Here is a 288358-nt window from a genome sequence, read left to right on the forward strand (position 1 = left end):
TGTATGGCAATCAGAGTTTCCAAGTGAAACTATTACAGATGTTTGGAACGATCACATTTGTTTTTCTTGAAATAAGCAAACTTGAGGTTACCCATGGACAAGATATTCCTCCCACACTCAAACCCCAGCTCCATCTTACCTATTTTTGCATACAGACGCCAGTGGTGCAAAGATCACCTCACAGCTATTCGCAACAGCTGTTATAATAAAGCCACACACAGTCAAAGATAGCCGATGAAGAAGAATAGATTTATAGGTAGGATCTCTGGGAATGGCGAATTCTCCCAGGGCCATTCTTATTTTCTCAGTCGGATTCAAAGTAATGAAATTTTGATGAGTGGGGACATTACGAAAATACAGATTTAGGGCCTAATCCAAAGTCCATTAAAGTCAACAGAATGGCACCCAACAGAACGGCACTATTTAGAAAAACTGGACGTGCACAAGTCCATGGGGCCGGATGCGCTGCATCCGAGGGTGCTAAAGGAGTTGGCGGATGAGATTGCAGAGCCATTATTTTTGAAAACTCATGGCGATCAGGGGAGGTCCCGGATGACTGGAAAAAGGCTAATGTAGTGCCCATCTTTAAAAAAGGGAAGAAGGAGGATCTGGGGAACTACAGGCCAGTCAGCCTCACCTCAGTCCCTGGAAAAATCATGGAGCAGGTCCTCAAGGAATCAATTATGAAACACTTAGAAGAGAGGAAAGTGATCAGGAACAGTCAGCATGGATTCATCAAGGGCAAGTCATGCCTGACTAACCTAATTGCCTTCTATGATGAGATAACTGGCTCTGTGGATGAGGGGAAAGCAGTGGATCTGTTATTCCTTGACTTTAGCAAAGCTTTTGATACGGTCTCCCACAGTATTCTTGCCGCCAAGTTAAAGAAGTATGGGCTGGATGAATGGACTGTAAAGTGGATAGAAAGCTGGCTAGATCGTCGGGCTCAACAGGTAGTCATCAATGGCTCCATGTCTAGTTGGCAGCCGGTTTCAAGCAGAGTGCCCCAAGGGTCAGTCCTGGGGCCGGTTTTGTTTAATATCTTTATTAATGATCTGGAGGATGGTGTGGACTGCACTCTTAGCAAGTTTGCAGATGACACTAAACTGGGAGGCATGGTAGATACACTAGAGGGTAGGGATCAGATACAGAGGGACCTAGACAAATGAGAGGATTGGGCCAAAAAAACCCTGATGAGATTCAACAAGGACAAATGCACTTAGGACGGAAGAATCCCATGCACTGCTACAGACTAGGGAATGAATGGCTGGATAGCAGTTCTGCAGAAAAGGACCTAGGGGTCACAGTGGACGAGAAGCTGGATAGGAGTCAACAGTGTGCTCTTGTTGCCAAGAAGGCTAACGGCATTTTGGGCTGTATAAGTAGGGGCATTGCCAGCAGATCGAGGAACGTGATCGTTCCCCTTTATTCGACACTGGTGAGGCCTCATCTGGAATACTGTGTCCAGTTTTGGGCCCCACGCTACAAGAAGGATGTGGAAAAATTGGAAAGAGTCCAGCGGAGGGCAACAAAAATGATTAGGGGTCTGGAGCACATGACTTATGAGGAGAGGCTGAGGGAACTGGGATTGTTTAAGTCTCCAGAAGAGAAGAATGAGGGGGGATTTGATAGCTGCTTTCAACTACCCGAGGGGGGGGTTCCAAAGAGGATGGAGCTCGGCTGTTGTCAGTGGTGGCAGATGATAGAACAAGGAGCAATGGTCTCAAGTTGCAGTGGGGGAGGTCTAGGTTGCATATTAGGAAAAACTTTTTCACTAGGAGGGTGGTGAAGCACTGGAATGCGTTACCTAGGGAGGTGGTGGAGTCTCCTTCTTTGGAGGTTTTTAAGGCCCAGCTTGACAAAGCCCTGGCTGGGATGATTTAGTTGGGAATTGGTCCTGCTTTGAGCAGGGGGTTGGACTAGATGACCTCCTGAGGTCCCTTCCAACCCTGATATTCTATGATTCTATGATTCATTTACTTCAATGGGCTTTGGATCAGGTTAATTTCTTCTACATCTGTTGGGGGCACATCCTCTTTTCATCCGTATTACACTGGTGAAGCAGCAGGGGCTATCAAAAGTTATGGCACTCAGCCCAGCCCCAAATAATCACAGAGAGGAGCAACCTGGGGGCTGCTCTAACCTACACCAACTGACAGTCATCCCTAAGGGAGCATTGGCTAGGTGGCGATTGTCAAAGTACATTGTGGTCTAGCTATCCCTCCCACTCTGATTCCCCCAATACACCCCCTTGCACAGAAGACTGCAGAGAAGTGGTGTAAGAGCCAGCTATGCTAGGCAGGGACTCCCCCGTGCTAGGGGACTCCCCAGCAAGTGAGCAATGCAAAGGGACTGAAGGGCTGGTGAGAATCTGCTCACAGTTTTTGCCACCAGACTGACCATATTAAAAGACTTCTACTGTCCATCCTTAGCTACTATTGGAACCCCCATACTTAAAGCATATATGCAGACAGTACAAAAGTTAAAATCCACTCCAACGTGTCCCGCCCCCTGATTGCTCTGTGCCATTTGATTTAAAAAAGAACAACACAGTAAGTAAAATAATTACTCAAAATCATTTAGTTTAAAGAAATCCAGAAAATGGCAAGGCATACATCCCCAAAATTGCCTTGAAGAGGAAAGGACCCATTCTATTCGCCCTTATTTGGAAGTCTTTGAAGTCAGGATGTATTATACGTTTATATAATGGCTTTATAATTGTCTCAGCATTGTTCTCTTTCATAATATGCCCTCACATTGTTTATTTACTACCACACAATAAGCAGATGTTTTCAATGAGCAGTACTGAGTGATTCATAGGGCCACTTCCTATCACCCCTCACCACACCACGATTATCCCAAGGTTGCCATCTGGATTAAGGTGGTGTGAAGGGTGTTTGCTCATCACAAGGCACCTTCTGATGGCTGCGTGTAACATGGTAGCTTCCTTCTTCGGGTGGCATCTGCCTCCTTCCATGGTGTGGCCCATCCTCCTGGGTCAGCTCAGTCCTAGGGTTTTTCCTTGTGGGGGTAGTCCAACCCAAACCAAGGGAATTACCAAAACCCAGAGTTTGTATGAGAGGGAAAGGGGAGGCCTGCCCTCTCTTGCTGTCTCTGTAGCAGGCCCTCCCATCTCTCAGGGAGGGACCTTTGGGCAGTTGTCATGGGGAGAGATTCTGCCTTTCCCTCAGCTCTTCTCTGCCAGAGCTGCAGGGCGCAGATCTGCTCTCTTCCCTGGGCTGCCCACACATGTGCTGCTCCCCTGCCTTTTAACTCCTCCTCCAGGGGCAGTGAGGCGGGGCTGGCTGAGCCCAGAGCAGTGCCTTAACCCCTTGTTGCCCAGTGTGGGATTTGTATACCCCATCAGAGGTATAAACAAGAAAAAATGTGGGCAAATGTGATTCCTATCCTCAGCTGGATTAAATACTACATTAAAAGGTGCATAGCCATGAAGTGCAGAGATATCTGCCTACAAGAAACGTTGTACATGTTTGTGATCTTAACCAGCACCGTAAATTATTATTGTAGAGTTTAGGTGTTTTTTTCTGTTAGTCACACATTGCTCGCGCTAGACCATATAGCAATACACGGGCTTGGGTCCTGATCCAGAGTTCACCGGTGTCAAAGGGAATCTGTCCATTAACTCTAATGGCTTTGATTTAGGGCCTGCACGTATAGGATCATTAGTGGCCAGGTCCAGGATTATAACAATCTGCAGCCACTAAAGAACTTCTCCTTTAGCTCAAGTCCTGGAGGACTGGGCTTGATCGTCCTCATTTTCCTCCCCAGATCTGACATTTCATTCAAACTTTGAAATTCATAAACTGTCAGCCGCCTCCAAAAATAACACGTCTTTGAATTTGCCACAAAAGATTATGGCCAAAATTTACAAAAGTGGCCAGAGATTTTTGATTACCCAACTTCAGACACCACCATGAACTACCTCGACCCCCCACAGAACAGAGGCACCCCAAGTCAATGGCCACTTTTGAATACTTTGGCATGTATGTCGTCTCTCACAGGTATTTTCTGTGCTGTGGCTTTCAGAAGGAGAAAGCATTGCATAAGTAGGGAGGGATATCTCAGTGGTTTGAGCATTGGCCTGCTAAACCCAGGGTTGTGAGTTCAATCCATGAGGGGGCTGGGGTAAAACTCTGTCTGGGGATTAGTCCTGCTTTGAGCAGGGGGTTGGACTAGATGATGTCTTGAGGTCCCTTCCAGCCCTGCTATTCTATGATTCCCAGCAGCTGAATGTTCTGGTTCATATTATGAACAGCATATTTACTTACAAATTAAACAATGGTCCTGTACACACATTACAGGGAAGCAGGATTAAAATTATTTAAATATTTGCGAGTAGTTTGTTCCTTATGATTAGAGCTGACATGAAAAGAAAGTGGTACAACTGGAGTCTTTTCACTTGATTTTTTTATTTGCATAAACTCCAATATCCTATGACTGATAGCAAATCATGTGCTTAATCCAAACCTGTCCCTTATTTGGCTATGTATAGCATCACTATGCCTAGCATCACTTATAGTATCAGTACAGCCTTGTCTTTTACTTCCTCGTCTGAGGTTATCCCATCACTCTAGGGAATTGTCTGGTAGGGAATTTTCTGGTAGGGAATTTTCTGACAGAATGTTTTCCCATCAGAAAATGCCGATTTGTTGGAAGTGAAATATTTTGTGGAAGCATGTTGGTTTAGATGGATTTTCATTTTTTAAAAGTGACACAACGTGCTTCCATAATGTCTGAATTCAGCATTTTCAGAAAGGACCATTGTGATTTTTTTCATTTTGAAATGACAGGTTTTTTTAAATGTCTTTTATAATTTAAAATAAATAAATAAAAATATAAAAATCAACTCAAAAATTCAAATTCATGGAATTTCCCGTAAAATGGAAAATCTAGTTCCTACACAGCTCTATTGGGTACCTGGCCCCTATTAACACGGTATCTGAGTTCATCACAACTTCTAATGCATTTACCCTCACTACACCCCTGTGAGATAGGGCAGTGTTCTTATCCCCATTATACAGATGGGGAACTGAGGCAAAACAGCGAGGTCATATAGCAAAGCAAGGAATTGAACACCCATCTCCCAGGCTAGTGCCCTAACCCCTGGACCGTCCTTCCTCATATAATGACTCAGCTGGACATAGGATCAGCACTAATCTACTACTCCAATGTGCATTATGGGTAAAATCCTTGCTCCACTGAAGTCAATGGGAGTTTTGCCATTAACTTAATGGAGCCTGGATTTCACCCAGGATCTTCTGATTTACTTATCAGGACACAACCAAGATTCCTCCTTCCTTTGTGGGACCCACCCCCCAATGCTGCCTCCACTTAACATCACATCACAGACTGAGGCTAACTGGGGATGTGAACAGGCTCAGGACAAAGGGGGGAATCATATTTGGGAGGCAGACATTATTTTGTATCACTCCGCTGGCTGCAGGTGTATTCTTTGCACCATGTGATGGGAAGGCAGAACAGGGTATGTATTCTCCTAACTTATTCACATGCAACATTTGCTATTTTCTATCTTGTCTGCATTTCCCGCCCCCGCCACATACCTCAGAATTTCCGCCTCACTTTGCCGCCTATTGTTTTAAGCCCAAGTACAGTCCCAAATAGTTGGTGGAAATGTCAGTGAAGTATTTGCATGCAGTGCGACACACAAAACTTGGAGAGAAATGGAACCAAGAGAGGCTTTAGAAAATATGTTCCAGATCATTTCCTAACTGGGGGAAAATACTTTAGAAGAAAGCTATGAAAAATCCTTTGGAACTAATGAAAAACATATCTTTCAAGCAAAATTATAATGCAGCCTGCAATCCTGGTCTAGGACGTAAATCCTTTTTGTTGGAAGTAAATAATAAAAACAGAAGAAAATTTTCTTAAGGTGACAGGGCACAACATACACAAAGTCAGATTTTTCTAGTTCAGTTCACCGTGCATAATCCAGGTTAGATGTTGTCCTATTGCTGACAGACAGAGGGACAAGATGAACAGGTCTTTTCTGCCTCTAATTTCAGTGATTTGTCACTAGCTAACTTCACTACAAACATCAGTCTTGTCTTCCAGGAACTGCAAGCACTTTCTTTGGGAGGAAAGACGCAGATCCAGCAGGACACACAACCTATGCCTTCTGGAGGAAGCGAGATGCTGTTCTGAGCATGTTCAGCCCCACATACTAGGGGTGAGTTGCTTAGGGTTGTGATGGAGTGGAAGGCAGCCAGGCCTTATTAAGCAAGGTCCTCAGTGGTGGACTAAGTACTCTGAGTGACCCAAGCTGTAGGAGTGGTTTATGGAGCCCTCCCCGTCCAGGTGATAGTTATGGAAGTGCTTTCTCTGTGGAAATAGTTAGTTCCTAGGTAAGGTGTCAGTAGATGGTGCTCAAGAATCTGTAGCTTAGATCCTGGCTTTTGTAGGACCAATACAATTTGATATTGGCACTTCACACAGCTTCCTGTGTGCAGCTCCTTACATCAGCTCATAAAGTAGTATCAGAAATCAAAGACTTCTCACTCCTTTAGCTCTTTGCACAACATTCCAGTCTCTGTAGCGATGAGTGACGATAACTGTGAAAACCAGAGCTTCTTCGGGGCCTCACAATCAACCTATTTACATAATTACAGACGTAACGCACTCCTGTAACAGTGCCCCTGCAAGGGGAACAGTTTAGGGGCCTCTCTCACCCACGGTGAAGGTGGCCTTACTGGTGGGCCTTCCCAAGGAGATGGTATCGCAAGGTGGGGCTCTCTGGAGGCATCCTACTCTCTCCGTTGGTGATAGTGCCCAATGGGGAGGCTGTCTTAGGGCTTACATTACACGGCAGAGATCCATTTGAGTGGGTCACCACAGATGAAATTGAAGCTTTTCATAGAAAAGAGAACGAATGTCTGCTCTTAACAATCAATAACATTATTTGATGGAAACTGAATTTATCGTAATTAGGGAATAATAAGTAACATTCATTCCTTTTGGTACAGAACCTCTGCTACACTCACACAGATGAATCCCGCCTTCCCCTACACACGCACAAGTCCCAGAAGCTTCTGTGTCTACACCTGAGGGAACAATCTAGGCCTGCTGCATTTAAGTAAGCTGAAAAAACCCACAAAGCCTTTCTTTCTAATCCCACATACAAATGTCACTGCTAAATCCTAAATACTTGGGATTTTCAAAAGGGCTCAGCACTGGCCCACCTCTGCCCCACTGACTGTTTTTTTTAAGGGCCCCAATCTTGGAGCCCTTACTCCAGAGAAAAGAAAGGTCCCCTGTGCGCAGTGCCTTGAAATTGCATTGTTGTCTGCAGTGTAGTTGTAGCTGTGTTGGTACCAGCATATTAGAGAAACAAGGTGGGTAAAGCTTGTCTCTCTCACCAATATAAGTTGGTGCAGTAAAAGATATTACCTCACCCATCCTGTCTTTCAAATGTTATGGAAATTTAAGGTTCAAGATTGATGGGAAAGTATCCTCATGCTAACAGGAGCCTTGAGTACAGGTTGGAGGCTTGAAAGGGGGAATGCTCCCTAACCTTCTATTTGGCCAGGCAGGAGATGACTTGATCCCCTTCTCTGAGAAGTGATTTTTCTTCTGCAAGGACAGTTGCTGAGATGATTGCCCGAAACATGGTTCATAAAGAAATCATTGGGTTCAACCAACAAAGTTCTTTTGAGATTCCTGACATAGAAATAGCTTATGTGTTTGCCATAGAAGGCAGAAAAAATATATATATACAAAGTCTGAGATTCTGGTACCCTGACCGAGAGCCTTTACTCCACTGCTGAAATCAGTGAGACTACTTATGGAGTAAGGTGTTGAGTGAAGGTATCAGAATCTGGCCCAAAGCCAATAGAAAAAGGATGTCCCAGCCCTCAGGCCCAACAAGTGGTGGAAAATAGGGCTCCTTCTGGCATTAAAAATGCATTTCTTTAGGATAATACCAAAGCTATGCTTCTCCTGCCTCCTAATTTGAGAATTTACTACTTTATAGAAAAGAGAACATCTTCTGAGACACAGGAAGTAAAAGTTAGGAAGGAGCCTGGTAAAATTAAGTGCTAATCTTGTGTCCTGCTGTGCGATGTATAATACAAAGTGATGCAAAATGTAGGTGACTCCAGATGAATTCCAGCAACAATGTTTTCCCCAATGGCTTTCAGAATGACTGGCTGCAGAATCAGTATTTGCCCCAAGCCCAGGACATCCTGGGTCTGATTGGTCAGTTTACACAGTATTCTTGTTTAGCTGCATGCTAAAGATGATGGCATGGACTTTAGCAGAGCCAGGACTGCACCCGATCTGCTTTTCGGGTGTTTTGGTGCTGATTTCAATATTGATTTTTCTTCCTATCCTTTGGGCTAGACTGTGTCCTGAGCCCATATAAGGGGGCAGCATGTAGCTTTGTTGTGCCAGGAACATTCCTGGGAAGGAATTGTGGCTCAGGAAACCACTGTTCCCTCCCGCTTTCCGCCTTGCTCCTTGTGGGAGTAGCAAATTACAGCTGGTTTATACCAGCAGTAACTGCTGCCTCACACATGCTGACTAGTGAGTGGCAGGTGGAACTAAGGCACTTGTCCGTTCCCCACCCTTCCCTACCCACCTGCTCTGAGGAAAGAATAAATACACGGGGAGGTTAGTCTAGTGGTCAGGACACTAACTTGGGATACAGAAAACCAGGGCTCGGCTCCTGTAGATCGGTCAGTTAAGGGGATGTTCTAAAGGCACAAATGGCACTGAGGTCAGGTGGCTAACTCCCAATGACTTTCAAGGAGAGTTAGGGCCTGTTTGCCATCTGTGACTCAGCTCCCCACCCGTAAAACACAGGGTGGCTGGCCCCTGTAAATTAAATAGGCCCCACACCAGGACAGATGCTCCCAGTTTGGCTAGTTAAGACGGCGGGGCAGCACCTGGGGACTATAAAGGCTCAGGGAGCGAACCCAGAAGAGGAAGTCCCCGCAGGAAGCCAGTGAGTCAGAGCAAACTGGTCTAGTTGGGAAGAGCAGGGGGCTGTGGAAGGTTCTGGAAGGAAGCAGAAGGTGTTTCCTGGGGGAAGGCTGAAGACACGGAGAGTGCCGAGAGCAGATTGCTGACTGACTTCCCCAATCGGACAGCCAGGCCTGGAGGCAGGAGGAACAGCAATAAAGGGAGCTGTCTGCTGGTTCTAAGCCAGAGCACAGGGCTGGAGTGGCCTGAAGGCAGGGGAGCAGTGGATGGACTGACCTGCTGACATCTCCAGGGCTGGACAGCTGCACCCAAAGGAACCGTCAGAGGGCCAGGGGACTGAGGGATGCTCACCTGGAAAGGATGCTCCCAGTAGAGAGGCTTGGGGGTTACTGCTGGGAAAAGCAGGGTTGTCCTCCAGTTTGAAGACTGTCCTGATACAAGAACAGGAGAGCCGGGGCCCGGTGAGGAGCGCTGGGGCTGTGCTGGCGAGCCGGGGCCCGGTGAGGGGTGCCAGGGCGGCGCTGGCGAGATGGAGCCTGGTGAGGGACGCCGGGGCTCTATGTTGCATGTACTGTTTGGATTATACTTGGGGAAATCTGGACTTTCAGTGAGGGACTTTTGTTATGATCGATGTGCAGGGAATTCTTGTCATGAACGAACCCCACAAGGGCTATATTTATACATGGGAAGATGCTCTGGAATACTTCTGGGGAGTCTGAAGAAGGGAAACCGAGGCAGGCATGTCTGCTGTGCTGTGGGTTGCTGCAAGGGAGCACTCCAGTTGGTTCCACCCTATCTGACAGGAAAATTGGAACTTTCCTATCTGCTGGGGGAGTTGAGGATAAATATGTTAAGGAAGTGAGCTGCCTGGATACTGTTATAATAGGGGACATAGAAGTACCTTAGACACATGAACCCCGGGTAGCCTGCATAAGGCTATACATGGGCTAGGTTTATTTAATCCTGGGGGTTGGACTTGATGACCTCTTGAGATCCATTCCATCCCGACATTTCTATGATTCTGCATAACTTGCTCCCCTGTGCAGGCATGTAGTCCAACATAATCTAGCTATTTGCATTAGGGGGTCATAAAATAATGAATTGGGTTTTTTTATTGCCCTGTGCTAGCTAGATGGGAAAGGAATCTTTGAAAAACCTAAACCTGACTCACGGCCATAAAATCATGTCTGGCTAGTAATACTACAGAGAGGAAATTTTACTAGTGTTAGCCATTCTGCTCGGCTACTGTCTGCAGACCTTCATGGCATGTCAAGATGGTGTGTTTTAATAATGATCAAAGTCCCCACACCCCCTTCAGGTTGAAGATGGAAACAAGTCTGAGTCTCAAAAGTACCTTGCCATTTCCTACGCTATGTTTATACCCCATCATCTCTAGATATACTCCCATGACGGACTATACATATGGCTAAGATTTGTCTTTGCTTTGAATTGACCGTTTCTATCTGGAATGTCTCTCTTTGATATTTTCCAGCTGGCAGATGGAATATTTCCTGATGCTGCTCAAAGTGCCTCTGCAGAAGGAGAGGGAATTGCTGGAGTTGGTGATTGAAGCTGTTATGAAACCACTAACAGAAATAACTGAAAAATATTATGAATTACAAAAAAACCCTCCAAGCACATTGCTGGATTGGCTAGGACACCCTTGCCATGAAGCTTTCAACCCTTTTTTGTAAAGAAAAACCTTTAACTAAATTTTTAGCATAAATAAAGCCAATCATATGTAAGCTTTTAAACCTTCATTACTTTACTTTAACGATCAGAGCAGTAGGTTAGATAGCTTTAATATTAAAACCATATTAAGAAAAAATTGGTGTCATAAAAATACAAAATATTAAATTACCAGTCAAATATGTTTTAAATAGAACTGCTGTAGAAATATAATGCAGACCATATGAGTTTCACCAGTGTCATTATTTATCTCTGAGGCTGTATCTTAGGGTTTTTCACTAGAATTCTGTTTTTTTTTAACAGAAAGCTCCTCTGATTTGCTGACAGTATGTCCAGAAAAACTCAAAAGATCAGCAAGGCATAATTTTGAGTGCCAGAAATCCTACAGTGTCATTGGATATTAGTGCATAATTTGTACTGATGACTGCAAATTATATGCATAGAGGAGGCTAGGACAGAGCTCAGATATATGCAATTATCACTTTTCATTATTAATTTAGATTAACTTTTATGATCAATTATTGTTTTTATTACAATAGCTCCAAAAAAAACACAAAAAACCCCAACTGAGAGCAGGGTCCCATTCTGCTAGCCGTTGTAGGAACAGGTAAGAAGAGAGCCCTTATCCTAAGGATCATAAAGTCTAAATAGACAAGGGGTGGGAGAGAAAACAGAGTGAAGCAACTTGCCTAAGGCCACACAGCAGGATGGTGGCAGAGCAAGGAATAGACTCCAAGGCTCTTGATTCCCAGTATAGTGCCCTGTCCAATGGACCGTATCTAATTAGCCATTGATTATATCTTATGCCTGGACAAATCCTGAAGTCCTTTCTTAGGTGTGGTCTATACTACAATGTTAGATCGACCCGGCCGTGTCTCTCAGTGGTGTGAAAAATCCACCCCCCGAGCAATATAGTGAAGTCACCTCAGTCCTCAATGCAGACAGTGCTACGTTGACAGAAGAATTCTTCCATCAACCTGGCTACCGGATCTTGTGGAGACGGATTACTTACGCCGATGTGAGAATCCCTCCCGTCAGCATAGGTAGCGTTTACACTGAAGCGCTCGAGTTGTGCCCCTTTCACGTTTCAAATGTAAACAAGCCCTTAGTTCTTACTCAGGCAAAACTCCCTTTGAAGTCAGTCGGAGTTCTCTGGTGACAATTGAGTAAGGACTTCAAAATGTGAGGCCATTTGAATAGTGCAAGGTCTGTGTTGAATCGGCAGTCATAACACCACTGGATGGGGCAAAAATTTGATACCAAAAAATTATTCCACGATTTGCCTGTAAGCGAGTGGTGAATTTTGGCCCAGTGTCTGCTGATTGTGGGCCTAATTTCCAAAGGGTTGTTGGCAATCACGGTCTGTGGTTCACCCACAACTATAACCTATATTTCTTCTTGAGCATCTGCCATGGGCTTCATTTTGGCTGTGTGGTCCCTAACTGGCATCCTGGTAATTTCTTGACCGTCAAAAAAGCCAGCGTGCTAAAGGGCAGATTCTGATATGCCCTGGGCATGGGTGTTCAAGGTAGGAAGAGTGTGCAGAGAGCCCACTTGGCTAACCCCCTTTCACACTTCTTTGGTAAGAAACCAGACTCAGGATGGGGGTAAGGCAATCTGGGGTGTGTTGACCATGAACTGAAGTTATGGGCGTGTGCAAATTACTCACAGCTGTGTCAGTTAGCTCATTAAATAGTTTCCCCCGCCACCCCGAAGGGAGCTATAGAAAACTTGGTAGCGAGGGATGTGAGTGTGGCCAATGGTAGAAGTGGGCAAGGCCCAGACTGGTTCTGTCCTTTAGCAAGGGCAGCCGTTCCTCTTCGAGCATGTCTGGCTTTTGCACTTCCTATTAAAATTGTCAAGGCTGCCCCTGCCCTGGGTGGGGTGAGGTTCTGCGGGGAGGGGATGGCTCCATCGCTGGCAGTGCCTTCAGCATCCCCCCTCCCCAGCACACACAGGTGTGCCCACGCACTGCCCGTTGCTGGGGTAGCATGCAGGGGGACTGCTGCCTCTACTCTTCAGGCTCCTGTTCAGTGTGCTGCTTCCAATGTCTGTCAGTGCAGAGCCCTGGGCCAGAGGAGACACCATATCCCCGCGCTCCTCCAGCTGAGGACAGTGTGATGGGAGGCCTTCCAGTCACACCGTTGCCAGTCCAACCAAGGGTCCTGTGTGGGAGCCTCTGCCTCCCCCAGCCTGCCCCTGCAGCTGGGCCATCTGCTAGGGTGGCTGTCTGCCCCTCCAAGCCACAGGAGTCCTCTGATGTGCCGGCAGGCACTTCTCCGCAGAATGGCAAGGCCTCGCTCCTCAGCCCACCTCTGAGAGAGCTGCGAGGAGCCAGGCCTCAGCTTCCTGCCACCCTAGCAGACAGCTTTCTGTGGGAACACCCACCTGCCACTCTAGCCAGGGTCCCACACGAGACGATGACAGGTGTGGGCGAGTACAGTCCATTCAGTCGGGTACAGAGCCCAGGTCCTACAGAGCCCACATCCTAGAGCAGGGGTCGGCAACCTCTGGTACACAGCTCACCAGGGTAAGCACGCTGGTGGGCCGGGCCAGTTTATTTACCTGCTGACGTGGCAGGTTTGGCCGATCGTGGCCCCCACTGGCCGCGGTTCGCCGTCCCAGGCCAATAGGGGCGGCGGGAAGCGGTGCGGGTGAGGGATGTGCATTCCGCGGCTTCCCGCCGCCCCTATTGGCCTGGGACGGCGAACCACAGCCAGTGGGGGCCGCGATCGGCCAAACCTGCCGCGTCAGCAGGTAAATAAACTGGCCCAGCCCGCCATGGTGCTTACCCTGGCGAGCCGGGTGCCAGAGGTTGCCGACCCTTGTCCTAGAGCAATCAAGTGTCTACAACAGAGGGGTGTGACCTGTAACCAGATAGCTTCCTGTCAGCCACGTACCTGGGGAGACTCAGCAGGACTAAACAAGTTGGCAAGAGCTTGGAGTGAATTACCCTCCAGAAACTGGTGCCAAGTTCAATGTTGGTAATTTGCGTGAGGGTCTAAATTCTGATCCTTCTAGTTGCAGTGTGTCTGACTGCAGGATCTCGCTTTCCAACAATGGGGCCGAACTCTGCTCTCATTTAGAGTGGGGAGTAACAGGAGTAACTCCATTGACTGCAGTTTAAGAACTTGATTTTGCTCCAGTTCAAGTAAATGAAAACACTTCCATTGGCTTGAATGGTGCAGGGTCAACCCCAAATGCAGAAGCCTAGAGGATCTATTCTCCCTTTGGTATGTAGAGTCAATGGGAGTTGCATTGAATGGGACTTGAGCATCAGACAGGTGCGTATCTAGCATAACATGCCTCTTTGGAGAAATGCGGAATCCCAGCTGAGCAACAATTCAGGGTGGAGCCTGCCTTGAACAATTGAAAACTATACATTATTCTGCTCTTTAGAGATATGCTTGTATAGCTCTGGGGCTATCTATAAGGGCTTTCAGAAAGCTTATGTGCAATTATAGTGGTTGTTGAGATTTTTAATTAATACTTCTCTTATTTACTATTTTTGAAGGTGTGTTATAGCTCCCAGGGTGTTAACTTCAATGGAGCTAGGCAGATTTATGCAAGATGAGGATCTGGCCTCAAGTCCTCAAGTCTGGAGAAGAAAATCCTGTGGTTTGGAATAAATGACGGAACATTTTTGTTGGTAAATTACTTGAACTCTCTACTGGTTGTGTAGATTTACTTGTCTAGGAGTCATTACTCCAGCTGCCTTATCGCAACTGATCATATTTGTCCATATTCTGCAAAGAACCTTATTCCAGCTAGTTGTCCTGTGAGATTCTTTGGTCTCTTTAATTAGCATTCCAATTAGGCTCAGTCATACGGTACCTTTGTATGTTCTGCTTTATATTAATTGTCTCAAAACAGAATTTTATTGACCCATGTTGTAACATCTCACCAGTAAAACCGATCAACAAAAACTTCAGCACAATTTCCACATAATCTATAACGTCCATGCAGATCTGTTATTTTTTCTTCCACTTTAGAGACGGAAGATAATGAAACGTTGACTACCGTAGTCCTTTTATAGCAGCCTGCTTGGTAAGCTTAAATTAAGCCTCATGACACCCTTGAAGGTAAGTGTTACTATTACCATTATATAAATGGGGATGCTAAGACACAGAGAAATGTGATTCCTGTTTTGGGGCATGCAATACATGTGCAAAATGTATGTGCCATTGCACCCCTAATTTGTGTGTGCAACTGCCATGCCTTTGTGTGCAAATTAGAGTTATTGTGTATGCAAATGGCCAGTTCTGGTCGCCTATACATACAGTTCCCCATTGCTAGATGTAAGTCACTCCGGCGTAGAGGACTTGCCATCTGCATGGAGGTGAGTTTCAGCCCTTATAAATACAATAGTGATAGACACATGCATAAATTAGGCTCCGGTTTGAGTGTGTATTTGAATGCAGATTTAAAAAAAATAAAGACCTGAGTGACTTGCCCAAGGTGACACAGCAAAGACAGTAGCAGGGTTTGGAATAGACTCCCAGATCCAAGGTTCCCAAAGTGTGGGCTGCAGACTACTGGAGGTCTGTGGAGTATTCGCTGGCCACATGGTGCCAGCTCTCCTTATTTCCAGCTACCAAATTGTCTTAAAAATGCAGCTAAAAATACATTCACTGCACTCCTAATATTACTTTTCCATGGAAGTAATTACTGTGGTCAACCCAGGAATTATATGCGATCATGTATGGGAAGAGGTGGTCCAAGCAATCATGAAAGCAATGGGAGGCGGCCCTAGTGATCACTAAAGGAAGGAGAAGTGATGCAGGGGCCAACATATCAAGATGTGAACCACAGTAGGAGAAGCTTGAAGATTCTTGTTCCCTGCCTCTTAGATGATACACTTTAGAATTTAGAACCGAGCCTCAGATGGTGCCAATCAATACAGCTCCAGGGATTCAACAGAGCTACGCCGATATATACTAGCTGAGGATCTCAGCCCCTTATTTTGCAGGACACTTTCCTAGATGTATCAAATTCCTGCTAAGAAATTAGTTTCCTCTGAGGTCAGGTTCTCTGGAGTTGGGGTCTGTTTTCAGTATGACACACATAGTATGAATGTTTGTACTATATCTTTATATAAGTTCAAGGTTCAAGTTCCCTAATTTAAGGCAGTAGCCTACTTGCTAGTGAACAAAGAGTGCCAAGCGCTATTTTGAAAACTGATTATTACATCAGTATGAATGCTCCAGGGGGTTCCTTCATTAGAGCATTCCAGCAATTTTTTATGTGGCTGATACTTGAAATGCCAGAAAATCAAGAACAAACATAGTAAATCCCCCTGTAAAAATGCGTAAAATACTTTGAGAAACATTTTACTGCTAAACTAGCTTGATTCCAGCCTGAATAGGATTGAAGTAAGAAAATAGAGGTAAGAATAAAGATGTTTTCTTATCCTAATTTCTTTTATAAAAAAATCAAAAACAAACTCTTCTAATTTCAATCAATGACTCCCATCATTCCGAAGGTAGAAGGTTACATAGATCATTAAATACCTGTTTGACATTTCTTGCCTGTTGGAAGAAGTAGGTTAAATTTTCAAAACTAGCTAATCAATGTAGGAGCCTATGTTCCAGTTTCAAAAGTGACTTAGGCCCCTAGGGCGAGATTTGTAAAGGTATTTAGGAACCTAACGATGCAGCGAGGTGTCCAATGGGATTTTAAAGAGGACTTTCACCTTGAAATCTCTACTGGCAAAAACTTAGGCACATTTGAAAATCCCACTAGGTGCCTTCAATGCTTGTGAAAATCTGGCCCAAAGTCATTTTTGAAAATGGGACTTAAGAGCATAAGTCAGTATTTGAAAATTTTACCCAGAAACATTGTCTTAAATGTCAATAAAAATCTTGTTTGCAGTGTTGTCATAGCCATATTGGCCCCAGGATATGAGATAGACAAGGGTTGAGGGTAATATCTTTTAGTGGACCAACTTCTGTGAGTGAAAGAGACAAGCTTTCAAGCTTACAAGAGCTCTTCTTCAGGACTTGACTTTTTCACCAACAGAAATTGGTCCACTAAAAGATATTACCTCACTCACCTTGTCTCTCTAATCAAAATCCTTATCTTTTACACTGACCTTATTTTTCAGATATTTGCAATATCACACAAAGAGGACAGCAGACAACCCTCCCACATTGCTTGACGACAGATTAGGCAGAGGAAAAGCCCAGGAAAGTATATGAAAAATCCCGCTAATGCCATCCTGTTGCAACGTAGAAGCATATTGGAACATGCCACACGGAGGGTTCTTTTTACAACCTCAGTTCTGCCTCTTGCCACTGTTTCTTTAATAACAAGAGATTCAGTATGGAACGCAGGGTTTGCTCCCTATTTATTGCTCAGTCTAAAACCCAGGGACGATTTTACTTGCTGGTAAAATGAACCCCCCCTGCCCAGTTAAGGAGGGATTATTACAATAGACTGTGTGAGCCCCGTAATCCAAACAAGCAGATTTTTATTTTTAAATGTTGGAAAACCAGACTGCATTTCCTGTTTTCTTCTTGCAGATACCAGTGAAAAAAGGGGTCAAGTCAAACCCTGGGTAGCAGAGCATGAAACAGCGATCCCAGTCTCAAGAGCCTCCCCACGCACGGTGACTCAGAAAGGTGATCGGAGAGGAGGCAAACTTTATTTTGAAGAGCTGTGGGACAGAGGCAACGCTGGCTCTGTGACATCACCCTTGCAGAAGGGCCAGAAGAAACAACGTAATGCAAGTCTGGTTTTCATTTACAGTTTGGGTCACTCAGTGAGGCGGCCTTGACTGTAACACTGGAGACAATCCAGTTTGGAGCTGCATCGTCCACCAAAGGCAGCTCCGTTTTCTGCTGCTCCAGCCTCACTGGAAAAACTGCAAGAGGATTTTTACCATTCACAGCCCCGCGCTCACTGTGGAGAATAAACAAACTCCAGGAAGGGGAGATTGAACGCCAGGGAGAAGAGATGAGTCCAATCTGCAAATAATTTGGTGTAAAAGGTCTGGGAATAAGTAATTCTTCACATTTATTTGGGGTAAGTGTTTCTTTCTCTACAGGAGTTCTGATAGCCCAGGATTTATTATTGCTCTATAGATCACAGCTGGACTGAGAGATTCTCTCCTGTGCTTTCAGTTTGCATGTGCTGACTTTGCAAATTTCAGGTGGTTTTAGCCAGAGCGTTCTCTCTTAGTTATGAGCTCAAGGAACTAGATTCACCCCCAGGTGTAATGGTCCTGAATCCTGCAGGATAAGGTGACCAGATGTTCCAAATTTATAGGAACAATCCCGATATTTGGGGCTTTGTCTTATATAGGCGCCTATTAGCCCCCACTCCCTGTCCTGATTTTTCACACTTGCTGTCTGGTCACCCTATCACAGGGTAACATCCAGGCTGAATTGGGTCCCATGCCAGAACCACTCAGGACACTCTTCCTAGGTCTGCTGGCTGTTCCCGTAGCTAGATACAGCTACCTGAGCTTGGAAGCCAGCAGCACAGAGCTGAGAGCGGAGCAGGGGCAATTTTAAGCCTTTTGTGGAAGGAGAGGGGAACTAAATATGGTCCAAAGCAATTAATGGCATTTTATTGACATTGCTGACCACTGAGGTCCTGGCTGTGCTGTCCTTACTGTTGTAAATGTTGCTGCAGCCCTGTCTAAGGAGCAGCAAGAGAAGGGCGGTGGAAGGGGCCGGTGGCAGGGCCAGTCCCTGAGGGGGAGCCTCAGGGAGGGGCTGGGATGGTGCCAGGGGCCGTGCCCGAGGGGCGGATGGGAGCTGGGAAGGGGCGGTGGCAGGGCTGATACCCAAGGAGGAGCCTCAAGGAGGGACCAGGGCAGGTCCAGCGTTTGAGCGGGAGCCTCGGGGAGGGGTCGGCGCAGTGGCAGGGCCAGTGCCCAGCAGGGAGGAGGGGCTGGAAAGGGGTGGTGGAGCCGGTGCCCAAGGGGGAACCTCAAAAAGGGACGGTGGCAGGGCCAGCACCCCAGGGGGGCCCCAAGGAAGGGTGGTGACAGGGCCTGTGCCCGAGGGGAGGTCCCAGGGTGGGACAGGGTGCCTGAGGGGGGCCCCTGGGGAAGGGCGGTGGTGGGGCTGGCACCCAAGGGGGGGACCCAGGGAGGGACAGCGTGCCCGAGGGCGGGGCCCGGGAAGGGCGGTGCAGGGTTGGCACCCGAGGGGGTGACTCCAGGGAGGGCCGGTGCCCAAGGAGGGTGGCTCCGGGGAGGGACAGCGTGCCCGAGGGGGGGTGGTTCCGGGGAGGGACAGCGTGCCCGAGGGTGGGGCCCCGGGAAGGGCAGTGGCAGGATGCTAGTAGGGTCTGTGCCACCGCCTTTGGCTGAGCGAGCGCTGGGTGGAGGGGGCGGGCGGCTGTTGGTTGCGCCGTCCTCCCCGGGCTGCAAACGCCCTGGCTTGTCCTGCTCGGAATGACTGGTGCTGTGGGGGTGACAGGGGATGGTGGGAGAGCCAGGCTGGCACTGGCAGTGCAATGCCGCGTGCCCGGTGGAGCTGGCTCAGCTCCATGCGGAGAGGCTGCAGGGAGTGGGGAGATCAGGTGGGCCAGCCCACGTTGGGCATGGCTGCAGCTGGAGTGCTTTTGCCTGGGGTGTTTTATTACCAGGCCCCACAGTGGGGCACACCCTATGGCTGCATAGGGAATAGCCCTTTACTCTTTTCCTGCCACATCGTTTTGGGCTCCCTCTAGAATGAAAAGGAAACCAACAACTCTGTGCTCTGCTCACTGCAGAGTGGGTGCTAGGGGCTCTGCGGGTCCTGCCCAGCCACAGTCTCTCCCAGATCCCCCCCGCCTGGCCACTGGCCTGCCCCAACCCACCCAGTCTCTCCCAGATCCCCCCCCGCCTGGCCACTGGCCTGAACCTACCCACCCAGTCTCTCCCAGATCCCCCCCGCCTGGTCACTTAGCCTGCCCCAACCCACCCAGTCTCTCCCAGATCCCCTCCGCCTGGTCCACTGGCCTGCCCCCAACCGCCCATCCACTGTCACGCCCAGATCTGCCCCCTGCCGCCCACAGCCTTCACTCAGCTGCTGGGCATTTCACTGCATTAGGTGACTTCTTGGAAGAGCCTCTGGGTCCCTAGTAATTTCCCAGCAGGTGGGAAGCGGCAGCTCCGTCAGTTTCCTGGCCCGTATATTTGGTGCGGGTGCGGTGGGTGGGAGTGAGTCGCGGTGACAATGGGAAGCGGTGGCCAGGATCAGTTTCCTTCCCTGTCCTATGGGGCAGCGGAGAAGTGTGGTCTGGAGTGATCTGTCCCGTGTGCGGTGCATAGCCGGCAATTCGTTCTGCGAGCTGGACCCTGGCTGTGGGCGCCATGGCGCGCAATAGCCAGGCTTCCCAGGGGCAAGGTGTGTTATGGAGACGCTCTATTTAATTGCCCTGCTGGCTGAGTCCCCACCCTGGCACTTCTGTCCACACAGAGTTGTTTCCCTGGGGGGACTGATGCATGAGGGAGGTAGGAGGGGACCGAGGGAGCCCAGCAAGGCCGATTCTGCTACTCCTGTGCGTGCTGAGTGGCACCTTCCCCCTCGTTCCAGTAGTCCTGTGGAACCCAGGGGGGCTACGCACAAAGGAGAGGTGGCAGAATCTGGTCCTTTATATGCAATGCCCTGGAAGACTGTGGCTGTACTGGGGGGAGAGGGAACAGCTTGGCCTTTGTGTATACAACTGCCAATGAGAGAGACAGAGATTCCCTCACAGGGAAACCCCAAGACTTTTATTACCGGCTGGGGCCACCGAAAATGTAGCTGGGCGTCTGCTCTTGGGGGATTTTTGCTCTGACTCAGCTCCTGCACATTTGCTGTAGCAACACGCCCCTCCTGACCAGAGCCCTTGGTGAGAAAAATGTTCCTGGCCCCAGCTGCTTCCTGACCAGACATCTGGGCCAAGACTGCTCCTGCCCCAACTCCGGCTGGCTAAAGTCAGCTTCATTCCAGTGGGACGTTGCTGAGAGGGGAAGCTCTCCGCTTATTTGTGGCTCTTTCCCTGTGGTGGTTCATGCAGGATCTCTGGGGACTGTCAGTTTTAATCCCATGTCTTTACCCCCCCATCTGCTAGTTTAATCCCACTATTTGCTACTGCATTGCGGCAGGCATTTCAGCTAGACCCTGTCATCACAGCAGCTCACATTTTTAAACACATTTAGCTCAACACCATGCTTATGATGTAGGGCCATACAGTTGTCCCCACTTTACAGGTGGGGAACCAAGGCACACAGAGGATAAGTGACTTGCTCAAGGTCACCCAGTAGCAGAGCAGGGAATTGAACCTGGGTCTTCTGAGTCCCAGGCAAGCCCACTAATTACTTGGACCATCCCTCCTCAGCCAGCCTCCTGGCTGAATGGCACTGCCACTGGTCCCCGTGGTTGAGATAGCTTGGCGAACACGGCTTTTTCACTCCCTTTCCCACCATTTCTTCATAATACAATGGAGATATTCATGAAGCGCCCCTTGAGGAGAACAAATGAGGAGTGACTGACAGTGGATTGTGCTGTGATGGACAACGCACATGACTCCCTACATCCATGAAGCAGAACTGCCATCAGATCATGTTCTCCCGCTGCTTAAGCCCTGTAGATCCATGGCTTTTGTGGGATGAGATTTTCAGGCTGAAAACTATGGCTCTGATCCTGCTACCATTGATCTCATAGACGATTCTTTCACAGATTTCAGTATCATCAGAATTGGTCCCTAGGCATGGCTATATATTCCCACGTGACAGATTAAAAACATCCTTAACTTACTTCTTACTTTGCTCTAATGATTTTGCTCCTATAATTCAGGTTATGATCTTGACACGTGTGTGAAAGACCTAAGGGGGCGGGGGGTGGGGGGCAAAGGTATCATCAGCACCTTCGGTGGAGATACTTGCCTGAGATTACCATTTTACTCTTGTTTGTCAGGCTGGGATTTCATTCTGTCCAGTTTATCCTGGTGACATTCAGTATGAACTGTAAACCTGGCTTACAATTCTTCTCCCTGCCTCTCGGTTAAGTGTGCTAAATGTAGTTTGCCTCTCGGTGGTCTTTTGTGCCAGTTTTCTCCTGTGAATCAGATGTCAAGCACTGGTCTCCCACACGTCCATCAGTTTTTCCTCTTTTTAATGATCCGTGTTCTATATTAAGAAGCTGAGCAGCATGGGTGGAGGGGACCTGGTAGAGTAGGTTCCTACATATAAAGAGTCATTGATTCCTGAGGGAGTTTCCTCGTTTCTTCAGCAAATACTCTCTTTCCTCTTACTAACTGCTCTGTTTCAGTCCCAGATGTAAGAAGTAGAAAATAACCAGATTTTAAGCCATCAAGAGGATTTTAAAGAGAAAAATCCCTTGCAGCTCAGTATGAATTAACCACCAACCCTTGTCTCTCCTTCCTCTCCCTGCTTTGATTTGCTTGCATTTTCCCTGATGTCGGCACAAGAGGGCTGGGAAATCTGCTCCAAAGGAACCGCCTTTGAGACAGAAGGGTGTGGTATGCGGTCTTCAGTTAGGAGAGTACGAAGAGACGCTGTAGAACTAAAATGTTTGCATTGTATCGGCTCTGTTGAATGGAGAGTCTCCAAGAACTTTATTGTGGAACCTTACCCTGTGCCTCGGAGACCTGACCCAACTGTCAATGAAGTCAGCAGAAAAACTCCCATTAACTCCAGCAGGGGGCAGATCAGGCACAAGGAGAAGAGGCAAAGTTAAGGAATAAAATAAGCAAGTCAACACACAATGTGACATAACTGAGATGAGCCGCTTGAGCGGCTGTTCCAACTTGTGTGCTCATTCCGTCTTCCTCTAGGGATGCATGAAACAGCTGATGGATTGCATAATGAGGCTGGGGAAGTTTACCAAGTGGGGCTCACAGAGCACATAGATCCAGCTACTACATTTCTCACCAGAGATCACTACTGACTTTAGTTAGTGGTTAGGTAGATCAGCAATGAATCACTCCCCTTCATATTTCCATACATCTGAAGTGGATTTGGAGGCAAAGGGCATTCTTTTTTCGCTCAAACGCACATATGCAACTACCATCAGAGCTAGCACAGGTGGGAGTAACCCAGGTACAATGTGAGAAGAACATATCCGAAAATGTGAAACCCAGCCTTCAGCAAAACAGGAGAGCTAAGAAACATTGGGTTGCAATGGAAAGGTTTTCTGATGTTCTAAACCTTTTGTTTTTTGCTTAGTCCAAGTCTAACGTGCAGTCTTTGGGAGAGGACATCAGCCTAATAAAACCTTCACATTTCAAGTGTCATCAGTTTTCAATATCAGTAAGCAGCTCCGCTATTAAACGCTGTTTGGGCCAGGTCTTCAGCTGATGTGAATCGGTGCAGCGCCACTGAACTCAGTGGTGGGCCAGGTCAGCTGAGGATACATAGGAGTGGCTGGCTCACTACAGAAGCAGCTTTTCTTCTCCTGGAATTGACACCTCCTCATCTATTATTGGGAGTGGACTACATCCACCCTGATTGAATTGGCCTTGTCAACACTGGTTCGCCACTTGTGAAGTAACTCCCTGCTCTCCATGTGTCTGTATATAATGCCTGCATCTGTAGCTTTCACTCTATGCATCCGAAGAAGTGAGGTTTTTACTCACGAAAGCTTATGCCCAAATAAATCTGTTAGTCTTTAAGGTGCCACCAGACTCTTTGTTGTTTTTATAGAAACTATCATTGCTCTACAGAAGAAGCCTGACCTGGAGGCTTGTTTGGTGACGGTGTTGCTTGCCACAATATGACCAATGGGTAAGATTTTCAAAAGTGCTTAAGTGATTTAAGAATCTAAGTGCCATTTTCAAAGGCGACTTAAGCTCGTGAGTCCCAGATCTTCAAAGGGGTTCAGGCTCCTAACTCCCAAGAAGTTAGGCACCTGAATACTTCTGAAGACCTGGGCCTCACAAGCCTATGTCTCACTGAAAATCAGTGGGACTTAGGCATCTAAGTGTCTAAGTCACTTTTGAAAATTAGATTTAGTCTCCTAAGTCTCTTAGGAATTTTTGAAAATGTTATCCTGTATGATATGAAGAGAACAGATGAGAAAGGCACAAATTTAGAGCCTTCAACAAGAATCTCTGATTAACAAAGGGTTATTCTGTATCATTTGTTTCTGTTTTCAGGCATCTGGCAGCATTCAGTATAGCAAATGCCTTCACCACTTGATTTTAGGGAGTATGCTATATAACGAGAAACATCTGAGCCTCCCGCAGGTATGTCAGGCTACAGGTTCGGTTAGGGAGACTTGTAGAACAAACAGCTTTCTGCAAAATTGCCTAGACCTCCAGCTGTCAAACATTTAACATTGATTAACATCGGGGGCCATGATTTTGACTCTGGGGTATGGTCCTCTGCAGTCTTCCAAATAACTTCAGAACTGGAATGTATTGAACAGCAGCTGTAGATGAGTCAGGTCTCAGAGGACAAAGTTCCAGGAAATCAGTAACTGACTAGGAGACTTCTGAGGTAAGTATTTAGCTGGCCAATGTGGGAACGAACACTTAAAACTCATCTGACTTAAAATACAGAGTAAACAAATAATATGGCCACTGGGGCTGTGGTTCCCTGGCTTTGTGACAGCCACTCGGCATGGCTTAGTTCTGCATTGTAGTCAGCTCTACCAGTAACGGATCATCAGTTGTTTTGGGCTGTGTCCAGTATTCCGAGAGCAGCGGTTGTGGGTAGTGCAAATGCAAGAGTCGCTCCCTCTGGTTTGAAATGGTCAGAAATTGAGTGAGGGCAAATTTGTTCTTTTCGGTTCGTTAGGATCAGATTTTTAAAGGGGCATAAGGAAGTTCTGTCTTTGTGGCCTCCCCCCATTACCAGAGTATCTGAGCACCTCACAATATTTATTGTATTGATCCTCATAACGCCACTGGGAGGCGGGCAGTGCTATTGTCCCCATTATACAGGTGGGGAGCTGAGGCAAGGAGAGACTTAGGGCTTGTCTACATGGAGCAGCAGTGTGCCCGATGGGGGTGTGATTTCTAAAGCACACTAATGTGTTGCACATTCATTGATCATTGACGACCCTGCTGGTGGGAACTAAAAGTTCCCTAATGAGCTTTAATTGAGTCCTGTTTGAAATAGCATTACGTTAAAATGAACTAGAAAACTTTAGGGGTGTACCAGCTGGGTCTACATGGACCAATTAATGCCCGACACGTTAGTGCGCTTTAGAAATCACACTCCAATAGTGAGTATTACCCCACAGTGTAGACCAGCAATAAGTGACTTTCCCAAATTCATATAGGAAGTCTGCGGAGGAGCAGGAATTTAAACCCAGGTCCCTGGCTAGTGGCCAAACCAATGAGCCATCCTTCCTCTTGGTTAAAACATCAATGGGAATTAAACACCTCTATGAAATTCCCAAGCTTAGATTTGTAAGGATCTGATTGACAACATATACATCCTTGGTGGATCCTAGTGGACGAGCAAAGTTATGGTACATTAATTGCTTTTTCAGATAAAGTAGCTGCATCCCCATCAGCAGTGAATTGGAGAGCAAGAGCTTCGAATTCTCTGTTGGCCTCCTTCAACAGGTTAATCCTCCATTTGGTTTAGAGGCATAACACTGAAGTATTTCATTCTAGGGAATTTCACAGCATTGTTTCCACTGTGTCAAGGTTAATTTGAGCCCTTTTCTGTCATAAGACAAGTAGACATTTCTGAATCGTAAAGAAAGGGCCAATGTCTGGGGATTCCATAGCAGTCTGAAAATGCAAAGCCCTTCTTTAATGTTGCGGTCAGTCTTTTCTCTCTGGACATGCTAAGAGAAAGAGGAAACAATTTTGAGACTCCAAAGGGGTTTTGTTTCTTTGCTCCCTTTCACAGTTGAGATTCCTTAGTCCCAAATTTCTTAGCAGCCAATTTTACCTCTTGAAAGGATGGGCCAAATTCAGTCTCCGTACTCACGTAAGTAGTCCCATTGATTTAACAGGATTTCTTTTTGGTGGGGGTTGGATGGGTAAAAGGAGCTGCCAATGTGAGATCCTGACTCAGCAATGCAATTGCATTCCTTGGTGCTGCTGCAAACCATCTGCAGAAAAAATCGGTCATGTTTAGGTGAAGTCAAATTCCACCCACGTTAGAACTGCTTTTTATGGGCTAGTGACTTTTCATTTTTCTCTGATGATGTAGGAGTGCCAGATGCCAGAAGGGCTGAGGGGCATTAACACAGAACTAGAATACATACATGACATTTAACATTACCTTTCAAAACAACTGCATTTAGTGGAAGAGTTGGGTTTTTTAACACTGAATTTTAATCCCAGTTCAACCGCCAACTTGCTCTTTGACCATGGGCATTTAATTATTCTCTGCCTCAGTTTCCCCATCTGCAGTCTGGAGCTAATTGAGTTTACCTAATGCAAGGGAATTGTGAGGATTCACTAATACTTGTAAATTGCTTTGAATATGACAACTACTATACTAGCAATAAATATCGTGAGTATGAAACTCACATTGACTTTCCCCAGTACTTGAAAGAAGACTGTACATTCTGCTGAATACGCTGAAGAAATGTAAATCAAGGACTCCAGCAGATGGCAGCAAAACGGAGATTACGAAACACGTCTCTTGGCAACCGGGAGACCGTTGTGACTCACACCAGAAAGAATCGTATGAAGTTCAGCCAAAGCTGAGAGCTGAAGAGATAAGCGTGGATGTCTTCTCTACATTAGCCTCTTTTAGTTGGTACCCTGGGACGACTACATGTATCATAAAAATATTTCTTCGGAAGTAGATCAGCTTTACTCTCACTTTCCCGTTAGTAAGTTAAAATAGCTAAGAAGAGGTGGAATCGCCCTGTTTTTCTAAGACGCTTAAGTCAGTTGGGCTGATTTACTCCTTTTCGTTCCTATCTGGCAAGTTTAGAAAGGGGATTTTTGTTTTGCTTGTGCTTCAGTCATGGCTTTGCTGCAAGCCTTGAGCTGGGGGCAGTGTGTAGTTGCTCTGCCCGGAGGGCCCATTCCCCCTCCAGATGCATGGGAGGTGGAGTAGCAGCCCCACGGAGGCTGCTCTTATTCCACACAGCTACCCTTGAAGTGGGTGCTCAATAGAGAGGAGTAAGGCCCTACACCCCTGGCTCCCCGACCCTTAATTCATTTAAAAATACAAACACTTGAAGTTATTTCTGCACACACTGATTGGAGTTTTATTCTCAGAAAGAGAAACAGCCTCTGAGTGTAGCTCAGAAAATACGCTGACAAGGCCTCAATTATGATCCAGGGTATGGAATGGCTTTCAGACAAGGAGCCACTAGGACTGTTTAGCTCAGGGAAGAGACCACTAAGGGAGGGATATGATAGAGGGCTGTAAAATCATTAATCGAGTGGAAAGAGGGAATAGAGGAGCGTTATTTACCCCTTTCACACCATACAAAAAACAAGCGTCACCCAATGAAATTAATGCGCAGCAGACGTGGAAGTACTTTTGCACCCAGTGCACAATTAACCTGTGGAACTCATTGCCATGAGATGTTGTTATGGCCAAAAGTATAAATGGGTTAAAAAAAGAACTAGATAAGTTCATGAAGGATAGGTCCATCAATGGCTATTAGTCATCATGGTCAGCCATGCAACCCCATGCTCAGGGCAACCCTAAATCTCTGACTGCCAGAAACCAAGAAGGGATCACTCCAAGTTTCTTGTTCTGTGTACTCCCCTGAAGCTCTGGTCCCAGCCACTGTCAGAGACAGGAGATGGGGCTAGATGGACCATTGGTCTGACCCAGTATGGTAGCTCTTACTTTCTTATATTAGTTAAGTGTGAATAAAATATAGGTATAAAATGTATTGGCAAACAGATGTCTCACTGTTCTGCTCAGGTTCTGATCCTCTGGTATCACAGTGCTACTATTGCCAAATTGCAGGCATGCTAATGCCATTTTGACACCAAATGAAATGTTTTTAAAGTCACCGAAGCGTGACTTAGAAAGTAACATTGCTACAGTATATTACGGCTGAAATCTTCAGCGTCACCCAAAGGATTAGAACACCCACCGCACATTAAACTGAATGGGAAATGAGCCCCTAAATCCCACAGGCAACTTTGAAAATATCAGCTTCTCTCTCTCTCTCTCTAACATCCCATGTACTTCCATCCCCTGGAAAAAGTGCAGCGGGGTGGAGGGGGAAACCTACTTGGATAGTTCAGTGGTTTCTGAATGCTGCAAGCCCTACTGAAGAATTCCATCGTGTGATGAGCTGCTGATCAGTAGGGCCCATTGGCTTAGGCTGAAGACACATGGATCTATGGCTAAAGACTAGCCATCCCATCTAGCTGCATGCCTCCCATAGGCCTCTGGGCAGGAATTTGGTCCCTCACCCCGATGGGATTGGCTGTCTGCATAGAGCAAGTTAATGCTGGTGGATTAACTTATGTTGGACTTTTCCTTGCCTCACGCACTCATTTTGGGAGGGCTGAAGGTGCTGGGTGTTCCCACTCCACTCAGGGCTGATTTGGCAAGGCTGGGTGCTTCTGCTAACACTGGGATCACAACTGACAGACATGCCACTCTGCCATTGTCTACCCCAGCCTGCCACCTCTACTGGGCTCCGTAACCCACAGCAGGCGTGTTTCACGCTTGCACTAAGTAGATCACCTCTATTCCCTATTACTTAGCCCTCTTTGCTTTGGGAGCACTGCATGTAGATCCGTGCTTCCTGTCTCCCTCAGCAGCCGCCCATGGCCTCCCAAGGCTGAACAGAGCCCAGAGGTAGCTGCACAATGAGAGAGGGAATCTAATGAGCCACCATGACTCCATGCTTTTGGGTTGGCTGCCATCTTGGCTGGCACACCAGGGATTGAACTGTGGACCTCCAGAGCTTAAAAGCGTGAGCGGCTACAAATTGAGTTAAAAAGCAACAAGGAGTCCTGTGGCACCTTATAGACTAACAGATGTATTGGAGTATAAGCTTTCGTGTGTGAATACATGATGCATCTGACGAAGTGGGTATTCACCCACGAAAGCTTATGCTCCAATACGTCTGTGCCACAGGACTCTTTGTTGCTTTTTACAGATCCAGACTAACACGGCTACCCCTCTGAAACTTGAGCTAAAGTGTTCAAACTGCAGCTGCAGCTCATATCCTCTGGGACCGGGCCCAGAAAGGGACCTGTAACACACACTCATTAATGTCTTACAGTCCTCCGCTCCTTCGCCCTATGGAGAACGTCGTACGGACGTGGGCCTAAATCTGCCTTCTGTCCAGGAAATGAAACAGACCTCGCTTGCACATTAGAGATTACTGGCACAAGAGCAATGCGTGCATTTGTTTAATATAATACTCAGATACAGTCCTTGATCTCAACAGAAGATTTGTACCCCTTGAGCTGTGTTCTTTTGAGGCAATGCATTACGTGGATTGCCAACTGCAGACGCCTAGTGAGCACCAAAAAATGCCCTGCAAGAGAGAGGAGAGACTTCATCCCCTTATTTGTATAATTATAGCTCAGTAGATAGGTTTTGCCCAGGCACTTCCAGCCCCCACCGTGCCCCCTGCACTGGGGGAAACTAGCATAGAACTGGCTGCAAAGGCTCTGCATCAGCTGAAAATTCCCAAGTGGTGAGGAACGGTGAGCTGCCCCTTTAGAGGAGCAATGCCAAGGGGCCCTAGCACAGGTCAATACATGGCCTCCGTGAGTTAAAGCTTGTGATGTTTCCATTCATCTCAGCCCATGGGGCTTTTAGGTCATGGGCAGCATATTGGAAACACTCTGTCATATCTGGGATGATTTAGCTGGGAATTGGTCCTGCTTTGAGCAGGGGGTTGGACTAGATGACCTCTTGAGGTCCCTTCCAACTCTGATATTCTATGATTCTATGATTCTATGATCTCCGTTTGCTGACTCTGAACAGTCCATTGCTACATCTCCCGTCCACCGTTGACGTTGGTGCCATTATGATTCTATTCCCCTCCCTTTGCAACTTCAGTGCCATTTTGAGGTCTCCTTGGCGTCCAGATTTCACAAATAAATCACTAGCCAGGATCTTTCTGGCTGGCCAGTTCCCCAATTCAATTCTACCCTTCTAAAACCTACTCTTCCCTCAGTTTAATTGTGTCCAGCACTTAACAAATAATTAATTAAATACAACATAGAAGAGCAAATAGAATATTAAGGTCCTTTTTTCATCTTGAGTTGCCTGATGTTCCTTCACGCTAGCATGTTCTATCGCTCGTTCCGAAAACACTGTATAGCTGGATATTTGAATTTAATGGGAATATTGACGCCACATTATAATTATTCCCCTTGGACACAAACACACACACTGGAGTCATATCCACACACACCCTACCCCTCAAAACCAGTCAGGCCAGATGAGACATGTGCAATGAATCAGAGTGATATGAAACAGCTGGAGTAAGTTTTTCCTGCCTTTCATGTTCAGATCTTTTAGATCTCGTCATCCGCTTTGCACTTCTTTATTTTTAAAACTACGCTCTCGTGAAAAAACAAATAAAGAATGATATTAGAAAGTCAACTTTAAACATCCACTAGAAATACAAAATTATGTACAATGTCAAACTTTACGCACACAAGGCAGAAAATAACTGCTGGGAAAATTAAGGAAATCACTTTACTACGTTAGTGGTTAAAATGATTGCCTTTTGAAAGGGTTATTACTAACAGATGTATATTATTTGACGCAATAGAGTACATATGTTGTATTAAGGGGTCAGTACATACTATATACATACACTGTAGCCAGACATGGTATTTGGAAATTTCAGTTTTATGTGATTGAATCTTTCTACACATAAACTAGTAGTGAAATTGTTCTCCAATCTTTGTATTAATTCTAATCAGCTCAAGCCAATGTCCCGCAGTTCCAAGTTTACTAAAACCTTGTCATCCCCACAGGGATCTCATTCCCAACTCTCTCACATTTGCAAACTGGTGGCTCAATCCACATCAAGCTTCCACACACTGAGAAAAAAACTTTCCACGAAAATCTAAGGAAATTCCCAGAAAAAAAACTTTGTTAAGATGGTAGTAAGTCTGTAAATAAATATCTACCAGTTTCAAACAATATTATTCAAATGCTGTCGTTACAATATAACAAAACTTTTGAAAGGAAAGACATTCAGAGGTGTAGTTGCCTGAAAGTCAGGAATTTAGAAGGTTGTAATGCAAGAAGCCCATTTGCCATAATATCTGGAAGGGCTTAATCATGAGTGGGCCTACATGACTACACAGGGCAGTAAGGAACATATGGCATCCCTTATTTCCCTACGCGGGCTACGTGCATCACAGGTTACAACACAGCGCACAGAATAGCCGCTAGGAAGTTGTTACCCCTCCTCTTCCTGTGCTGCTGGGTAGGGAGTGGGCGAGAAGGGGTGGGGAAAGGGTGGATTTTTGGTTCTCCCCTCCCCACCTTGAACACATTGGCCTGCATAGCTGAACTGACGTGCAAGGGGAAGTGACAAGGCTGGTGCAGCTTACTTCCCCCGGGCAGAAAGGGGGAAGCAGTTGGTCTTTGTTTGGTTCCTACCCTGCTCTTGAGGCAGTGCGGGCCCTTTCTAAGGGCAGACTGCAGGTTTCCAATACCCTTAACTCTGCTCCTTCTCTTACCGGTAGAACGGTTTCATTTCACTCCCCCTCTTGTGCTGGGGATTTATACAGTGCTCATGAGCATAGCTTCCTGGATGTCTGTGTGGCCCCATGAATCTTCTAAACTATCAGGCTATCCAGGTCCTCCCATTCTTGTCTCCAAGCCTTATGCCACACAGTGCCCCCTGACTGATCCTGTCTGCCATGCCCCCCACCTTTCCTCCTGCAAGTCTTGCCGCAAGCCTTTCCCTAGCGGTTCTGAGCATGCCCGTGGGAGGGACGTATGAGGAAGGTGGAGGAAAGGATGAGGTTGTTAGAGTGTGCTGATGGTAGCAAGACACAGGCATCGACAGCCTCGGCAACGTCATTTGCTGATTCCTGTGGCTTCCTCCACCTATCCCTCCTTACCCCTCAGCTAGTGTTTATCCCTTTTCTTGGCATGGCTTGTCTAAACTTAGGCTCCCCTAGCCTGTGAGCCAGGGCCCTGTTAACAGCAGGACGGCTCTGCGGGGGAGCAGCAATCTACTCATTGCGCAAGCAGCTACAGGGTCGGGGGTTTAGACGGGAAGCTCTTTGGGGCGGGTTTTGTCGATTCAATCAGTGTTTGTACAGTGCCCAGCACAAATGGGCACCCTGATTCCTAACTGGGGCCTTCAGGCTGTACCCTGACCAATAATAACCTGGAGTAACCCAGTGGGGAATCTCAGCTGTAGAAATCAATAATTAAATCAGAGGACCCTAAATTAGCTTCGTAGGTTTCCCCCCAAGCTAGCAGATGCTGCCTACGCCATAATGTATTTCTGTGTCTCTAAGGAGCACAGCAGTTTCAGTGACTGAGCCAAATAACACATTGCACCAAGGTCTGAAATGTTATTATTACTTGTACATCCCACCGAACAGTGACCACCATTGAAAAGCAGCCACTTTAATTTAGGTCCCTAAATATGGAGCCAGATCCTCAAAGATATTTAAGTGCCTAATTCCCGTTGGGAGTTAGGCACCTAAATGCCTTTGGAGGTCTGGGCCTTTGGTACCTAATTCCAGGCATCCAAATTTGAAAAGTCTCTGCACTTCATTTTAAAAATTAAGCCCACTCCTGCTCCCACTGACGAACTGAATGACCAGCTATTAACTTCAGTGGAAGCAGGCTTGGGCCCAGGCTAGTCACAGCAGAAGGCATAGCAAGACAGAGGCATGCATTACCTTTCCAGCAGCCTTCCTCATTGCTTCCCTCCCAGGAGTGATTCCAAGCTGGCAGGAAGTTTCATTCTCTCTGACCTCCCCCTTACTTCCTGCCTACTCTGTGCAGCTGCTAAACTTTCACCACTACTAAGCCAGTAACTCTCTCTTGTGATCGGGATAGTGACATAACAGGGTTGCCAGGTGTCTGGTTTTTGACAGGAATGCCTGGTCAAAAGGGGACCCTGGCGGCTCTGGTCAGCACTGGTCAGCTGTTAAAAGTCTGGTCAGTGGCGCAGTGGGGCTAAGGCAGGCTCCCTGCCTGCCATGGCTCCGCACGGCTCCCGGAAGCAGCAGCATGTCCCCACTCTGGCTCCTACACGTAGGGGCAGCCAGGGGCGCCGCATGTTGCCCCTGCCCCATGCGCCAGCTCTGCAGCTCCCATTGCCTGGGAGCCGAGGCTAATGGGAGCTGCGGGGGTGGCACCTGCAGATGGGGCAGCTCACAGAGCCTCCTGGCCATGCCCAACCTATCCCAATGGTATCACGAGGATAAATAAATTAAAGAGAGCGAGGCACTCAGAGACTATGGTAAATAAGGGCTGTATATATATTAGATAGACAGACTGACACTGTATTTTCTCCCATCCGTTGTCTTGTCTATTTGGACAGTAAATACTTTGCAACAGGGACCAGATCTGTGTATATAACAGTGTCTGGAATAATGGATGGTTGGGGTCTCTATGAATAATAACAGGAGGGCTTTATAAATGCAACATGTCAGTGCTGCTGCTAAACTGCAGACACCTTTACTTTGTTATTTTCACTAATGCATGGGGAGGAGAAAGTCACATTGTAGTAAAGTATCATTGATACTTAATTATTTGGTCTTTATTAACAGCCCATGGCGTGTACAGGTGTTTGAGAGTCTTTTAGATCTTTTAACACTCGACAAGATTTTTTTCTTTCTAGCCTGGGACTAGAATGCGCAACCTAAACATACTAAAAAGTGTTTCCTTCATATCAAAGGACCTCTTACAAATATTTTTTTTATGGTGTGCTGTATTTCAGAGCCTGTAAACAATTTAGGAAAATGACTTACAGCTGTTTAATATTAAAACAGAAAACCAAAATTGTTTGGATGGGCCCTTTCATGTTAGCTGGAAAAAGATTGTCTCAGTTTGTGAATATTCTTTCCTATCTCCCTACAGCCCAGCTGTAATAGACTGTGGCATGTTTGATAAGATGAAATACCGGTCTAATATAATATATCTTTCAGAAAAATTTTGCAACAGAAAAGCTTCAAAAACAGACTCCAACGAGAAACTGCTGAACTGGAATTAATTTGCAAACTAGATACCATTAACTTGGGCTTGAATAGAGACTGGGAGTGGCTGGGTCATTACACAAATTGAATCTATTTCCCCATGTTAAGTATTCTCACACCTTCTTGTCAACTGTCTGAAATGGGCCATCTTGATTATCACTACAAAAGTTCTTTTTCTCCTGCTGATAATAGCTCATCTTAATTAATTAGCCTCTTAGAGTTGGTTGGGCAACTTCCACCTTTTCATGTTCTCTGTATGTATATATATCTTCTTACTGTATGTTCCATTCTACGCATCTGATGAAGTGGGCTGTAGCCCACGAAAGCTTATGCTCAAATACATTTGTTAGTCTCTAAGGTGCCACAAGTACTCCTATTCTTTTTGAGAAAAATATCAATCTTCTTATCAAATGAAAGATGTTATTCACATTTGGGTGAATAAGGACAGCAACATTCTGAAGGCACTTTTTGGCTTATGCATTTTATTTCAGATATTTGATTAATGACAGGCTTCATTTTAATCCCAATTGATGAAACTAATGTTAATAAACAATCATAGCATGAACCATCCACTTGTCCAGTATTTCTAGAATCCCATTTTCCCCACAAGGGAATTTTTCCAGTATGATTTAATGGGAGATGAGTGTTAACTGTTCTTCTCATTTATTTTTTGCAAATCCAGGTCCTACAAACACTTACGTATGTGAGTCACTTTACACAGGTGAATAAACCCATTGAATTCAATGGCTGGGACGATTCACATGTGTAAGCGTTTGGAAGGTCAGTTTGCCAGTTACTTCAGTGGGGCCAGGAAATCACCCCTTTTTGCAGTTTAGAAAGGATTATACAGTAGGACTTCCGAGAGAGCAATCTGTGGCAAGGTCCTACAGAGAAAGGAGGAGCTAGTTGGCTCAGTGACCAGATGTTCAAACAGAGAACAGCTTTGTATGAAGCAGCATTGAGTTCTCCAATGGTTAGCATATAGTTGTCACATGATCTTCCTGCATGAACTGCTGTCTTACAGTTGACCAACTAATTGAATGTAAAATATATCGGGCCAGATCTTCAGCGGGTGTAAATCAGTGTAGTTCCAGTAAAGCTAGTGGTGCAATATTGATTTTCTACCAGCTGAGGATCTGGGCCCAGATCCTGCACGGTATTTAGGCACCTAACTCCCATGGGAATTCCCAAGGATTCCATTACTTTGTTGAGGTCCTAGAAGGATGATGATTTATTATTTGTGTTGGGCTTGCTCCCAGAGGCCCCGGCAACATGTTTCTTTTTTAAATGTTATTTCTCCTTGTTTCCTGTTTGTAGTCATAGTTCACCAGGGTTAGAAATAAAGATCCAGGTTGCCCCTTCCATGGAGGAACATGCCAGAGAGGGCCAGAGTTGGTGGGCATCCCCTGGAGTTTTCAGGCACTCCCCTCTCTCTAATGGGAGGAATTTGGGGGTAGACCCAGAGTGGCCGGGGCACAAGGCTCCCCAACCCCATAGATCTATGGGGAAGGGCATTTCCCACATAGGCAGGAGATCAGCGGCATGGATGGGAGCCTCTTTGCATGGCTGAGCTGGACCATCCTTCCCTCTGAAAGCCGGGCTCCATCGCCTGAGCAACCCTTTGTTGGTGCTTAGAAATAGTGGGCTTGATTGGCCATTGGGTTTCTCCAGCTTCCTGCCAGCGTAACCCCACTGCAATCGCATCACCGAGGCCTAAGGCTGGCGGAACTCCTTGGGGAATCAGGTCCCCAGATAAATCCGTTATGAAAATAACCCTGCAGGGGCTGTTGGGGAACAGTGACAGAGAGGAGCCCTCAGGCGTTAAAGCTGCCACCGCCGCTAACTTCCATCAGGATTTCTGGGCAGCAGAGCAGCAAACGCTACTGCAGAGAGTGGCTGCCCCCATGCTTCATCCCCTCCTGCCTCCTTCCCGCCACTTTTCAGAGGGAAGACAGCCCTCAAAACACCTCTGGAAGGGATTTCTCAAGGCTGTTAGGGAGTGGTGAGGTGGTACTGGCCTGGCGGGTATCCCTCCTTCCCTTCCTCCCAGCTTGGGAGAGTTTTGCCTGGAGAGAGCTCTCCCTTTGACTGGACTGGAACCTTGCCTTGTCAATTAAAAATGGTAATAATGCCCTGTGCTACGCTGGTTGCCTTTAAAAAGCCAACCTGCCTTACACGTGGGTTGGGAAATAATTGCAACGTCTCGGCTATTGCTGTTGGCATATGTTGACTTTTTAATAGCAAGTAGTCGGGGTAGTGATTGTTCACTAACAAGGAAAGAAGGTGCTGCCTTTGATTTTTCTAATTCAGTGGCTGTGAAGCAAAGAAGTGCAGCTAGAACAAGTGGCAGGGTAACCCAGCCATTCCCATAATCCGGGAGAGTAAACACTGTGAATTCTTTCACCCGAAGAGGAAGAAAAATGTGTGTCTTGTGGGCTTTCAGTAATTCATCACAAAGCAAGGGAACCTTTCCTATATCTCTAGCACTTCCTTGAAATACATAGGGCCAGATTCTCAGCTGGTGCAAATCAACCGTGTTCCCTGGAAGTCAATGGAGCGACACTGATTTACTGAGGTTCTGGCTTAGCATACCGCCTCAAGTTTCAGTTGAAACCCAGCGGGACAATCATGAAAAGAGCATGTGTGAAATTGTCCCACTGCGGGCCATTAACTTCTCAGGTGCCGCTTTATTTGTGCATTTCAGATGATCGAGGATGCCTGGATTTATTTCCAGCTGGTTTTTTGGTCAGCTGTTTTGTTACAACACCTTGTTATTCTTTTCATTGATAGACTTGGATTCCCTTGTATCGCTTAGGAGCACGGAGTTAATTGAGTTGGCAAGAACAGCAGAAAACAGTGAATGTAATTTTTTAAAGCTGACTTGGTTTAATCATTTAACTTATTTGAATCTCTTCTGGCTCATTTGATTGCCTCATGTCCTTTAGGGGAAAGAGAAATATTAAATCACTACATTTTATACGTGGATGATATTTATCAGCTAAGAAGTATTGCTGGGGGATGGTATTTAAGACTGGAAGCAAGTCTTAAATCATAAACTCACCACCAGTATGGTAGCATATCTGCTGTCATACCAAGGGCTATATTCTTTCAGCCGATTTGCCATGTGGATGTCAGATAAAAAGCTTACATAAAGTATTATTTTGGCTACAACATGTAAAGTTATTCTTGGGACACTTCCATATTCGTACTATGGGATCATCCCCACACAGGAGGGGATACCACGGAGGGGCCTGGAAACTTGCAGGATTCCTGTAGTTATCCTGCAGATCAGAATAATGAATGGACTTGAACTTGGAAGGAGGTTTCCATGCCTGCCTTTGGTGTCCCTGAAAGGGTGAAGTGAGCAGAATTGCTATCCCAGGCGGATTGTCAGTCTGGCAGTGGCTAAAAATAAGAAAGGAACTAGCAATAGAAAGAAATGTTGATCAGTGCACAATGCTCCTGACTGGGGGGCCTCCAATGGCCAGCTGTAATCCTAACTTTTTTTAAATGGGGGAACTATAGTTAACTAAGTAAAGCACAGGTAAAGAGTGGATCATCCAAGTCCTTGACAGAGGTCTAACCATACAAACTCCTGAGCCACAGAGACTGTGGCTTAAATCCTGGCGCATGCTAAGGTCACTGAATTGCCAGAGCGGCACAAAAGGACCTTAAAACCTCCTTATTGGGGGATCTGGGATTCCCCCCAACCCCCATGCTTGTCATTCCTGAATATCTTTTCCCCTTGTGCTGTAAAATAACCCGGCTGGGTGCGATCACAGACTTTGTCCCTGGGGAGGTTTTAGTAACAGGCAGCCACATAATGTCTAATGTCACATCACTCACACGTTGCATCTAGCGGGAAAGAAAAAAAGGGGGCCCGGGTGGAACCAAACCTTCCCCCCTTTGGGCCTGCCAGACCAGAGCCGTGCATGTTAAAGAAGCACTAGGACCTCTGGGCTGTGGGAAGAAAGAAATTGCCAGGAGGAGCCAGCCCCAGGGGCCATAGGCACTGAAACCATCGGGAGTAGGCAGCTGGGTTTGATATCATCAAAATGTTCACTATGGTTTTGACTGGACATTCTCTTCCCTGTGCTGATTGGCTGCTTGCTCCAGCCCATCCTGCCCTCTTCCCTCACAGTCTCTTCCCCTCAGCCTCATTCCACCTGCCTGCCACACTCCTCTCCCTCGCCCTCCCTTTTCCCTTCAGCTCCGCTAAGCCGCTCCCAGCACTGCTCCGCCGGGGAAGGCTGCACTCTGCGGGTGTGAACCCTGGTGTGTGCTATACCAGCTGTCTCCTCCGGTGCCCCCCTGCTGACACTCGCTCCGGTCCCAGGGTGGGTCTGTCTTGTCTCGCAATTCACTCTCCAGCCAGGTCACATTTTAGACACACCCCTTCCGGGGTAACAAAAGTCCAACTGAAAGTCCCAACAGAAAAGATCCATTTACCTGCTTTGGGGCTATTCCTCCACCTGCCCTTGAGGCTCAGTCTTCAGCCCCACTCTGGGCTCACTACTTCTTGTCTGAGGCCTGTGTGCCCTGTTCTTGGGGCTGGTAGGGGAACCCCGGCCCACCCTCTGCTTTGGGCTCCAGCCCAGGGACCCTGTATTAAGCGACTCTTGCAGACATGCTGTTTATTTGGGCCACTTCCTATGTCAGAGCCCTTTGTACGGCTTCCCTCTAGCCTGTGCTTAACACAGCCTCTCCTCTGGTTCCCAGGCCTCTGGCTTCTCCCTGCGTTCTCCAGCTCTGTCTTCCTCTGCAGGAACGCTGACTTCTCAAGACTGCCTCCATGACTTGCCCCCTCTCCAGGGCCCACCACAGGGAATAATTCCAGCCCTGTGGCCTTCTTCAGACTGCCTTCCCCAAGCCCATTCCAGAGAGCAGCAACTGCGCACCTGCTCTCTCCTGGGTTTCTCTGTCCTGGGTCCCTCTCCTGGACCACCCCTGTAGCTTTCACTTCCTCCTTTTGTGAGGAAGACCCAGCACCTCCCCAGCTTGAGCTCTCCTTCCTGCTAACCCTTTGTTCACCCCATCACACCCACCCCAAAACGTGTTAGAAGAAGCTGGTGCTAACATACTATTGGCCTATCATCACTCTGATCACTCTGCTTAGGTGCTCTAGCCCTTCGCCTGCCTTGGCTATTTAGATTGCAGGCTCTTTGGGGCAGAGATTGTTTCCTGCTCTATATTTGTACAGTACCTGGCGCAACGGGCCCTCAGCTTGGTTGGTCACTGTAATAAATAATACATAATAACAACAACGGCACAGCCATTTTCTTCTTGCCCTTGGAAGCATCGTGGCCTGGATATGGCCAGGACATAATATAGTTTGCTTTGAGCCTTTCTGAATTGCTTTATGCTTCAGTTATGCTGAACTCTCTTTTATAATAGATGCTCCTGGACCTAATTATTATTATTATTATTTCTTATTTGCGTTGCAGCAGTACTTAGAAGCCCTGATCGTGGCGAGGTGCTGTACACACCCACCCAACAAAAAGGCATCTCCTTCCCCACCGAGCTCACAGTCTTCTATTGGTGACAGTCACATGTCACCCATTTTAGAAAAGAAAGAGTGAGACGCCACAATGAGATGTCCAGCTGGGATTTATTGGCATAACGCCGCTGACATCAGTGGAGCAATGTTGCTTTGCATGAGCTGAGAATCTGGCCCTTGCTGACAGGTTTTATGTAAATGTTTTCTGCTCCTGCTGGTTTCCTATGACAGTACATGCCTCTATTGGAGCCAGTAGGGTACCTGTGTCTCTCTGTGTGGGTTAGGCGGTACATCTGGCAGGGTTGCCAGGATGAATAAGAAATTCCTTTATGCCCCTATGTTGGCTACCCAGGCTTTGGGTCCAGATGCACAGAAGTGAGCAGGAAGGGAGGGAGGGGGCATGGATGGAGTCATGCCAGGCTCCGTCTCCTCAGTGCACTGGCCTGTATTGCTAAACCAGTGCCTGGGGAAGGAGAGTAGGAATTTGTTGCTGTATAGGCCATGAGTAAGTTACTATTCCATGGAGCATGGAGGACAGAAGTGGGGGACTGTGTGTTTCCTGGAACAGAGCAGCAATTCACCGTCCCTTCCTATGGGCTGGGGCCTGGTGGCATGATCTATCCCTTATGTAGGAATGGGCTTTGATCATTGCTCCACCAAACTTCATCTATGCAGCATTGTCTTTTTCCCACTATTTGTGGTATCTTCTGCTCACATGAAAATGTTTTCCTTACCAGATTGCCATTTCCCATTTGGCAAACGCTGACTGTTTCTCTTTTGAAATTCACACACTTGGTTTTTGCCTGTCAATACCCACTTCCATCTTTTAAATGACGTATCATGCCAAAACACATCATAATTCGTGCATCAACAATGCTGGCAGCACACATCCAAATACTGTTTTACTTAAGTGATGCTACAAAACCCCCAGAAGTCGTATAAAAGATTGGGAAATGGGACAGAACAAATGTCATCGAGAGCAGAACGTAACCCGTTACGGGACAAATCTTCTTCCCAGTTACCCCAGTGGAATCTTATTGAAGGCAGTGGGCTAAATTCAGCCTTGGCATAACCAGCACAGTTCCCATTGAAATCAGAGGGTGTTATGTGTTCTGATGCCAGTGCTGAATTTGGTCCAACTACATTTCACTGTAACTGAGAAGAGAATTTGTCCCGGTTATGGTATCTTTTCATTCACAGACCTCTAGCAGAAGTCAGCCTGAGTTCTAAGTAAAACATTAATAGCAGGAGAGGAATTTATGGTATTTACTAACGGGGGTGGGAGGGCTTGTGGTGGGCGATGACTCCCCTAGCATGGCACCTCCTGCTGGTCGTATTGGGAATTAGCTCTTTCCTTAGCCTGGAGCGCCCTCTACAGGCCGGTGTCTTGCCTGCCGCTGGCCCCATGCCCCTCCTGGACCCCGGTGCCCTCCTATGTCAGGATTCTGCCCCCACAGTAACCCACAATCTGGGTCTCCCCGCCCAGGGGAAACTGCAATCCCCTATCCCCACCTTGCCTCAGTGGCTACTGCCAGTCATCATCTAGCCCCCGCTCCCTGGGGCAGATGCAGTCTATCAACCACTCATCATCGGCAAGGGGGGTTGGACCAGCTGTCTCTGCCTATTCCTGGCTGTCCTTCTGCAACCCCTGTACCCTTCCCGGCCTTTACCAAGGCCTGCAGCCTGGGGTTTTTCCAGCCTTGAGCTCCCTGTCTCCTCTGGCCTTTCCCCAGCCCTGCTCCACTCTAGGTACCCTGCTGAGCTCCCAAGTAGCCAGGACCTTCTCTCTCTGAAGCTAGAGAGAGTGTCTCTTTAGCCTCTTTAGCTGTGGCCTGATTGGGGCGTGGCCCCATCTGTGGCTGCTTCCCCCAATCAGCCTGGCTTTTCCCACTTCAGGCTCTCCAGGGCTGCTTTATCCCCTTCAGGCAGGAGCGGGATGACCACCCCGCTACAGGGCTATAAAATCCTTAATCCACTGACATCAGGGGGGAGAGCATGGGGCTGAGGCCTTACATATGGCCCTAACACTGTATCGTTAGCTTTGGTGAGCTCTGGTGTGAGAATGAAGTTTACACTGATAATCTCTCTTTTCCTGTTTAGGTCACACATTTGGTGCTTTGAAAAACAAAACAAAAAATGAGGAGACATCGACATTTGCCGATAGCGGCAATCTTTTGCCTCATGCTCTCAGGCTGTTGCATGGTTGATGCTCAGCAACAGGAAGGTAAGGCTCGGACATCCTTAGAGGATTTGTTATTTTCAAAAGTTTGATGATTATTTCCTGTTGTGTTTGTGGACCGTTTTAAAACGCGCCTGTTGACAAGATATTGTGACCGGTCAACGTTTTTGACTGAGAGTTAGTCTGAGCATAGTAGATGCTTATCGATTCCTCACAAGTCAGCCAGCCTGAATGCCAATTCATAGACATGCCAGAGAGGACTCTCAAGTTATCCTAAGCATGTGAAGAGCAAATGGTATCAGTCTGATGTTGCTTTGTGTTGCGAGTGGAGTGTTTGCATCTACTGGGTTGCCACCCTATGTATTGTCTATGCTTCTCGGCAAAGGTATTTTGCATCCCTTATATGACCGAAAGCATGGGAAGAAAAACTGAACGTTGCAATGAAAAGAACACCAACTTCCAGCTGTTGCCACTGAGTGTGCAGAAAGCTTCTTTAGTTTTCTGAAGGGATCTAAGAGCATCTTTTGGATTGTAACTAGTTTATTAGGAGTTCATGGGAAGTAGAAAACACTGGGAACTCAGTATACAGAGCCCAGTTCTGCACCTTAGTCCTTATTGACACCAGCAGGGGACTCCTTGTCCAAGCAAAGGTTACAGGGTTTGGGTCATAGAGCATAAATTGCCTGTAAACAATAGTCATGTATATTAACATTACTTAATACCCAAACCTTTGTTTTGACTAGTGGAGAAGATTTCCTGGTGCTAACAATCCATGCTCCAGGAGTTTATTTAGTGGAACTTTGACCCTTTAATAACATTAAAGGCTAAAAGGTGGCTTTAGGCCTGGATCCTGCAAAGCACTGATGCATGTGTGCGCCTTTAAGCTCATGCGTAATCCCGTAGACTTCAATGGCCCAGATCATCAAAGGTAGTTAGGTGCCTATGTGAGTTAGGCACCTAAATACCGTGGAGGATCTGAGCCAATGAAACTAATCACATGCTTTTGCATCAGTGGACCAGGACCTTTCGCCACAGCCCACAGTAAGGGGAGGGGAGGAGTCACGCCACTCCAGTGAGAGTGCATAAGGGAATTGTCCCAGAGAGAAGTATAATGCTCCTGCAGTGCAGAAGGGGCATCGCCTATGGAAGAGTGCAATGCATGCTGCTTCCCATGCTACGTGTCATAATTTCTTACCCTGGTACGCTGGGAGTGCCAGGTCTGGGACTAGTCCTTGTGCAGGTGGAAGGGAGGATGACTTTTTGCATCTTTCCCCCTCCTGGTGCCCCTGCGCAGGGCTATTCACAGTCTAGCTTCAAATGATCCTTTTGTCTTGCACCAGGTTATACGGGGAATAAGGGGCTTCATTTGATAATGCAAACTAGGCCATGTCTGAGGAAGGGTTTGGGCATCATGGACTTATTCAGCTGACCTATGGAAAATCCTAAACCAATCTGTTTTTTTAAAGATGTCAGAATCGTTGCTGCTGCTGATATAATATTTCTAGTGGATTCCTCTTGGAGCATTGGAAAGGAACATTTCCAACTTGTTCGAGAGTTTCTGTATGATGTTGTAAAATCTTTAGCTGTGGGAGGAAATGATTTTCGTTTTGCCCTGATCCAGTTCAGCGGAAACCCACACACAGAGTTCCAGTTAAATACGTATCACTCTACCCAAGATGTCCTGTCCCATATTTCGAACATGCCTTATCTGGGGGGAGGCAACAAGACTGGAAAAGGATTAGAATACCTAATCCAAAACCATCTCACTAAAGCTGCTGGAAGCAGAGAAAGTGATGGCGTCCCCCAGATTATTATAGTGTTAATGGACGGACGATCCCAGGATGATGTCGCTCTGCCATCATCTGTCCTTAAGTCTGCTGATGTAAACGTGTTTGCAATTGGAGTGCAGGATGCAATGGAAGGGGAATTAAAGGAAGTAGTGAGTGAACCCCGAGATACGCACCTTTTCAACCTAGAGAATATTACTGCGCTTCAAGCCATAGTAGGCGACTTAGTGGCAAGTGTTTGTACATCCCTGACTCCAGAAATGGCTGGAGCCAAAGGAGTGATTAAAGACGTCACAGGTAATGGCAAACTGCTGTGCTGAGACATTGCCGTACTGATCCTTGAGATAAGTACGGTAATTGCTGGTATTGCACTATTTAAAGCCTTTGTAGGGGAGGACGGAGATGGACGTTCAAAGGTTTAAAAACAAAGGTTTCCAAGCCAATCGTACAGTGAAAGCCTGTCCCTGTTTGCAAAATACACTGACCTCCCTGCCAGATGATTAAATCAAGCATTGTCTAGGTCTGTGAGTCAGCGATATGGAAAAAGCATCATGCTTCCTAATGCAGGCCCTGAACCTGTGATCCAATCCCCATGGGCACAAAGGGCAGCCTGCTTGCATGGAGCTGATTGCAGGACTCACGGGCAGCCTCATCTTACAATCAATGCTTGGGCCAAACGCTTGCCTGATCACAAAATGCAGGAACATTGTATTCCAAACGCATGGGCTTAATAATGCAAACAACTGCAGAAATCCCTCCGGGAGTCATTTTTGTGCATTCGTTAACAGAACACAGGTTTAGAGATTTTTGTAAGAAATAGTCTTATGAGACAACTTAGTAGCAACTAAGGATCTTTACGTCTAGCCCATAATATCCACCATTTGATATCTATTGATCTAAATGCTAAAGGAGGCGCACACCCTATCAGCTGCCCAGTTGGAAGATGGGAACTGATAAGCTGGGACTAAGTGAAATGTGAAATAAAGGCCTGCAGCAATAACGGCAGCCGTAGAAATATTGCCCCATAAGAGCCTGCTCCAAAACTCATGGAAGTCAGTGGGGAGACTGTCACTGACTTCGGTGGGGCCGTGAACTAGTCCTATGTGCATAAAATATATCTAGATAATTCGGTTTGTGAAATACAATGGATCACACTTGATTCAAAGTCCATCGGAGCCAATGGGAGCCACTCCACAGACTTCAGGGGGGTTGGGATCTGACCTGTAATGAAGTTGTTTGGGGATCATTTTCTTCGCTATAAGCAGAATCTCACAATAGGAAGTGAGGACCAGTTTGGCAGATGATCTTCTCTTTGCACTGCAGGGAAGACGCTGTGGGGTTCTATTAACCCCTGCACTTCCAGGAGGCACTGATTACTGTAAGGAGCTTCAGGAAGGCCATGTTTGCGCTCTCAGAGCGATACAGCTTTAAAAACTCTGACTATTCTTCCTGCTCCTCACTGGGAGCAGATGCGGCAAGAATGGCTCCTTCCTCCTGTTGGCTCCCGCTTGGTACCAGTTGTGGTGAGATCAGGCTCCAGATATTGACATCCCATGCCCACTCTAGGATAGCGGCAGCTTTTCTTCTCCTCTGCTCAGTCTGATCAAAGAAGGCGGGCGAGTTGGTAATCCCCTTTGCAGTGCTGCAGTAGAGCGCTAGAACGGTAGGACCATCTTGTAAAAGAAGGGAATGTCACCTTGGACCCCACTGACTTCCATGGTGCTGCCTGGGTGCAAGAGAGGGCAGAACTGGGCCCAATGAATGAGACAATTTTGCCCCTTTATGCAATTACGAAGTTGGAAAATGACTGTATATTCCACATAATAAGGCCGAACGATCAAACCTTTGGTTTTATTCCCGAGACTCCATCTAAACGTCAATAGCATTTGGGTAATGTAAGACAGTAGTGATATACAAGATACAACATTAATCCACTCGTTTTGTCTTGTCTAATTAACCTTTCATTTCAGTCCCACCAGTTGCTATCCATCATTGCATGATACTTTGCACAGAAATGCGTGAGCACAAGCCTATTGTTTTGCTAAGTATTTGACGGGGCAAATAGACAGATCATTTGCAATCCATGGGGAAATTAAACTTTTTTTCACCAGTGACCTAAGATTTCTCAGTTATAACAATGGATTTTTTTCAATATATGAGATAACTGTGATACCTGACGCTCTGATTGCACTCTATAGAGAGTTCAATATTTTTGTCATTAAGGGCCTGATCCAACTCCTATTGAAAACAATTGGCATTTTACCATTGCCTTAATGTGTGGAGGATTGGGCCCGTATACGAAACATTTTGACAGGTAACCAGACTAATGTATTGAATTCCCTATTGGCTCATGGACATTTTTATAGAAGAAAATATTTTTAAGCCCCAAATTCATGTTTATTTCTGTGAAGGAGTATTTCTAAGGTTACCTCCATTCAAGAATAATTTGGGCGAGTGTTATTTTTCTACAAAGAAAATGAAAGGTAACATTGGTACATAAACTGCATTTTGTCACTGTGTGATTTACAAAACCTATATATAAATGATAATAAAAACAATGGTGCAGCTGATGATCAATGCTGGATGATATTGTGAGCTCCCCTAAACATAGTCCAAGCTGATCATCTGTCTAACATGACTTTATGGTGCCATTAATTTAGCTGATAATTGACTTTCATTCGTTTTAATCTTGTGATCCCATGTAGTAGCCCTTTTTTGTAATCTTCTCCACCTAAAAATGCCAGGGGCATTTTAATACATGAAAACTAAGTGTAAGAGGAAAAGCAGACCTTGAATTTGCACTCTAGAAAACACAAACTTTGACAGCCACAGAGCTCACTAGAGTGAATAGGATAGTCAGCCTTGAATTTGCCCTGATGCCTACATTAAATCTTAGCTGTCTGTCTAATCTGACACTCTTTGCTTAATAGTGTAACAAGCATGCTTACATTTGTCCTCCATCACCGGCTTGTTCCATCAGTGTGTACGTAAGTACAAGGTTTTTACAGTGATGAAAAATTATCCAACATTTGCATACATCGTATTCTGGTTTCCTCCTGTACAGGAGCTACTCATACTATGATGACCAATCGACACGACGGTCAATAAATTAATTACCATTATTAAAAAGAGAGCCAGGACACATGAAACAGATATGAACAAAGCCATGTATTGTTCAAGATATTTCCCCTGCTTTTTTTATTGTTATGTGGGCTGAGTACGCCACAGTCTGAAATGATCAATTCAATTCAAAGTTAAGGACTTTCATAGCTTTTGACTAAATCTCTGAGCCCTTAGTAGTTCTTAACCATAGCTAAGTTATTTAATTGGCATCGTTTATGGGGACTGAAATGGCTCATGAGATAGGTAAAGGACTAGAGCCTTTTTCTGTACCCTATGAATCACATATTTGCATCATGTGTATTTCACAAAAGTGGCTCCTGGCAAAGACCAGAAGTGAAATGCTGACCCCATCCAAGTTAATGGGAGTTTTGCCATTGACTTCAGTAGAGCCAGGATTTTGCCTTAGGTGCTTTAAAGCTCAGAGTCAGAGAAGATTTCCAAAATCAACCTGTCAGTTATTTATTAAAGGCTTCAAGATTGCTTAGTTGTATCGTGGAAACATCTGAGTCCGCTTTGGGGTATATTCTGCCCTTGATTCATTTGTACAATTCCCATTGACATCAATGAGCACATGGAGGGAAGAAGAGACTGTTTAGGAAATTCGTAGTCTGCTTTGGTAAGTTCTGCACAAAAAGAGGTCCTACCTCCTTTTCTAATTCATAATTCATTTGATGTCCATATTCACGTTAGGTGTTTGTGACCATCCAGGTTATAAGTAAGGTTGGATAATTATGTCATGACTGGTTTCATCAGCCTGTTTTAACATGATTCTGCATTATTTGATTGAATATCCAGTGGTCATGCAAAAATACAAAACCAGATACCTACATTTGTAACCAATGCAAGGTTCTGTGTTTGCACAAAACCACAAATACAAGCACATTTATTTGTGATCTTCATCTGCATAGTTATTGTACCTGTAATGATAAACTTTTCCCACTAATATTGTGCATGGATTGGACAACTGAGAATAAGGTTCTAAATCAAAATAAACAGTCAATCGTATAGCCTTTTTTATTGTTGTTCTACAAACACATTTTAGATACTGGTCACTCAGTGTGAAAAAAACAATATATTCAGCCAACATTTCAAACATACAACACAACAGATTTCCAAACAGAGGCTGAAACTTTCCATATAAAAAGAACTACTGGCATACCAGCTGTGAATGTAATCTTACAGCATAACAGTTACATTTTGTCTTGAAAAAAGTGCAATGAGATAACTTCCCCTGAATTTAATGGTGATTACAAATTATGTTCACATTTCCACTGACTGTGCAAATGTGTGTTTGTGTATAAATCTGTTTAGTTCTTTTGGGTCTCCTAACTTCTGTAAATATTTAGACAAGTTGCTTCCACAGAAATTATCTAGATTTCACAAAATTCTATGCTCTAGAGTTTCCCCCCCGTAAAAATATTGTCCTGGTATTTAACCATAAAAATGAATTTAGATTCTTTCACAATATTATATTGTCTCATGAAAAAGATATTTGGTTTGTTAACTCATATTCAATCAGAATGCAGAAGAGGCAAAATTCACTGTCCTCAATAAATGTGTGTTTTGTTTTCCCATTTTCGTGTTTCTTACTGTTTTCCAAAGAAACATGTCAGAACACTGTACAACTGCATGTAATCACTTGTTTTAATGCTTTCATCTTTTGCATTTCTTTTTTTAAAGCGCAAGAATCTGCTGACCTTATTTTCCTTATTGACGGATCAAACAACATCGGAAGTGTCAATTTCCCAGCCATACGTGATTTCCTTGTAAATTTCATTGAAAGACTCTCAGTTGGAACTCAGGAGATACAAATTGGGGTGGTGCAATATAGTGACCAACCCAGAACTGAGTTCTCTTTGAACCGCTACTCCACAAAAGCTGATGTTCTGAATGCAGTGAAGGCACTTAGTTTCCTTGGTGGTGAGGAAGCTAACATTGGTGCAGCACTCGAATCTGTGGTGGAGAACCACTTCACACGGGCAGGAGGCAGCAGAATAGAGGAAGGCGTGCCTCAGGTTTTAGTGCTGATAAGTGGTGGAGAGTCTAGTGATGATATCAGAGAGGCAGTGTTAGCGGTGAAGCAAGCTAGTATATTTTCATTTAGTATTGGGGTCCTGAATGCTGACAGTGCGGAGCTTCAGCAGATTGCTACTGATGGAAGCTTCGCATTTACTGCCCTGGATATTCGTAACCTTGCTGATCTTCAGGAACTCTTACTGCCAAACATTGTTGAAGTGGCCCAAAGACTCATTTTGTTAAATGCCCCAACCTTTGTTACGGAAGGTATGTATGCATTTATAGAATGTTGTATTTCATTGAATGAATGGCCTCTTGCATGTTTAAAACACATCTCTGATATGTTCTCTGAGAGAGAAAGGAGACGACACTGGGCTACTTTGAGGAAATGCATTAGCCCAGCGGGCGACACGTTGACCTGATACTATCACAGCAGGAGGTTTTAACAAAATAAGCAGGGTATAAAAAACCAGATGTGAACTCCTCTGATTTGTCAGTCTCTGAAGAACGCTTGTGTCATGAAAACTTACAACATATGTTGCTGTAAAGCTTCAATAGAAGGCTTCAGTGTGACATTTGGTCAGGGAAGTTAACAGATGTAAAATTCAGATGAGGACTATACAGTGCTATAGACGATATGACTGCAGATTGGGGTTAATTATTCTTAGTCATTAGCTAAGAAGTAACTAGTAGGGATGGCCCCAACGAGCAGCTTTCATATCCAGATCTAGAGTTTGAACAACTACTGTGGTGAGAGGATGTTCAGAACCAATTTGGGTTCAGGAGGGAGCTAGTTGGGTATGTTTTTCCCTCCTGAAAATGTTGATTTTTTTCACCAAAAACAAACAAAAAAGCCCAAAATGTTTTTTTTTTCCTTTTCAGTAATTGAAAACTGAAATGTTTCAGCATAGACCTGATTTTTTCTATTCTTCTCTTTTCTTTTCTTTTTTTTTTTTTTTTGGTTTTCTGACAAGAAATTGAAAATTTTCAGAGGAAAGCAGAAATTTTCAGCAAACATTTTCATGTAGTCAAAAACAGTTTTCCACTGAAAAAAGTTTTGATGGAAAATGTCAACCAGCCCTAGCTCATGCCCAGCCCTACTATGTCAGATTTCTACATTAAGGGCAAAATTCATCCCTGGGCAAAGGGCAATTTCAAGGCCTACGCACTACTTAAGTCCCTTATTTTGAGGACTTAAGTGGCACAACTTAAGTGGCACATAGATGTTGTACAGACCATCTGTACAGGGATGAAGAATAAGTTTGCATTAGAGTACCATTACACTGAACTTATTTTTTTTTAAAAAAGCAACCCTCAATTATTTTTAGAGGCAATCCCGATCCTATTAACATAATTTATCCTTAAATACTGTAGCTAAGTTGGTTTGCAATTTTACATGGAGGCAGTGAAAACAAAACACTGAAGTGTCACTTCTCAGTTGAATGGCAATGAAGATTTAAAGTAACACCCCAATCGATGTATTACTTAGCAACATTAACGGGGTTATTGAAACATAATTCATGAATATATCCGGTAACATGTCCCTGAAATGAAACATACCTGTGCTGGAGTTAATATTTAACACATGAATTTTATGGAACATGCAGGTAATTAGGATCCCATGGTACTGTCATTTTATAATTGCTTTAATTAAGTTAAATTCAGTAATATATGGTTACCATAATAGACATGAAGTGTCATATTTTCAAAGGCCCCTGTGATGAGTGAGTCTTCCAAAATGTTCACGCATCCATTCAGCCACCACTCCTCCCTGAGTACATGAAGATATTCATTTGTGCACGCCATTACCCAAGTGATAGACATAAGAAATCCTTTCTGGATCTAAAGGCCAGTATGGACTATGGTACATTTTGTATGGTTCACCCACTGCGTAGGCATTTGAAAACTTCATCCCAAAATGTTTCACTCAGTTACATTCTGAACTATATTATATCATTGGAGTTGTATGGGTGTAGCCAAGGGCAGAATTTGGCCCAATACCTTATCTTACTACAGGGGCTCCATTCGTCCGTTGGTAAATGCCTGTAATTCTCAATCATGATAGTTGTTTTATCTAACCATCTGGCCTGATTTCAAAATGTAATTGGGGCAGTTTGTTCTTGTTTAGCTAAAAGCGTCCATTCCAAAACCCACTAAAATCAAACCCAAAGGACCCAGTTAATAGCTCATCTGTGCATGGGGGGACTTGCAGCTGGGGGATCTGAGCTTAGAACTTTTTTCCAGTTCTTCGATATTTATATTGGAAAGTTTTTTTTTAAACATTCTACTCAGAGACTGCTAAGAGTGTACATTTCAGTCCTTGCAATACCGCACGGGTTGTAGTTCATTCAGTTTCCACTTGTACATTTTCTATTTACAGCACCGCTCATTAGAAGAAGTATCAGCCTAAAACATTATACAACAACTAGAATATATGTGTGTCTAAATATATGGAGAGAGAGGGAGAGACTGGAATTTTCAAAAGTGCCTATGGGAGTTAGGCCCTGAAATTCAATGGGAGTTGGGCACCTAATTCCCATTTGTGCCTTTGAAATTTTGCCCACAATGTACAGATTGAATGTCATACAGATTAGCTTGAGCTATAAGGAATCATTCCTGCAAGATTCTAAACAGCCCTGTGAAGCACTGAGGCCCAGATCTCATAGGTAGCTAGGCCCCTAACGCCCACAGTTGAGGGAGCCCTTTGGAGGAGTGCTCAGCATTTTTCAGAGTCAGGTCCTAATGGCCTGATGCAAAGCCCATTGAAATCAGGGGGAGTGTTTCCATTGGCTTCAGTGGTCCCTGGATCAGACTTTAAGGGTATGTCTTCACTACCGGCCGGATCGGCGGACAGCGATCGATCCAGCGGGGATCGATTTATTGTGTCTAGTCTAGACGTGATAAATTGATCTCTGAACGCTCTTCTATCGACTCCTGTACTCCAGTTCGGTGAAGTGAAGTAGATCTAAGTACGTTGACTTCAGCTACATTATTCACGTAGCTGCCATTGCATAACTTAGATCGCCCCCCCACCCCCGCAAGTGTAGACCAGGCCTAAGAGTCTAACCTCCCCTAAATTATCTGGAAGAAATGGTTTTGTCTTAATCTTGTCCATTGAAAGTGGCACTGTGGTGAAGTGTTGTTGGAGGTTTTTTTTGGCGGGGGGAGGAGGGGTTGGTTGTAGTTCCTGCATTCCTGTTTTATGAGGAAATGTAGTATATAATTTGACCATGGCAATAATTTATTAACAAAGACTTATGCCTTATTGGTCACTTTTGTGCCTGCCAAACTCTTTGGATGATTCACACTAACTTCTATATAAAGTTAAAAGAGGACCCAGGGCCTCCATGTTTGGATATCTAGCTGCTCACAAGCCCAGAGGTACTTTTTGGCATCTTTCTGGAGGACACAAATCAGTGTTTTAACAAGCCTTATTATTAAGCTGGCATCCTTCCCACATCCAAACCTCTGGCTTTGTGCCTGGCACCCCTCTCCAGTGGGAAACTGACGAGGAACAAAACTGGCTGCTGGGGGAACAAATATTGGAAGGGTTTGGAAACTAGTCAAGGTTCTGGAAAGTGGCTGAGGTTAAACCACTAATGAATGGTATGTGAATAGCTTAACTTTGGCAGCTGATGTTAGTAACATCCTTTTTAAACGGGGAAGCCTAGGCAGTTAGAAATAGATTGTGACTTGGATTATCCACTGGCATAGATAGAGTAAGAACTCCTGCATCTAGGCTGACCAGATACCAAGTGTGAAAAATTGGGACAGGGGTTGGGGGGGTAATAGGAGCCTATATAAAAAAAAGCCCCACATATCGGGACTGTCCCTATAAAATCGGGACATCTGGTCACCCTACCTGCATCCCCCCTAACTTTGGGCCCAGGGGCACAGGAATAAAGCTATTTGCCTGCTTGCTCCCATCTGGGAGCAGGTGGGAGGGTTGTGGGCAGAACCTTGGCTTTACCCTTTAATGTAGTACAAATCATGCAGTCCTTAGTTAAGCAAAACTCCCACTGGAGTCTTTGAAATCACAGGGCTTGTGCTTGAGAAAGGATATAAGGCCAAATGCTAGTCTTATTCAAAGTCAGAATAAATGGGCAGGGGCTCGCTGATGGGCTCAAGGACTGCCATTTCCTCCCCCCACACTAATAGCCTAGAAGAGTTACTACTACCACCCATTAGCTGTAGTATAGGCCATTACTTCTGTACTCCTACTACTCAGCTGTCTTGTACTACAAGTACAACATAGTCCGTAACTATTGGCCAAAGTTCCAGCACATGCTGCCACAGACAGAACCCCGGCAACCTGTATTGTGCGCATAGAGTACTGTATTGAATCCCTATAACAGCCTTCCCACAGCCTGCCTGCCAGTGCATCAACTCCACTGCTTTTTAGGCCTTCTGCTCCGGCACAGAGTCTGATCACAGCAATGGCCCTGATTACAGATTTTGCCCATAAGAGCATCAAACTCCTAAGAGTATTTTAAGGTGGCACATTGCTTTTCACCGGCCAGCCACATCACAGAGAGTATTGTAAAATGTACTTTTCTTGTACCCTTCTTTCTTAGTTAGCCTAAAACATACAAAACAAGCTGGACAAGGTTTTCAAAAGTGACTCGTGACCCCGTAGAGGAGTCTGGCTTCCAGCCTTTTGTGGAAAATCCAGCCATTATAAGGCATCTTAAGTTGGGCACCTGAAATTAAAGCCCTCAAAATCATTAGTCACTTTTGAACATCTTGGCCACTGTGATTTAAAAAAAAAAATGGAAAAAATTCCTCCAGTGCTCCTGTATAAATTGCCTTTCACTGTCACCCGGAGAAGCCAAGAATTTGTAAAAAGAAGTGTCAGTTAAGGCTGAATGTGGAAATCGAAAAATACCTTCTCCCCATCCTATAATTGTTGATTTTCTTATTATGGCTTCTAGGGTAATATTGTTGAAAGTTAAATGAAGATTGTGCAATATTCACATGCACAAATGATGCAATTAATATTTATTTATGATAGTGTCTACATATCATCATATTTTATCATAACGCCTATTAACCATGTTAATATTTATTTATCTAGTGCCTACATTTTCTGTGTTAAATATAATGGCGTTTTGATTCCAGTATGGCACAACCAACTTTTTTTCTAATTACCAGCCCTTCAGACTCAACTGGGGATTTGAAAATCCAGTTGTGTTCTTTCTACTTCTTACCTCAACATCCCTAAAAAGATTTGGCAGTTAAACTTTAGTCAAGCCAGAATAGAATCCAGCACCCTTTTCCATAGCTGTGCTGGCTGTGCTGAGCGAAGAACAGTAATAACTTGTTTTATTAGTTAAGGAAACAGACAGGACATAAAGACACACAGGGAACAGGTATGTGGAATAAGTGGGAACTGTTCTTTACTTAATTGCTTTTGTGAGCATAACTATTTTGAGACACATGGGACGAGATGATGTAAATTAGCATGCCTCCACTGAAGCCAATAGGAATACACCAGTTTATGTTCTAGCCCAGTGGTTCTCAAACTTGGGCCGCCGCTTGTTCAGGGAAAGCCCCTGGCAGGCCGGGCTGGTTTGTTTACCTGCCGTGTCCGCAGGTTCGGCCGATCACGGATCCCACTGGCCGCGGTTCGCCACTTCAGGCCAATAGGGGCTGCGGGAAGCAGTGTGGGCCGAGGGACGTGCTGGCTGCCCTTCCTGCAGCCCCTAGTTTGAGAACCACTGTTCTAGCCCATTGAAGACCATGAAGATTTTTCATTTGTGTGTGTTTTTTCTATGCTAGAATACATTTTGCAATTTTATTATGATTAGCTTTTGACATTCTCTAGCTTTTTCCCATGATTTAGAAAGAGACATTGTTATAATAAATCATATTATAGTGGAATTTAATGCAATCCCACATTAGAAAATGGGAAAATGTTCTGAAAGGAAGCACTTTAAAAGGGAAGGAAGTGAAGTTCATGACACTAAACCAAAGTATCCATAAGAGGCATGTAAAACTACAATAACACTTACTTCAAGCAAACAAGAAGTCACATAGCTCGTTCAATGGTTGATGTTGCATTAATAAGCATTGTTGATTGAGCACTTCCACTGACAATATATCTGTATATTGTTAATTGCAGTTGTTGCAGTGAACAAGAAGGACATAGTCTTCCTGATAGATGGCACAACTGCATTGGGAACTAGCCAGTTTGATGCAATCTGTGATTTCATTGTCAAAATCATCCAAAAGCTGGAAATTGGACCAGACCTTATCCAAGTAGCTGTGGCACAATATGCAAATACTGTAAAACCTGAGTTCTATTTTAGTGACAGTCAGAATAAAAAAGATGTCACCGGTACCGTTAGGAGATTGAAGTCAATGGGTGGTACGACACTCAATACTGGTTCGGCATTGGACTTTGTTAGGCAAAACTTCTTCACCAGTTCTGCAGGGTACAGGAGTGATGAAGGTGTTCTGCCCATGCTGGTGCTCATTACTGGTGGTAAGTCCACAGATGACGTTGCCCAACCAGCAGCAGAGATTAAAAGGAATGGAATTGTGGTTCTCACCATCGGGTCCAGAAATGCAGATCAGTCGGAACTTCAAGCAATTGCCCAGGAAGCAAACTTGGCATTCACTTCAGCTGCCTTCAGTACTGTAGCTATGAAAGGCATTCTCTCTGAAGTGCTGACACCTATAAAAACACTCTCGGGAGAAGTAGTTATTCAAGAAATAACACAAGGTAACCATACACATTTAACAAAGGAGATGTAGCTGACATAGTTCTCAATTCTTATTTTATACCTAGTAGAGATGAATGAATCATCCACAATGGACATTTAGTTCAGTTAAATGTTGCCTCTTTTCCATTTGCAAAATGTTCATGAATAGGTTGTTAAATTCTTTAATGCATTTGTTACTTGAGGTTTTTCATTAATGTATTTGTAAATTTGCCCCTCCCCCCATGCTATTCTGGTTAATTACATAAGTCATGGGGTATTGTTTCTGATCTCCGATGAGATGATTTGTGTTACTAACCACCACAGAGCAAATTTTGAATATTGCAATCAAATATACAATTTGAAATTTGCTTTCAGTGGATATTCAATCGATCGTGCAAGCTTAAAAATTCTATATGAAAGTATTGTACATGTGACGATAAAGCTGGACCATTCATACGTTCAGAGAAAGTGAACCAGACAAGTTTGTGAATATTGATGACTTCTAATTCACTTTCAAATTCAAATTTGAAATTCAAATTTGCAGAAAAATTTCTCATTATCCACCCACCTATAAAACTAACTGAGTATAAAACTAGTCTAGAATTGGTTGTGTCCATTTAGAGTGTGACCCAAAGCCCACTGAAGTCAATGGTTTCTGTCCATTGACTTCTGTGGGCTTTGGATGAGACCCTTACACAGTAACCTAAGTAATGACATCTGAACCAGTTTCCCATGTATTTCAATAGATGACTTATGTGGCTAAAGATTTTGTACTAAGGTTCTCCTAAGGATTTTTCACCAGTAGACAAGTGTGAGGCTGGATTCTTATAATAAGATACAGAGGGTCATGTTCTAAACTCTCATTTCAGTCCCGGTCATGAAAACATTAGACAAATAAGGCCCCCCTTCAGTTCCCATTAAGGTCACTAGAGAGATTCCCATTGACTTAAGTGAAATTGGATCAGGACTGTATCACTTTCTAGTTTCTCCAGGTTACTAAAATGATAATCCACGGTGCAGAGAAACTGTATGGTTTTAAGAATCCTTTCAAAATGCAATGACTACTCCCTATGCAGAGATGACATTTTACAAATCAGTTTGCTTGCACTGGTCCTTAATTAAGATGAATATCATGGAAAAAGAATCTATCATTTAACAAGCTTTTTCAAAATATGTTTCCTGCTAATACAGTTTCGCATGGCTACATGTCAACCTTGACATTTTTATTTCAAAATGCCAAGTAAAAATGTCCGTAGACTTTTTGTTCTTGAAAACTTATAAATGTAGCTTCCCTCTTTGTCTCTCTGTCTCTGTCATAAACATAGCCGTAAAGAAACACTGTATGGACGTAAATGTTCCCTTGCAACAGCCCATTACAAATATTACTACTGAGTATGACACTGCAATAGATTATCTGAGGATATTCGTTCGCATCAAGGCTTTGAATGGTGACCACAGATGAGAACGGAGAAGAGCAACTTAATCTATGTGATTTGGCAGAAATAATTTCATTACAAAGGTTCCAATTTTGCCCTTTTGATTTTTAATGCCCTGTAACTAGGGCCCTATAGAAAGAACCTGAGATAGAGAAATGGATAGACCTCTCTAATGTTCAAGTTTAAAGACATCAAACATTACCCTTGACAAAAGAACCTTCAGAATAGAGGAACGTAGCTACCTACATGCCTATATATGTATGTGGAGTTGGCATCCGTGTGATCAATTAGAGAGGCATGCTATAAATTGCATAGGCAAGTGATAAATGTGTTGCAGTCCTATGCAGTTTATCTCAGACATAGGACCATGTTTCCAGCCCATTAGTCTATCTCCCGGGAACTTCCCCTACCATTTCAAACCCCTCAGCAGCTTCAAACACCAGACTTAGTTTTTTAAATCAACCTACAAGAGAAAAGTTGACTCCTGCATCCCCCTAAAAGTGGAATTTCCCCCCAAACCGATCCCAGGTAGAGGCCCAGATTTGTTCTGCAAGCAATGGCAGCTTTTCAGAATGTAGGGATGTTATGATTTCAAGTCTGATATCACAGGACCTTTAAGGACTAGAAGCGGGAACTGGAAAAGGGAGATTCCAAGGGTAAAATCCCAACCCTATGGAAATCAATGGGAGCTTTGCCATTAACATCAATAGGGCCAGTATTTTACCCTAAGCTTCCCAGTGGGATTTAGCACTATCTCCTAACCCTATAAAGGGCTGAGATACTATTTTAAAGCTGTGACATTTTGGCTGAGATCCAGCAGTTTGCTGCACAACTCCAGAGCAAAAAGGCCCTAATGCTGATGTAGGGAGAATCCTCTAGTGGGACTGAGCTGGTGTTGTGGGTTTGATGCCACCTTCCTCTGTGTTGCAGGGGACCATGGCTGGGCCAGGTACTATGCAACGTCAATACGAGAGGCCAGAATCTGGACCTAAGCAAGGAGTGCAGGATCAAGCAGTACGTCCCCAAAGAGGGAAGTTCCTGTCCGTCACTGTTGGCAAAATGCAAATCTGCCATTCTGGAGCTAGGGAGGGTGGAGATACACAGGCACCTTACAGAGTCACCCCAATATAGCCAGGAGAAACACCTACTTAAAAACACAACATACAGCGAAAGATATTTAAGGTGGCCACTCAAAATACCATCCAAAACCAGTTACTTAAGACAGGTGCTCTTCTACTGAAAGTTGTACTCCAGGGGCCATATTATGCTCTCTGCTACGCCAGGGCAAATCTGGAGTAACTCTACTAGAGCCCACGGAGTTACCTCAGATTTACACTAAGAGCAGAATCTGGCTCACTATGCTTTGGGGGCAGTCGCTCGGAATGGGAGATTGTCTCATAAGGATGGTCTCTGGTACTGGTTTCACTATATTTGGCCATGATTCAGATCACAGTGTATTTTACATATTACCAAACTCATATTTTCTATAATAGGAGGCCCAAAGTTTTCATTAAATATAATCTCACTCACCCCAGTGTAATGGAGACTAGCTGCAGAGAGTCAGATTCTTCTCTGATGTACATTAGTGTTTCTCTATTAAAGTCAATGAAACCAGTTTACACCAGCTGAGGTTCTGACCCAGAGTAGCTACAGAGTATGCAACCATTCTGATTGTCATTAGTAATAATATACATTTTCTACACAGCAGACAAGGACGAGGCTCCATTTCTAAATACGAGCCATTCAAATACTGTTTGCAGCCCAAGCCAAAACCAAAACATCCAAAAACGTCACATAATGTTCTTGCTGTTACTCTCTTGGAAACTCTCTCTTCCCTTCACTTTCTCTCTCCCACAAGGTATACATGTGTGTACGGTGTATACTGTATGCACACATGACAAATACTGGTATGTTTTCTATGATGTCTCACGTTATTTTCTGTGCTCCACTGCAGTTCAAAACAAAAGGGATATCATCTTTCTTTTGGATGGATCACTCAACGTTGGAAATGCCTACTTCCCATTTGTACGCGACTTTGTTGTGAGCCTAGTTAACGGCCTTGATGTTGGAAATGACAATGTACGCGTTGGCCTAGTACAGTTTAGTGATACTCCTACAACTGAATTCTTTTTAAACACATTCCCAAACAAGGCAGATATCATTACTCGCCTGAGGCAATTGTTCCCTAAAGGGGGATCAGTGCTGAATACTGGCTTGGCACTAGACTTTGTCCTTACGAATCACTTCACTGAAGCTGGTGGGAGCAGAATAGATGAACAAGTTTCAAAGGTCCTGGTCCTGCTTGTAGCAGGGCAGTCTGCTGATGCATTCAAACAAGCGTCCAATGCATTAGCTCGGGCTGGAGTGCTGACGTTTTGTGTTGGAGTTAGAGATGCCGATAAGGCAGAACTTGAGCAGATGGCATTTAATCCAAGACTGGTGTATTTTATGGATGATTTCAGTTCTCTGGGAGCTTTACCACAGGAGTTAATTAGTCCTTTAACAACATATGTTAGAGGAGGTGTGGAAGAAGTTCCACTTACCCCTTCAGGTAATATCTACCTTTCTTCATGTTGACTGTATTAAGTTGGTCTTGTTTCTTTTGATTGTTTACTTTGAATGATGCACAACTTCTTACTTGTCCAAGGCCCTGATCAAGCAAAGCATTAAGCCTGTGTTTCATTTTATGTGGGTAGATCCATTGACCCACTGAAGTCACCACTAACATGCTTAAAGTTCAGCAACTGCTCAAGTGCTTTGCTGAATCAGCACTGAAATGGAGATCAGAATGGGTCTATGACCACCATACCAAATATCCTGCCCAATTGTCCCTGTAGCCTTTGTATCCCGACCACTTGGGATGCATTAGTGCCTACGATAGGTGTTTGTATGGACCAACTCACACGTAGGGAGTGGTTACTGCTCCCCACAAAAAATGAAAAGGAGAGATTAATATAGTGGAGAACAGCATAGATCAACCAAAGAAAAAGCAAACCCCCAACATAAAAGGCTAGAGTTGACCCTCAGTTGCAACCCCACTGAAATCAATGGGCTGGTACGGGTGTAGAGGAGGACAGAATTTATTCCTGATAGTGAGTTAAAAGTTAATGAAAGTCTCTGATATTATCTCCAAAAATATTTGTGTCAGGTTTAAAGTTAACCTGATATATATAAATATTTTCCCTAGAGTTCTTTTATTGTGGCTCCATTCAGAAGGGGCTATTAAAAAGATTAAGATTATTTAGTTTGGAAATGCAAAAATTAAGAGGAATTTAACAAATAGATAACAGATGCTCCACTTTGCTTTGGAAAGTCAATGAAATTAAAAAGTGACCAAAGGGAGATAGGTAAAGTATCCCTTTTCATTTAGTTAGATACTTTCATTTAGATACTCTAGTTAATGAAAATCACTCAATCGTTTTAAATATCAAAATCCAGCTCCTTAAAAGTAAAGTTTCCATGATGACCCATAAAAAGGTTTTAACATCTTGTTTTCTTTTTCTTTCTATTTGTTCTAGCGAGTAAGCGAGACATTTTATTCATGATTGATGGCTCATCCAACCTAGTTGGGCAGTTCCCTCTTGTCCGGGACTTTGTGCACAAAATTATTTCTCAGCTCAATGTAAAGCCGAATGCCATCCGAGTCTCTGTGGCTCAGTACAGCGACAACGTCCAGGTGGAGTTCACCTTTGACCAAATCCCATCTAAGCAGGAAACACTCCAGAAAGTGAAACGAATGAAGATAAAAACGGGGAGACAACTGAACGTGGGGGCTGCACTGGATTATGCAGTGAAGAATCTGTTTGTGAAGAGAGCTGGAAGCAGGATTGAAGAAGGCGTTCCTCAGTTCTTGGTTCTGCTTTCTGCTGGGAGATCTAGTGATAACGTGGAACAACCAGCAGAGACCCTGAAAGGAATTGGTGTTGTCGTTTTTATTATCGCAGCCAAGAATGCCGATATCACACAACTAGAAAGGATAGTTTATGCTCCAGAGTTCATTCTAAAAGTTGATTCCCTTCCTAGAATTGGAGACATACAACCACAGATAGTGAACTTATTGCAAACCATAGAAATTCAACGACCAGGTATGGAAAGCCACCATTTCTTTTGTTTTTATAGCATTGAAACATGTATCAAATTTGTTTCAGAGGACTAAAAAAAACGTTGCAAAATGATCGTTGTAAATTAGAACTACACACGAAACAATGGATCCTGGGCCTGATCCAAAGCTCACTGAAACTGGTGGAAAGTCTCCCACTGATTTCAGTACATTTTGGTTCAGGCCCAATATGGTTGAGATTTAAAATAATGATGTAGCAAGTGGTAGTCTACGTTGGTTTTCCTTCATTCAAGCTCTAATCCAATAAAGCACTTCAGTGCATGCTTTCCTTTAGGACAAGCAGTCTCATTGAAGTTTATGATTTATATTATACAGTATAATCTGCAGGCCACAACAGAGACTGCAGCCCCATTGTGCTAAGCACTGTGCAAAGATGGTGTCATAGACAGTCTCTTCTCTGAAGAGCTTACAGTAGGAGTAGCTTTAAGTGCTTGGCTGGATTAAGAGTAAATTAGGGCAAGGTCGTCTCTATTTCTCTTCCAAACTGATTTTGTTCTTCTTGAAAGTGGTGTGGGGAAAGAGGAACATGGCATCATCGACAATCCAGTGCATAAATCTATTGCTTGCCATCCTAGATTCATTTCTCTAAATTTCTTCTTGAATGAAACATGAACAGCTTTTATATTTTGCACCCAGATATCAACCAGTAAATTAAATGCTATTGAATCAGTTGCAATTATAACCGGCGGAAATTAAAATGGCAGAACTAGAATGAAGGATAACAAAAGGGGAACAATTCAATTATCAAAATTCTAAACAGCATGGTACCATAGAGACATCATCTGTGAACACATATGCCTTTTTTTGTGAAACATCCCTGCTTTGCCAGCAAAGACGATGGGTATTATGGCCTCCTACCAGCAGATGGAGACAGGGAAAATGCAACATACTTAACATGAAGCCTCCATAAAGGTTCTAGCCAAATGAACCTTATCCGGTCTTTGACAGGCAGTGACTGTTTACTGGTTGGCCTGAACCAGGGTGTTGAAGTTTGGTGTGAGTTTGTTCGGTAGTAGAACTGATCAATTTTTTTTAGCTTTTAGAAATGTTCGACTACTTTTGTCACAAAAATGATTGAACATTTTTCATTTTTATTTCAGTTCACTTCTTTATTTTGCTGGCTTGAGCCCGTTGAAATATTGTCACAAAAATATTTTCACCATTGTCCAATCAGCTGTGGAATTTGTGTGTGTGTGTGTGTGTGTGTGTGTGTGTGTGTGTGTGCAGCATTACTTATTTCTAGGTTAGAATGCTCCCCGGGGAAGTTTTTTTTCCTATGTCTCTCCTCCATCTTGCACCCCTCTCTAGGGCACTCTATGTGGAGTAGTCAACTGGTGCTAATGTGTTCCACTCCCTAGAGACCCTTGATCGCTTTGGGAGAAAATGCCCCCTGATTACATACTCCATTTGTCTTCCCTTGCTGAAGGCTGATGCCTCCACTAAAGAGTATAGAGCCCCCTCCAGACTAAGTAGGTATCACCCAGCACATGATGTCACATGGTTTTCATTGGATTTCCATCCATCTGTCCACTAGTCAAGAGCATTTGACTGCCTGGGAAAAGGTAAACTATAAAGAAACAGGATCAGTATCTGTGATACATGACCTAAGATCCCAAGCGTTTCCTCTCTCTGCAAATCATTTTATACAGAGCATGTCTACTTTACACCGAGAATCTGACTTATCTTCCCCTTCCCTCATTGTCTCCAGAAACAGTTGACGAAAGTGAGAAGAAGGATGTGGTGTTTGTGATTGATGGCTCAGATGGTGCCAGAAGTGGTTTCCCTGCACTGAGGACCTTTGTGCAAAGAGTGGTCGAGAGCCTGGATGTCAGTCCTGACAGGGTCCGTGTTGCCGTGGTGCAATACAGCAACACCATACAACCCGAGTTCCTTCTGAATGCCTACACTGATAAAGCAGATGTGATCAGTGCCATCCGGGGCCTGTCCATTATGGGAGGGGCTCCTCTTAATACAGGTACAGCCCTGGACTATGTCCTAAAGAATGTGTTCACCAGCCCAACTGGCAGCAGGATAGCTGAAGGTGTCCCTCAGCTATTGATTCTCCTGACATCTGGTAAATCAAGAGATGATGTGAGAAGGCCCTCGGTGGCCCTGAAGACTGGTGGCATGGTGCCATTAGGCATTGGAATTGGAAATGCCGATATCACTGAGCTGCAGACCATCTCGTATGTTCCAGACTTTGCTGTTGCAATCCCTGACTTCAATCAACTGTATACTGTACAGCAGGTCATCTCAGAGAGAGTCACTCAGCTCACCAGGGAACAAATTGAAGGGCTAATCCCGGATTTTGAATTGACATCACCCAGTCCAGGTGAGAAGGTGTTTTTTGGCTGTTGTGTCTGCAGAGCAATGCTCATACGAGTAAGATTCAGAGACAAAAAACTGATGTTTAAATAACATTATGGTTGTGACGCAAAGAGGGAAAGGCAAGGCATTCACAATTAAGGCTCCAAAACCAACCTCATCTCCCTGTGAATTTATCCTCTATTTTCTCGCTTGTACCCGGGTTTGCAAGGATCTGTGTAATTCCTGCCAGTCATTCAAATACATCTATAGGCCCTGTGGTCCATGCAGGCAGACTGCTATGTCTACACAGTCCACTGAAGTCAATGCAGGCTCTGGACCATAGTGCTACAATAAATAAATGGGGTGATATATTAATTAATAACTTAGTGACCAGGCAATTTCTGCCCCCGCTTCCCCAAAAGAAAACTAGATCATTTAGTTAAGAAACTGACATTTTCATGTAAATTCATGTAGATTTTTCCGACATTTATAATTCAGGCACAGAACTTTGCTCTGACCTGAAACCGGGTGGAAAAGCTCATCATCAGGAAGCAAACCTTCCTCTTGGGAATAACAGCAATGGGGAAAACAACTCTCAGATGGCAAGTGTAGCGCAATCTAGTGATGCAAAAGAGAGGGCGGTGTCACTGAACTCATTTTCTCAATGTCTAGATGGTCTTCTTGCAGTCTGCCCTGTGTAAGGGGTAGCATGGGGCTGCGCCTCTCTGGGAAAAGACCAGAGAAGAACCTGGTGCTCAGAGATAATTCTCATGTTTACTGCCTCATGTGTGTGGCAAGCTAGTCTGGCCAGTGAATAGGGGGGAGGTGTGGAGCCAGGGTTCCTCTGACTTCCTGCCTTCTCAGCCCCCTCCCTGGCCTTCACTCAGAGGACTCAGATCAGGAGAGCAACCATTACTCCACCCCACATGGCTAGAGTCGCAATCTGAGCAGGGGAGCAAAGGGGCTTTAATGCGTCTGTTCCCTGACACAGCCAAGAGAGAGGGCTGACAGGCTCCCCTCTGTGCACTAAATGACAAATTGTGATCCCTATTTTTTTTAATTAGTGGCTGTATCGAAGTGAGATTGTGAGAGTGCGGGATAGAAGGTGGCTTGCAGGGTCTAGCCTCACTTGGATTCCGAATGTTGTAAATCAGAGTTGTGTATGAGGACTGCAGACTAGATTTCCACACTATTTAATCTTACACGTCAATTTCATTGGACAGCTAATTTCAGCACGGTGCTGCTTGCTGATGACCCCGAAAATGATGATGTGTAATTGCACATCTGCAGGTGCCTTAAACTTTTGCCCATTAGATCATTTACCAATGCAACTCTTGGGCATACGTGCATCATCTGAACTCTTTCTCTTTTGACAGTGAGCAGCAAGAAGGATGTTGTGTTTCTCATTGATGGCTCCCAGACTGTTACCCCTGAGTTCAATTTCATCCGTGGTCTGATCGAACGGATGGTGAACTCCCTGGATGTGGGTTTCGATGCCACCCGGGTTGCTGTGGTCCAGTTCAGTGATGACTCCAGGGTCGACTTTCTTCTCAATGCTCACTCCAGCAAAGATGAAGTGCTGAGTGCTGTGAGAAAATTAAGGGCCAAATTTGGCAAAAAAGTTAACTTAGGAGCTGCTCTGGAGTATGTATCGAAAAATATCTTTACAAGAACTTCTGGAAGTCGCATAGAGGAAGGTGTCCCTCAGTTTTTAATACTGCTCTATTCCGGCAAGTCTGCTGATGACATAGAGGACCCTGCCCGCCAAATCAAACTAGCTGGAGTCGCACCTTTGACTATCGCAAAGGATGTGGATCCTGAGGAACTGATAAAGATTTCTCTCAGCCCTGAGTATATATTCTCAGTGAGAAACTTCCGGGAACTACCCAGCCTAGAGCAGAAGCTGCTGACCCCTATTAGAACGCTGACTTCAGACCAGATACAAAGTCTCCTGGGAGACATAATAGTCCCTCCAGGTAAGATTGTCTGATCACCCAGTGCCTTTGTGTTGCTGTTAATGTAGCTATTGCTAAAAGTGCAAATAACTTTCCATTTTTTCCCTGCCAACAAATGATTTCCCCCTGAAAAACAAATACAGCACATTCGCACTGTCAGGAGAATGGAGATTCATTAGCGATTTCATGGAGATATCAAAGGCTAAGGTTTTCTGGGCAAAAGCTGCATTGCTTACCTTGTCTGCAGCCCTTTGAAGAGTTTTCTAGTTAAAATGAGCATAAATCTGGGGCCAAAATGAGGTTAGGAACATTTAAGGAAATGATTGCATAAAAAGTAGACGTCAGAGTGCAGGAGAGTAGGATTTGGGGTGATATATATTTATAATTTTGGATGTAAATTTAAACTGACAGGTAAAGCCAAAAAGAGGCAAACAAAAAACACCGCCCCCCCAAAAGAAACCAACTCCAATTCCCATGCCTAAAGGGTGGCTTTTCACTTTAATAGATAGCACATTTTAGCATTCCCCCTTAAAAACAAAGCATATGTGCTATATTTATCAGGTGAATGGAGCTTCATCAGAGATCCCATGAGTTGGGTCATCCTTGGGAAGAGATTGCTCAGAAACCTTACAGCAAAGCTCACGCAAAGGAGGTTTTTCATGTCAGCAATTTTCCTCTCTCCTTGACGTTTTTGTTCTCCTGCAGATTTGGACGGCGATAGGAAGGACGTCATCTTCCTCATCGACAGCTCTGACGGCGTCAGGGCCGACGGTCTTGCACACATTCGGGATTTCATCATCAGAATTGTTCAGCAGCTGGATGTTGGGCCAGACAAAGTGAGAATTGGTGTGGCCCAATTCAGCAATACTGTATTTGAGGAGTTCCTTTTAAAACAACACAAGACCAAAGAGGCTGTTCTGCAAGCCATACGCCGCCTGAGGCTAAAAGGAGGGTCCCCACTGAACGTTGGCAACGCGCTGGACTATGTTGTGAAGAATTACTTCATTAGGTCTGCAGGGAGCAGAATAGAAGACGGGGTCCCCCAGCATTTAGTCCTCCTCCTTGGAGGGAGGTCCCAGGATGATGTGACTAGACCTTCTGCTTTGATTGCATCTACTGGGGTTAAAATCCTGGGTGTAGGAGCAAGGAATGTAGACGGCACTCAGTTGCAGAGAATTACCAATGATCCTCGACTTGCATTCATAATCAGAGATTTTACAGAACTCCCAACCATTGAAAAGAGATTCATCAAATCATTTGAAGAACCTCAAGAGCCTACACTTCCACCTCCTCCAATTCCAATTCCAATTCCTGGTCAGTCTTTTATTCATGTTGGTATACACTGGGGGGAACCTTTGGGATGCAGCATGGGATAAAATTCTCATAATTTGTAAAGCCATTCAGAATTAATGTATTTTAGTCCTTATTCCTTTGCTTGCATTGCACTAAAGAATACTTGCCGAAAGGGCCTTGCAGAACTTGGAAAATGGTAGAATTTAGAACGTGAATAAGACGGAAATATGTCCCTCATAAAAATAAATAACATGTTATATAGCGTAACATTTGGGTGGGGTGGGTCCATGCTCTGAGGTGGCACTGAGCATTCTTTCTCTTAGGGGCATGGCTGGCTGGCTCTTGCTCACATGCTCAGGGTCTAACTGATCGCTGTAAGGGGGTTGGGAAGGAATTTTCCCTCAGGTCAGATTGGCAGTGACTTTGGGGGGGTTTCCGCCTTCCTCTGCAGCGTGTGGGGTGCAGGTCACTTGCCAGGATTATCTGGGTATGTCTCACTTAATCATTTCCCTGACATTGCGGGGGCTTCGGGCACTGGTGCCCCTCAGTCCCTCTTGTTCCCTGCCTGTGGCACATAGAGTCTAGCCTCCTGTGGGCTGTCGTACTTTGGTCTCATTTCGGTTATTGAGTTTAGTATGCGGGTGCTGGGTGGTGGTGTTGGCCTATGATACACAGGAGGTCAGACTAGATGATCTGGGGGTCCTCTCAGGCCTTAAACTCCATGACTCTATCATGAATATGATGTTTTATGGACCCTTTCTTCTGAGCGGTCACAAAACTGCTCGTGTCGCTGAAGAAACATAAAGATGAGATGGAAGTGATAGTGAAACATGACATTACTTCACATGGGACCTGCTCCAAAGTCCATTGAAGTCAGTGTAAAGATTTCCATAGACTTCCAAGAGCCTTAGATCAGGACTATATTTAGGAGTTCTCCTAGCCTTAAAATAGAACTAGGCATTTTGCTAAAATAATCGAGGTTTTGCACTTAGATTTGGCATTTGGAATTCTGTTCCCTGCCTTTCCCCACCCCCAATCTATCCTGTTCTCTGCACTGGCTTCACCCTGGGGTGCTTGCATGTTGTGTGTGAATTACTGTTTTTATCATTTGCTTGCTCAGCATTTTCCTCGTTTGATTTTTCACTGGCACCCAGTAATGAATTACACCCAATGGTACCCTAATCTGGAATCTTGATGGACAAACCTCTTAATGTTTGGTTCTGATGAGCCCATAATCTTTGGGTGCTCCTCCAAAGTTTTTCAAATACAGTCACTCCTTTTCTCCATGTAACCATCGTTGTCTCTTTCAATGACCCTAACTGTGCCCTTTGTACTCTCGGCATATAATCTGTCACCCTAAATGGTTGCCTCAAACCTAAGCATATTGATTCTCTTCTCCTTCCTGTCGCTATGGTCTCTTTTCTCCCAAGAGGTCATCTCTGGTTGATATTTTGCCACATCCAAAATGTGGTCTCAATAGATCCTGCAGAACCTGCTTTGCTGGCTGGTTTCTTCAAATCTCACATTTCAGAGGGCTTTCCTAGTTCATTGGTGCTTTAGGACATTTTCCCCAGCACGGACTAACTGATTTTGCTATGGATTTAGCAGGCTAGCAGCACAGGTGCAGAGCAGGGGCAGAGAGATTTTGGACCTCAGGTGCTAATATGAATCCCCAAAAAAGGGAGGTGTGAGCTGGGGTTTGTGTCAGTTTGTATAGTCCGGCCAAGATTTTAAAAAGTGACTTGTGAATTTGGGTGCTAGCAAAAGAAGAGACATCTTAAAGGGGCCCGATTTTCCGAAAATGCAGCAGCCACCTGCTCACTGAACGTCAGGTTCCTTTAAGATTGGCCATCCAAAAAAGGAGGCAGCCACTCACTTTTGAATGGCTTGGTCTTCACTGACTCATTCACTCATTCTGAATCAGCCATAGTCTTACTGCTCATCTTATTTTCCAAGGCAAGACATGTTTCTAAATGAAATGCAGAATTATTTCTATGTGCAGCACGCAGCCTTTGCCGACAACTTAAGAATGGTCTATTTTCCTCTAGTGTTTGAGACAATATTCTGGGTGCGACAAAGCATTTAATACCCACCTTCTTTTTAACTGTTTCAGGTGGTAAAAAGGAAGTCGACATCGTGTTTTTGCTGGACAGCTCCATCAATTTAGGGAGAGAAAACTTCCAGCAGGTTATCCAATTTGTATATTCCATAATTGATGCTTTCTATTCAGATGATAAATCCATTAAAGTGGGATTGGCCCAGTACAACTCTGATGTGACTGATGAATTTTTTCTCAAGGACTATACCACCAAAGACCAGATCTTACGTGCTATCAACAGAGTAGCCTATAAAGGAGGCAGAGTGGCTAATACTGGAGAAGGCATCAGACACATCCAGGCAAAGCACTTTGTGAAAGAGGCTGGTGGCAGGGGGGAGGACAGGGTCCCTCAAGTTGCTTTTATTGTGACAGGAGGCAAACCTTTGGATGACGGACAGACAGCGGCATTAGCACTGGCAAACTCAGGTGTCAAGGTGTTTGCCGTTGGTGTGAAAAACATTGACCTGAATGAAGTGAGCAAGCTATCCAGTGATAGTGCTACTGCTTTCAGAGTGGCAACGGCTCAGGAACTGTCAGAACTGAATGAACAAGTGTTGATTACTCTTGATGCTGTTATGGAAGAGCAACTGTGTCCAGGAGTGAGTGAATCCAGAGGTAAGTGCCATTGTTGTAAAAATATTATTTCCATGTATAGTTCTCCTCTTGGAGCACTTTGTTTGCTTTAAACAGACTCCTCCAATAGCATCATTGTATTCCTGTTCCCATGCTTTCTTAAGCCTGGATCTTGCAAATTCTAGTGACTGGGCTCAGCCCTAGACTATAAACCCTTCCCTAGATGGTAAGCTCTTCAGCACAAAAACCTTCCTATCCTATCCATCTGTGGAGCACCTAGAACATGGGGCGGGGTGGTGGTGGTACTGCAATATATGTCAAACAACAATCCCAACAGGCATTCTAAGATGACAAACACTAGCATAGAATCATAGAATATGAGGGCTGGATGGGACCTCAGGAGGTCATCTAGTCCAGCCCCCTGCTCAAAGTAGGACCAATCCCCAGACAAATTTTTGCCCCAGATCCCTAAATGGCCCCCTCAAAGATTGAACTTACAACCCTGGGTTTAGCAGGCCAATGCTCAAACCACTGAGCTATCCCTCCCCCCCCCAGAATCATAGGACTAGAAGGGACCTTGAGAGGTCATCTAGTCCAGTCCCCTGCACTCAGGGTTGATTGATCATGTGTTGACAATGATAGTCTCCACCTCAAACAAAATAGTTACTAAATGATCTAATGCTGCCCTGTGGAATTAAGTGTTATCTGATCTGACTGGCCCCTTTGTACTGACTTAGTTAGTTTTCTTGACCTAAGGCTTACTAAATGATAAACTCAAAACTGACTGCCCAAGATTGGTATGCATGTTATACCAGTGAATTCCAGCTTGACCTCACCTCACCATGGATTTTGCCTTTAGATCAGAACTGGGTATAACTATATATATATATTGGAGGATTAAGGATTGTGGGGAGAAGAGTAGTGAGATTTACCCCTTTTGTCAAGGTCTGCCCTGAACTTTCAGGGCACATTGTCATATTGTAGGATCTATTTCATTGGTCCATCCTCAGAGCGTGATGGGCTTTGTTTGGCTCTAGACAGCCACAAAAGGAAGTACTGTCCAACTAGTGGGTCATTCTGTAGATAGCCCACGTAACATGATGCTGGCTCCTCCTCATTTCCAGCTCACTGCATGGCTGCAGATGTGCCAAGATGCATACAGCAGCAGCTGGCAATAAGGAGGGTGATTCTGGTGTTTCTGCAGGGTTCTTGCATGAATGGAAAGGGGATCCAGACTGGTCGGGCTCCAGTGGATGGACTGGGAAGGGAGCTGAGACTGCGTGATGATCTCTCTGTTAAGATGTGGTCCCTGCTGGGGAAAAGTTAGACATGCCCATGATACAGATGATAAGAACATTTTGCACTTATCATTGCATCTTTCATCGAAGGTGTGACGGGTTGGATCACAGAAACCCCCTTGGGAGCTGCCACCCGGTGTGCAAAGACTACCCCTGCTTCTGTTTTCCCTGCCAGCTCAGGACTCCAGCACCCTGTCTTGCTGAGCCAGACACTCCTGTTTGGCTCCAGACACAGATCCAGGGTCTGAATCACTTGTCCCAAAGCTGCAAGTTTACCTGAAAACGGCTCACAGAAGTGTGCTTGTCTTTAGCACTCAGATGCCCAACTCCCAGTGGGGTCTAAACCCAGATAAATCCGTTTTACCCTGCATAAAGCTTATGCAGGGCAAACTCATAAATTGTTCGCCCTCTATAACACTGATAGAGAGATATGCACAGTTGTTTGCTCCCTCAGGTATTAATACATACTCCGAGTAAATTACTGAATAAAAAGTGATTTTATTAAATACAGACAGTAAGATTTAAGTGGTTCAAAGTAGTAACAGACAGAACAAAGTAAGTCACCAAGCAAAATAAAATAAAATGCGCAAATCTATGCTTAATCAAACTAAATACAGATAATCTCACCCTCAGAGATGTTTCAGTAAGTTTTTCTCAGACTGGACACCTTCCAGGCCTGGGCACAATTCTTTCCCCTGGTACAGCTCTTGTTGCAGCTCAGGTGGTAGCTAGGGGATTCTTCATGATGGCTTCTCCTTTTCTCTGTTCTCTTCCCCCCCTTTATATATCTTTTGCATAAGGCGGGAACTCTTTGTCTCTCTGGGTTTCCACCCCCCCTCACTGGAAAAGCACCAGGTTAAAGATGGATTCCAGTTCAGGTGACATGATCACATGTCACTGCAAGACTTCATTACTCACTTGCCAGCACACACATATACATAGACTCACAGGTAAATACAGCCATCTACAGACAATGGGAGTCATCAAGATTCCAAACCATCATTAATGGTCCACACTTTACACAATTACAATAGGCCCTCAGAGTTACATTTTATATTTCTAGTTTTAGATACAAGAGTGGTACATTTATACAAATCAGATGATCACACTCAGTAGATTATAAGCTTTGTAATGATACCTTACAAGAGACCTTTTGCATGAGGCATATCCCAGTTACTTACATTCACTTATTACCGTATTTTCTCTAAAACTATCTCAGTTACATTATATTGACTTATTATCAAGTTTTTATAAAACCATATAGACTGCACAACGTCACAGAAGGATTGCAAAACACTTCACAGAGATCGATTACGGCTCACAAAGTTCCTGTGAAGTCGATAAGCACAGATGGAGCTAACAGAGTCTGCCTGCCATGCCAAATGATACAAAAGTGTTTGGCCACTAAACCGTGAATAGAACCCAGGAGTCCTGGCTCCCAATGCCCTGCTTAAACCACTAAACTTTTTGCAGCTCATATTAAATCTTTGTACTAATTCTCTCCTAAAATAATGCAAGACTTGTAATTCTGTGCAAAAAAGATAAAATGAAACGCCAGTTTTTGGCCGCAAATTGTAGCAAATGAAAGGAGAAAACACTTGCCCACTATTAAAGGATGGACAAACTTTCACAGAGGCAAAACAAGGTATTTCTCCATGCAATCTAGGCCACATTTATTTCTTAGCGGATTCATTTCCTATTTGTTTTTGAATAGATGAAGTCAAATTCTAAACAATAGCTACACTGAGAAAAACATAGGCCTTTGCCCAATATAACCACTTTTTATTCATTGTTATTATTATAAGTAGTAGCTAGGGCTCCAAATCAGGATCAGGGCCTCATTGTACTTGTCACTGTCATTTGGACAACTAGCACAAAGATTGTCGCTTGCCCAAAGAGCTCACAGTCTAGGATTCAGATAATATTCAACAGATGAATAAACGGTGACTCAATTTAAAAAAAAATAAACAGAGTTCTGTAGCTGCTCTGTTCCGAAGCAGTCATTGCAGAATCGTAGAAGAATCATAGAATTACAGAATATTAGGGTTGGAAGAGACCTTGGGAGGTCATCTAGTCCAACCCCCTGCTCAAAGCAGCACTAACACCAACTAAATCATCCCAGCCAGGGCTTTGTCAAGCCTGACCTTAAAAATCTCTAAGGATGGAGATTCCAGTACCACCCTAAATAACCCATTCCAGTGCTTCACCACCCTCCTAGTGAAATAACTTCCCCCCACCACTTACTCTGTGTCTGAATGAGTCTACACATTTTTCCTCCCCAGAATGCAAACTGGATGTGATACTTGGGTTTGATGTCTCGGATGCTGGACAAAATATATTTAGTTCTCAGAGCGCATTGGCGTCCAAGGTAAAGAGCATTCTGAACAGAATTACCAAGATGCAGAGGATCAGCTGTACTGGCAACCAGCAGCCAACTGTGCGAGTGGCAATCATGGCGCAAACAGGCAACAGAGGCTCCGTTGAAGCCTTTGACTTTTCCGAGTACCAGCCGGAATTGTTTGAGAAGTTCCGAGACATAGGCAACCGTGGTCCATATTTTCTGACAGCACAGACGCTGAGCTCTTACCAGAGCAAATTTAGAACATCTCCTGCCAACAACGTGAAAGTAAGTCTGGGTTCCCCTCTCATTCTAGAGGTTTTTCTACGTGCTTTGAAACAGAAACACATTGGGCAAGATTCTCTACTGGTTTAAACAAGCACAGCTCCAGAGAAGTGAACTTAGCTCTCCCAGTTTACACCAGGTAGGAAATTGCCCCACTGAAATGCTGAGAGCATGAAAGATTTCCTGACACTGAAAAGCAAAGATCCCTAGATGTCTGGGTTTTTCCCCATTATTTCTTTACTTGGAATATTGCTGTATATATTTTAGTTTAATTGATGCAGGGAAATTAATAAACAAAGCATCCTTGTTAGAGCATCTTAACCGTATTGTCTTGCTGCACTTAAGTGGCATTTTAAAATATATTGTAAGGCACAACACTGTGGAGTGTCACTCCGGCTAATGTTTGTGAATACCAATTTGGGCCATTTACTGAGCTGTAGCTATTACTAACGGGAAAATGTACATCTGAGTAACATGATCCGGCACGTCAAGCCAAAAATCCATATGTGAAGGGCAGGAGGAACCAGTAGGATCAGCTAGTCTGACCTCAGACGACATGTGCACCTGAGGAAAGTATGTTATTGCAAGATCGGCTCTGAACATTATGGTGTATATTCCATTGAAGGCAATGGAACGAAGCAAAAGTGACACTAGCTGAGAATCTGGCCAAACATTTCACTGTATGTGGCCGTGTTTCACAATTGACGCCTGACTTGAATTTTTTCCTTCCCAGGTGGTAATTCACCTAACCGATGGTATAGATGATGGAATGGCTCAGCTGGAGGCCGCGGCAGACGCACTGCGAAGAGAAGGTATTCTATCACTTTTCATTTTGCTTCATTTTGCCCCGGGCTTCTCATAAAAGGGGTGCACCCAGGTTTTTGATGAATGGTGAGGTCAGTATTAAGCTGAATTCGCACAAGCCTGCTGTTTTTAACCCTCTTCCCCTTTGAATAATGCTATGGCGGTGTTACTCTGACGGAGACTCTGTGCGTGGTATATCGCGGGCGGAGGCAAGCCCATGCGGACAGACTCAGATCTAAATCTGAACGTCTCAGAGTCTGGGGCACAGGGGTGGAGTTCAATCCAGGATCCACACAGCTCTTACTCAGTTTACATTAACTGATAGCTTGTGACCTGTGATGGCAGAGGATTCCCGGGATGCTGATCTGTTTCATCCAAAGTGATGGCAGCGCAGGGTGGGAAATGGAATCCTTCTGGTACAGAGCAGGTCCAGCATTGGCAAAGCTCCGCCCTGCACTGCTGATAGGGTCTGAAGGACCAGCTATAGGAATGAGATGGGAGTTCAGCGTCCACGCTCATTCACGAGCCGATTCTGCAAGCCCTCCATACACAGAACTCCCATTGGCTGCATGGCAAGTTCCAGAGGCAAAGGGCTGGCAGGACTGGATCCACGGCCTTTGCTCTTTCCACCTAGGATTATACACGAGCTAGATTGTATTGTTAAGCAGCAACCCTGCACTGCCACTGGAGACATTCTGCCTCCTAGTGCACTGTGGGCAGTACAAACTGCTACACCCCTTTAGAGAGTGCAGCCTAGGCCCTGCACGCTCTCACAACTGACCATGGTGCTCTCTCCTTCCTGCCCCTTTCTGGCCACAGTGCTCCTAGTGGGAGCATCTTGGGACAGCCCGGGGCACAGAAGCTGCAAAGCTGACCCAATCTTCTGCAGCCCACACAAGAGCAGAGCAATTCCTCGCTCCCTCCCTACTGCACCACCCAGATATGGTGGCCCCATGAGGACAATTTTGGTCATCTGGCCACCTGCCCCCACCGGGCCGAGACCACTAAGTAGCTTTATAAGGACAAATGCCCAGCCACCAGGTGTTTCAGCCATTAAATGAAGCAAATTGGATTCAAGCTGGTGGCCTAGAGGTGAAACACTGTGTGTGTAGCCCATCCACTACCTCCTGGCACCTAAACATGATGACTTTCAAACCCAGAGAGAGGCAGATGGATCATTAATCCCTTGCATTATCCAGACCCCCTAAAATCATTCAAGTTAATGAACATGTGCCAATATTTTCTTTAGATTTTCAGTTAAGCAGACAGGAACAATCCATGCTTCGATTTTACAATATGCATGCTTCCAAGTGTTGCTGGCGCTTTCATAGAAATGCATTCTGTTCCACTCCTTAGGTGTAAAGGCTCTCATCTTCGTGGGGCTGGAGAGAACTCAAAATTTTGAGGATTTGATGAAGTTAGAGTTTGGACGTGGGTTCACGTATACCAGGCCTCTCAGAATAAATCTGCTGGATTTAGATTTCGAGCTGGCAGAACAACTTGTAAGTAACTTTGAGCTAACAGCTTGTATAGAGCAGAAACTTTACAAACACTTTGGCTGGTGAAAATCCTCCATCCATGGAGCTCTGCTGATTTACACGCCCTGTGGCTCTAGCCCTATAAACTCATTTGTGTATTTTTGTGGATGCTGCAGGGAATAAAATTAAATCCTGACTTTCTTGTGTGAACTGGTGCTGCTCTATTGAGGAGCTCTGCCAGTTTATACCACCTGAGGATTCAACCCCATACTCCAGATTCGATGCCACAGAACAGGACTATTATTTCCCTGCTCCAAGAAGTTAGGCCTCTCTATATGCCATTTGCATTAGTCTTGCTGCTTTATCGCACTACAAACTTGTGGCTACCTTGCTCTCCCTCTGTGTCACCATGAAATCTCTTTAGCAGTGCTGCTTTCTAGGTTTCTTCCTCTGCGTGGATAGCTGTCTTTCACTAATATTGCTGATAATGAACTAGCTTGCACTTTTATTATTTTACACCCATGGATGTAGTCTCTCTAGGGCTCTTTGCAATAATTTTCTATCTTCATTGGCATTTGCAGTTGCTCCCAGCTTAGTATCTGCTGCCAGTTTTATAACCTTCCTCGTCCAGATCATTAATCAAAATATTAAAGACCAGATTTCACACTGATCCTTGTGTTACCTCCACTGAACACTTCTCCCGCAATCACTACCTAGCTGTTTAACATTACCGTTTGGCTTACCATTCGAGCTAGTTTTCAGTCTACCTCTATGCAATTCAATTTGAATGAATTTTCCTAGTAAATGCTGAGTAGAGGTAGGCGAGACCTCTGTGACAAACAATTTACTTGCTGAATTTCGTTACTGGTTTCCTGCTAATGAACTACCCAAAACTAACGAGGAGTCCGGTGGCACCTTTAGGATACAGACTAACACTAATACCTGGTACCCAAAACTAGACTACTTTTTATTAACTTGTCTGCTCTTTGAAATTGTTTTGTTCAAATGACTTTCAGCCTGTGGGTTGCTCGCTGTGAGGATTCGTTGGAGCATTCCATGTTCATGATTTGACATTTCCACATTGAGATTGGTCACCTTAAAGCATATGGCATTGTTTCTGGGCGAAACTGGGGCATACCAAGGCCAATGCACCACTCAACTTTCACTCAAGTCCTTGCATTGGCCTTCTGCCCAGGGGTGAATTTAGATCCTCTTTTCCCTGATATGTGATCTAGCCTGTATGAATTACTTCCACTTCCGCCTGAAAAGGAGTTTGCTGGGAGTCTGGCATTCACTTTCCGTGAACGTGTGTGCACACACATCTTTGCTTGCATGGACCTTTGGGAAGAGCAAATAGAAATGGTTGCAAATATAGTGGAGGCAAAATTCCATTTAAAAGTGTCTAAAATCCTGGTGAATATTTTTTCTCCATCCTTGTCTGGCTCTGTTTCTGAGGCCGTATCAAACATTTCGCTAACATTCACTAATATCCAGGTTCTTACCCTGCAATGAAACCTTGCTCAATGTGGATAGACTCCTGAACTTGTGCAGCGTTCACTGCAGGACTGGGGGATAAACCTTAGGTCCTTCATCTACTAAATTACTCTTCCTGCATATCTGTCCATCACACAGCACTCAAGGACGAATGTTGCTTCGGGAGTTCATCTCCTGCATGGGTTTTTAACAGCTTACTTTCATTATAGGATAACGTCGCGGAAAAAGTATGCTGCGGAGTGCCCTGCAAGTGTTCTGGGCAGCGGGGAGATAAAGGACTGCCAGGTACCGCTGGACCAAAGGTACGTTGCTGCATCTAGTTTCATAATAGCCAAGCTTAGGTTCACATCTCACAGAAATCCTCTCTAGCTTTCAGACCTTTCCCCTAATAAAGAAATATAAACGTAGCACTCACTCACTCCAGCATCCTGCATTCCTAGCTGAGAAGAGGGGAGGGATAGCTCAGTGGTTTGAGCATTGGCCTGCTAAATCCAGAGTTGTGAGTTCAGTCCTTGAGGGGGGGCCACTGAGGGATCTGGGGCAAAATCAGTACTTGGTCCGGCTAGTGGAGGCAGGGGGCTGAACTCAATGACCTTTCAAGGTCCCTTCCAGTTCTGTGAGATAGGTATATCTCCATATATTATTATAAGGAACAAGTTCCCACATTATTATTTTAAAAGTGCTTTTTATTTAAAAAAAAAGAGTTCTGAGCTGCAAAATAGCGCTTTTTTAGTTTTGCTTGTTTTAAAATTACGATTCAGGAGGAGGGTTGAGTTTTAGAGACAATCATCTAAAGCAACACTAATGAAATTGTAGGGCTTCATGTTACATAGTAATGGTATTCATTCAGAATTTCTTCATAATACAGTCCCAACTAATATCTCCAGTCAGGGTCAGAACCTGATTGTGCCGGGTGCTGTACAAACACAGTAGGAGACAGACTCTGCCCCAGAGCATTTACAATCTAATTTAAGACAAGACACAACCAGTTGGTGTAGCAATCGGATGGGATGGTGTCGGGGAAAATGAAGAATCCTAGTGATAGAAAACATGTAGTTGCATAGACTAGTTTTCTGCACATCTTGAGGGTCTGTGGAAGTCGTAATCAGATTATTTAATTTAACTAGTTTCTTTATAGATTATACCACCCAAACGTCTGCTCTGTATTAAATCCAGGGATATTTTGAACAGGGGCTTAAAGGGGGAGCATGGATTGTAGCAAGGAAACCTCAGATATTGTTTGAAAAAATCAATTGATATGCCTTGGTTTTTAGGGCGGTCCAGGTGAGAACGGCTACAGAGGCTATCCAGGCGACGAAGGTGGACCCGTAAGTAACTGCCTAGACCTATATTGCCTCAGAGGGGAATGAAGGGGTCCCTTGACTTTGCTCAGATTGTTTCTGGCTGCGGTGGGTGGTGGGGAGCTGGGACTTTGTGCCCAACATCCCCTCCTGTGAACATGGGGCAGGGAGTGGGTAGTGCCCTGCTTCCAGCCCCCACTAGTTACTGGCCTGACTCACAACGGGGCGTGAAATGGTGTTAGAAGCAAGGGGGAGCTGGGGAAAAGGGTGCCTTTCAGTCTCTGGGCTACTCCGAGGGCAGAGTACACACCTCTTCGCCACCCCTTACTCAGAGCAGAGAAGCTTTGGCCGCACCTGAGTTACATAGAGAGCCAAACAAACAGAGCAAACACCCTGCCTGTGTGAAGATAGTGGAGTACCCCAAAGTAATGGATATGGACTAAAAGAAATGTGGTGTGATTGTGCTTTTCAGTCCAACCTTTGGGATATCAGACAGTAACAGTGATGGTGAAGACAATGAGTCCCATGATTTCAATTTCTCATTAGCATCATCGCCTCTGAACCGTCACTTCACCATGAAGTCCTACATAAACTAAGAAATAAACATACACCCCGTGATGCACAGCACCAGATGGTGAGATGGAGGCCAACGGGCTTTTCTCATCCGTCCAGCAACATAATAGAGAGAAGCCAAATTCTGCTCTCAGATACTTTGTGCCATAGGAGTTGTGTCTGAATAGTTAAGGGCAGGATCTCATTACCAACCCATCCAGAATGCATTTTCTTTTAGGAGAACCTCCTAACACAGTTCTGTATTTGAGAGGCTAGAGACGATTTAGCAAGAAGATATTATCTTTCAGTTGCTTCCTAAGACGAGGGTTGGCCCCCACATGTCGTGACCAAGGTCATTGGCAGGATGCTGTGAGGAAACGCACACTGTAGCTGCCTGCCCCTGTCAGTTGCATGATTTTATCATGTACACATGCCCAGCCCTTATATGCATTTTCAGTTTCTGGTACAGTAAAACCACAGTCCAAGCGTGTAAATACACAAAGTTAGGGTGAGTAGGGTGTATCGTAGACCATTACTAATTGCTCCATTCCTACAATAGGGTGAACGGGGTGCGGCAGGTGTCAATGGAACTCAAGGATTCCAAGGTTGTCCTGGTCAGAGAGGAATTAAGGTATGTTTTTAATGACTCTCTAGAGAATACAGCCAGATCCCAAGTGGGTGTCAATCAGTGTAGCTCCATTACAGCTTTTTTCTCCAGCTGAGGATCTTATGCAAAACTAGGAAAGGAGAAAGAAGAGAGGAGATTGATTTTCTTGACACTATCACCATGTGTGAATGTTGGCTCAGGGCTGGGATTGTGTGTGGCAGGGAAACTGCAATTGGGAGACAGAGAGCAAAGTGAGAAGATGACTATCGTTTTAAATGGATGTATTAAATAATGGATCAGAAAAGGGGACAAGGGAAAGCAAGAACTTGGGGGGATTTGCAATTTTTATTATAAATATTCATAGATTCTGAGGCCAGAAAGGACCATTCTGCCACATGCCAGAGAATTTCTCCCAGGGATTCCTGTATCAAACCCATATCTTGTGGGTGAGCTAGAACGTTTCTCTTAGAAAAATATCCAGTCTGGAACATCCCTTGGATATAGATTTATTATGGCTCAGAAAAGGGATCAGGCATGAGGTCATTATGTTGAGGAGAAGGGGATTTGTTTAAGGAGTAAACTATTTATTGAGGCCACTGGCTAAAATAGACATTACTTTGTGATGCAGCATGAGAATGGGGGAGGGGGCCCAATTTCTGAAGGCCACTTTATGGGCTAGATTGTGCCCTTGTCTTACTCAGCAAAGTAAGATGAGTAAAGGGCAGTAAAAGCCACACTCCAAAGTCCCTGCTAGACTAAGATCTTGGGTCCGGTGGTGATTCCAACCCCTGTTCTCCAGATACTCCCTGTGGTGAATGAGTGTGGTGGGGAGGGGTTGGAGTGGTCCCCCCTCCCCCCACCACTACTTGCTGGTCAGGGGAGCTGCTGGATGGAACGGAGCACTCTGTCAAAAGCTGCAGTGAGAGAGGGTTGTAAAATTCCTTCCCAGGGCGGTTCAGCTACATGTTGCCCCTCACTTTGGGCTCAGTCTGTCCTCCGCTCTCCTCACACTTGGAAAAGTTCCTTAGAAAACAGCTGTTTGACTAAATAGGGCTGCTGGCTCCCATAGTAGATTTTTTCCAAACTCTTCATGCTTATCTGCTGACTTAGCGCACAGTCCAGCTCCGGTGCTTAATTTGTAATGAAAGAGCTGCTGGGGCTCAAGTAATGAGGTTCCAGGGCTCAAGAAATTTGTTTACTTTCATAACTGACACAGCAAGCCCAGAGGTGCCGGGGCTCTGAGCTGCCAAGCCCAGAGGTGCCGGGGCTCTGAGCTGCCAAGCCCAGAGGTGCCGGGGCTCTGAGCTGCCAAGCCCAGAGGTGCCGGGGCTCTGAGCTGCCAAGCCCAGAGGTGCCGGGGCTCTGAGCTGCCAAGCCCAGAGGTGCCGGGGCTCTGAGCTGCCAAGCCCAGCGGTGCCGGGGCTCTGAGCTGCCAAGCCCAGCGGTGCCGGGGCTCTGAGCTGCCAAGCCCAGCGGTGCCGGGGCTCTGAGCTGCCAAGCCCAGCGGTGCCGGGGCTCTGAGCTGCCAAGCCCAGCGGTGCCGGGGCTCTGAGCTGCCAAGCCCAGCGGTGCCGGGGCTCTGAGCTGCCAAGCCCAGCGGTGCCGGGGCTCTGAGCTGCCAAGCCCAGAGGTGCCGGGGCTCTGAGCTGCCAAGCCCTGGTACAAATTAAGCACTGTCCAGCTCCCACTGATGCCAGCTGAAAGGCTATAAGGATGCAGATAACCTGGCTGCCTCCCCTTCTCACTTTGACTGGGGGAGGTTTATCTCTCCCTAGCTGCAGATCTCTGTGGGAAGTCTCTAGGGGAGAGTAACTGTCTATTTTCTGTTATCTTCAGGGCGTCCGTGGAGTCGCAGGAGACGAGGTATGTGAACATGTTACAAACATAACAACGACGGGCAGTGCGCGCGTGTGTGAAATATTTTCTCTCTTCACCTATGTGTACATTTAATCATTTGTACCATGCTTCTTTTATTCTGTAGGGTGAACTGGGAGAAAGTGGCCTGGACGGCCTAGATGGAGAAGAAGTAAGTCATTTTAATGAGCTCTCTCTTAATGAGCTGCCTTGGTACTATTCCCCCTAAAGCAGCAGAAATTCTTCTAACGCGTATGTCTTTGGCAGGGGCAAAGAGGCCTACCAGGCACTTCTGGGGAGCGAGGCAATGCCGGCAGAAGGGTATGTTTTATTATATTCGCTGTTCCGGAATGATTACCCTCAGTGACTCCAGTCCTTGGCTGGGGTGGAGGGACACACCACACAACTTGGGAGGGGATGGGTTTAAGCCACTTTTCCGCTCTTCTCATCCTGGGCTGGACATGCAACAGTCTGGTCCCATGGTATAAGAGCAGCCTTCAGGCTGCTCTAAATTATATCTGCTCCCTGTATTCTCAAGGGATTGTTACACCAGCTAGGGATTGCTGGGGCAGAGGGAAGCCCTGGGCATGCCCCCTTTCTCCTGCCACATTTCTTATCTCAGCAGGGAGTTGGAGAGCATAGGAGCCACTATATCACCTGTACAGCAGCAGGGGAACCTCCTACACTGGGGAAATCCTCCCATGACCAGCAGCAGGGCTGCTGCGTGTGTAGCTAAGGATCAAAGCCAAAATGCTCCCTTTCTTATGAGTGGCTGAATACTTTTTATTCATTAAGATTTGTACCAAAGCCAATAGCAGTGGGCAAATCCAGAGCCAAAGGGACTCTCACCAGCAGTGATCAGTTTTATTCCATGAGACAAATTCACACGGCTCCGCTTGATCCTGCATTCCTCTCTTCGTCCGTACGGGCGTTTCGACAGAGAGAGCAAAGAAGGATCACAGTTGATGTGCTGAGTAAATCTACCCCATATAGGCAGGTGTGTGAACCCGTTCTGTGGTGTTTCTAATTTTCTGTATATCTCCTGAAAGGGCGATAAAGGCGTTAAAGGAGTCAGAGGAATACGAGGTGACCAAGGGCCTCGAGGTGATCCGGTAACTATATTTTAATCTTTGTAAGGATTTACACCGGCTAGGCCTCCCCACTCTGCCCTCGGCATGGATTAGCCTACAAGGATGGTTCTTCATTCTGCTGCACCCCGAACTCCAGCTGATTGGGGGCTAGATCCTTGGTGCCTTGTAGCTCCACTAGAGTCACCAGTTGAGGATCTGGCCATGGCTGTGTTAGGAATGTACAAAGAGGCCCTTAGTAAGGGACAGATTGGACAAGAGCTGTCTGTGCTGTTACCCCACTTCCAGAGTACAGGCACATATTAAATTGCCATTGCCATATACGTGTCAGTAATATGCCTATTTCCAGATGCCTGCCAGCATGTGACCCATTGAACCTACCGGGGACGGCTGCTCAATAAGATGTGCAAGTAAACATTACAGGTTGCCTCGTAATTAAAGATGAGAAACCTTCCTGTTTTGAAACCCAAAGGTGCAGTCTAACAATATGAGGCTGAGATGAAGCAAATCAGAACAATATAAGAAGCACACATGAGCCAGTCTGTATTACATGGCTGAAGAGAAGAGCTCTCTAAATAGACAGACATAGGTTCACAGGATCTAGACGCACTGTGAAGGCGGTAAAGTAGTTGCCATACGAAGGCACGATGATACTGCATCATACCTGTTATCTAAGTTACTGTGTGGGCAAAGGAAAGCCCCAATGTAGTTGCTACCTGGGCAGAAAACACGTGGCTAGTACTTGCCTCTTGATATTGACTTATGTTTAGGGTTACTAGATAGCAACTGTGAAAAAACGGGACGGGGGTGGGGGTTAATAGGTGCCTATATAAGAAAAAGTCCCCAAAACCGGGACTGTCCCTTTAAAACGGGACATCTGGTCACCCTACCAATGTTAAACTGGCCATTCATTTAGTTATTGGAAACATGGTTTCGTTATATGAAAACCTTTCCACATTCTTATACCACTCTTGCAATATGTCTCGTGTCCCGAGCAACCATTGTGATCTATTTCATACAATTTATGTTAAAAAATGTGGATGTTGAAATATGATGGACTATTTTACAGTGTGTGATGTCTGCCTCAGTGCCCCCTTACACTGGTATTTTTCATTGCTTCTGCTGCTTTCAGGGTGAGCGTGGAGTCGATATCACACAACGGGGATCCAGAGGCCCAAAGGGTGAAATTGGACCAATGGTAAAGGATTGAGATTTTTTTTTTTAAGTATGATAGAACAAATAAAGCAAGAAAATAGGCCATTGCAAACAATGTTTAGATTTAGGAGAGCTGGTCAACATTTTTCAGAGGGCGTATTTTTCCCCTGAAAAATGGCATTTTGTTGAAATTGAAACTTTCTGTGGGACCATGTCACTTTTAGCAAAATTTGATTTAAAACAATTTGAAATGAAGCCTTATCGGAGCAGACGGTTACAATTTTATTTTGACATTACTCTTCATTGAGAAATGTATTTCTTTTAGATTATTATACTTGGAATATACCAGGGGTTCTCAAACTGGGGGTCGGGACCCCTCAGGGGGTCGCAAGGTTATTACATGGGGGGTTGTCAGCCTCCACCCCAAAGCCTGCTTTGTCTTCAGCATTTATAATGGTGTTAAATATATAAAAAAGTGTTTTTAATGTATAAGGGGGGGGGTCGCACTCAGAGGTGCTTCACTTAGTAGGTGAAAGGGGTCACCAGTACAAAAGTCTGAGAACCCCTGGAATATACCTTAATAAAAATGAATGATAATATAATAATACATTATCATTTTTAATATCGATTTTTTTAAACTCCACGATTAGAATGAAACATTTTGATTTTATCCAAATGGAATGCTTCAATTAACCTGAAATGAATTTTTTCCAAAAATTGTGTTGAGCAAGAAATGAATTATTCTTTTTTGAAATATTGGAATTTCCTATAGAATGGGAATTCTGAGTTTCGACTGACTCTAAGGTGTATGTCAAGGGCCTGATCCAAAGCGCATTGGAGTCAATAGGAAGATTTTCCATCGACTTCGAAGGACATTGGATCAGTCGCTAATAGAGCTGGCATGAATGTTTAATTGTGGAGAGCTAAACTGTGTTCTGCTTGCTAGTAACTCTCAGGACTCTCAGCTCAGTCTTTCATTTACCATAGGGAGAACCTGGACCAGATGGAGTGCCGGGTTCCCCTGGTGGAGTTGGAAATGACGTGAGTATCCTTAGTTATCCTGATATTGTAGACACCCCCTCCCTCTCAAGGAAATATCTGCTGCTATGAAAAGGATCTTGAAGGATCAATTAAAAAAGTAAAAGTGTAAAAAGGGTGTAAAAGTACACCCAATGAAACCTAAATGAAAAAGACAATGGTCTGTCACTTCAATCAGTGCTTCTTGACATGACAGGCCATATTCTGCTGTCTTTTCTGTCCTTAATGAATCAAAACTCCCAAACTGCCAACTCAGTGGGAATTTTGCCTGAGTAAGGACTGAGTAGAGATTTCAGGATTGAAACATACATTTTTTTTTTCGTTTGTATAGAGGGAACTTAGACATAATATTTAAAGAGTGCAGTTATTTTACCGAATTAGGGTTGTATTTTTATTAGACATGGGCCCAATTCAAATCCACCAATCTGAACATGCCAAACTGTGGGGAAGTTGGATAATAATGTTGCAGATTAGATCTCTCTCTGCTTTTGATTGTCAACATGCAAAAAGAAGTAAACTTTTACCTATCAGAACAAAAAAATCATTACCTAATTGTGAAACAAAGTCAACTTAACATGTGTCATGTGGGTGTGTCTTGGACCTACAACATATATGTCAGAACTTGATGGCACTGCTGAGTGGATATTGAGTGCAGAATGTGTCATACAGATCTCAAAACAGAGGCCTGCTTCTGTTCTCAGTTACACTCTAGAGAAGATCTGGGAGGTAAAACCAGTGTGAGAGCAGATTAAATTAAATCTCTTCCCAAATTCACAGCTCCATCTTGCGCCCAGCTCAGGGCTATGCCCTAATGGTATGATAGACCTGAAAGAATATTGTTGCATGGGACAGAATGGTGTTATTAGCTAGTAGTTTGCATCAGAGCACCTGGTAAATTTGACTTGGCTCATGTTCATAGCAGTGAATTCCTTTTTGAAATGGCTACATTGAGTCATGGAACCAGCACACTTTTCTGTACCCTCTGGGCTCCATTCTAATCTCATAACACCACAATGTGCATTTGTGCGTCTCGGCAGAAAATTGCAACCTCCCGTTAGATGCTTTAGTGGAGCTTTCAAGAGGCATGGGGATGCATGTTTGGGATCCAAACTGAGCCCTGAAAGCATAACTAAGATGCACCCAAGGATAGCTCAGTGGTTTGCATGTTAGCCTGCTAAACCCAGGGTTGTGAATTCAATCCTTTTGGGAACCATTTAGGAATCTGGGGCAAAAATCTGTCTGGGGATTGGTCCTGCTTTGAGCACGGGGTTGGACTAGATGACCTCCTGAGGTCCCTTCCAACCCTGAGATTCTATGAATTGATATAGGGTCTGCTATAGCCCTCAGGCCACGTGCTATAGTGAATGTGCCTCTTCCAATTCACAAGTATGTATTTCATGTGTTTTCTTTGCCGATATTACAGTTGGCAATATTAAGGGCCAGGTCCTCAGCTGGGGTAAACCCAGTTCATTTCTGAGGAATCTTGTTCACAGAAAGAACTTGCTTTGTTCTGTGCCTTACTTCATATTTTCCTTACAACTCTAAGAGGGAACTAAAAAATACCAAGCAAACCTCAAGAGGAAAAGGCCTTGTGCTTTTCCACCCTTTTCCTAGAGTTTTAAGGTCAGACTCTGATCTCCTTGCCACTGAGGAACTCTGGTAATGTCTGTGGCGTTTACATTGGTGTGAAAGACAGCAGAATAAGGCCCATCATTTTTAAAGGGCAAAAAGGAAGTCGTTGCTATTTCAACTGGCAAGCCAGAGCCCTTTGGAGACACCTTTCTCTTCTGCTCTGTTGCTTCCATGCTGCGTACATAAGCACAAGGTTAAGGGAATCAGCGCAGACCACAAGCTGAGAGTATTAGATTCAGTTGCATAACACGTTTTGTTGTAATTTATTGATTCACAGGGGAGTTTCGGAAGACGAGGACTCCCAGGAACCAAAGTAAGTGTCCAGTGCGTTGCGTGGTAACTATAAAATCTGGCAATGTTGCACAGGCAGCCAGTTTGCATTGCAGACTGCGTAAGTGGTACAGAGTTGATGTGTTTCAGACAGAGAGTAGTTGAAAGTGACTTGCAAAGTAGTGCTGGAAGCAGATTTGGATTTTGTTTTTCTCTTCTGTTCTTCCACATCGCCTCCAAACTTACCTCCTTCCTCACATTTCTCAGCTCCTTCCCGTCCTGTGGCTGTTGTGAAATTAGACTCCACATCTGTGAAGTGCAGGCCCACTCTACTCTCTCTTTCAGTCCAGTCACCAGACACAACAAGTTGGAGGCCAAGGAGCAATCTCATATTAAATAGAGCAAGAAACAAACCCAGTGTTGACTTACCGTCCAGTTAGGACCAGCTCCCGGCACCAGCCCAGCAAGCAGGTGCTTGGGGCGGCCAAGGGGAAGGGGCGGCACGTCAGGCTCTTCGGCGGCAATTCGACGGCAGGTCCTTTGGTCCTTCTCGGAGGGAAGGACCTGCCGCCGAAGTGCCGGCGAAGAAGAAAGCGGCACGGTGGAGCTGCCACCGAAGTGCCGCCAATCGCGATCGCAGCTTTTTTTCTTTTTTTTTTCCCACCGCTTGGGACACAAAAACCCTGGAGCCAGCCCTGCCTCCGGTCATGTGTTCTGCAAGTAAAGGAGATGCATAAACTGGCAGAAGAGGCAGTGAGCAATTGGAGGAGACTGAAACGAGCTGAGAGAATACTTGACAAAATTTCCCAGGATTCATTGCTTGAATAGAATAATGAAATTGATTTCAGCTCCACGGTCTCACTCCTGTCTGCATTTGTTACTATTGTGAACACATGTATTAGCCGAACGTTCGTGGAAAGGGCAAATTTTAAGTGACTATTTGTGCAATTCAAATGTTGAATTTCTCAGCATGAGTATTCATATTGGAAACCCGAGCCTCACAATTACACTCAACGAACTATAAAGCGGAAACAAGTCCACGTGACACGTGTGTCCAATCATTGTTAAGTGACACAGCTCAGATTTCAATATCGACTACTGAACGCTCACAGTGGTCTTGATTCTGCAACTCTCTTCCTGGAAAGTGCTATTTTCCTGCTTCTTTGAATCCAGGCTGGCCCTTTTTTGGGTGTTTCGGTACATCTTGCTTTGTTCAAAAGCATGTTGACTACTTTTAACGTAGGAAAAAATAAAGTGTTGGGAATCAAAAATCTAGTGGCCTGGGTTCCTGATCTCCTGTGCTTAATAATAATGTCGTGCAGCTATTTATTTAGTACATGACCATGTGTATAACAAATTAATTTCGGCACTGTCTGGGTCTGTACTGCACTGCGTTGTGTCCTCTGTCCTACAAGATGCTGAGTCCCTCCTAAGAAAAGCGAGAGCCCTCAACTTCCATTGAAGCAATGGGAGTTCAGAGTGCTCAGCACCTGGCATGCTCAGGTCGTTCAATGATAACCCTACAGTGGTTTATCATAACTGGGTGAAATTCTCTGGCCTGTGTTAGACAGGAGGTCAGACCGGATGAGCTAATGGTCCCTTCTGGCCTTAGGTCTCTGAATCAATTGTCCTATTGTACTATGCTGTGTAAACCCAGGAATCCAGCCCTGCAGATCTTACTTTCATTGCAAGGTTTACCTGAATAAGGACTGCAGGATCAGCCTTCGCTTTTGTAAGTCAGAGTCACTAATGCTAATGGGACTTAAACACATACGAATCAGTAGGAGAAATGAACCCCTTAATGCACATGATTTCCTGGCCTTAAAGGGTTACTTTTCATTGTGCCGGATTCTCTTTTATACTAAGGCCTCTTTACATCACCAGAGCAGTGTAAAGAGGCCTTAGAATACACAGTCATCAGAGCCATTGTTCTTGCTAACGCAGAAGACAAGCTAACAGGAGCTGAAATGACCCTACATCGGCGATGCTCAACCGTTTCTGTACTGTGACCTCAGGTTACATGAGAAAAAACATCATAACTCCCCTCCCATCTAGCCGTAAAGAAAGGGAGGCTCGTTGGGACTCACTGAAAATTGTTTGCGACCCCCAGACTTGCCCGTTCTAATCTGCATTGTGTTGTATTTGAAGGGTGTCAAAGGTGCGCCGGGTCAACAAGGAGCCAGGGGAGAACAGGGTACAAGAGGGCCACAGGTTAGTAAGTTTCACAGGCCGTTCCTGGACAGCCTAAATATGTTTTCCTTTGCTATGTTGCTTCCTTTAACTTGCTACTGCAATAGGCTTGTTCTGTATAAACATCTTTGAGACCTTGTCCATAACTGCTTCTGAATATTACAGCAAGGTGACTAGGATCTGTGGATTGCACTGTGGCTGACAGGGGCCCCGATTGCCCTGCCCCGGGACATGAGTCACTCATTATATTTATGGTGTGTTGGTCACATCATGAAACGTTGGAACTGGTCCCACGGTTTTCAAAAATGTCTTTTAGTCTTATAGCTTAGGTTCTCCCTCCCAGTCTCATTTTAACAATGTCATCTCAGTCCTTTAATCTTTTATATCTTATATCGTATTTATCTGTTCCATATGCAGGGTACTCCCGGTGAGATTGGAACTCCAGGTCTAAGAGGAGAACAAGGCATTCCTGGCCCAAGGGTAAATATTTCTTGTTCTTCTCATTCTGGGGGACCAGAAGAAGCTTACTACGCCTGATTTAAATGAAGTCAATGAGAAGCTTTCCATTGATTTCAGTGGGACTTTGGATGAAGTCCATTATTTGTCTTTCTCACCAGTACCACGGGCCTTGCAAAAATAATTCTATTTGAAGCTCATGGTAAGGTTCCCCAAGCTATTGGTTTAAACATGAACATGAATATGAAATTCATTGGCTCAAATCCTGACCAAGTTCCAATTTTTTTACGGGCAAAGTCTCTGTAATAGGGGGCTTGGAGGGCTAGGTGGCCTAGTGGTTGGAGTGCTTGACTTCCAGCCCCCTGCTTCTGTGGTCAAGGTGCCTAAGTCTTTAAGGCAAGGGGATAGGAGGAAGGAAGAAAGAGTTACTGAGGAATTAAAACACATTTAGTCCACAGACAATGTAGATTGATATTAACAATGCCACCAATTCAATTTTTCCACTCAATTCCCATTAAAATCAATGGGAACTGGGCATCTGAACCCCTAAGCAGCTTTGATGGATCTCAGTCTTAATAGCCAATAGGTAATTTCCACTGTTGGACAAAACCTTTTCATTGTTTGGTGTGGCTGATACACACACACACACACACACACACACACACACACTATTAATAAATAATAATAAATGAGCTATGGAGCTAGGCCCCAGTATTTAATTTCAATTTACTGAGCTTTATTGACACATTGCAAAATTTCATCTCTTTTCTTTCGATTGTAGGGGGGCAGTGGTGCTGCTGGACCACCCGGGGATAGGGGCAGGATTGGTTCCTTGGGACGAAAGGTACGTTGAGCATCAGTATTGAGCATCGATGCCCAAAATAATAATGAAAAGCTGTGGACTATGAGTTTAATCTCTTTTTTAAACATACTGGCAAGCAACATGTTCAAGCAAAATTGTGATTTATCATCTTCAAGAGTTTGCATAGAGTGGAACAAAGCAGGGTAAAGACTAAGCCACTGGCTGCTTGACTGGAATCCTATGTCATTGAACTAGAAGGCACATTTATTAAAATAAAAACAACTTTGGGATTCATAATATTCTGGGCCAGATCCTCAGCTGCTGTAAATTGGTGTAGCTTGATTGACTTTGCTGATTTGCACCAGAAAATGACCCAATCCCTTTTTTCATGATCTTTATCACTGTTATGCTCTCTTCATGTAGAGCCATTGGGCCACCAAACCTACTGTTGTAACTTTGCCGTGGAGTTTGATCAGCAAAACATCTGGCCCTTTGTATTTTGGCTTTATTGTTGGTATGCTCATAAAAGACAAATGGTGGCACTTATTACTGCAGCTTCTGTATATCACACAGTTTCTGAAATCGCTGGATCAGGCAAAATGATAAAGAGTGCTATTGCTTTATCCACACACTGTCAGTTGTGTCAACATGGCCATGCATTTCTGCTTGTCAGGGACCGTTACAGATGCATTCGTAGAAAAGCATCAATGCATAAGCGGAGAGATACGGGCTTAAATGAATACTCCCTTTTTCAGGGTGAACCTGGTGATCTTGGACCAAAAGGACAGCCTGGATATCCTGGGCCTCGAGGAGAGACAGTAAGCATTGTCATGGGCACCTCTAAAGGATGCTGGGCTAAATCCCATTCTGGTATAAATGTGCAAAATTCCATCAAAGCAGAAAATTTAGTTTTATTGTCCTTTCTATCGTCCTTGTATCTTATACGGTGGCATGTAAAGAAAAATATACATCATAGTTTTACTCTCGTTTGAACATTTTTTTTTAAATGGCAATCATTCTCCAGAGGGGTCTTTATATTAGCTGAGGGGATACTATTTGGTGATTTTTTTGTGTGCCTCTTACTATCTGTTCCTTAATACCTAAGAATTCTTCACAATGAACAAGAACAGGTGTATAGACCAGTGCTAGACATATTATCAGCGCTATGGGTGAAATTCACCCTGTTGCCCTGAAGTGGTAGCTAGGTCTCTTTCTGGCCCATTGCACAGGGCCTAGATGGATACCCTACTTAGCAGTCACCATAGTTCCCACGATTCTCAACTTATTGCAGTCCTAAAAGTCAACTGTAAGAGTCATCTCATAGGACCTGACCCTCCTTACGCCATGTAGGATTGGACCACAGGAAGGATAATGGTTGATAGTCTAAAATAAGGAGGAACAAACACGTGTGGGTGAGCGTTTGCAGGATCAGCACTTACGTAAAGTTAAGCATATGCCTAAGTATTGGTGAGATCAGGGAAGTGGTTCTCAAGCCTGTTCCCATTGAAGGCAGTGGTAAATTTTCCATTGACTTTATGGGTGTTGGATTGGTTTCCCTGGTTCCTCTAGGAATAGAATAGCTATCCAATATACTGGTTCAGAGAGACTTCTGGTTTCTTCTGAGCAACATAATATACAAATGGGGTAAAATCCTGGTGCCACTGAAGTCAATAGCTAAATTCCCATTGACTTCAACGGGGCCAGATTTCACCCAGAGTGCATATGCACCAAGCCTGTTTTTAGTTTTATATCTTTGTTTTTACTTCTCTCTAAGTAGCTAATTCTAAAAGGGCCTGATTCAAAATCCTCTTTCCATTGACTCCTATGGACTTTGGTTCTGGACTAAATGGATTTTTGTGACTCTTACATTGCACCAATAATCCTAGCACATGTGTTACATATTAATGCTTTCATCTTTGCCAATTTTAGGGAGAAGATGGGCAAGATGGAGTCGGCGGGCCAGGACCTAAAGGCAAAAAAGTAAGCACAACCACAACGTGTCTAACAGTATCGCTTCAAGGACCTTAAAAAACAACCCAAACCCTGAAGGTAACAAGGACCTCCATCCTCCAATTGGATCCACACACATGGAGCCTTGGGGTGTCTAGTTGAAGTCAGTGGGTTTGTGCATAGGAACAAGGATCTGCTCTAGTGAGTCTGATTATTGAATCACAACAAAATGCCGGTCAAACCGATCCGCCTTCATGTGTGTTGGGTGTCTTTGTGCTCGTTAGCTCCTCAGTGAAGCTTGTCCCGCCTACTGACGGCACTTTAGAAATAGCAGCATCTGCTGTCATTTCAGTCTTGTTTGATATTAACAGTCCAATAACAATCAGATTTTTAAACCAGTTGCCATTTATTCTCTCTTGATCATACCAACGTTACGAGTCTGCAGTTTCATTCACTTTTCCTCCACCGGTTCTTTTCCTTCATACATTTGCTTTGGACCTGTCTTCAGAAGCAAGATTAATTTTTTTAAACCCTAAAACTTTTCTGTTATTACAGGGTGAAACAGGATTCCTGGGATACGCAGGGCAAAAGGTACCGTTGAGCTTATGTAACTTCCCTTCTTGTTCTGCGAGCATAGCAAATCTCTGCTTTATACTGTCTGCTGCTACAACTCCTGTTTATGCTGTTTTCTAAACAGGGCGAAGCTGGAACTAAAGGTGAACCTGGAAACCTTGGCCCTAAAGGAATCAAAGGCAGCAGGGTAAGTTTTACCACGACACAGTTTCTCATGCAGTCCTTTATGCGAGAAGAAAGTGAAAGCCTGCTCAGCTCCAGGGCTTTGTGAGTTCTGCGCAACGTTCGTTGCTCATTGGCGCTATTCTGGGGGTTCTCCTGCTGCCAACAACTGGGATTGCTAGACTGCAGATTTGGGAGAGTGATCAGTTGGGCCAGATTTTGCTCTTCGTTACACTGGAGCACGCAGCCCTGCTCAGACAGTCCCATTCCGCCTGGGGGGGGGAGGGGACTTACCTGCCACAGGTAGATTAATTCAGGCACTGGTCTGAAGAAATCGCTGCACACTGGCTTCACGGGTGAGGGAGGAGGGTTCCTCTCACCGTGAGCATGTACCAAGCTCTCCGGCTGGCTACTCGTGTCTGGATTTGCAATTAGAGCAGACACACATTGCTGTGCTGTATGTAGCACTTGTAGTCAGCCGGACAAAGTTATTCCTCAGGAAGCCGCTTTTTTATATTAGTACCTTTTTTCTGAAAAAAAGTCCGCCATGGGAGGTTACCCTGGGTGTATTTCAGACACCCATTCCTTAGTGGGACTGTACACTACGAAGCTCATAACTCATTAGCTCCTGTGTACATAGGACTCTGTTCGCCTTGAAGAGCATTCGGGACATTTTCCTAGTCTTGTGTTCAAACATATTGAATGTGGATTGGTGATCTTTACTCTACTGTTTCCTAGGGACCTGTTGGAAATCCTGGGACATCAGGTCAGAAAGGAGAGATTGGATACCAAGGACCACCTGTAAGTGTTCATTGTATTTACAGCTGGTCTAGTAAACTGGCTTCACTGTCCCCAGAGAACTTGCTAATTTCCCTTTCCATTAATATGTAGTATGTTTGCCAACAACTGAAATAAGCTCTATTTTGCCTCCTATCATCTTACACTATGACAAATTCATCCTTCGTTATCTTGGACATGTTGCATGTTTCCTTTGAGTCTAGTGAGGATCATGGGATTCTGATTTCATTGTGCTCGCTTTATAAATTCCTATCTTGTTATCACTGAACAATATTCATACATGCTCCAGGTTCAGTGAGTGACGCAAGGCACTCTGAGTAGGGTAGAATCTCGCAATGGAAATGTGCCAGTTAAAGGCCTTATCAAGAACTTTCTCTGGTGCTTACTAACACATACAAGAAGCATGTTATACATAGTGGTGAAGTCTGGCCCTTTGCCCATCCTGTGGGCTTGAGGCAAGAATTACTGGCTAAAGTCCTTTTGGCTTGTGTTATGCAGAAGGTGAGACTAGATGATCCTAATGGTCTCTTCTGGCCTTGAAATCTGTGAAACCTGTGCTGAAACTAAGGTGATAACTTCCCCAATGAAACACGCATGTCATTTGTCAGGGCACTAATTAAATGGACTCTTCGTGTGGCCATGGCTGGGATTAGAGAGGTAGTGCGAGATGTGCCATTCTTTCTTACGCTGCATGTGGAATATTTTGCTCCAGTCATGAGACCTAGGTCTGGGACCCCCCTCATTCCAGATCTGGGGCAAGTAGTAAAGGGCTGGCACATGCTGAGAAGTTTGTCAATGGACATTTCTTTGACATTTTGCCTTTAGTTGTTCCACAGGGGAAGTTTCCTTCTCAGCATTTGGTCAAATGGAAACCAGCCAAATACACCAGCTAAATCCATCACCCCTTAACAATATCATAAGTACTTGGGAACTTCTCCTGCGGGGTTCCTGGGGACAGAGTGCCAAGCCTGCGGCTGCAGGGACCTCTGGGTGGGAGGACTGCCAGGGGCGGTTCATGCTCCTCACCAAGATGGTACATAACTCTCACCCAACGAGGCAAGCTGGGTGTGCGTGCGGGGGAACGTTTGTGACTGCCTTAGCCTCAGCGTGCGCATTCCTCCAGGGCAAGGCACAAAGTAGCCCTAACATGGGTGAAATTCCCCTCCGTGCCCAGGGCCTGCACAAGGTCTGTGTAGCACTTCATTCTCACCCTATGTGGAGTTCCTAAGGGATGGTGACCCTCTGCACAGGGGTGAATTTCACCACGTGCTTAACAGTGACTGCAATGATTTAGATGAGCAATAGGACCCCTGCATGCCAGTAATACAACAGAACCTTGATTTTAGGAGCTCCTCCATCTCCAAGCAGTTTGTAAAATCAGGATTCTATTGTATAACGTTGATAAGGACAGAAAGTTTCGATCTTCTCCTGGAGATGGAAATTAAAGTATACAGATTTTTCTTCTTACTTCCGCATGCTCACTGGCTGAATAACCATTTTAAGTGACTTTGGAATAACATCCCATCAATATGTATTGTAATGCAATCTTTTTTTTAAACAGGGACTTAAGGGTGGAAGAGGAGAATCCAAAGATGTAAGTTGAATATTACTTCTCTGCCTCCATCTTGTTCTGAAATATCTTTTGTTTGATGGCGTGTTGATCTCTCTCTCTTTTCCTTTTCCTCTTTTTTAAAGCAATGTGAACTTATCCGGAGCATCAAAGATAAATGTCGTAAGTATCTCTGTGCTATCGTGTTTCTGTAGCTCACCTTGTGTGCTGATCATGCTGTACAAACGGACCCAACTAAATCACTTTCTTTTAATTATTCACAGCTTGCTGCTATGGTAAGTCACTTTCAATTGTTTAATTTCTGGTAGAAACTTTTCTATATGTATTTATTCAGGGCCAAAGCCTCAGGCGATAGAACACCCTCCATTGACTTCAATGGAGGTACGTTGATTTATGGCAGCTGAGGACCTGGTCCTTGCTATTTAATAATAATATTAACTATTTTAAACCCACCTTTCTGGTAGGCCCCAAGGAATGCCCTGTGTACCCAACAGAACTGGCATTTGCTATAGATACCTCCTCAGGTGTCAATAACGACATTTTCAACCGAATGAAGCAGGCAGTGCTGAGAGTGGCTAACGATCTAACCATTGCCGAGAGCAACTGCCCCCGGGGTGCCCGGGTGGCAGTCGTGACCTACAACAGTGACGTCACCACGGAGATCCGTTTTGCTGATGCCAGGAAGAAAATCGATCTCCTGAAACAGCTTCAGAACCTCCAAATCACCCTGACAACAAAGCAACGCAGCCTGGAAAGTGCCATGTCCTTTGTAGCCAGAAACACCTTCAAACGTGCACGCAGTGGCTTTCTGATGAGGAAGGTGGCTGTGTTCTTCAGCAACGGCCCAACAAGAGCCTCATCGCAACTTAACGATGCTGTGCTGAAGCTGTACGATGCTGGAGTCACGCCGGTGTTCCTGACTAACAGAGAGGATCGAGCGCTCGTAAATGCACTGCAGGTTTGGATCACTCATTCCTGCGCTTTCCTTTCTGCTTGATGGGCTCCATCCAGCTCCCAGGGAAGGCAGTGGGCAGGTTTCTATTGACTTATATAGGCATCGGCTCAAGCCTTTCAAATGCCTATTTCCAAGCAACATTGTCAGGGCAAACAACAGGCTTCATGCATATTCCAAAATTCTTTCCCAATGCAATGCATGCCGTGGAACGAGGAGATTGATTCTTTGTATTCTGGTAGCTCTTAGAGGCTCTAGTCATAGACCAGGACCCTATTGTGCTAGGCACTGTACAAACACAGAACAAAAACAGTCCCTGCCCCAAAGAGCTTCCAATCTCAGTAAAATACCCACACTCTTACTCTTAAGGTACTGACCGAAATGAATGGCATTTTGTGAATGAATTGGGTGAGAGGTCTCTCACACACAGAGAATAAGAAATCTCTTTACTGTACGTTGAAATACAACTTAAAATCAGCTCCAAAGAATGTATTATTATTTATTAGTATCCCAGCAGCACCCAAAAGCCCCAATCACCTTCTGTGTTAGGTGCTGTACAAACATAGCAAGAGACCATCCCTGCGTTAAAAACCTTACAATCTAAACAGACAATAGAATGGAAGTACCACATTATCATCATCCCCATTTTACTGATGGGGAACTGAGGTCCGGAGAGATTAAATAATTTGTCAAAGGTCACACAGGGCATGTATGGCAGATTAGGGAACTGAATCCAGCTCTCTAAGCCCCAAGCCAGTGCCTTAATTCAAGACTATCCTTACCCTAAGAAGTTTGTATGTTTAAATACTGTGTTATGAACCCTGTGCTTTTTGCTTTTGTCTAAACCAGATGAACAATAGTGCAGTGGGACAAGCTATTGTCCTTCCTACCGCTGCAGTTCCACTTAATCAAACCATTAGGAGACTACTGAGATGTCACATTTGTTTGGGTAAGGCACTGGATTTCTCTTCTTTATAATTCTGTTTAGTTAGGACCTTGTCTTACATGAGCAACCCCATGACAGCCAATGGAAGTTCTCATGTGATGGAGGCACAATCAGGAGTCAGACTTTATACAGTATGAGGTGGGATACATTCACGTTTCTATTTTTTGCTGAGTTATGTTTGAGAGAGAACATTCAGCAGAAAGGGCCTGGATCACACTGCGGTTGAACACGGTGGTTCTCCAGCTATTGCATTCTGCAGATCACATCAGACGTTTATATTCCTTTCATGGGCCATTTCCTCTCCCAATGTCTCGATCCCCCGCTTCTTAGTGCTCAAAATACTGCCTTCTCCAGTTGGCTAGAAAGGGCTTGATGGACTGCACAGTGTGAAATTCATTGATTTAGTAGACGTGTGTTCAAGTAACTGAAGATGCCTTGTGACGAAATCCTCTATATATCATATAACCTACTGATTTCTGCTCAAGCCTTGGTAGTATTTCATATGATGAGGGAATTAGAGTGTAATAGCTATATAAAAGCTATGTTCAGTAGATGAATAAATAGAATTTGAGCATGTTACTACATAGATATGTGATATAATTAAGGAAAATTGTAATTGATTCAGTTGCACCTACTGGAACGAATGCTTAATTTATGCCAACAGTGTGGAAACAAGCAAAACTATTATTTGATTTGCTTTTATAGCAAAACTATTTTACCAGGCATATGACACACCAAAGTATTGATGGGAGACCACATCTGTGTTATAACCGATTTTCTGATGAGATCAAACAATAACTATGTCAAGGAATGATCAGCTTAAGGATTGCATATGAAACGGGATGTATTTCTTTTCTAGATGTATGTGAGCCTGATCCCACCTGTGGCTTTAGTCCTCAAAGGCCTTTCTTCAGAGACAGGAGGGCAGCCCCCACAGACGTCGACATTGACATGGCATTCCTCCTGGATAGCTCTGAGAGCACCAGTCCTTTGCAGTTCAATGAGATGAAGAAGTACATTTCCTACATAGTAAATCAGTTGGAGATCAGCTCTAATCCAAAGGCATCACAGCACCACGCAAGAGTGGCGGTTCTCCAGCATGCTCCTTATGAATACGAAAGCAACTCAAACTCATTGCCGGTAAAAGTAGAGCTGTCCCTCACAGATTACGGGTCCAAAGACAAGATGATGGATTTCATTCAGAACCAAATGGTGCAGCTATATGGCACTAGGGCTCTGGGAAGTGCGATTAAATACACAATGGGACATGTTTTCGAAAGTGCACCAAACCCCAGGGATCTGAAAGTCCTGGTTTTGATGATGACTGGAGAAGTGAAAAAGCAAGAACTTGAGCACCTTGAAAGAGTTATCCTGGGTGCCAAATGCAAAGGGTACTTCTTCGTGGTACTTGGCATCGGCAAGAAAGTGAACGTCAAGGATATCTACAGCTTGGCTAGTGAGCCAAATGATGTGTTCTTCAAATTAGTCGAGAAGCCGTCTGAGCTGCATGAAGAACCCTTACTGCGCTTTGCGAAATTGTTACCGTCGTTTATCAGCAGTAAGTAGAACATAGCACAGGCCTGGGGAAAGAGGAAGAATACAAATGTCAATATGATAGTGCAGCTTGGAGATGGGGACAGCATGAAAGTACGGAAAATTAGCAGTTGTTGGCATGGCTGTTTTGTCTTATTTGGTTTTAACTAGAGATGGGCCGAAAGCCTGAACTGCAGATCTGAACAGCTGAGGATGTTAGACAAGTTTGCTTCTGGAACCAATCAGGATGCCTGGTACCTAGGTCCATACATTAAAACTCTGGATCTAGGCAGCCCAGCCCTTTGGCTCTGAATCTGCATTTTGCCATTTAGAGTCAGCCCGGATTAGAACCTTTTTTTATCCTTTCATCTTGTAGATGCACATTGGTCTCACAAAAGGGAGTTCTGGGCTGGCTGCTTTCAGCAGTGCAAAACCTTTAGTCACACTAAGTCTTTGGTGGCTCAAAGAACCACAGAGATTGCAGAGATTCTCAAGGACAGGCCCAATGCAGATTTGTTTCTTGCTGTCCCGTAGCATGCTGGAAACTCATGAAGCATGCTTCCCTCTTTACCCCAGCACCCCACCCTGGCGATATTTGAACAGGTCAAACGAGGAATTACCGTTCTCTGAGCTTAATGCTCAGGAGTTTAGTGATGTAAACCATGCTAGCCAAAGATTCAGATCCCAATAGTTTTCTCAGCCCTTTGTCATTCAGAGGTAGCTTACTGTGTATGGCTCCTTTAGAGGTGCCTTGAAAACCAAATCTCTGTTGCACCAGAAATGCCTGTCAGCAAGTATAATGCTACTGGCCAGATCCTCAGCTGGTGCAAATGGTCATAACTCACCATTGACTTCAACTTATGCAAGGTGAGGATCTGGCCACTGAGAAGAGAATTGGGTGGTTTGCTGAAGCCATTAGCTCTTGTGTGTGTACGTTAACCCTCTCGGGGTTCATCACAACACTGCCTCTCCTACAATACACAATCCGCCTGCTGCAGTACTAAAAGCAACCCATTGGGCTAACAAAGCGTCAGTGTTGGGATTTTCCCCTACAGACTCCACAACTACCACCACCATCATACGGTTTTGGCACCTGGGAATAAAATATATGTTTAGAACTCTGCAACTTGCTTTCTCCATCTAGGAGGCCTACATCCTTTAAATTGTCAGAAAAATATTACATGTTCAACACACGGGTTTTGTTTAAGTGCAGCCGGGTTTAGACATTAACAAATATGCTCAGCTAATGTATTCTCGTGATTTGTCCTGAAATAAATCTAAAACTTACGATCACTATGGAGATGTTGCTGTCTTGAAATAATAACTATACCATTTTAAGCAATAGCTTAATTTTTTGTAGTGATCAAATGGAGCTGGTGCCAGAGATATTATAATATAGCTGTTAACACAACATTCCAACCTAAAACAGGGCCGCTGTCTTTTGCGGCCAAAGTGAGATCAATGTGGGTAAATTAACATGAAATAATTGTTATGCTGAGTTGATGAATCCTTTTTTTTTTAAGTATTACCATTATTAAAAAACAACATTTCACATTGAGCTGTTTCTCTCTCTAGGTGAAAACTCTTATTACTTGTCTCCAGACATACGGAAACAATGTGATTGGTTCCAAGATGATCAGTTAGCAAAGAGCTCTGCTAAATTGGGCCAAAAACGAATGTAAGTAGTAGTTTTTCTGCAACAGATTGGGCTTTGGAAGCCAAATCTCTGAGGGACAAGCACTGTCTCCATATTCCTTGTAATACTGAATTAAACTGAACCCTGGATCTTCCCACAGGGCATCTAAGTGTTCAGGCAGCCTGTTGTCCTTAGTGCTGTAGCAAAAGGAGTAGCACATCTATGTCTTTAGATAAATTTGGTTCCTCATTTGGACCAAGGTTTCCAAAAGTGATTGGTGGTTTTGGGTGCTCAACTTGACCCACCCCAAAGAAATCTCCTTTACAGAGACCAGTTGCTCAGCACTGTCTAAACAGGGTGACCAGATGTCCTGATTTTATAGGGACAGTCCTGATTTTTGGGTCTTTTTCTTATATAGGCTTCTATTACCCTCCACCCCGGTCCCGATTTTCACACTTGCTGTGTGGTCACCCGATGTCTAAACATCAGGCCCTTCTTAGATAGTGTCTCCCAAACTTCTGAAAGCTGATCCCCTGCTTCAGGAAAATGAAACCAGTCACACTCCCGTTCGACCTGGCCATGTGTTGTTAAAAGCTGACCCTTCTCAATTTATACATCTCCTGCTCCAGCTAGTGCTTTGCACTCCCTTAAGGGGCATGCTACACACTTTGGTTAACACTGCTTTAGGGGGTCTCACTGAAGTTGGACACCCCAAAAGTAAGACACTCGCTATGATTAGCATCTTTGGAAAATCTTGGTCCTGGATTTTCGTAAGCAGAGTTTGTGTTAAATTTACAAGTCATGTCAACGGACATGACTCATCCTCCAGGTTCTCTCTTCATCAAAATCCCAGTAACATCAATGAGAATTCCAGGTACAGCGCAAGCAAGATTGAGCCTAATATACCTCGCTATTCATCGGTTAATTGTGCCTCTTTCTCTTACTTCATTGGCATCATTGTAAATCACCACTAAAATGACTGTGCTATCATGGGATGTTGTGTATGGTAAGGGTGATTGCCCTCTCTCATACCACAGTCATGCCATAAAGCATGGTCTAGGTATACTTGGTCCTGCCTCACCATGAGGGGTGGGGATGGAGTAGATAATCGCTCGAGGTCCCTTCCAGCCCTACATTGTTATGAATCTATGTGTGGCAAGATGATTCAGCTTGTATGGTGATAGACAGGATATAAAAAACAGAACAGGTATGTTTGAAAATGAGAAAAATGAATTTCTTTTAAAAAGCTTATATTATAGCAGGGGTGGGCAAACTTTTTGGCCTGAGGGCCACATTGGGGTATAGAAATTGTATGGCAGGCCATGAATACTCACAAAATTGGGGGTAGGGGCGCAGGAGGGGGTGAGGGCTCTGGGGTGGGGCCAGAAATGAGGAGTTCAGGGTGCGGGAGGAGGCTCTGGGTTGGGGCATGGGGGGGCACTGGGGATGAGGGGTTTGGGGTGCAGGAGGGGGCTCCAGGTTGGGACCGAGGGATTCGGAAGGTGGGAGGGATCAGGGATGGGGTAGGCTCTTGGGGCACAGGGTGGGTGAGGGTTCTGGCTGGGGGTATAGGCTCTGGGGTGGGGCTGGGGATGCGGGGCTTGGGGTACAAGAGGGGGTTCTGGGCTGGGACCGAGGGGTTTGGTGGGCGGGAAAGGGATCAGGGCTGTAGCAGAGGACTGGGTCACGGGGTGGCGGAGGGCTCAGGGGTGCAGGGTCTGAGCAGCGCTTACCGCAAGCAGCTCCCGGAAGCATCTTCCCACTCTGGCTCCGAGTCGTGGCCAGGCGGCTCTGCACGCTTCCCTGTCTGCAGGCGCCACCCCTGCAGCTCCCATTGGCTGGGAACCGTGACCAATGGGAGCTGTGGGGAGGTGCCTGCGGACAGGGCAGCACACAGAGCCGCCTGGCCATGCCTCTGTGTACTACCTAGGAGCCGGAGCGGGGGGTCATGCCGGCAAACCCCCGACCCCACTCCCTGGTAGGAGCTGAGGGCCAGATGTGGCCCGCAGACCATAGTTTCCCCACCCCTGTACTATAGGATACTTACAGTGCTATCTAATTAATGGCCTACTTACCAACAGAACTTGTAATGTGCCGGCCATGATAGTACTTAGGCGTAGCGTTCAGCTGTTTGGCAGAAATCCACCAGCTTTTCATTTCTCTATAGGCACAGTCTACAGCACAGGGAAGTCCATGGAAAGATTCCCATTGACTTAGTGGACTTTTATTAGTTCTTCTACCTCCAGAATTCTAGTATAACATGAATAAAGATGTTATTGCCTGGTACAGCTACATTTTTTGTTAAATAGAAAAATATACCAAGCTGTAACAACTGTTTTTGTTTAAACAGGTATGTTGCAAACAATGTGACGACAAGTGCACCTACAACTACAACTGCAAGCGCAACTACCAGTGCTCGTAAAGCTGCAACTGCAAACACAGCTACCAGTGCTCGTAAAGCTACAACGACAACTGCAAACACAGCTACCAGTACTCATAAAGCTACAACGACAACTGCAAACACAACTTCCAGTGCTCGTAAAGCTACAACGACAACTGCAAACACAACTTCCAGTGCTCGTAAAGCTACAACGACAACTGCAAACACAACTTCCAGTGCTCGTAAAGCTACAACGACAACTGCAAACACAACTTCCAGTGCTCGTAAAGCTACAACGACAACTGCAAACACAACTTCCAGTGCTCGTAAAGCTACAACGACAACTGCAAACACAACTACCAGTGCTCATAAAGCTACAACTACAACTGGAAGCAAAACTCCCGGTGCACGTACAACTCCAACTCCCAGTGCAAGTACAGCTGCTACAGACAAACCAGCAGGTATGTACTATATTCCCCAGACTTCCCTTTTTTAGAAGATGGGCTGTGATCCAGGATGTGAGCAATAAAATTCAGTGCTCACTTTTTAAAATACTGGGAAATAAAAAGTCAATCCTTTTGGTCTTAGAAAGGACTATATTCATTAAAAAGTGTCTAGAGGGCCAGATCCTCTACTGGTGTGAAGTGGTAAAATTTTATTGACTTCAATGGAGCTTTGTTGATTTACACCAGCGGGAGATCTGCCCTAACTTCTGTGCCTGGAAACTCCCACAAAGATTTGGTGGGATTGCGTGGCTATGAATGAATCAGAGACTAGAGAGAATTTATACTAAATAAAAGATATTTCTTCATTCAAATGCATTGTTGATTCTCAGTGGTTTAGATAGAATAAATATAGTAAACGATCTATACAGTCCAACCCAGTACTACTGGGTCATAGGTGTAATGCCATTGGCTTGACCTTGAGGGTCTTTAATAGCATTACAGCAGGGCTGAATTTGGCCCATTGTGGTTAAGCACATAGCCACTGTATAGGATCATTTGACTTCTGAGTCAACTAAATGGAAATGTCACAGTCTGTGCAGACAGAAGCAATGCTGGCGCCATATATGGGAAAATAAAGCCTCTTACATGAGCAGTGGTCATTTAAAAGAGCTATACCATATGCTTTTGCACAAGTCTTTACTTTTCAGTGACACAAGTAACAAAGAACATATGGCAGATGTACACTAAATGTTTGCAGAAAACACATATCTCCATGTAAATATATGGTTACACTTTCATTAGGGGTCAACTTTTTCATCAGCTTGCAGAGGGGAGACAGTCTCATAGATTTTTCAGCCAGTTTTCTAACGGTTGTATCCAACAGTCTATCGTAGTTTTATCCAGAGCTAGGCAAACTCTTCATTGCAAATAATTTGACAGATTTAGACCTATTTTCTGTTCATAAATTACCCTTGGGTGGACATTGGGCTAGGGCTTCAGCTGGTACACCTCTACCCCGATATAACTCTGTCCTCAGGAGCCAAAAAATCTTACCGCGTTATAGGCGACACTGTTATATCGACCTTGCTTTGATCCGCCGGAGTGCGCAGCCCCCGCCCCCCCCCCCCCCCGTAGCGCTGCTTTACTGCGTTAGATCCAAATTCATGTTATATCGGGGTAGAGGTGTATAACTCAGAAGTCAATGGAGCCATGCCAGCTTTATAATGTGGCCCGCTGGTGTTTGCAGATTTGTTTGCCATTTGTAATTGCTAGGAACTTCATACAAACATATTTCAGTTTGTGGGAGGATTGTTTGCTTTGAAGATGTCTTTGACTAGTCTCTATTTTTCTACATGGACCGTGATTTGGTCACGTGTCACATCGGATAGCTGGGTGATGGAAATTTTTATAAAGAGGAAGAGGGAAAGCAGAAATGTTTCAGTGCTCACATGAACATTTCTGCCACCGACCTTCACATGATAATATTTGTGTTCAAGGTTTCCCAAGAGTCCGCTTTCCGTGAACTTTCTTATGAACAAAACACGTTGCTGGTGCCAATGAGTGTGGAAAAGCCAATTGGCATCTTTTAGTCAACGAAACATTCAGAAATAGGTTTTTGCAGCTTCACCCAGCTCTAGTATTGTCTCTAGAAAGAAAATTATGTGTATGTGAATGAAAAGTATTGAAGAAATATTGCGCCATTTAGAACTGAATTGCTGATTTTGAGGAGTTGAAGTAACACATGGCACTACGGGCTTTCTTTTTTTAAGCTCTAACCCTGGTACCTATAAGTAAGCTGGAGAGAGCAGAATAGGGTCTGGTCTATACTAGAAAATGAGGTCAGCATAGCTACATCACTCAAGGGTGTGAAAAATCCACACCCCTGAGCAGTGTAGTTAAATTGACCTAAATCACCTTGTAGACAGTGCTAGGTTGATGGAAGAGTTCTTCTGCTGACCTAGCTACCGCCTCTCCGGGAGGTGGATCACCTACACGAACAGGAGAACTCCTCCCATTGGCATAAGTGTAGTTTACACTCAAACACTGCTGTTTCAGTGCTGCTGTAGCATTTTAAGTGTAGACTAGCCCTAGGGAAGGGCTGGGGCTGTTCTGCTGCGGTCATGGGGCAATCTTCGTCCAAGACTGTAGCTCAGTAGCAGACCCTAAGGCGTGAAGCAGCCTTCACAGAGCTGCAGTGGTATCTGCAGGTACTGTCCTCCTGCCCCATTTCTGTGGGGATATTTTGGCCACATAATCACAGATCTACCAGCCCTGACTCTTCCCTCATTTGCGCAGGCCTCTCAAACCCTACTGCAGCAGTCCAGATTAAGCCCTCTCATTGCACATCCCTTGCAGTCTCCATGGGCTCCTCAAACCATGCCCTTTTTTGAGCACTCAACCCATCATGGTTGCACTATCCATTGATCTTTTCTGGTCCCACAATGGGGTGGGCAAGGATCAAGAGTTCTTTCTTAATGAACAAACATGAGATACTTGAGAAACACTGACTAAAGCAGTTTCCAAGTGTGAATTAAAGAGCATGATTCATTTTCTATAGAGCATCTTTAAAAATTCAGTTCAGAACCATGGTACTATACCATACATGGCATTTCAACCAAGATTTTCACAAGTGACCAGGAATTTGGGGTGTCTCAATTTTTGAGTGCCCAACTTGGCACCCCTTGAAGGGTCCTGAGTTTCACGAAGGGCAGCACATCCATCCTCTGAAACTCACTTTTGAAAATATTGGCTGTAGTATTCTATAACCTGTTCCATATGGTGATAATTAAAGCCTTGGTTAACCTTCCCATCCTCCTCCTCAGGAACAGCTAATTGGACTAGAATTCCTTATGCACCAAACCCTCCCTGCAGCTTTTCTCTTCGAAGCCTCTGACTTTAGTTTGTGTTGCACTGCAGTTAAAGTGGAGAGTGAAATCCAGATCACTGACATCACTGAGAACAGCGCTAAGCTACGCTGGGTGAACCCTGAACCCCAGACCATCGACTTCTTTGACATCTCCATCACCTCCACACAGGACCACTCTCTAGTCCTGAAGCTAAACTTAACCAGCACTGAACGGGTGATCGGAGGCCTTAGAAGCGGGCAGAAATACCAGGTAGCAATTACCGGGTACCACAAATCACAAGTCAAAGTAACCTATATGGGAACATTCAGCACAAGTAAGTGTCTTTCTGGGCATGTGGGATGGAATAAATATTTTTTCCAGGGCAGATGTTGAAAACATTAAATGGAAAAAATCACAAACAATGGAGAGTTATTTGGTGATGATTATGATGATTCATGCCTTGATAACGCTCAGTGTGTAACCATATGTCTTACATTCCACCTCTCAGTGCAGCAGCCTGGTCTGTAGTGCAGTGGCAAACAGAAATTGTTTGCAACAGCAAATACAAGTTGTCATTTCAACTCAGTTAAATTGATGAAGATTTTAATGGAGTTAGGCCATTTCCCAAAGAGGTATTTGTTTCTTATTGTGTGTACAGCCCCTAGCACAATGGGGCCCTGATCTTTGACTCAGGCCTTCAGTATCAAAATAGCTCAGCTTCTCAACTGTCCTAGTATAACATACTATATGGGTCCATTCAGAGGGGATTAAGCAGCAGGTTAGCCCTCTGGAGACCCAAACTCAAATCCACATGTAGGTAACTCATGAAAACCACCAAACATTTTGGCGCAGTCGGCGGTGGCGATTCAGGATAAGCCCAAACTTTTTGCCGCTCAGTACTGAGGTGCATTGGCAGAGCAGTGTGGGGAAGATTGCCCTGTGCCTGCCAGCTCCATGACTGGCTCACTCTAGTGCTGGTAGAGCCTCTCCCAAGGCCCATTGGAGTCATCGGGAGGCTTTCCATTTATTTCAGTGGTTTTTGGATCACGCTTGTCGCAGTTGCTTACCTTTGCGAGCAATCAGTTCACCCACCAAAATGTTCGGAAAAAGACGTCAGCCCGAAGAAGAGGCATTTGCATGAACTGAATTAGAAGCTAGGATGCCTAGTAAAAGGATTCCCCCTATCGCTGCTGCCTGCATATGCCCATACTTGGAAAAACAACCCTTCCCACAGAAGCACTGCTGCAGAATTTATGGAGAGGGCGGTGTCCTTCTAGCTGAGGATCGTTATTGAACCAGTCCTCTTGACTGCTGTTATACTTTGGGCAAAACCCAGTTTGGTGGAAACTTCCCTTGTGAAGAAAGGCCTTTTCCAGGAGAGTTTGGGCTTGGCAAGGTCTATGTATCCCTGATTACATTCAGCACAAATGTTACCATCAAAGCAGCTGGGAACTGCAAATTGCACTGGGGGGAGAGGGACCGACAGCATGCTCCGCTGTTGTACATTGGCATAGCTCCATTGGAACTGATGAGGCAGCACTGATTTACACCAACTGAGCATTTGGCCCATTGGGTGGGATCATCTCCTCTCTCAACCCAAATCCACATGTGAATCACCCCGTCCTATGCAGAAAGAAACCTATCAGTGATAGCTACTTTTGGGCACCATCCCCTTCCTTCCTCCCAACCTTGTGGAAGGGGGGTTTGGAATCTGTACTATGGGGGGGCGGGAGAGAAGGAGTATAGATGCATAAGGCAGCATGCCTTGTGGAGATTGATCTCCCCTCCACTCCAAAAGTCCTGGGAGCAGTTGTATCCAGGAGAGAGTTCTTGGTAGTGCACTTACATTGGGGCTGTGCTATCAGCAACTGTGTAGTGGGGTATTAGGGACCAGAGCAGGGTCTCCGTGCAGATCCCGGGGGATCCTGGAGTTTGAGAGCAGGCCCCATGGACCTTTCTAGGGGTTTCCAAACTCCCCAATAGAACAGTCAGGGGGTATCGTCATTAAAGGATTTTTATGGAGACTTCCTCCCTAGGAATCCCCGACAGTGGGATTTTTCCCCCAGGATGGTGTGATCTGGCCCAACATAATCACTTATGCATAAACACCGTCTTTGTTATAATACAGAATAAAGCAGCCCATCCTGTTAGCATAGTTGCTGGAGGGAGAAAAATTAATCCCAAACACAGTTACTCTGACATGAGTTACTCATTGTCTCAGCTGCAACCAATACACATTTCTAGAGTTTATGTATTTATGTAAAAAAACCCAGCTCTGAACATTGCAGCAGCTCTCCCTCCCCACACTAGCACATTTTGTTTGCCAACTCTTATTCCATTCCTTCCATAATCAATATGATCAAGGCTGTGTCCGGTTGACAAGCACAATTCCTGATCCAGACAGTAGATTTCTAGTAGGAAAGAAATAGAAGACAGGTGGCTGGCCTGGACAAGTTGCTAGGGGAAGTGGTGTTGGATTTCCTTTAGCTACATGTGTTGCTCTAGGATTTTTTCCCCCCTTTGGCTGATCATTCCATTTGGTTTTGCTCTTACAGAGAGTATGCCAGTGTCCAAGGCACATTCAGTAGCGACTGCTAATCTGATGGTGAATACCGAGCCCTTGGAACGGCCAGAAATAGGTGAGTAGCAATGCACTTAGCAGTATGGGAGATGTAGGTTCCATAATTACCTGTGTTGTGACTGTACTAGGTCCTCTGCTAGAGTTTGCTCTAGCTCCATTGAAGTCAATTGACTTCAGTGGGCCTTGATCAGGTCCTAGTGTAAACTGCATGGAAATCACTGAAGCTAAGATGATTTCCACCAGCAGAGGATCTGGCCCTTTATTTCTGTTATGAATGATATTATTTCCTGAGACAGTTAAGGTGCAAAGAGCTGGAAAAGTTCTGTTCATTCAGGGCCAGATTCTGCTGGCCTGCCTGACCCAGAGCAGGACCTTACTCTGCAGAAAGTCACATTGATTTCAATATGACTGCTCAGGGAGTGAGGTACGACACCTTGGTCCTGGTCCAAAGCCCATTGAAGTCAATAGGATTCTTTCCTTCAGTTTCAGGGGCCTTTGGATCAGTCCCCATATAAGTAAGCCTGGCACAATCTGGCTCTTAGGCCGATCCCAGGCATAACCCCATTAGCTGTTCTGTACTGTTCTCCTGACACCCTCCCTTTCTGACCTGAAGGTCTAATTGGTGCAGAATGCTCTATGACACACTGCACCATTGTACTGGAAGGTCAGACTGGAGAAGGAATGAACCATTAGACGTTTGGTTCACTTGGCTCCTGGGTGTAACACAGAGCTCTACCCAAGATTCTGTGGCCTACTGGGGAGCAAAAGTGAAAGATTTCCCAGGAATCCTATGAAGAATGGTCATGTGACCTTTTGAGTTGGTTTAGTAAGCTTCCCTCACATTGTAAGTCCTACCACCTGCCCACCTTCCTCTTCATTTCTTCCACCATGGCATCAGTGGTTTATTGTACTAAACCATTAATGAGCAAGTAAGCAGATCCTATTCAGTGATTAACAATGTGTTTATTATTAACATTTGTTATTAACATGTAACCATTGTAATAATTAATACCTATAATGGCTCCTCCACTTTGTTTTAAATGACCATAAAGATATTATATTAAGGCTACCCCCCGAAAAAAAAGAGAACGTTAAACACCTGATTGCACCTAATGTGATCAGTTACACCTCAGCTAGCACTGATCTCAGCCCCCTGGCTGTAACACCTGATTCACAAATGAGGGAGCTCTGAACCCTTCACTCATGGAAAGCAGCATAATTTCATTGCAGTCATTGGGGCGGCGCTGTTTTCCATCGGCTGAGGACCTGGTTCCCAGTCTGAACTGTAATCCTGAGGTTTGTAACCTTTGTCTTGTTAAGACCTTATTGCTACCTTCACACCATTTTCTTTGAAAATAGGTTCTGTGAATTTGAGTTAAAAATGCAGACCTGGAGGGTGAGATTTTCAGAGCTGGCTAGGGGGTTTGGGTGCCAGATTCTCATTAATTTCTAATGGGAATTAGGAAGTTCTTGGGCCAAACCACACAACCCCACTGAGGTCAATGGGGTTTGCCCGGATGTACATGAGGGTGAAATATGGCCCCTGGTCTTTAAACCAGATTGAGTTTATTCAAGTGATTTTTTACACACACTGTTTTACACACACTTCCCCGGGTGCTGTGAAGGACTAGGATTCCTCGGAACATCTGAAAAATCTTTGCTAGCTTTCCTACAGTTAACACTGGCATGGGGGAGGGGTGGGGAGGGACAATCTTATTATGGGTGCAGTATGTATAACTGCCATTGCATTTCAATAGCACTGCTCAACCGCAGCACTTTGAACTTGCTGGCTCCAGAATAGAAATATTTCATTTCTTTGTTTGGACGACGTGCCATTGCTGAGATTGGCTGTAATACACTGAATGATTCCTTCAAAGTACATTCCTCTCTTCATTTGCTGTCTTCCACCATTTCCATTGTCTGTGTGTGAACCATCTCCATTTTCTTTCCCCACCCCCTCCATGGTCCTTCACCTGGAACGACACAGCTGGCTTGGTCTGCACAGCTACTCTGAGAGCACCGGCCCTTGTCTAGACGTTTAACCCTTTGTTTGTCACGCCTTCCGAAACAGCAACACAAGATGTCTGGTGCACTATACATCCATGTGTCCATGTGTGACTTCATAGGACGTACAATGTACCGCGGGAATGCTTAAGGGTTGATATACGGAACAAAACGGAACCAAAATACATAAATTATACACAATACAATAGCTAATCATGTGTGCCTATGGAATTGATACAGGCTCTCAGAGGACTAGGAAATTTGTTGCTTAGAGTGTCGTGGTACCAGGGGAGCCCAGGTTTCCAGTAGCTAGTGATCTGGAGGAAACATGCCATTTGATAAAGAGTTCAGTAGTTCATAAAGTGGTATAAGCTTATCTGGATTCCATCCAGGCACTTAAGACATTAACCAGAATAGCATACTGGAAATACTGGGTTACGCAATCTTAACCTGCATACAAGCTTGTGTGTCAGTTATTTGGCATGGAAAAGAGGCACGTGTTCAAAGTAAGGGCCAAACCCTGCAGTCAAACTCCTATTAAAGGGAATGGGATTTTTGCCTGAGCAAGAACTGCAGACTCTAAGTAAAATACTTGAATCTTCACTTATTTACGTCAGACCTTATGAAATCAACGAGTTTTTAAAAAAATGTACTTTAAACCCAAAACTCATGCCAAAGCAAATAGGTTTTTGAATACACACTTCAGAGCGCAGTACCCTTCAAGCCCAAGCCTGCTCCCATTAAAAACCACAGCAGACTTCCCACTGATGTAAACTGGAGCAGGACTGGGCCACAGCAAGCAAACAATCCCTATCTAGAGATCTCAGAGAAAATCCAAGAAAATCCAACCACCATTCGCTCACAGAAACACCACCGATTCGGAACACTTGAAAATGACAGCTTACTCCTGGAACTCTCCGTTTAAGGAGACAGGGTTTTAAGTTAATTTTCCCTTTGAAATTCCAGCCTACACGGTTATCTGAGGAGCTTAAGGGAATTAGTCCCACTGACCTTCCAGGGAAGCTGGCTTCTTTAGCCTCCCTGACTTGGTATCTCAGTGGCTTCATAGAGTTTTAGCCACCTGGAGTACTGAGGAATTTCTTGCTATGGTACTTGAGCCCCCACAGTATTTCATGCTTTCTGCCAAGATAGAAAACCGCAGCAATCTCTAAACTTACACCACTACCACATGATTCCTGCCATAGAAAAATGTCCAACTCCGACTGACGGCCCAGTTATTCCTCAGAGTGCGTGCAATGGGGGTGTATTGTCCAAGCAGAGATGGGTGGGAAACACCGTGACTGCATACGGCATAATGACACAGGGACTGCTGGGGGCTTCCCAAAGTGATACTTGCTAGGCCTGTTGAAAAGGTGCAGGGTGTGTTTCCTGCTGCCACTGGCTGGAGGTGGTGGTGATCAGCTTTCATTCCCATCCTGGTCCCTTTGGGCTGTCCAGCATTGCCATCAGTGCTAAAAATGTCCCCCTCCTCCACACACTGTCCCCAGAGAGCATTAACAGCTGCATTGTGGCTGTCTTCTGCATTGGTGCACACAGGGAATCCTTGTGCCCTCAGACATAGGCATCTCTGAGCCAGCTCATGCCACCCTTGCCCACAGAGGAGCAACCTTACTCAGTGAAGGATTCCATTAAAAGCAGTAGGGCTGCTCTTGGAGTACAGAATTACCCAGCCTACATAAAGCGGCACAGCCTGGCCCAAGACTTGCCCCTCAGTAACGGATGAGCTGACATGGACTACCCCTGTGCTGCGTTTTTCTGCTGAGATCTGCTTGGTAGCAAACTGGAGAGGATCATGAAATCTTACATCTACTGCAAAACGACATCCCAGTCTGACGTTTCGCTCAATTCTGCGCAATCCCCGTGACCCCCCCCCCCCCGTATCCCTGGTTTCTGGGGGTTTTGCTTAGAGAGGGCCAGACTGTGAACCCCTGATGAGCTGTTATTTGCACAGGTAGTTCCCATTAACCACACCTGTGAATAACTGCTCACTACTGGAGCATGGAGCTCACAGTCCGGCCCGGAGAAATCAGGTTTTGACAAATATTGAAATTAGGCCAAAAAATGGTTTTGTTTTATCATGAAACCCTGGCAAACAGTGATGTCCCTGATTTCACTTGGGCAGTGAAATGTTTTACACGGTTCTGGCACTTCCACCATGCTCTGGTCTGCCCCTAAGCTACTACATGGCATTGATTTGGCGCTTATGTCCCGGGCTAGGTAGAGGCACGTACAAGCATAGCACATTTCCTGCAAACCTATGCAAAGAAAAAATAATCTGAGGCGCATGCACCAGCTGCTTGGCATGTTTGGTCTGGTGGGGTTCGTGCAAGAGTATGTGCAGATATGACCTGGCACAAGCAGAGTTCAGGCCAGGCCCAGTTCTACTAATGATTTTTTTAAATGCTTTATTTTCTTTTTTTTTTTGGTGCTTTCTTTGCCTTTTCAGCTTTTAACCCTTTCAGAGTCATTTAACGTTTGCACATTTTGAAATTCAGATTTGACAGATCCTTGCTTGCTGGATTTTGACATGGGCACACAGTGCAAGGAGTATCAGGTTATGTGGTTCTTTGACTACAAAAACAAGATCTGCACCCAGATTTGGTATGGTGGGTGCGGCGGTAATGCCAATAGATTTGAGACAGAAGCTGATTGCATTAGCAGATGCTTGAAGCCATGTAAGTACCACACGGGGTTAACCATTTTTGCACTTTTATAATATTGTCAAATAAAATTTTAGACTGGGAAGAAATTTTGGTTTAGAAACAAAACCCCACGCACTTTTTCCCCCTACAGCGGCTGAGAAAGTCATGCAGCAACAGCAACCGCCCCTTGAGAAAAGATTATTGCCAGGTAAAAGCACAAATGCAGCAGATCCTGCATTTAATCTCACTGCTCTGGCCACTTCTGTTGCAAGCTTTGCCACTGTGGGACTTGGGCAAACGTAACCAGAAAGTATGTTTTTTTTCCACTTGACCAACTGAGAGGATCTCATCACGTGCTTTGCATGGACACGCTGTCGGCATGCCTCATGTTGCATCCAGAAACGCAGTGTTGACACGAGTTAATTACAAACTGTAGTTACAGCAAAACTGGGTAGTTTATTTCGTGATAATTGTATAGTCACTGAATTGGAGAGGATTGCAATCACCAGGAAACTCGTGTTAGCACTGTTGTGTTGTCCCCTGGTAACTGTGTCCCTAACTAATGTCATCACTCTGTTGTATGTGTTTGCTTTTATGCAAATAGTTACTCCTGGGGGAATTCTGTGCCAAAAAATCCAAAATTCTGCATATTTTATTTGTCAAAATAATGGCATATAATCACACCAGTTTCACTTATTTTGGTAATTTATTTAAACTACCATACAGAAAAAAAATCACGATAACTGTTCAGGATTTCCTAAACACATGAAAGTTAAGTTACAAACACCCTGCCATCCAGTTATAATCCTGGATTTTCATTTAAATTATAGGTTTCAGAGTAGCAGCCGTGTGAGTCTGTATCCACCAAAAGAACAGGAGTACTTGTGGCACCTTAGAGACTAACAAATTTATTATTATTATTTAAATTACGTTACTTGCATTGTGGTGTTTGGTGTTCTGTAAAGTAGAATGTCACTTTATATGGCCCAGACTTTCACACATGAAAGTTATACAGTTTTGCTAATCATTGGCCTGTATTTTTTTTTAAATGGATAAGTAAAATAGATCCGGAGCTGTAATCTAACCCCATTGTGCCTCTCTGGCAGAGGAAAAAAAGGGAGAAAGCCCATAGACCTTCCTAGCTGAGGAGTCCGTTACTGTCATTTATAATAAGCTTCCTTTACATCACTCTGGCAAGGTAAAGGAGCCTTAATTGACTAAGAATGGGAACAATTCACTAACAATGGGCACATTAGCAGCCTGCCTGCTTAGTTGTTACATTTCTGCTCTGCCTCAGGGACAGAGCCTGCTTCACACAGCCCTAGGCCTCCAAGCCCGGGATGCAGCAACAGCATCTCCCCTGCAGGGTGATCTGCTCTCTCTGCTGTCGGCTCCTCCCAACAGACTTGCCCTGGCTGCCAGGGAGGGGGCCATTTTTCTGCGGGGGAGCCAAGAAATCTGCGGAAGGTATGAATTCTGTGCCCCCCAGGGCGCAGAATTCTCCCAGGAGTAAAGTAGTGCGGATCTGTACGCTTTTCTTTAACTGAAATACTTAATTGAAAAATATTCCTCATTGCTTGGGTCTTGAGTCCAGATGTTCCCCTTATGTGGAAAAACCCACAAGAAATGGGGGGGGGGGAAACCCATGCTAGAAAACTGCAATGTTCTCCTTAAGGAATTTCCTCTGCTCCAATGTGGGGGTTTGCAGCTTTGTAGACTGGACAGAGGGTGTAGTCCACAATTGCATGGGATCTTGAAGATCAATGCACAACCGACTTCCTCCTCCATAGCGATGGTCACAGGACAAAAACCTGAATAGAAGTCCTGCCAGCATTGATGGAGCCCTGTCTCCAGCCCACTGTCTGAGAGGGGAGACAAACCCAGGAAGGAAGCGAATGCCAGGGAACCACAACAAAGTAGGGCTCAAAGGGACCTTGAGAGGTCATCTAATCCGATTGCTAGAGGCAACATGCAGTGTAGCCAATAGATTCATCGGGGAAATGGGATTTTTCTTCAAGTGCTGGTCTCTGTGTGTGAAATATACATAGGGACCAACACATCTCGAAGAGCCTCCAGTTACAGATAAGTAACCTCCTCTTTCAGTAATGCAAAAATGTTGAGTTTTTGAAAAAAAAAAAAATCATCCCCAATCAGGACGAATTTTGTAGGGGAAAATTTCAATTCTGCAGATCAGAGATCAGGGATTTTGGAGCAAAGAGATGAAGAACAGCTGTAAAATTGGGATATACATGAGATTCCAAACCCAGCCAAACTTTAGGATTCTTTGGAGGCAGAACTCTGCTTCAGGACCATCTCCGTATGTTTTAAGTACGAAATGACCTTTAAGTTTACTATGGAATAAACAACTCTAAACAGTAGCAGCCCAAGCCTAGCATTCCAGTCATACATATCTGTGTGAGACAGGATCAAATAAAGCCATGACTCACAGTGGCCACCTCCTCTCTTTCAGTTATGTGCTATATGGCCACAGGTTAAAGCCCATTTCAGTTAATTAGGAGGTCTGAACAAAATTCAGAACACAGTACTGTGATTAGACCCAGCTTGCCTGGGTAATTTTTTGTCTACTGCAAGCTTTAGACATAAATCATCTTAGCCTATGCGCAACATGTCTCAGCTGGCACGGATTCATCACCGAATTTGGTCAGCTGGTTGGATCATTAGCTTGCCTGACCCGGAGTGCGACATGAATGCTGATCTGTGCCCCCCCCAGACACCAGTTAGATGCACTGAAACTTGTTAGAGTCCCGGTGCCTAAACAAATAACAAGAATTCGGTCAATTGGCTGAATGATGTGCTCATTAATAGCACAGTTTTCCCACACTTGAAGTTCACACAGTGGACACACGAGAAATCATAGTGAGTCAAAAGAAGCACTCCATATTCAAGCAGAACTCCCGTTGACCACAGTGGGAATTGAGATTGCTCAGTGTCACAGACGAGTGCTTAGTGTGCTGCACAATTGAGGCCGTAATCACCCTGACATAAGAAAAATTACAAGTTTAGCCAGAGAGGGAGACCCTGCAGGTAATGTGGTGTGTGAGGCTGGCGAATGGAGTTTGAAAAGGGGTCAGAATAGCGCTGACGTTACTTACATAACACCTTTTATCCAGGAATATCGATGTACTAAGGCGAGTGGTAGCCTTATTTTAGCAAGAGGGTAAATTACTTGCCCAAGATTACATCAAATCAGATTAAATTAAAGTCCTCTGGGTCTCAGTCCCCTGGACTAACAGCCAGTTGGCACAGCCCCCTGTGAAACAACTGCTCTCAAAATACCCACCGAAGAAATTATCTACGGTTAGGAAAATGGAGAAAGAATGCAGAATGAATGGCAAGAACTGCTATGAAACAGACAAAAGGAAGAAAGGCTAACGAGATCATAGGCGGCACATGGAGACTTGTGTAAATAAGAAGCTAATTAGCCACAGAAAGTAGCAAACAACAAAGGAAAAATAACCTGGAAAATGCAAAACTATCACGCACAGGACAAAAGCTGAAACAGGGGGAAGGAGAGGAAATGAATTGCGTAAGCAACATAGATGAAGCCCAAATAACGGCACAAAAACAAGATCTCCACATCCTCTGCTGAAGCACTAACATCAATCATGTGTGTTAGTGCTTTCCTGAACAGGGAAGCCTTGCTGAATCAAGGCCCCAAATAGAGTAAAAGCTTTGTTATCCAGCATGTTGAGGGAGTTGGGGGTGCTGGTAAGTAAAAACTTCTGGTTAACTAAGAGGGAGGGAGTTTGGGTATGACGGGGGCTCAGGACTGGAGGTTGGGACGCGGCAGGGGGTGCCTGATCCAGGCGCCCTCCCGCAGCTCCCATTGGCCGTGGGGTGGGGTGGGGTGGGGGCAGCGCACAGAGCTGTCTACCCGCACCTCCATCTAGGAGCAGCTGGGATGTGTTGCCACTTGCAGGGAACTGCCTGAGGTAAGCACTGCCCAGATCCAGCACCCTGCACCCCCCCCCCCACACCCAAACTCCGAGGGCCCGTGTCCTGCACCCCCTCCCACACTCCAAACCCCTCATGGCCGTTCCTCCACTTAGAAGCAGCAGGGACCTGTCACCACTTTTGGGGAGCCACACAGAGCCAGGTAGGGAGCCTGCTGGCCCCAGACCAACCGGACTATAAACCGGACATTCTATGAAGATCAGAAATGCTGGTTTATAGATCTTTCCAGTTGGTAAAGTGCCGGATAACACAGCTTTTACTCTGAGCTTAATTCTTCAGTGTTCCCTAAAAGTCAATGGGAGTTTGGCTCGACCCAGAGTCTCTCAAGAACTGCAGGTTATAATCCACTGGCTGAAGGTGGACCCTTGAAAATGCATGAAAGAAATTAAAAGATTTAACTAGTACTCAAAAAAGAGAAAAAAGGAAGACAGGGTCAGCACCTCTGCAAATTACTGCACAATCCAGAATCTGACACGTGACCAGATAATATCACTTATTAGCAACAAAAATGCTGTGTATTGTGGAAAGCTAATCAGAGAAGGAGGTTTAAAAAGGCTCTTAGAGGTCTATGAAAAGGACTGGACTGATAAGAAAGTATCACGTTAGAGCAGAGGTGCCATTGTGTAACAGTCAAAGTCAATTTAGCCTAATAGGAAAACTGGAAAGACACTGTTTTGCTATCTGCTATAGCCAAATCTTCGGGAAACTCATTCTGAGTCAGAATTAAAGCAGAGAGTAAGGTAAATCATTCATGGTGAATAATTTATCCTTCTGGGCTAGCTATGAGCAGGATTTCCTGGCATGTATTTGCTGATGAACAGATCACTGCAAATGTTCAATATTCACTCTCCAAGATATGTCAGGTAGTTCATTGGTTGGATAAGTCACATGGTTCCCACTAGCCACCACTCTCCAGCCACCCAGCTGTGAAGCCAGTGCAGAAAGAAGGGTGGCAATACCACCCCCCACCCACAAGAGCCAGATTTCACGGGGAAACCAGATTTCATGGTTCATGATGCATTTTTCATGGTCGTGAATTTGGTAGGGCCCTAATTATGGTAAATCATTGAAATAAGCAAACACCTAAATGGCTCCCTGAATTCTCTGGATTAGGAGACAGCGCTATAAACATCCATTACACTAGAGCCCTGCGCAGATACAAATTTATGCCTGTGGATGCAGATATCCGCAGATAGAAACCAGTATCTGCAGAACTGCAGGGCTATCCCGGGAACCACAGTGGTGAAAGGAGCAGAACATGGGGTGGGCATCAGGACCACCGGCAGCTGTCCCTGGGTGTGCTCTTGTGTTCAAGCAGCGCACACACCCCCAGACAGGAGATGCAGACAGCTGCATGGAAGGGCTGGAGGTGGTACAGACCTGCCGGAGCACAGTGCTGGGGCCGGTACCGGTACAGCCACGCCGGAGGAGCTGCTGGTGCGGGGTGCTGGCTCCTGGGAGCGGCAGCCCCACGTTCTGCTTCTTTCACTGCTGCGGTTCCTTGAGAGCCCTGTGGTTCCGTGGATACCAATTTCTATCCGTGGGTATAAAGTTGTATCCGCGCAGGGCTCTACATTAAACACTCCCATAAATACTAAGGGCCCACTGGCTGCAAAGATGTATGATGAAGCACATGCAAGGAGAGCTACATCTTCCAATTTCTAGGCTTGCATCTGAGTCTGGGCTGAAGCAGTCATGTTGCACTGAATGTAATGATTGCCCCCAAATGGCCTTTCTGAGAGAGCCATAAAGTAACGTGGAATTGATGAACAACCATCAACTACCCAAGATGCAAAGATAGAGGCTAACCATGAAGACTAACACACAGTATATCCCTCCAACTGACACAGAAATGAAAACTCCCTCACTAGGAAGGTAGAAACAAAGAAGAGAGTCAAACTGGTCAGGAACTAATTTAACAAGCAGAGATGAAAGAAGCAGACAGGATGGTTGCTTTGGATCTGGGCTTGCTAATAAGGCTCTGTAGCACATAAAGGAGAGGTAAGAAGGTGAGCACAAAAACATTACCTACATGATGCTTTCAAAGAGCAGGTAGCTCCAGAGAGCTTTAACGAAAGGCAGTAGAAGAAGAAACCTCTTCTCTGAACACTGAGGTTGTGTCTGTGTACAAAGTGCAACATCAAAAAACAAGTGGTCCCCATTAACAATATACAAAAGGACTCATTTCTATCACCTGTACCCATGAAGGCTCTGATCCTCCAGGGTGATGTGTGTCCACATGGCATCTGATTGAAACCAAAGTTCCTTTGACAATCAGGCCCTTCCTTCTTTCCAACACTCTTAAGATTCTCCTGTATTTTTTGGTCCATGTAATAACCGCAAGCTGTTGTTATTCTACATTATCAACATACACAGTTTCATAAATCTTCAGCTACGGTACAGCAGAAACAATCCTGAAGTTGAATTTGAAATTTGATGTGTACAGAGTAAAACAGTAGTTGACTTTTACTGTGTATCAACTGATCTAGAATATCCTCTAACTCCTTGTGAGTGTTAAAAAGGAGGAGAGGGTGAAACTTAACTATGTAGACTCTGTACTGTGGAGGACTAACTACTACTACCTATACATACCATGATCAGACAGCTTTGCTTACGAGCTGGATTCCATAACGGAGCACCAGAACTTGGAGTAGATTGATTTTTAGATGTGTAAGTGCTGGCTTTTATATTTGACCATGGCTGATTGGAATGTAAAAAGCAGTGAGCTGGAGTGTTGTTTTTTAAGACAACACCCTCCTATCCCAAAGGCCCGGAAAAACTTTTGGCTGCAGAAGTCCATCAACCAAGCTGAATTGAAAGATCTCTATTGATTGCAGACTTGTAGGGGACAATGGATAGAAATGGCCAGGGCTAGAAAAGTGCTTTTAAAACTTTCTCCTATCTCAGAATTGCAGTTCCTAGTGTCAATGGATTATACATCACAATAAACGGTTAGCCATAGAGAACTGTTAAACAGAGCAGCCAACAAATTTCCAATGTGATTCCAGTAGGGAGGATGGACAGTTTGAGGTTGAACTGACTGACACATTGGAATTTCTTTTAGCAAAGATATACTCAGATATATGTGATCATAAAACAGAGAGACTCTTAATATAGCTTAAAGCATCATAGTGGGGAACCCCCCACCCAGTTCAAATGAAGAGCAGATTTGATTTTATATATCAGGGATAGGCAACCTCTGGCACACGTGCCAAAGGCGGCACGCGAGCTGATTTTCAGTGGCACTCACACTGCCCAGGTCCTGGCCACTGGTCCGGGGGGCTCTGCATTTTAATTTCATTTTAAATGAAACTTCTTAAACATTTAAAAAAACCTTATTTACTTTACATACAACAATAGTTTAGTTATATATTATAGACTTATAGAAAGAGACCTTCTAAAAATGTTCAAATATATTACTGGCACACGAAACCTTAAATTAGAGTGAATAAATGAAGACTTGGCACACCACTTCTGAAAGGTTGCCGATCCCTGTTATATATGCCAGATTCTGAGCCAGAAGTATAATTGTGTGAAGTACACAACTGCATACATAGGGGGGGTGCATGTGTGATGACAATGTGATAAATTGCATGGGTTTCTGATAAAGATACTTACATGTATCACACACTTGTGACTGCATCTCCAGGCCCTTAATCGATCTCCTGGGATTTATTCTAACATTCCAAACCCCTGAGTAGCTTCCAGGACCTACCATTATTATTTATTTTGATCAACTTGCCACTGGAATCTTTTCTCTGGAGTTCTTAGCCAGACCTGTTTTCTAATCAGAGTTTCAGTAGCATAGTTCAAGGTCATGCCACAAAATAGAGCTTAGGGAGTATTAAGTCTTGTTCTTTAGGATCTGCCTGATTTTAAGAAACTAGCTTGCAAATGTACTTTCATTCCTCCAGTCTGCCAGGTTGGGACCCTGGTGCTGTCAAAGGCCCCGATCCTGGAAACAAACAAACAAACCGACCCCCAAAAAACAACAACGACAAAATAGGCAGGGAGGCGCTCTCATTATTTAAAAATAACTTGAAGGGAAACTATACTCAGCCCCTAACAGATTTCTCTCGTTTTTAATGAGAAAAAGTCCTTTATCCTCAATGTTGATGTAAAATTGCTTTATAGGAAACTGGGGTCTGATCCCACAACCATTTATTCCCATGATTAGTCCTTACTTGGCCAGGTAGGCCCGTTAAGTTCAGTGGGATGTTTTGTGGGAAGGAGAATTACTCTTCGGGCCTTCCGTGCTTTGTTAACATTAACTAAAATTTGTAATCAGGGTGAGGACTGCCGAAAACATTGTAGCTGTAATGCATGTAGGCCGAGATTTCTGAAAGTGACTAGTCAATTGAATAACTCAAGTTTTCGATGTCCAACTTGCGACACCTTCCAAAGGGCCTGATTTTAAGGGGTCTCAAGTTGGGAGCCCCAGTGCTGAGTTACCTCAAATCCCTAGTCACTTTTGAAAATCCTGTTTATATATTGAACTGTACTTTACAGAAGCCTAGGCTAAATTTCATTCTGGAAAGGAAGGCAAAGGTTTTTAAATTAAAAAAAAAAAAAGTACTCTTGATCTGATGCAAAATTAAGCATGTAAAAAGTAGTTATTTCCACTTTCACATCCTGTGAACATCTTGCAAAACTGAATGCAAATATTGCCAGCCCTGAAAGGCATTTATTAGCTTTAGCCTGCTTTTCCCCCTTGCAGCTGTTTACGAACTACATAAACACATGATGAATTTGTTACCCATGTTCCCAAGCGACGGGGAAATATTGCAACAATTAGAACATCAGCCTTCCTCTCCGCCCCAACTAATTGGTTTTATTTTCTTGTTTTTGTGTGTGCTGCGTGTGATTTTTAATCCCGTGGCAGGCTGGAAAAGGTCAGCCTGAAACAAAAGAGAACAAGCAACTGGAAATATTGAGGAAGATGCTTGGGTCCCACGGATCTGTGCTTGGCACAGCACCAAAGAGGGGTGTCAAAGATGGTTGCTTGCCAATTTTAAACTTCACCCCTTAATCCAGAGGCCAAGTAGACCCTCAGATTAGGGCAGTTTCAGGACTGCTCTAACTTGCGTTCCTTGCTGATGGTTTCCAAGTGGCTGCTATGCCAGACCGAGATTGCCAGGGCATAGCACACAACTCCTGCCCCCAATTCACCTCCTTGCACCAGAGCCTGCAGAATGGGAGTGCCTCAAGCCAGCTTTGTGTCCCCCTTCTTTGTAGCACTGGAGCAACAGAAAGAGCCTTAGCAGAGGACCAGGATCTCCCCCACTGCTGACAAATAACCAGAAGAGAAACTATTCTTTAATAAATACAAAAATAAATGACCAAGGACCAGATTTTTAAAACTATTTAGGTGCCTAACTCCGAGTGATTTCAATGGGAGTTGTCATATAAATCCACTTATATGACGACCATCGACTCGGATACTGTAAAGTTCAGGTTCCCATAGAGTTCTGTCCCTATCGATAGAGTGTAGCTGCTATGGGACCTTATTTTTATCTGTACCAAATCAATCAGCCATTGCACTTACTACTCCATGGGTGTATTTAGATGCATTAGTCTTCCTTTTGCACTTGGATCAGAGCAGGAATTCCAGGGCCAAGTCTTCTCACTAGATTCTGCCTGCCTCACCATTGCCATTTAAGGCATGTATTTTTTCTTGCCTGTGGTGGATACTGAACTGCTCAGAAATAGGCAGTGCTTTTTACATGGCAGGCTATTGAAAAGAAATAGTGTTATACTAAACAGATGCATTGTCTTTCTATGAAAGGCTGTGGTTTTATAATCCGGATTCCATGCATGGGCCGTCTTGGTGGTGAATCTATCTGGCTAATATATCATTTCTTGTGAGGGCAGGGAGCGCTGTCTGGTATGTGCTTCTATGCTATAACCTCAGCTAAGAGATTTGTATCTGTATACCGACAAAAACTGGACTTTTATACTCCAGGTAGGGCAGCACACATTGTAGCCAACAATGACTCGGATGCTGGTCCTAAGTAGATTTTGTAGAGGACCCCAGTGAAGGCATCAGGGCAGCTCACTGAGCTAAAGCTGCAGACCCTTTCTGCTTCCCCCGCCAGCCCCCCTGGGGTCCCTTTGCCTATTGTACCTCCTCTGCACCAGGAGAGTGTATCGAGTCCACACTCTTTGACACCTGGCTTGGAGTCATTAAGGATCGTGCTGTGCCCAGAACATAAATGGAAAGGCTTCTAACATCCCATCAGGTCCCATGGAGAACCGTGTGAATAAGTGATTTTTTGGTTCAGTTGCAGAACTGAGAGCAACCCAGAATAAACCTTTTTCGATTTATGGGGTGAAACAAAAAAAGTTGAAGCAGAAGTGTTTTGGGTCAAATGAACTATTTTGTTAGTTTTCAAAGGTTTGGGGGTTTTTTAACTTTTTTTTTTAAATGGTGTGAGATTCCAAAATGAAAACTCCACACGTTTTTGGTTCGGAAATGCCCAAACAAATCATTTTGACATTTCCAATTTTTTTCTTTGCTTGACCAAAACAATTTGCCACGCTCTACCTGAGCCTGCAAATGATTGTGGTCAACCCAAATCTGCTTCCTTCAGCAAAAAAAAATTATTTGCACAAAAAATTTTGCCCTGCAATTGTCCTATGGAGCAGCCCCCTTCGCTGGGGTAAATGATGGGGCTGATTTACATGGGCCGCACCTATTAACACCACCTGGAGATCAGAGGACCCAACTGTGGCTTAAGGGGCAAATACGGAGGGAGGGATAGCTCAGTGGTTTGAGCATTGGCCTGCTAAACCCAGGGTTGAGAGTTCAATCCTTGAGGGGGCCATTTAGGGAACTGGGGTGAAAATCAGTCTGGGAATTGGCCCTGCTCTGAGCAGGGGGTTGGACTAGATGACCTCCTGAGGTCCCTTCCATCCCTGATATTCTATGATTCAAGCCGATACGGCACATGATGGGGGCTGACTGTAACCAGGAGGTGTCATCTTTAATCACAGCACCACCTGACATTGGGAAGGCTTCCGGGTAGTGAATGCATGGCGGAGTTCTGACCTTTGGCTGGGCTATGCTGGACATCAGTGAGGCAGGGGGCTAGATCCCAATCTCCAATGGTTTACAAGATACGCCCTTGTTATTGTGAGAAAGGGACATAGCTATGTGGAGCTATTTAAGGTGACGTAAGTGTTTCCAGATCGGTATCTCTATCACACATACATCTATAATATAGATACTGCAATAAAATCAGCGCCAAAAATATAGTCACCTAATTTTGAAATTTGCTATCCGTCATGTCACACCCTTGCCAAACCCAGACATAGCTAATGCTAATGAACAATCCTTTAAATTGCCCCCCCCGCCCCCTCCCCCCCACAATCACATCTGTCCCCTGCTGGTAGACTCATTTGCGACGTTCTCGGTGAGAGCCCACTCTGTGCAGCCAGAACCACTTGGTGCCAGGAAAACTGGAAGGGAAAAATGTAAATGTAAACTTGTCAGTAGGAGAGAAAACACTGTCCTTTGGGAACAGACTAGAGAGGTCAGTGTGCAGAGCAATGCAGCTTTTTTCCTTACAGCCATTGGAGAGGCTCCAGCACCACTCCACTGTTGCTCTGTCCCTCAGCACTAGAGGTGAGTTTGTTCCCCATGTAGGACTGAGGAATGAGACGTTTTTCACTCCCGCACCTGAGCAGCTCTCGCTACCCAGACTAGCCTGTGCAGGACTGAATTCGACGTGGCCTGGATTTTAAAAAGGACTGGAAGTGGGTTTTTCGGTCGGCATTGTTTGTAGTCAATGTCTGGCTTCCCTCTTCCCTAGGCGTAGTTAGGCATGTGAGAGTGGGGAGCAGACAGGCCATACAGACATGCTGGAGTTTCCAGTCCCCTCTGGCACCACTGGGCTGCATACTCTGAAGCTAGTGTAGCCTATTCCCCATTCTATAGCTGGCCAATTCCACTGGCTGGCACGGAAGGGAAAACGGACATAGCCCTGCCCTCTCCTCATCCTCTTCCGGCCCCTGCATTCTTGAGGATACTTGGAAGAAGCAGGGACTATGTTCCCATCAAGATTCTGGCCAGCCCCTGAATAGTGCAACATGAGGGAAGGGGAAGTGCTCCCACACAGGGGCTGGCCAGATCGTGTGCTTCAGAGCTTCAAGCGATCACTTGCAGGGGCCAGGAAGGAATTTTGTCCTTTCTGGAAAACATTGCATAGTTGGCTAGGTAATTGTGGGTGGGTGATAGTAGTTCTGCCTTTATCTGAAGCAGCAGCTGCTACTGGCAAGACTCTGGAATGATGGACCAATAGTCTAAACTGGTAATTTGTTTGTTGTAATATGGAGATTGTCTCTTTAATCCTGCATGCCACATGTACCCAATGATCCATCTGTCTCAGTCTTCCAAGCATGCACTTTTTGAGAGGACACGTCTGACTTTGTGTCAGATGGTATCTGTAAAACCATGGAAGTGCAGGAGCCTGTCTGGAAACATGGTGGAGGTGTTTGCATTTATTGGTTGCTAAGTCTTTTTCTTTCTCTATTTGTAGTCACAGATATCTGTAGGTTGCAAAAAGAAGAAGGAACCTGCAGGGATTTCGTGCTCAAATGGTACTATGATTCAGAGACCAAGAGCTGTGCAAGATTCTGGTATGGTGGCTGTGGAGGAAATGAAAACAAATTTAACACACAGAAAGAATGTGAAAAAGTTTGCATTCCTGGTAAGTGGAGTCCCTTCTGCCATTGCACATCTCCATTTGGCTGCAATAGCTGAGAGATGCAGTGGAAGTGTTGGCAGTTAATCATCACTTAAGGTCATGGAGCCAGCTCATCAACTAGTGTAAATTGGTGTCACTCCATTGACCTCAATAGAGCTGTTCTGATTGACACCAGTTGTGGGTCTGGTCCATAATAGCTACGCCGTCAGGAAATTGCCACCTCCAATGGGATACCAAAGCACTGGCTTCTGATTACAGAATGCGCCAAAACCTGTATCACGTGGACATTCCAGAAATTGTAAAGGAGCTCAGATACCAATTCTGACAGTGACTACAATCCCTTTTTCCATCCCAGACCTGAGCTAAACCCCATTCAAGTCAATGGAAGTCTTACCATTGACTTCAGTGTGCTATGGATTAGGGCGCAGGTGCACTGAATTATCCTTCTTGAAGCCTCTCTTCCAAGAAGCGTCTTGTTCCCGCCCACTGATTGCTGTGGGCCAAAATTTCAAGTGTAGCTTAGTGGAAGGATTTGCTGCATATGGGGAAGACACTAGACCCCAACCCATTAGGAATCATCCCAGTTGGGGTCTTGCTGTGATCACCTGTCTTCCTATAGATTAAACTTGTGTGTACAAGAGATCTGTGGTCATGGGAGGACAGCAGAGAGCTGGCAGGACAAAAAGCACCCTATATTGTGTGCTGGTTAGCTTAGCTCTTTAATTTAGGACATGAGAGTCCACAGAAGAGGTGTCAATCATACCCAGGACCTGGGATGACAGCTCATCCTTGATGTGTCCCACTCTTCCACAGCCACGTGCACATCTCTGGGGCGTAGCCAGAATGATCAGGACATCTCCCGGTTACATTAGTCAGTCAACCCTTGTATAAATGGCCTCAGGAGAGGCCACTTGGGTGATGACCTTGAGGAACAGCATATTTAGGGCTGTGTTGTGCTCCTTGCACATGCCCCTAGTAAAGGCCAGCACGTCTAGTCTCCACGCTGATCCAGGATCTGAATGTGCTTCAGGAACAATTTCCCCCAGGGTGTTGTCCCCTGCTCTGCTGGGAAATAACTCTGCAAGGTGCAGCGCACCACCCCCTGCATGACCAGGCCGCTCCACTAGCCAATGTGCTGAGGGTAGGGTCAGGGCTCCATGGAGTCACGGCTCCAGTACTCACTCCCAATCCATCTGCCTCCGAGGGCAACGTCTGTTTCTGCCTGCTCCTGAGCTGCCGTCGGCATAGCCTGTGAAAAAGGGATTTTCAGTGCTTAAATGTTGCCTTGTTTGGGGCTGTACGTGGTCTCCTGGCCACACAATAATGTTGTTTTTTTCTCTCCATTCAAATTTCAGCTCACGTTAATCCTGGGGTTGTCACGACAATAGAAACCTAAAGACAGCAAAATATCAACACATACCTCTCAGAGAACCAGGAGTCAGCCAATGCCAACTTACCCCTTTAGAAGCTAAGGGTATAGACTACCTTGCACTGTACTATTTCATGCTTTAAATTCCAAGCAAACCTTGAAGAGAGTGTTTTGCTGCATGACCTATCAATATGGTGCTAAACTGTTTGTGGACTGAGTACTACATGTGTCCGGGTTATAGTGTATACCTTCAACATTATGTAATAGTTATCCACTGCAGATTATTTTGTTTGAACATGTCTACAAACTACCATTTCCTTCAGATTCTGGCATTATGCCTGTTTATGGCAATGTAAAGTCTAGAAAATAAGGGACAAAATAATTTCACTGCAACTGTTATGTACTTGCTTGTATCATTTTCATAACTGAGCATAACTTTAGATGGAAAGCCTATGCGTAAAGGAGTCATTAATTCTGATAAACAGGCAGTTCAGTTTTTCATTCTGGTTTTACTCTTGCTGGATTAGACTTCAAACGGATTCTTTTTTACGCATTTGTGACATATGTGATCAATCAAACCAGAAAAGGGGGAAAAAAAGCAAGATTTCTGAATACAGATGCACTGCTGGGACCAACACCTCAGTTAAAGAATTTTTAAATCGTGGTGTAGAATGTTTTTGGCATTCCTCTAATGTTGTGTGTTTTATCTTTTTTGTTTGTTTGCAGGGCTGGGGATTTTTTTTTTAAATTGTGGTTTTTGTTTTTAGGAAGTCTATACAAAAGAACTTTTAAATAAAGTCTACTGGAGGTTTTGAAACTCTCGTGGTTTCGTGCCATCTTTTACAATCGTGGATGGTTTCTTAACTTCAGTGGAACTACTCCCGTGAGCAACATTAGCACATAAAGTCAGAGTCAGAGTTTGAGGCCAGGAGGGACCAACAGATTATCCAGTCTGACCTCCTGTATAGCACAGGTCATGGCAGGATCAGAGCCTCAATCGTTGACCAAAATAAAGAAACAAGGAACTTAACGTGGATTTTAGAGACTGAACAATAAAAATACTTAGCTCTTCTGTAGCAATTCTCACCCATAAACCTCAAAGCACTTGACCAAGGAAGTTGGTATCATTATCCTCATTTTATAGATGGAGAAACTGAGGCATAGGGGACGAGTGACTTGCCCAAGCTCACCTAGTAGGTCAGTGACAGCACTGGGAATAGAACCCTGCTCTGTTGAGCTGCTCTCCAATGGCATAACTATTGGACCATGCTGCCTTGTAAAAGACCATAAAATACTGATTTATTGTGTGGTTCAGTAGCCAAGACCCTGGCTTGAGGTTTGAGGCGACACCCACTAAAGCCAATGACTACACTCTCATTGACTTCAATGGGTGAAGGATCACACCCATCGCAGTCAGGCTAGGAACAGTGACCTTGATTTCAGCGAGCAGCCTCCGGGTGTGTAAATGCAACTTTGCACACACCTCTGCCCTTACTGTCACCCGCCTGTCACTGCCAGGATTGGTGCAGAGTTGCAACACCCACTTCCCAATGGGTAACGGGAGTGTGCCTCCTGCACTATCCCTTTGGGAGCTGTCGGCTGCTCACCACTCCAGATCGGCCAGTTCCGTGGGGCAGTGTGCGCTGGTGCGCTGGGCCAGGGCCTGCCACCCCACCTTCTTTGGTGTGATTTGCATGTCTGGGTTACTATCAGGGAGCACCCCAATGTGCCCCTCCCAGGGCAGGGACTGCTGGTGTACCTGACAGTTATGCTAGGGTGCCGGGGGCGGGAGAAGGCTCTGTGACCCAATGCTGCCCTCACACAAGGCCCAGCATGCACTGCGCTCCATGTACAGAGTCAAATCAGAATCAAGGAGGCATTTTATTAAATGAGAGGGAACCTTCCAGCGTGGGGATGAGTCACCCAGAGAAATTTGCCTGCCAGGCCGGATGATGCCAAAGTGGGGTGTCAGGATTTGGGTTCTTATCCGAGCTCAAACAGCAGCCGAGATCTGATTCCGGAGCAAGCATCTGAACCGAATTGGTGGAAGTCACATTGTGTCTGGCTCCCTACCCCCAGCACCACTAACCCTGCACTCCCTTGGTCTCCCCCTTACCCTTCCTGTCCTCAGGTTCAAATGCCTTCAACGCCCTTGTTAAGCTCTCCAGGAGTGAGTGCTGGCCAACTCCCTCCATGGCTGCCAGGCTGCTGGTGCTGGTTACAGCACCAAGCGTCGTTGGGGGAGTGGTGTGACAACAGTCCTGCCAACACACACAGGGCAGTGGGGAATAACACTGCCCCTCCACACTGACCTGTCAATCCAGCAGCTGCCCCATTTGGATCCAAGCCTCAGAAGATGGATCTGGATCCTTCTGTTTTACAGGAAGTTAGACTAGATGATCTGAATGGTCCCACTTGGCCTTAAAAGAATCTCTGAATCTATCTTGTAGGAAACTTCGGTCACAGTCACAAGGGTCATCAAGAAACAGCTGATATCTTTGGGTTTTCCTCCTTACCCAGTCTGGAAAAAGTCTGTAGAAAAGGAAGGATCTGGAGCTGGAGTTTTGGATATTTCCAGTGCTGCCCATGGCAACTGTAATATTTTAGCACCGGGTGTTCCCAGATTTAGTCCAGACTACCCTAGAAAGCTAATGGCCAAGGCAATGCTTTGAAAGTGGACTGTGTCACCTTCACTTGCTTGATCAGAGAATCCCCATTTAGATGAGTGATGGTCACATCAGGAATTCATATTAGGCACGTGAATATCATCATATTGAGTCAGACCCAATCAAAGGGCATCCGTTGCCTTTGAAAGGATCCCGAAAGCCTAGCAGGTTAATCCAGGAAAAGGGATCCCACAAATCTCGCTAGGACTACCCAGGTGTGGTTTTGGCTACAGGCCCTATCTCTAGGGCTCTGCCAGGAGCGGTCAGCTTTAAGTTCTGCCAGAGAATGAAAATGCGCTTCAGGTGTGCAGTATCAGCACATCCGCAGTCACACTCCCAGCTCAACTGTGCTACTTCAGTCTCCAATCCCTTAGCAAACTTTCCTCTGCAAGGAGCCCAGCGTCAAGGAGCATGCCTGCTCCAACCTGCGTAGTGACCGGAAGTGGAATCTGGCCCCACACTCTAAATGGGGAGCTAATGTTGGTCACGTTGTGTATTTTCCTGGAATGTGCAGAAGGCCAAGACTGTTGTCTCCCAATAGCTTTTCAGTTGTGGGCTGCAGGAAGGTTTAATATCTGCTTTGGATCCAGTATCTGGTTTTCGTGAGAGCTCTTGGAGAAGAGCAGCTGGATTATATTTTCCATCTGATCCAAAATATTGTACATATTGGAAAAACCAGGTTGGAATGGCTCAGGCACATAAATACAAGCGAAAAAAAAGTCACTTCAGAGGAGGATTAACCATTGGAATGGTCAAGTGAAATCCCTGGATCAGATGGGTTAGAGAAAAGCACTCGGCCCTTTGTCGGGCCTTTATAGGAAGAAACAATAGAGCTTGGATTCGAGTCATTGGTGTGATCCAACTTGGATTCGAGTCATTGGTGTGACTAATACGGAACATGTATATTAATCAGTAAACATCTTTTATGGGGGATTTTTAAAGATCGCCTTTAGGAAAGGGAATGGTCTGTAATTAACGCAGCAGTGTTACCAAAGCATTATTAATATGAGGTTAGCACCTGGAACAGCCAACTGAAATCGGCCCCATTCTGCCAGGCCTTGTACATGAACATAGCAAGAGACAGTCCCCGCCCTGGAGGACTTACAGTGTAAATAGACAAGACAGTACAGGTTTAGAGGGGGTTTTGCTCAAGATCACACAGCAAGTCAGTTGGCAGAAGGAACAGAGCCCATGTGTACCATCTCCCGGTCCATTGCCTGATGCAGGGCACCAGGCTGCCTGCCTTTTGAGTGGCATCAGCAAAGCAGGCAGTAGGCTAAATCTGTATTCTGTACTGATGTAGAGGCACTAAAAGCAAGCACTCCCGCTGCCTTTTCTTTCCATCCCGCCTGAGTCCTGACTCTTCTCTCCCTTGGCTCCCCCTACTGTTCCCTAGTGTGTATTGCATTTACTGGCTCCTGCTCTCCAGACACAACAGAGAGATTGTTGTAGGGATGGAACACCATAGGGGGAATAATGTAATATAAAATGGTGCAATTCACTTCTGGTTTTAAAAGAAATCTCAGTCTACAAAGAGAAAAGGACGTAAGGTGGGAGACGAAGGGCATGCACCAAATATAAAACCTATGACAAAGAATTCAAAGTTGCAACAGATGGGAAAACCGAGCAAAACAGCTACCAGGAATGGCATGATAAACAGCAATGGTGCCCAGTAACCGCCTGCTCTGAAGTGTGTTAAAAATGCTTCACCGCATTAAGGAGGAGCTAACGTAAACATAAGTTTTTAAGCCGGGACTTAAAGCAAGTGACTCGGGGCCTGGGAGAGCTTTCCAGATCCTCCGGTCATGAGAGATTCTTAAGGGGCAGACAGTGAGCCCTACCCTCATGTCCAAAAGTGTCTTACTCCATGATGTCACTGGGAGTGCCCTGCTGCCCACCATCAGTGAGGGTATCACAAGCTGATCTTATGTGTGCAGTGCATGGAAGGAACAAAGAGGAGGAAGGAAGGATGCGCTACTGGATAAAACATTGGATTGGGATCCTGAGTGACCTACTCTGTGCCTCCATTCCCCATCTGTCAAGCAGGGGCATTTCCCTAGCATTTCAGGACGTAGCGGGGATAATCCATTAGTGATTGTGAGATGCTCAGACACTACAGTGAAGAGAGAGGTGGTAGATATGACAAGAGATGAAAGAAAAGTTAGGAGGGGATGTGTCAGCCATGGGACTGAGTCTCGGAAGTAGAACTGGGTGAAATTTTTCTTACAGAGCCTTTCCACACCAAACAATGGAGATCGAGGTCAACCAAAACAATTCACAAATTCCACTTGATTGAGGCAAATTGTTTTGGAAAAAAGAAGAAGTGTTTTCAGGAATGGTGAAACCGTTTGTTTTGGCATTTCCAGAACAAAACATTTTGACTTTTTGCTTTGGAAAAACATTTCATTTTGGATTTCCCCTCAATTTTATTTGAATTAAAAAAAATAAAACTTCAAAACAAAACCTTTTGTTGCAGTTTTGAGGGATTTTTTTTAATCAACATGAACCTTTTTTTTTTTTTTTTTTTTTTTTTTTTGCCAATTTGGCCGATGTTAGGGGCCATAGAAGTCCACACAAAGAGAGAGAGCTGGAATATGGCACCAAATATTTCTTGAGGCTGCCTTGAGCACGTAAAAATCATTGCCAAGACCTTAGCAAGCTTGAGAGAGGACTGGATATTTATATGCATAGAAAGAAGAGAGTTATAATAGTTTACTGTAAAAAAAATTTCTTGGGAGATAAAACTTTATATTTCAGCGCTTAAGCCAACCACTAACTATTAGGAATTAGGATGATAGCTTCATGAGGCAGGTTATCCAATAACTGCCTACTGCAGGGTTTCTTGCACCATTGTCAGAGACAGGATATTGGACTAGATGGACCACACAAGTGATCCAGCCGGCAATTCCTATATTCCTTTGATGCAACTTTTCCAGCATTTAAATTTGCCCTCTGTGGCATCATCACTCTTTGAATCACCACACAAAAGTGATTAATTAAACTGGGGGAATTACATTATTTTCCATTCAAATGCTCCACGTCGTCCACAGAGGACCAAGATGTTTGTCTCATCAATTTTCAGTAGATTTAGGTTTTGGCTCTGAAATCAAACATGGGCATCGGAGGGCACAGCCTAACTTATGCAGTAGTAGCTTTCATTATCCTTCCAACAAAATACAAAACCAAAATGTGGGTTGAGAGCGAAGTCAGTGATTTTAGGGTAGTTCAGTGTCTGGTGTTCCTAGCCTCTGTTTGCCAGAAGCTGGGAATGAACAAAGGGGATGGATCACTCAATGATTACCTGTTCTGGTCATCCCCTCTGGGGCACCTGGCACTGGCCACTGTCGGAAGACAAGATACCGGGCTAGATGGACCTTTGGTCTGACCCAGTAGGGCCGATTTTATGTTCTTATGGTTTCTGGCGCAGTATGAAACATCTCACCGTGACGACACAAAGCAAGACTTCATGTTGCCAGTTTGACTGAAAGCACAGATAAGCACCTGGCTGAATAGTGTGTGTATTGGGGTGGTTTGATATTTGAAGCAGTACAATAACAAGAAAAAACCTAACTGAAGAAGCCCTTAGAAAATGAACTATATAAAAATAAAAGCCATGCAAGTGAAGCTGTAGGTGTTCATCTACTGTACAACAAATGCTGTTTTATTATCCATATGTTATAGGATAAAGCACCATCACCCTAAAAGCGGTTTCATCTCAGTGGAGGGCAATATAATGTCTATGTAGCAAAATGTGTTCCCATTGTGCTACACACTAAGGAAGCACATCGGAAGACAGTCCCTGCCCTGAAGAGCTAGCCAAAAATTTTCACGGGATAGGGTTTGACATTTTTTTTTTTTTGTAATTGTTCAAACATCTCCTTTTGACATTTTTGGAATGAAAATTTAACTTTTTGGGTCAAAATGAATTTTTGTTTAGTTTAACATTTTTAGTTAAAAATGTAAAACATGATCTAATTTGAAATGAAACATTTTGAAATGATCAAAACAAAATGTTACAATTGATCTCATAAAATTTCTTTTTGCCTTCAGATTTCTGGTTCACAAAAACTGCCAAGGTTTTGAGTTTTCCTCCTGCTTTGGGACGGGAAAATTTTTCAATATCTCAAAAATTCTTAGGAGGGGGAATCCATTTCCTGCCCAGCTCTTTTTACAAGTAATAAGGTGTTTTCTCTGCGTTCATAGATCTATAGAGTTAAAGGCTAGAAGGGACTATTTTGATCAGCGAGTCTGACTGGCTGGTTGAAAAACAGGAGGGATATTTCACCAAAAAATGACTCAACATTTTTCTCAATTTTTTTCAAATTAAATAATTTGGAATTCCAAAATGGTGTCAACGGTTTGGAATTTGAGAAGTTGTGATGAGCCCTAATAAAAATAGAAAATATTTGAAAAAAATATGGGAAGTGCAGAGACTCCTGTACAAAGTAGAAACAGACTCCAGTGGCCAACGCTCATAAGTCTTGAAATATTTTGATGGATTCCTTAAGGCCCCAGCTCCTGGAGACAAGTGAAAGTCCTGTGAAAATGTCAGTGTTCATTAACATTGTAAGATTCTAGCACTCATGGATGCAGAGAAAAGCTTGAAAACTTAACTTGAGTGTTTTCTAAAGATTCAAAAACAAGGCGAGACATAAATACATAAAATCTCTCTTTATTTTTATTTTAAAAAGCCATGATTTTTATGCCAATCTCATGATTTTTGGTGATGATTCAGAGGAAGGTGCAAGGAATTCCCCTTAGGGGAAATTTCTTCTTTATCCCTGTCAGTGAGTGTTTGGTTTATGCCCTGAAGCATGACGCTTTATATCTCTTATGCATTTTTTTATCCTAACTAGAGTGGAAATTGTCCTTATCCAGATAACTAAGCCTTTAACTGAATTCTACTAAGCTTGTGGATAAGGGCATCACCCAGTTGACAGTGCTTCTTAGCTTCAGGATCCCAAATGATACTCATTTTCCATGTGATTCACAATGTATTCCTGCCTCTCCTCTCAGATATGCTCCATATTGCAGGTGCGTCACTTTCAGCACTAGATCCCCACCAATTTTTCCCGGACAGCTCCCCCACCCAAAGAGTGGATCATCACCCAGTCCACAATAGGCTTTTTTTTGCTCTCTGTGGTGCATGTTCAATGTGGATTTTCCTTTTCTTCACTCCCCCTTTTACTGTGTTCCTCTGATGATGCAGAGCTGTTCTGGCCGGGGTTCAGGCCTGGAAGCACTGGCACGAGACAGAGGTCTTGCACAGTAGGCAGGAGGTGCCAAGCTCAGCCTGGTGTGTCTTGGAAGCCAAGCTAGTCAAACATTTATTTGGACTTGCCTCCTCGCACGTTTCAAGCACTTAATTATAAAAGGGGCTGGTGGGGTGGGGGAGGGGAGTTGTTTTGAGGTGGTTGGGGTTTTCTTTTTTGTAACGCCCCCATTTGATTGTGGCTGGATAAAAATAAGGGCCTGATTCTCATTTACAAAAAGGCTCCTTTCCAGTGTAACAGGGCCTGTAAAGGTATTTCCTGCCTCCTTTGTACTCCCACAGGAGTGCTCTAAAAGTGCCTTAGTGTAAATGCAAATCAGGATCTGACTATCGCATGCTGCCTGAATGATCTAATCAAAGGACTCTGTTTTTAATTGGAAGCAGAGAGGTTGAGCTGCTCAGTGATCTCTCTCTCACATAGGACTGTATTTCCTAGTGCATCTGCCTGGGGTAGAGGCGGACTCCATGGAGGCTGGTTTCATGTGATTAGTTATTTGTGATGGGTTATGCACACCGGCTGGAAAGGGCCTGTCTGGGAAGTGATCACCTATCCTCTCTCTTCACTCCCAGCACATCAGGCATCCCAGCTCAGCTTTCTCAGGCCTTTTAAGGAAGCACATCATGTCACTGGAATCTGTTCAACGGCTGCATTCCGGCTTGCACACATGGAAGCGATTGTCGGTCAGCTGGGAGAGCCTCTGCCAACGTGGCCGGGGACTCAGACCAAAAATAACTTGGTGCAGCTCTTCAGAGGCCTTTGCAGAAGCAGCTCGGGCCTGTCTGTCAACTAGCAAGCATTTGCTTCAACGTGCAGGCGGCCAAACTGAACTCGTGGATACATTAATTATCTCCAGCCATTACATTTTCCCTCCTTGTGCTTCCACGGTCTCCAAGTGAAGCTGTCCAGTTTCAAGCAAAGTCTTCTTACCGGGCCTCAGAGCTTGGATCGTACTATTCAGTTACTACTGGGCCTGATTCACAATGCTTATTGAAGCCATCCATTTTTAACTAAACACCGCTGCAGAGATATTGGTCTTCCCTGATTCCTAGCTCCCTGATCAGCTGTGACTAGACTGGACTACAGCAAAGGAAAATCAACAGCTTCTCCCCAATGGAAAAATTCTCTGTGTTTAACTAGTCTGTCCTTTCTGTATCACAAATGGGAAAACCTCTCAGGGATCATTCTTATATCATAGAATATCAGGGTTGGAAGGGACCTCAGGAGGGCATCTAGTCCAACCCCCTGCTCAAAGCAGGACCAATCCCCAACTAAATCATCCCAGCCAGGGCTTTGTCAAGCCGGGCCTTAAAAACCTCTAAGGATGGAGATTCCACCACCTCCCTAGGTAACCCATTCCAGTGCTTCACCACCCTCCTAGTGAAATAGCGTTTCCTAATATCCAACCTAAACCTCCCCCACTGCAACTTGAGACCATTGTCCGATTATCGTGGCAGGGATACAGCACCTCTCACTATTGCCCATTAAACACAAACAAACAAAACTACACATGTCAAACCCAGGAGCAGAATTGTGTACGTTCTTTGTGAAGGATGGTTTTGTGGCTAGGACACTGGATTGGGCCTCAGAGGAGGTGGGTTCAGTTCCTGACTCTGGTCCAGACTGCCTGTGTGACCTAAGTCACTCAGTCGCTCTGTGCCTCGGTTTCCCCCTCTGTAAAATGGAAATAATAATACTTCTTTGTCTTGTCCATTTAGGTTACAAGTTCTTTGGAGCAGGGACTAGCTCTTAGTATGTGTCTGTACAGTGCCTAGCACCAGGGGCCCTGATCTCCTTTGAGCCTTATGGCACTGAGAATAATGCAAAAATTGGTTGGTGGCATGATGTTGTTTTCTGCTCTAATCACAATTTAAGAGGCATGATCTGCAAATGTAGCTGCGAAACCTTTGCCAAACACGAGTTCTTCAGCGTTCCCTTTTCCCTAGTCCCAGAATGGAACAGGGCCACTATGCCATAGGCAGACAAGAGACTGTTGCTTTGGTTTCTGTAAAGAACTAGGATGAGAATCCAGGACACAAACTATTCACCCCAGAAGAATTCTTCATCTTGGGAATAATTTATACCCGTTGGTCTTCTTTTTCCAGGTCTTCTTCTGGCTTGCTTTTTGTCATATATTTCCCGCTTACCGTAATTGAATAAACACGCAGCACTTTCTTCTCTTTTTATTTTCTTTCCAGGAAATAACAAAATCCCTCCAAGGAGCTGCATCAGCTGTGATCTTACTTAGAATTTCCAGCCCAGTTAAGAAATTCTCCTATGTTCAGTTGTGTCACTTGTCCCTCACATGACTATAGTGTCATATTTACTGCAACTACTGCAGCTGCTCAGTACACCAAACCCTTAGGGTACCGGTCGTACGCTGGATGCACCACAACTCGGAGGCAAACACTGTAAGTGCGTCCGCAGTTAGACCTTGTAGGCGCCAGCCCAGATGTGTCCCAATAACCACTCAGACACATGGCTCAGGGTGGGTATTTCACTAGGACTGGCAGGGAAGGACATGGATGCAGATACCATAGGTACAACTGAGTCTTAAACAGTTACAGTTCAAAGTGAGGAATAGCTGCTCGTCTGCATCCCTGGGGCATCCCAATCGAGCCTCAGGGCTCTTCACACCCTGCTGACTGGGGTGCTCTCCCCAGTCCAGTCTCTATTCCAGCAAATAGGAGCATGGAGGTTTCCAGGCCAGGCTCAGTTCGTGTCTCATTGGGTCCCCTCTGTGCAGGCTCCCTGCCCAGCTGCTCTCCCGGAAGTCCCACCTAGACCCGCACCCAGCTATAATGTCTGGCACTCACAGCCTGTTCCATGTGCGGTTCTGTCCACAGTTCCTGGGGCTTCTCGCCAGCTCCCTGCTGCCATGCGGCTCCCACACCCAAACAGAGCCAGGCCACTTCCTGCTTCTCTCTCCCCTTATCTGGGTAATGGAAAGAGAAGTGCAGTGGAGAGCGGACTGATGGGAGCTGTAGTCCTGTACTTTGCAGATCCATCAGACTGAACTGTCTTCTGGACCAGCCTCTGGCTTTTTCTTTCCAAGCTACTGCACTGTAAATAGATGCCATAGAGCAGTGTTTCTCTTGGTGGGGAGGAGGGGAAGGGCACTGAAAATGTAAGTACAATCTAAAGCAAAAGAACGCTTGCTCCCGCTCTCACAACACACACCCTTCAAGGTCAAGTATTCTCTGTCACCTCATCCAAACATACCCACAAATAAATTTCACAGGCTTACCATAATTATCACTGATACCTTTTTCACACCTAATCTTGTAGTACATGTAAGGAGATCATGGATATTTTTTACTTCAAAGAAGGGGTAGCCATTCAAACATGGAAAGGTTGAGAAGCACTGTCATAGAGCATAATGGAGCTCACCTCAAAATATGTCGAGTGGGAGTGTGCAAGATTTACTCACACTGGTGAGCATCTTTACAAGTCAATAGCTTCATAGCTTTGAAGGCCAGAAGGAAGCACTATGATCTTCTAGTTTGACCTCCTACATAACACAGGCCATCGACTTTTGCCCAGTAATTTGTACGTCAAGCCCATACCTAATAGTTGAGTTAGAGAATAATGTTTTGAAAAGACATCCAATCTTTATTTAAAAACTTCATGTAATGGAGTAATTGACCATGTTCCTAGGTAAATTGTTCCAATAGTCAATTATTCACACTCTTAAAAATGCACACGTTATTTCTAGCCTGACTTTTTCTAGCTTCATCTTCCAGCCATTAGATCTTGTTTTATCCCCCTAGATTAAAGAGCCGTTTACTATCAAAAATCTCCTCATATAGGTACATATAGACTGGTCCAGTCACCTCTTAATCTACTTAATTTATCAAAGAGAAGGTTAAGGACTTGTCTACATGAACAATTAGTTCATGGTGAGATAGGGTGTAAATCTACCTTACACTAGCCTGGTGCGGACTAAGTATCTGTGTGGATCTGGCTGACACACATTAACAGGTCATGTATGCATTTTGTTCTAAGCTTTTTTGAAATGGGAGTAAATCAAACACATTAATTAACTGTTGATGCACGTGAGCAGGGTCCACAGTTAGCCATTGGCAGGCTAGTGGATTGTAGATTCACACTCCAGCTTGCTGCAAACTAAATGTTTGTGTAGACAAGCCCTATGTTTATTAAATTTGTCACCGTCAAGCTGATTTTCCAGAGCTCAAACAATTCATATAGTCTTTGGGGCTACAATTATATAGGACTAATAATAAATACACAATGTATGACGGAGTTTTGAAGTTGCAAAGAGTTATCCAAGTGCTAAATAATTTTATCTTTAGCCTTATTCATCTGTACTTTAGAATAATGTACTTTTCTACAGATGTACCTGTGGTGAGCTCTCTCAAGTAAAATAGTTTTTAATTAAGTGGTCAAGTGTATGTACAGGAAGTTTTTGTGGTTTGTGTACCAGTCACCACTCAACCTTCATTTAGCAGTTCTGTTGAAAGACCAGCTGCTGCTGGAAGCTGGAGTTATTGTAGAAAAAATTATGTTTTGGTGGGAACGTTATACTAGAACGTTGTAGTTAAAAAATACCTGAAAGCCAAGAAATTCAAAAAGTTAAAATGATACATTCAAAACCCTCCCCCATACAATGGGAAATATGAAACTGTGCAGGTAAGGTACCTCAGGTGACTTTGGTTTTTGCCCTTGAATCAGCTGTGTGCAATGCTTCACTTAATGGTGGGATAAGTCCACTACATATCTCACAGCTTAATTACTGTTTGTAGCGCACTTTGAGACCTTAAATGAGAGAGAGAATTTGATAGAATGAATCAGTAGGGATCAACTTCATTGTTACTATTATTCAATATTTAATATTCATGATATGTTACAGCCCAGAGGTCCCAGTGAGTATTAAAGTCCCTTTGTGCTAGGCACAGTATAATCAGAGACAGACGTGGTTCTTTCTCAATAAAACTTGCAATCTAAAACATGCTCAGCATTTTAAAAGAACTGCATCTCAGCTGACAATAAGCATTTTCCCAACATGTATCTCCTATGCATTCAGATAGACAGAACTAGCAAGATCATTTGCATTAGCACCTTCAGGTGATATCCAGTAATATTCTATTCACAGGATCACATCTGCTTTTCAGGTCGGACGTTCCATGATATGGCTTAGACAGGAGGACTCTCAGAATTGGGTGTGTGATAGGTAGTAAGGCTAGCAAAGATTTTCAGCATCTGGAGGCTATTCATAGATATGAGTTGAATTTAGCCAGTTCTAATGGACAACTGCCGGTAATGTCCCATCACCTTTACAACTAGCTCCCTTGCTCGCAGTCTCAGCAGTTAGATCAAGGATTGAAAGAGCAGAGAGACTGAGAAATAAAGGTGGCTCCTCCAGTTCAAAACTGAAGCAGGGTGATGCAAAGAAGTTTCCATAGTCACTGTCCAGAACGCATCTTTTCAATTGCTCTTCAAAATACTATAATTGACTGCAGAGGAAATGGAAGTCCTCTCTAAACAGAAGAAGCAGCAGCAGAAAGAGTGAGTGGATGACTAGAAGAAAGGGAGGAGAAATGAATCCTGGAGATTCAGGGAGATGACACGTGGGAAATGTGGAGTGCTAAGCAAATCGAGATGCAAGATACTTACATGGACAGATACTGGAACCTCTCTGAATCTTGCTACATTCTTGGCAATGGTTTTTAAGTGCTCAACGCAACATCAGGAAACATTTGGTACCGCGTTCTAGCTCTCTCTTTCTATAGGCTCAAAAACATGACAAAGACAGTCCCCGTCCTGATGAACTTACCATCTAGAAGACAGACCTGGAGAAGACATGACACTCTGGGACACCCTGAGGCAGAAGTAACTTGTCATTGTTTTTATAATGTTAAAGTGCCATGAGGGGAATCTACAGTGTCCTTGTAGAGACAGGACCACCATCATATAAATCTGCATCAGAAAGGTCTCATCTAAACTACCTAACCCATTCCTGAACAACCTCCAAGGTCATTATTTTTAACTCCTGCTTTCAAAGAACAGACTTGTGCCATTAATAACAGAAGGTTCCTGCACCATCTGCTGTATGCTATGCCTTTTCCTTAAGATGTTCCCCATCCCCTTTGATGAGGTGGAAACAAAGATAAACATTAACTGAGGCTATGTCTAAACTAGCACTTTTATTAGCATAACTTATGTTGCTCAGGGGTGTGGAAAAAACACCCCTCTGAGCAACATAAGTTACATCGACAGAAGCGCCAGTGTGCACAGCCCTATGTCAGCGGGAGAATCCACTCGTTGGAGGTGGTTTAGTTTTGCCGATGGAAAGCTCTCTCCTGTTGGCATGGAGAGGCTACACGAGCACTCTTACAGCAGCACCGCTGTGCCGCCGTAAGCTTGCTAGTGTAGACATGGCCTGAGATCAAAGCCAATGCCTATCAGTATGTGGAAGCCAGTATTATAGAGCAGAGAATGCTTCCGTTTAAAGAAAGCACCTTGGTGAAGTGTGATTCATAGAGAATTCCATGGACTCAGCATAATTCAGGGAGGTTCTATACACATGTGTGTATCGGATAGGGAGTAGCATAGATTCTGAGCACAGAGCAAGAGAGATCTTTGTAGTTATGGAGAGACCTCATCAAAGACTCAGCAATTCTACTCCTGGCAAACATGACTCGACATCATTGTTCACACAGGGTCTATTCCCTCCTTAGCTTGTTCCTTTTTATGGGCTTTTAGGGAAAGATATGTGGATGATTAACGGACTGATTCAGCTCCCCCTGAAGTCAATGGGACTTACATTACAAAATACGTAAGTGCAGTAGAAGTACAAAGTGATTTCTGAAGGGACTGAGACATATTGATGATCAGGACCATTTAATAAAATCTCTCCCCTCCAAGGCTCTGCTCCATAGGTGCTGGAACTAGGAGTCCTGCCTTGAAGTAGTAATAACAACCCAAATACATGGTTTCTGACTTCAGCACCCCCAGCATAAAAATTGTTCCAGCACCACTGCCCTGCTCTTCTTCCCAATAATCGATATTTTTAGTCAGAATAGTTGATGTTCCCATACCAAATCAGAGCTCTGACCTTGCTCACAATATGCATGGTATTTGCCATTTGTCCTGCATATCTACCTCTGTAAACATCTACAGACGGAAAGTGCTGCATTAGTCCTAAGCACTATTATTCTAATAAAGCATTTACATAGGCTAGTGATTGGCTGGCACAGCAAACACTGTTAACTCTGGTATTAAGCTTTTGTTTCATCGCATTGTGCCATTTTTTACGGAGATACTGACGGTATCAGGAGTTGGGTGGGGGAGGTTCTGTGGCCTGAAATATGCAGGAGGTCAGACTAGATGATCATGATGGTCTCTTCTGACCTTAAAGTCTAGGAGTCTGTCAGTCTAAGCCCTTTTCTCAGCTCTCCTAGAAGTGGGCAAGAATACGTCTTTTTAGTCTAAAAATTGGGGTGCTGATTCGCTGGCCACCGGAGAATTTTCATATATTTATTTATTGTTAATTTAGAACAAAATTGGTCAAACTGTACAAATCAGTAAAAATGTACCACGCTTTCACCTTTTGAACATAATTAACCTAAGAAATCACTGCAATAAGATAGTGGGAGCGAAAGGTTGGTACAATTCTAAAGAGGGCTATACCCATTTTTATAGACATATAAGAATAATCATTTATATCAGATTGTATAAAAATAGGTGTGTAACAAATTCTCATGCTTCATGGAATAAGCCAAACAGTAATTGGTGACTATGGGTAAATTATTCTATAGCAGATGAGCATGGAGTTCCCTGTACCTTCCGCTGAAAGAAATCAGACAGCATACTTGACTAGATGGGTCACTGGTATGAACAGGAATAGCAACTCCTATGTCTGTGACAGACCTGGGAATCAATTCCATAACTCTTGAGGATCAATCCCTGACCTTAAAACACAAGACTATCTTGGGTTCAGTAGATGCTGATTTTGGTCTACAAAACCCCTATATGATGGGTCCTGTCTATACAGCAATGGACTGATTCTCTCCTCATGCAGTCATGAAGGCTGAGATCAACTTGGGTGCAATTACTACCTAGATTATACGGAATGCGGATGTCTGGTTATTTTGTTAGGAAGGCCTTGACTTTTCAGTGCCACACTGGTTTAAAAAGAGTTGGGGCCTTCGGATCATTACAGAATAGTGCAAGGTTGATCTACTCTCTCAGGCATTTGCAGGAGGGGCCTGGTTGCATGGCCTTACTTTATTTTGGAATGGAGATCTCACACTGTTCAGTAAGTCTTGTAATTTGACAAAGCTAGTAGCATTTGTAAACCACTCAGGTCAAGCCTTCAAGGTCGTTTGAGGACAACTGAGATAAGGATTGCTCTGTTAGAACCACTAGGGAGTTTACAGGCTCCACAAGGGATAGCTACCAGACCAAGGAGCCCCTGGCATATACCCAAGATGATGGAATGCACAAACTCCACTGGTGAAGCTTCTGGTTCTTGCAAATTCTCCAAGCCAATTAACTCTGAATTTTTTATGATTTACTATTTATATTACCGTAGCACCTGGGAGTCCCAGTCAGAGACCAGGACCCCATTGTGCTAGGCATTGTACAAACATAGAACAAAAAGGTGGTCGCTGTCCCCAAAAGCCTACAGTCTAAATATAAGACATGGGACAACGGATTGACAGACAGACAGGGAGTACAAGAAAACAATAAGACTATATTAGTTAACATGATATGCTGTTGTTGCCTGGATTTTTCCACCCTTTTCTTTTTATTTCTTCTCTATCCAAACACACACAGGAAAATGAAATGCAGTGTTGCTGGTTCAGGTCAAAATATCAAGCATTCAACAGTTAAAAAAGTGCAATGGTTAAGATTGCTCCCGCCATGTCTAATTCTGCGAGGCTGTAAATAAGTAGCATTACAGAACATTTTGTACTGCTGCTTCCCTTGTAAAATGTCCTTTTTTCATTTCATTCCTCCATTATTTATGCATCCTGAAACATTTTTGGATGTGAAACGGAGCTAACCACTGGTGGCAACGTTTGGAATTTACTATCTTCTGAGCATTCGCTGTCTCAGCCTTTACATTGCACTAATGCTAGAGTTTGGCCTTTAATTATATCCACCCTTGGAAACTTTTATAAGAAAATTCATAGTGGCTCTGAAATATTTTATTAGCTAGTATTAAATTTATAGCCTCTGTCAATGAAGTCAGTTTAAGCATGCAGCACTTAACTTATATATTGAATCCCCTTCATTTCAAAAAGTACTATATGCTGTTGATGAAATGTCATATACTATAGATTTTGATTCTTAAAGGCCAAGCTTTTCAAAAAATGGGTGTCTAAAATCCTTAGTAATTTAGAAAATCAGGGCACTTATTTAGGTACTTAAATATGGATTTAGCTTGAGGCAGCTAGCCCTAGATGGAAAGAATGGTCCTGTAGTTAGAATACTAAGCTAGAACTTTCTGGGTCCAATTCCTTCCTCCATCATGACTTCCTGGGGGACCTTGGCCAAGTCCCCTGAGGCCCCACAGAAGTAATTAGGCACCTAACTTCCCTTCAACTCAATGAAAGTTGAGAGGCTAAATACCTTTGTGGCTCTTGGCCTAGTCTGCCTGGTGCTCAGTTCCCCATCTGCTAAGGTGACCAGATAGAAAGTGTGAAAAATCAGGACGGAGGTAATAGACACCTAGATAATAAAAAGCCCCAAATATTGGGACTGTCCCTATAAAATCGGGACATCTGGTCACCCTAGCATCTGTACACATGGGATAATAGCACTTTCCTATCTCAAAGAGCTGTGGGTGGCTAAATACATTACAAATTGTCAGGGGCTCAGATAGCCCAATAATGGGGACCATGTAAGTCCCATAATGAGATAAACCTTAACTTGGAATGATGTAATATTTGGCACGCTCTCTTTCCTGTTTGTTGTATTTATTTGCTTTTTTTCCCTTTCAGAATTGATATTTTATATCTGAAGAAATACTGTGTATTTCACTCAGCAGGGAGGAGCACGCGTGAGTTGGCTGATGTCCCCGGACTTCTCTCCAAAAATGCATTTAGTCCAATGAAACTGAGTGGCAAAGATCATGGCTTAATTGTCAGAGCAGGATACGTAAATGAGATGCACTTGAACGGTGCCAAGTGATGAAATGTTAAGCTCTGATTTTTAATACAGGCATTGCCAAAAAAAGATAAAAGAAGGAGGAATAAAGATTATCTAAAGATGCTTAGCCATCCATTCTTATTCAACACAGTATTTAAATCTCTATCTCAGAAGTTCTCTTTGTCTGCGATATCCTTTTCATACATATTTCTGTTTAGACTGCAAGCTCTTTGGGGCAGCAATTCTGTCTGTGATGCCTTGGAGTAATTGTCAAATAATCATCAACATAATGTTCCTTTTCCTTTAATCAGAGCACTCAGATCAATACAGTCTACTTAACAGTCTATAATGGGAAATTGAAAAGCTGAGATTTCGCTTTCCTTCTCATTAGTCCTCTCCAATTTGAGAAGAAAATGACAGTAAAGAAAATGCAATTTAATTTTAAAAATAACCCTGCAGGAAAATAACCTATTTCCTACTGCAAGGGAATCTGGACAGTATTGGGAACTCAAGATTTGTTTGCTTTGTGGCCTGCATGGATTCACTATCTCTCTGTTCCATTCAATGTCACTTCTATGTTTATGTGCAGGATATTATTTAGGCACTAGATGTCTCACTATCCACTGTACTGTATGCTGTTCCAGAGAGGGCATGCTCCTTGGAAACAAGGGAGACAAAGCTGGAACTCAAGCTGTGTGGACACCTGCTTGTTTGGGTCTGTAGCCGTTTTCTTTACCAACCACCTCCTCTTTGACAAGGACTGTGATTCCGTATATCATTACTTGCCTGCAGCAATGGCACCTGCTTCATCTATGACCAAAGCCCTGTTCAAAGATCTGACATTTTGGAAGCAACCTTACAGCCTAAGAAATCCTCCCAAAGCCTGAATCTGAGGCCAAAATTCTGAGAGAAGGGAAGGGTGAACCACTAGGGCTCCAGGGTTAGAGGATTTGTTCAATGTTATAGTTGAATTCTGGGCAAAATGATAGAGAGAGTAAGCTATTTGGGGTTGGGACAGTCTTTCTGTTCTGTGTTTGTACAGTGCTGCGCACAATGGAGTCCTGGTCCCTGGCGGGGACTGCTAGGCACTAGCACATGACAAATAATAAAGAAGACAATGACCCGTCATGGGCTAGGTGCAAAGTGCCGCTGAAAGCTCTGTTTGTGTCTAATGGAACCAAGCCGACACGTCCCAAGTTCATTCCTGCCCTGGGATGAGAGCTGAAAAGATGGAGCTCAATGTCCCCTTCTGCTGCATGGGGCGGAGGAGAGCAAAGATGTGCAAATTCAAGCCCCAGGTGGCCAGGCCTGGAGAAGAAGAAAAATGGAGGCTAGCTGTCCGGGTCCTGGCTGCGGGTAGTCGAGGCCAGAAGCCACGGTCTGAACTGGTGTTGCGCCAGAGGGTCAGATTGCAGTTGCTGAGCCATGATAAGTTAAAAGCCGAGTGGATCAGTCAAGGCTGGGCTAGTGGAACAGTGGCAAGCCGGGTTATGAGGAGCTGGGCAGGGGGACCTGGAGATGGGAAAGAGGCAAGGTATCAGGAACACAGCAGGGTCTGTCTGTAGCAGCAAGCCGCAGATCTACCTAGCTGCACAGGCAACCTCCAGGTGTTTCCCCAGGTCTTAAATAACATGCCTGAGCCAATCAGGAAAACACAGTCGGTACCTGACAAATCAGGGCCTCCGTGGGCAGGCATCCAGTGAAACCTGAGCCTGCAGAACTCATAGGCAGCTCTACCATGCTCCACCCGAGCTCTCGAGCAGCAGCATGGACGTGGCAGCCACCCAGGCAGCAGACCCATGTTCTTGACCTGCGGATCCTCACCCGGTACTTCTCTCCACCTCCTCTTGAGCTAGTATTGGCAGCAGCCTCTCCATGGCATCTGGGTCATCTATGGACCTGTACTATTCCGAGGTGGGGTCTCATGCCTTCTGTGATGGGTTCTGGGAGAGTGCAAACTAGCAATGGTTTTGTATTTTTCTCCCCTTGGTGATGAAGGGACGAGACAGCCCCCCGGTGACTACCCTCCTTTTTTATTGGACTCCGTCCCCAGAAAAAAGGGGCTATTGTCTCTGGGTTTCTATGTGCCTCTGAATCTGGCACGGACACAATTTTGTCAGGTCTTGGATACCCACGAGATCTCAGAATAGCCAGGCTGCTTCAGACCAATGGTCCAATTAGTCCCGTATCCTGTCCCCAACAGCGGCCGATACCAGCTGCTTCAGAAGAAGATGCCAGGAACCCTGCAGTAGGCAGTTACGGGATAATCTGGGGAAAGTTTCTTCCTGACCCCCATTAGCTAAAAGCCAGCTTGTGCCATAAAGCACTAGGGCCCATAGTCGTTCAAAAAATTCTCTTTTTTTTTTTCATTTAATTTTTTTTAACTCGGGGTCTTCTTGTCCTCCATATTAATGTGCAATCCTTTTCTGCTAAGCTCTTGGCTTCAGGGGTATCTTGTTGCAGTGAATTCCATAGGCTAATTATGCATTGTGTGTGGAAAAACCTCGTTCCACATGCATCTTCTCGCACATAGATTTATATCAATCATTTATTATTACTACCCAAGAGATGGTGTCCCCCGGGTTCTATAGTGTAAATTCTATGGCAATTTTAATCCTAACAAATGTTTTAATTTGTTCATTCCCCACCCCTGACCCCACAAATCCTAAGGCAAAAAAGATTGTCAAACGGCAGAACACGACTAGCTGGAAGTGAAGTCACTCTTTAAAATTAGATGTAGTGGGGTAAACAGTCCCAGCTATTAGCTGTGTCTGTGTTCCAGATGCACAGTGATTTACAAGACAGGGAGAGTCGGTCTCTTAGCTTAAGTTAAACAACTTGGGTAGATCCAAACCAGATGTCTAACCTTTATCTCAATTTCTACAGAGACAGAGGGAGCAGACAACGGGGGAGAAGGGCAGAGAAAGCGACAGCTAATGGAAACTAACAGATCTTCCAAAGGCAGCTCATAAAAAATAAATATGAAAGCCGTCAGCCAGGAAAGTTTGCCTTAGCTAAGGCTATATGTTTTGTTTTGACATTTGCTACTATAACAACCACTGTAAGAAAAGTGCAGGCATTTGTGATGACTTCAACGTATTGAAGGATTAAAACCTTATATGAAAGCTATATCTTGGGGAGATTTCATTCTAAGATTCACTCACAGGAAATGTTTTTGGTGGATAATCAAGCCCCTGGCAAGCGGTGATTTGGGGAAGAACAGACTGAGAAAGGTAGCAAACAGTACCTCGGGCCAGATTCTCATCTGGTGTATCCTGGCACAGGTCCATGGAGATCAGTTGAGGATTCTGTCGCCATAGATGGTAGCACAGAAGTAGTACAGAGGTACACAGGGCTCAATTCATTGGAACCTGATATAGGCATTTAACACCAATGCAATCCAATGTGTTCACTTGGACACAGTTCTCCAGCTGAAGTCTCACCAGTGCCAAATAGAGCGGGCAATTACCTTCACCATAGGCGCAAACTTCTGCTGGCGCCGGTGGGTGCTCGACCCACCTCTGCCCCTGGCCCTGCCCTGACTCCATCCCTGACTCGCTCGCTCCCTCCCGCCCCCGTCCCACCCCCATTCCAACCCCTTCCCCAAAGTTCCCGCCCCAACTCCGCCCCCTCCCTGCCCCAATTGCACTCCTTCCCCAAATCCCCGCCCCAGCCCCGCCTCCTCCCCTGAGCACACCACGTTCCCACTCCTCTCCCTCCCTCCCGGAGCTTGTTACGCCATGAAACAGCTGTTTCATGGCGGCAAGCACTGGGAGTTAGGGGGAGAAGTGGGGACATGGCGTGCTGAGGGGAGGAGGCGGAGGCGAGGTGAGGCGGGGGGGCAGAGACGGGAGGTTGGCTGCCGGTGGGTGCAGAGCACCCAGCAATTTTTCCCAGTGAGTGCTCCAGCCCCAGAGCACCGAGTCGGCACCTATGCCTTCCACATCTTTGATATGACACCCTTGTTAATAAACCCCAGAATGATATTAGCCTTTTTTGCAACTGCATCACACTGTTGACTCATATTCCCTCAGATCCTTTTCTGGGATACCACCACTTAGCCAGTTGTTCCCCATTTTGTAGCTGTGCATTTGATTGTCTCTTCCTAAATGTAGTACTTTGCACTTGTCTTTACTTAATTTCATCTTGTTGACTTAGATGAATTTTCCAATTTGTCAAGGTCATTTTGAATTCTCATCCTGTCCTCTAAAGTGCTAGTGACCCCTACAAACTTGGTGTTATCTGCAAATTTTATAAGCATACTCTTCACTCTGTTACCACATCATTAATGAAAATATTGACTAGTCCCAGACCCTGAACAGTCCCCAGCGGAACCCAACTAGATACATCCTCCCAGTTTGAAAGTGAACTAGTGGTAATTACTCTGAGTATGGTCTTTCAACCAGTTTTGCATCCATCTTTTAGTAATTTAATCTAGACCACATTTCCCTAGTTTGCTTATGAGAATGTCATGTGGGATTGTGTCAAAGGCCTTACTATAATCAAGATATATCACACCTGAAGCATAAGGGTATCAGTAGGCCAGTAACCCTGTCAAAGAAGGAAATTAGGTTGGTTTGGCATGATTTCTTATTGACAATTCCATGCCTGCTATTCTTTATGGCCCTGTTATCCTCTAGGTGTTTACAAAGCGATTGCTTAATAATTTGTTCCAGTATTTTTCCAGGTACTGAGGTTAGGCGGACTGGTCTACAACACCTCAGGTATTGCTCTCCTCTTTAAAGATACGTACTATATTTGTCCTTCTCCGGTCCTCTGGGACTTCATCCGTTCTCCCTGAGTTCTCAAATATAATTGGTAATGGTCAGGCCCACCAACAGCAATTCCGGGCTCCAGGGCAGAATAGTCAATTCCCCCACTAAAAAGGGATGGCTTAGATTTACAACACTACTTTTTATCCTATTGGTAACACATTAGAACCCACTATGGATAAGTTGTGGTATTGCTTGATCTAGGCAACTTTTTTTTTTCCAATTGCAGCACCAGTATTAAACAAATTGTGAGTTTAACGATAAGATGTAGAATTTGTTATTACAAATTCTTTATTTAAATTAAATAAATACATTATGGAATGAAATTAATTAATATATACAACATTTAAAGAAGCACAAAGTAAGAAAACATCTAAAGTATCCAGTAGGCTAATTACGCACCTAATCGTGATTCGTGTGCAGTCTAAAGACAAGGAAAAAACTGATGTACAAGATGTAACTGAACATGACCAACAAAGTTAAAATATACAAGACAATACTTGTGCTGCTGGTACTGTGGGACATCAACACCCAGAGCAATGAGGAGACGACAGGCCTGGTGTGCCACATCTATTGGGAGATTTCTGAGGAGACGGCCCGGGGCAAAGGCAGAGGGAAAACCCACTGCTTGTTCCCTGGCTGAGTGGGGGAAGTGGCCTCTCATTCTGCATTCATGATAGCAGCTCGTCAGCCAGTATTAGTGGCAGTGAAGGGGGGCGTAGCCCCAGCAGCCTCTCTGCAAACTTAGGGTGGCTGGATTGGGTGGTTGAACTTGCTGGCTTGTATTTGGCGAGGAGCTGCAGCCCTCGGGGAGGAAATCTAGTAGTGTAGAGGGAGCTTGTTTCTCTTTAAAGTCTCCCTGCCCTCCCCGGTTGCTGACGCTCTGCCAGACTACCAGACCAGCAGGGTGCAGCAGCGCGCCGACAAACTGTTACTGTCCCAGTGTGGGGCGGCACTCTGTACAGAGCAGCGGCAGCAGGAAACCAGATTTCTTTTTTTTTTAATCTTAATTTTTGTTAAAAAAAAAAAAAAAAACGTACCTGTCCCATCTGCCTGGGCACTTTTAAATAGCCGGGCCCCTGGGCAATTGGCCCCTTTGCCCCTCACTGTTGGTGGGCCTGGTAATGGTTCTGAGATTGCTTCAAATAGTTCCTTAAGTATCCTAGGCCTGGTCTACACTACGGGTTTATGTCGACTTTAGCAGCGTTAAACCGAATTAAGCCTGGACACGTCCACACAACGAGGCCCTTTCTTTCGACTTAAAGGGCCCTTTAAACCGGTTTCTTTACACCACCTCCGACGAGGGGATTAGTGATAAAACCGGCCTTTGCGGGTCGGAATTGGGGTAGTGTGGACGGAATTCGATGTTATTGGCCTCCGGGAGCTATCCCACAGTGCTTCATTGTGACCGCTCTGGACAGCGCTCTCAACTCAGATGCACTGACCAGGTAGACAGGAAAAGACCCGCGAAGGTTTGAATTTCATTTCCTGTTTGCCCAGCGTGGAGAGCACAGGTGACCACGCAGAGCTCATCAGCACAGGTAACCGTCATGGAGTCCTCCCAGGATCGCAAAAGAGCTCCAGCATGGACCGAACGGGAGGTACGAGATCTGCTCGCTATATGGGGAGATGAAGCAGTGATAGCTGAACTCCGTAGCAGTAAAAGAAATGGAAAAGTATTAGAAAAGATCTCCAAGGCCATGAAGGACCGAGGCCATAACAGGGACACACAGCAGTGCCGCGTGAAAATTAAGGAGCTACGGCAAGCCTACCACAAAGCCAGAGAAGCAAACGGAAGGTCCGGGGCAGAGCCGCAAACTTGCCGCTACTACGCGGAGCTGCATGCGATCCTAGGGGGTGCAGCCACCACTACCCCAACCGTGTGCTATGACTCTCTCACTGGAGAAACACACAGGGAAGACGGTTCGGGGAACGAGGAAGATGACGATGGAGGTACTGTAGGTAGCTCACAGCAGCAAGGAAGCGGAGAAACCGGTTTCCCCAACAGCCAGGATATGTTTGTGACCCTGGACCTGGAACCAGTAACCCCCGAACTCACCCAAGACCCTCAGGGCACACAGGAGACCTCTGGTGAGTGTAACTTTGTAAATATTTGTAAACATTACCAAAAAAAAGCAAGCAAGTCTGTTAACGTGTATGGGGATGGAGCGGAAATCCTCCAGGGACATCTCCAGAAAGCTCTCCTTTTACATTGAAACCCCATTTTAAATGGACAACCCAATTCATCCTTGATATGGGAAATGCGCTGCTGTTTGCAACCTTTCCCGCATGTTAAGAAGGTTAAAAAAGCCAAAACACTGTGGCCTACGATGGCTGCCTGCAAGCCGAAATATGCGACCTTGTAATGAAAGAGTGTACCCATTGTTCCCTAAAATGTGTCTTTTTTAACCACCTCTCCCTTCTCCTCCACCAGCTGCAAATGTTTCTCCTTCGCAGAGGCTTGTGAACATTAGAAAGAGAAAACGTAAGACGAGGGACGAGATGTTCACGGAGCTGCAGATGTCCGCCCAGGCTGATAGAGCACAGCAGAATGCGTGGAGGCAGTCAATGTCGGAGATGAGAAAAGCCCAATATGAACGAGAGGAGAGGTGGCGGGCTGAATAGCGGGAAGAACAGAGCAAGTGGCGGGCTGAAGACGATAGGTGGCGTCAGCTTGCAGACAGACGGCAAGAGGCAATGCTCCGTCTGCTGGAGCATCAAAGTGATATGCTCGAGCGTATGGTTGAGTTGCAGGAAAGGCAGCAGGAGCAGAGACCGCCGCTACAGCCCCTGTGTAACCAACAGCCCTCCTCCCCAAGTTCCATAGCCTCCTCACCAAGACGCCCAAGAACACGGTGGGGGGGCCTCCGTCCACCCAGTCACTCCACCCCAGATGATCGCCAAAGCATCAGAAGGCTGGCCTTCAATAAGAGTTAAAGTTTTAAAATGCAGTGTGTCCTTTTCCATCCCTCCTCCCCCACCCATCCCAGGCTACCTTGGCAATTATCCCCCTACCTCTGTAAGGAACTAATAAAGAATGCATGAATGTGAAAAAACAATGACTTTATTGCCTCTGCAAGCGGGAGGGGAGGGTGGGGTGGGGTGGTTGGTTTACAGGGAAGTAGAGTGAACCGGGTGGGGGGGGGGGTTGGAGGGTTCATCAAGGAGAAACAAACAGAAGTTTCACACAGTAGCCTGGCCAGTCACAAAACTCGTTTTCAAAGCTTCTCTGATGCGCACCGCGCCCTGCTGTGCTCCTCTAACCGCCCTGGTGTCTGGCTGCGCGTAATCAGCGGCCAGGCGAGTTGCCTCAACCTCCCACCCCGCCATAAAGGTCTCCCCCTTACTCTCACAGATATTGTGGAGCGCACAGCAAGCAGCAATAACAATGGGGATATTCTTTTCGCTGAGGTCTGAGCGAGTCAGTAAGCTGCGCCAGCGCGCTTTTAAACGTCCAAATGCACATTCCACCACCATTCGGCACTTGCTCAGCCTGTAGTTGAACAGGTCCTGACTCCTGTCCAGGCTGCCTGTGTACGGCTTCATGAGCCATGGCATTAAGGGGTAGGCTGGGTCCCCAAGGATCACGATAGGCATTTCAACATCGCCAATGGTCACTTTCTGGTCCGGGAAGAAAGTCCCTTCCTCCAGCTTTCGAAACAGAGCAGAGTTCCTGAAGACGCGAGCATCATGTACCTTTCCTGGCCATCCCACGTTGATGTTGGTGAAACGTCCCTTGTGATCCACCAGGGCTTGCAGCAGCATTGAAAAGTACCCCTTGCGGTTTATGTAGTCGGTGGCTTGGTGCTCCGGTGACAAGATAGGGATATGGGTTCCGTCTATGGCCCCGCCACAGTTTGGGAATCCCATTTCAGCAAAACCATCCACTATTGACTGCACGTTGCCCAGAGTCACTACCCTTGCTATCACCAGGTCTTTCATTGCCCTGGCAAATTGGATCACAGCAGCCCCCACCGTAGATTTGCCCACTCCAAATTGATTCCCGACTGACCGGTAGCTGTCTGGCGTTGCAAGCTTCCACAGGGCTATCGCCACTCGCTTCTCAACTGTGAGGGCTGCTCTCATCTTGGTATCCTGGCGTTTCAGGGCAGGGGAAAGCAAGTCACAAAGTTCCATGAAAGTGGCCTTACGCATGCAAAAGTTTCGCAGCCACTGGGAATCGTCCCATACCTGCAGCACGATGCGATCCCACCAGTCTGTGCTTGTTTCCCGGGCCCAGAATCGGCGTTCCACGGTATCAACCTGCCCCAGTGACACCATGATTTCCACATTGCTGGGGCCTGTGCCTTGTGAGAGGTCTATGTCCATGTCAATTTCCTCATCACTCTCGTCGCCGCGCTGCAATCGCCTCCTCGCCTGGTCCGGGTTTCGCCTTGGCATGTTCTGGCTCTGCATATACTCCAGGACAATGCGCGTGGTGTTCATAGTGCTCATAATTGCCGCGGTGATCTGAGTGGGCTCCATGATCCCAGTGCTAGCTATGGCGCCTGGTCAGAAAAAAGGCGCGAAAGTAGTATCTGATGGACCAGGAGAAGGAGGGCGGGAGGGAGGGAGGGCCGAGTGACGACATGGCGTACAGGTACAGGAACAGGGAGAAACACAAACAACTGTCACACAGAATGGTCCCCCCAAAGATTAAACTGGAAACCCTGGGCTTAGCAGGCCGTTGATTTCACGGAGGAAGGGGAAGCAAATGAACACAGAACAAATCTATTTTTTACATCTTAAGGTGGCAGCCGACGCTGCAGCATGAGTGACAGCCATACCAGTATGATGACGATGGGTACCAATCATAATATACCATCATCTGCCAAAAGGCAAGGGGCTGCTGCTGTGTAGCAATGCAGCCCCACGTCTGCCAGCCCCACGTCCGCCAGCACCCAGCATCGCCCTCGGCCTCTTCTGGGTGCTTAGCAGACAATATTGGGCAATTGGCAGAAAATAGTATATTATGACTGGTAACCGTCATCATCAAAACAGTAGCATGTCTGCCCAGGTGGCCATGATTGACAGCTATACCAGTATGACGATGACGGGTACCAGTCATAATATACCATCGCCTGGAAGGGGCTGGTGCAATGCAGCCCTACGGCTGCCAGCCCCACGGCTATCACTCATGCTACACCGTCTACCGCCAAAAGGCAGTTAGCAGCTGCTGCTGTGTAGCAATGCAGTCCCACGTCTGCCGGCACCCAGAGGACATATGGTGACGGTGAGCTCAGCTGAGCTGAGCGGGCTCCATGCTTGCCGTGGTATGTTGTCTGCACAGGTAACCCAGGTAACCCAGGTAAAAAGGCGCGAATCTATTGTCTGCCGTTGCTGTGACGAGGGGGGAGGGGCCTGACGACATGTACCCAGAACCGCCCGCGACACTGTTTTGCATCATCCGGGGATTGGGATCTCAACCCAGAATTCAAAGAAAAGGCGCGAACCGCTTCTCGGCTCGAGCTGTGGCGCAAACGTAGTATCTGACGGCCTAGGGGAAGGAGGGAGGGGGGCCGAGTGACGACATGGCGTACAGGCACAGGGAATTAAAATAAAGAACGGTGGCTGTGCATCAGGGAGAGACACAAACAATTGTCACAGACTGGTCCCCCCCAAAGATTAAACTGAAAACCCTGGGTTTAGCAGGCCGTTGATTTGACGGAGGGAGGGGGAAGCAAATGAATACAGAGCAAATCTATTTTTTTACATCTTAAGACGACGGTGCAGCGTGACTGATAGCCCTCGGCATCTTTCTGGGTGCTTGGCAGCAAATACGGGGCGGTGTATGACGATGGTCTTCAGGCCTATTGCACAATCGGCTGCTCAGGGAAGACTCTGCTAACGTACGATGACCCGACTTGTAATAGGACGGCTAACAGTCATAATACACCATTTACTGCCAAAAGGCAAGCCCCACGGCTGCCAGCACCCAGATCGCCGATGAAGGCTACCAGTCTACTGCACCGTCTACCGCCAAAAGGCAGTTAGCAGCTGCTGCTGCGTAGCAATGCAGTCCCACGTCTGCCGGCACCCAGAGGACATATGGTGACGGTGAGCTCAGCTGAGCTGAGCGGGCTCCATGTTGTCTGCACAGGTAACCCAGGTAACCCAGGTAAAAAGGCGCGAATCTATTGTCTGCCGTTACTGTGATGGGGGAGGGAGGGGCCTGACGACATGTACCCAGAACCGCCCGCGACACTGTTTTGCATCATCCGGGCATTGGGATCTCAACCCAGAATTCCAAGGGGCGGCGGAGACTGCGGGAACTGTGGGATAGCTGTGGGATAGCTACCCATAGTGCAATGCTCCGGAAGTCGACGCTAGCCTCGTACTGTGGACGCGGTCTGCCGACTAGAGCACCTAGAGCATTTTATTGTGTGGACATACACAATCGGCTGTATACAACCGATTTCAATAAAACCGGCTTCTATAAATTCGAACTAATTTCGTAGTGTAGACATACCCCTAGAGTGAATCTCATCAGGTCCAGCTGACTTGAATACATCTCAGTTATCTAAATATCCTTTAACTTGTTCTTTCCCTATTTTGCATTGTGGTCCTTCCCCCTTGTTGTTAACATTCATTGTGTTGAATATTTGGTCACCATTAACTTATTTAACTGAAGCAAAATAGGCATTTAACGTTTCAGCTTTCCTCATATCATCCGTTATTAGTTCTCCTTGCCCAAGAAATAGAGGACCTACACTTTCCTTCATCTTTCTCTTGCTCCTTAGCACTGGAATGGGTTCCCTAGGGAGATGGTGGAATCTCCATCCTTAGAGGTTTTTAAGTCCCGGCTTGACAAAGCCCTGGCTGGGATGATTTAGTTGGTGTTGGTCCTGCTTTGAGCAGGGGATTGGACTAGATGACCTCCTGAGGTCTCTTCCAACTCTATGATATGAATTCTAGGATATCCTGCAAGTCAGTGGCCGCCCAGTGTAAGGATTGCACAGGACTACTTGTTAAGTGCATATCAACATGAGTAAGAGATGCACAGCCTGGCTCTTCGACGGCCCAGCGGTAGCAACAACACCTCCACCCTTGCTATGCCCAGTGGTGAATGGGAGGTCTGCTAGCACAGATGCCCATTTGGTTTCCTAAGAAAGGAAGAGAAGCAGCATTAAGAACATTAAGAGACGCGCATACTGATGAAGAGATAGAAGTGTGACAGGGCAAAAGGAAACCACAGGTCCCAGTTGCAAAATTTAGTACAAGTGGACCCAGATGCACAGAGTTTCTAGAGGCAGCGGGAAAGCAAGGTCTGTGTTAACTGGAACGAAATAGAATAGGTAGAAATGGCCGTGGATAGGAAAGGACTGGGTTCTTAGAGACCTCCTGGAAATGGATTAGATTAGGAAAGTTACAAGCATGTAACAAAAAGTAGAAGGCAGCTTTGTGCTGACACCACAGGAGAGGAGACCAAGACTAGACTAACCAGCATTCACTGTAACACTTCAGGCCAAAACAGTTCACTGTCACCTGCTTCTTAAGGCGATAATGGTGGCGTGATGGAAAATAGGCATCCACAGAAAATGCAGGAGAGTCTGCTCTGAGAAGGAAGCCTAGAATCCCACTTATTGATTAGAACCTCGGGGGAGGGATAGCTCAGTGGTTTGAGCATTGGCCTGATAAACCCAGGCTTGTGAGTTCAATCCTTGAGGGGGCCACTTAGGGATCTAGAGCAAAAATTAGTACTTGGTCCTGCTAGTGAAGGCAGGGGGCTGGACTTGATGACCTTTTGGGAGTCCCTTCCAGCTCTATGAGATATACCTATATCCATTATTATTAACCTATTGTACACACATGATTTCCATGTACAGAAACCTACCGTGCATAATTTCCATGTGTCAATGCTGGCTTGAGTTATGCTGAACTCCAACACTTAAATCCATTGAAGAAGCTGTAAGAAGGCACCAGAGGATGGAGAGTGGTGAAGAGCTACAGCACAATGAAATCCAAGAGATCTGCAGGAACTCAGAATGCTCTGGCCTGGCAGATCCCACCTTCACGGCCCAACTCAGAGCTGCTGAACACCTGCAAGTCCTACTGAAGCGCATGAGATCTAGGACAGCTCAACACTCAGCAGTGGGGATACTCAGTACTGCCAACCCCAAAAGTTGTGAGTAAGACCCCCAAAATCATAAGAAGGTTTTTTTAAATTAAATCATAGGGTGTTTTGGTTTGACATCTGCTTTTTTGAACTTTCTCTGCCACTCTCAATGTGTGTGTGTGGCAGTCAGCATGTTGCCAGTTCTCAAATGTCTAGTAGATAAGACTATATTGGCCCCGCTTCAGGAGCTCTCAACAGAGGAACCAACGTGAGATCAGGGTCCCAATGTGCTAGGCGCTGTACGAAAAGGTCAAAATCAGAGCAAAATGTATCAATTAACTGAAAACTAATATTTTGTTTTGTGGGAAATTTTATTTTATTGTTTTTGTTTTCTTTCCAGAGAGACAGTACAGCTGGGCAGGAACTGAATTTTCTATTAGATGGGACATTCCTCAAATTCAATTTTTTTTTCACTCCAAAGGGAAAGAAAACAAAAAATCAAAATTTCCTGCAAAACAAAATAAATAATAAGTTTTCAGTCAATTGATACATTTTGCTCTGATTTTGACCTTTTCCAAGTTTTAATAATTTTTAAATATAATACACAATTAATATTGTTTCCAAAACTAGTTTTGAGACAAAATTAAAACTTTCTTTCCAAAAATGTTGAAACGAGATGTTGGACATTATCAGAAAGCTTCATTTCAGTTTTGTCTAAACAAAAGTTTATTGAAATCAGCTTTTTTCTAAACGTTTGGGTTGAAACAGAATCAGTATTGTTTTTCAAAAGCTGTTTTGAGATGGTCAGAAATTTTACATCTAAGGGACATAAACCTGAAGGGTTTACAATCTGGTACAAAGCATGGTGGTGAGTTTGTGAAGTGGGAGCTGGAACTGAGGCCCATTATAATAATCTCATACAGGGGCCACCAAACATCCATTAGATAGGAACAATTTTAAATCTCTGCTGACTTGGGCAGAATTCAAACCTATGCCCTGCAGGTGAAAGCTCATTAGCAACCCCCTTAGGCATTCAGTGCCTCCAAGCACTAATATTACACCTTGCAGAACGAGGCTGCTTTCTGGAAAGATAAGATTGTTAAATCAAATTCTGACCTTTTTGGCGCTCATACAGGCATAACATAACATAAAAATTGCCCTGCTATGGTAGGTCAATGGTCAATCTAGCCCACTATCCTGTCTCTGACTGTGGCTGGTGACAGATGCTTCAGAACGAATGAACAGAACAGGGCAATTCTGAGTGATCGATACACTGTTGTCCAGTCCCAGTTTCTGGCATTTGGAGGTTTGGGACACCTGGAACATGGGTTGCATCCCTGACCATCTTGGCTAATAGCCGTTGATGGACCTACCCTCCATGAACTTATCGCTTTTTTGAACCCAGTTATATTTTTGTCTTTCACAACATCCCCTCGCAATAATTTCCACAGATTGACTGTGTTGCATGAAAAAATACTACCTTTTGTTTGTTTTAAACCTGCTACCTAATGAGCTCTTGTGTTATGTGAAGGGATAAGTAACACTTCCCAATTCACTTTGTCCGCACCATTCATTATTTTATAGACTTCCATCATCTCCCCCCTTAGCTGTCTCTTCTAAACTGAACAATCCCAGTCTTTTTAACCTCCCCTCATATGGAAACTCTTCCAGACCCCTACTCATTTTAGTTGCCCTGCTCTGCACCTTTTGCCATTTCTAATACATCTTTTTTGAGATGGGGCAACCAGAACTGCACACACTATTCAAGGTCTGGTTTGGGGGCTGCTTATCTCTGTGATCGGGAGTGGTGTATCCTCCCCAGCAGAAGGTTGGATCCAGCAGGGTGACTCCAGGTGCTGAGTTACTTTCCTTCCTCCTTTCTCTCTCTCTGTCTTCCCTACTGTGTCACTGGAACAGCCCAGGCCAACAGGAAATGAGGGATGTCACCATCCTGGCTTGGTTGCATGGTAGGGCTGGAGTCCTGGCAGACCAATGCTTTCTGCACCCAGCTGGGCTTTGGGGTGATGTGTGTGAGGCTTGTCGTCTTGTTTTTAATACTGGTATGGACTCAGCATGCGTGCTGTCAATAAAATGTCTTCTGTAGCAGCTGGCTATGTGCACTCGGTGGGGGGGACCTGGCTGTCCGAGCTGCAAGATGGGTGCAGTGGGTTATCACCTGGGCCTTGGCTGTATTGAGGAGTTGGAAGAATTGCAAAGGTCACCTCCCATAGCTCTAGTTATAACCTCCATAGACAGTGACATCTACTCTGCTCCCAGCAGGACAGGTCTTGCCTGGCATCAACAGTGCTCGTGGTCTCATTGCTCTCACTCGCTTTCCATCTTTAGCATGGGGCTGGATTCGGAACCTCGGCTATGTTTCCCTTGGTACTAAACAGAACCCCAGAGGGAAAAAAAACAAAAAAGTTATCATTGGAGTCTGCAATCCCATGGAGGCTCTTCTGGCATCTCCCACACTGAAGTGGGGCCCTGCTTCTCATGCAGCAGGTTTGGGCATCTACAGCAGGAGTGCCTCGAGCTGGACTGCAGCCTTTGTCGGGTCTATATGGGTGACTCCCGGGCACAGCAGCATCCCGCCACCAAGCTCACAACCCTAGTCGAGGTCAGGTGGATTGCAGTCACCAGCCTCCTCAATTCGGGTTGTGGACAGACCCTCGTTCATCAAGAGCTCGCCCCGGACCCGACCCTCAGAGAGATACGGATCCAGTGCATCCCCGGGGCCGTAAAGCCTTACCCCCAAGCCCGGGTCCCATTTACCATGAATGGGGTCACCCAACTGATGATAGTTGGACTAGCCCCTACACTGGCCTACTCCGTCATTCTGGGTCGTGACTGGCTGGAGTTTGCCAGACTGCTTCGGGCTCTGCCACTCAGAGTGGTGCTCTCACAAGAAGTCCTTGAGGGAGACCCGGCTGAAAACGATGAGGCCAAGGAAGAAGAGAGGCCCAATACTGAGGGCACCCCAACCTGGTGCCTGGCCCGAACCACCACCAGCAAGAGGTCACCGCCCTGCCGGACTTCCCAAACTTTAGCCCTGACCAGTGGGAGGACCCCGCGCTAAGCCATGCCTATGAACAACTGGCCAATGTTGACAGAAATGTGATCAAATCTCAGCGGATGGCCCAATGGCCCAGGTTTGAGTTAACCAGCAACCGGCTGTACCATGTCGACTGGAGCTCCTGGACTCAGGAGGTCCAGCCCCAGCTTGTCGTTCCCCAGGCCCACAGATGGGCTATTGCATACGACGTCCCTGCAGCAGGCCATCTAGGGCAGAAGACCCTGGCCTGAGACTTAGCTCAGTTTTTTTGGTCCGGGGTCCTCTGGGAGGTGAAGGAATATTGTAACTCCTGCCCAGAGTGCCAACTTGCAGCTCCCCCAGGGGTGCCATGGGCACCCCTATCCTCACTACCCATTGTCGGAGTCCCCTTTGAATGGGTCGTGATGGACCTAGTCGAAAAGCAACGCTGGGTATCAGTATATCCTTGTTCTGCTAGACTATGCCACCGATTTCCCCGAGGCCATCTCCTTAAGGAACATCACTGCCTGCATCATTGCTGTGGAGCTTGTGAAGGTCTTCACCCGAGTGGGCCTCCCCCAGGAGATCCTCACGGATCAGGGGACCAATTTCACGTCCAAGCTGCTCCGACAAGTGTGTACCCTTTTGGGGATCCAGAAACTGCAGACCTTGGTATACCACCCCTAGACTGATGGACTGGCTGAACGGTTCAACAGGACTCTGAGGGAAATGCTCCAAAAGTTCCATCCTCAGGAGCTCCGCCAGTGGGACCAGTTGCCCTCCCACAACTGCTAGCCATACAAGAAGTGCCCCAGTCATCCACAAAGTTCTCCCCCTTCGAAATCCTTTATGGCCAACAACTCCAGGGGCTCTTGGACCTGATGAAGGAGGCCTGGGAACACACCCCGTCGATGACCTAGGGGCTGCTACAGTATGTCCTACAGCTTCAGGAACGCCTCACCTGGGTGGGGGAACTAGCCAGAGAACTCGCAAGTGGACCATGATGTCCAAGAGCAGAACTACAACCAGGGGGCCCAGACCTGCTCCTTTGCTTCCCTCCGAAGAGTCAAAACTTTTGGCTCACTGGCAAATCTACCATGTAAACCTCTTGAAGCCCTGGTGGGAGCGTGAGGGGCTATTGATTGCCTGTACACCCCTGAACCCGCACTGGGGCCATAGGCTCTGGAGGCACACGATGAGGGTGAACTCCAGCTAGGTGATACCCTCACCCCGAGCAGCTAAAGCAGGTCTGCAGCCTGCTAAGGGCCTTCCCCAGAACCTTCACTGTGGCACCCGGACAGACCACCCTCACCCAACACATCATCCAGACCGAACCCAGCCAGGTAATCCGTGAGGCCACCCGACCCCTCTCCCAGCAGATGCGGGAGGTCGTGGAAGAAAAGGTTCGATTGAGGCTGGAACTCAGAGTCATAGAACGATCACAGAGTGAGTGGCACAGCCCCATCGTGCTCATCCCGAAGCCCGATGGGACCCACCGATTTTTGCATCGACTTCCGGAGGGTGAATGCAATTCATCCATTATCTTCCTCATCACCATTGTCCATCATTCTGGCCCCTTCCATCTCTCTCTCCCACCCCACAGGCTAGGATGCAACTTTTATAATGTCATGCGGATGCCACTATATCTAACACATATTCAGTAGGGGTTTTTCCCCTTTTCCTTATTTGTATTTCCTTATCCTACTAATGCTGAGGTGTCCTCCTTCTATAGAAACACAGAAGCATAGAACTGGAAGGGACTTCAAGAGGTCATCTAGTCCAGTCCCCCGCACTCAAGGCAGGACTAAGTATTATCTATAGACCATCCCTGACAGGTGTTTAGTATATTGATATGTATAACTACCATTTCAGCTCACAATCATATCCGTCACCCCTTGCTTAAGTGGATTTGCTGTTATTACTTCCATATTCCTTGCGGTAGAACTTACCGGAACACTCTACCTCCTACCATTGACCAAGCTCTCCTTAGTTCCTAGAATCTAAAGGTAACCGTTGATCTATGCCAAGTGTTATGGCCTACTTAACCCTATTTATGCTAACTTATGCTTCAGCTAATGTCTTACAGGATACAGGATACTGTAGGTTTCTTGCATTACAGCTGAATATAATAACAACAAGGAGTCTGGTAGCACCTTAAAGACTAACAGATTTATTTGGGCATAAGCTTTCGTGGGTAAAAGGCTCACTTCTTCGGATGCATCCGAAGAAGTGAGGTTTTTACCCACGAAAGCTTATGCCCAAATAAATCTGTTCGTCTTTAAGGTGCCACCAGACTCCTTGTTGTTTTTGTAGATACAGACTAACACAGCTACCCCCTGATACTTAGCTGAATATAATGAAAGCAGCCAAATATAATAAAGGCAAGGCAGTGAATATAGTAAAGGCAAGCCTATGGGCTACAGCAGGCCGGGCAGGAAATTACAAACCTTATTAGAAACAGCCTTAAAATGTCCCATCAGAGGGAAGGAGGTATTTTTTAAAGAGAAAGGATGATTTTTGGTTAAGGCATTAGGCTGACACTCAAGAAGTCTGCGGTCAATTCCCAACTCTGCATGGCCACGGGCGAGTCACAAGTAAAACAGGGATAATACTTCCATCAGAGGGTCCTGTGGCATGCTTAAGGTTGGCGGGATGTCTGTGGGCGAGGACTGGCCTGCTGTGAATGGCTATCCAACTACAGAAGCAGTTTCTCCTCCCTTGGTGTTCACACCTCAACTGCTAGCAGAGCACCTCACCCCTCCCAGATTGAACTAACCTCGTTATCTCCATACTGATTTATACCCGCCTCTGGAGATTTCCATTACTTGCATCTGAAGGAGTGAGGTTCTTACCCACGAAAGCTTATGCTCCCAACACTTCTGTTAGTCTTAAAGGTGCCACAGGACCCTCTGGTGCTTTTTACAGATTCAGACTAACACGGCTACCCCTCTGATACTTCCATCGTTCATCTTGTCTATTCAGATGTAGGGACAGTTTCTCAAGCCAGGTCTACATTACAGAGTTAGATCGACGTAAGACAGCTTACATTGACCTAACTCTGTAAGCATCTACACTAAAATGTCACTCCAACTGATGTACCTTGCCCTCTACACCAACTTAATAATTCCACCTCAGCGAGAGGCGTAGCAACATAGTATCAGTGTAGACACTGTGTAGCTCACATCACCCATTGCTGCCTTTCAGAAGCCGTCTCACAATGCTCCACACTGGCAGTTAAATTGATGGAAGCGCTCCCGGTGAGGACATGCACCGCCAACACGAGTGTAGTGTGGATGTGTAAAACCAATTCAAATACTGCAGTGGCTGTATGTCATTGCAACTTAGGTTGACAATTTTGTAGTGTAGACTTGCCCTTAGTATGTGTAAGTAGAGCTCCTAGCACAATGGGGCCCCAATCTCAGTGACCATAATACAAATGGCAAAAATAGCGCTATGTTGGAAGATGTTAATGACAGCCATCAAGTAGGTCTTTGATCTGTAGACAATTACAGATCAGGCTAAAGCTATTGGGTGTGCTAAGCACCCCTCCTTCAGGCTAAATAAAAGTAATTAAATGCCCCATTATGTGTTGGTAACTGGAAACAATAGGAAGCTATTGTCCAAGGCATTAGGCCTCATGGCAAAGCCTGATCAAAATCAGGGACATGCGGATCAGAGGGGTTTCCCTGGGCCTGGTTGCAAATGCAGGGGCTAAGGGATTGATTGGTTGCAGTTGTGTATGAGGGAGGCAGAAAGCAGGAGAAAGCCAGCACAAAACAAGAGCAGTAGTTTTGAGTATGGGCCAGCCTGGAGAGGGAGCAGAGGTTCAGAGCAACTTGGGTGACAGGACTGGCTGGAAAGGCAGGCTTGGAAATTGTGAGCAAGGAAACTGCTGGCCTTTTCTTTGTCTCTACTGTGTTAAAGGAAACAGGACTGTGTCTCTGTGCTTTATAGATAAACGAGGCTGCACTGGACATCTCCTCAATTTATCCTCCTAATAGAAACAACGCAGCGGGCCCCAAGCATTGGCTAAACACTTGGGCCAAAAGGGGCACCAATAATAACGAAGGGCTCTACAACATCCTTAAAATAAGAAACAAATTCCTAAAAGCCAACTACCTTAAAAACTGAGGATTACACTATATCCCCAACAGCAGTTCTGGCAACAAATCCGAGCCACTGGTTGGCTTTTGGCTGAAGACACCGCACTGAATAATGTAAACCCTGATGCAGCACAATCAAAGGAAACCTATCATTTGGAGCAGTTATCACTGCTGAAGGGCTAGAGGCTAGTGTGGCTTTTTGCTTTAACAAAACGCTTTTGAGATTTCCAGATTCACTGCTGGGATTGGTTAGGAGCAAATATGGAAGGATTAGCTGATAGTTTGACATCTAACAAGCAGGTGCCAAAACCAGAACGCGTTCCCAAATTAATGACTCAGAGTCCCCACAGACCTTGGATGTATGTTTAATTCCTTTATTGTCGACCCGCCCCTTATGCATTCTTTCATTCCACCCCTCTTTTTGCATTTTTCACTGAAGATGTTGAAAACATTCAGCAGTTTTCAGTTGGTGGCACTAAATACAATTTCGGTACTAATCAAGTCTGCTGAAATTAATGTTGCTGGCTTCTCTTGTCATTCTGATTTCTTAATTAAACACATTGGCGGTGACTGGTCTTTATTATCCTTCCAAACTCCATGCAACTCCATGCTCCATGTCATTGCCTACAAGGTTGGCGCTGCGAGTCTGCTCAGTTTTGGATGTGTCTTTTACTTAGCAAAGTTATTTGGAAAAAATATAGGCCAGATTCATCTCAGATCAAACTTGTTCCCACTGTTTTTTGTTTTTGTTTGCAGTGTAGACGTACCCTAACTAGTTTATTGCTTTAACCAGGGCCGGCTCCAGCATTTCTGCTGCCCCAAGCAAAAACAAAAACAAAAAACAAAAAAGCCGCGATCGCGATCGGCGGCGGCAATTGGGGAAAAAAAAAAAAAGCCGCAATCGGCAGCGGCAGTTTGGTGGCAGGTCCTTCGCTCCTAGAGGAAGTGAGGGACCTGCCGCCCCCGAATTGCCGCAGGTGCCTCCCCTCTCCCTGGGCTGCCCCAAGCACCTGCTTGTTAAGCTAGTGCCTGGAGTCGGCCCTGGCTTTAACCACAAGCTCCATCTTCCTCTTTGCATAGTCTCAGAGCCTGGGTCTAAAGACTCAAGCTTGCAGGGCTCACACTGCAGAACTGAAAATAGCCATGTAGATGTTCTGGCTCAGGCTGGAGCGGGCTCTGAAACTCACCCTCAGACTGGGCTTCAAAGGCCAAGTTCCAGCCAGAGATGAAATATCTACATGGCTATTTTTAGTGCCATAGCATGGGCCCCATGAACCCAAGTCTGTAGACCCAGGCTCCAAGACTCGCTGCCCTGTTTTTTGGCGTGTGATGGGGTTTTTTTCAGTGTAGACGTACCCTTAAGCTTCTAAATCCAGATTAAGGTGGTGCTTGAAGTTTAGCACTTTTGAAAATCTGGCTACTGGTTTAGGTGCCTAAGTATGGATTTAGCAGCCTAACCTTAGGTTCTGAGTTTTGAAAACCTTGTCCCAGTTGTGTACCTAAATATCAATTTGAATTCTCAATTTGTTACATGCACTTTTGTTCAAAGGCTTTAATGAGTCATTGAAGTCAGAAAAGTGATTCTGAAAATAGCACCTTGTCTCCCACTCTTATCTGCTCCTTAAACTGATATTTCCCATCAATGGGGCTGCTCAGTTCACTGGAAAAACAAGTTCTTTTTGTTTGTGCTCCACCAATAATGAAATTGCGAAAGACAAGCTGTAATCCATTTGGCTTTTTGCACCAATCATCCAATTGCCAGCTATGTTCCATTTCTGGACTCTTTATCGTCAGTGATTATGTGAAAGGTAGAAAGAATACAGCTTGGCTGTCAGATACCCGCTCGACTTTTGCAGTGCTAATGGCTAGAGAAATGCTGGTTCATACTGTACACTAAGCTCATTTTGTATGGAAGTCACTGCTGTTGAATAAATACGGAACATCAGAACGGCACTTTGAGAGTCACTTTTCTGACCATAACCACACTTTAAACGGCCTGGGGGTTTATAATGGAAGCCCAAATGACTCATTGTGTCCTTTGGGATCATTTTTAGCCCTAGCCCATGCTCACGGGATTACAAAGAATTTAGGCAATTTTGTCCCACTCTGGGCAAAAACAGATGATGAATCTGGCCTGTATTTCTGCACAGAGTGGGATGAAATGTGAGAGAACACAGAGAGAGCCACAGGGAGCTCCCCAGCATAAGCCCTCAGAGGAGAAGGATTTAGTAGCTGCAGGGCAGGGATACGAGAGCTTCCTGCCAACTATGTGAGGTTGAGGCTCTCTGGGGAATGGTGATTGTGTGGTTAAAAGCATTGGTCTGGGACTCAGGAGATATGGTTCAGCTCTCAGATCGGCCATAGACTTTCTGTGCCTCAGTTCCCCATCTGAAAATGATGACGCTAATAATACACCCCTACTGCACAGGGCCCTGCGATATGCTCACATGCTCTGGTGATAAGGGACCATATAATTATCCAGATAGATTACACAGCGGTGTCTGTGCTGGTCCGGACCATTTAGTGATGGATAAACACTTCACTTACATGCCACGTGTAGCCCTAATTGATGTCACTACATTACCAGGACATAGGAGCCCACAGAGCGATCATCAGATTCTCGGTCAGGGCAGATGCAAGTCACCCTGAGATACCTAGGGCCTGACTCTCTCCTGTCCTTTGTGCGCGAAGTGGGTGTCAAACGTGATTAAAGGAGGACAACCCACTTTGCACAGATCTTAAAGGCTACCCAAGGTGCAAGCTGTCTTGCGTGTAGACTATAAGCTGTTTGGGACCAGGACCATTATTCTGCTCTGCATATGAATAATGTTTTGTACACAGTAATACAAATCATTAATATCAACCATATTGATATTAGAGAGACAAGGTGGGTGAGGAAATCTCTCTTATTGGACCAGTTTGCGTTGGTGAGAGAGACAAGCTTTTGAGCTTACACGGAGCTCAGTTTCTTACACAGAGTTCTAATATTCTGGGACTAACATGGTTACAACCCTGCAGACAACCATACTGGTAAGCCGGAGAGACTTAGGGCCTGATTCCCCATTGCCTTATACCTTGAGCGGTCATCCACACAAGGGCATTAGGAGCACACAACACTCCCAGTGCAGTTCTTAGTACTCTGGCTTCTTTTCAGAGCAGAGTGGTGTAGGGGCTGGAGCGTTTGAGTGGGACTCAGAAGAGCTGGGTTCTATTTCTGGCTCTGCCACTGGCCTGCTGGGTGACCTCAGGCAAGACACTTCACTTCTCTAAGCCTCAGTTTCCCCATCTGTAAAAGGGAGGTAATGGTACTGTTCTCCTTTATAAAGCACTGAGATCTAGATCTCCAGGTGAAAAGATAGGGATTACTTGGCACAGGTGTAAGAGATCTCAATCTGTATGATATTTCCTAGTCACTTTTTTAAATATAATATATGGAGATATACCTATTTCATAGAGCTGGAAGGAACCCTGAAAAGTCATCAAGTCCAGCCCCCTGCCTTCACTAGGAGGGACCAAGTACTGATTTTTGCCCCAGATCCCCAAGTAGGGCCCTCAAGGATTGAACTCACAACCCTGGGTTTAGTAGGCCAATGCTCAAACCACTGAGCTATCCCTCCCTCTAATTAAGCCATCTTCATGTTTTATCTGATGGATGAAACCATTTTGTGCTGGCATCACATTTAAATAGAGTCCACAGTTATATACTGCCACGTGTCTTGGTGGCTTAGGGCAACGCGTCTTGCTTACATCTTGCAAGAGGTGCTATATTTAAATGCTGAGGAAGCCCTTTCAGAGGACAGGTGTTTTTGTTCTGGGTTTGTACAGCACCTAGCACAATGGGGGCCTGGTCCATGACTAGGACTCCAAGGTGCTATGGAAACACTACTACTAATATGGTACCTTTGGAGCTGCCTTAGTGCATCAGCCGCAATTGGAGGGTCCTGAATTCAGAGAAGGCAACGTGAGCCTTTCATCAACTGGCTCCTTGGGGTAGCAGTATGATTCAGGTTCAAGTCAACCTGGAAACAAATCGCCCCACATGCCTGCCCAGTGGACATGATGTGTGTTACAGAGGCCTGTACTGGTCCTTTCTGGCCTCTGAATCTATTGACGAATGCAAAGTAAAATCATGGCCAGAAACGCCTCTTGCTTCCTTCTTCTAGATTAAGCCCTGCCGATCAGAAGAGGAATCGGAAGGAAAGCTAGAGGTGACAGTACGTGACGCTGTTTTCTGAGCCGTCAATTAAGACTCCTGAGTGGGCCACAACACTTGTATTTGACTGGGCTGCTCTGAGATTTGAATGGGGATAATTCTGTGCACCGTTATTAATATCAGCATCACGGCGAACCGTCCAGTAGCTGAAAATAATTCATCGGCCCTGCAGCCCTCTTGGTCCATTTCCCCTCTCCCCCAAAGACAGCCCATTACTCCCTTGAAGCGGGCTGGCAGCTGCGTTTATTACCGCCCATGAAATGAGCTCCTGGTCATGCCTCGTGGGTCTGATCTTGAAGATTTTAGTCCTACACCGAGTCCAGGGGCTACTGCCATCTCCTCTTACTCAGAGCACAAGCACCTCACACAAGGGCAGCCCTTCTGCTTTGGCTTGAATAGTTCTGGGAGCAGGTGGGAGCATTGGCCTGGCAAAGTGGAGCAAATGACATGCTGCCCCCTACTGGCAGCGCAGAAGGGTGCGTTCCCAGGTATGCTGAGCAGCTGCGGCAGCCGGAGACACACGTTCTCCTTGATGCCTTTCCCAAGGGGAGTGAGACTCTGCACTGCCTCCCCCACACCTCCACACCCTCTGCTGTCAGGTTTCAGTGCCACAGTCTAGCCCCATGCCGAGCAGGAGATGGGGTTAAGCACTGCCCATGCCTTTGCAAAAGGGTAAAGTAGCATCTGTTACTGGAAATGGCTGTGGGCTAAATTGTACCCTGTCGTGGAGTAGGCTTCATGAGCGGTTACAAGGGCTCAGAGGCATTGGCCCTGCTGTCTGCCCTCATGGTGGACAAAACGGGGGTGGGTGGAGGAGGGGACAACACAGCTTCCAAAGCTCCCGGAGTCAGAAGATGTGTGGGGAAATCTGGCACCAGAGCTGCAGTTCTCAGAGCAGCCGAACTGAGAGGCAGCCCATCCCCCTCCACCAGCTGCCTGCCTTTAACGCAGCCTGGAGGGGGAGCTTGCTGCTCTTGGTCCCTATGGCAGGGGTCACGGTCTGAGCAGCTGGAAAAGACACTTCCCGGTGGCCACAGCTTAAGCAAAGCTGCAAAACAAAGAATCTTGGCGGTGGCTGGGGGGCTCTTAAGGTTCACTTCAGTTACAATCGCACAGATCACACTGTCTCTGGCCACATCGTCCCCAGGCGACGTAATCTGCCAACTCCAAGCAAACACGATAAAACCCAACCAAATGGAAACAGGGCAGAGCTCCCTGTCCCGGCGTGTGCTCAACAAACCTTCGTCTCCCCTCTCTCAACCCCTCTGGGAGGCAATTGTCTCAGCTTGGACTCTGAAGATCTCTGGTGGGAGTTCAAGCAAAAACCAATGGCTGGCTCCTCCTAAGGGGACCAGTGGGGTAAGGTGCCACAGAGCCACTCATGTGTCCTGCCAGAGTCCCCTTCCTCGTTCTGCACCCTACTGCCCTGCACGCTATTCCATCGCTCCCCCGGCACCCGAGGGGCGGTGCAGCAGCTAGATCTTCTACCAGCAGCATTAACTCATCCTGGCCTTTGTATCAGTATTTTCCACCAGTTGCCAGGAGACCACACCATGTAAAGCAGACACTTCCTCCAGCCACGAATAGAGCCCAGGAGTTGGGAGTGCTGGACCACCTTAAAAACAGTGCTTGTGCAGGCGAAAGTCAGGATCTGTGGGCAGGTAAACTCTGATATACATCCCAGATGTCTACGTCTCTCTCTTTAGACAAGCTCTTACTCCTGCTGGCATGCTGCATGCTGACGCCTTCCAATGCTTGTAGGCGCCATCAGACTTCATAAAATGCTTTCATCCAAACGGAGCCCAGAAGGGCTTTATTGCAGGACTCACTTCGTTTGGTATGTTCCTCTATTCCAGCAATAGTGATGTACGACCTTTGGGTGGAATGCGGGAGGGTTTTTATTGCCACAAACATACTTGTCCTAAAATATCTCACTCTGAGAAGAGGACACAGATGCAACAATGCTGCTCCATAAATCTTATACAGCACGTGCAGCCAGTAGGACTCAGAACACTTTATGAAGGCGGTCATTATCATTCTCCCCATTTCACAGATGGTGAAACTGACACACAGAGAAGCAAAGTGATTTGCCCAAAGTCACCCAGCAGGCCAGCGGCAGAATCCAGGTCTCCTGCGTCCCAGCCCAGTGCCCTGTTCGCTAAGTCACGCTGCCTTGCATTTATTTATACACCTCTACCCTGGTAGAACGCGACCCGATATAACACGAATTCGGATAGAACGCGGTAAAGCAGTGCTCCGGGGGGGCGGGGCTGCGCGCTCTGGTGGATCAAAGCAAGTTCGATATAACGCAGTTTCATCTATAACGCGGTAAGATTTTTTGGCTCCCGAGGACAGCGTTATATCGGGGTAGAGGTGTATTAAGGTAGCCAGTGGGAACGGTGAACCATGGCCACTGGGAGTTGCAGGGGCCATGCCTGCAGGCGGTCAATGTAAAACTGTCTCGCAGCCCGCCAGCGGGTTACCTTGGCGGGCCGCAGGTTGCCCACCACTGATACAGAGAATGCCCCTGCAATCCAGTAGACAGGTTTGTCATAGTATCCTCCATGTGCTACTTGGGAAGTCAGTACTGAACATAAAAGGCAAAGGCAGGAAATCTTCAGCTCCTAAGGCCCAGATCCTCATGGTATTTAGGCACCTAACTCCCACTGATGGGGATTAGGTATCTAAACCCCTTTGAGGACCTAGGCCTAAATCTCTTAATTTGAGGAAGAACCATTGAATGGAAAAGCCAGTCGAGATGCTGCTGCATGACCCCAACAGACAGGGAGCTTTTTAAAGTGTTCTGCAAACTCTGGAGTAAGTGGCACATCAGACAGAGGAATGTGTGTTGCCAACATAATTAGATCCATGTTTCAAGGCCCAAGTTGAAACCCTTTTTCCTCCATGGGCTGCAGTCAGACTGATCAGTGAATGGGTTTTCTCACAAAACACTGACTACTGAAATGCTCCCCTTCCTCAGTCCAAGCCAAGTACGTGTCTGGAAAATCATGAGACCGTTTGGTCCAGACACTGCACCCGCCTCAGGAAATCTGTGTGTTCCTCAGATGTGCCCTCGCACACCAGTTGCACAATCTGCTGAGCTGCCCTGCAGAGCCTACACACTAGGGAGGACAGAACCCAAAGAGGTTAAGAGAGTTGGCTTGAGCAAAGCATTCAAAAGTTTGAAGCGTATCCAGACCACTTTGGGCTGGAAAGGAGGCTGGAAATCTTGTGACTTCAGGCTCTCTCATGAGATTCCTGCTATTTCTCGGCTGTAATGTCCTGGGAAAATCTCCAGATTCTTGTCCTGGACTTTGGCATAACCAGAAAGAGGACCACCCCAAAGAGACCAGCCTATGCTTTACAGAGAGTGGCCTATGCTTTCCACTGCATGCTGGGATAGGACTCTGGGAGTTTAGTCAGGCCGGGTAGAGACAGCAGACATTGTTAACTCTTTGTATTGTGGTAGTGCCTAGTCCTGTCCCACGTGCTGTACAAACCCAGAACCGAAGGACTCTCCCTGCCCCTGGGAGCCTATGTCTGATATACAGTTGTGCACCTCAGTACTGAGTCTCGGTGCTTTGGTTCAAAGAATTCCCAGTAACCTGAGACACAGGGGTGAAAGTGAGCTGGTACGGGCCAGTACTCTGTACCGGTAAGAACCCGCACCGGCCCATACCCAGCGCTTTAATGTCCCTGCCCCTTTTGCCTCCCCTGTCGGGGGCCCTGCTGGTAGGGACCATACCAGCAGGGCCATCGACGGGGGGAGGGGTGGATGGAAGGGACAGCAACGTTAAAGCGCTTTAAGGACGGTCCTTTGCCATGGCATCACTTGAATGTTGCTGCACCCAGGGCCGCCAATGCGGGGGGGGAGGGGCTCACAGCAACGTTAAAGCGTTGCTGCAGCAAAGGACCCTGCAGCCCTTTAACGTCTCTGCCCCTTTTGTCCCGCCCGTCAGCAGCGTCAGGAGCTCCGGCCATTTAAATCAACATGGGAGCCCCGGGCGGTGCGGGCCAAGGGCTGGCTGGGGGCTGCTGACCCCCCCACACCCTGCCTGAGGCCCCGCCCCTTCCGGGGGCCAGAGCCACCCCCCCGTACCAGTACGTGTCCTCAGTTACTTTCAGCCCCGCTGAGACATGAAACAGCCCAAAGCAGAGAATCTGTTTCTCACGGTATTTTGGCACTTCTGGTTCTGGTCTCCACTCCAAAAAGGTTATTGTTTGTATTCCTGGGTCACTGAGAGACCCCAGCTGAGATTGGGGGACTTGGCACTTTACAGACACAGCCTCTGCCCCAAGGAGCTTACCATCTAAATAGACAAGACAGACAATATTTGCGAGGGACAGGAAGTTTCTGATCCCCATTTTACAGATGGGGAACTGAGACAGAGATTTAGGGCTTGTCTACATGGGGAAATTTATCAGCAGAACTGCACTGGAATAATTATATACTGGTATAACTCACCGTGTGGAAGTTCTTATTCTGGAATACCAGCATAACTACAGCTCTGGTTTTAATTATCCTGGTGTCGGTCTGCCGGTAAATTTCCCCATCTAACCAAGCCCTTAGTGACTTGCCCAAGTTCATGCAGAGAGTCTCTAAGACAGCTAGGAACTGAATGTAGGTTTCCTGAGTCCCAGTCCAGTGCTCTCCCCAGAAGACTGCCCTTCCTCAATGGGTGGCAAAGAAAACATTTCAGTCCCACTGAAACACCACTAAAGCATGTGCGAATGACACATGACAGAAGAATGAACCCCCTCAATTTTCCTGTGTTCCTTATAGGCTGTGTCTACACTTGCAGTGGTGTATAGGATGCAGACACCACACACCCAGCTACCAAAGAGCAGTCTAGATGGTGAGGCACTGCTCAGGTGAGAGACCAGAACCTTATGGTATATACCCTACACCGCTCTCTACACGCCCAAGCAGCACCTCACTGTCCACACGGCTATTTTTAGCAATGCCGTGTCCCGATGCTGAAGCCTTTCCTATCTGCCTCCCCCTGCCACAGGCTTTCACTGCCACACATAGCTATATGCGGCGGTGTAGATTCAGTCTGCGGCATGGTCATTAAAAATCCCAATTAAGTTTTCATGAGACCAAAGATATTCTCTCTGGTGTCCTGGCCAAATCCCCGTCAGCACCTATACTGCCTAAGTAAAGTCCTCCACTGCAGTTTCAGTTGGATAGGATCAGTTTCTTCTCTTCCTGCCCTAATTGTTATGCAATGTTTGATGAGCTGTTAATCAGCTGTGCTGCTCTAGGCCAGAGGGGCCCAGTTCAGTGGTGGGGAAGACAGTTACTTATCTAGTTGGTAAATTGCCTTGGGATCCCTCAGCGTGAAAGTCTTTTGCTGTTTCCGTATACTATATATTTTCGAACAGAAATTATAAAGGAAAAGGTCCCATTTATGTATTTGGGGATCATCATCATAGGTAGAAAGAAGAACAGGAGTACTTGTGGCACCTAACACATTTATTAGAGCATAAGCTTTCGTGGACTACAGCCCACTTCTTCGGATGCATATAGAATGGAACATATAATGAGGAGATATATATACACACATACAGAGAGCATAAACAGGTGGGAGTTGTCTTACCAACTCTGAGAGGCCAATTAATTAAGAGAAAGAAAGGTACCATCATAGGTAGGGCAATCAGAAAACCCCACTCTTTACAGAATTTTAGAACCATTTCAAAATGTACTTTGAATCCATCTCAAAGGACGTTAGTGCAATCCAAAGCGGGGAGGGGTAGCTCAGTGGTTTGAGCATTGGCCTGCTAAACGCAGGGTTGTGGGCTCAATCCTTGAGGGGCGCCGTGTAGAGATCTGGGGCAAAAATCTCTCTAGGGATTGGCCCTGCTTTGAGCAGGGGGTTGGACTAGATGACCTCCTGAGGTCCCTTCCAACCCTGACATTCTATGATTCTAAATGCATCCGAAGAAGTGGGCTGTAGTCCACAAAAGCTTATGCTCTAATAAATTTGTTAGTCTCTAAGGTGCCACAAGTACTCCTGTTCTTCTTTTTATGATTCTAAAGTCTGCCATCTCCAGCAGGAACAACTTCAAATGACGCTCTGGATATGCTAGCAAGTTGAAAACTGAAGTGGAAATTGAAGACACTGGGTTGCAGTTAACTCTCCCCAGTGTCAAATTGTATGTTTCTGAGATGCACTAGACACGCGGCTTAACTGGAGACCAGGGTTTAGACACAGATTGTCAGCTCTTTTTCTCTGAATTAGTTGAGTTGGTGCACTGGAAGGGCGTATGGGAACTGAAGACAACGGCTTTCTCGGACGTTGTGTGGCGTCCTAGCTCCAGGGTGACAGATGAGCTCACTGGCAGAAAAGTGCCCTGGGAAGGCCAGATTCTCAGCTGGTGCAAATTGGCATAGCTTCATTGACTTTAGACCTGCTGAAGAGCTGGTCCAGAAAGGAAGAAATAAGGAGTTTTGTTTATTATTTGGGGCAGGAAGCAGAGGTGAGTATTACATATTTACTGCACAGAAGTAAACAGGAAACCGAAATACAAGAAGAAATAGAAAGGAAATCGCACCCTTGGAACTATTCCTGTGGGGTGACACCAACTGATACAGAGGGGCCAGCACAAGGCTCAACTCTTACTTAAGCCTCATGTTGAAGACTTCATTGGGACCTGAGTTGTTCGTAGACGTTACACCAGGTTGAACGTCAGCACACAGAGAGAAACAAAAGTTGTAACAAAGCACCACAAAGTGTTAACAGCGATGAAAGGACAATAGAGTTCCCAGTTTCAAGACGTATCTGTCTCTCTCGCTAGCTAGGGTTCGTTGTTTCTCCACTGTAAGGTTGTCCTATGTTTGATTTAACTGGACCTTCTTAGAAAGGAGACAGGGACTGTGTCACTGGGGGGTAGTGTCACAGGGCCCCTTTTTGGCTACCCGGCGTTCTGCACTTGACCCATTTGGATGGTCTGTCACTCACAACACACACAGAGTCTGTTTCCTTTTCCCGGTGGATCTTTAATCTTTAGATTCCTAGCATCACAGAACAAAGTGCAGGCATGAGTCAGGTGGAGCCTTCCACGTAGCTTTCTCTACCACGGCCAGCTCACTCGGAGATCCCCCTTTCCTTCTTGTTCCTGCCAATTATATGTCTTCCCTTATTGAGCTAAGGACCTCATTAGCCCAGTCATTGCCCCTACTGTCAACAATCTGCAATTACGCCTGTGATCTGCTCTGTTACACAATGACATGAGTGACCAGGGTCCTATAGCTAGCGCTCAGTCACACGCAGCAATGGAAAGTCTCGCAGATATCAAAGGATAACAGAGGAAGGAATCAGTCAGTCCCTCCACTGGGAATATCACTAGCAAGGCAACGGATATAGTTCTCTGTAAGGGAAAACCCCAAATCACAGCGGGTTGTTTCAAATGCCGTTGCACAGCTAGCTTCTTTGTAGAAATACTTCGTAGCTGGATCTGAATTTCCCCACTCAATCAAGGCGTTTGGATCTGAGCTTTCAGTCTGGGCCCATTTTGTTTATTTCTCTTTTTAAGCAGATTCAGATGGAGTCTTTTAAATTGCTTTGGCCTTGTGATTTTCTCCCATTTCCGTGCCAGGACATTGTGCAAACTAGCAAAGGTCAGCTGAACACATCGACAGGAATCAGTCTGAGGAGAGCATAGACTCATCGAATCATAGACTATCAGGGCTGGAAGGGACCTCAGGAGGTCATCTAGTCCAACCCCCTGCTCAAAGCAGTGAGGATCTGATTAAAAACCTGATGGAGGTGGAGCTTGGCCATTCCATTTCACCACTGCTGCAGTGGGGGCCCTTGGAAAGTTCTTTCCATGTTTAGAGATATTACGAGTTCCAGGGACAGTCTGTATTACCCAGAGCCAGTCATATCTCTAGAAGCAGAATGAACTAATGCACTCACATCCTCAACTGGTGGTGTTAATAGGATTAGCTCACTGTACCAGAGCATGATGAGCGATAGCTGTAACGATCATATTCTCTAAGATCTAAAATCCCAGTAGTTTGTGTGTCACGAAACGGACATCGGCGCATTCGATTCCCATGGATCTATACATGTTAACCTTGCATCCTGCCTGCATCAAACTGTAGCAAGTCTAATGCTCCAGCTCCCATTGAAACCAATGGCAGCGCCCACATTGACTTCAATGAGCGCAGGCTCTAAGTAAGAAGATAAGGCTCATCTCAACCAGTGTGTCTCCAATCTGAATATGCAATATTAACGGTACTGCAAAGCAATCAGGGTATGCCCCTGTAAAGTGCTGGATGCTTCCTGTACAATACTGAGCTCCCCCAACTCCCACTGATTTTCCTGGGAGTTGGCCAAACTCAGGAGGGTCAAACCTTTCATCACCTGCCCAGCCATAATATCCCCTTTCGATATCATTTTGAACAGATCTTCTATCCAGCCCCGGGCATGACGTTTGATTTCTCTAATAAGGAGAACTGTTCGCATTGCACAGATCTTAACTTGGACTGTGCTGGGCGAAGAAAAAGGCTTTAGCAACAGATGTTCACGTTTCACATAAGACAATTTACGAGGCAAAGAGTACTTTCCCAAACGATCGGAGTGATTTAAGCGATAACAGTTTCAGACAGTTTAAACACATTAGCGTCACAGGCCCTCATGTTGAGTCTCTTCCATCCCTTCTTTCACTTTTTCCCGAAGTGTGCGTGTGGTGCCTTCACTTCCAGAAGCATATGGTCCTTTGCTGTACCTTACTATAACTGTCAGGGAAGAGAACTGACACGTGTCCATTGCTTTAATTACAATCAATTTCTTCTCTTTGCTTTGGGAGGGATAACTGAGAGATGGGCCTGAATGAAAACCCCAGAGCCCAACACCCTGCTAACCTGGGAGAAGTCTGGAACATGACCCAGTTCCGAACTTTCATCCCACTGTGAAGGCAGGGGCTGGTTGCAATCAGCCCTCTCCCTCCCCCGATTTGAACACACCCAAGCTTCAGATTGGAGCTACACTTTGCAGCTCTGTGCCCCTCCCTAAGTGGAAGCGGATCACTTTACTACTTTACTTTGGTTTGGCTGCCTGTCAATCTCTGCTTCAATCCCATGGGGTGCAGCCCCACAGCGTGTATCTGGGGCTGAACCCCAAAGATCATTAAGAGACATCGCCCCATACTTCCCCAGAGACTAGAGACCACCCTACTTATTTCCAGAATCAGGCAATAAAATAACAGTGGAATGCTAGAGAATCTCGGGTGTTTGGCCAGTTTAATAGACAAGGCAGTGATCGACAGGAAGACAGGAAAAAGTCTCTAAAAACCATAGGCCAGACCCTGAATGGGACTAATGCAGGGGAAACTCCATAACCAAACCCCCCAACTCCTCCCGTGCTGAGCACGGTGCAGCCACTCCGCAGCCATCACTATAGACTATGGGCTGCAATGGCAGCAACTATGCCATGGTCTATGGATACTGCCCATTCCTCCACAGCCCGAAGCCCCAGCCCTACCATGGAGAGCTGCCAGTGAGCACAACTGTAAAGTATTCCTTTTGCAATTGCTTTGTAGCCTGCGCCCCCTGCCGCTCACACTGTGGAACTGCAGCAGTTCCATTGCCCCGTGAGCCTTCCATGTATAGATTCACAGACTCTAGGACTGGAAGGGACCTCGAGAGGTCATCGAGTCCAGTCCCCTGCCCTCATGGCAGGACCAAATACTGTCTAGACCATCCCTGATAGACATTTATCTAACCTACTCTTAAATATCTCCAGAGACGGAGATTCCACAACCTCCCTAGGCAATTAATTCCAGTGTTTAACCACCCTGACAGTTAGGAAGATATGGGCATATACTCTCTTGTGGCTACTCTGCAGTTGCTATAGTAAACAAAGCTCGTTGGGATTTTACCTCCAGGGTTTTGGACTTGTTTTCTCCTTTAACTGTGAAGCTTCTAACAAAAATGTTACATGGATCTCTAGCTGTTTGACCCCATATCATGAATTATTTAGTAAACATGCGATTTGGAGAAGGCGTCTGGTTTTAAGACGTCCGGAATTAAGTCATCTCCAAGCCTGCTAAGGCACAGTGATGATCTGTGAACATACATCCCTTTGTCATACTTGGAAAACATTGCCTATTAAAGTTACATTTGTCTTCTTTTAAAAGAAGGAATACATAGCTCTGCCAATGATGACAAAAATACATATTCCTCCATTCTGGGAACTAGAGTCACTTCAGACATCGTTCTTGTCCAAAGTATTCAGTGCGATACAATCTTCTTTAAATCAATGGTGCTTTATTATGGAGCCTAAATGCATGTAAGTTATTTATGCATGTTTTCCAAAAGCCATCTGGGGAAGTACTCTTTTGCCCTTAAATTATAGTTCCAAGTAAAAGGATTGACAAATCCTCACAGTCTGAGCTTTTTGCAGAATTATTGGATTCTGCTTTGTGATTTCTGGAAGTAAATCCTCTTCAGAAATCCATGGGGCTAACTAATGGGACAGGAAAGATTCCCTTTGCGTTGCAGGGTGAGCCTTCCCTTCTAGCGAAGCATTCCAAAGACATGCTCCAAGGAGACAGTGTTCTGTTCCAGATTGAGATTAAAAACACAGTTCGGCGTTTAATCCCAAATGAAAGGGACAGTTTAGGATTAGTTTTGATGATGCTGAAAATCTCAAGAGATGTTCTTATCAGATTCAGCCTAAAACGCAGAACATGATCTATCAGCTGGCCTAACATATCTGGCTTTGTAAAGATAGTGTAACTAATACTACGGCTTATGTCTCCCATGACCCCACAGACCGATAAAAGTTCTATAGCTGTGTCACATTTTAGTACTTGCCCTGCTCAGATTTCATGTCTTCCTGTCACTCTGTTTTTAACAGTGAGGTCTCCCAGACTGTGGGGTAGTTTCTCAGGGGAATGAAGAGGAAGCATCATCATGTGAGTAATTTGAAAGTGGACTATGCTAAGCACCGAAGACAATCCTAAAACAATCCTGTGCTGTAAGGTGGATGGAAGACATGATCTAAAAACTCCAGCCCTAGGCCCTGATTCAATAATATACTTAAAACTGTGTGCTTAACTTTAAGCCTGTGAGTAGACCCATTGACTTCAGTAGGATTACTCACATGCTTAAAGTTAGGTGCATGCTCAAGTGTCTAAAATTGGCCATACTGGATCAGATCAATGGTTCATCTAGCACCATATTCTGTCTCATTGATGACATCTTCATCATATGGACCCATGGAAAGGAGGTCCTTGAAGAATTCCACCTGGATTTCAACAATTTCCACCCCACCATCAACCTCAGCCTGGACCAGTCCACACAAGAGATCCACTTCCTGGACACTACAGTGCAAGTAAGTGATGGTCACATAAACACCACCCTAAACCGGAAACCTACTGACCGCTATACTTATCTACATGCCTCCAGCTTCCGTCCAAGACACATCACACGATCCATTGTCTACAGCCAAGACCTAAGATACAACCGAATTTGCTCCAACCCCTCAGACAGAGATAAACACCTACAAGATCTTTATCAAGCATTCTTAAAACTACAATACCCACCTGGGGAAGTGAGGAAACAGATTGACAGAGCAAGACGGGTACCCAGAAATCACCTACTACAGGACAGGCCCAACGGGGACAATAGTAGAACACCACTGGCCATCACGTGCAGCCCCCAGCTGGAACCTCTCCACGATCTGCGGCCTGTCCTGGAGGGTGATCCCTCGCTCTCGCAGACCTTGGGGGGCAATCCGGTCCTCGCTTGCGGGCAGCCCCCCAACCTGAAGTGGGTGCTCGCCGGCAACTGCGCACCACGCCGTGGGGGCGCCGGCCCAGGAACCAGTCCCTGTAGCAGGCCTTGTGCCTGCTCTGTCCCCGTGTCTGCTCTGGCAGCGCCATCAGGGGACCCGGCCACATCGGCCACACCGTCAGGGGCTCATTCGCCTGCACATCTGCTGGTGTTGTATGTGCCATCGTGTGCTGGAGGTACCCCTCTGCCGTGTGCATTGGCCAGACCGGACAGTCCCTCCGCAAGGGAATGAATGGACACAGATCGGACATCGGGAATGGTGGCATGCAGGGGTCGGTGGGTGAACGCTTCAGTCTCCCTGGTCACTCCCTGGTGATTTGAAAGTCACTATCATTGAACAGAAGAACTTTGGAAACAGACTTGGAGGAGAAACAGCAGAACTAAAATTCATTTGCAGATTTAACATCGTTAATCTGGGCTTGAGTGGGGACTGGGCGTGGCTGGCTCATTACAGAAGCAGCTGTTCCTCTCCTGGAATTGACACCTCCTCATCTATTGTTGGGAGTGGACTACATCCACCCTGATTGAATTGGCCCTGTCAGCACTGGTTCTTCACTTGCGGGGTGGCTCCCTTCTCTCCATGTGTCAGTGTATGGTGCCTGCGTCTGTGACTTTCGCTCTATGCATCTGAAGAAGTGAGGTTTTTGCACACGAAAGCTTATGCCCAAATAAATCTGTTCGTCTTTAAGGTGCCACCAGACTCCTTGTTGTCTTCCAACAGTGGCCAGTGCCAGCAGCTTTAGAGGGAATGAACAGAGCAGGGCAGTTATCAAATGGTCCATCCCATCGTCCAGTCACAGCATCTGGCAGCCAGAGATTTAGAGATACCCAAGGCATGGGGTTGCATCCCTGACCATCTTGGCTAACAGCCATTGATGGACCGATCCTCCCTGAACTTATCTAGTTCTTTTTTGAATCCTGTTATAGTCTTGGCCTTCACAACATCCTCTGGCAACAAGTTCCACAGGTTGACGGTGTAGTATGTGAAGAAATACTTCCTGTTTGTTTGTTTTAAACCTGCTGCCTATTAATTTCATTGGGTGGCCCCTGAACATATCACATTATCAGCGTTTGTTCCCATAAAAAGGCAATGTAGTTTTTAGCATCATTGTGCCAAAGATATAAAATTTCTACTTAAGGGTGGGGAAGTGCTATTGCTATCAGCCCTTGTTGTCAGATACTTACAAATTTCCAAGAAAATGTCTCATGCTTTTTCTCATCTCCAAAGTGGGTGAGGGAGAAAAGGAGGAGAATTTGGTCAAAATTCCATTCAGCCTGTTATCCTAGTGTGAACAATGGTGAAAGAAAAATGCTCTTTGTGTATTCCACTGTCCAGTGTGTTATGCTTCCTGCTTTCTGTCCAAGCCACAAACAATACAAGTCTGCTACAGTCGCATACAAGAAGAGCTTCTTTAGCTTATGCTGCGTAGAGAGACTTCTGCCAATAGCTGTGAAGGTCACAGGTTCATTTCCCCGTGGTGACCAAGATGATTGTTATACACTGATAACTTAAGTTTCATCTTCTACAGCTACGTGGCTTTTATGTAGTCAGTCTTCTGGGAAGCCAGGTGCCATGGATACTGTCTGAAGAAATTCAATTCAGAAATAAAGAATTTTACTTTCCAATACTTTGTTCCCCTTATCACCTTGAATGGGTCCTAGAACTATGTTTGTTAATGACTTGTAAACAATCTGTTCCACCTTGTATTTAGCTGTGATGCTTCTCAGTACCTTTCCCAGACAGGAAGAAGAGCTGCGTGTAGCACAAAAGCTTGTCTCTCTCACCAAGAGAAGATGGCCCAATAACAGACTGTGTCTCAACCACCTTGTCCTTCTTCCTACCATCTCATTTGTCTATTATAAGCCACTCTGCCCCTCCTGCTGGCTTACATGATGCTTTCTTTCTCATATCTTGCCCTTCTCCAGACCCCAGACCATTTATAGTAGTAAGGTGACCTTATGACACCAACTATTTATTTCAGCACATTGTTTGGTATGGTTTATATTGGCTGGATTCAGTATTCTCTCTTTACCCTTTCAATAAAATTGCTGGCAAGTTCTCTTGAGTATTCTTTGGGGGCTGTAAACATGTCTAGAAACAGCATTTCATTTGAATTGTACGGGTGTGAGCCAACATACATGATATTGAGTGGAATTTACCACCATTCCTCACAGTGACACATTACTGTTATTCTGCCGTGCACTATACTAACCTATCATAGAGATTTGATAGGGGAAAGATCTAGTCACTCATCCGTGATGGAAGCAATTTGGAGTTAAAGGCCCACTTAATGTATAGTTTAATCAAGTGACTATACCCCAAAATGTCCACATCCCAATGTAAAGCAAAATGCATAGTTGCACTTTGTACAGTGAATGTAAAGAACAATCTAGGATGAGAGGTGAATTCTATTTGCAGACCAAACAAAGCATGTAAATAATATTGCTGACACCAACCAATAACATGACACTAACCAAGAAAGGTTAAGAAACTCAGGAGCCACAAGGGATCATTGAAACCAGGAACGTCGCAGAATGCAAAGAAACAGGACTGGATATTAATATGGACAATGAGTTTTGGAAGAGAGATAAACCCTCATGTCTCACAGCATAAAGCAACCATTAATTAATGGGAGTCAGGAAGACGCTTCCCCTTGGGGAAAGTTATCCCATAACTGCATATTGCAGGGTTTCTTGCACCTTCAGCTGATACTAACTATTGTGGGGAAACAGGAGATTGGTCCCTGGTCTGATCCAATCTGGCAGTCCCTATGCTTTTATTAACCAATGCATGTTACTATGGAAAAAATAAATAAGTGACCTCACAGAGTGAATTAAACAGAGAGATAACTCCCACCCTTCGCTGCACTCGTACACAGTGTACTAATATAAGAAAGGCCATACTGGGTCAGACCGATGGTCCATCCTCGCCGAGTATCTTGTCTTCCGACAGTGACCAATGTCATGTGCTTCAGAAGGAATGAACAGAACAGGTAATCGTTAAATGATCCAATCCTGTCATCCATTTCCAGCCAGATGTCATGGGATAAGAAAGAAGGAACTCTCATGGATCAGTAACTGGTTAAAAGACATGAAACAAAGGGTAGGAATAAATGGTGAGTTTTCAGAATGGAGAGAGGTAAATAGGAAGGCCCCCCCAGGGATCTGCACTGGGACCAGTGCTGTTTAACATATTTATAAATGATCTGGGAAAGGGGGTAAACAGTGAGGTGGCAAAGTTTGTAGATGATATAAAACTACTCAAGATACGGAAGTCCAAAGTAGACTGTGAAGAGTTATTTACTCCTTCTCATAACACAAAGACTAGGGGTCACCAAATGAAATTAACAGGCAGCAGGTTTAAAACAAACATAAGGAAATATTTCTTCACACAACGCAGAGTCAACCTGTGAGACGATGTTGTGAAGGCCAAAACTATAACTGGGTTAAAAAAAAGAATTAGTAAGTTGATGGAAGATAGGTCTATCAATGGCTTTAGCCATGATGGGCAGGAATGCAACCTGTGCTCTGGGTGTCCATAGCATCTGATTGCCAGAAGTTGGAATGGTGCAATGATGTCTTCCTGAGCCTGCAGCCAGCCTGAAACACTAGCTCTGAGAACTGGCATCAGCCTCATTCTACTCAGCGGGGTTGTTAACACTGAAACCTAAAGAGGGCAATGTTAACACTGTTAAATATTCTACTGCTGATCATTTTAGCAGAAACATCCACTTGGATTTGACAAATGAATCTGATGACAAATGGATCTCAAATTCAGATGTCAAATGGGTTTTCATAACAAATATAGTGGAGGCAAAAGAGCAGCTGCATATTTAAGGTCCCGTGCAGGGCCGCCCAGAGGATTCAGGGGGCCTGGGGTCTTCAGCGGCGGGTCCCGGAGCGGAAGGACCCCCCCGCCGCCGAATTGCCGCCAAAGACCCGGAGCGGAAGAAGCTCCGGGGCCCCCGGAGCAAGTGAAGGATCCCACTCCAGGGGCCCCGAAAAACTCTTGTGGGGGCCCCTGCAGGGCCTGGGACAAATTGCTCCACTTGCCGCCCCCTCCCCCCGGGCGGCCCTGGTCCCGTGGACAGTAGCACTAACACAGGGATTGAATTTCTTTCATGTGTGTGAATATACATGTGTGTATCCTCTCTGAACTGTTAGAGAACTTCTTAATGTGGTGATGTGATTGCAGTAGGTAATGTTCAATAACTGGTATCTGTTGGGAGTAAATTTTGCCTTAACTTTTACAGTATCCTCACTTTTAACTGTTTCCGCTGGCAAGATGAAATGCGCTTGAAATGCACATCAGCTTTTGAATGTATGAGACGGTCAGAGTTGTCAGAGGTTAATTTAAACAATTTAATGCTAATACAGAACATTTATTTTCTACACCAAGAAGTAACAGAACCTAAAACCTCTTTGAAAGTCTCCTGCCTCTCGCGTATTTTCAAATGCATAGCTGTACATGGTTTGTCTCAGATGATATCATCAGACATTAAAATGGAAAGTCCCTGCTGCTTCACTGCATCTAAAGCTGCTGACAAAAAGTGGTGTTAATAAAGTAAGTTGCTAGTTAGGTATGGCAGTTAGGCACCCGGCTGCATTGTCAGGCCGTATGAAATGGTGCAGCTCCTTGAAGTACTTGGAGCTACACCTGATCATGCCAGCAGAGGATCTGGCCCACAGTAACTAGACAGTCAACAGGGTTTTCTTTTTGAAGGCTTGTGCTCACTGAGCTAAAGCTTTCTCTGTTTGCAGCAAACCCCACAGAGAGAGGCTGAGCAGAGATACTGGCCTCCACAAAGCATCCTAGCGAGCTTCTGTAATACACTCTGCAGTGCACATCCCTGCTCCTCGGACTAGGAGCAGAGTGCAAGCCATCCTGCTCCTGGCTGGTGCTTGCTGCTGGTGGTAGCATATGCAGTAGTTGGACTTGAGCGCTGCACTCCTCCCCTCACAGTGGGTTCTTGGTATTTTGGCAGGCTGCCTTCATGCCAAGGAGAGATTGTGTGCCATCCTTCCAGGTAAGAGCTTGAAGTCCAGCACCTTTGAAATGCTTCCAGTTCCATGTGGAGGGCCAGTTAGACAGGCAGAACTGCAGGGTCTCAATTTGAGGATGAGACAATGGCATAGGGAGGAGGGGTTTAGGTTTATTAGGAACCAGGGAACCTATACAGGGAGGATAAACCAAAATGGAACCATATTGCTGGCATGTAAAATTAAAAGGCTGTAGAGGAGTTTTTAAACTAAGGGCTGGGGGAAAGCCAACAGGTGTGGATGAGCACAGATAAAGTTTCTAGACACCATAAATAACTACTTCTTGGAGGAGGTAGTCCTGGAACCCACAAGGGGAGAGGCAATTCTTGATTTAGTCTTAAACAAACCATAGTAACATTTAACTTCAGAAAGAGGAACTACACAAACATTTGAGAGCTAGTTATATATCAATTAAAAAGTATAGTCACAAATGTGAAATGCCTTCAAACTGCATGGAAACTTTTTAAAAATACCATTATAGATGCTCAAATTAAATGTATACCCCACATTAAAAAACATAGTAAGAAGACAAAAAAAAAGTGCCACCATGGCTAAATAACAAAGTAAAAGAAGTGTTTAGATGTGAAAGGGCATCTTTTAAAAATTGAAAGTTAAATCCTACTGAGGAAAATAGAAAAGAGCATAAACTCTGGCAAGTCAAGTGTAAAAGTACAATTAGGCAGGGCAAGAAATTGTGTGTGTCTTTTGGTAATTGCTCTTCACAATCCTAACAGGAAACATTTTTTTAAGTTCCTCGGAAGCTTGCTGAACAATCAGTGGGGCCACTGGACCCTCAAGGTACTAAAGGAGTACTCAAGGAAGGACAAGGCCATTGTGGAGAAACTAAATACATTCTTTGCATCAGTCTTCACTGCAGAGGATGTGAGGGAGATTCCCACACCTAAGCCATTCTTTTTAGGTGACAAATCTGAGGAACTGTCCCAGAATGAGGTGTCAATAGAGGGGGTTTTGAAACAAATTGATAAATTAAACACTAATAAGCCACCAGGACCAGATGGTATTCACCCAAGAGTTCTGAAGGAACTCAAATATGAGATTGCAGAACAACTAACTGTGGCATCACTTAAATCAGCCTCTGTACCAGATGACTGGAGGATAGCTAACGTGACACCAATTTTTAAAAAGGCTCCAGAGGCAATCCTGACGATTACAGGCAAGTAAGCCTAACATCAGTACCAGGTAATTGGTTGAAATTATAGCAAAGAACAGAATTATCAGACACCTGGATAAACATGATTTGTTGGGTAAGAATCAACACAGCTTTGGAAATGGAAGTAATGCCTCGCCAATCTATTAGAATTTTTAGCCTGGGAGGTGGGGTTAACAAACATGTGGACAAGGGTGATCCAGTGGACATAGTGTACTTGGACTTTTAGAAAGGCTTTGACAAGGTCCCTCACCACAGGCTTGTAAGCAAAGTAAGCTGTCATGGGATAAGAAGGAAGGAACTCTCATGGATCAGTAACCGGTTAAAAGACAGGTTTGTTTTGTGACCATGAGGGCTTTAAAACAAAAGTTGAGAATTGGGCATATCCATTTCACATCACCATGATCTCACATTTAATAGAAATGGTTCTAACTAAAAGGGTGACTAAGTCCAAGATTAACGCATCTATCAATGTAGAAGTGGCCTATACCTTAGATTGTCCTACAATCTTGAAGAGTTGTTTTTCACATCTCAAAAATGGAATGTACACCAGACCCTCGCTAGAATGTGGGATTTGGGATCCATGCACGGTACCGTGGTATCGTGGGGACCGTGTTAAAATGAATTGCAATTAAAGTAATTAAATTTGGGATCCATGGCCGCGACTGCGTAATATGCGAATTTGCGCTATACAGACGCATGTTCTAGCGAGGGTCCAGTGCCATTTAATAAATGTCTGCATAATGTAAGGTCCATTCCTCATCCCTTTCTGCAAAGGGGTGGAGAATATCAGGCACAGAGCAGCGGCTCTGTCTACAGCATCTGCAGTTGAGAGGCTAGGAGGCCACGCAGGTGAATGTGGGATGTCTTATTCTCTCTTCTTCCTCTGTATTGCTGCAAAGAGAGAGGCTGTGATTCAGCCCATTTCAATCAGTGGCAGTATTGACAGAACAAGGTGATACTTAACATGAATAAGAATCTGGCTAATAGCTCCTAGATGAAATCAAGGCACAGTCAGTCAGTGCATATAGAAATAATAGATATTTCCTCGTCGTATGAGATGATTTTCATCCATAAAAACATAATACAATGTTACTCAAAGAGCTGCTTCTCCACTGCTGCGCTGCCCAATAACTTAATACCATCCCATCCAGAAGGCATTGCAACTTGACTTCTCGCCACTTCCCACGCACTGACCCAGACGTTAATAACGAGATGGAAATGGCATGTAATATAAGATAAGCCTAAATGGGAGCTGGAGAATGAAATGTCATCGCTTCTCACTGTGCATGTGTTGACACATTCCTGTGCTCTCTTTCTGACCCAACGCTGTAATATTTAGCTTACAAAAAGGCTCTAAAGGAAAATTGTATTTTAATTTTAATTTCTTTGACTTAAATAGTATAAACCAAAATCTCGGTCAGGGAGCCAGAGATGTTATTGGAAAGCAATGGAGCATGCTTTGTCTCTCTTTGTCACGCTTTGAGTTTTCAGCAACTTCTTTTATCAGAATGCATATGGTGTCTGTTATGTTCATGGCATTCATCAAGAGAAGTTAGATAAAGACATAAAATACTCTTTCAAGAAGGTTGCAACATAACGATACTTCGTTTCTTGGAATTCAGAACCTCAACATACAACAGCTCTCAAAACAGAGAGAGACAAAGCAGGCTGCTCCCTAAAACAGAGAGGCACAACTCATCCTCCTTGTTGTAGGCTGACTCTCTGCAGACTGTCTATTCAGGACACAGATCACATGCTTCCTTCAGAGCCTCTGAGCCTGCAAAAAAAGACCAGGAACCCTCCCCCCGCCCATCGGATTTAAAGTGACATTTTGTAATTTTTACAGTTTTCAATACACTACAATGTCTTTCCCAGAAGCACTGGGATTTTCAGAGGAGCCTAACTCCCTTAGGAATGCATTTGTGGAGCAAGCTATCGGATGAGATTGGACTTTACAGATGTCTGACTGATTTTACCGCACACTAATAGCCCCTTCTCCTACTATATGTAAGGGGACTGTTGGCCCCTTACTAAAACTCAGTGGGTTGGTTGTTTTTTTTATTGGCCATTTCCCAGTACCAAAAGAAAGGGGAGGAGTCGATGGGAAATCAAGACCTGAGACTGACAGACCCCAGGAACAATGGGGAGAGGCCAATGCTCCAGGTCAGCCTGATTGACAGGGCGGGCAGCTTATCAGGGAGTCAGGAGGCCAGGGGGGTCCCATCCTCTGTGTGAGCTGGAATTGCCTGGAACAGAGTGGGGCCGAGCTAAGGAGAGAGCAGGGTCCTGAGCTGAGCTAGGGAGCAGGGCCGCACCAGCCAGAGAGAACCAGAGAAGCAGCCCAGGGAGCAGACCTGTGCTGGGGGCAGAGCTGTAGCAACCAGAGCCAGAGGGGCCAGAGAAACAGCCCAGGGGGCTGGAGGCAGAGCAGCAGCTGTGCTGAGGCCGACTGGAGCTGGAGCTGAGGCTGGAGCAGTCCGGAGCCGAGTGCAGTGAGCAGCTGGGGAGAGCAAGGGGGGACCCTGGGCGGCGGGCCCAGCGCAGAAATACGACCCCAGCCAAGAGGCCTTGCAGGCTAGACTGGGAGGGGAATCGTAACCCCAGCGGGGTGGGGGTGGGGGGGGGGCTGATGCTCTTTAATAAATTGTATTTGCTTTGAACTGTATGTAAAGATCAGTGGGCCAGGGAAGCGTCCAGTGCGGAGAGAGCACCCCAGAGTGGGGACACCCTAGCCCCTGTCCTAAGTGACCATGACAAGGTTGGGGGTCGAGCCCCCCAGGAATCCTAGGCCCAGCCTTGTTGGGGTTACAAGGACTCTGCCACACAGCAGAGTGGAAGGGGAGCCCTCGAGGGCAGGCAGGCCTCTGGGTAAAGGAAGTGGGAGCGAGGACTCAGATCCTCTCACTAGCCCATTTCACCGGGGTAACTTATAAGCCAGGAAAGTTCCCCACAATAGTAGGACCACTCCCTGCTTACATATAGCTTTCTCACCAGAACCAGAGGTTTAAAGAAAAACCCAGTCCCAACAGTGCATTCTACAACTTATGCAAGGTCTCTCTAAATGACCCTGGTGTGACCAGACCTAGAATATTTCATTCAATACTAGGCACCCTCAAGGCATTGACAAACTGGAGAGACTTTGCAGAATACCCCCACCGGATTGATGAGGCCAGCTGGAGTCATTGACTCAGGGATGAGCTAAATTCTGTACGTGGTGGAAAGAAAACTAAGGAGTATCTGTGATAAAAGTATTTGAAGGGTGTTAACATTAAGGGGTGGGGGGAGAGAGAAATTAGTGTGGTTTGAAGGAGTTTCGTGCAGAGTAATACTATAACAAACCAATTTTTAATAAGGGTAATGAGGAGCTTAAGGATAGTGGCAGGGTGGCTAATGTAAACAAGGATATGGAGATAGCAAGTACCACTTCTGTGGTCCAAGTCAAACTCAAACAGCTTAATGGGACTAAATCAGGGGGCCCAGATAGTCTTCATCAAGAATATGAAAGGAACTGGCCCATGAAATTGCAAGCCCAAGAGCAAGGATTTTTAATAGATCTGTAAACTCTGGGATCGTACCCTATGACTGGAGAATTGCTAATATAGTTCCTATTTTTAAGAAAGGGGGAAAAAATGATCTGGGAAACTACAGGTCTGTAGTATACAAGGTCTTAGAACAAATGTTGAAAGAGAAAGTCGTTAAGGACATAAAGGTTAGCGGTAATTGGGATAAAATACAATACAGGTTTTACAAAAGGTAGATCATGCCAGACGAACCTGATCTCTTTCTTTGAGAAGATAACTTGATTTTTTAGACAAAGGAAATGCAGAAGCTCTAATCTACCTGGATGTCAGTAGGGCATGCAATACAGTTCCACATGGGAATTATTAGTTACATTGGGATTAATATGAGAATCAAAAGATGGATAAGGAATTGGTTAAAGGCAAGACTACAAAAGGTCATAGTGAATGGTGAACTGTCAGGCTGGAGGGAGGTTACTAGTGGAGTTCATCAGAGATCAGTCTTGGGACTGATCTTATTTAACATTTTTATTTAAATGACCTTGGCACAAAAAGTGGGACTGAACTAATAAAATTTGCGGATGACCCAAAGTTGGGAGGTATTGCCAATACAGAGGAGGATCGGAATATCATACAAGAAGATCTGGATGACCTTGAAAACTGGAATAATAGAAATGGGATGAAATTTAACAGTGCAAAGTGCAAGATCATGCATTTAGGGACTAACAAGAATTTTTGCTCTAAACTGGGGATGTATCAGTTGGAAGTAGGGTGACCAGATAGCAAGTATGAAAAATTGGGTGGAAGGTAATAAGCACCTATATAAGACAAAGCCCCGAATATTGGGACTGTCCCTATAAAATCAGGACATCTGGTCACCCTAGTTGGAAGTGACTGAGGAGGAGAAAGATCTGGGTGTAGTAGTTGATCACAATCCTAGGATGCATCATGGGAGGTATTTCCAGTAGAGATAGGGAACTGTTAGTACCATTATACAAGGCACTGGTGAGACCTCATCTGGCATACTGTGTGCAGTTCTGGTCTCCCATGTTTAAGAAGGATGAATTCAAACTGGAACAGGTGCAGACAAGGGCTATTAGGATGATCAGAAGAATGGAAAACCTACTTCATGAGTGAAGACTCAAAGAGCTTGGCTTGTTTAGTCTAACCAAACAAAGGCTGAGGGGAGATGTGATTGCTCTCTATAAATACATCAGAAGGGAGAGGAGTTATTTAAGTTGTGTGTCAATGTGGACACAAGAACAAATGGATACAAACTGGCCATCAATAAGTTGAAGTTTGAAATAAGATGAAGGTTTCTAACCATCAGAGGAGTGAAGTTCTGGAACAGCCTTCCAAGGGGAGCAGTGGGGGCAAAAAACATAGCTAGCTTTAAGACTGAGCTCGATAAATTTTATGGAGGGGATGATATGACAAGACTGTCTACAATGGCATGTAGTTGATCTGTGACTGCTAGCAGCAAATATCTTCAACAGCCGGTGATGAGACACTAACTGGGGAGGGCTCTGAGTTACTGCAGAGAATTCTTTCCCACTTGTCTGGCTGTTGGGTCTTGCTGAAATGCTCAGGGTCCAACCGACTGCCATATTTGGGATTGGGATGGAATTTTCCCCCAGCTCAGATTGGCAGAGACCCTGAGGAGTTTTCACTTTTCTCTGCAGCCTGGGGTACGGCTCACTTGCACCTTGAAACTAGTGTAAATGGTGGATTCTGTGTAATTTGAAGTCTTTAAATTATGATTTGAGGACTTCAGTAACTCAGCCAGAGGTTCTGGGTCTATTACAGGACGGGGTGGATGATTTTCTGTGGCCTGCAATGTGCAGAGGGTCAGAGTAGATGATCACGATTTTCCCTTCTCATCTTAAAATCTGTGAGTCTAACATTGAGAAAGGGAAATTTAGGGTGAACAGCAGGAACAAAAAAACAGTGAAATCTATCAGACTGTTTGAAATAGTCATTGAAATGTTTCAGGCCAACCCCTTGGATGTGTAAAACAAATCTGGAAAGTCACTAGGAAAGAGACTGCAGCGAAAAACCTTGCCTTGGCAGGGTGAAGGGCCGGTTGACCTAGTTTTTAAAATTTTATCATTCACTTAATATTAAACATGTAAACATAATCCTCACATGGATGAACACTGAGTTCTGTGTCTCTGAAAAGCATCCCATTTACTGCTCCACTATTCTTTTGCTTGCACGAGTTTCAGAGTTGTTCTCACCCTTTGAAATCAGGTCACAAATGAAAAATATAAGTGCCGGCGAAGTCTTTTCCACTGTCCCTACGTGTATAAAAACACATAATTACACTGCTTGAACAGGGGTAACTACATTTCCCACTTTAAAATGTGCCGTTATAGGACTTTGGCACCTTGTTGGGTGTCTCTACACCTGGAAATCATCTTGTTTCCTGGAGCATCTCCATTTGTGAGGTTCTCTTCAGGTCAGCTGTCCTCCAACTCAAGCTGGAAGGGAGAGGATGGTGCATTGATTCTCATTCATTGGAGATTTGAAGAACTTGAGCTACCTTGGGTACTTTATACCTTTGCTGCAGGCCAAATTCTCTGTTGGCGTTAATATACGCAGTTCCATTGACTTTCAAGTTCTCCTTTCTCATAGGCTCATAGACTTTAAGGTCAGAAGGGACCATTATGATCATCTAGTCTGACCTCCTGCACAACGCAGGCCACAGAATCTCACCCACCCATGTAACAAACCCCTAACCTAGGTCTGAGTTACTGAAGTCCTCAAATCGTGGTTTAAAGATTCAAGGTGCAGAGAATCCTTCAGCAGGTGACCCGCGCCTCACGCTGCAGAGGAAGGCAAAAATCCTCCAGGGCCTCTGCCAATCTGCCCTGGAGGAAAATTCCTTCCCAACCCCAAATATGGCGATCAGTTAAACCCTGAGCATGTGGGCAAGACTCACCAGCCAGACACCCAGGAAAGAATTCTCTGTAGTAACTCAGATCCCACCCCAACTAACATCCCATCACAGGCCATTGGGCATATTTACCGCTAATAATCAAAGATGAATTAATTGCCAAAATTAGGCTATCCCATCATACCATCCCCTCCATAAACTTATCAAGCTTAGTCTTGAAGCAAGATATGTCTTTTGCCCCCACTACTCCCCTTGGAAGGCTGTTCCAGAACTTCACTCCTCTAATGGTTAGAAACCTTCATCTAATTTCAAGTCTAAACTTCCTAGTATCCAGTTTATATCCATTTGCTCTTGTGTTCACATTGGTACTAAGCTTGAATAATTCCTCTCCCTCCCTGATATTTATCCCTCTGGTATATTTATAAAGAGCAATCATATCTCCCCTCAGCCTTCTTTTGGTTAGGCTAAACAAGCCAAGCTCTTTGAGTCTCCTTTCATAAGACAGGTTTTCCATTCCTCAGATCACCCTAGTAGCCCTTCTTTGTATCTATTCCAGTTTGAATTCATCCTTCTTAAACATGGGAGACTAGAACTGCACACAATATTCCAGATGAGGTCTCACCAGTGGCAACATACAGAATCACCACACTGTCATGGGGAGTTGAAAGAAGTGCTGGAGTCTCTCAAAAACCAGAGTTATTTTTTAATATTAAAATCTACATCGGGGTCTGCACCAACCAGCCCTATTTAAGAAGCGCTTGAGAGCCCTCAACTCTGATTGAAATTGTGAGATGCTGCGCCTCTTCCTAGGTGGTCAGTATATAACAGGATTGGGCCTTTTAGGAGTTTACCACCATGTCAAGGGGAAAAAAATATCAATCCACCCACACATCAGAGAAAACAACATGAAGACAACTGCACTAGCATCTTTTAGCTCTTCCCCGACAATGGAGATGATAATCTTCTAAAGCAGGCAAATCCTACAGGCTCAGACTAGAATTAAGGTCATGTGAATTGGCCATAGTTTATACTGTGTCTGAGTTTTGGAGCTCATCTGGGGAAAACCAAGGCTAAACAGGCCATGGACACTATGTCTTAAAATAACTATTTAATAATGCACAGGGGTAGGTCAATGCTTATGTTTGTTACAGCATTTCCTGAGGGATTTGATTTGCCTTCTGCAGATAACTATGCAACCTCCTTCTGCAATGGGAAAATACAGTTTGCTTAAAGCATTAAAGGAAAAACACGTGTGATAAACAGTACACACATCCCTCTAACCCTTAAGAGGTGCCAAAGTCGGGCTCTGAAATCCTTTCAACTGGGGCTCAAGTTGGATTTGGTTCTCTGTCTCACTTGTCCTCTGGCTGCTGATGAGTGGGTTAGCAGCGAGATGTTTGAGTTAGCATTCTCCATGCCAGTTCCAATGCTTTATTTGTTGATGGAACTTACTTCCTCTTTTAAATTTCCTCCTGTCGCTAATTTATTTTTGTGCAGTGCTCAGATGTCTTGGGCTTAGAGATCTTTAAAAATAACTATTTTAAATTTTTTAGTATAAACCGTGGCCAGAAAGTTAGCTGCAGAGAGCAAATGGATCAGAAATATCTTCTGACTCATTAGCCAAAGTTGATGAAATGGTCAATAATAGTCTGTCACGACATTGTGCTCACGATGTCTTGGCTTTATAGGAAAACGAAAGGATACACACTATGTTACAGAGACGAAAGAGCTGAGTAGCCTTCACTGATATGAAGGAGTCCCATGTTCAACTCCAGTCTCTTTCCCTCTGAGTTACTGGGGTCCAGGAATTCCATTAAGGAAGCAATTTTCAGGGCCAGGGAAATGGTGGGTATTAGGCAAGTTGTTATGGTTGGTGTGTGAGTGCTGTAATTCGTTAGGAAATGTTATTGCATTCAAAATGTAATCCATTATTATTTTAATTACAGACAAAATGGCATTGAATACCAGTTTTCTTCCCAGAGGTAATTAAGCAACAGGTTTTGAAAACCATTTCTTTAACCTCATGGTACTTGAGGTCTCAGAATTTCCCTAGCATCAAACATTTTTTTTTTTTACCAGCATGGCCATAATTTGTGGTATGGTACTTTAAATGCATTTAGTCTTGTCAAGTTCCATTCCAACCCAGCCTGCAGCATAACCCGAGACAGCAGAGTTCATGTGTTATGTTGCGCCAGACACAATATTGTGATTGAGGATCTAGACTGTAGTTCAGCACTTAAACAAGCACCTAAATAGTGTAGACTTTTGACTTCAATAGCTCTACCCACATGCTTTAAGTTAAGCACATGCCTGAGTACCTTGTTGAATCAGGGTCTTAATTTGGCCTGTAGAACCTTTATGATTGGTGATGACAGGAGAGAAGGAAAGAACCCAGCTTGAATTTCAGATTCCCATCGGAGTTTGTGGGGCTAGCTAGGGGAAAGTAGTTTTACTTGTAAATGGAGCAGTTTTGAAATGGAGCCACTGAAAGACAAACACAGAGCTCTGTGTTGCCTTTTTTAATCACATTTCAGAGTAGAATTTCACTTTTTTTAAACCTGGCACATTCAACCACAGTTGTCCAGTTAATTGTGTTCATTTTCCTGAAGTGCTTTTGATTGGCACCACACTGAAAAAGCCCTGCAGAAATGTAATTCAGTTTCATGTCAAGTTGTCACTGTGGATCTAATACAGTGCATTGGTGGTATTCATACCTTACACACATGGCTGTTGAGTTAATTTTTTTCCTAAAAGACATGCACTAGGAATTATTTGGGGGGGAAGTTCTATGACCTGTGTTATACAGGAGGTCAGACTAAACGATCACGAGTCCCTTCTGGCCTTGGAACCTATGAACAGAGCTTCTGATTTGTCAAAGTTCTTGAGTTGTGCTTAAGCTCCAGTGAGGTCAATCAGAATTCCGCTGTGATTTAAGAATAAACGTAAGTATTTTGCGGAACTGGGAGAGCTGCTTAAGGCTTTGCTGAATCAGGGCCATAATTACGCACATCTATTAATGCATCATTAGATCTAAAGAGGTAAAGAAGTGGAGGCAAGAAGAGGAAAATTATGTTTTCAAACAGGGTATCACAAACCTGCAGGCGCTCAGACATTCTAAACAGGATTAAAAAAAAAAAAGTCCTTTTGGGATGTTTTATGTATGTGTATCACACAAACCCATATTGTGTTCTCATAGACGACCTTTTAGAAGGAAACAGCAGCTGCTAAGCTCTAGTTCCCTTCATTTTACTGTGTATCTATTCTTGCCAGGACTGTTGGCAGGGCAGGCAGTTTCTGAAATATGCAGAAAAAGGGGGAAGGGAGAACCCTCCGACAGACACAGGGAGCACGCAAGACGCAGCCGCCTAAACACCAACGTGACTCACCAACCTTCTGTAAATGTTAATGGTAACTTTCTCCCACTCCGGGTTTGAGACGTGCCAAGTACTCTGACAAGACTCACCGTTTCCAGGGGAGCTTTAAAAGCTCTTTGAAAAGAACAGAATGTATTCGATTGGACTTGTTTAAAAAATGATGCAAGCAGGTACTTACTTATTTTACCCAGTTGTCTTGAATTTCTGGCCCCAAACAGTCTTTCAGGCAGCCGTTTGTACAAGTGACACGCAGTCTCCTTTTACTCATCCCATATTTATATGATCTTAATCATTAACCAAACTGTTGAACCAGCTTCATTACAATTATGAACTGAGGGTTAGGTAGTCTGACCAATGTGGCTACTACCAAGGAAACTGATAAAAACAAGACAGTAAACAATCCAACCCTCTGAGCCTTCGGTATGTGCTATTTTTCAGCTATGTAGGGATCGTTAAAGGCTACTCAAGGAGTTGCCGAAAGCAGCAGTTATTATAAACTTCTTCCAGTTATTACTTTTTTCCTCCCCACTTCATTTATACAGTTTCTTATTTTAAAATGTCATATCAAACTCCTAGCATTTTATGGAACACGCAGGAAAATATTCAAACACAAAGAGTTTGAAAGAATCACCTTTCTTAGGATCAACACTTCATTCCCATTTTCGTCCCAATTCAGGATGCATAAGTCTGTCCTAAGGACTTAAGCACATGCTTAAGGTTAAGCACACGCTGGCGTGGTTCTCTGAATATGGATGGATGACTCCAGGTGGTCTTGGTAGGTAAAGTGGAGTGGTGGCTAACCATACAAAGGCATGGATGTTTTCAGTCTCCGTTAATAAACAAGAAACCAAAATTACGGGCCATCTTCCCTCATTAGCTCCCTTCTTGTAGCTCCGGCAGGTGGAGAGCCAGTGGAACCAGCATGCTACAAAGGGTCTACATTAGGGGCAGGGAGATGTTAGGGTAGGGAAGTGGCTAGAGTACAATGCTATTGAGGTGTAAGAGAACTCAGCTACACATAGGCCAGGTTTTTCAAAGGAACCTAAGGCTGTTAGGTGCTGAATTCCCATCAAATTTCAATGGGATTTGGGTGACTAAATCCCACCTGTAACATCCTCTTCCACCAGGTTTGAATTTGGCCTGATTGCTCTACTGCTGAACTGCTGTGCGACTGTGGGCCAGACTCCGCATCGCACAACCAGGATCGTGGTGGTAAACACCAAGTGTGCACTAGTGCAAATGACTGCCCAAGGTGCAACGCAATAGTGAATCATGCCTCTAGGGATATAGGATAGCTTCCATTAAAATCTGCACAATTGCTGACATAGTGGATGACGCAGTAAGTGTTCATTAAGGAATGGGCAAAGATTTATAAAGATTTTAAAGCCAATCACCGATTCACTCGGTTTTACATAAGTAAAACTCCATTAATTTTAACTGAACCCCTCTGGAGTAATGCAAGAATGAATGAGGACCATTATTTTCTATTTGCTATTTAAATGTTAAAACTAACTTGTGCAAAGATTTGTAACTAAGTAGATAATCTCTTCAAAATACCACGTAGGACCATTAAATGCTCAAAGTACGTCTTGTGCATTTAGTTTGATTAAATACACCTCTACCCCAATATAACACAACCCGATATAACACGAATTTGGATATAACACGGTAAAGCAGCGCTCCAGGGAGGCGGGGCTGCGCACTCCGGCGGATCGAAGCAAGTTCGATATAATGCGGTTTCATCTATAACGCAGTAAGATTTTTTTGGCTCCCGAGGACAGCGTTATATTGGGGTAAAGGTATATATAAAAAACCCACTTCTTTAATTGGTTCCAGGTTTTTTGTTTTAAACTAACCCACACAATTCTTTGCTTGCTGTTTTTTTTAATACCACCTGTACTCTCTTTTATATTTGTTAAAGCCACATCAAACTTAAATTAGCAATTGCAATCATAAATTAGTTAGATGAAAGTCTTTGCAGAATCAGGACCAGCAGGAAAAGAAGCACCTGGATAACAACATATTCAGGACTTTTTTATACAATCTTCTGGTTTTAGTTGTTTCTTGAATAATACAAAAATAGTTTTTCCCTTTCTGGGTTTTTTCCAGAACACTCATTAATAGACATTCATTTTCGATGGTATTCTCTCATCAGAGTTGGGTAAAATTTTTCAACCAACATTTCTTCTTTGTAGCATGTGTTGGCCATTTGGCCGAATGCATGTCCTTAAGAGCTTCATTTTATAACTGTTTTCCTTTTTAGCTGAAATATTCAAGTGATTTTCAGCAAATCAAAGTCAGGTGTAACAGTCCAACTTTCCTGGCAGCAGCTTTGGGTGTGAAGCTGGCAGGTGACAGCATGGAGTTTGGTACCATTGGAAAAAATTCACTGTCCCACTTCTGAATATTTCCATTGTAACCTTTACCCATAAGATCCCTTTTTCCCCTTGATTTAACAGGAAAGCTTTTCTCATGAAAATACTGGATAGCGTAACGTAACGGGCTAAGTTTTATGATCAAGAATGCTGTGTTTTCACCCTAAAATAATGCTGCCCTCTGCTGACTGATAGCAGGATCCTGTCGGTCAGCTTTCTTTTTGAGCAGAAATCGGCGATGTGGTGTCAGGTGAGTGATCCTAGTGTAACTCATTTATGTACACTTATATACACACCAGTCCTTGAGCAGGAGTAGTCACAAACTGCACTTACAGAAAACTCAGTCAAATGCCAACGCATGATTCCCTGGAAACAACACAGGGGTTCTAAATCCATTCATCTCCGTATCTAAGGGATTTATACTGCAGCCCAACATCATAGTATCTAAGGGCCTTCTGCGTAAAACAGAAAGAAAGAGCAAAGTCTCGAGTGGACTTCATGGAGACTCTGGAACGTTTCCCGTTGTGGGGGAGAAACTCAGGTTAGGGGTAGTGTTTGTGTTGTAGATGTTATTCATTTACTTTTCGTTGGTTTTGATTTGTTGCAGGGTAAATTTTTTTTTTTTGGCTAGTTGATATTTTGGAAGCACAAGGGCATGTCAGGGTTGTGAGGGTCATTCTTCTGGTGGAAAGGCCGTTCCTAAAGACAGTCATCTCACTGCAAATGCAGCGCAGACCCCCTCCAGCAAGTTTCCTAACTTCACCTCCAGGCCAGCTTCCCATTTCAAGGTTTCTGTGGATGTAATGTGCTATAATCAGTAATGCAACTGGTAGATGAAGGAATGGCAAAACCAGTCTATGCTACTACTGAACTGCCCTGTTATGTATATTGTCCACGTTTATTTACCATTCAAAGAAGGAACGCGCTAAGCCCCTGGTCTAAAGCCCACTGAAGTCAGTGGGAATCTTTGCATGGATTCCAATGGGCTTTGAATCAGGCCCCCTACAGCGTAAAAGATGTCCTCAGTCTTTCAACATAGCTGTTAATTTATTGCATTAAGTTTGCCCCTTGCTACCAGGAAACCTGTTTTTTCCACCACCAGGGAAGCACAGTAGGTGGTATCAGAGGTTTTTGACTCACTTCAGCCTCATAAACAAGTTGCTGAAACAGGTTTTTTCCCCCCTGCCTTCTGTAGCTTGCCTTGCAAATTTTCTGTATCCACCTCCAGATAAAGCTAGTTTGCTGCATGAATAGGTGGTACCGGAAAGAGTCCTCAAACTGTATGGAAACGGTGGCCAAGAGGCTGTACCAGTGTTGATAGCTGCATTTCATTACTGAAGCCTCAAATGGGTTGTGGGCAGATAAACAATACACCCTGCTTTGAGATCGCTCCAGCGAATTCAATGTCATTGAGAGTGAACCCATAGCAAGAGAGTTATGTTTCCATGGTCTTGTTGTTTTCTTTTAAAATTATGGTGAGTTCAGGCTCAAGCCCCTATCAAATTGAACTAAAGTGGAGTATTGATGTCCTTGGAAAATTCCCACTAATTCTGTTCTTTTTATACACTAACAGTCATTCGGCGTTACTCCCTTTGCTCCAATGACTCATGGCTTCCCCCCCATGCCAGTATCAACACTGCCTGTGCAGAGGTGGTGCTCCTGATTTTATAAATATCTGAAAGTACATGCACGAGTCAGACATGTATGCATGAGGAAGGAAGGGATGGGCTCGGGGAGTCCTTCATTAAATCAGATGCATTTCCGAGACCCAGGCAACTGCAGATTTTACACAATCAGCAGAAATGTGACCCTCCCCTGGGAATTGGTAGATTCTGCACATTCACCTTTGTTAAGAATGCCCTTGGGAAAACCGTCTTCTCTGCCTGATTAGCGGGACTCCTGTGGTATAAGAAGTCCTGAGTGGTCTTTGCTACTGTCAGAGTCTAGGTGTCAGCATGGGAATTCTGTCATTGGCCTTGACAAACAGAATCAAGTGTTGTGTAAAACTAAAATGCCCAATCCCACAATGGGGCTTCTAGGCACTATTGCAATACAAATCATCATCATGCTGCTGTTGCCACTTTGTTAATGTAACCCACACACCTCCTGGTGTGGTGTTCTGTCTCCTCTAATGGCACTGAGACCACTTAGAGATTAATGTGTCTGCTACTGCCTTAGCTAAGGGCCAGGTGGCTTTTAGCTCATGCAGTAGAGGCTCATGTGTTTAGCTCCAGAGGTCCCAGGTTTGATCCCGCCCGCCAGTGACCAGGGTCTGTCAATGTTACATGAATGAAATTAATTACAGAGAAAAAGAATAGTTCACTGTGTGTCATTAAACTGAGGAAGAACAGAGCCCAGTCTCTGCCCAATATCCAATGTAACTCTCCATCACATGTAGCTAAACTGGCCATCACGACAGCCGCGGAGTACATACCGCACTCTGGAAGGTCATCTCTACAGTTTGGGTGGACACCCAGAGAGTGGATTGCTTTTGGTTGATTTCAATGCAATTTCAGCCTGTGCTTAGGTGCTTTCTATAAATCGATTCTTAAACGGGCTCTCCAGACAGACAGAAAGGGTATTGTCTTGCATCCAGCATATCAAAATACTTTCTCCAAGAGCAAAGAAGCCTATGTTCACATCTCTCCCAGTTGAAGGGAACTAATTCAGGGTTAAAGTGAAATGGCTTTGCAGTATCAAGCGCGATGATCATTCCAGATCTCCATTATTGATCACTGTGCAATACAACCACCAATGTGCCCAAATAGCTAACCCCTCATTGCATTTAGAAACATATTGGAGTAGATCCCATGGACAAACCTTCCCTAACCTCCTCCCCCAAGCTAATTAAATGCAAAAAGTTAAGCATACAAATTAAATCATTAAACCATCAGAGAATTCAAATACTACAGGTCTCATAATATGAAATCCTGCATCTTGGAGATGTGTATGATGTGGGAAGATTTCAGAAGCACAAACAATCAGGCACCCATTATGCGCCTTTGAAAATCCCAGCCTATATTTTTATTACTATGTAGATTCCTTATTGTATATTTCTGAGTATGCAAGGTGGAGGAGTTCATGTTGCCATGAGAAAGCTTACATTCTCCATTTCCTGATTGTTTGTTTAAACTCGCTGTGTTCATGTAGGTTGTTTTTTTTTTTTTTTTTAAACATTTAGTCTGTTTCAGTGCTTTACAGCTTCAATTAATAAAAAAGAGTAATGACTATCTGGAAATGGCAGTAAGATGTCCTTGTGGGCCAAGATTTTTCAGACGTGATCAGTGATTGTTAATGCCTACATTTCCAGATGCCTAATTGGAGATGCCCCAAAGAATTCTGATAATCAGAAAGTTCTGAGCACCTGCCCTCGAGAGTCTTTAACGTTTTTTCAAGTTGAATAATTAAAAATGAAGGCACCTAAAAGTCACTTGTCATTTTTAAAATCTTTTTCATTTAGTCTGTGTTCATGCTGCATGACAACTAAATGAACTTGAGAGCTAAGAGCACACCTAGGAATAAAATTTGTCAAGTTACACAAAATAGCAACTCGATCCAAGATCAACATCTTCACTAACCTGCAAAACATTCTTTTAAACATATTGCTCTAGATGAGGAAAGACCACCACCTGCCAGTTTCAATATTATGATCTCTGTGTGAAACGTAGCACAGTAACATATTTATAAAATTCTTCAAAATTATATTTATTTATAAGAACAGAATCCAGATGGGTAGTTCAGAAGGTCCATGTGAATCCAGATTAGTACAGCTGTTATAATATGCTCTGGATCTAATTTTTAGGACCTGTCTCTCCAACCTAACAATTTTGGATTTTAGACTACTCTTTGACACACAATCTGATATTTATTATATCTGTATCATGTAATGGATGACTAACTTTAGGATTTGATCCAAAGATCAGTAAAATCAATGGGAACCTTCCCATTGACTTCAATTGATTTTGGACCAGGTCCTTAATAAAACACAACTGTTTCTCCTCTCTGTAGTTCCAGTTGTCGGCTCTGCTGCGATTCTAGCAGCCGTGCCTTTAGTTTTCAGTTATCAGAGGGCACGGATAATAAAAAGATTGCTCTTAATAGGGTTTATTTAAAAGGACACCTTTAATTTGCAATGAGAATCACTGGAAAATTAATGCATGAATGTCAATTCAATTATTTATTGAAGCAGTGAGATAGAACAGGTGGGGCCCACCTGAGTCACTTTGAACCCTGGCATTCTTAGAATGGAACAAGGCACAAATCTTAAATGTTAAGTGCCTCCCAGTGGTATGAGAAATACCACTAGAGCATTGCTGAGTGCCTGGTTGCGTTTATAACATGATGCCCCTTCAAATAAAACAGTCCTTCATAGATAAAATACAGCTCTAAATTACGCCCCCCCCCCCCCAATATAATACAAATGTAAAAACCCCCAGAAAGAAGAAAAGACATATCTGGCTTCAAGACTAAGCTTCATAAGTTTATGGAGGGGATGATATGATAGGATAGCCTAATTTTGGCAATAAATTGATCTTTGATTATTAGCAGGTAAATATGCCCAATGGCCTGTGATGGGATGTTAGTTGGGGTGGGATCTGAGTTATTACAGAGAATTCTTTCCTGGGTGCTGGCTGGTGAGTCTTGCCACATGCTCAGGGTTTAGCTGATCGCCATATTTGGGGTCGGGAAGGAATTTTCCTCTGGGGCAGATTGGCAGAGCCTCTGGGGGGTTTTTGCCTTCCTCTGCTGCGTGGGGCACGGGTCACTTGCTGGAAGGTTCTCTGCACCTTGAAGTCTTTAAACCATGATTTGAGGACTTCAATGGTTCAGACACAGGTTTGTTACAGGAGTGGGTGGGTGAGATTCTGCGGCCTGCGTTGTGCTGGAGGTCAGACTAGGTGATCATGATGGTCCCTTCTGATCTTAAAGTCTATGAGTACTTCCTGGAGAGTTTGCCTGAGCAAAACTATTGACTTCAGTGGCAGTCTGAGTAAGGTCTGAGTGAAAACAGCAGGCCAGAGCCTGTAGGGGATTCCCCTCTTGACTGCAGTTCGTTACAATCCCTCCAAGGCAAAAGCCGTGGGCCAAAAGACCTTCGCTGGGGGCAGCAGAGCTTCTTCCATGCCCATCCCCACCCAAGTCAGAGGCTATGCTGAGGTGGGCTGGGAGGGAGGGTGGCCCAGGGCAGTCCTGCCCTCTGGCTATTCTACACTGCTGTAATGGCCCATAAAAGGTGCAAATTAAAAAGGCCCTGGCATCTGCTGTGAGCCAAGCTTGTCCCTAAATAGGGGAGTACCTATTTACCTGCCCTGGCCCTAGGAATCCAGCCCTATACACTCATGGAGAAATACCTACGCTCATGTAGAGATTTCTATTTTTGTCTAAATTGTTTGGTTGGGGAGGGGGTGGAATCTCAATGACAACCCCTCAAATTTCCATGAACATTTTTGACAAAAGGGAAATGTATTTATTTCTGGTGGAAAACAAAATACATTTCCCAACCAGCTCTAGTCATTTGGCTTCAGAGTGCTGACCCAGGCCATAAGATGAGGTCAAAGAATAAAGCTGATTTTCTGGCCGCCACTTTGCAGACAGTTTATGGCTGCCTCCTGCTTAGGTTCTCTGTACCACCACTCTCTCCCCAGTCCCTGCACCCCACGGTCTCTCCCCACTATGGCTCATCCACACAGCCGGGATTTGATTTTAAAGTTCTGAGACAAGAGCTAAATTCTAATCTCAGGTGTGAGAGCTCATCTCTCTAGAAATGGGGGTTCGCGAGATTACTTAGCAAACCACCTGTCTATCTCCAAATCGTCCAGTAGAAAGGACCATCAATTGCTGTGTTCGGAGGTTTTACTGATATTAACAAGTATAGACACACAGATAAAGAGTTTCATTCATTTTAAGACCAGATGGGGAAAGTAGATCATTGCATCTGACCTCCTGTATAACACACGCCACAACACTTCACCCAGTTACCCCTGTACTGAGCCAAATAATTTGTGTTTGATTAAAGCCGGATTCCAAAAAACCATCCAGTTCGCACCTGGTGATTCAAGAGATGGAGCATCCATGCACAGGGTTGGATCCCAAAGGCTCCAGTATTAAACATGTTCTGAGTACCAGTTCACTGTTGTTTTCCCCCCTTGTCTATACTCCTACACAATATGGGTCTCTCCCTGTCCTTCTGGCCAGAAAAAACTCCTGTTGGCTTCCCTGGGAGCCCTGCCTGAAAACAGAGCTCAGCATGGATCAGGGCAATTTATTTTGTGGGTCTTGTTTGGCACAGACATGCTAGTGAATCAGGGACAGGAAGAACCCCTTTATAAGTCTTTGTAGCTGCTTCCCCAGATCTTAAGTGAGCATAGTGCGCCCACTGCTCTCACTCACTAACAAGCCAGGGAGTGGTAGGACAAGGCGGAGCTTCCAAGGAAATGAGTCAGCATGGAGGGGAATAGGAGTTAGCTGGCAGCTGTATGGACCAATACCAGATTACTACCCCCCTAGAGCACGGAAGGAAGTGTTCCCAACCTAGATACACTCCCTCTGAGATATGATTCTTCCCCTGCCCTGCTCTCCTGGGGAGCTAATTTGTTGGAGTGGTTTAATGTATGTGACTTGGCTCCCTATAGAGAAACGAGCCCCCGCTAGTGATGTCATCAAGCATATCAGCCAATCAGATAACTGAACATGTTAATACCAATTTATTGTGTGCTTTAAATTGCTTGAAGAAATTGCTGGTTCCTTTCCCAAGCAACCAGTAAATACTTTTTGTAGTGTCCAAGGAACAAGTTTGCAAGGGAAAAGGTTTAATTCCTCAGAACTATGAAAATGAACAGGGCCTGCCAGAGAAAACAGAAGTAAAACACTGAGTGGGAGAGAGGGAAGAAATTGGATGACCTCTTGATTTACATGCTGGATGAATACAATTCCCAGGGGGTGGGTTTAATTTAAGAACTTTAACAAACAATTTGATTCACTAAAGATAAGCGTGGTGCTTGCAACGTAATTTTCACTCTCATTTCCATAGCTTGGTTTTAACCTTGTCATTAGACTACCACACATTTTCCAGACTCTAATGGCACAGGGTCAGTCTTTTGTGTAAGAAGAGAAAAAAAAAAAAAAAGAAAGGAGTGGAAAGCAACATTCATAGCCCAGTCTGATCTAACCAGTCACTGCCTCTTGCTGGCTGGGAAGCAGACATTGATAAATGGCATCCAAAAACAACCACCTGTGTCTTCTTACACATGTATGACTCCCCTGCCCCTATCCTGTCTGCATTAAGCACTTTAAAAAGCCATCATGCATCTAGTTGAGGTATAAAAAAATGCTTATTTATTATTTCCCTTCCCCCTAGCATGCGGTAGTAGCTGGTGAAAATCAGGTCCTGATTACACAGCTACTCTGTTGGAAACAATAGTGATCAAATGGTTTAATCAATTCACCTCTGTTATCTCTTGCAATTAACTCATACTTGTATTATCTCAACATTTATTATCCAAGAACTGCTGTTTGCCCCAAACTAAACATTTCTTCTATTTATGGTCTATAAAAAAATGTGTTTGTTACATAAAATTACAGTCTCAGCTGAACAGGGCAAGGACTGTCTTTTGGGTTCTTACCATAACTGGGGCTCCTAGGAGCCACCGCAAAACAAAAAGTAAATAATAAAGCCTCCAAAAGTAGTTTTTAATATATCAGGTAAGGCCATTATAAAGACCTACTTTCAGTGTCAATATTAAGCATACACCATCAGCAAGAATCCCAAGGGAATGGATGGACAAGGGCAGCACAATGCAGTTAATTTGTTCCCTGTGGGTTAGAGCAGTGAATTTAGAGTTGTGTTTATTCTAGCTCTCGTTTTAGGTTTGATGAAGATGTCTTGCTGCAATGGTGCCACTCAGCAAGTGAGGTCAGCCTTTAACACCCACTCAGGTGTAAAAGTATAATCCACTGGGCCAAAAAAGAATTTCAACAGCAACTAGCAAAAGACAAACTAACAGCAAAAAATTTAAGTACATCCACAGCAGGAAGCCCGCCAAACAATCAGTGGGGCCACTGGAGAATTGAGATGCTAAAGGAGCACTGAAGGCACACAAGGCCATTGCAGAGAAACTAAATCAATGCTTTGCATTGGTCTTCACTGCAGAGGATATTCCTAACACATTCATTTTAGGTAACAAAACAGAGGAACTGTCTCAGAATGAGGTGGTCATTAGAGAAGGCTTTGGAACAAATTGATAAATTAAACAGTTACTAAATGACCAGAACCAGATGATATTCATCCAAGCGTTCTGAAGGAACTCAAATGTGAAATTGCAGAACTACTAACTGAGGTAGGTAACCTATCATTTAAATCAACCTCTGTACCAAATGACTGGAGGATAGCTAATGTAACACTGATTAGAAAAGACTCCAGAGATGATCTCAGCAATTACAGATCGGTAGCCTAACTTCAGTACCAGGCAAACTGGTGGAAACTATAGTAAAGAACAAAATTATCAGACACATACATGAACATGATTTGTTGGGGAAGAGTCATTTTACTTTACAAAAGCTGTCATGCCTCACGAATATATTAGAATAATTAGAGGGGGGTCAACAAACATGTGGACAAGGGTGAATCAGTGGCTATAGAGTACTTGGACTTTTAGAAAGCCTTTGACAAGGTCAGTCATCAAAGGCTTGTAAACAATCTTGGGCTAAGAGGGAAGGTCCTCTCATGGATCAGTGACTGGTTAAAAAATAGGGAACAACAGGTAGGAATAAATGGTCATTTTCACAGCAGAGAGAAGTAAATAACAGGGTCCCCCAAGGATCTGTACTGGGACCAGTGCTGTTCAACAAATTCATAAATGATCTGGAAAAAGGGGTAAACAGTGAGATGGCAAAGTTGCAGACAATACAAAATAACTCAAGATACGGAAGTCCAAAGTAGACTGTGAAGAGTTAGAGGGATCTCACAAAACTGGGTGACTGGGTAACAAAATGGCAGATGTAATTTAAATGTTGATAAAATTCAAAGTAATGCCCATTGGAAAAACAATCCCAACTATACATGCAAAATGATGGGTTCTAAGGTAGTTGTTACCACTCAAGAAAACTTGTAGCCACTGTAGATAGTTCTCTTGAAAACATCTGCTTAATGTGTAGCAGCAGTCAGAAAAGCTACAAAATTTAGGAACCATTAATAAAAAAAGATAGATAATAAGAAAAAATATCATAATGCCGCTATATAAATCCATGGTACACCCACATCTTGAATACTGCCTGCAGTTCTGGTTGCCCCATCTCAAAAGAAATATACTAGAAAAAGTACAGAGAAGGGCAACAAAAGTGATTAGAAGACACGTGTTAAGCTGAACTGCTCTGTCACTTTGGCTTTTTAATGTATCCCATTCCCCCATCCTTCACCTGTACATTCAGTCTCTTCAGTGCAGGGACTTTTTTTTTTTTTTACTTGCTTGTAAAGTCCCTTGTATATTGTGAACATTATATAAGTAATGACTATAGTATAGTCCCCTTAAGAGAGACACTTAAATTGGAAATTAGCTTAACGGGACATCTCTCAGGGAACTGTTTTAGTCCAATTACAGTAAATGGCAACAGCTATTGCTTTGGTATTAGCATTTTGGTTACCAGGTTACAAATTAGGCCAGTGTCAACCCTTGAGTTCTGACCTTGTATTACAGAAGTTCCTAAATAAAGATTATAAGGCAGATGAAATGCAGGAAGTTTCTATTTTATTCAGTCCACCAATATTTTGTGTCAATAGAAATCTTCTCTTGACAGAGCTGTTCAGCCAGAAGGCTAAACTAGAAGTTTTTGCTGTATGATAAAGGTGATCATCAAAAAGCTTGTCTGCTAAGCGACGGATTTTTGGTTTAGCTGTAGGAGCCAATATGCATTTGAACAATGCAACTTTTAAAATAAAAAACAAAGACAAAACCACACTATTATTAGTTATGTCCTGCCTCTGCAGAGCAGTCTAACCCCTAAGACAAGTATTTTATCCCTAGCCAAAATGGTCATCTCTCCCCTCTCGCTGTAAACAGGAAATTCACCATCTGCATTTGTTTTCTGCCATTATAATTACAAGTCACCTGCCCTGTAAACTTGCACATGAAGAATGTGTCATTCTAAGCATCCACTTAGGATGGGAGCTGGTTTACTGCAAAAGCTGCTTAAATAAACGGTTTGTGCAGTCAGCGGGGACTGTGTGGGATAGAGGAGGTTTCAGCCCATTAAAGCAGCTTTGGGGAATAACAGTTGGGGCAGGGGTGCTGGAACAATTTGTAGAGTGGGGCGGGGGGGCTGAGAGCCATTGAACCAAACTATAAACCCTATACATAATGGACACCACATCAAGCCAGCGGGTGCAGCAGCACCCCCAGCTCCAGCACCTATGGGGTGGGGGCAGTTCTAGCTTTTACAAGTGTGGTGCTAGTGGCAGCACTGAACTGCACCTGTTTACATATGGACTTGAACCCTTCTATTTTCACAGCCTCTCCTATTTAAGAGAAGGCACTAAAGGTGACCTTAGCACGGACAGAAAGAAACACTCCTTAGAAAGTCTTGTTCAAGCAACTGAGCTGGCAACAGATACGCAGACAATACTCAGCACAGACACACAGCAGAGCTAGCGTTTGGCTAGAGAGCCACTTCCTCCCTACGTAGTCAGCCGCTGAGCATTGTATAGATCTAGTACTCATTTCTCACTGTGCTGATATGAACAACTACACACCCATTTGCCTCTCAGAGCGGGCAGTCTGCAATCAACCGGGCAGAGAGAAATCCCTAGCAGGCCCCATTCACTTTGTCTAAGAAACAATTGCTTTTGATAGCAAAAGCAAGTGCCTCCCTTGAATACCCTACATCTCCTCTAAGCAGTAAACCTAGCAGCCCTCACCCCAATCACAGCAAAACCACTCAAACCTACTTCCTGCTTTATTTATATATCCTCACCTCCAGGGAACACAGCTGCCTGCTAGCAATTTACCTTTGAGACAGGATCACCCAATCAGCCTTCCCTAGGCAGGGAGTTTCCTTGGGGGGATGCTGACAAACTCTAATTGCCAGCAGCTGTGGGGTCTGCAGCTGCCTGAGGGAAGTTTTTAACCCCTGACTTGCCACATCCCATGCAGACTGGACAGGGATGGAGAAAGTGTCCTAGCCTCTTTTGTAAAAACGCTGTACTTTTGGCAGCCTCTGGCCAGCAAACCAGTTGGCAGGTGCAGCATTTAGACAGAGATACACCCCAGTCTGGGGTTCATCCTCAGCAGTATACCCAGCATGCACAGCTAGTATAACAGTTGTAGCCGCTATTTCACTATATGTTGGCCAGGATGAGCAGTACAAAGTGTTTATTAGCACGGGGACATCCTCTCCCGGCTGCTAAGCGGTTAGTAGAACCAGGAGCAGATTAACCCATCGCTGCACCCGCTTCTGGGCCCCAAACCTTCTTATACGGCATGACAGTGAGTGACGTTATTTCAGTTTGTGCACAAATCCGCGTCGGAAACAAAAACCAAACAAATAAAATAGTGAGCAGAGGCTGTGGAGTGATATTTAAAGCGGTGGGGGGCAGAGATTTGCTCCTTACAACATGGCTTGATGGTTGGGGGGGGGAGGGCGAGGAAAAGAAACAGCCGGGCCAAATCACAGCACCACTTCCTCAGATTTGGCCCAGCTCTCCCTTCATCGTGACGGGCCAAATCTGAGTGAGTGGCATTGTGATCTAGCGCCACTCAGATTTGGACTGGCTGTCCCTGCCAACCTAGGCAAAACCTGCCACCCTAGGCAGCTGTCAAGTGAGCCAGAACGTCCCCTACCTGCTTAGAAGTGGTGGGTCCAGACCTGGATGGCCCCCACATGGCTCCATGGCCTGTGATTTTGAGCAATGATGTAGTGCTAAATTTTATACTGCCAGAGCCATGCCCTTCCCTCCCCACACCGGTTCCCTGCCCTTTGTCTCCTCCACCTGCCCTCTCTGCTCCCCTCCCCAAACCTGCTCCCTCCTTGCCTGTGCTCCTCCCCCCACTAGCCCACTGCCCCTTCTCACACATGCCCCCCATGTTCCACTCTACTTGCCTCTCGCATAGGTGGCTGGGCAGGCTGTGTGAAGCTGTCAGGCCCTGCTGCTCTCCAGTGTGTTTATAGAATCATAGAATATCAGGGTTGGAAGAGACCTGAGGAGGTCATCTAGTCCAACCCCCTGCTCAAAGCTGGACCAACCCAACTAAATCATCCCAGCCAGGGCTTTGTCAAGCTGGGACGTATAAACCTCTAAAGATGGAGATTCCTCCACCTCCCTATGTAACCTATTCCAGTGCTTCACAACTCTCCTAGTGAAATAGTTTTTCCTAATATCCAATCTAGACCTCCCCCACTGCAACTTGAGACCACTGCTCCTTGTTCTGTCATCTGCCACCACTGAGAACAACCTAGCTTCATCCTCTTTGTAACCCCCCTTCAGGTAGTCGAAGGCTGCTATCAAATCCCCCCTCACTCTTGTCTTCTGCAGACTAAATAAGCCCAGTTCCCTCAGCCTCTCCTCATAAGTCATGTGCCCCAGCCCCCTAATCATTTTCGTTGCCTTCCACTAGACTCTCTCTAATTTGTCCACATCCTTTCTGTAGTGGGGGGCCCAAAACTGGACGCAATACTCCAGATGTGACCTCACCAGGGCCGAATAGAGGGGAATAATCACTTCCCTCGATCTGCTGGCAATTCACCTACTAACGCAGCCCAATATGCCATTAGCTTTCTTGGCAACAAGCGCACACTGTTGACTCATATCCAGATTCTCATACACTGTAATCCCAGGTCCTTTTCTGCAGAACTGCTGCTTAGCCACTCGGTCCCTAGCCTGTAGCAGTGCATGGGATTCTTCCGTCCTAAGTGCAGGACTCCACACTTGTCCTTGTTGAACCTCAGATTTCTTTTGGCCCAATTCTTCAATTTGTCTAGGTCACTCTGGACCCTATCCCTACCCTCCAGCATATCTACCTCTCCCCCCAGCGTAGAATCATCTGCAAACTTGCTTAGAGTGCAATCCATCCCATCATCCAGACCATTAATGAAGATGTTGAACAAAACCAATCCATCCCAGGACCGACCCGTGGGGCACGCTGCTTGATACCGGCCGCCAACTAGACATCAAGCTGTTGATCACTACCCATTGAGCCCAACGATCTAGCCAGCTTTCTATCCACCTTATAGTCCATTCATCCAATCCATACTTTTTTAACTTCCTGGAAAGAATACTGTGGGAGACCGTATCAAAAGCTTTGCTAAAGTCAAGGTATAGCACGTCCACCGCTTTCCCCATATCCACAGAGCCAGTTATCTCATCATAGAAAGCAATCAGGTTGGTCAGGCATGACTTGCCCTTGGTGAATCCATGCTGACTGTTCCTGATCACTTTCCTCTCCTCTAAGTGCTTCAAAATGGATTCCTTGAGGACATGCTCCATGATTTTTCCAGGGACTGAGGTGAGGCTGACCGGTTTGTAGTTCTCCAAATTCCCCTTCTTCCCTTTTTAAAAGATGAGCACTACATTAGCCTTTTTCCAATCATCCAGGACCTCCCCCAATCGATACGAGTTTTCAAAGATAATGGACAAGTGCTCTGCAATCACATCAGCCAACTCCCTCAGCACTCTCGGATGCATTAGATCCAGCCCCATAGACTTGTGCATGTCCAGCTTTTGTAATTCGTCCTTAACCTGTTCTTTCACCATTGAGGGCTACTCACTTCCTCCCCATACTGTGCTGCCCAGTGCAGTGGTCTGGGAGCTGACCTTCTCTGTGAAGAACAAGACAAAAAAAGCATTGAGTACTTCAGCTTTTTCCACATCATCTGTCACTAGGTTGCCTCCCCCATTCAGTAAGGGTCCCACACTTTCCCTGACCTTCTTCTTGTTGCTAACATACCTCTAGAAACCCTTCTTGTTACCCTTCACATCCCTTGCTAGCTGCAACTCCAATTGTGCTTTGGCCGTCCTGATTACATCCCTGTATACTCAAGCAATATTTTATATTCCTCTCTAGTCATCTGTCCAAGTTTCCACTTCTTGTAAACTTCCTTTTTGTGTCTAAGCTCACTGAAGATTTCTCTGTTAAGCCTAGCTGGTCGCCTGCCATATTTTCTATTCTTTCTGCACATCGGGATGGTTTGTTCCTGTCCCCTCAATAAGGCTTCTTTAAAATACAGCCAGCTCTCCTGGACTTCTTTCCTCCTGATATTAGCCTCCCAGGGGATCCTGCCCATCAGTTCCCTGAGGGAGTCAAAGTCTGCTTTTCTGAAGTCCAGGGTCCATATTCTGCTGCTCTCCTTTCTTCCTTTTGTCAGGATCCTGAACTCGACCATCTCATGTTCACTGCTGCCCAGGTTGCCACCCACTTCTACTTCCCCTGCCAATTCTTCCCTGTTTGTGAGCAGCAGGTCAAGAGGAGCACGGCCCCTCGTTGGTTCCTCCAGCACCTGTACCCGGAAGTTGTCCCCAACACTCTCCAAAAACTTCCTGGATTGTCTGTGCACCACTGTATTGCTCTCTCAGCAGATGTCAGGGTGATTGAAATCCCCAATGAGAACCAGGGCCTATGATCTGGAAACTTCTGTTAGTTATCCGAAGAAAGCCTTTAAGGGGGTTGCTATCTCTGTCTTGGCCTGGTATGGAGGGCAGGCCCCAGGAGTGGGGGGAGCTGGAGACTGAGACCACCCCACTCTCACCCCAGTGGTGATCCTGTTCTGCATTTCTGGGCCTGGCTCCCCACTCCAGCCCATTGGCTCTTGCCACTCACAGATTTGCCAGGAGATTGCCCCAAAATGACAAGGAAGGAGTTGTGGGGGGAAAGTCCCCAGCCCCACATAATGCTCCGAAGTGAAGATGGGATGCTGATGCCAGGGCTACAGGTGTGAGGGGCCCTGTGGGGGGGTTCCTGGGTGAGCCATAGGGGACTGGAGCTATTGGAGAGGAGAGAGGGTGGGTTGGTGCAGCCAGGAGTTGGGGGCATTTGAGCTGATCTGTAGGGCAGATGGAGTTGGATGTTGGGGCAGCAGAAAAGCCCTGTGTGTGGTAAGAGGTGGTAGAGCTGCAGGGTGGGAGGGGTGAAGAGGGACATTGGGGGAGGGAAGTGGTTTGGGGATGGTAGGGATTGGGGCACAGGGCAGGTTATAAGAGGTGGGTTTTTTGAGGAATGGTGCATGGGGAGATGGTGGTGTGTAGGGCTGTGGAGAGTGGAGGGAGTTCTGGGAGGGTTTTGGCAGAGTGATGTTTCATGGAGGGGGGTTGTGTGATCGGGTGGGTTTATTTAGGGAGATGGGGGTGGGGGTGGCAGGGAGGTGGGATGGTTGTAGCCACAGGAGGTTTTGTGGGGTTTGGATTTATTTGGGGGCAGGGGACGATGGGGCATTTATTTCAGGGTGTGGGAGGGAGCTGCAGGTATCCCCCATTTGGGGATGGGGTAGCAGGGGTTGGATGGTTTAAGCAGTGGCTGGGAACTGTGGGAGACTGTGGGAGTGGGTGATTTGGGGGCCTACGGCAGAGGGTTGGGGGGCAGTTGCAGGGACTGTGCTGGGAGGGCTGTGGGTGGGAATGGGGGCTGAGAGCATGAGGAGCTGTGTGGTGATACCGATGGTGGCTGCAGCCAACTGTGGCTGTGGCTGGTTCCCTCATCCTCATCCCTTCCATCTTGTCTCTCCTCCCTCTGTCTCACTGGCTCCCTCCCCAGCCCCAGCTCCCCTCAGAAGCACTGAGAGAGGGACGGACTCGCTGCTGCCGCACCAAGGAGGGGCTGGCTTGCTGGACGCTAGCCCCACTTGGGACAGACTGCCGGCAGCACCAGGTCGGGGCCCTCAGACACACCAAGCTGCCCTGGTGCCACCAGAGGTGGGGCTTTGCCTGTCAAGCTGGGCTGTGCCTACACCCCTTGAACCCATCCTACCCACAGCATCTCCCAGGGCAATGGACTCTTCAGGGAAGAACATGTGCCTTGGAGGGAGCCAATGGACAAAGGCCGGAGGAGGGGGAAATTGTGAAGCACTGGAGCATCGCTCACCAGCTCATACGAAAATCCCCATGCCTCCACTGAACACTGACAAACACATACCTGGAACCAGTCTGGCTCACCTGTACATCAGTATTGTTAAAACAGATATGAGAATTATAAGGATGGGTTTAGCATTTATTGAATGCTTGTGAGTTGCTGCCTGCTTTAATCTCACTCATAACTTCTGTAACCCATACCTGCAAGGTAATATTTGAGTGTTTGCTTCTGTAACTGTGTAAATCACCAGACGAGAGTAACATTAACTAGTGTGAAATGCTGGTCTCCAACAGCAGGTGTTATGTCCTGCCTGACAAGGAAGGCCCATGGACACCAGATGGACTAGAGTGGAACATTAAAAGGGACCAAAAAGACTTTGGTGTTTACTCTTCCTCCACCATGAAGGATGTGGATTCCTTCCATCAGCTGAGTTTGCAACTCAGTGCAGAAGGGGGGAAGAATATAAAAGCCCCTAACAAGGAGGTATAAGATCTTTATGCTCCTTGTACTTTGGGGAACAAGGATTAATAAGCACAAGCAAAAGATCTCCAGTGCTTAGCCTGGGTTAACACCGTAAAGGATATACAGAGCTTGCGTATTATAGAAGCGTCTATTAACTTTTTTGAAACTTCAGATTGGAACTCATTTGTGTGTCCGTTTACCTGCTTTAACCTTGTGATAGCTCGCTGGTTTCCTTTTCCTATTTAATAAATCTTTAAATAGTCCGTTACAAGATTGGCTGTAAGTGTTGTCTTTGGTGGGAGATCTAAAGTGCAATTAACCTGGGGTAAGTGACTGGTCCTTTGGGCCTAGGACTAACCTGCATATTGCTGTGATACGTGGTGTAAGGGATCATCTATCACAAAGGCAGGCTCACCTGCATGGTAAGACAGATCTGAGTACCCACGTGGACTGTCTGTGACGCTATGTTTAGGCTGTTATAGTGCCTTGGGAGTTTACACTTGATAATTAGTTGGTGACATCTAAATATAGAAATCACACCAAATTTGGGGTTTCTGCTCTGCTTCCTAACAGTCTGCCCTGAGGTTGGTACCCACACTCCTGAGTCACTGCAGGACAGCCTGACAGCTCTGTCCTAGATGTCAAGTGTCAGAGTGACACTCTGGGCTGCTCTGGCAGCACTACACCCCTGATTTTGGGGACCCCCCATGAATTTGAAAGGTGCCTAGTTTGCCCGTATATTAATCCAGCACTCAATAAAGCCAGCATTTGGGGGTGGGGTCGGGGTGCATGTGTCTGTTTGCACTAGAGCTAGAAAAAGGGTTCTCCCCACAGGAAATTGAATTTTCAGCAAAAACTACAAAAGAAGTACAAAAATACAAACTATTTCTGTTGGAAATGCCACTCCAGTGCCTTATGGGAATTGTCGTTTGGGTGCCTCCATGCTTCTCTATATTTTGGGCTCCCTGGGTAGACTACATCTCCCCTGATAAGGAGAGGTGGTGAATCATGGTAGTTGCATGTCTCAGGTGCACCAGGAAAGATGAAGTCCATCTGGGGAGCTTGGCCTATAGAAGAGAATCGGAGCATGTGGCACCCAAACTACAACTCCCATGAGGCATTTTGGAATTGAATTATTTAAGTTTTCATCCAAAAAAAAAAAAAATCTGCATATGGGCCAGGGCGGAAGCCGCATTGCAGTAGAAGACCCTCCCTTGCTTTCCAGGTCACCCTCGGCAGCGAGATATCATCCAGGATGAACTCCTGTGGAAAATGTTGGGACAGTGTTCAGTGTAGGTGCCTCCTGAAGCTGTTGGCTCTCCCCAAGGCACAGAAACCCAGAGGGCAGTGCAGCCCTGAAACAATCAGTCCCCCTTACTCACCATTTTGAGGCTCCCGTGAGATGTGTGCGCTCTGTTTCAGACGGGAAAATTATGCTATTGTGTAGACCCTGTGTGTTTTCTACTCCTTAAGTGCGGGGGGAATCATTACTCTGTCTGGAATAAACAATGTTGCCTCTGTTAAATGTTATGTTTTGCCTATACAGCTGCATCAACCTTGAGACCTCAGCCGTCCCTCTTATCGCCTGCTCAGAGATTGCAAAGACTCAGGAAGAGACCGCGAAAAAGCAAAGAAGACATGCTGCAAGAAGTGATGCGGCAATCTATTAAAGAGAACGAGAAGGCACAGGACTGGAGGGAGAGAGAAAGCAGGATCCGCCACGAAAACGCAGTGCACCGGCGGCAAAGCACCGCACACCGGCAGCAAAGTACTGATAAGCTCATCAGCATCCTGGAGCGCCAAGCAGATGCTATCCAGGAGCTGGTAGCCAGGCAGAAAGAGGAGCAGTACCACAAACGCAAACTCCACCCCCCCCCCCACAGCCCTTGTCCCAAAACTCTTTCCGTTGTGCCCCACTGTCACCTCCCCACTTTCCCCAACTTCCGTGTTCTTCACGCCACCTGCTGCCTCCAACACCAGTATCTTCTCCACCCAGCCCTGAAGACCACGACCCTTACCCTCTGCACTCAACCCCCATCACCACACAGTATAGCTGTCCTGAAGTGCAGCACTCACTGCACAGCACACCAGACAGGACATACGCGGATCTGTGATCGTACTGTTCCTCACTCCACCCCCTTTTTTCTTTTCAATAAATAATTTTTTTTTCTTTTCAATAAATGGATTCTTTGGCTTTGAAAACATTCTTATTATTGCATAAAGTAAAAGACTCCTTAGCCCAGGAAATAAACAGGCACTGCAAGTCTGCTTGTCTGCTAAGCAGACACTGATTCCTAAAGATTGGAACTACTGCACTTCACTCCCGTGCAGGGCACCAGATATCACTGCTGGTTTTCAGTCTCAAATTGCTCCCTCAAGGCAATCCTTGCAGCCCCACGCTGGGCCCCTGTAACAGCCCTGCTCTCTGGCTGTGCAAATTCAGCCTCCAGGTGTTGAACCTCGGAGGTCCATGCCTGAGTGAAGCTTTCACCCCTCCCTTCACAAATATTATGGAGAACACAGCACGTGGATATAACCGCGGGGATGCTGCTTTCGGCCAAGTCCAGCTTCCCATACAGAGATCGCCAGTGGGCCTTTAAATGGCCAAAGGCACACTCCACAGTCATTCGGCACCGGCTCAGCCTGTAGTTGAACCGTTCCTTGCTGCTGTCAAGGCTCCCTGTGTACGGTTTCATGAGCCACGGCATTAACAGGTAAGCAGGATCTCCAAGGATCACAATGGGCATTTCAACTTCCCCTACCGTGATCTTCCATTCTGGGAAAAAAGTCCTGGCCTGCATCTTCCTGAACAGCCAAGTGTTCCGAAAGATGTGTGCGTCATGCACCTTTCCAGGCCAGCCTGTGTTAATGTCAATGAAACGCCCACGGTGATCCACAAGCACCTGGAGAACCATAGAGAAATACCCCTTCCGATTAACGTACTCGGATCCTAGGTGGGGTGGTGCCAGAATAGGAATGTGCATCCCATCTATCGCCCCTCCACAGTTAGGGAACCCCATTTGTGCAAAGCCATCCACTATTTCCTGCACGTTACCCAGAGTCACGGTTCTTCTGAGTAGGATGCGATTAATGGCCTTGCAAACTTGCATCAACACGATTCCAACGGTCGACTTTCCCACTCCAAACTGGTTTGCGACCGACCGGTAGCTGTCTGGAGTTGCCAGCTTCCAGATTGCAATAGCCACCTGCTTCTCCACTGGCAGGGCAGCTCTCAATCTCATGTCCTTGCGCCGCAGGGTGGGGGCGAGCTCCTCACACAGTCCCATGAAAGTGGCTTTTCTCATTTGAAAGTTCTGCAGCCACGGCTTGTCATCCCAGACTTCCATGATGATGTGATCCCACCACTTGATGCTTGTTTCCCGAACCCAAAAGCGGAGTTCCACGGTGCTGAGCATGTCCGTGAATGCCACAAGCAATTTTGTGTCGTACGCATTACACGTCTCGATAGCATCATCGGAATCCTCACCCTCACTCTCACTCTCACTTTGGATCTTAAGGAATAGTTCGACAGCCAAACGTGACGTGCTGGCGAGACTTGTCAGCATACGCCTCAGCAGTTTGGACTCCATTTCCCGCAGACCGAAACAGAACACAGATCGCGCTGCACAGAAACCATTGAAAGATGGCGCCAAAGGTGGACGGAAACACAGGGTTTTCTGGGATGCGAAGCGATGTATCACGGGGCATTGGGACAGGACCCAGAATCCCCCGCACCCACGCCCCCTTCCCACAACCCACAGCGCCAGAATGGGAAAAGGTGCTCGGTGGGATAGTTGCCCATAATGCACCGCTCCCAATAGCACAATTGCCGCAAATGTGGCCACGACAGTGCGCTGGGCAGCTGTCAGTGTGGACAGACTGCAGCGCTTTCCCTACTCAGCTGCACGAAGTCAGGTTTAACTCACAGTGCTGTACATCTGCAAGTGTATCCAAGGCCACAGCTTGATTTCCAGATAGCGGGCTGAGTTTGCAGGACTGGCAGATAGAAAACCATTAAAGGAACACAGGAATTCTCACACAGGATCAGACTAGGGTTCTAACTAGTCCATTGTCTTGTCTACAAAGAGGAAGGTGCAATAAACCCTGCAGTAGGTGTTTATGGAGTAGCCTGTCTCCACTAACCATAAGATCAATCAGGTCTATTTGACAGGGAGTCATTGAATGAAAATATGGAGCCTCATGGATCATTCTAGAGAGTCACTTTTCTGGCTACAATAGCCCATCGTGGTTTACACCAACACAGCTAGAGGCTGCCTGTTGATGTCAGTGAATGAAAACTGGGCTGCAAAGCAGCATTTTAATGTGGGAGGAGAAATGCACATTAGTCAAAGTAGTTACATACTACATTCGTTTTATTGAAGGATTGACCCAGCCCTGAGGAAAATTTGCTTCTAGAAAAATCTGCCACAAACGTTCCACACCAGAGCACATGTGAGGCTTGTTCACATATAAATACATCAGGAAATGGAGGATAGGGAAATACGCAAGGCACTGGCTGTTTGTGGAACCCACAAAATTCTGACCACGCATCACTCTTATTGTAAATATGGTAACCATAACTTCCCTGAGTCCAGCGGAACTAGAACTGGGTGAAATTGTCATATGATTTTTTTTCTGGCAAAAAATGCAGATTCAGTGACACTGAAATAATTTGCGAATTTGTATCAGTTTTGCTAAATTGTCTTGGTAAAAAGGAAGGAGATGTGAGACTGGAGTTTAATTAGGACTGCTCAGGTCTGGAGAACCTATTTACAACATACACACCCTTAAGCAGCTCCACACCTTCGGCCTACAGAGCCAATGCTGTTTCATTCTGCTCCTCCCTTATGCAACTGACAGCCATCCAATCTTTGCACCCATGTTCATCTCCATTTCATGGACCTTTCATTTTTCTCTCTTTCTTCATTTCTGTCCTGGGTTAGTATCTACACTGGAGTCCAAAGCGCCATGTCCGGCAATGACGCAGGCCCAGCAGGATCTAAGTGTAACGTCGCACTCCATATGATTTTATGAAAATAAGCTAATGAGTGTGAATATAATGTAACTGGAATATACTTCATGAAAAAGGTCTCTTGTAAGATATCATTACAAAATTTATAATCTACTGAGTTTGTTCATCCTATTTGTATGAATGTATCCTTCTTGTATCTGAAACTAGCAATATGAAATATAACTCTGAGGTCCTATTGTAATTATGCAAAGTGTGGGCCATTAATGGCGGTTTAGAATCTTGATGGCTTTATTCAGGGTAAAACGGATTTATTTGGGGTTTGGACCCCATTGGGAGCTGGGTATCTGAGTGCTGGAGACAGGAACACTTCTTAAGCTGTTTTCAATTAAGCCTGCAGCTTGTGGGGGACGTGGCTCAGACTTGGATCTGTGTTTGCAGCAGGCTAGCGTGTCTGGCTCAAACCAGGCAAGGTACTGAAGTCCCAAGCTGGCAGGGAAAATGAGCTCAGAGGTAGTCCAGGCTTATCAGGTAGCAGTCCCAAGGGGGTTTCTGTGATCTAACCCGTCACGCTAGGAACTGGGCAATATGTCTATAACCGCAGTAAAAACTGGGGGCTATAGTAATCTCCAATTTACTTATATCATAGAACTGGAAGGGACCCTGAAAGGTCATTGAGTCCAGCCCCCTGCCTTCACTAGCAGGACCAAGTACTGATTTTGCCCCAGATCCCTAAGTGGCCCCCTCAAGGATTGAACGCACAACTCTGGGTTTAGCAGGTCAATGCTCAAACCAGTGTGCAATTAATCATCCTGTTGGCCAAAAGAAGGCCCTAAGCATCTGTTGGATTTCCATGCCTGAAGACCAGCAACGTACAGTTGTCTTTTTTTCCCCACTGAAACCTTCAATACGATGCACAATTAAATCAAGATGTAATAAAACAATGGGAACCAACAGCTAGCAGGGATTCTTTATGTGCTGATCAGCAGAGCTCAAAGATAGAGAGTAACAGACACTGAGGTTGCAATATTATGTCTGTGTTATTCCAATGAGCCATGTGAACAGATGGGATTTGGATACAGAAACAAGAAGGTATTATCCACCTAAAAAGCTGTGAAATAAATTAGAAGGATTTCTGTTTTCAGAACCCTTCAATGTGCGCCCAGAGGGGTGACCGCGTCCCATCTACAGACTAATGGTGCGGAGAACTCAGTAAAGGTTAGATTCTTTATCCACAAAGAGGGGTGATACGGAGCTCCTCCCATTCTCTGAGAATGGAGTCTGCAGGTGTCCTGGTATGCCCATAGTCATGTTGCACCAGAAACATCATCATATCGTGATGCCATATAGCAATTCTGTGTCCACTGAACCTGAGTTCGCAAAAACATGCAGGCTAGAAAGTTTGAATTGGAAATGGTTAGATTACTGGGATGCCTTGACCAGCCCTGCTTAGAGACATCTCAGCTACCACATCTCAGCTACTTGTCTTCAGCATTAGCTCAAGCTATCACTCAAGTGTTACCCTTAACTCAGCTCCCAAAAATCTCTAGTTCGAGTTTAGTGGTGCTTTGAGCTAAGATAGCTGGGCCATTGGCAGTGTGGGTTAAAGCCCAAGTGCTTCTGGGACTCCAGCTAATTAATACATTATTATTAATTACTATTATTATTATTTATTAATTGTATTATCATAGCACCTAGGAGACCCATGGACCGGGACCCCATTGTGCTAAGTGCTGTGCAAATGCCTAACAAAAAGACAATCCCTGCCTCCAAATAATTTATACTCTAATAATACAGAGAGGCTGCAGCAGCTTGAGTTACAACTCCCCAGTTACTAATCCAACCACTCTGTATAGCTCCAGTGTTTTGTTACAGGATGGTTACTTTTAGGCTAGAAAGAGTGCAGCAAGGGTAACTCCACTGGAGTAACTTGAATGTAGCTAATTCTTTCAGTGAATACAGTTTACTAAGGGTGGGGGAGGGGGAGGGGGTTGGATATAGCTTTCTACTCAGATTTTGGGTGCCTTGCAAATAAAATATTAAACCACATTATCCATACAAACATCCATTTCGTGACCGGTTACAGTTTGACCATAACTATAGCAGTCACACTTCTGAATCATGTTTGAATCAGTCTAATACTGTTTAGACTGGCTACCACATAAGGTCTCTCTTTGGCTCTCAGCTAAACTTGGCACGTCAAATTTTCAGTCTTAGGTGCAGGAGCTGATAAACTTTCTTTTCACATGTGATTTTTCTACATCTTTTTTAATCTCTTATATAATGTAATTGGCAGGCAAAGCAGAAAGATGTAGTCATGGTGTACTTCACAAAAACAGAGCCAGCTGATGGGAGAAATCACAGTGAGGGTGAAATGTCTCATTCGTTGAGAAGGGACTTGAGTGATGTCTGGGTTTGTGTTGGTCCCCTCAGAGAGAAAACACTAACTTTTATTTCCAAAAGACTCGTTGTCTTAAGTTTTCAGCCCAAGGAGCAAATACACCTCTACCCCGCTATAATGTGACCCGATATAACACAAATTCGGATATAATGCGGTAAAGCAGAGCTCCGGGGATGCGAACTCTGGCAGATCAAAGCAAGTTCGAGATAACGCGGTAAGATTTTTTGGCTCCCTTAGACAGCGTTATCTCAGGGTAGAGGTGCATTAAACACCCGTAAATTAAGCAGAAGGTAACCAAAACATAGAATTTGACTTGGTAATGTGGTTCATGTAATCTATCATTTCCCACTTTGACAGCTGAGCCCGCCATCAGGAAAATGAACCAATCACATTCCCCCTGCATCCCTGCAATGTGCTATTAAAGGCCTGTTCCGCTTATATGTGCTCCGCCTCCCTCTTTGCTCGAGTTTTGTGTGGTGTTATTTGTGAATGTTTAGAGCCACAGTCCTTACATTCTCCCAACCAGGGTGTCCTGTCTCGACACTTTGTGCTACACTTTGGGAAACACTGTTGTAATCCCAATATTGCCAACCTCAACCATTCAAAAGTCATGCGTCAAGCTCAGAAAGTCATGACACTGGCTTAAACATCATGGGGTTTTTAATAACAATCAATGCTGGGTGTTTAGTAATGGCCTTCTGGCTTCTGAGATTTTAGGGTGCACTTTTCCAGGAGGGCTAGAACTGTCCTTTTTTTTTATTACATGAAAGCTAAGATTCCCATGTAATCTCAGGACTCCAGGAGCTGGGACTTTAGTGTGGTAAGAATCATGATAAAATGGCAGCACTGTAATCTGAGTGACTTCCAAGATTTTACCCTCTTGTTTCTCATGCAAAATCTATTAAAATTAAAAAGTTGTTCAGATAAGTCTTAAGCTTCATGTTGTCACGTTGTCTCCTTTTTTTTTTAAGAGTGCTTAAACTGACTGTACCATCTGAAGTGATTTCCTAAAGCAATTATTGTTGGTGCTCATGGAAGATGCTAGATTGACAGCATGGGTGTAACAGAATGTACTCCTGTATTCACACCCTACACACTATTGTAATAATCTTAGTACAAATTATGCCTTTTAAGGTATCATTTGAAAACTCATAATTTGCTGATCAGTATAGTCCTGATAAAATAGATGCGGCAACATTGTATGTGAAGTTTTAAGATTCCACTGTTTGGTGTGCTTAACCCATGTTCCAAACTGAGGTTGGCAAACAGGTCTGTCCTAAATAAAGGATCGGGTGCTCTGCTTAATTTGCATTTACTCAGTGAACAGAGTCATCAAGCAGGAAGGGAAACAAGGGAACCTCAAACAGGTGAGAAAAAAGCAGCAAGGAACATCCTTCCCCATAGACTTTTTGTCTCCTGAATCTCAATTGGAAATGTTTTTCAAGAGGGGGACTGAGACTACAAGAAAGAGGGACAAACATCCCAAGGCACCCCCCTCTGTCTCTCCCTGCCCATCGCAGTCATGGCACCTGAAGTGACAAAGGCAGCATCTGTTGAACTCTGGGAGAAGGGGTCTTGACCTAAGAAGTTCTGTCAGTAAGACTGCTGAAGGCATGTGGTGAAAAAACTTTGCTTTGAATTTAACATAGTTTGTTAAGTATCAGAGGGGTAGCCATGTTAGTCTGAATCTGTAAAAAGCAACAGAGGGTCCTGTGGCACCTTTAAGACTAACAGAAGTATTGGGAGCATAAGCTTTCGTGGGTAAGAACCTCACTTCTTCAGATGAAGTGAGGTTCTTACCCACGAAAGCTTATGCGAAGTGAGGTTCTTTCCCACGAAAGCTTATGCTCCCAGTACTTCTGTTAGTCTTCAGGGTGCCACAGGACCCTCTGATAGTTTGTTAAGTTAGGCACCAGTTGCATTTTATCTTTTTCTTGTAACCATTGCTGACCTTTATGTCTCATGACTCGCACTCATTTAAAATCTCTCTCTTTGTAGTTAATAACTTCTTTCATTGTTTTATCTAATCCAGTGTGTTTGAATCGAAGTGTCTGGGAAACTCTATTTGGGGTGGCAAGTTATGTGCATATTCTTTCTATTAAAGCAATAACGAGCTTGATATAAACTTGTATTGTCCAGGAGAGGGCTGGGCAGTACAGGACATAGAGTAGAATGTCAAAGTGAGTTACAAACTGACCTGTCAACCACACACTTCCTTTGGAACCAGAAATAACAACCAGGAAGCAGCAGACACACACACATACACACACCAAAAAAAAAAAAAAAAAGCTTAAAGTACAGTACTATGTTTAATGTAAACTACTAAACAAAGGGAAAGCAGCATTTTTCTTCTGCATAGTAAAGTTTCAAAGTAGTATTCAATCGATATTCAGTTGTAAACTTTAGAAAGAACAACTGTAATGTTTTGTTCAGAATTACAAACACTTCGGAGTTACGAACAACCTCCATTCCCAAGGTGTTCGTAACTCTGAGGTTCTACTGCAGATTTCTGGGGGGAAATCTGGGATTGGGGGTGTGTTAGGGTCACCCTTCAGTATAACTAAGGCTGGTGAGAGCCAAGGTGTGTCTGGCTGGCAGCAGCGCACACACAGACCTACCTGGGAGTGACTCGCATGCTGGAGGCTGTCTGTGAGCAGTCCATGCTGGAAGTGACAGCAGCAAAGCCGTGCAAAGGGCACCCCGGGTTAGAGGGCCGGGGTGTCACATCTGCTCATTAATCTGGATTGTCCCCTCGGGATGCCACGATGGCATAAAGACATTTATCCGCAGAGCCGACGCAGCAAAGGTACCAGCCTCCTTACATTGCTCCCTTCCTCCCCAAGGGCCACAATCTGGAGCTGGAAAGTGCTAAGTGAGGAGTTCAGTCTGTATGCCACTGAATGCCTGGCCTCCTGCTGCGATCACCAGCCAGCTCTCAGGACGGATGGGCGGATGTGTGATGGTAACATTTTGCCATTTGGGGACCTCACCCCTTTGAAAGCTGTGGAAAGACTCCCTACTGCCTGCAGCGGGTTTTGGATCAGCTCCATGCTGCAGCCCCTAGCGTGCACAAATCAGGAGCCCAATGTGTTCTCAGGCAGAGGACTGGCAGAGAGCATGCCAGGACAATACATGCAGTGGCTCCAGGCTTTGGTCGGCAGAAGTTCTGGAGCGGAACACATACGTGCCAACATTCACGCCTGCATGCTCCTGGGACTGGGCAGGGCAGGGTATGATCCTTAATCCCTGGCAAAGAGGTGTCGCAACTGAAAATGTTCTCCCTGTGGGTGTATATCTTTATTTCTTTTATCCATGGCCTAGCTCAGATAATCAGGGTCAGATGTAAATGAATGACTCCATTCATTATGTTGGGCCCAAGTGTTTCTCTTTGTGATTCTTGGTCTTCAAATAAAAAGTAAAATAATAAAGTTAAAACTATCATATGTTTGCATTTATACTAACGTCTTCTAATCAGGACATGGCTGCTTCGTGTGTTTCACTTCACTATGGCAGCTGGAGAGGAGCCTTGGAGTAAACCAGGGACAAATGGGCAGTTCATCAATAACAACTGAACCCGTGCGGGGAGTGAGTAACGGTACTTGCCTTGACTCATTCTCTGACTCACATTAGTGCATACTTTCTCCATGCCAGCTGGGCATGGCTTTCCATGCTGCCAAAACATAGATCAGATCCATATGGGGAAAGACATCCATGGTTTTGGAGTATCAAAGCTCTAATGTTCCCTTTCAATAACCACAAAAAAGTCTGAAGCAATGCTTGGAAAAATCCCTCTCTGGTTTGTGGGGACGGAAGGAACTGAAACTCTTTATGCATGTCAAGAACAAGCATGGATGGAGCACTGGCAATATACTTCCATTAGTTCCTGAGAGTAGAGGCTTTCATTCATATTATTTTTACAAGGAGGTAGGTCCCTTCAGTCTCCAAACCACTAATTAGCATATGGTGCTGGCTTCCCTTCTACTAAGAGATTGCGGTGTATTATCTATGCTTTCATATTTTATTCATGTTATTAAGTACACAGCGCACAACTTCCAAATCTGATGTTCATTGCCATGCTGTTTGCTGACAATGCCCTATTGCATATGTATGTGAGGACCAATCTCAAAAGCTTCAGAAGTTGAGTTGAGAAGTCTAGAGCTTTTTGATGGAATTTCTGAATCTTAGTATGATTCAGCCTTCTAGCAAGTTCTCCACAGCTCCCGGGTTTCATCTGCTCCAGAAATGCAGTGAAAACAGCATTTTCTCATGCTGTTTCTATTTCCCATCTAAAACTGCCCTTATGGAAAATTCAAGTTAAATTTAATAGGGATGAAGCCAACAGGAGTCTATAAACATGTAACAGGGTTCTGTAAAAATTACTCTAAAAACATATTGGCCCCAATTCTTCAGTCTGGCTGGGACCACTTATGTCTCCCTAATTCTGGGGCTGGCTGGCAGGTTCATCTGGTCCCAATCAAAAGTTAGAGCAGCCTTAAGGTTTCTCTATTTTACATCCAACTTCCTGCGGCTCCAAAGGCCTGCATTGGTAGCTGAGGATAGACAGAGCACAGCAGATCTGCAGCAATGCCCCCTTTCTCTCATCCATGCCCACCTATGCCAAGGGCTGTGGGGGTATTTCCTCTGCCTATATTTGATCTTCAAGTTCTGAGACTGACCCTTGTTCTCTGTCACAAACCTTCTTGGCTCCCATATTTCTTGTTACTTATTACAACCCTAAACCTATTTCCGTCTCTTTATCTAGTCTTGTGACAATAGGTCAGTGTCACTACAAAGAGTCCGGTTCACCGCAACGTGAAAAAGAGGAGGGTTCAGATCAAATGCAGGAAGAGCAAGCACAGAAATGGCAGGTGCAAGAGAAAATCTTGCTGGGAAATGAGATTCTATGATGAAGACAAATGCCGCAAGACACCCAGACAGAACACAGTACGGAGATCAAATACCCTTCGTGGGGTGATGAAGTACAGCGCACTACGTGATTGATCTGCAGAAACACGCTGGTGTAGTTGGAAGTGGGAATTGGTGCATCATGAATAAAATCAACAGGTTCTACTATCAGGTTCTCCCCACATGTTGGGCCTGATCCTGCTGCCACTGGGCCTTGTTCTGTGGTGCCCGGCACCCTGTGTGGTCATTTACACTGTTGCACAGTGCGTTAAAAATGTTGCCATTCTGGTGTGGTAGTTGTTTTACTCCTGCTACGAACCAGTATAAAAGACCACAACACAAGGTGCAGGGCAATGCTGAATCAAGCCCACTGACTCATCAGGAACGGGATCGGTTCATTGGCTTTACAAACTAAAACAATCTCAGCTGCACAATCACTCAGCTAATGCTTAAATCCTGGGCGAAAGCAGAACACGAGATAGGTCTATCTGTGTGCAGTTTTGTTTGCATGGATTTCAAGCATCACTCTGAAGTCAAGGTGAAGATGACGATGGTTCAGTACAGCCCCATGGCAAATGCACTGACCCCTCTAATGTAATCTTTGACCAGCCATGTCATAATATTGGTTGGTTGCCCGAAGAAGCACATCAGTTCATCTTGTGGTGACAGAATAAGCCCAAATCAAAAAGGTGTTTTCATTTGACACAAATGGTTTAAAGGGCAATTGAGGATTGGATATGGTTTCAATTAATTCTCTCAGAGCTATGCTGTGGAAAAACAACAGATGCTTGCATCATTCTTTGTTGTAAAAAAGCCACTGAGCTAGCAAAGCTCAATTTGATGGAGGGTGCAAATTCACTAGACTTTTCTGTTTCAGATGGTTCCATTTAGTCTTGATCAAAACAAAAATTACTGGCTTTGCAGGGTTGGGGAAATTATTTTCAGAGATGAAATGAAATAAAGCCTGACACATAGGGGACAATAAGATATACTGGTTTCACATGGTGATTACTTAGTACGTCATTCACCTACAAAAGTTCAGGTTAAAGGCAGCATCTGATTTTCAGTGAAGACGGGGGGAGGGCTAGCTCAGTGGTTTGAGCATTGGCCTGCTAAACCCAAGGTTGTGAGCTCAATCTTTGAGGGGGCCATTTAGGGATCTGGGGCAAAAATCTGTCTGGGGATTGGTCCTGCTTTGAGCAGCACATTGAACTAGATGACCTCCTGAGGTCCCTTCCAACCCTCAAGTTTATACTTGGGTTGACTGGTGCACCAAGGCCCAAATTTTCAAATGATAAGTAATGGTTAGATAAGGGCAACTGGGCCTTACTTTATTCAAACAGAGTTGCTCAGGCCATTAATAATATGAATTTATCCTAGATGCTGTTCACATTGTGTATAGAAAACAAAGGGATGCAACGTTTAATTGTTACACATTTATGTTGGGGTAACACCTAAAGGTCATATGTGCCCCATTGGGCCGGACACTATACGTGACATCCCTGCAGCACAATGTAAAAGGCGGGACATAACAGGTAAACAATCAGGCCAAGGTGGGGCTGGGCAGATGGCATAACAAACATAATAGGACATGTACAATGCTTAGCTGGTCGGTCGTAGCAATCCGATTGCACTTTACAGCGTGTATTATGGAAGAGGTGGGTTTTGAGGAGGAACTTGAATGAGGACAATGGGATGGCTTCATGAATTTGGCTGGAGAAACATGGAGAAAGTGCTTGTCACATAAGTGAAGAATTGGGCGATCAAGGTTGGCAGCATTGGTGGAATAAAGGTGGAGTCGGCTTTGTGATAGGAATTGGATAGGATGATTAGGTTGGGTGGGGCTAAACTGTGGAGGGCTTTTTGTCAGTAAGGTGAAGAAATCGGAGTTGATGCAATGGCAGAGAGCCATTGTCATATGGCTACAGTAGTTGTAAGGTCACCGTGCAATCTGCATTGCAGTTTACACAATACAGATGCAAACCTTTGAGACACATGCAGATGCTAGTCTCAGGGGGGATTTATTCAAGACTTTATCCTCCTCAAAATGCTCAGATTAGCTGGATTTAATGGTGAGTCAAATCACATCCTTCAAGCCAAAGCAAGCCAGGGCATCGCATTATTGATAGCCAGTCACATGACAGGCATAGTGCCAACTGCAAAGATATCTGCCAAGAGACCAAGTGCCATAGTCGCTGCTCAGCAAATATCTTTTCCGGCTAAACACAGAATCATGCTGCAACCAGCCAAGGAACACAAGAGGGACCATAACTGTGATGACAGAAAAATGGCAGGTTAATGAGGCTCAGGTCAGTGCCAGCCCATCCAAACCCTTAGGACAGAGATTGTTTCAATATCCTGGTTAAGGATAACAAAAAATACAAAGGTCTGAAAGAGAACAAATAGCACTGGCTTGCTTCATCCAGCTTGAAGCAGGAAGTTCCGAGTAGACAGTCAGGGACTATTTATGGCTCCCTGATGCTCTTCCTGGCCCCAGGCTCAGGTTAGAGCAGTCTGGGGGTGGCTCTAAACTGTGTCAACTGGGTGTTGTTCCCAAGGGAGTACCTGGCAGTGGGGGATTGCCAGAGTGCATTGTACTCTGGCTACATACCCCCACCAGTCCTTCTCTGTTCCCTGCATGGAGCAGCAGAGAGGACACGAATGGGATCAAAAATGTGACTTGTGATTTACAAGGAATAGTTCAGGGAACATTTCTCATCTCTCTAGGAATAGGCTCCCATTGTGAATTATCTCTGTTCCTACTTTACATACATTATCCGTGTTGAAAAGAGCAGCAGCACCTCCCGCAATGAGCTCTGATGGGGTATAGGATGAAGATCTAAACAAGGCAGTGCTAAGAATGTACAAAATATATTTGTTAAACTTAAGGGATACTCAAAAAATTGACTGAGCGATGGACCAGAATTGGATGACAGAGAACAGTTGCCTTGCTATCAAGGGATACATTATCCGTAGGGTGAAGTATATGTCCTTGTCAGTTGCAGTTAAACTGAAGGGATTTTTGTAGTGTGCACATTCCCTGGTTATTTGTCATGAGGTTTGTTGCACTGAGATACATTACCTCCTGGAACATTATGAAGTATTGCTGTGGAGAAGGGCATACTGCAAAGGCTACTGTTGCCTCACTAATCTTCCCCCTGAGACTAGTACTATGCCAGCAACAACATATTGGGATATTTCCATTTTAGGAGAACACTAATGTGCAATCGCTTCACTTTTTGGCCAACCCCAGTCCAAACGAAAAGGAAGAAAACAGACAGAACAGATTGCATTGTTCTTCGTGTTACTTTCAGCAGCTCAGAACTCTACATCGAAGCGGCATCTGGTTACACAAAAAGGACAGTTTATTGGAACATTTTAAGCAGATGCAGGGCCAATCAGAGGGTAGACCAGGAGTGCCATTTGGCCTGGGCCTCAAGCTCAAAGGAGGCCTCAAATTTAGACATGTACAGTTTTTGGGATTTGATAAGTTTCACAACTTGTTTTTATGTGCATCCCTATCGGACCAAAATGTGACACACTCGCTCAGCTTAGAGCAGCAAATTTAAGCAAATAAGAGATGTGATTTGGTAAAAGACAATTTTTTGGTTAACTGAGATAGATTTTGTCATATTAAAGAGTTAAAAATGTTCATAAATATTAATAAAAATATATCAGTTCTGATGGCACAAGATTAGACCGTGATGGATGTGTCCTCTCAGATCAGGTGATTATATAAACAAACCACTAATAGTGGCTGGTGCTGGATCAAGTGTTTGTTGAAAGGTAGAGAATTGTTACATTTTAGTGTCTTTATAGTTTTACGTCTAGTTGACTAAGAAATTATTTATGTGTGAGAATTTGGGGAAGGGGTGGAATAGGGGAAGGGCGAGGGCGGTGCAGTGGCGGGGCCAGGATGGGGTCTAGCACCCACCGGGAACAGTGGAAGTCGGCGCCTATGCTGATAATCATGCTTTCCCTACTCATCTGCTGACAAAAACTCTTCCAAATGGTGAGACCTTCACAAGAGACTGGTTATGCTGGAGTACAGAAAAACAATCTCTGTACTGTGCACCCTGCTTCATTTTCAACAAAAGTGCTACAAATACATCAGTTCTCCCTGACCAATCAGGATGGAGCATCAACAGAGGTTGGAGGAAGTTGAAAGACTGAACACCATCACATGAGAGTTCAACGTCACACAAAGAAAACTGTGTTGCATGGAAATCAGCCAGTAGGGCAGCATCAGCTGAAAGTTCAGTTGAGAATTTACCCTTGACTGAACTCTCTACAGAAACTAATAACTGGAAAAAACTTCGTGACTGCATCCTGAATGTCATCCTTTTTCTTTCTGAGCGGAGAGTGACTTTCTTTGGTTCCAGACAACGTACTGGCTATCATGCAAATGGAAACTTTCTTGGCATAGTTGAGCTCCTCAGCATATGACCCTTTTCTATCAGTGCATGTTAAACGTGTTCAAGAATCGCAAGAGAGTCAAAAGCTCATGCAAGTCCATTATCTCTTCACACACATACAAAATGAGTTTATTGAGCTATGTGGGTCATTCATACAAACAACAACTCTTGATGAGATTCGAAATGCCAAGTATTTTTCAATCATTGTTGATGCCACTCCAGATTGTTCTCACAAGGAACAGACTACTATAGTTATTCAATATGTTAAGACTGTAGGCAGCTCAAAATTTTCAATTGAAGAAAGGTTTATTTTGTTTGATAATTTCATGAGAAAAACTGGAAAAGAAATTGCTGCTCGAGTACTAGCAATTCTAGAAGGTTTTAAGTTTGTTTTTAGGTCTGCATTGGTCAAGCCTATGACAATTGATTTAATATGGCTGGGAAGTACAAAGGTGTACAAGCAGTTCTGCTTGCACATAATTCAAACTGTATTTTCTCCAGATGTGGAAACCACACACTAAATCTTGTAGGTGTTTACTGTGCTGAATCATGCAAGGAGGCAATTACTTACTTTGGAACTGTTCAGCAAATGTACAATCTCTTCAGTAGCAGTAGACAAAGGTAGGACATTCTGAAGCAATATCTTCCTGTTTCACTGCATGGGATGTCCAAAACTAGAGGATCTGCACGGAATTGATGGTGTTCAACCACTTGCTCAGCATTTGAATTCAGTGAGAAAGGCTTTAAATGAGCTTCAATCTCACTGCACAGGCTTGAACTGAACTTCAGTCTATTCAGAAGCACATAACCAAATTTGAAGGCATTCCGATGTCATCTTTGTGGATGAAGCTACTTACAATGATTCACCAAACTAATCTGGTAATTGAAGCACGCAATGCTACACTTGATGTTGAGAGGGATAACATTGAAAGTCTTATCAATGACATTCAACAGATTCATGAACAATGGGATGCGATCCTGACTGAGTCCAAATTAGTAGCACAGAATATTGGCATTTCATCTGAGTTCTCCACCAATCACAACTTACCTACTGAATCCGATGCCGAGCAGCATTATAGGGTCAATGTCTTCCTTGTCATTGGGGGGGGGAGAGATAGCTCAGTGGTTTGAGCATTGGCCTGCTAAACCCAGGGTTGTGAGTTCAATCCTTGAGGGGGCCACTTGGGAATCTGGGGCAAAATCAGTACTTGGTCCTGCTAGTGAAGGCAGGGGGCTGGACTCAATGACCTTTCAAGGTCCCTTCCAGTTCTAGGAGATGGGATATCTCCATTATTTTTTTTTTTTTGTCATCATTGACTCTATTCAATCAGGTCTTACACGTCTATTTGAGTCACTGCGACTAATTTGTACCCTTTTTGGGTTTCTTTGGCAATTCAACAGACTGAGTAACAAAGATCTACTTTCTGCAGCCGAACAATTTCAGCAACAGTACAACAAAGAAATCTCAAAAGTCATCTTCTTCAAACAAATATATTCCACAAACTTTAAACTGGATTGCAGCCAAGGGAGTTGCTTCAAGAAATACTCAAACTTGTACTCTCTGGGGTGTTTCCTAATACACTTCTACCCCGATATAACGCGACCCGATATAACACAAATTCAGATATAACATGGTAAAGCAGTGCTCCAGGGGGGCAGGGCTGCACACTCCGACGGATCAAAGCTAGTTCAATATAACGTGGTATCACCTATAACGTGGTAAGATTTTTTGTCTCCCGAGGACAGCGTTATATCGAGGTAGAGGTGTATCACAATTCCATTGCGTATTTGTGTCAGTTTGCCTCATCAGTAGCTTCAGGTGAACGCACCTTCAATGTGTTGAAGCAGGTAAAGAACTCTCACCGTTCAACTATGGGACAAGAGCGTTTGAATGGGTTCACCATGCTTAATATCAACTGTGACATTGCACGAAAGCTAGATTTTCCCCCAATAATTAGTGCATTGATTTGCACAGAAAAAGGTTAGTAAAGCATTTGTTCAATAAAAAAATATTAAAATTATGTCTCACTCTTTTTGGCACCTTATTTTGTTTACATATGTCATCATTTTTTATTTTTAGTATGGCTAAGGGCCTCAAAAGCTGGAAGTGGCTGGGCCTCTCTGAGAGGGCCTGAGCAGATGTCAAATACCTGTAAATTTGTGTTAATCGTGACAAAGCTGATTAAACAGAATACCCTTGAGCATTCTGTTGCACTGAAATCAATGTAAAAACCCATCTTGTAAATTAATTGTTATGATTGTTATTGTTATTATTTATATTACAGTAGTACTTAGAAGACTCAGACAAATCAGGTCTCATTGTGTTAGGTGTCCTACATACAAATAGTAATAGACAGTTCTTGCTCCAAAGAATTTATGATCTAAATATACAGGAGAGGCAAAGAAAGGATTATTATCTTCATTTTGGGGGATATGAGATGGGCAATTGAGGCACAGAGAGATTATAGTCCAATGGGAGTCAGGTGTCTAAATCAGTTTGGGGATCTGGGCTGAAATAACCGAATGTCACACAGGAAGCCTATAGCAAAGCCAGGAATTGAATCCAATCTCCTGTTCCCAGTCCAATTACTTAATCACAAGACCATCTTTCTTCATGATCCAGCCTTCTTACCCTCAAAGATGACTGGAGTCAACTTTTCTATTTATGAATTTGCTGGCTTTTCATTATCTTCAATGAATTCAAATATTTCCACAAGAAAACTATGAAACCATCACCTGGTTGCTGACAATTTTGTAATTGAATATAAGGATCAGTTGTGTTCCAGAATACCTAATCCAATAAACATTGATAATACTCCACTGTATTATGTCTAACTTTAATATTTTTTCCAAACTATTTTTCTTTGTTTTTTTTTGCTTTGAATCAGATTGCTGGCAACATGGGGCCAGATCCAACACCAATGAAGTCAATGGAAAGAGTCCATTGACTTCTGTGGGCTTTGGATGTGGGCCGTTAGAGAACAAACTAGATAAGGGAGAAATGTATGAATACTGAAGAAGAATTTGGAACATGTTTTCTTCTAAAAATCATGTAATAGTTTCTTCTTATTGTATGCATGAGTGTTACGTTCACAGCATAAAACAGAGAAGTTCTATAAAAACATAAAATACTCTTGCTGGACGGTTGCAACAAAACACTACTTTCTTAAAATCGAGAATGATAACACTCAAGCACCCCAAAACAGAGAGTGACAAATCAGGCTGCTCTCTATGGCAGAGAGGCACAACTCACCCACCTTGCTCTAGGCAGATTGACTGGTGAAGATCACACACTGCCCTACAGACCTTCATAGCCTGCAAGCAGGACCAAGAAACCCCTGGGAATTTAAAGTGATCACTTATAATTTTAATACAGTTTTCAAAACCCAGCTTTTCTTCATTTTAAGATTAAAGCAGGTCGGATCATGTGTTGTGAATAATAATCATTGTGAAGGTAACTTTTTAACTGTTCATGAATCAACCCTGATTTCTGCCAACCTAATCTTAACTTTTCTTTCATTAATTTGGTTGGCTACTTGCTCAGTTAAACAGCAAACTGTTCGTTATTAATTCTTTGTGGCATGATTGGTCACTTATCGTAAGTCACATAGTGGTGTTTCAGCTCCCTGATTGGATAACTGAAGTCTTTTGCACAGAAGATAACTAATCATGAATAATTGTAGTTGTACTCCAAAATCTGCCTGTACCCATCTGTTGTCTCATACTCAGGCTATGCCTACACCTAAAATGCTACAGTGATGCAGTTGCAGCTTGATAGCTGCACCACTGTAGCGCTTCAGTGTAGATTCTCATTACAGTGATGGGAAGGGCTTTCCCATTTTGTAGTTAATCCAAGAGGTGGTAGATAGGATGACAGAAGAAGTCTTCCATCACCTTATCACTGTCTACACCAGAAGTTAGGTCAGCATAGCTATGTCTCTTGGGGGTGTGGATTTTTTGCACCCTAGAGAGATGTAGGTATTCCAATGTAAGTTTTCAGAGTAGACCAGTCCTTAGATTGTAAGTCCCCTGGGGTAAGGACCCTCTTTGTGTTCTGTGTTTGGACAGTGCCTAGCACAATGGGGTTCTGGTCTATGAGTGGGGGTCCTAGGTGCTACTGAAACACAAAGAAATAAATAAACAAATAAATAAACAACAATAGATATATACTTTTATACCCTACTTTGAAATACATCTACACTGATACTACCATAATTATCTAGGACAGTGGTTCCGAACCTTTCAGAGCCACTGTACCAGTTTACAAGATTAAGAACTCCAATGTCTCAGCCTGCGTCAGCCACTTCCCATTCAGCTGTGTGTTCCTAGACCTGCAGTGGAGGTTGGGGTGGGATTTGGAGCCCTTCAAACACCACTGTGGGATAGAGTGATTGAAAATGAATGAGAGTGGGGCAGCATTAATGTAGTGGGACGCAGCACAGAATCTCATCCTTAACATAAGGAAGGGGAGACTAAAATACTATTTGCCTTTCACTTACAAACAGGTTTAAATAGCCAACACCTGGCTACCACACCATGTATCGGAAACCACTCCGAGGAGCTTTAATAACTAATAAACCAGACCTGAATAGTCAATACCTCATCAGTCCCTTTCTGTCATGGTTGACTTATGCCCATGAAGGTTAACATCATCTACTGTTGACCAAAAGCCAGCTCTAGTGACCAGTTTCTATTCCTCTTTTAAACATATCCAAATAACAGGAATATGCATCTCCCAGCGGAGACACAGTTCAGTAGAGTTGGGGAGAACCAAGGGAGGTTTGAGGTTTTGCTGAATATCTTAGAATACTTCTGAAAAAAGTCATGGAAAATGACTAACACGGTGATGTGATAATTGTGGGTGAGGGCTGTAAGTAAATAGATATTTTTAGTAGTGGGAATATGAAGAACCATGGAAAAATAGCTTTGTCCATTAGATGAGTCTATTCATACTCACCAAAGGGGAGAATAGACCTTTAAGGGCCAAATTTTGCCTTCAAGTACATGTGGCTTCCACTACCGTGTCAATGGGAATCATCCACGTGATTTAGCATGGCTCTAAATCTGTGAAACTTGTAACAAGCTGGGTTGCTCTTGAACTAGGCTTGTCAGCCATAAGCGGATTCATCAGGCACCTGACTAGACCTTTTACCCATACACCATGATCTGTGGATCAACGGTTGCCTATATCTATATAAATCTTTGCGACATCATTAATATTTTTCTATTGCTTGTCTGGACTGGACCTTACTATATTAAAAGCCAACCACTTAAAAGTTGGGCTAGGCATTACCAGCTAACTGAAATATCAGTAGAGTAGAACCTCTTTCCTCAGCATTAATGATGGGGCGAACCATGGCAGATTAGCGCACTGTCAGATGTTAGGGGCTGATCCGAAACACACTGAAGCCAATTGGAGTTTTTCTACTGACTGGGCTGGATGGCAACTTGAGAACCTGAGTAAGTGGCAATACATAGCTGTGCTGCTGCCGGACAAGGACAGGAACCAAGCTGCGACTGCCCGAGTCCCCGCTTCCCATTTGCTCCCTGGGCAAAGAAAACGGAATCAGCTTTTTTCCTGATGCGGTTTATTTTCCATTCTGTATGGGCTCACTGGAATGTTGGTGGGGGTATGTGGGGTAGAGCCAAGTCTCTTCCCACTCCTCAACCCCCTCCACCCCACGCCCCACCCACAAGAACAGCAAGGCGAGAAGCAGCCCAGGAATGCCTGCTCTCACCGTCCCTCTGTCGTGCATGTGCTGGCTATGCTGGCTGCCTGGGCAAAGGAGTTACGGGGCTCCTTATGCCCCTCTCTCCCCTGAATGGGTCCGCATGCTGGGCTCATGATTGATGAGTGTGTAAAAAACCCATTAGCCATCCAGAAGAATAGTCATATTAGTACAATGAATGTATCAAATCCACCCCAAAAGAAAAAAATGACATAATGAGGTAGCCAGAGCCAGCCAATCCACCCTGCAGGTGAATTCTGGACTTTGGGAAGCAGTTATCATACTTTCTAGCTGCTATCATGTTGCTGCTGCTTGATATTTTTTAATTTATCATCTACATGCATGGGTTATTTTTCCTCTTGACAAATAAACCCATTCTAATTCTGCAACGTAGATCTACCACGGGGCCTGTATACCCAGTCACCCTTTGGAGTGGAAAGAAGGGTCCTTGGGCCCTGCAGTTGCATCACTATGGCTGCTCTTAGCCTCAGGGTTGCATGGCCTCATGGCCGGAGTCAATGGGGATTTGGTGGACCACCACCAAACAGTCTAGAGTGTGGTCCCTGGCCTGTGGTCCGGGCAGAGCAATAATCCATCTAGGGCAGTGATTCCCAAACTTGCTCCGCCGCTTGTGCAGGGAAAGCCCCTGGCGGGCCTGGAGCCACTGGGAGCCATGATCGGCCGAACCTGCGGATGTGGCAGGTTAAACAAACCAGCCCGGCCCAGCACAAGCGGCAGAACAAGTTTGGGAACCACTGGTCTAGGGAGATCAGCTCTCTGGCGGGGCAGACAGCAAACAGTCTTCCATCCTATCTCTGGGAGACAGCAGACAAACACAGGTGTCTTGGCCTCAGATGGGGGAACTGCCACCCCAGGGATGCAGTGGCAGGGGTTAGGGGGACATGGACCCATCTGACTCCACCCAGCTCAGGTCCCAGCTCAGGTCCCTGATAGTGGTGAGTGGGTTCACCACTGAGTCAGTGGGTGGGGGGGGTCCGACCAAAACATGCCAACTCCTGTGGAGACAATGGCTAGTCCCCGCCCCGGGCTACTTCCTACCGTGATTCCTGTCGTCGTGGTCTGGGTGTCTGTGTCTCCAGGCTCTGCAGGCTGCGCTGCTCCCGGCAACTCCAACCTCCCTAGGGTGTCCACTGACACTGGGAGTCAGTCTGGGGCCTAGTGCCTCTGGCTTCTGGGATTCTGGTTGCTCCCTTTTATACTGCAGCAGCTGTTGAAGCATGCCCAGCAGGGGCAAAGGGGCGTGGCTTCTGCTGCCAAGAGTGCTGCCTGTATACCTTGTCACAGGATCTTAAACAGGAGACTTGTCCCATGGATTTTTGTCAGACTGGTGGATTAGAGGTACAAATGTTCTGTCTATTCAATGGAGAGGCAAACCCCACTTCCCCATTCCTACTCCTAATTGTACATTGTTTCCATTGTTTCAAGTGATTTTTCCCCTCTTATGGATGTTTCCCTGGGAGGACATAAGCTTGTCTTCTGTTAGTAAATCAGCACGTACAGTGGCTTTGGATGCCTTCTGAAAGAAAGGCTTCTTACGACTGTAAGTTATAATTCACTTGAAAAAATGAGACGCCCCTGGAACCTGGTGAGGCAAGAGAAGCTTAATTTTGGTCTTCCGTATTCAAAATAATTGTTTGTAGATGTAAGTGCAGTAGTTCACCGATGAGTCTGAAAGCAATGGATGGTCTGGAATCATTTATTCTGTTTAACTTGACATCACCCCGTATCTGTAACAGATTATTGCCATATCCATATTTCTTCAGGTGTATTTCATTTACACTTACCAGCATGTTGTCCAAAACATCTCAGGAGACATTTAAGATGCTTAGAGGTGGTATCACCTAGCTCAATGTTACTCACTAAGCAGACTGAGTGGCAGTGCTGGTCAGAAAACAGGGGCTTTTCCCCATTGTAAATTTTGACAAAAATCTTTTATTTTTATTTTTCTTGAAATATTCACAGAAAAATTTGACTTTTCAACATGTTTTAGCTAAAAATTGAAATATTTTTATTCAGACTGGTATCCTGTGCCTCATAGGAGTAGTAGTTTGGGTGCCTTTTATTCCCATTCTCCTCTGTGGGGTAGGCTCTCTGGCTGCACTACAGCTCCCATGATGCACCACTTTCTCCCCTCTTTGGGAGGACGGAGGAGGCGGTTCATAATGCAGTCGCTGGCTATGGTAAATCATGGAAGATGTGCTCCGGCCAGACATCCCAGCTCATAGAGGAGAACAGGAGCAGATGGCACCGAAATGACAACTCTTTTGAGACACCACTTTACCTTTTTGAAATGCCATGTTTCGGTTTTTCAATGAAATATCAACATTTGCTGCAGAGAGCAGACACTGTGTGCATAAAAAAATGTAGTTGAAAACCCAGTGTTCTGTTGAAAAACAGTTTTGATGCAAAGTTTTCAACCAGCCCTACTCAGTGGCTGTAATTGCTAGTGATCAGGCATTGAGACATAACAGCACTTGCTTGATGTAGGACAGACTCTGCAGTAATGTTCTGTATACCATGTGCATGCACATCCTTTCCCCTCGCTACAAGACAAGATAGCATATGGGGAGAAATACTTTTAGTAGTGATCGTCTAGAGCTCTTTCTTTCATCAGAACCCCTGGAAGTGAAGCAGACTGTTCAGAGGCTTAGGAGACTGACTCAACTGATTTGTGTCTACCGCAGTAGTTGGAACCATAGGATACCTGTCATTCATTTTCCAGAGACCATTAAACTACCATATAAAGTTGAGTGTCTGCACAGAAGACCACAGGAGATAATAGAGTGTGGTTCCCTAGTGCCCTGGGAATGTGGGCGCTTTATAGCTCCTGTAAAAAAGTCCCGCATTCAAGAATCATTTTAGGTCTAATCAAATAATGCACAGCATAGTCCAAATAGTTCAAGGATAACATTGTCATTTTCATGATGCCTGGCAAATGCTCAAGATGAATGAAGACAAAGAAAGCCAATGAGTGGCTGCCTGCATCTTCACAGGGGTAGCACCACCGGTGCCTTGGGACAGCAACTGCGCCAGCCCAGAGAAGAGCAGGGAGCACTGGTGAGGCAGAGGGGTGGGGCGTGTGGGGAAGGATACTGACAGGGGAGGATTTCAACTCCCACTTCAAGGAAACTCTCAAACTCCCTTGAGAAAACACTCTTAAGTTCCTCTGCCATGGGACTCAACTCCCCACCCACCAAACACCACTGCATGACTCAGCACCACACCACACGAGCCCGCCAAGGTCACTTTTCTCCACCAGAGGGGCACCAATCACTTTCAAGCTGTGTGGGAAAATCCTGGAAGGCCAGCCCATCCTAGCCCCCACACCACTAGTATTGGGGCCAGCTGGGGCCAATGAGGGAGAGTGATGTGGCAGGACATGAGGAGGGTCCCTGGCTGGCCGAATAGCCCTTAGGCTCCCTGTGCTGCTCTTACTTACAATGGAGGCCGGTTTGGCTCTCAGCCAGCCCCAGAACTGGGAGAGGCATAAAGGGTGGCTTAGCATCACTCCTAGCAGTGCTGAGAATAACCTCTGTGCATCTGAGGATTGGCCTCTGGTCTTTATCCTGGATCTACAGCAGAGTTAAGAGCAGGCCACAAACATCTGCATGATCCCAACACTCAGTTCTACTGTTACAGGGAAGGGGGCCACTGGAGAGAAGGGGAAAATGGATGGCGTATATCCATCTCTATCACACCATATACATTTATACATTTCACACACATGAGCCAGCCTAGGTTTTGGAAGACGTTCTTTTATCCCTGATATATACCACAGGCTGCCCTCTAGTTAGACATTTTCTTTTTCAAAATTAAAAAATATGGGTTTAAATTACATGGGAAAATGGCTCACAGACCGCAACTTGCTTTGCAAACTCTACCCAAAATATTTTGCAAGGCTCATAAAAATTCAGACTCCATGAGGTCGTCCCGACACCCACGCCTACTGATGAGATGCTCCGATTAGCCACCAGGCTTGGAAATGAAGCCAAATCTGAAAGCTTTAGTTTTGTTAGGGAAACTCTATTAAAATACTCCCTTCTCTGACTCAGTGAAATCTTGCCGAAGGCACCAAAACCTATAACAAAGCTGGTTCTGCCTTCAAAATGATTATTTCTAGACTTTGGGAAAAGGAGGTGCTGTAATTCTGGAGCGGCCAGTATAAGAAAGCGACAGGTGTGTGTTATATCTGTATATATGTAAATAATCAATAGACAAGGGGCAGGTAGATGGCACTCAAAAATATGTAGGATAGTCCTTGGGTTTTGTAGGACCAATAATACTACAAATGGCTTCCTCAGTGCCTCTCTTTACATCAGCTCTGAACAACTGGCACAATAGACAGATTTCCAGTTTGCTGTCACAGCTCTCAAAGCCCAGACAGTGATGTGGCTGCTGATGACCTAGTTGAACACAAGGATAAGAATAATAAAGCCCAGTGTGTAAAATACATTGTGCACAAGGGACAGATTCATAGAGAAGAGATGACATAGCTTAAGTGAGAAGCACAATCACATGACTCTGTCATATAAAAAGTTATGAGGAATAAGTATTCTGTCAGGCATCCAATCGTGTGCATCCCAAGGACATTTCCAGTCACAGGAGGAGGTGGGGTGTGCCTCCTTCATGAAAGTGGAAAATATGCTGAAAGTGTTGGATCTTGTGCAAAAGAACAAGTTAAGTCATGTATTCTCTTATTCTCCCCAGGAAAAAAATCAAGCCCATTTTAAAAATAGAGGTTTCCTCCCTAACAGTGACCCTAGTCAACTGTAACCCACTGTAATCTAAAAAAAGAAAAAAAAAAAATCACCATCACATACTCACCAGCCCCCATGCCTCAGGTACCTACATTTAGATAGCCACGGTGTTCACCGGTAAAAGTCTCATTTCTTTCTATCACTGTGCATCGATAAAGCAGAAGTGATTTATCATGAACCTGGATCATGCTGTTTATAGCAATACAGAGGGACAGTCCTGAACTGTTTCAGTGCTCTGCAAGGAGCAAATTGCAATCTTGATTAGAGTGAACCTCTGTGTATATTAAAATTATTCTCTTTTAAACTGGTATGGACAGACGTTTCAATTGTTGTCCTGAAGCTCAGCTTGCATTTAAAACAAAACAACAACAACAAAAACAGTTCTAGCTCTTATGGTTGTGAAGAAAACCTTCAAAATGTGGAGTGAGAGTAACCAAGGCAGAGGCACCTGCCTGAGTTTTCTCAGAGCCTGAAATCATAGCTCTGAGATGTGAATTGCCTCTTTGTCCCAATGGGTGCTAATTCAGATGCCAATCATATCATCAGTGGCAACATGGTCAACTATTTCACAGCTTATCAAAGCAGGGCCGAAAGGAGAAAAAGCATCAGATTATGAAGTACGTGGGGGGAGGGGAGTAAGTGAAGGGGGACCATGGTGGATGTATACATTGAGGTGTAAGTCTGTTAACAACACATTGCCAAGTTGCAGAGGGCATAACTGGTTTCATTTTCCTGAAGGGGGCTCAGATTTCAAACCTTGGGAAGCATTGATGTCTACATTCTTTTATACTAATTAACAAATGAGAGGGGGGAAAGAAGTATTTCCCCTAGGATGTATCAACAAGGACCTTGAGCTTTTTCTCCTTTATCTGGCACAGTGAACAGGGATCCTGCATTATGATCGGATGGATTCATCCTACACAATCAATTGCAGCATCACTGAGCAATAGTGATCTTTGTCCTGTCTATTATTTTCCTCTCTCTCTCTCTCTCTGTCAGGGCCGGCTCCAGGCACCAGCCTGGCAAGCAGGTGCTTGGGGTGGCCGCTCCGGAGAGGGGCGGCACATCCAGGTATTCGGTGGCAATTTGGCGGACGGTCCCTCACTCCCGCTGGGAGCAAAGGACCTCCCACCGAATTGCCGCCGCAGATCGCGATCGCGGCTTTTTTTTTTTTTTTTGGCTGCTTGGGGCGGCCAAAACCCTGGAGCTGGCCCTGCTCTGTGTGTGTGTATATATATATACACACATACACATACACACACACATATAAAGGGCTTGTTTACACTAGAAATGCTTAGCTATGTTGGCAAAGCCCCCTAGTGGAGATGCAGCCTATGCAGACAAAACTTCTTTTGCTGGCATAGTTCAATCACCTCCCTGAATGACATTAGCTATGCTGATAAAGAGGCTCTTTTGTCAGTATAACTATGTCAGTTGGGGTGTGTGATTTTTTTCACGCTCCTAGCTGACATAGCTATGTTGGTAAAACTTTGTCATGTTGACCAGGCCTAAAAGAACATTAGGGTTGAAATGTAATTCACTCCGACATTATGAAATGCTAGGACTGAGGTTGCCTGTGCAACCCTAATCCCGCCGCCTTGCATTATCATAGTCTTTAATTACATGATCCCATAGTATTTTATCACAGGACCGCTCCCTCATTCAGTGAACAAGATGAACGATGCTCATCGTTAACGTTTATGGACGGACGCCAATTTGGCCCTCAATATTTATTCTGTACTACTCTTCCTTTTTTCAGAAGATAACAGGTGCTCAGCAGCGTCTGCATTACCTTTTGGTTTTCATTCAAGAAAGATCATTGCTACTTTTCCCATTCTTAGAAACAAAAAAGTAAATCAAAGACCACATAAGAGGCATTAATGTTACAGTGTGTCTGGTCACTACCCAAAGACAACTGGCACATGTAACATAATTTTTTTTTTAAATTACGTGAGAACAATCTTTGAGAAAAGTGAAATGATGTCAACTTTACTTTGTTCCAACGTTGCAAGAGCTGCTAGATAAATACCCAGTCTCAAGATTTCTTTAAAAACTGCTGTACTCAATTATTTCATGATTATGCAGTAACACCTACATTTCAACTGAGAGTGGAACCTGTGTACATACACAGCATACACAGAGACAAATTAGATAAAAATTTAAATACTCGTGCTGGAAGGTAACATGACTATATTTCTTAGAATTCAGAATAATTACACATAAGAACTGAAAAACTCAGAGAGAGAGAGAGAGAAAACAGGCTGCTCCCAATGGCAGCAATGCACAACATACCCATCTTGCTTTAAGATGGCTTTTTCCATAACTCATTCTGCTCACATGCTTTCCTACTGAGCCCCCTAGCTTGCAAACATAACCAGGAATGCACCCACCTCCCCCTACACACACACAGGCTACATCTACACTGCACACCTCTTGCGATAGCATGTAGGGTACGTGTAACTACATGCTGCAGTGAAAAGCAGGTTGCATCCACACTGTGCTGGGTAGCTACATGTGTCAGTGAAAGGCTCTGGCAGGGAGGAGGCAGCGGGGAAAGGCTCTGCGGTGGGGAGCTGCTGGAGCCTTTCCCCACTACCACAGTCTTTTCCTGAGGTGAAGAAAGGCTCCAGTGGCGAGGAGGCAGCAGGACACTATACTGCTAAAACAGCAGTGTGGACAGAGATGCACTGGTTGGGTGTGTAAAGAACCCTGTAGATTACATTCTTGGGTACATACTGTACTGGGCTGGATCACAGAAACCCCTTGTGAACTGCCAACTGATGTGCTGAGACTACCTTTGAGTCCGTTTTCCCTGGCAGCTTGGGACTTCAGTGCCCTGCCTGGTTTGAAGATAGAAGTGAAGTTTTTACCCATGAAAGCTTATGCCCAAATAAATCTGTTAGTCTTTAAGGTGCCACCAGACTCCTTGTTGTTTCTGCCTGGTTTGAGACACTAGCCTGCTACAAATCCAGACCCAGGTCTGAACAACATCCCCTAAAAGCTACAGGCTGAACTGAAAACAGCTTAAGAAGTGTTCCTGTCTCCAACACCCAGATGCCCAGTTTCCAATGGGGTCCAAACCCCAAATAAATTTGTTATACCCTGTATAAAGCTTATACAAGATAAGCTCATAAATTGTATGCCCTCTATAACACTGATAGAGAGATATGTACAGCTGTTTGCCCCCCCCCCCCGGTATTAATATATATTCTGGGTTAATTAATAAGTAAAGAGTGATTTTATTAAATACAAATAGTAGGATGTAAGTGGTTCCAAGTAATAACAGACAGAACAAAGTGAACTACTAAGCAAAATAAAATAAAACACGCAAGTCTAAACCTAATACAGTAAGAAAGTGATTACAGATTAAATCTCACCCTCAGAGATGTTCCAGTAAGTTTCTTTTACAGACTAGCCTCCTTCTAGTCTGGGTCCAGCAATCACTCCTCCCCCTGTGGTTACTGTCCTTTGTTTCAGTTTCTTTCAGGTATTCTTTGGGGATGGAAAGACTATCTCTTGAGCCAGCTGAAGACAAAATGGAGGGGTCTCCCAGGGGCTTAAATAGACTCTCTCTTGTGGGTTGACGCCCCTTCCTCTCTCTCAGAATCCAGCTGCAAGATGGAGTTTTGGAGTCACCTGGGCAAGTCACATGTCCATGCATGACTCAGAACTTTACAGGTGGCCCCCATTGCTCACATGCTACCTTGAAAATCCCCAGGTAGACTTCTTATGTGGATTGGAGTCTTTCAAGGTCCCATTGTACGTTAAGTGTTTCTTGATTGGGCACTTAACTTGCAAATTCCTTTCTTAAGAAGCTGACCAAATGCCTTACTAAGGCTACTTAGAATCAAAAAGTACACAGCCAATATTCATAACTTTGAATGCAAATAGGATGAGTATATTCAGTAGATCATAACCTTTGCAGAGATATGTTACATGACATATGTAGCATAAAACATATTCCAGTTATGTCATATATATATTCATAAGCATATTTCCATAAAGCATTATGGGGCGCAACGTCACACATACTTATATGGTTCACAAGTGTCTTAACTATTCTAAGCCATGCCTTACTGTCTACACTGCCATTTATATCTATGCTGAGGGGGTGGGGGGGGGGGGGTCTGTAGTGTATGTACGCTACATGCTGACAAAAGGAGCATGCAGTGTAGCGATACCTTTAAGGTGATAGCTTGCAATTCCGACACAGTCCTCCATGCACACATACATATAGCAAAAGATAGGCCCTGACCTGCAGAATCTGCACTCTAACAAAACCAGACAAGCAAAGCGTGGGAGGGGAAATAGAGATGAACTGACGTCACGCAACAAGTCAGTGGAAGAGCCAGGAACAGAACCCACATCTGATGCTCAGTTCTGTGGCGATACACTGGATCCTGCTGCCTCGGCCTGCCATCCAGTGAAGCACTGACCATCTGTTTCTAGTTCTCAGAGCTCTTGCCCTCTTGCCACATTTCAGTTGCATCTGATAACAAAATGAAGGACTCAGGAAATGGAGCACTTCTGCAGTGCAATTCAGCTCTTATTGGTAACTGAGCTGGTCAGTCTTGTGGGTGGAAGGGTTGCACACACCTGGCTGGTTCACCAAGGCTGTTCTTCTACCTCATTGATGATGAGGATGATGACCATCTCCTGGTTGTGGAAAGAATTTCCCTTTCTAATGGGCCAAAAGATGCTTTAAATATCTTGGGCTAAACTCAGAAGTGATGTATGAGTCTCAGGGAGGTCAACAGAGACTAAGGGTTTATCTACACTACCCACCGGATCGGCGGGCAGTGATCGATACAGCGGGGATAGATTTATCGTGTCTAGTCTAGACACGATAAATCACTCCCCGAGCACTCTCCTGTCGACTCCTGTACTCCAGCGCAGGCAGAGTCAATAGGGGAGTGGCAACAGGCGACTCACCGGGGTGAAGACACCGGGGTAAGTCAATCTAAGTACGTCGACTTCAGCTACGTTATTCACGTAGCTGAAGTTGCGTAACTTAGATCGATTCCCTCCACCCCCACGCCCAGTGTAGACCAGGGCTAAGGGTCTACACAGCCAAAATAAAATAAATAAATAAAACCACCCCTGCAGCAACAAGTCTCAGAGCCTAGGTTGAGCCACTGAGGCTCATGGGACTCGCACTATGAGGCTAAAAATAGCAATGTAAACATTCTGTCTCGGGTTGGGGCTTGGGCTCTGACAGCCAGTGAGTGGGGTGGGTCTCAGAGCCCAAACTCCAGCCCAAGTGGGAATGTCAATACTGCTATTTTGCCCCCTTGGCGTGAGCCTGAGTCAGTTGACCTGCGCTCTGCAACTCGCTGCTGTGTGATATTTTTTGGTGTGTAAATGTATCCTCAGATTGATGTGCTGAGTGCCAAATTAATCTCTGGTGTAACTCCACTGATTCTCCGGAAGACAATTCAGAACACACGTCAGACATCTGGGCCCTGGGTGAAAACGCAGAATTCCAACAGAATCAATGGAGTCACCCAGATGAGGAAGTTGCCCATGATGGATCTGGAAGAAGGTGTAATTTGTGTCGGTTTAGATTCTTTTAGATTTATTTTGCCTCACCCCTGAATTTGTCGTGGAGTGTGCAGTTGAGAGTTTACACTGCTACATTCTTCCCTGACACTGTCCAATTAATTAATGTGAAAAATATAAACTTTTCTGAGTCCAGTTGAAGTTATTAATGAAAACGACCCTGCCACTTACAAATTACAAACGTTGCTCTGAATGTAAACAGGAAGGGACACTGAATATTTTAATAAAATTGTTTATTTCTTCAGATGGGAAGGACTCCAAAAACTGACCACTCAATGAATCCTAGAGCATCAGTGAAGCCTAGAGACCTATCTCATAGAACTGGAAGGGACCCCAAAAAGTCATTGAGTCCAGCCCCCTGCCTTCACTAACAGGACCAAGTACTGATTTTGCCCCAGACCCCTAAGTAGCCCCCTCAAGGGATTGAACTCACAACCCTGGGTTTAGCAGGCCAATGTACAAACCACTGAGCTATCCCTCCTTCCCTCCCTGTTTCTCTGGCAGTCTATAGCCCCAAATTATTTCTTTTCAGCTCAGGACTTGGTCCATGAAAGCTAAGAAATTAGGGCTACCATCTCCCCTTGTCTTTCAATGGGAGATGTTCACTTTAAGTCCCACTGAAAATCTTTTCATAGCTCTTATATCACTTGGTCTCATGGCCCTCGTGAGTTTCATTCAGAGGAAGGACTGCTAGGCAGAGATGGCGTTCACCTTTCGAGGAGAGGAAAGACCCTATTCGGACACAGACTGGCTAACCTAGTGAGGAGGGCTTTAAACTAGGTTCGACGGGGACAGGTGAGCAAAGCCCACAGGTAAGTGGGGAACATGGAGACCGGGGAGATGGGTCGGAAACGAGAGGGAGTGTGGGCTATATTGGCAGAGAGAAAGGAGAGTCAGGACAAAACTGGGAGGAAAGATCAAACCAGTATCTTAGATGCCTATATACAAATGCGAGAAGTATGGGGAATAAGCAGGAAGAACTGGAAGTGCTAATAAATAAATACAACTATGACATTGTTGGCATCACTGAAACTTGGTGGGATAATACACATGATTGGAATGTTTGTGTGGATGGGTACAGCTTGCTCAGGAAGGACAGACAGGGGAAAAAGGGAGGAGGTGTTGCCTTATATATTAAAAATGTACACACTTGGACTGAGGTAGAGATGGACACAGGAGACGGAAGTGTTGAGAGTCTCTGGGTTAGGCTAAAAGGGGTAAAAAACAAGGGAGATGTCATGCTAGGAGTCTACTACAGGCCACCTAACCAGGTGGAAGAGGTGGATGAGGCTTTTTTCAAGCAACTAACAAAATCATCCAAAGCCCAAGATTTGGTGGTGATGGGGGACTTCAACTATCCGGATATATGTTGGGAAAATAACACAGCGGGGCACAGACTATCCAACAAATTCTTGGACTGCATTGGAGACAACTTTTTATTTCAGAAGGTTGAAAAAGCTACTAGGGGGGAAGCTGTTCTAGACTTGATTTTAACAAATAGGGAGGAACTCGTTGAGAATGTGAAAGTAGAAGGCAGCCTGGGTGAAAGTGATCATGAAATCATAGAGTTTGCAATTCTAAGGAAGGGTAGAAGGGAGAACAGCAAAATAGAGACAATGGATTTCAGGAAGGCAGATTTTGGGAAGCTCCGAGAGCTGATAGGTAAGGTCCCATGGGAATCAAGACTGAGGGAAAAAACAACTGAGGAGAGTTGGCAGTTTTTCAAAGGGACACTATTAAGGGCCCAAAAGCAAGCTATTCCGCTGGTTAGGAAAGATAGAAAATGTGGCAAAAGACCACCTTGGCTTAACCACGAGATCTTGCACGATCTAAAAAATAAAAAGGAGTCATATAAAAAATGGAAACTAGGACAGATTACAAAGGATGAATATAGGCAAACAACACAGGAATGCAGGGGCAAGATTAGAAAGGCAAAGGCACAAAATGAGCTCAAACTAGCTACGGGAATAAAAGGAAACAAGAAGACTTTTTATCAATACATTAGAAGCAAGAGGAAGACCAAAGACAGGGTAGGCCCACTGCTTAGTGAAGAGGGAGAAACAGTAACAGGAAACTTGGAAATGGCAGAGATGCTTAATGACTTCTTTGTTTCGGTCTTCACCGAGAAGTCTGAAGGAATGCCTAACATAGTGAATACTAATGGGAAGGGGGTAGGTTTAGCGGATAAAATAAAAAAAGAACAAGTTAAAAATCACTTAGAAAAGTTAGATGCCTGCAAGTCACCCGGGCCTGATGAAATGCATCCTAGAATACTCAAGGAGCTAATAGAGGAGGTATCTGAGCCTCTAGCTATTATCTTTGGAAAGTCATGGGAGACGGGAGAGATTCCAGAAGACTGGAAAAGGGCAAATATAGTGCCCATCTATAAAAAGGGAAATAAAAACAACCCAGGAAACTACAGACCAGTTAGTTTAACTTCTGTGCCAGGGAAGATAATGTAGCAAGTGATTAAGGAAATCATCTGCAAACACTTGGAAGGTGGTAAGGTGATAGGGAACAGCCAGCATGGATTTGTGAAGAACAAATCATGTCAAACCAATCTGATAGCTTTCTTTGATAGGATAACGAGCCTTGTGGATAAGGTGAAGCGGTGGATGTGGTATACCTAGACTTTAGTAAGGCATTTGATACGGTCTCGCATGATATTCTTATCGATAAACTAGGCAAATACAATTTAGATGGGGCTACTATAAGGTGGGTGCATAACTGGCTGGATAACCGTACTCAGAGAGTTGTTATTAATGGTTCCCAATCCTGCTGGAAAGGCGTAACGAGTGGGGTACTGCAGGGGTCTGTTTTGGGACCGGCTCTGTTCAATATCTTCATCAACGACTTAGATATTGGCATAGAAAGTACGCTTATTAAGTTTGCGGATGATACCAAACTGGGAGGGATTGCAACTACTTTGGAGGACAGGGTCATAATTCAAAATGATCTGGACAAATTGGAGAAATGGTCTGAGTTAAACAGGATGAAGTTTAACAAAGACAAATGCAAAGTGCTCCACTTAGGAAGGAAAAATCAATTTCACACATACAGAATGGGAAAAGACTGTCTAGGTAGGAGTACGGCAGAAAGGGATCTAGGGGTCATAGTGGACCACAAGCTAAATATGAGTCAACAGTGTGATGCTGTTGCAAAAAAAGCAAACATGATTCTGGGATGTATTAACAGGTGTGTTGTGAGCAAGACACGAGAAGTCATTCTTCCGCTCTACTCTGCTCTGGTTAGGCCTCAGCTGGAGTATTGTGTCCAGTTCTGGGCGCCGCATTTTAAAAAAGATGTGGAGAAATTGGAAAGGGTCCAAAGAAGAGCAACAAGAATGATTAAAGGTCTTGAGAACATGACCTATGAAGGAAGGCTGAAAGAATTGGGTTTGTTTAGTTTGGAAAAGAGAAGACTGAGAGGGGACATGATAGCAGTTTACAGGTATTTAAAAGGGTGTCATAAGGAGGAGGGAGAGAACTTGTTCACCTTAGCCTCTAAGGATAGAACCAGAAACAATGGGTTTAAACTGCAGCAAGGGAGGTCTAGGTTGGACATTAGGAAAAAGTTCCTAACTGTCAGGGTGGTTAAACACTGGAACAAATTGCCTAGGGAGGTTGTGGAATCTCCGTCTCTGGAGATATTTAAGAGTAGGTTAGATAAATGTCTATCAGGGATGGTCTAGACAGTATTTGGTCCTGCCATGCGGGCAGGGGACTGGACTCGATGACCTCTCGAGGTCCCTTCCAGTCGTATAATCTATGAAAAACCTACTTCCCTGGGTTCTGTCTTGGATATTATATTGTATCTATTTTTTTTTAAATCAACAAATATTAATTTGGAACACTGTCCCTTTAAACAAGAAGCTCTCTCTCAGAAAGCTCACAGAATGCTGAGGGTGCACCTAAAAGAAGGTAGAGGAGCCTGAACATTTGGTGGGATGAGATTTGAAAGCGACAAAAAGAACCATCACAATTGTAACCTTTAATGCCAACTCCCTTTACCCTAAACTAGCTGTTTATATGAAGCCTGGTTTGTTGTAAGGCTGGAGACTTGGTGTATTTTTAATCTCAGAAACAAAATTAAAGGTGAAACTGCTCCTAATCTTTTTTTTTATTATTTTCCCTGTATTTCACATCCCTGGACAAACCCCAAGATGCCACAATACACAAACTGTTAGCTTTACATCCCCACAGTTTCCTGTGCCTCCAATGGATGGTAATCTGGAATTTATACTGGGAAAGTTTCGGGGAGATTTCCTGAAATGGAGGAAAAGAAGTTTGAGAGACTCTTAACAGACTTTATCTTTGTATTAAGTCCTATCACCTATTTTGTCTTAAACTCAGCATAGTCAAGGCTGGCCTCCATCACCATGTGTAACTGCCTTTTAAAGCAATAGCAGTTAAGTGCACCCATTGATAGCACACACATTATAATCTCCTCTAGTCTAATCTTCATATATTCGGGCTGGGCAGCATTTGCAATTTGTATTAGGAGCCAAATCGTCACAGGCATGAATCCATTGCCATGGATTTCTACTTGGATATACAGCACATATTGAGATTCCTCTCCCTGCTTTGTAATCAGATTGTACAGTCCTCTAGATTTAATGTAGTTTCATCATGACATTAAAAATTGCTGGCAATGAAACTTAGGACATCCTTTGCATGTCCTGGAAAAGATGCTGTCCATATGGTGCAAAGATGTTCCTATCTGCTTGAGTTAGATCATCAAAGTGCAAACATATGATTAGGCGTTTTATTCCTCTCATGTTGGCTTTCAAATTTGGAATGATTCTGACAGGCAGATGATTCCAGTGCAAAGCCAAATTGACTACTTATTCACCACTGCTCTTCAGAGTGTCCATGGATTGTAAGACTCCAGGGATCAGATGAAGCCATTAAATAGAACAGTTTGTGCAAGAATAAATAGATTATTCTCCTTGGCTCTTTTATTTGAGGATATTGCAAATCTCAAGAGAAGGAGGAAAGGCCCACTGTAACTGGTTCCATTTCATTGGTGAAGTGTAGTTTTTAAATCAAATTGATTGAGATGGCATCTCCTTTCAGGACTTTTATGACCCAGTTGCATAACCAAGATTTTGGATTTGGAGAACATATCAAAGGAAAAAGAAAGTACAGATGCGTAATTTGGAATTCCATCATGAAGCTGCTATTGAAAGGAAAGATGGTCTTGTGGTGAGGGCGTGGAACTGGGATTCCTGAGATCTGAGTTAAGTCTTGGCTCTTCCATAGACTCCAGGTGTGATCCTCAGCAAATCTTTTAATCTCTGCATGCCTAAATTCCTCAGCTGTAAAACGAGGATGATGATAATTCTTCCTTTATCTGTTTTATCTACTTAAACTAAACAATCTGGGAGAGAGACTATCTCTTGCTTTGTGTATGTCTAAAGGATAAAGTCACACAAAACATTTTTACCATGTAGAACTGAAATGTTTGGACATTTATCAAGACAAAATGGGAAAGCTGAAACCATTCTTTTTGGCGTTCGCCCTTTGAAAATTTCATGAAAATTGACATGTTCCCATGTAATGTTTTGATTTCGATGAAACTGCATTTTCTCATGGAAAACTGTTCCACTGAAAAAATTGTAACCAATTCTAAGCAATTTTAATATATATATATATATATATATATATATATACACACACATACATATTGTCTCTCCTATTGTTTCTGTTAATATTATACCAAGTTTATGGGCATTCTGTATTTTGCTCTTACGTGACACTCTGCAATGTGGTTTATTTTATCTTAATGTATATGCATAAATGACATTATAGTCCTCTCTCCTTCCTATAGAAATAAAGTACGGGCCAGATCCTCCGCTGCTGTAAATTGGTGCAGTGCCAATCAAATCAATCAATCCGTATTCCTTAGGCCTGGAGATAGATTGGAAATTCTTAGTTTTCTAAGGAACTTTGGATGATTGACAGAAATAGGGTTTATTTTGTCTTAAACTCATTCACCTTGTGCATGCTAATAAAGTACCACTTGCCTTGTGTACACAAGAGTTTTAAAACATGTTAGCTAGATAACCCCTTCTAAAAGAGCCCACATTTTATATTAGGCAAGCAGAATCCTTGAGTAGGATAAATGGTGTATTTCTAAAATATGTTAGCTAGTACGGTTTAGCTAGCATGTTTTAAACTCTAGTATTAACAGCGGAAGTTGTATTTTAACGTGTGCTATTTACTGTTCCCTCCTAGGGTTGCCTTGACCAGCTAACACATTAAAATACAACTTACCCTCTCTACACTAGAGTTTTAAAAAGCAACATATAATAGGTTTTAGCCTTGTCTAGACTAGCCCTGAAATGCGCTGGATCAGCCCATGACTTCTTCATGTTCTCATGCTCACATCTGCATGGCGGGAGTTCGATCTAAAGGTTAAAGCAGGAACCAAGAGATTATGAGACCCAGCTTTATTACAATGACTGGCTCTGTGCCCTTAACCAAGTAGTTCGTTCCCTCTGCACTTGACATACCTCACCATGACAGAGTAAATTGCTTTGAGATCTTCAGATGGAAGTTGCTATTTAAATGCAAGGTGCTATTATTAAATTACAGTATGCATTTCCAGAGGTAATGCAGGGGAAGGGCATTCTAGACCAGAATGAAAGGTGGCTCCACTCTACAGGCTGATATGGGTTATTTATTTTCCATAAAAAGCATTATGTGTTGATACTGACTCAGTGTTCGGCTCTTCACAGGCTCATGGAATATATCAGTAGATACATAGAATCCTTCAACACAATTTCTGTGTTCTTTGGCCCTTTTTCAAGCCGTCTATACTCTTTCTCTGCCCTGGAATTAATTTCACAGATGGCCACAAACTATACAACCCCTGATCCAAATCTATATTGACATCCAAGATCACAGTTTGACTCTATCTCAATTATGGGCTGGAGCCAAACTTCAGGAAAGCTTGGATTGGGATTGCAAGCCCACCATGGTCAGGGATCCACCCATTTTAGAGATACCATATGCAGCTGGATCGTGAACTCACTTATACCACTTCTACACCAGTGTAACTTCACCGAGTTCAATAGCTATGGTGCTAAAAAACTAAGGGCAAAATTCTACTGTTGCACCTACAATACAGATAATAATAGCATGACTGGAGGAAAGATGGTCTTGTGATTGTGTCGCTAGACTGGGACTTGGGAGAACTAGGTCTCATTCCCAGCTTTGCCACAGACTTCCTGCGTGAGCTTAGAAAAGCTACTTAATCTTTCTGTCCTCAACTGATGTAAATTGTCATGGCTTTGCAGCGACCCCAGGTGGCCTTAGGGACCCCGGGACTGAGGACTTCAATGAAAGTTGAATTAATTAACCCTTGGAACAAAAACCAATCAAGGGAAGTGGTGGATTCTCCATCATTGATGTCTTCAAATCAAGACTGGATGCCTTTCCAGAAGATACATTTTAGTCAAACACAAGTTATTTGGCTCACTAGAGGGGTAACTGGGTGAAATTTACTGTCTATGATACATACTAGGTCAGATTACATCACCTAATAGTCTTTTCTGGCCTTAAATACTACAAGTTCTGCAGAAGGACCTGGGGATTCCAGTGGACAAAAAGCTGGATATGAGTCAGCAGTGTGTCCTCGTTGCCAAGAAGGCCAATGGTATATTGGGCTGCATTAGTAGGAGCATTGCCAGCAGATTGAGGGAAGGGATTATTCCCCTCTATTTGGCACTGGTGAGGCCACACCTGGAGTATTGCGTCCAGTTTTGGTCTCCCCACTACAGAAAGGATGTGGACAAATTGGAGAGAGTCCAGCGGAGGACAACAAAAATGATCAGGGGTCTGGGGCACATGACTTATGAGGAGAGGCTGAGGGAACTGGGGTTATTTAGTCTGCAGAACAGAAGAGTGAGTGGAGATTTGAGAGCAGCCTCTAACTATCTGAAGGGGTTCCAAAGAAGATGGAGCTCAGCTGTTCTTGGTGGTGATAGATGAATAATTATAGGCGGTCAGCTGAACATGGGCTCCCAGTATGACATTGGATGTGATCCTGGGATGCATAAACAGGGGAAGCTTGAGTAGGAGAAGGAAGGTTATTACACTTCTGTCTTTGGCACTTGGGTGACTGCTGCTGGAGTACTGTGTTCAGTTCTGGTGTCCACAGTTCAGGAAGGATGTTGATAAACTGCAGAAGAGCCACAAGAATGATTCAAGGATTGGAAAAACTGCCCTATCATGATTGGCTCAAGGAGTTCAATCTAGGTAGTTGAACACAGAGAAGGTTAAGGGGTGACTTGACATACACACACACACACACACACACACACACACACAGAGAGAGAACAAATATTTCATAATGGGCTCTTCAATCTAGCAGACAAAGGTATAATAATATCCAGTGGCTAGACATTGAAGATAGACAAATTCAGACTAGAAATAAGGTGTGCATTTTTTAATCAGTGAAGGTAATTAACAATTGGAACAACTTACCAAGGTTGGTGGTGGATTCTCCATCAATGTCAATTTTAAAATCAATGTTGGATGTTTTTCTAAAAGATCTGCTCTAGTTTAAACAGGAATTTTTGGGGGAAGGACTACAGCTTGTGTTATACGGGCAGTGAGGCTGGATGATCACAACAAGTGGAATTGGAAGTGTTCATGAATAGAATCATACAAATGTACAGCTTGAGGGGACCTCAAGAAGTCAAGTCCAACCCCCTGTGCTGTGGCAAGACCAAGTAAACCTAGACCAGCGCTGACAGGTATTTGTCCAACAATGATGGGGATTCCAGAACCTCCTTTGGAAGCCTATTCCAGAGCTTAACGATCCTTATGGACAGAAAGTTTTTCCTAATATCTAACCTAAATCTTCCATCCTGCATATTAAGCTCATTACTTCTTGTCCCACCTTCAGTGGATATAGAGAACAATTGATCCTTGTCAGGTTTTTTAACCCTTTTATCACTTTTGTTGTTCTCCTCTGGACTCTTTCCGCTTTGTCCGTATCTTGTTGAACAATGGTGCCCAGAATTGGACACAGTACTCTAGCTGAGGCCTCACAAGTCACAAGCAGAGCAGGACAATTACCCCCTGTGTCTTGCATACAGCCCTCCTGTTAATCCACCAGAATGATATTAGCCTTTTTCACAACTGCATCACATTGGTGACTCATATTCAAATGTGTGATCCACTATAACCCCCAGATCCTTTTTCTAGCCAGTTATTTCCCATTTTGTAGTTGTGCATTTGATTTTCTCCCCCTAAGTGTATACTTTGCACTTGTCTTTATTTAATATCATCTTGTTGATTTCAGACCAATTCTCCAACTTCTCAAGGTCATTTTGAATGCTAACTCTGTCTTCTAGAGAGCTAGCAACCCCTTCCAATTTGTTGTTATCTGCAGATTTTATAAGCATACTCTTTCCTCCATTATCCAAGTCATTAATGAAAATATTGACTAGTGCCAGATCTAGAACAGACCCCCACAGGTCCACACTAGATACATTCTCACAGTTGGACAATAACCCATTGATAACTACTTTTTGAGTATGGTCTTTTAACCCGTTTTGCACCCACCTTATAGTAAATTTCATTTAGACACTTCATTTAGACACTTCCTTAGTTTTCTTAAGAGAATGCCATGTGGGGTTGTCAAAGGCCTTACTAAAATCAAGGTATATCACATCTACAGCATAGGGGTATTCAGTAGGCCAGGAACCCTGTCAAAGAAGGAAATTAGGTTGGTTTGGTATGATTTTTTCTTGACAAATCCATGCTAGTTATTCCTTACGACCCTATTATTCTCCAAGTACTTACGAACTGATTGTTTAATAATTTGTTCCAATATCTTTCTAGGTACCAAAGTTAGACTGACTGGTCTATAATTCAATAGGTCCTCTTTGTTTCCCTTCTTAAAGATAATTACTGTGTTTACCCTTCTCCAGTCCTATGGGACCGCACCTGTCCTTCAGGAGTTCTCAAAGATAATTGCTAACGGTTCCGAGATTGCTTCAACTAGTTCCTTAAGTATCCTAGGGTTAATTTCATCAGACCCTGCTGACTTGAATACATCTAACTTATCTAAATATTCATTAACCTATTTTGGCTGGCATTCCTTTCCCCTTGTTGTTAATATTAATTGTGCTGAGTATCTGGTCACCATGAACCTTTTCAGTGAAGACTGAAGCAGGTTAATTGTGAGTAGATATCCAACACAACACAATTATAAGCCTAACTTTGAGCAGCTGGTATTGCTGAAAACTGGTGGGATGAGTCACCTGATGGGAATGTTAAAAGCAATGGTTATAATCTATTTCAGAAGGATCAAGTGAGCAAAAGGGGAGAAAGAATGGCACCCTGTGTCAAAAATAGCATTACTTGTTTCAGACTCCCTGATAACTCAGAAGAAAATGACCTTGAATTCTTTTGGATCAGTGTTCTAACAGACAAAGCACAAGACGGGATACTATTGATGTCTGTACAGATCACCAAATCATACTAGGGAACAGGATGACTGCCTCCGTATGCACCTATCTATAATGTGTAGGGCGGGGGAGGGGGAAGCTGCATGATCATAAGAGGCTTCAATTTGAGTGACATATGCTGGAAGTCTCATGCTGCCATTACTAAAAACAGCCTTGAAATTTCCAAACTTTATAGGTTATAGGCCCTAACTTGAAAAGTTTTGCAGCCAACATAGGGGAGTTCTTTATTAGACCTTGTCTTAACAGATAAAAAGACATTGATTACAGAACTAAACATTAATGGTAGCTTAGGTACAAGTGACAAATACTTGATCAGAATATAGTCCAGACCAGAAATAGACATACTTGGTGCTTTAATGGGGCTAATTTCACACAGCTGAAAACAATTATGAGCCAAATCAGCTGGGAGGAAGAATTTAATCAGAAAAATGTGAATGATAATTGAGAATCATTTAAGAACACCATACTAGACACCCAAAAAGCCACGATTCCTCTAGGAAGGAAGATGGCCCTACTGGTTAAAAATGACATGGATTAGAGGGTAAATTGATAGTAATAAATATAAATCAGAAGTTAGGAATTGTATAAAATTGATAGGGGAAGCAAAGAGTCACAAGGTGAAATCGATGGCCTGCTTAGTCAAGGACAATAAAGAGGAGGTTTTAAAATATATTAGGAACAAAAAGAATCCTGACAATGGCATTGACCCATTACTAGATGGAAATGGTAGAATTAATAATAACGTAGAAAAGTCATAAGTGCTCAATAAATATTTCTGTTCTGTATTGGGGGAATAAACAGATTCATAGATTCATAGATTCTAGGACTGGAAGGGACCTCGAGAGGTCATCGAGTCCAGTCCCCTGCCTGCATGGCAGGACCAAATACTGTCTAGACCATCCCTGATAGACATTTATCTAACCTACTCTTAAATATCTCCAGAGATGGAGATTCCACAACCTCCCTAGGCAATTTATTCCAGTGTTTAACCACCCTGACAGTTAGGAACTTTTTCCTAATGTCCAACCTAGACCTCCCTTGCTGCAGTTTAAACCCATTGCTTCTGGTTCTATCCTTAGAGGCTAAGGTGAACAAGTTTTCTCCCTCCTCCTTATGACACCCTTTTAAATACCTGAAAACTGCTATCATGTCCCCTCTCAGTCTTCTCTTTTCCAAACTAAACAAACCCAATTCTTACAGCCTTCCTTCATAGGTCATGTTCTCAAGACCTTTAATCATTCTTGTTGCTCTTCTCTGGACCCTTTCCAATTTCTCCACATCTTTTTTAAAATGCGGTGCCCAGAACTGGACACAATACTCCAGCTGAGGCCTAACCAGAGCAGAGTAGAGCGGAAGAATGACTTCTCGTGTCTTGCTCACAACACACCTGTTAATACATCCCAGAATCATGTTTGCTTTTTTTGCAACAGCATCACACTGTTGACTCATATTTAGCTTGTGGTCCACTATAACCCCTAGATCCCTTTCTGCTGTACTCCTTCCTAGACAGTCTCTTCCCATTCTGTATGTGTGACACTGATTTTTCCTTCCTAAGTGGAGCACTTTGCATTTGTCTTTGTTAAACTTCATTCTGTTTAACTCAGACCATTTCTCCAATTTGTCCAGATCATTTTGAATTATGACCCTGTCCTCCAAAGCAGTTGCAATCCCTCCCAGTTTGGTATCATCCGCAAACTTAATAGGTGTACTTTCTATGCCAATATCTAAGTCGTTGATGAAGATATTGAACAGCGCCAGTCCCAAAACAGACCCCTGCGGTACCCCACTCGTTATGCCTTTCCAGCAGATTGGGAACCATTAATAACAACTCTCTGAGTACGGTTATCCAGCCAGTTATGCACCCACCTTATAGTAGCCCCATCTAAATTGTATTTGCCTAGTTTATCAATAAGAATATCATGCGAGACCATATCAAATGCCTTACTAAAGTCTAGGTATACCACATCCATAGCTTCACCCTTATCCACAAGGCTCGTTATCCTATCAAAGAAAGCTATCAGATTGGTTTGACATGATTTGTTCTTCACAAATCCATGCTGGCTGTTCCCTATCACCTTACCACCTTCCAAGTGTTTGCAGATGATTTCCTTAATTAATTGCTCCATTATCTTCCCTGGCACAGAAATTAAACTAACATATAAAATTATCATATGATGATGATAACACTCTTTCCTTCCACTAGTTAAACAGATGCTACTAAAGTTAGACATTTTAAAATCACCAGGTCCATATAACTTGCACACAAGAGTTTTAAAGGAGTTGGCTGGGGAGCTCACTGGACTATTAATGTTGATTTTAAATAAGTCTTGGAGCACTGGGGAAGTTCCAGAAGACTGGAAGAAAGCTAATGTGCCAATTTTTAAAAAGGGTAAATGAGATGACCTGGGTAATTATAGGCCTTTCAACCTGACATTGATCCTGGGCAAGATAATGGAACAGCTGATACAAGACTCACTTCCAAAGTGAATTAAGCTAAACCAGATTGTCTACTTTAATTCTGAACAACAATGTCCACACAGGGATTTAATGAAGTTTAACTAATCCACTGCCAATTCACACCTTTAGTTAATTCAAATTAACTTTCCTGGATGTTCCCATGTAGACAAGCCCTGGGTAAAATCTAGGGGCTTGATTCTGAAGCCCTTACTCACATTGAGTAATGTGCATTTGGTCCCCTATTTGAAATGTTAAGTTTATTCCATGTAACTGCACTGAGGTGACAATGGGACAGTTGGTCAGTTTGACCGTGTGCTTGATTGCTTGCTTGTTTGTTTGAAAAGTGTGAATTGGGAGTGCTTTGTTCCAGCTGGGCCTTGAGTGGGCCTGACTGGTATATAAGGGCAGTCAGCAGCGAACCAGCTGAGCGGCGAACAGCAGAGGCTAACAGCGGGAGTTTGCCTGGGAGCTGTCCGAGAGGAGGTACGCTAAGTGCTGCATTAGGGGGGCTGTGTTGGTGAGTATCTGAGTGTCTGCTGCTGGGACAGTTGGTCAGTTTGACCGTGTGCTTGATTGCTTGCTTGCTTGTTTGTTTGAAAAGTGTGAATTGGGAGTGCTTTGTTCCAGCTGGGCCTTGAGTGGGCCTGACTGGTATATAAGGGCAGTCAGCAGCGGCTAACAGCGGGAGTTTGCCTGGGAGCTGTCCGAGAGGAGGTACGCTAAGTGCTGCATTAGGGGGGCTGTGTTGGTGAGTATCTGAGTGTCTGCTGCTGGGACAGTTGGTCAGTTTGACCGTGTGCTTGATTGCTTGCTTGTTTGTTTGAAAAGTGTGAATTGGGAGTGCTTTGTTCCAGCTGGGCCTTGAGTGGGCCTGACTGGTATATAAGGGCAGTCAGCAGCGAACCAGCTGAGCGGCGAACAGCAGAGGCTAACAGCGGGAGTTTGCCTGGGAGCTGTCCGAGAGGAGGTACGCTAAGTGCTGCATTAGGGGGGCTGTGTTGGTGAGTATCTGAGTGTCTGCTGCTGGGACAGTTGGTCAGTTTGACCGTGTGCTTGATTGCTTGCTTGTTTGTTTGAAAAGTGTGAATTGGGAGTGCTTTGTTCCAGCTGGGCCTTGAGTGGGCCTGACTGGTATATAAGGGCAGTCAGCAGCGAACCAGCTGAGCGGCGAACAGCAGAGGCTAACAGCGGGAGTTTGCCTGGGAGCTGTCCGAGAGGAGGTACGCTAAGTGCTGCATTAGGGGGGCTGTGTTGGTGAGTATCTGAGTGTCTGCTGCTGGGACAGTTGGTCAGTTTGACCGTGTGCTTGATTGCTTGCTTGTTTGTTTGAAAAGTGTGAATTGGGAGTGCTTTGTTCCAGCTGGGCCTTGAGTGGGCCTGACTGGTATATAAGGGCAGTCAGCAGCGAACCAGCTGAGCGGCGAACAGCAGAGGCTAACAGCGGGAGTTTGCCTGGGAGCTGTCCGAGAGGAGGTACGCTAAGTGCTGCATTAGGGGGGCTGTGTTGGTGAGTATCTGAGTGTCTGCTGCTGGGACAGTTGGTCAGTTTGACCGTGTGCTTGATTGCTTGCTTGTTTGTTTGAAAAGTGTGAATTGGGAGTGCTTTGTTCCAGCTGGGCCTTGAGTGGGCCTGACTGGTATATAAGGGCAGTCAGCAGCGAACCAGCTGAGCGGCGAACAGCAGAGGCTAACAGCGGGAGTTTGCCTGGGAGCTGTCCGAGAGGAGGTACGCTAAGTGCTGCATTAGGGGGGCTGTGTTGGTGAGTATCTGAGTGTCTGCTGCTGGGACAGTTGGTCAGTTTGACCGTGTGCTTGATTGCTTGCTTGTTTGTTTGAAAAGTGTGAATTGGGAGTGCTTTGTTCCAGCTGGGCCTTGAGTGGGCCTGACTGGTATATAAGGGCAGTCAGCAGCGAACCAGCTGAGCGGCGAAGAGCAGAGGCTAACAGCGGGAGTTCGCGTGGGGAGAGCGCACTGAGGCTTTCATCTGCAGGTTTCTCTGAGTAGTTCCTGCAACAGTTGAGAAAGCTCTTAAGAGGACGGTGATATGGAAGGTGAGCGATCAGCTGTTGTAACCTGCACAGGTTGTGCCATGTTTGTCTTTCTTCCGCAGGACAGAAGCGACTTTGTCTGCACAAAATGCAAGCTGGTCTCCATATTGGAGGAGAAGGTTCGAGGGCTGGAGAAACAAGTATCAACTCTGCGTTGCATAAGGGAAAATGAAGATTTCCTGGACAGACGTCAGGAGATGCTTCTACGGCCACAATGTTCTGAAGATTCAGAGCAGGCGCAGCAGGGACAGAAGGATTGTGAGGAGGTTTGGCAGCATGTGACCTCCAGAAGAAGAAAGAGGAGCGTCCATGCACCAGCAATGGAGATTCAGGTGAGGAATCGTTTCCATGTTCTCTCTACAGGCGCTAATGCGGAGAGTGGACTAGATGGCCCATCTGAGGGAAGGGAGCAGAAGGAGACTCCACCGATTGGAAGGCAAAAGATGCACTGTCCTAGGGATGGGGGTTCCACGACCACCACTCCCAAGAGGAGGAGGAGGGTGGTGGTGGTCGGGGACTCCCTCCTCAGGGGGACTGAGTCATCTATCTGCCGCCCTGACCGGGAAAACCGAGAGGTCTGCTGCTTGCCAGGAGCTAGGATATACGATGTGACGGAGAGACTGCCGAGACTCATCAAGCCCTCGGATCGCTACCCCTTCCTGCTTCTCCACGTGGGCACCAATGATACTGCCAAGAATGACCTTGAGCGGATCACTGCAGACTACGTGGCTCTGGGAAGAAGGATAAAGGAGTTTGAGGCGCAAGTGGTGTTCTCGTCCATCCTCCCTGTGCAAGGAAAAGGCCGGGGTAGAGACCGTCGAATCGTGGAAGTCAACGAATGGCTACGCAGGTGGTGTCAGAGAGAAGGCTTTGGATTCTTCGACCATGGGATGGTCTTCCAAGAAGAAGGAGTGCTAGGCAGAGACGGGCTCCACCTAACGAAGAGAGGGAAGAGCATCTTCGCCAGCAGGCTGGCTAACCTAGTGAGGAGGGCTTTAAACTAGGTTCACCGGGGGAAGGAGACCAAAGCCCTGAGGTAAGTGGGGAAATGGGATCCTGGGAGGAAGCACAAGCAGGAGAGCGCAACAGGGGAGGACTCCTGTCTCATGCTGAGAAAGAGGGACGATCGTTGAGTTATCTTAAGTGCCTATACACAAATGCAAGAAGCCTGGGAAACAAGCAGGGAGAACTGGAAGTCCTGGCACAGTCAGGGAACTATGATGTGATTGGAATAACAGAGACTTGGTGGGATAACTCACATGACTGGAGTACTGTCATGGATGGATATAAACTGTTCAGGAAGGACAGGCAGGGCAGAAAAGGTGGGGGAGTTGCGTTGTATGTAAGAGAGGAGTATGACTGCTCAGAGCTCCGGTATGATACTGCAGAAAAACCTGAGAGTCTCTGGATAAAGTTGAGAAGTGTGAGCAACAAGGGTGATGTCGTGGTTGGAGTCTGCTATAGACCACCAGACCAGGGGGACGAGGTGGACGAGGCTTTCTTCTGGCAACTAGCAGAAGTTGCTAGATCACAGGCCCTGGTTCTCATGGGAGACTTTAATCACCCTGATATCTGCTGGGAGAGCAATACAGCGGTGCACAGGCAATCCAGGAAATTTTTGGAAAGTGTAGGGGACAATTTCCTGGTGCAAGTGCTGGAGGAACCAACTAGGGGCAAAGCTTTTCTTGACCTGCTGCTCACAAACAGGGAAGAACTAGTAGGGGAAGCAAAAGTGGATGGGAACCTGGGAGGCAGTGACCATGAGATGGTCGAGTTCAGGATCCTGACACAAGGAAGAAAGGAGAGCAGCAGAATACGGACCCTGGACTTCAGAAAAACAGACTTTGACTCCCTCAGGGAACAGATGGGCAGGATCCCGTGGGAGAATAACATGAAGGGCAAAGGGGTCCAGGAGAGCTGGCTGTATTTTAAAGAATCCTTATTGAGGTTGCAGGAACAAACCATCCCGATGTGTAGAAAGAATAGTAAATATGGCAGGCGACCAGCTTGGCTAAACAGTGTAATCCTTGCTGATCTTAAACGCAAAAAAGAGGCTTATAAGGAGTGGAAGATTGGACAAATGACCAGGGAGGAGTATAAAAATATTGCTCAGGCGTGCAGGAGTGAAATCAGGAAGGCCAAATCACTCTTGGAGTTGCAGTTAGCAAGAGATGTTAAGAGTAACAAGAAGGGTTTCTTCAGGTATGTTAGCAACAAGAAGAAAATCAAGGAAAGTGTGGGCCCCTTACTGAATGAGGGAGGCAACCTAGTGACCGAGGATGTGGAAAAAGCTAATGTACTCAATGATTTTTTTGCCTCTGTCTTCACGCACAAGGTCAGCTCCCAGATTGCTGCACTGGGCAGTACAGCATGGGGAGAAGGTGGCCAACCCTCTGTGGAGAAAGAAGTGGTTCGGGACTATTTAGAAAAACTGGACGTGCACAAGTCCATGGGGCCGGATGCGCTGCATCCGAGGGTGCTAAAGGAGTTGGCGGGTGAGATTGCAGAGCCATTAGCCATTATTTTTGAAAACTCATGGCGATCGGGGGCGGTCCCAGATGACTGGAAAAAGGCTAATGTAGTGCCCATCTTTAAAAAAGGGAAGAAGGAGGATCCGGGGAACTACAGGCCAGTCAGCCTCACCTCAGTCCCTGGAAAAATCATGGAGCAGGTCCTCAAGGAATCAATTATGAAACATTTAGAGGAGAGGAAAGTGATCAGGAATAGTCAGCATGGATTCACGAAGGGGAAGTCGTGCCTGACTAACCTAATTGCCTTCTATGATGAGATAACTGGCTCTGTGGATGAGGGGAAAGCAGTGGATGTGTTATTTCTTGACTTTAGCAAAGCTTTTGATACTGTCTCCCACAGTATTCTTGCCACCAAGTTAAAGAAGTATGGGCTGGATGAATGGACTGTAAGGTGGATAGAAAGCTGGCTAGATCGTCGGGCTCAACGGGTAGTGATCAATGGCTCCATGTCTAGTTGGCAGCCGGTTTCAAGTGGAGTGCCCCAAGGGTCGGTCCTGGGGCCGGTTTTGTTTAATATCTTTATTAATGATCTGGAGGATGGTGTGGACTGCACTGTCAGCAAGTTTGCAGATGACACTAAACTAGGAGGCGTGGTAGATACACTAGAGGGTAGGGATCGGATACAGAGGGACCTAGACAAATTAGAGGATTGGGCAGAAAAAAACCTGATGAGGTTCAACAAGGACAAGTGCAGAGTCCTGCACTTAGGACGGAAGAATCCCATGCACTGCTACAGACTAGGGACCGAATGGCTAGGTAGCAGTTCTGCTGAAAAGGACCTAGGGGTCACAGTGGACGAGAAGCTGGATATGAGTCAACAGTGTGCTCTTGTTGCCAAGAAGGCTAATGGCATTTTGGGCTGTATAAGTAGGGGCATTGCCAGCAGATCGAGGAACGTGATCGTTCCCCTTTATTCGACAATGGTGAGGCCTCATCTGGAATACTGTGTCCAGTTTTGGTCCCCACACTACAAGAAGGATGTGGAAAAATTGGCAAGAGTCCAGCGGAGGGCAACAAAAATGATTAGGGGTCTGGAGCACATGACTTATGAGGAGAGGCTGAGAGAACTGGGATTGTTTAGTCTCCAGAAGAGAAGAATGAGGGGGGATTTGATAGCAGCCTTCAACTACCTGAAGGGGGGTTCCAAAGAGGATGGAGCTCGGCTGTTCTCAGTGGTGGCAGATGACAGAACAAGGAGCAATGGTCTCAAGCTGCAGTGGGGGAGGTCCAGGTTGGATATCAGGAAAAACTATTTCACTAGGAGGGTGGTGAAACACTGGAATGCGTTACCTAGGGAGGTGGTGGAGTCTCCTTCCTTGGAGGTTTTTAAGGCCCGGCTTGACAAAGCCCTGGCTGGGATGATTTAGCTGGGAATTGGTCCTGCTTTGAGCAGGGGGTTGGACTAGATGACCTCTTGAGGTCCCTTCCAACTCTGATATTCTATGATTCTATGAAGAGCAGCACAAATGTCAGGCAGGAGACAGATCATACTGTATATAACCCCAGCTCAGGAAAACACTTCAGTGCATGTTGAACTTTAAGCATGTGTGTAATCCCATTCCTCTTCATCAAAGTACTTGAGCACGTGTGTAAATCCCATTGGGTAAAATTTTCAAAAGTAACTAAGTTATTTAGGAGCTTAAATGTAATTGATTTTCAATGGGCCTTAAGCCAGGTCTACACTGAAACTTTTGCTAGTACAGCAATGTCAGTGCGTGGTGTGATTGTTTATGTCACTTCTATGTTGGCCAAACTCCACTGTAAATGCAGTTACACCAGTAAAAAGTGCTTTTGCCAATACTAAGTTACATTAGGTGCCTGAGTGCTTCGCAACACCGTTATTGAGACTGGTGAAACTCAAAGAGTTCTTGGTCATCCAGTTTCTAGATAGGTCCAGGATATGTTGCAGAGGGAAGTTCATGAAGTGAGGGACTTCTGGTCAGAGTCCCAGAAGTACTGGGTCATTTTTAGCTCTCTGGAATAACACTGGAGTTTGAGGTCTTCCTGCTCACACTATAACCATGAGGTTTCTGATATGCCAGTGGCCAAACCATTATGTAGCCTGATTGGAGACATTTAATTTCTCCCTTCCAACCAAAATATAAAGTTCAGGAATAATACATTGGTTCATTCACTGGTATATCAGAGAGAAAGGATGGGCTGGTAGGTGGGGCCCTGAACTGGAATTCAGGAGATTTAGGTTATATTCCCAGCTTTTCCACAGACTTCCTCTGTGACCTTCTGTACATCATTTAGACCTACATGTTCCAAAGTGACTTATTTTGGATGACTCAGGACTTGTCTACGTAGTGTGGTAATGTGCATTATGGGGGGTGATTTCTAAAGCACACTAATGTGTTGCACATTAATTGGTTGTTAGGGTCCTTACTCGGGGGAGATGTGGGTTGGTTTGTAGAGTAGTGTCGCCTAATGTTCAGGGCTTAGGCCCATGACTTGCAGGTGGGTGTTGCTAGGGGAACCTGGGCCCTCCCACTTCACCAGGCTCTGACCCAGGGCCTTTTGAGGGCTATCAGTGAGCTGACAGCTTGGGCTGCTTAAGGACACCCTACCTGGGCCACTTCCTATCACCCCCCACAACACACACACACATCCCGTGATTGTCCAAAGGTTGCCATCTGGGTTAAGGCAGTGTGAAGGGTGTCTGTTCACCACGAGGCACCTTCTGGCAGCTGCATGTAGCGTGGTAGCTTCCTCCTTTGGATGGCAACTGCCTCCTTCCACAGTGTGGCCCATCCTCCTGGGCTAGCTCAGTCCTAGGGCTTTCCCCGCCGGAGGCCGTCCAACCCAAACCAAGGGAATTACCAAAACCCAGAGTTTGTATGAGAGGGAGACAGGGATGCTTCCCCCTTAGGCTGTCTCTGTAGCAGGACCTCCCATCCCTCAGGGAGGGACCTTTGGGCAGTTGTCATGGGGAGAGATTCTGCCTTTCCCTCAGCTCTTCTCTGCCAGAGCTGCAGGGTGCAGATCTGCTCTCTTCCCTGGGCTGCCCACACATGTGCTGCTCCCCTGCCTTTTAACTCCTCCTCCAGGGGCAGCGAGGCGGGGCTGGATGAGCCCAGAGCAGTGCCTTAACCCCTTGTTGCCCAGTGTGGGGTTTGTACCCCCCATCATATTGGTCTTTGCAGACCCAGCTGGTGCGCACTACAGGTTCCCTAGGGTGCTTTAACATAGTACTGTCACAGTACTACGCTCAAGTGAACTAGGGAACCATTAGTTTGCACCAGCATGACCTACCCAGACTAATTAATGTGCAAGGTTAGTGCGTTTTAGAAATCAGAACTCCATAGTGCCCATGTAGACAAGATCTCTGTTATTTGATACCCAACTTGAGGCATATTCTGATTTTCAGAAAGTGCTGAGTGCACCTGCCCTCTAAGAGAAAGGTCTCTTCCAGTGTCTCAAGTTGGGTACCCAAATCATAGAGGCACTCAAAATGACTAGACATTTCTGAAAATGTAAATCTGTATTTTGCTTAACAATTCTTCTTTAGTCTGTCTTGTCTGTTTAGATTGTAAACTCTACAGGGCAGGGACTTTCTCTTAATGTAAGTATGAACAGCACCTAGCACAAGGGGGTTCCTGTTGCAGCCTCTAGGGCAGAGGTGGGCAAACTACGGCCCGCAGGCCACATCCGGAGGGTGGGATCATCCTGCCTGGCCCTTGAGCTCCTGGCCAGAGAGGCTAGACCCCGGTCCCTCCCCTGCAGCCTCAGCTCGCCGTGCCACCAGCGCTCTGGGCGGCAGGGCTGCAAGCTCCTGCCAGGCAGCGCAGCGGTGTAGCTGGCTCCGGCCAGGTGGCACGGCTCAAGTCCTGCTGCTCTGAGCAGCACGGTATGGGGGCGGGGAGGGGGGAGGTTGGATGAGGGGCAGTCAGGGGACAGGGGGCGGTTGGATGGGAAAGAGGTTCTGGGGGATGGGGGTCGGACAGGGGACAGGGAACGGGGGGGTTGGATAGACGTGGGAGACCTGGGGGGGGACTGTCAGGGGGCAGGGTGTGTGGATAGTGGGCGGGGCAGTCAGGGGACAGGGGCGTTGGATAGGGGGTGGGGTCCCGGGGGTGGCGGTTGGGGGGGGCGGAAGGGGGCAGTCAGGGGTCAAGGAGCAGGGGGGGTTGGATGGGTCGGGAGTTCTGAGGGGGGCAGTCAGGGGGCAGGAAGTAGGAGGGGATGGATGCGGGGGCAGGCTGTTTGGGGAGGCACAGCCTTCCCTACGTGACCCTCCATACGGTTTCGGAACCCCGATGTGGCCCTCAGGCCAAAACGTTTGCCCACCCTTGCGCTAAGTGCTACTATATACAAAGAATAAACAACAACTGAAAAACCCACGAGAAGACGCCATCCTAGAGGAAAAAGGGCTTGGCACATCAAGGGATAATAAAATGGTGCACTGGAATAATTCCGTGCTCAGTCCTTCTCCCATTGGCTACTGAAGGGGCAGTACCATGCTCTCAGGGCCCAGTCCAACCTGCCTGGAAGTTGGTGAGATTCATTCACTGGGGCAGGCTCGCAGTGAGAAAATGAGCCCGGATACAAACACCACTGCAGTTTGTGGAAAACTTCCCCTCGACTTCAATGGGCTTGTGATCAGGCTCATGGGCCGCACCCCAAAATACACTTCTGTAGCGTTTGAAAGTTTTTCGGTGGGGCTGAGGTGTAAGACAACACTCCTGGAAGCTGCAGGGTGCTTCCCTGGCCTCTCGTTGCAGGCAGCGGCGTTCCAATGAAGCAGTTGGGAGTGAACAGAGCCTGCTGCATGAACAAAGAGGTAATGGAGAGGCTATCTTGTTTTTCCCTTTGTCATGCAAATTCAGATCCTGTCCCCAAATGTTCAGCAGCTCACAACATCTGGGCAGCTTCCTAATGAGAAACCTCTAGAAGCCACTTAGCTGTAAAGTTTATTAAAATATTGCACCCTCTTCTGCCCTTTTTTTGTTTTTTTGGTTCAACCTCTGCGCACTAAAGCTCCTGCACTGCAGAAATAATCTGTTCCTTGGCAAGTGCAAATAATTAGTGACTTCAGAGCCAAGGGAGCTGACAGGCCAGATGTTCTTGCCCTGCTTATAAAAAGCAGCTAAAGCTTATGCCCAGTTCCATTAGCAAGAGCCCCAGAGGTCCAGAGGGACCCAGCTGCAGAGTGAACATGCAGCACATGGCTTTGCTTTGGTTATAGGCTGCAGCGTGACATTAAGGATGCTCTCTCACAGCATCCAGCTGTCTCACGTTAGCTGGGAAAATATCCCAATTTCCCTGTCATGCAGTGACACCATCATTTTGCTTCACACCAAGGCTGCCACCGGGTTTAAGAGTGCAGACAGAGGCTTCTGCATGGAATGGCTCACTGCGTCGCACTCTGCACTGGTGGTATGCACAATCAGTGCTTAAAATGTGTGTGTGTGTGTGGTGGTGGTGGGGGGAGCAAAACTGCAAGCGATCGCAGACCCGGCAAATAAAGATATATATTCAAATCGAGCCGGGCTCTTGACCAGTGCACGTTAAGCACTGTCCTACCAAAGCTGCTGTTCCCAGATGATGATGGACAGCACTTTTTTTCAGACCACTTGAAGCCTTTCAAGAACAGCGATTTGAACGTCAAGCTGCACTACCGTTCCACTTCAGCACAGCGCTTAAGCATGTGCTTAACTTTAATCAGTTGACTTGGATAGGACTTAAGCCCTTGTTTAAAATTTTACTTTCCCTTAAAGGCTTTGCTGAATTAGGACCTATATCATTATTAATAGTAGTAATATTACAGCAGCAGCTGCTGGAGGCCACAACCAAGGACAGATTCCCATTGTGGTAGGGTTTGCACATACACACAGTAAGAGATGTTAACTTTTGGGGGTAGAGATTATCTAAACAGATAAAACAAGCAAAGGAAGTATTAGCTCCATTTCACAGTAGGGAACAGAGACACACAGAGATTAAATGACTTGCCCAAGGACACACAGCAAATCCATGGCAGAGCAGTGACTGGATAATGATACCAGCAGCACTGGGGGATGGGTTTCCCTCCTGGATAAGGGTGGGATCATTGAGACAACTTAGGATGGAAGTTTGCAAGGTACCGTAACAGGGTGCTTGGAGGGCCAGGCAGCCTATTGGTTGGCACCAGGGCCGGCTCCAGGCATCAGCTTATCAAGCAGGTGCTTGGGGCGGCCACTTTGGAGAGTGGCGGCACGTCCAGCTGTTCGGAGGCAATTTGGCGGACAGTCCCTCACTTCTGCTCAGAACGAAGGACCTCCCGCCGATTTGCTGCCACAGATCACGATCGTGATCGCAGCTTTTGTTTGTTTGTTTGTTTGGCTGCTTGGGGCGGCCAAAACCCTGGAGCCGGCCCTGGTTGGCACACCTGACTTCCAGCCCTTTGTTTCCCTGGTCAAGGTGCCTCAGCCTTTGGAAGTGGGGTAGGAGGACCCAGGCCTTCCCACTCTATCAGGTGCCTGCTCAGGGCTCTGTGTGAGTCAATCCCTGAACAGGGGACACTCCAAGCAGGGAGCCTAAATCCTCTGCCCTGAGTTACTTCTACCAGCATCCCTTCAGTTTGGCATGCGGCCCCCATCGTCCAATTTGCTGGGGTAGCTTGCTTCATGGATCTCTGGCAGCAGTCCCAGACTCCTTTGGGGGGGGGCAGCCATAAGCTTAGTGAAGTCAACCCACCCCCACCCCCCGCCCCCAGTGTCTCTGGACTACAGTCACCCAGTTACCTCAGTTGCCAGAGGCTTTGAGGTGTCCTCCCGTGGCTGGGAGACAGAACGTGCTCCCCGGTGGCTGCCCTGGATGGCAAGCTAGTGATCCTTCTTTTCCAATAGGGGGGTAACTAGCTCCTGCCTCTTTGCCAGTCAGCCCTGATCTGCACCAGGCTATCCCCTTTTCTATCCCCTCCAGGCCAGTCATTGGCTACACATATAATGGGGCAGGGCTAACTGGGACCAAAGGCTTTGCTTAACCCCTGCTGTGACAGCAGTTTCTTGTCTTCATCACAGGTACCTAGCCTTATTTTAAAAGACCAGGCATGTTCTGTTAACCTAGTGTATCTGCCCAACATGTTTTCAAAGAGGATTGATTTCAAATATAACCACACTTACAGCTTTCCCTCGCATTGTACTGGCTGAGTTGACCTCCATTTCCATGGAACTGGGAACAGAAAGGAGCCAGAGACTAGAAGTTAGACACCTGACTTGTCAATTCCAGCTGGTGCCTCTCAGTGCAGACCTAAAAGCAACAGTTTCCAAAATAGCTAAAAACTTGAGAAACCGTCAGACTCTGATGCTTAAAAGTCTGTAATAACTGAGTTTGGGGGGTGGAAAGAGAGAGATTTTTTTAAATATTAAAAACACTTGGAAGGAAAAAGAATATGCTTCTAAAATATCGAGCTATTTTATTTTACAGATCCCAACATTCCCAGTGGGTCTCCTCTTGCAAGGCCAAAACGTTCCAACCAGGATATGTAAAATTAGGCTCCTAGATCTATGTTTAGCACTTATCTTTCAGAGCTAATGAGCACCCACTAGTTCCACTGCAGTCCACCTTTGCCAATCAGTGACCTTATTAAAAGTCACTGATTGGCAAAGACGGACGTCAGTGACTTTTAATAAGGTGCCTAACTATGCAGTTATGTGTCTGTTTTTTAGGGACTGATCCAGAGCCCAGTGAAGTTCATGGGAGTCTTTCCATTGCTTTCAATGGGCTGTGGATTAGGCTTTTCTGTATTGCCCGCTCTGTAGGGCAGGGTGTGTATTTGTGTGTACTGGACCGTGCTGAGCATCACCAAACAATGTGCGGAACAAGTAATACACCAGCAGCAACACATCAAAATGTTTGAAAATGTTTTTATAAAAGCAAAATGCTTCAGCTAATTCAGTGGCATTGCACCTGTTATACCAGCTACATACATTTCTCAAGATGCCAAAAGTGTGTGGTTATTGTATACTATTCTGGGACCCAAGCGACCGAGACCTATTCTGGTCTCGGTTCTATCACTGACCGGCTCTTTGACCTTGAGAAAACCACTTTACCTCTATTTCCCCATTGCTGGGGCCCTCCCAAATTCACGGCCACGAAAAACGCATCTGGTCTCATGCCAGAAATCTGGTCTTTTGTGTGCTTTTACCCTGTACTATACAGATTTCACAGGGGAGATCAGTGTTTCTCAAATTGGGGGTCCTGACCCAAAAGGGAGGTCGCAAGGTTATTTTAGGGGGGTCACTGTACTGCCACCCTTACTTCTGCGCTGCCTTCAGAGCTGGGTGGCCAGAGAGTGGTGGCTGTTGGCCGGGAGCCCAGTTCTGAAGGCAGCACCCTGCCAGCAGCCGCATAGAAGTAAGGGTGGCAATACCGTACCACGCCAACCTTATTTCTGCATTGCTGCTTTCAGAGCTGTGTGGCCAGAGAGTGGCAGCTGCTGACTGAGGGCCCAGCTCTGCAGGCAGCAGCACAGAAGTAAAGGTAGCAATACCATACCACGCCAGCCTTACTTCTGCACTGCTGCTGACAGCGGCTCTGCCTTCAGAGCTGGGCTCCCGGCCAGCAGTCGCCGCTCTCCAGCTGCCAACCTCTGAAGGCAACGCCTCCGTCAGCAGCAGCGCAGAAGTAAGGGTAGCAGTACTGCAGCCCCCCCTACAATAACTTTGTGACCTCCCCCCCCAACTACTTTTTGGGTCAGGACCCCTACAATTACAACACCGTGAAATTTCAGATTTAAATAGCTGAAATCATGAAATTTACAATTTTTAAAATCCTATGACCGTGAAATTGACCAAAATGGACTGAATTTGGTAGGGTCCTATCCCTTGCCTATCTAGACTGTTAGCCCTTTGGGGAAGGTGACTGTCTCTCATTACATATTTGTACAGCCCCTAGCACAATAGGGCACTGATCTTGGTCGGGACTCAGGGTGCTATCATAATAATGTTAAGAAACCAGCCTTGAAATAATGAATTATACAATAGACCAGGGGTAGGCAACCTATGGCACATGTGCCAAAGGCGGCAAGCAAGCTGATTTTCAGTGGCACTCACACTGCCTGGGTCCTGGCCACTGGTCTGGGGTGTGTGTGTGTCTGCATTTTAATTTATTTTTAAATGAAGCTTCTTAAACATTTTAAAAACCTTATTTACTTTACATACAACAATAGTTTCGTTATATATATTATAGACTTATAGAATGAGACCTTCTAAAAATGTTAAAATGTATTACCGGCACGCGAAACCTTAAATTAGAGTGAATAAATGAAGACTCGGCATGCCACTTCTGAAAAGTTGCCGACCCTTGCAATAGACCCAACTGCTGTAATAAAAATATCTGGTTTTCATTATACATTATATTAGTGCCTATTATTGTGGTTATATTGTTAGGATTCTTTTAAAATCTTCACGGGGCCTTGTTATAGGCTGTTTTTATTTCTGATTTTTATAATTTAAGATAATTTTATATGTAATAAATCATCCCCACTTTTTCTGACAGCTACAGTCATTGGAAAGTACACACAGTCTCAGGTCAAATATGAACAACAGTTGCAGGATTCCAAAACCTGCATTCCATGCTTCAGGGCCTGATCCAAAGTCTATTGGACTCAATGGGAATCTTTACATTGACTTAAATGGCTTTTAGATCAGACCTTGTGTTAGCGAGTTGCATGATCCAGGACTCCATGCCCACTGTCTGCAATGCAATACTGCTGTATTTTGAGCAGCAGCATTCACGCAAGTTAAACATCGTAGGCACAAAGTTAAAATCCGAGACCAGAACAGTTGGGTTGGTACAGCCAAAGGAGAGGAGACGTGTTTAGAGGGACTGTGAAAAATGGATAGAAAGTAGAGGAGGAAGAAAAAAACAGGACGATGGATCTAATAGAAGGGACTGCCATGCAAAGGAGTCTCATATCCTGATCATGGGAAGGCCAGTTGTGGATTAAAGGAAAGAATTAGAGGTCAGTAAAGAGAGTAAGGCTGGCCTAGTTGTTAAGGAGCTCGGTGGGTCGCTGGTGGAGCTGGGTTCAATTCCTTGCTCTGACAAAGGCTGCCTATGTGACTTACCCACCTCACTCAACCTTTCCCCAGCTGTACAGCAGGATAATAATATTTGATCTATTTAGATTGTAAACTCTTAGGGGAAGAATAGGATGAAACATGGACTTTGCTGAATTGGAGCCATAATCTCCCAGGTTGCTTGGCTCTGATCGTAGCCTGTGCTCTATTGGCACAGTGGCCCTAACCCAGTGGATCTGACGCCAGGGGGATCCTGGTTCTGCTTATGTTCTTTAAAAGCAATTTGTTATGACCGACACTCTTCAGCTCATTAATCTGAGTACCAGAGATGCAGTGAAGGACCTGAGACTTTGATACTATTTCAGGCCGCTCTCCAAAAGAGCCAGTTCTTGTTTCCTCCAGAGCAGTTGCTATTTCATCTCCATTCAAGGGACACGCTGGTGAAGTGAAGCGAATCAAAGGTTAGGGTAACAAGCTTCGGTTATAACAATGCAAGTCCAGGACCAACACTCTACAGCTTCTGATCATTCACCCTGTATTTCTCCGCCACCTGTATCCCTCTCCATCAAAGCCTGCAACAAACACAGCCCCCGTGTCAGTTCAGTATTGGTCATCTTTAGCAATCACACTTATGCAGGGCAGTAGCTCTCAACCTTTCCAGACTACTGTATCCCGTTCAGGAGTCTGAGGTGTCTTGCGTACCCCCAAAAGTTTGTCACTTAAAAACTACTTGCTTACAAAATCAGACATAAAAATACAGGAGTGTCACAGCACACTATGACTGAAAAATTGCTGACTTTCTCATTTTTAACCATATAGTTATAAAAATCAATTGGAATATAAATATTGTACTTACATTTCAGTGTATAGTTTATAGACCAGTATAAACAAGTCATTGTCTATTTGAAATTTTAGTTTATACTGATTTCGCTAGTGCTTTTTCTGTAGCCTGTTGTAAAACTAGGCAAATTTCTAGATGAGTTGATGTACCCCCTAGAAGACCTCTAAGTACCCCCAGGGGTACTTGTACCCCTGGTAGATAACCATTGATGTAGTGCTACAACCCTTAGAAAATATATTACTAGTCACATTCACAGGTTCACCTCCTGGGCAGTGTAATCAGACATTAGCCACCCCGCAGGACTTTTTTGCATATTAAAAGGCACGAAAGGGGAAGAGGAATCCAAAAATCCTTGAGCCCTTGGGATCCACGTCATTTCCTGGAGGTGGGGCTGTGGGCAGAGCAGAACTGAGGGGCAGGGTCACCATTTCATGTGGGCAGACTGGGACCTACAGGAAGAACAGAGCCCTGTCCCAATGATATTGCCTTGTGCTGGGGGGGCACTGGTGCCTCCCCTCCCCACAACCACGTGGCCCTAGGAAAAACACCACACAGAGGAGCCAGCCAGAGACTCCAGTTGAGAGGAGCAACTGCAGAAGCAGCCAAGGCAGGGCCCGTCAGACATTCAGAGAGCTTCCTACCGTTTTGACTGGACTGTCTCTGCCCTGCATTGATTGACTGTTCGCTCCAGCCCTCCCGCTCTCTCACCGTTTCTTCCCCTCAGCTTCTCTCCACACCTGCCCTGCTGGCCTCTTGTCCCGGCACATCCCCCTCACCCCCTTCCCTGCCCCTCTCCCTTCCCTTTTCTTTCCATTCAGCTGATCTCCTTTTAACTACCCCACCCAAAATACACAGGCCATTTGCTGCCCCCACATTATTCACTCTGCTTGTGCATTAGGCCCCCCTCCCCTCCACCCTGGGTCTGTCGGCTCTATTTAGTCAGTCAGCTGTTTGGGGCAGGGACGGTGTGCACTTCTGTGGAGTGCCATACACAACAGCGTCCCATTGTGGGTTGATCCCTAAGCACGACTGTAATAAACATCAATAGCAAGACACGTCCGCCAGCAGCACCATTCGCCGAGCATCTCACCACGAAGGCCTGCCTGGAGCCCTGCCGCCCTCCCAAGCCGACACTGAGCAGGTGCTATTGCTCCTCAGACCGGCAATAGCTTGATGATGTCCATCGCCTCCTAACTTGTGCGGCGGCAGGAAGGAAACATACTGGATAGAGCAACTCTTCTCTAACTCCTCCCCACAGCCGCAGCCTTTGGCTGCAATAGTGCAGAGCTCACACGTAGCAGCCACCGAGGTAGCTGAGCAGAGTGTACGTGCCTGTTGTGTGTGTGGGGGGGGGCGCGCACAGGGGGGGCTGTTCTGTAGTCCCATCTGACTGCATTGGCTCCCCTCCACACTACACAGCAGAGGGACACATATAGCTTTGAGTCTAGTACTAGACGTCTTTATCTCAGCAGCGTAAACCAAGCCTGGTGCCATTATTACTCAGCACCTCTGTAAATCGCACTGTTGATTTGTCTTGTGAACGTGGCATTTGTTAGCCTTGTTCTCCTACTTTTCATCGTCCTCTCCACTCTCCAGCATTAATAATCCCACAGCTCATTTCAACAGTGACCTAAAAAGAGAGGGAAATACATTCATTTTGGCTCGATCACTGCCTGGTTTTCTTACCCCTCTCCCACGCCAAATGTCAAATCTTTAAGAGCAGATTTTCTTTTCCCCTTGTCCCCCCACCTTTTCAGCCATGGTTGCCTTTGGATTTGGTGCACTCAGCCCACAAGAAATGCTCCGTTGCTTATCCTATGTGCACTACGCCGTCCAGGTTCACTGGCTGTAATTCCAATGCTGAGCAATGCCAAAAATTGCATCTGGGCTGCTGATAGGCATTTGGTTCCCATCAGGCTTCCAAGGCAGATCCCCAAAGAGTTCTCTTCTGTGATTCACGGTTTGAAAACGGATGCCAACAGCAAACACTAAAGGCAGACAGGAAATCAAATGCAATTGCTATAAAAAGATCTCCCCCGAGACAAGCTGGGATGAGTAGCAGAGGAGGCCTTTTCCAAGATTGTATTGTGGAAAAAAGAAATCTTGGATTCTAACTTATGCTGCCTTTCATCTCCCTCCCCAGGATTCTGTATTAGAACCTCCCTGCATCTTTTTAAGAGAGCGAGATCAATGAATCTTGACGGTGCATTACCTGCTTCACGTTTTCAGCAGACACCACGGCAATCTTAAGGCTTTACCTCCGGAAAGCCGGCTTTTGAGCTTAGCGCCTTTCTAGGTGCTGTGGTTTTTCTTGCCATTGTAAACACGGCCCTTATAGTGCAATAAAAACAGATGATTTTTCATGTTAAGGACAGTTTCTTTGAGAAGGGTGAAGACACATTTTTATTCGTGGTCAATAAGTAGCCCTTTAAAAAACATTGAGTGTGCAGAGTCAATTTTCATGCCCTAAATAGGGTCTATCAGAACCTCTTATAAATAGGTCCTATCGTCCCCCTTTCAGTGATTATGCCACAAGAAATACTAAAAACAAACATTTAGGGCTGGAATCTCTGGCCTGCCCAAGCCACTTTATGCCGGCAAAGTGTCAGGACTTTGGCTGTCCACTGCCAGTGAAGAATTGCCCCTGCAGAGGACAATTCCCTGCTAGTGTAAAGCCAGCTCCCACACCAGTTACCCCGACCCAGAGCGTAGGGATCATGGCGGGCAAAGGATGGAGCATTCTTGGGGAGGCAACCAGAGGGACCAAACTTTATCCTTTAGGGGGTGTAAATTAAAGAAACCACTAAGCTGTTGTAACTACTACCAGGGCTGGGTGGTGCAAGGTCAGTGCCCCTCCACACTGTGCCAAGTGGAGCTCAGATGCATCAGATAATTAAGCCTTTAATATTAATAGGGTTAACATTAGATAGATAGATAGGCCGGCCTATGGAGACATAACCATGGCTTATAAACAAACAAGGCGAACCTTCTTTTCTGCTTTAAATAATGAGCTCAATATGTAGATAAACTGCGAGATTAAAAGCCTTTTAAAAGCAAAATAAGCAGTGAGGCAAAAGTTTCCAGGAACTTGGGAAGTTGAACAGGCAAAAAAGCTCCATGGTAAGAATCTTGACTTCGCTGGGGTTACTCACACGATTCACTTTAAATGCCTTGTAGTTTTGAGTCCATTCTAAGGAAGGAAAAAGGGGGAAAACGGTTAAAACTGACCATTGCCTGGACAAGGAAGAGGATTCTGTGTGCATGTGTGGACGGATAAAAGACCATCGGGCCCACACAGCTGTGCAGATGTGTACGAGCATCAAAACAGATGGGGAAACATAATATGCTTTTATTGCCTTCAAATCAAGTCCGCAGTTCAGCAAACTATCCCCATGCAGCAAAAGACTTAAACACATACTTAAAACTTCATTGACTTGAATGGAACCTAAGCACAGGCTGAAGTGCTTTGCTGAATCAAAGGCAACCTGTTTTTATCAACTGGGAAATAAAGCCACATTGTTTTTGTTATATGGGAGGCAGCAATTTAGTACCCGAGACTCCCAGCTGTCAGGCTGCATGTGTCCCTAACTGGGCGGGGCCCAGCAGTTTTTAATTAGGGTTCTACCTTCTTTCTAGATCTGGTCAGATAGCAACAACACACTGATCGATCGCTAAAAGCTACACGGAGGGTATCTTTGGCTGCCCACGTAGGACAACTGCCTCCATGAGCAGTACACCCATTTACAGTGGCCTGAATATGGCTCTTTGGGAAGTACATCATTAGGGTAAAATCCCCTTGGGTCAAATGCCACTCCCCACTGGTATCAGATTCCTTTCCAGGAGGACTTTAGAAGTACGTGCAACATGGATGCACGAGGATACAGATCCATTTGTGGGAGAAAGTATCATTTGCAAACAGTGGGCCAAATTCAGGCGCGACGTAGTTCAGCTGAAGCCAATGGAGTCCACATCAGGGCTGAGCGGGTCCCGGCAACTTTTAAGACTGCCCATGCAATGCCTATAAACTGATTTAGGAGGTTTGGATTAAAAACCGGGTGCTAGCCCCGAATGGACTTGAAGGCCACAAAAACATTTCCAGTTGGCACTGCTTCTAAGAGCTGTAGGATTTCAGAGCTTTCCTCTGCTAGGCCCCAGGAGATGTCTCTGCTAAATTGATTGTGGACGGAGACTCCTTGCGTTAACTTGGCCACGAAATGCAGCTCTAGTCCTTCAGACATGCATTTCGGGTCAGACTCCCGGCATAGGGAGGTATGGTCCTTCGTCATGGGCAGGGGAATCACTCCTCCTGGCTGGATTCACAAGTTCAGAGCAGGCATTGTTACAGTTATAAAGCAACAATGTTGAGTTATAGCCTGGGATACAGACATTACAAGTGAGATTAATGCATACAACAATTTACAAGCTTTTTTTATAGAGTCTAAACACTAAATAGAGTCTTACAGGTCTAACCCCTCCCTATCTTGAACAATACAGGAGAGCTGGTCTGGTTTCCAGCTATGAATTTGTCAGTGTTCAGCTGATGCCTACAGCCTTGGCAAGAGCTGGCACCTGGTCTATCAGCATCACACCATGCAGCTGGTTCTGCGGGATTCAGAACCCTCATCCAGACTTTAGTTGGCCTAAATTTCAGGCATATGGTCTTGGGAAGCATCCCAAGTTATGTTCTGTCTTGCAGCAATGAGCTCATCTCTTGGCTCATTTCACCATCACTTCTCTGAGGAGCAGAGTTGAGGTCACCATTTTTGTAACATCATGTAGTGTAACTGGGGTGCAAGAAATCAGAGCACGCAGAAGGTGGTAAGACACTTGGGAGCTGCTTGTACACAGCAAGCAACATACATCTCCTCAGAGGCCAACAGCAAAGGCAGGAAACCTTGAGTGAGTATTTATACTTGGAATGTTGATTGCTACTAATTAGCACCTACATTGATTGGTAGTTCTGGCAAGTCGGGCCCAGAAATGAATGAGAACGGAGACTATTTCAGGGCCGGAGCCTCTGTTGGTGAAAATCACTAACGCTCTACTGACTTCAATGGTGCTATATTAATTTACATCAGCTGAGAATCTGGTTCTAAACCACTGTGTTGAAGCCACAACTTTTAACATGTGCAAAGAACGTGGGTTTGGGCCAATTATACCTTCCCATTTGTTTGCAACAAAAGCGTCCCAATAAAATGAACTCGCCTAACCTCTAGTTTGAGTAATACTCTTTCTGCATGTTGCCATTTGCATTCCCTCTTTCCCCTACTGTAAGCCATTAGCACCGTAAGAAAGATGTTGTATCTATCACATTCTTTTTTTATTGCATCATGCCTCACGGAGTTCACTGCCAGAGCTGTCCCCCCTGGACATACTGGGCCAAGTATGGACAGTGCAGCTGTTTCCCTGCTAGCTGGGCAAACTGGAGTGTGTTTGAGTCACATGACTCAGAGCCTAATTGAACCCTCATCAGCCCGGAAGCATGCACTCCTCCAGTCTGATCAGTCGTGTCTATTATCTCTCACAGGCTGAGTCAGATGAGTGCAACCCTTCTGCCAGGTATTGTTGGCAGCAAAAAGGGCTGGGTTCAGCTGTAGAGGGTTTCCTTCTGAAAACTTAAATAACACTGGCTTGAGGCCCTGTGAAGGTGCACGACTCACCGCTGCAGCACCTCCTGCTGGTCGTCTCAGGGAATTAGCATTTCCAGCCTTGTAGCGCCCTCCGCAGGCCGGTGTCTTGCTGCCACTGGCCCCCATATCTCTCCCAGGACCCGGTGCCCCTTATCTTTGGGGTGCTTCCCCCTGGCAATACCCTTGCAGTCTCATGGTCTCCTCACCCAGGGGAACCCCCAACCCTCTATCCCCACCTTGCCTCAGTCATGGGCTGCTGCCAGTCACCATCTAGCCCCCACTCACTGGGGCAGACTGCAGTGTAAAATTCACTCGTCATAGGCAAGGGGGGGTTGGACCTGCTGCCTCCGCCTACCCATGGGCTGCCCCCTGCAACGCCAGTACCTAATTGGCTTTCCACTAGGCCACAGCCTGGGGGGGTTTCCAGGCCAGAGCTCCCCAGCTCCCTTGGTCTTCCCCCAGCCCTGCTCTACTTCAGGTCCCTCCCTCTCAAAGCTAGAGAGAGTCTCTGTCTTTAGCTTCTGGCCCCAGCCCTCTTATAAGGGCCAGCTGGGCCCTGATTAAGCCAGAGTCCGCCTGATTGGGGCGTGGCCCCCTGCTGAGGCTGCGTTCCCCAATCAGCCCCGTTTTTCCTTCCTTGCCACAGCCTTCTCCCAGGGCTGTTTTAAGCTTTTTAAGGCAGGAGCAGGTGACCACGCTGCTACAGGCCCACCCAGAAACCTGGGAAACGATATATACCCCCCTGGGGGCCCTTGATGGGCAATACGGCCTCACTCGCAAGCACTGTTGTCCAGGGGTTTAAAACAAACTGGGGGATGGGGGGACACAACAGAATAAACATGGGAAAGCCAGTAATTAATCAATCAAAAAGATCTGTTAGGTAAGACTGCTCCCCTCTCCCCAAGGATGTCTTAACAATACTCCCAACCTCAGTCTTCCTCCGGCTGCTGCATTCTATCACTTCCCTCCTCCGCAGCTCCTCTCTCAGTTTGCTTTCCTGGCTTGATGGCGTCCAAGCATTCTGATGGATTAGTCTCCTGAACCTAAGGGCAGAGATAAACCCCATGTTCCCACAGAACTTTTACAAGTGCAATTAAAAGTGATGTCAAAAATGTTTTTGATGGAAAATTGGGCTTTCAACTAAATTTCAGTGTTCAAGGACAGTGTCTGGGAAAATGTTGACTTTTCATTGGAAAACTGAAAACTGATAAATTTTTGGCCAAATAGCAATAACTTTTCAGTTTTGGGGTACTCATAAGAACATAGGAATGGCCATACTGGGTCAGACCAATGGTCCCTCTAGCCCAGTATCCTGTCTCTGACAGTGGCAAATTGCAGAGGCAATAAACAGAATAGGGCAATTTCGAGTGATCCATCCCCGTCATCTAGTCCAAAGTTCTCATAGTTGGAGGTTTAGGGGCACTCAGAGAATGAGATTGCCTCCCTGACCATCTTGGCTAATAGCCATTGTTGGACCTATCCTCCATCAACTTATCTAATTCTTTTATTAACCCAGTTATACTTTTGGCCTTCACAACATCCCATGGCAACAAGTGCCACAGGTTGAATGTGCATTGTGCGAAGAAGTACTTCCTAATGTTTGTTTTAAACCTGCTTCCTATTAATTTCATCAGGTGACCTCTAGTTCTTTTGTTATGTAAAGGGGTAAATAAAACTTCCCTAGTCACTTTCTTCATAACATTCATGATTTTATAGACCTCTATCATATCCCTCTTAGTAAGATCTTTTCTAATCTGAATAGTCCCAGCCTTTTTAATCTCTTCCTGTGTGGAAGCCATTCCATATTCCTACTCATTTTTGTTGTCCTCTGCACCTTTTTCAATTCTAACATCATTTTTGAGATGAAGTGACCAGAACTCCACATAATATACAAGGTGTGGGGTGCCATGGATTTAAATAGTGACATTCAAATATTTTCTGTTTTATTATCTATCCCTTTCTTAATGGTTCCTAACATTCTGTTCACTTTTTTGACTGCTGCTTCACACTGAGCTGGTATTTTCAGAGAACTACCCAAAGTGACTTCAAGATAGCTTTCTCGAGTGGTAACAGCTAATGTAGACTTCATCATTTTGTAGTGTGATGGGGCAAGGCCAGATGGCTACAGTAAAGTAGTGAGGAACAGGTATGTTAGCCCCAGGCTAAACAAATCCCTGGTATCATGGTAACCAAATGGCAGCTGCTCCAGGTTAATCAAGACACCTGGGGCCAATTAAGAGCCTTCTAGAAGGCAGTGGAGATAGCTAGATTGATTGGGACACCTGAAGCCAATCAAGGACTGGCTGGAACTAGTTAAAAGTTTCCCAGTTAGTCAGTGAGATGTGGGTGCTAGGAGCTGATGCAGGAGTGAAGCAGTACAAAGCTATATCAGGTGCAAGGAAGGAGGCCCTGAGGTAATTGTGAAGAAGATATTGAGTGGGAGCTGCTGTGGGGAATTGGCCCAGGGAATTGTACATGTCCTATTTCCAAAAAGTCAGCTTCCATAGCTGTTAATTTTAGGGTTCCTGGGCTGGAGCCTGGAGTAGAGGGTGGGCCTGGGTTCCCCTGTCCTCTCCCTGATTAATCACTGATACTGGGAGACAACAGAGACTGTGCAAGGGAGGGTTACTTCTCCTCACCTCCCTTCCTGGCTTATGATGAAAATGGCTCAGTAGACTGTGACCCTGTCTCTAGAGAGAGAAGGGCTATGTGGAGGGTCACAGTGAGCCTCTGAGGCTAGCAAAATCTGTCAGGAAACACAAGACCCATGGAGTCAAGGACTAAACTTTGTCACAGTATGTATAGTTGGCATTATGTTTTCCAATGTGCAGTATTTTGCACTGATCAACACTGAATTTCATCTCCCATTTTGTTGCCCAGTCACCCTGTTTTGTGAGACCCCTTTGTAAGTCTTCATAGGCTGCTTTGGACTTTACTATCTTGAATAATTTTGTATCCTCTGCAAATTTTGCCACTCATTGTTCACTCCCTTTTTTTTACAAATCATTTATGAATACATTGATCTGCACAGGTACCAGTACAGATCCTTGGGGATCTCTCTCTATTATGAAAACTATTACCTCTATTACTGCTCTCTATTATGAAAACTGACAATTTAGAACACAAAGTGTAGGACTATTTTTTTATTTTAATCAGTTACTGATCCAGTTACCCTTCCTTCTTATCCCATGACTGATTAGTTTGTTTAAGAGCCTTTGGAGAGGGACCTTATCAAAGACTTTCTGAAAGTCCAAGTATACAATAATCACTGGATCCCCTTGTTCACATGCCTGTTGATAAGGCATGATTTCTCTTTACAAAAGCCATGTTGACTTGTTGCCAGCATATTGTGTTTATATATGTCTGATAATTCTGTTCTTCACTATAGTTTCAACCAGTTTGTTGGTACTGAAGTTAGGCTTACTGGCTTGTAATTGCCAGGATCACCTCTGGAATGTGTGTGGTTTTTTTTTTTTTTTTTTAATCAGTGTTACATTAGCTACCCTCCAGTCATCTGGTACAAAGGTTGATTTAAGTGATAGGTTACATACCACAGCTAGAAGTTCTACAATTTCATATTTGAGTTCCTTCACAACTCTTGGGTGAATACCATCTGGCCCTGGTGACTTATTACTGTTTAATGTATCAATTTGTTCTAAAACCTCCTTGTAGTGGAGCGGACTGCCCCACTCCCTGAGAGTGTGGGTTGCAGCAGGCCAGTGCACCTGCACAGATGGGCAGCCAATCAGAGAAGGGCTTGGTGGGAGCCAAGCAGAGCCCAGATTGGAAACAGCCAATCAGAGCCAGACTCAACCCTATAAAGAGGCTGCTCAGTGAGGGAGCAGGCAGTCTGTCCCAGGCCTTTGAGAGGGGAAGGTCCCTCTCCAGAGGGGGAGATGAGCACCTGGGACAGCGCAGTGCTAGACAGGCCTTGGGGAGCAGAAGGGAACTCCAGCCCAGTGTCTGCCAGACTGCAGGCCCTGAGGGGAAGGGCCTAGCCGGTGCGAGGGGCTGAAGGGGAAGCAGCCCAGGGACATGGACAGATGGAGGGGAGAGAAGGGAGACAGCGAGGCAGCCGCCAGAGGGTCCCTGGGCTGGGATCCAGAGTAGAGGGTGGGCCTGGGTCCCACACTTCCTCCCCGCCCCCCCTTGCAGTATATCCAGCCATCAGCCGTAGGGCGCGGCCGTTATAGACTATGCCAGATCCCTGACAAGAGGGATTAGACTTTGGGGTGTGTGGTTGTACATGGTAGCTGGAGTGCAGAGAGACTGCTGATCAACTCCCTCCCCACCCGGAAGGGGGTGTGGATGGATTGGTGGGCACTGCTGGAGGGCAGTGGTCCAGAAGAGGATGCCGCGAGCTGAGGAGTGATGCGGGTCCACACGCCAACCAAGGGCGAGACGATGGACGGGACACCACCAGGAGAGGGCGCTTCACTGGACAGAGCTAATTCCTGGAGACAACCAGCAGGAGGCGCCGGGTGGTGAGGCCCAACCTGTCACACTCCTCTATTGACATCTCTATCTGGGAGAATTCTGTGTGAAATGCAGCCCATTTTCTGGCCAGCTCTAGTGATTAACTAACTAAACATCACATATGCCATGTCAAAGCACCCCATTTTTAGGGTAGTTTCTGAGAGGGCATCTTCAAAAGATTGAGGCAGTTGGAAGGATGAATGCCACTGAAAGTGAAACTTGGCCTCTCAACTGCCTAAGATGCTTTGGAAAATCTGATTTCTTTGATTCACATAGTTTGTAAAACATGTCAGCAGGCCTGGACCCCATCTCCTCATTCTTCTGATCTGAAGATTTTAAAGTAAATGTGCAAATCTTTCATTTTAGTTATCCCGAGGCCAGAACCAAATCATCAGTGCCCAAATAACATCTGAGTAATAGTGATGTGATTTTCACCGAGGCTAAAAATAATTCTAGCTTATACAGCACAAAAACATTACAGGGTCAGTTTTAAATCTTATTTTGAGACTTCAAAGTGAAGGGACAGGGCAAGGTTCAGTTCTACATCACAGAGTTAAGGAAATGTCTAAGTCAAAAAATAGAACTCAACGGTGCTGGCACTTAAAAGAGGCCAAAGAGAGAACTTGAGCTCCCATTGTCAGGAATCAGGGCCTGCAGCAGAGCCATTTTGGGGGGCAACCTAGCAAGTGCAACTGGCCTGTTTGGTTACCTTGCCTGATTCATTGGAAGAGCCAGCAGACTGACTCTTAAGCCCAGCAGCAGCGGCTCAGTTATGGCTCAAAGAAGTCTCTCACAGCTGTGACTGCTCCTGCTTGTTCCCAGTTTTGCTTTAGCTCTGCTCCTGCCTCCATCCCTGCCTTGCCTCACTCCAGGTAGCCCAGATCTGACCCTCATCTCCTGCTCCAACTCTGGCATCTGGCCTTTGATCTTAGGCTCTGGTTCCTGGCTACCAACTCCTGATCTAGCCACTAGGAATGACAACCCATGTCCCAGTCTCTGACACTGTCATAAACAGATAGTTAAGGGTTAATGCCTCTTTTACCTGTAAAGGGTTAAGAAGTTCACCTAGTCTAGCTGACACCTGATCAGAGGAACCAATGGGGGGACAAAACGTTTCAAAAGGTAGGAGGGAAGTTCCTTTGTCTGGGTCAGTTTCAGTTTTGGCCAGAGTGGAAAAGATCAAGGAATCAGCCTCTTATCAGAGTAGTGAGTATTAGAAAAGGAATAAATAGGTTTGTTTGTTTTTCTTTTGTAACTTGTCTTGTGCAATTAGAGGAATAATCAAATTGGGATTTCTTTTGTGTATCTAAGGTTTTGCCCAGGGGAACATCCTCTGTGTTTTGAATCTATTGTCTGGGAGAGTAGCTTGTATGCTAATCTTTCAGAGTTTTCTTTTGCATTTCTTTCTTTAATTAAAAGCTTTCTTTTTAAGAACCTGATGGATCTTAAAACAAGGAAAAAATCAAAGGGGATTGGATCTGGACTCACCAGGAATTGGTTGGGGGAAAGGGGAGAGGGAATGATTAATTCCTCCTTGTTTTAAGATCCAAGGGATTTGGATTGGTGTTCACCAGGGAATTGGTGGAGGAGTCTCTCAAGGCTACCCAGGGAGGGAAAGGTTTTTGGGGGGAAGACAGTTTCCCAAATGACTCAAATATTTGGGTGGTGGCAGCCAGACCAGATTTAAGCTGGTAATTCAGTTTAGGGGTTCAC

At 45.2% G+C, this 288358-nt stretch overlaps 1 protein-coding gene across 12 annotated transcripts; it reads left to right on the forward strand.

The window, feature by feature from the left end:
• Nucleotides 1-17106: 17106 nt before the first annotated feature.
• Nucleotides 17107-127317, forward strand: COL6A3 (collagen type VI alpha 3 chain). Of its 12 annotated transcripts, none has more exons than XM_054043314.1 (47): nucleotides 17108-17670; nucleotides 41279-41402; nucleotides 42824-43441; nucleotides 47948-48550; nucleotides 54405-55007; nucleotides 58378-58974; nucleotides 59942-60508; nucleotides 62252-62875; nucleotides 64227-64826; nucleotides 65511-66119; nucleotides 68212-68811; nucleotides 72350-72693; nucleotides 73424-73502; nucleotides 74851-74996; nucleotides 76676-76768; nucleotides 77741-77794; nucleotides 78879-78950; nucleotides 80763-80789; nucleotides 80908-80952; nucleotides 81048-81101; nucleotides 81830-81892; nucleotides 83001-83066; nucleotides 84011-84064; nucleotides 85971-86006; nucleotides 88112-88174; nucleotides 88571-88633; nucleotides 89391-89453; nucleotides 90167-90229; nucleotides 91341-91391; nucleotides 91917-91952; nucleotides 92059-92121; nucleotides 92835-92897; nucleotides 94456-94488; nucleotides 94590-94626; nucleotides 94728-94739; nucleotides 94929-95422; nucleotides 96266-96365; nucleotides 97222-97920; nucleotides 99471-99573; nucleotides 101882-101940; nucleotides 102061-102372; nucleotides 105274-105537; nucleotides 107759-107842; nucleotides 112305-112484; nucleotides 112603-112659; nucleotides 124964-125134; nucleotides 126487-127317. In XM_054043314.1, the coding sequence occupies exons 2-47, from the start codon at nucleotides 41315-41317 to the stop codon at nucleotides 126525-126527; spliced, it is 9753 nt and encodes a 3250-aa protein (XP_053899289.1). In that variant the 5' UTR covers nucleotides 17108-17670; nucleotides 41279-41314; the 3' UTR covers nucleotides 126528-127317. The 12 variants fall into 12 exon arrangements, with proteins under 12 accessions (XP_053899290.1, XP_053899289.1, XP_053899288.1 ...); XM_054043313.1 differs by having other exon boundaries at nucleotides 101882-101937; nucleotides 101974-102372; XM_054043311.1 differs by having other exon boundaries at nucleotides 17109-17670; nucleotides 101882-102372.
• The last annotated feature ends 161041 nt before the right edge of the window (nucleotides 127318-288358 follow it).

The sequence above is a fragment of the Malaclemys terrapin genome, chromosome 11 (assembly GCF_027887155.1).
Source record: "Malaclemys terrapin pileata isolate rMalTer1 chromosome 11, rMalTer1.hap1, whole genome shotgun sequence".
Taxonomy (NCBI): domain Eukaryota; kingdom Metazoa; phylum Chordata; order Testudines; family Emydidae; genus Malaclemys; species Malaclemys terrapin.

Coding starts and splice junctions, on each gene's coding strand:
- COL6A3 (XM_054043311.1), top strand. CDS start 41,315: ATGAGGAGACATCGACATTTGCCGATAGCGGCAATCTTTTGCCTCATG. Junction 91,392..91,916: donor CAGGACCTAAAGGCAAAAAA/GTAAGCACAACC, acceptor CTGTTATTACAG/GGTGAAACAGGATTCCTGGG. Junction 96,366..97,221: donor GAGATGTCACATTTGTTTGG/GTAAGGCACTGG, acceptor TTTCTTTTCTAG/ATGTATGTGAGCCTGATCCC.